At 45.1% G+C, this 278,108-nt stretch overlaps 5 protein-coding genes across 9 annotated transcripts in view; 2 read left to right on the top strand and 3 right to left on the bottom strand.

Moving 5' to 3' along the window:
• Window positions 1-30,170: 30,170 nt before the first annotated feature.
• On the bottom strand, window positions 30,171-35,022 carry LOC119433289 (nascent polypeptide-associated complex subunit alpha, muscle-specific form-like). Its single transcript, XM_049671496.1, has one exon. The coding sequence runs from the start codon at window positions 34,782-34,784 to the stop codon at window positions 34,056-34,058; it is 729 nt and encodes a 242-aa protein (XP_049527453.1). The 5' UTR covers window positions 34,785-35,022; the 3' UTR covers window positions 30,171-34,055.
• Window positions 35,023-37,952: 2,930 nt separating this feature from the next.
• On the top strand, window positions 37,953-52,384 carry LOC119433278 (ribonuclease P protein subunit p40). 2 transcript variants are annotated; one of them, XM_037700429.2, is made up of 7 exons: window positions 37,953-38,299; window positions 39,439-39,580; window positions 40,421-40,489; window positions 41,744-41,839; window positions 43,532-43,871; window positions 51,180-51,320; window positions 52,190-52,384. In XM_037700429.2, the coding sequence occupies exons 1-7, from the start codon at window positions 38,186-38,188 to the stop codon at window positions 52,362-52,364; spliced, it is 1,077 nt and encodes a 358-aa protein (XP_037556357.1). In that variant the 5' UTR covers window positions 37,953-38,185; the 3' UTR covers window positions 52,365-52,384. The 2 variants fall into 2 exon arrangements, with proteins under 2 accessions (XP_037556357.1, XP_049527449.1); XM_049671492.1 differs by having other exon boundaries at window positions 43,628-43,871.
• A 24,200-nt stretch (window positions 52,385-76,584) lies between these two features.
• Window positions 76,585-77,330, bottom strand: LOC119433300 (NTF2-related export protein 1). The gene has a single exon (XM_037700447.2). It carries the CDS (start codon window positions 77,176-77,178, stop codon window positions 76,747-76,749), a length of 432 nt encoding a protein of 143 aa, XP_037556375.1. The 5' UTR covers window positions 77,179-77,330; the 3' UTR covers window positions 76,585-76,746.
• A 1,488-nt stretch (window positions 77,331-78,818) lies between these two features.
• On the top strand, window positions 78,819-222,011 carry LOC119433309 (E3 ubiquitin-protein ligase MARCHF6-like). Its single transcript, XM_037700458.2, has 22 exons — window positions 78,819-78,971; window positions 91,118-91,214; window positions 106,806-106,879; window positions 108,609-108,752; window positions 112,354-112,426; window positions 115,745-115,880; window positions 127,101-127,215; window positions 130,431-130,492; window positions 146,774-146,806; window positions 150,080-150,131; window positions 153,144-153,202; window positions 162,751-162,975; window positions 168,683-168,886; window positions 175,068-175,219; window positions 187,015-187,204; window positions 194,337-194,637; window positions 199,324-199,505; window positions 199,797-199,931; window positions 203,290-203,379; window positions 205,373-205,505; window positions 219,849-219,984; window positions 220,355-222,011. Exons 1-22 carry the CDS (start codon window positions 78,950-78,952, stop codon window positions 220,443-220,445), a joined length of 2,706 nt encoding a protein of 901 aa, XP_037556386.1. The 5' UTR covers window positions 78,819-78,949; the 3' UTR covers window positions 220,446-222,011.
• Window positions 222,012-276,612: 54,601 nt separating this feature from the next.
• LOC125947134 (uncharacterized) overlaps window positions 276,613-278,108 on the bottom strand; it is a 32,140-nt gene continuing 30,644 nt past the window's right edge. For 3 of the 4 annotated variants that reach the window (XM_049671519.1, XM_049671512.1, XM_049671506.1), the window contains one exon: window positions 276,613-277,180. In XM_049671519.1, coding sequence (XP_049527476.1) covers window positions 276,773-277,180 — 408 coding nt within the window. In that variant the 3' untranslated portion in view covers window positions 276,613-276,772. The remainder of the gene's footprint in view (window positions 277,181-278,108) is intronic. The other variant, XR_007468132.1, reaches the window with a different exon arrangement.

A 278,108-nucleotide genomic window follows, 5' to 3' on the forward strand; every position in this document is an offset into this window, starting at 1 on the left:
TGATGTACTGATGCCAATCAAGGAAAGAGTTGAGATTATATAGAAGGATTCAGTGCAATTTATGTTTAATCAGCTTGGCAATCTTGTCAAAATGACCGAATAAAATTGTGACTTTTAAGCAATTGCCATGATAACGTGATGAAGTTGCTGGCATTAGTTGGTGCTTGGGAAACAAAGCATCACAGGTATGTGGTGATTGAGCTTCTAAAAAAAAAAAAAAATTTGGTGTGTCACTTAAGATATCTAATCAATTGAAAACATAAACCACTGAAAGAAGTTGAGTCTGCAAAGGCAAATGGCTACAGGTATATTTGCACAGTAATAGAAAAGTGGTAATCGGGCTGTCAAAGACCCCGTGAACGAGGCGCAGATGCCGGACCAAATTCCAAAGCCGCCGTTGGAGCGTCGTCAAGGGGGGGGGGTGATGACTCATCCCGTTGGCGCACGCTCACACTGTAGCAATCTCTTTCTCGACTCGCCGGGTGAGAAGGTGTCTCGGCGCACGCGCGTGCTCTCACTCTCTCTCTGGTTACCGTCGCCTCGACGTCTAGACTCCGTTGGTCACGTCGACTGTTGAGGTGTATGCGCTCTCCCCCTCTGTTAAAGCTGCCGCGGGCCCGGTGCGTTTCTTTCGCTGGCTTGCGTGACACGCGGTGCGCGCTTTTGTGACAAGGGCTGATGGTGCACAGGTGATGAATGTATTTTATTTTATTTATTTTACAAGTACTGCCAGCCTTGTTACCAGGCCTTAGGCAGGAGTGGGCGTTTGAAACAAAACACGAGTGTGCAATATAGTCAAACAAGATAGCAGACACTGAACAAGAATCTGCATTACAAACAACACAAGAGAAACCTTTTAACAATCATGATTTGACGGGTAGAGACGAGGGATAAATGCTATGGTTTATTCACAAAGTGCAGAAAGAAAGGATGAAACTGTTGGACAGTCAACAGTTGTGGCGGGTAATGCGTTCCATTCGGAAATCGTACGCGAGAAAAAAGAATTTTTAAATGTGTTGGTCCTGCAGGAAAAGTCTCTAACCTTTTTGTTGTGATAAGAGTATGCAGCGGTGTCTAGCCGGTATAATATATAATGTTTTATCTATTCCTAATTGATTATTATAGAGTAAGAAGAAAAATTTCATTCTGTCCCGGTAACGCCTTATTGAGAGGCTTTCCAGTTCTGCAGCTTCTAGAAGAAATGATGGGGATGTGCGCCAGCTGTACGAATTGAAAATAAACCTAGCTGATTTTCTTTGGACTTTCTCAATTTTAGTGATGTTGGTTTTTGTGTGCGGATCCCAAACAATCGCAGCGTATTCTAGAAGGGGTCGGATGAATGTTTTATATGCTAAAAGTTTTATTTCAGGTGAAGCGTTTCCTATTCATCACCTTAAGAAGCCTAGTTTCTTCATTGCTTTATTATAAATGTATGTTACATGTTCATTCCACCTAAGATCTGATGTTATTACTAGTCTCAAGTATTTGTACGTAGACACGACAGATAAAGACAGGTTGTTAATGCTATGGGTAAATGTTAGGGGATTCTTTTTGCGAGTAATGGTCATTGCAACAGTCTTTTTGAGGTTGATAGTCATCTGCCATTTCGAGCACCATGTTTGTATTATAGACAGCGAGGTGTTTAAAGCTTCCTGATCATTTGAATTCCCTATTTCGTTGTATAAAATGCAGTCATCTGCAAAAAGCTTTATCTTGACGGGTATGTCACTGATGACATCGTTGATAAAGACAAGAAAGAAGAGCGGCCCTAACACTGATCCCTGTGGAATATATATAGGCACCAAACCAAACCAAACCTGTGGAATACCCGAGTCTACAGTTGTGGCTGTCGAAGCTGCATCGTTGACTTGAAAACATTGTTTCCGTAATGAGAGGTATGCTTTAATCCAGTTAACTAAGGTGTCGTTCTTTAAAATGGGTTTTAGTTTAGGCAGTAATTTGGAGTGAGAGACGCGGTCAAATGCTTTTTCAAAATCGAGAAATATTAAGTCGATTTGGCTTTGTCTATCTAAAGCTGTCGCTAAGTCGTGAAGTGTTTCTATGAGCTGACTGAGTTACGGTAAAAAAACCTCGCCGGAAACCATGTTGTCATGCGTCAATGATTGCATTGTCGTTAAGAAAGGTGGAAATGTGTTTGAAAATTACATGTTCGAGGGTTTTTGCGAATGTGCAGAGTAAAGATATTGGCCTGGTAGGATGTGAGGAGAGATGGATTTGCCGTTTTTGGTATGGGGATGACTTTCGCATACTTCCAGTTGGTTGGTACTTCCGCGCATGACAGTGATTTTTCGAATATTAAGGTTAAATACTTTGAACACCATTCGGCGTATTGGGGAAAAACGCATTCGGGATTCCATCAGCACCGGGCGATTTTTTTGCGTCGAGGTTAAGCATAAGTGCTAACACACCTTCCTCAGTAATTCTGATATCACCAATCGGCAGAATATGTTCATAGATAGAGAACTGTGGGCTGATACCGTCGTCACGCGTAAACACTGAGCAGAAGTATCGGTTGAGCACATCTGCGGTTTCGGCACTGTCAGCTAAAAAGGTATCACCAATACAGAATTTGGGTGCAGCTTTCTTTTTTGGCGATAAGTGCTGCCAGAACTTTCCTGGGGATGAGACAAGGAAATTTTTTAGTGTTATTTTTTGGTAGTATTCTTTTGCTTTTTTTATTTTATCGGCTAATAATGTACGCAAGCCAAGAAGCCGATCGCTTGCGGGAACAGTTGGGCGTTGCTTGAGTTGTTTTCTTGCCTTTTTCAGCTTCTGTTCTATTCATACTATTTTTTTTGTTACCCAAGGATTGCGCGTTCGCAGCACTGTTCGCTTCACAGGTACAAAATCACGGATACACTTCAGAACCAGGAACTTGAAGTAGCCCCATATATCAATAGAATGTTCGTTTGATTCACACATGGCATGAAATTCTGAAAAAGCACCGTCTAGTGCATCCAATACATCAATAGCACTGGCACGGGAGAAATCTGGGACAATTATTTCGTGATTTTCAGTCTGTGGAGCAAGATTCACTTCCAACGTAAGGTACACCATTTTGTGGTCTGATATACCTTCGAAAACTTGAATTTGTGGGTTGCGGCGGACTACGGCAGTATTTGCAAGGAAAAGGTCCAGAATTGATTGTGTATTGTTTTGAATACGGGTAGGTTCTTTGACAAGCTGTGAAAGGTTGTGAAGCACTACTATATCTACGAAAAGCTCAGAAGCACTTGAGAGGGGCTCAGGGAAATCGTTATTCCAGTTTACAGAAGGAACATTAAAATCGCCCGCAAGTAGCATACTGCAGCGCTTATTCTTAGAGGCGCACAAGAACTCATTAAGATTTTCAAAGAAGGTGGTGTCGCAATTTGGAGGCCGATAGAACCCTCCTATGATTAGATTGCACTCGTTAAGAAAAACCTTCATAACACATTCAATTCCTGTAATATCAGGTAATCTAGCAACACTCAATGTTTCTTGGAAGAGAATTGCAACGCCGCCGCCACGGGAATCCCTGTCATATTTGTAGATTCCGTAACCATGAGGTGTTATTTCAGAGTAGGTGATATCACTATGCAACCAGGTTTCTGTTATTATTAGAACATGGGGTTTGTGGGCAGTTACAACACTCTCTAATTCTGCGGTTTTGTTTACGATGCTCCGAGCATTTATGTTTATGCACTGAAACATTTTTTTTTTTTCTTTTTTAACACAAGAACAGGGTCATTGCAGTCCTTTAGGGTTTTCTTGACGGAAGGTGACAGGTATTCGTTTCATCTGAGCGCTCTCCCATCAATATGTTTGATTGTCAACCTTTATCTTGTCGTATTGAAGCCTTACTTTGGCACCTGCTTTCCTATCGTCAGCTGTGCTGTCCCAAAGGTGTTTCCTTATCTGCCGTGTTCCTGCTGAAAAATCTTCCGAAATTAAAATATTTTGCCCTTTGACCTTGTGGCAGTTACTCAGCACAGTTGTTTTTTCTCGGTGGTCAATAAACTTTAGAATGATAGGCCGATGCTTCTTTGCCTGCTTACGGTCCATCCTGTGCAGTCTTTCAACGGAAGATACTCGAACACCTAAGTGCTTTAAACATACTTCTTTTAATGTGGTCAATAGCGAATCCGGTGATTCGTTTGCATCTTCTTTGAAGCCGAAGACTAATAGGTTGTTTCGCCTGCTCCTATCTTCTAAGTCGATTAGTTTCTTTTCAAGATTCTGTATTGTTCGCTGCATGTTCTCGAAGTGTGCTCGGAGCTCCGCATATTTGGCTGCTATGGTTTCCACATTCTCAAGTTTAGACTCAATGGTGTTTAATCGCTTCTGCATACTCTTTTGGCCATCAAGAATTTCCCTCGGCAGCTGTTCAGTAGTGGGTGCAGGACTGGATTCAATATCCCCACTGAGCAGCAGCAACGAGAGCAAAAATTTTTTAATGAACATGCATGCAGAACTAACGCTGGAAGGGCACGCCAGCAGGACTAGACAGCGGTGAGAGGTTTTGACGGAGGAGTATGTGTTACTAACCTGCGTGAACAACATGAACGGGTTGGTCATGGCTCTGACGGATGACCAGCTGGCGTGCCCACTGAAAGTATCCCGAGGCAGGAGGGTGTTTAAGTAGTCGGGTGGAACGGAAGTTGAGTGCGCTGTTTCCGGTGAAGAAAAAAAAAGAGTTTCATAGAAAAATGTACTTTATTTTCCATTAATTGTACATGATGGCGTGAGTCTGCAGTCAGGCATTCCACTCACTAAGGCACATGGAAACGAAACAGGAAAACAAAAATGAGTAACTCATGAAATATTAAGCCCTCGAACATGCAATACCCACTGCCACAGCTGGATTCTTGGGCAAGAATCCAGCTTCATGCAGCAAGATCAAGTGTTGCCTTTGTGATGGATCACACCCTGCTGACTATTCAGACTGTCCAGCTCGAGTACAAGAAACGCAGGTGTTGGAAATACTTGACAAAAGGGGACCTACGTGTTCTAGGAGAGAAGCTATTGACACTGTTAAGGAGAGGACTCACGGGTATGCTGGTGTTACTGCTCGTCATCCTTCTTTCACAGACGCAACTATTACACAGGCAATTAACGCCGCAGTTGAAAAAGCAATGGCCAACACAATGGAGCGATTAGTAGTCAGCATATATCCAGATCGCTAATATTCTGCAGTTAACAACAGCAATGACTTCCGACACCTCTAAACTTCCACCTATTAGAGAAAGGAGAGATATAAATAACGTGGCCACGCTTCCCTCTGAAAACTGCTATGAAAACTCTGCATCTTCCTCGAATCCTGACCAGCATACTCTAGACTTGCACGTCTCCACAGACGTTGACCTGGATGCACGGGCTCAAAAACGCAGCCGGTCCCCGTTGAACCGAGCTTCTTCTATGTCCCCTAAGAACAAGTCCAAAAAGTCTCCGCCCAGTACAGTTCTCAAGGAGAACATTTTGGAGAAGGTTGTTGCTTCTGCAATACTATCTTCTAAATAGGATCCTTGAGAATATTACAGTGGAACTGTCGTTCGATATATGCTGCTTATACAGATTTACATTGTCTTACAGTTCAGTTAAATCCTGATATAATCTTGTTGCAAGAAACTTGGCTTACACCAGATAGAAATTTTCATTTAAAAAATTATCGTTCATTCCGATTAGATTGATCTTCGAGAGGAGGTGGTTTACTGACACTGATATCTTCTAGAATTTGCCATAAGGCAAAGATAGCTCTAAAGCTCCTGTCCTCCGAGTATGAAATACTAGTGTTAAGACATAAGCCTTCCAGCCTGTCGGCCATTTTTTATAGCCAATGCATATTTTCCCTCAGGTGTTAACGACACGTGCCCTTTGGATACTATCATTACTACTTGCGGAAAAGATGTTTTACTAGCTGGGGACTTTAACTCCCACCATATCACATGGGGACTAAACACAGATCAGAGTGGCAATCGCTTATAGAACTGGTCCCAGGACAATAATCTTACGTGCGCAAATCCAGGATGACCTACTTTCGTCATAGGTCAGGTTGCTTCTACGTTAGACTTGACTTTTGCAAGCTCAAGCATTTCCCTGGCCGCCTGGTCGACTGTGGATCATGCCACAAATAGCGACCACATACCGGTCATTTTTGATATTTTACGTCCAGTTACCTCCTCCCTTCCTAATACGCATACTTTCATAAACCACAGTAAATTTCAAATGTCCTTGCAATCCGCATTGGCTTCTCTGACTGATGTTAGTCTCAAATCGAAAGCTCTGAGCATTTGTTCTGTTTTAAACGATTTGCGGGAAAGATCTCAATTTGTTATACAATCAGTTAAAACGAATTCTTCCCCTTGGTGGAATGATGACTGTTCGCATGACTACAGGCGAAGGAAAGCAGCTTGGAAAAAACTGTTACATAATCAATGCCCTCAAAACTGGCTGGATTACAAATTCTATGCAGGTACTTTTAGACGGACAGTGTTGAAGGCTAAAGATGAGTACGACACCCAGCATTTTGCATTTCTTTCTAAATCAAATAATAAACACGCACTGTTTAGATTTCTACGCGCCAATAAAATGATTCTGCGACCAATAAATGCAGAATCTGCAGTTTTGTCTCTAGAAGAAATAAAGGATTCGTTGGAGGCTAGAGGGCTAGAACGTCACTTTTCTTCCCAACAACCATTAGCTCCATTGCTATCCCCATCTGAGGAAGATTTCACGGAAATTTCGAAGGCTGAATTATCAGATGTCTTACTAAGCTTTCCATCAGTGGCTCCGGGCCCCGATGGAATCACTTCGACCATGTTAAAAATGTTATATAAAGAATCACAAGAATGTTTATTAGACATCATCAATTATTCCGTCAAAAGGGCATGTGTTCCATTGGAGTGGAAAATTGCCAAGGTCATTCCCTTGCTTAAAAATCCGGGTGACGGCTATATATTAGGCAATATCAGGCCAATCGCGTTAACTTCAAATTTCGTAAAATTGATTGAAAGAGTTATTAATATTTGTGTCATAAATTTTCTTAATGAGCGATCGATTCTGAGTCCCAAACAAATTGGTTTCAGATCACAATGCTCTATATGGCAGGCCCATATTGACCTTGAAAGCCATATTCAGTTGGCACGGCGCCAAAGGCAGTGTGCGGCATTGGTCACTCTCGATATCTCAAAAGCATATGACAGTGTTGAACATGTGATATTGATCAATCAGCTTCAGAACATTAACCTTCCAAAATACCTTCAAGTATGGATTGCAGAATTTTTAAGGAACAGAGAATTTTATTGCTTCCAAAGCGGCATTTCTTCGGCTAGGTACGCGCAGTCAAGAGGCGTTCCACAAGGGGGCAGTACTTTCTCCAGTCTTATTTAATATTCTAATGAGTTCCATCCCATGTCATGATGATGCACATATTTATGTGTACGCTGATGACAGAGCGTTTTTTTCATCGGCAAATGACATCCAAAAACTTTATCAAGTATTACAGACATACTTGTCTGCTATAGAAAGATGGCTTGATGCGATGCATCTCTGTCTCAACGTTAACAAATGCTCAGTGCTAGCATTTCCATTGAAGGACCCCATATATATTTCTCTCTCCTATCATCTAAATATTATCCCACAAGTAGAGACAGTCAAGTATCTTGGCGTGATATATGACGGTTCACTGTCTTGGAAGGCACACACTGACTATATTGCAACAAAAGGTGTTCGTGCGATTGGCTTGCTGCGTAGGCTGAGCAATAGTCGATTAGGAATGCGAAGAGCAACGCTTTTAACAATATACCGCATGTATGTTCGACCGGTATTGGAATTTGTATGTGTACTGTACTCTGGGAGCTCCTGCATATAAACTTCGCCCCCTTGTTCTTTTGGAGAGGCAGGCCTTGCGACAATGTTTAGGGCTACCTAAATTTGTAGCAAATGAAGTTTTACATCTGGAAGCTAGGATGCCATCTCTTGTTACAAGGTTTCGATTATTAGCTGTACAGTCATATTTAAGACTATATAAATCCCCTATAAGGCGTTCACAAACAGTTTTTATCTCCCAGCCGGACTTGTTTTTCGGCTTGTACTGGCCGCAATTCCACACACCACAAATTATTTTTATTCAAACTCTCCTAGATCAATTAAACATACAAATTCGTGAGGTGAATCCTGTTGTTTACAACACCAATTCCATTAAAATTCAGTATGATGATATTTTTCCTAAAAATGCAAAGGCATTATCTTACCGCATGCTAAGCTCAATCTTAAATGATTACTTTTTGCACGTTCCAATCGAGACAATTATTGCCACTGATGCTTCCCAAAATGAAGAAAAGTGTGGAATTGGAATATTTTCTCCTATTCTTGATTGGTCGTTCTCTCTTCGCCTCCCAGACTTCGTACCTATCTTTCTAGCGGAATTTTTATCTGTCATTCTAGCCCTCCGTAAACTCAACACATCAACACGTTCCACAGTGGTCATGACAGATTTTTTTATCTCTGTGCTCCTCCCTCACAGCTTCTGATAATTCCCCGGTTTTGCGAGCTTTCAGATCGTTAGTGCCCCCTCACTTAGCTTTGATTAGATTGGTGTGGGTACCAGGGCATAAGGGCCTATTTCTAAACGAAATGGCAGACTCGCTGGCTAAAGCATCCCTGAATGGCCCGGTAATTCAAATCCTACCGGTTTCAGCTTTCATCATAGGGGCTAGATTTCAGAGAAAAATGACACTGCGTGAATTTCACGCCCCTTCTTTAACAAACTCCTCAGATTTTCAGCACTTGTCGCGTTATTGGAATAGCAAACTATGTCAAACGCGATCACTTGAAGTCGCAATCACTAGACTATGCTGCAGAATTCCATTTTTAAATTTTTACCTACACAGAGCTGGTCTGGTTCCCTCACCTAACTGTCCCTATTGTGGACAACATGAAACATTAGATCATTTTCTCATTGTCTGTCAAAGATATTCTGAATTGCGAAAAAGAACCTTAGAAACTCCGTTCCGCCTTCTTAGATTAGAATGAAATGTTCAAAATTTACTATCATTGGGGGCCTCTACCCTTGGGCACAGCGACAGGAAGGTTGTTGATGCCATCCAGGATTACATTGCAAGGTCAGAAAGATTTAGATGACAAAATCAGGGCTTAGGGTTCCGAAATATTTTTACAAATTTGATGACTAGCTGCTTATTTCTTATTTTTTAGTCTTCATTTATTCCTTTATTCTATTCAAGTCTTGTGATATATTCTAATTATTCATTCTCATATGCATATATATTCCCAAATTTATGTTTGCATTATTTTATAAATCTCCTTTCTCATTGTTAATTCGAACTACCCGGTTCTTGGCCAATCCCCCAGAGTGGGTATGTGCCACTAACTCTAAGGCTCTACATCTACATCTACAGCAAGGTATCAGTGTGCCTCCACCTTGTTTTTATACATAACCACCCGATTCATGACCAATCCCCCACTGTGGGTATGCACTACAACCACTCAGGTCAACAACAACTGAAAGTGATTACTAAGCAAGCTGGCATATCGAGCCATGTTTTGAGGCAACAACAACAACATATGAAGTGTCTGAAGACTGCCTATTTTTGTGTTGAGGCAAAAGAAACTGGTTTACTGAGCCCTTCAATACTTTTGTCACTTTCGTGGGGGAACAGGCTTCCTTCATACTAGGAACCGCGACCTGCCAGGAAGGTATAGATCAAGAAAGCCAGTAAGCTTCCAATCGCCGCCCAGCGTCAACAATGTCGTCTTAAGTGGATATTCTATGGACATCCAGGCCATGGATATCCTAGGGGTGGGTCGAATACGTCCTGCGGACGTTCCTCACATGACTGTTTGGCCGCACTTTACGTGTCATTTGGACATCATGGTAACATGATGTGTACATTTTACGGGCATAAGCCAGGCCCTTTTGCGCAGTACGTGTTTCCTATTATGTCTATAACGGTTGCATCACAGGCAGTGCGACAGATGCAACGGACGCTTTAGTGCGCCCACGCATAAATTACATGCATTGTGTGCATCCGTTACGCGCGTGTGCAGAAGTGCAGCCTACTCCTCATTCTTCTAGGCCTTCCGCCAAGCACAAGTGGCTTATTGAACTAACGAAAGCTTTCAAAGTAAATTGCATCAAAAAATTTGTAAAGTGCGACGTACGCACAGCTGCACACATAGCTTCGGATTGTAATTCTGACATGAGAGAAAACAATATCCTGTTATGAGGAAACTCAAAGACTAAGCCTCAATTGGAAGAAAAATATTCACGTGTATGTCAAAGAACGGCTATGTGGAATAACCTTGGGACATCCATAGTAGAATACCTGAAACAACTCCATGTGCTATTGCACATGGACTTGCTTGGGACATCCGTGTCCAAAACTGTATGTCCAGCAGATGTGCTATTTGTATACAAAATGGTGCTTGGATATTGGGCGATGATTTTGATGTCCTATGGATGAAATGTTTTCACTGGGTAATGACGAAGGGCAAATTAAAAAAAGATTTACTACGTTATATGGGCCTTGCTCCTACTTGTCCATAGGCACCTGCGTTTGACTGCTCAGCACGAACTTCATGAAACATTAACAAAGCAATCGTTTGTTCTGCAGAGGTATTCATAGACTGCTCAGAAAACGTTCTTGTTGCTGTACCCTAGCACAAAGGCAGCTGTGACTATAAGCATCACTGACTAGTTTTCCTCTTCTCAAAAGTATGTTGCCCACGCATATATCCTAATGGTTACTTCATTCGATACCGTACAAAACAGTGCAAGATTTACGCATACTATTGCACATTATGGATGAAACTGCAAATTTTTTCGTGGTTTGGATCTTCTCAGCCCTGTCCCTACATATACCTCAGGAAATAGTAGGTTGCTATCACCACAGATTACAACACCAGGTATGCCATCACCCAAATGCCACCCATTTCTTGGCCAATCCCCCATGTGGGTAGGAGCCACATTCTTGACAGGAAACAACTACCCGAGCGCTCCCCGCCTACTGTGCTAGTGATGTTACAGACTTCTCTATCATTTTACACCATGGCTCTCCATGTGAGTTACTCCTAGACTATGGTCGTACCGTTTTGTCCCGAGTTATCAAGGACATTCATCATTTCTGTACTAACCAGCTCTACTGAACACATCCTGCCATCCACCAACCAACAATTTGACCCCTCAGTTCTTCAACTGCACCTTGAGTGAGATGCTCTCGATGTTTGTTTCGCCTAACCATCATGAGTGAGGTTTCACCCCTCCTACCCCCTCACCTTTTGTGACATTTTCATAATAGTGCTCCTACCACCACACTGCTGGTTATTCTCTGTTTCGATTATTATTTGGCCGAGAACCAACATTACCTCTTTATAGCTTGCTTTCACCTCCGACAAAGCGCATCACCAAGTGTGTGCATGATGATTGCACTGGTCAATCACACATGACAGACTGCTGATGCCCAGTTATTTGTGTCACAAGCCAGCCAGAAGTGTGTATATGACTGCCAACTCATTTTGAACTGAGTGGAAATGAGCCAAGTTCATTTTCCACTCGATTCACTCATGTTCTCTTGGCCTCTATGTGCGGCTGTCCGAGAAACACCTATCCCGTTACACCAATGCTTACTGTAGTGTTGTGCCAGGTGACCGAAATAATGTATGAGATAGCTCATATGCCTTTCCTGATGCCATCCTCTTCGCTTCCCACTGACATAATTCACATTTATCGGCTGTATTCTTGATGTTGACCTTTATTGTGGCCAGAACAGTGTTTTTGCCACCAGGGATAATGCTATGAGACAGTTGAAGCCAATGACAGAAACTTATCGGTCTGGTGAAGACGACAAACTCTCACATGAACTGCTCATGTTGCTCAGCACTGTGCTCCTTTGTAAATATAATCTGTAAATAATCCTTCACTTGTGTTTCCTTGCAGGTAACAATATAATACAGTTTGAGGTATGTTTGGTATCCAAGAACATTTTGTGACATACGGAATCCTATGAAAGTAAGGCCCTGCTTAAAGTGTCAAAATCATAAGGAGGAAAAGGAAGAAATTGCTAACTATCCAGACGTATTCTGGCAATTGCTTTGCACACTACTGCCCAGCTTAAAGCTTAACATGATTGCAAAGTGAATTCATGCATCATGAGAACAAGTTGATGGTTGATTCGACATACTAAGGCAGCAGCACAGGATGGACAAAGGATACAAGAAGTGTACAGCTGACACCCCAAGTGTTTGTCATGCATCCTACAGCCAACTGGCACTTTGCATAAAGTGTGTGCATGGTTGTTTAAGATTTCTCATTGCTTATTTTGTTATTTGTATATGTCAAACGATCACTGTTCATAGAATGGTATGCCCCACAGTCAAATAGCGTGTCTTCAAAAAAATATATATACAGATCTTGCAGTGTGTGGGAATCAATGTTATGGTAAGCATTTTCCACACAAATGGATTTTTATCATCGTTTGGGGTCCCACAAAGTGTCACCAGATGGCCCAACATGTCTGCATAGAGTAAGCAATTGTGTGACAGCAAGTGTGCGTGATGACAAAAGCAATGTGGAGGCACGGGGATGATGATGGCACCACACTGTTTTATTGTACTCTGGCGATGAAATGTACAGCCTGTTCCATTATGACATGGGCTGTGCACTGATTAAAATGGGCTGGTCCGAGAAGTGGTACACTGTCACATAGCATTTCAAACAGCTAGCTGCCACACTGGAAGGAGGGGGTGCCCTCGATTGCACAAGGGAAGCAAATTGTTGCTACGTGCACCCGGCTTGCACATGAGAAGGATTGTGGTAAAATTATTCTCTCGTGCCATGCCATGCGTGTCTGTGGCCTAATGGGTTGATCATTGCTCTGTTTCATTGTTCAAATCCCGCAATCATACACATAATTTTTTTATTGAGGCTCTTAACGAGGCTACGCCAATGACCATGCGAAAAACCCAGAGAAGTAGCCAAAGAATGCTTCGCATTAATATAATCTGCAATGCTCATTTTAACAGAAGGTTGTGGCTGAGAGAACCATTGGCCTTGTCAGTTTGTGCCTTTCGCTGCTAGAAATTTGATTTCTAGAAACACCCACTCTGTGCACATACACATCTGTTATGTTCTATATATGTTGTAGTGACAAATACCGGCGTCTCGACTATGTTTCTGGCTGGCCTGGTTTTTCCCGGTAAGAGAGCGTGCGATCTGACGACATTCTTCTGCATAGGTGGCAGCTTCGGATAGAGCCGTAGATTCTGAAGCGTCGGGGCGATACAAACGAATCGTGTCCATAAACGAGGAAGGTTCGCGACCATAAAGAAGAAAGAAAGGAGAGAATCCCGTGGTCGACTGAGTGGCGCTATTGTAGGCATACGTAACAAAGGGAAGGATGCGGTCCCAGTTAGTGTGGTCAGCGGAAACGTACATAGCGAGCATGTCGCCGAGAGTGCGATTGAAGCGTTCAATCATACCATTGGTTTGCGGATGATAGGCGCTCGTAGTTCTATGGACAACGTTGCATTTGCGGAGCAGGGCTTCTACAGCCTCGGAGAGGAATGAACGACCACGGTCACTCAGTAGCTCGCGAGGCGCACCATGTCGAAGAACAAGGTTGCGAACGATGAACAAGCCGACTTCACGTGCTGTGGCCACCGGAAGCGCTGAAGTTTCGGCGTAGCGTGCGAGGTGGTCCACGGCGACGATAACCCAGCGATTGCCATCTGGGGTGTTCGGTAGAGGGCCGTACAAGTCAATGCCGATGCGTTCGAAAGGCCGGGAGGGACTAGGCAATGGTTGAAGCGGCCCTGTTATCTGGTTAGGTGGGCTCTTGCGGCGTTGACACTTGGAGCACGAGTGGACGTACTGCCGAACGAAGCGGTACATTCCACGCCAGTAGTATCGAAGCCTTAGGCGTGCATACGTCTTTAGGACACCGGCATGGGCGCATTGAGAATCCGCATGAAAAGAGGCACAGATGTCAGAACGTAGATGGCGAGGAATCACTAGCAACCATTTACGGCCATCAGAGAGGTAGTTGCGGCGGTACAGGAGCCCTTCGTGGATGGCAAAGTGGCGAGCAGTGCGCCAAAGCGAGCGGTTGGTGGTGCGGGGTGATGGCTGAGATAAATACTCTAGAAGAGATGCTATCCAAGGATCCCGGCATTGCTCAGATGGCATGCCAGCAAATGTAAGAGAAGAAGAATCATAGCTTGAGACAGACGCAGCACCATACTCATCAGGCAGTGGTGAGCGCGAAAGAGCGTTGGCATCCGAATGCTTACGGCCTGACCGGTAGACAACACGGATGTCATAGTCCTGTAGACGAAGCGCCCAACGAGCTAGGCGACTAGATGGGTCTTTTAATGACGACAGCCAGCACAGGGCGTGGTGATCAGTCACGACATCAAATGGACGGCCATATACAAAAGGTCAAAATTTAGTGATTGCCCAAACGATAGCAAGACATTCTTTTTCCGTGACCGAATAGTTCATTTCCGCTTTGGTGAGAGTGCGGCTGGCGTAAGAGACGACGTACTCTTCGAAGCCAGACTTACGCTGGGCTAGAATAGCGCCGAGGCCGACTCCACTAGCGTCCGTGTGGATTTCTGTTGGAGCGTCTGGGTCAAAGTGGCGTAGAATAGGTGGGGATATCAAAAGATGGCGTAAGGTGGCAAACGCGTCTTCGCAAGCTGTAGACCATGCCGAGATGCCTTGGCTGTTGGCAAGCAGCTGCGTTAAGGGGGCGATTATGGATGCAAAATTACGCACGAATCGGCGAAAGTACGAACACAGGCCTATAAAACTACGGAGCTCCTTCAGCGTAGACGGCCTGGGGAACTCGGCGACGGCGCAAAGCTTTGCAGGGTCAGGAAGGACACCGTCCTTGCTGACAACATGGCCTAAGATGGTAAGCTGGCGGGCGGCAAAGTGGCACTTCTTCAGGTTAAGCTGCAGTCCAGCGTCGGAAAGGCAAGTCAGGACGCTTGCGAGACGTTTCAGATGGGAGTCAAAGTCCTTGGAAAAGAATACAACGTCGTCCAAGTAGCACAGACACGTGTGCCATTTTAGGCCTCTAAGAATATTATCCATGAGGCGTTCGAAGGTGGCAGGCGCATTACACAGGCCGAATGGCATCACTTTAAACTCATATAACCCATCTGGGGTTACAAACGCAGTCTTCGGACGGTCAGTGTCATTCATAGGGACCTGCCAATACCCAGATCGAAGGTCCAAAGAGGAAAAGAACTCTGCTCCTTGCAAGCAGTCGAGAGCGTCGTCGATTCGGGGGCAGTGGATAAACATCTTTTCGTGTGATCTTGTTAAGGTGCCTATAATCAACACAAAATCAAATGCTACCGTCCTTTTTCTTTACCAGCACAACTGGGGAGGCCCAAGGGCTGTGCGAGGGTTGTATTACGCCACAATGAAGCATGTCGTTGACCTGCTCATCAATGAGACGACGTTCAGTGTGAGAAACTCGGTATCGACGCTGGCGTAGGGGTGCATGGGTGCCGGTGTCAATGTGGTGAACGATGGAGGATGTGCGGCCCAAGGAAGATTGCTTATGATCGAACGACAGCCGAAAGCGGTCGAGCAGTTCCAAGAGTTGGGTACGCTGGGCAGGTGAATTGGTGGAGCGTGCTGGTTGCCTCTTCATCCTGGAACTCCGTACCTGGACTCTACCCCCCGCCTCGGCAATGCCTGACGATGCGCCACAGCAGGGTGCTCCAGCACCACCGCTGGTCGCCTGCTCCTGCGTACCACGCCAGCGAGACCCTGTCATTTTCAACGGCACCGACGAGCACGACGTCGAGGATTGGCTCACTTTGCTCGAGTGGGTAAGTGCCCACAATAAATAGGATGACGGCGACAAGCTCAGCAACGTCAACTTCTACCTGGCGGGCGTAGCACAGCCGTGGTTCCACAACCACGAAGCTGATATTGCCAACTGGTCCTCCTTTAAAGTGAGCTTCGCGGAATTCTTCGGCCGACCCGCTGTTCACAAGCTCCGTGCAGAACAGCGCTTACGCGGTCGCGCCCAGCAATCCGGCGAGAACTTCACGTCCTACATTGAGGATATTGTGGACCTCTGCCGTCGCATCAACCCTGCGATGTCCGAAGCCGATAAAATCAGACACATCATGAAGGGGATCGAGGACGACGCCTTCCACGTTGCATTCGCGGAGCAGGGCTCCGCATTGCCAAAAATCCCCAAACTGTCACGGACGTGGTCCAGTACTGTCAGAGCTACGACGAGTTGCGGAAACAGCGCATTGCTACACGCCTCCCAAGCTCTGACACAGCCAACATGTCAGCATTAACTGTAGGCTCCGTTTCTACTGACACCACAATGCTCATGAGGCAGATACAGCAGTTCGTCCAAGAAGAAGTGGCGCGACAATTGTCCCTTGTTTCCTGCGTCCCGGACTCTGCGCAGGCGCTTGCTCCGACGCTACGACAGGCCATAGAGGAGCAAATTTCTGAGGCTCTCCCAACCACCTACCAGCATCCGCCTGTTTCCGCTCCTCTGACCTATGCTGAGGTCGCACGCCGCCAGTCACCAGCAATGCCACTTAGCACGGATCCTGTTCGACCAGCAAATACCTTCTACGCTGCGCGTGCGCCTGTCCACCCGAACCCACCTCCTTTTCGCCGTTCCGCACCGCCGTCCACTAATCCTTGGCGCACCCAGGACAACAGGCCTATTTGCTATTTCTGTTGTCTACCTGGCCATGTCGCACGTTTCTTTCATCGTCGTGACATCCGTACTAGTGCGGGCGAAATAAATCAAGGCTACTTTCGTTCTGAGCCACCACACCCGATCTCCTCCCACTCAACTATGAACAGCTGCTTACCGAATCGACGTGACTACGGCCCACGTCGGTCGCCCTCCAACACGTTGCCGTTCACTTTCCCCAATGGTTCGTCGCCCCCCACCAGTCCAAGCGGAAAACTAGCCCTCTCAGTTCCGGAGGCAAGAACTGCGCTCGTGTCGACAACTTCAAGGCCTCGATTTCTACCTGCGAACGAAATAACCGTGAATATCGAAGGTGTTTCCGTGCAAGCCCTTGTCGATGCTGGAGCCGCTGTGTCTATTCTTAGTGGAGAACTGTGCCGCAAGCTCAAAAAAATTACGATTCCGCTTTCCGACGTCTCCCTGCGTACCGCAACCGCGCACCACATTCAACCTTCAGTGGCATGCACAGCTCACCTTGTCATTCAGGACGTTTTGTATGTAGTCGAATTTGTCGTTTTTTCACCATGTTCACACAACGTTATTTTGGGTTGGGACTTTCTTGCTACTAACCATGCCGTTGTTGACTGTGCGTGTGCTGAACTTGAGTTGTCGCCGACGTGCGACACCGCATCTGACAAGCCGCCTTCTCGAGTGGTCGTCGCCACGGACACTGATTTACCTCCTTTGTCTTGTGTTCTTGTGCCACTTTCTTACGACTATGTTCCCTCTTCCACCGCCCTGTTTGCGCCCTCCGAAGCCTTCACCTGTCGCAAAGACTTCCTCCTTCCTTTTGCAGTTCTCGCAGTCGAAAACTCTTGCAGCGTCATTTATGTCACGAATCGGTCCTCTTCCCCAGCCACCTTATTCCGTGGTGAATGTATAGGTCGGCTTGACGATGTTGATTCCGCCTACTCCACTCAACTGCCTGACGACACGATGAGTCTTCACATCGACAGCATTACTCCTGTTACCACCGCCGATTCGTTCTCCTTAGAAGCCTTCCTCCCATCAATTGATTCCGAACTTTGACCTACCCAGCACCTTCACCAATTGAAAGGACGCGTTCAAGGTTAGATGCGCTTGGCCTTTTTATGAATGCCAGAAACAGGCAACGGCCAAGCGGAGCGAGTGCGAGCACCAACAACAAGAAACGTCTTCTTCGTCGTCTTCTGCTGGCGCCGGTATTTGTCACTACAATGTGAACTTGATACCAGAGCTTCACGTCATTATATATGTTGATGTTTATTTTCTCATTGGGGTAACAGATAAAGAGAATGAGTTGGCTATAGGCAAAAAGGATGGCTCTGACAACATCCAAAAGCACAACAGAATCCGAAGATGAAGACAATGGTATTGGCCCCAAGATATTTTGCATCGTCATTAACAATTTGCATTGTTCTCAGACATTTTTAACTCAGGAACTGTTCGCTGAAAGCATTGATCTCCTCGTCACACTGCCTGCCAAACAGCTTTTACATTATCTCAGTAGTAACATAATTTTTGCACTGGGGTGCCAAAGAAAAAATTAGAATAGCTGTCAGACTTATCCTGCTAGTACATTTTTCATAGTTTAGGTGCATTGATTTTGACTTGTTAATGTAGATATAATTTTTTAATTGCACTAGTTATAGTTATAAACTATAATATTACTTTGTGATGGTCTTCTTCTGCAATGCACCTACATGTTGTGTATGCCGTGTTTTCACTTCATTTCATCGTGTTTTTAACGAATACTACAACTGGCTTGAACATCCTGAACATAATGCCTTTTACCTTTCTGGCAGTTTTCCCTTTGTATATATATAGCATATCTGTGGTTCTCGCTTTTCAGGAACTGCTACTCTTGAGTTGTCACCCATGAGCTAATGGCATGGCAGGAAAGCAATTTAATTGCTAAACTCTGGTGCAGTAAGCTTGCCAACCTTGGTAAGGCATGATATTTGTATCAATAGAGTAGTGCAAAAAAAACGATGCAACAAACCGAGTAAAAAGGTGGAGAGGGCAAACCCACCATTCATCTTGTCCACTTCTCTATTCCTTATGTTGCATTGTTTTCAGCACTAGTTTATTCTTTCAAGTACCACAACCAATCAATCGTATGAGCAAGCAACCTTGTAAGAAAAGCATACATGTGCACAGGATGTTTACCCGTGAGCAAAAGTACACGGACCACAGGCTCGCCAAAACAACTAATTATTTTGTAATTAAGATGGGCAAACTGAAATTGACAAGTGCACTGGAAAGTGCCCAATCCCAAGTTTGGAGTGCAGTCCTCAATTTCAAGTTACATTCATAGCCAAAGGAGAAAATCGGCTTTATCACGAAATCCCTGGTCCATATAGTTTTGCTCATGGGATTACAGCTTTTGTCAAAAGTATACAGGCTACAGTGAACCTTTATATGTTGTTCATTTGTGTGGTACCACCAGCATGTACTCAGGCTGGCGGTCGCAGGCAATGTAGCCTGTATACTTTTGACAAAGAGTGTACATGTTACAGATGGAAGGCTCCTTGCAAAGTTACACGAGAGTAGGGACAACAGGCTACTTAGTGAAACGTAGAGCACAATGTTAAGCACCAAATCTATGTACATGTGCTTCAACTAGAATGCGTCACTGTGATGCAGCGGCATTGTCACCTGTTAGAGGATGGGGTATGCTATTCTTGCAGTGTATTTGACTGTTGTGAAAGACAACATGCGAGCTGTATTTCAAAGGATGAAGAGGCTACAACAGTTGAGCTTTTTCATATATCTTGTAGCAGGCTTGGTCATATAATAAAGCCTACTTTATGTAGGGGTTTGTGAATAGTGATTTTTGAGACCGAATTGAATATGAATCGAATAGTGCCAGAAGTGAATCGAATCAAATCTAATATAGAAAAGTTTTCTTATAGTTCTTGAATAATGAATAGCCATTATCACAATTAATAGGAAACAATGTTTACATTCCAGTATTCTTAAAGTTAGCAAGTAGCTGCCATTACATAGTACGGTATTAGGTGTTTCTTATGAAAAACACAAATGGAGCATTAGGAGCAAACAAGTAGCTTCTTCGCATGCACGGTGCTCTTCAGAGAGTATGAATTATCACTGTACAGCCTGTAAAGTATGGCTACCTAAGTGATGTAGCCTGCGCCCCTACACAAGTTCTCATTTTTTGTCTATACTATGCCCGTTGGGGTGAAAATTTACCGTACTCTTGCTCCAATTTTGTGTTTATTTGGGCGCAGTTGACATTTTGAAATATCCCAAAAAGTATTTGAAAAATATTTGCATTTGCAAATAGTGACTATTCAATTCGAAGACCAGTTTGTATAAGACACTATTCGATTCATTATTCAAAAGTTTTGAATATTCGCACACCCCTAACTATTTGCCTTGCATTAGCTTTGAGTTCTTCTCGGGTGCTCTGAAACTAGTGGAAGATGTGTTTGGACTAAAATTCTACACATTTGTAAAAAGGAGTTTTCATAGAGAGACACTGCTTTTAATATATTTGTCTTAAACTCAATCTAATTGCATAACTTCGCTGAATGTATGTAGCATCAATAAAGAGATGTCCTACAACTTGTCTTTTTCGAGCAGAGGGGCAGGCTAGGAGCAAGCAATCCGTGTGCTGCAAGTCGGCATGGTTTCTGAGATGGGTAAAAAAAAAAGTTAAATTGATTAGGTGGACAAAACGTATGGTTTGACGTAATAGTTCAGGGGAAACCCGTTAGGTGGAGGGAAGTAATTAAATGGAAAATGAGACATCCACCCAAATGTAGCAATTGCTACAAAAGAAACCCATACGGGTTCCTCGAAAGAAAAGCCTCGCAGTTGAAGAAAAATTCGTCCTGGTCCGGGACTCGAACCTGGGACCACCGCTTTTCTGGGGCAGCCGCTCTACCATCTGAGCTAACCAGGCGGCTGGCAGATGGCAGGGCGTAGTCGAATTCGCCCAGGTTTGAGTTCCGGATCAGGACGAATTTTTCTTCAACTGCGAGGCTTTTCTTTCGAGGAACCCGTATGGGTTTTCTTTGTAGCAATTGCTACATTTGGGTGGATGTCTCATTTTCCATTTAAACGTATCGTTTAAGTGCCGCATTAGCTGTATTCTGCAACCTTCACGGCATTTCTGCTTTCAATATTTAAAAATGTGAGGGGTCCTCAAGCTAAACTTGAGTGACTGTAATGTGATAGTACAGTCAGTCATTCAGGTGTAGTTTGAGCTCTCATTTCTGCCTCCAAAACAGTTAACACATTTCTATGTATACAAAGCTAATTCACTCATTTTATGTTATGTAATAAGTGTTTAAAGGGTACTAAAGAGGAATGTTGAGTTAAGCTTTATTAGTGAATTGTGCTTCTCCAATAGCACAATAGCCACTCTACCATGCAAGGAAGAGCCTTGATAAGCTAGAAAAGATGCAAAAACAAGACAGGTGGTCACACTGCCTAAGTTCCCACTCCAGCTCACTGTGAAGTGACGTATTTCGACAGCACTGAGACGTGAAAACACTGGTCACAGTAAGGGCACACACGTGCATAATTGGTTATTAGTAATGAAGGACTACATTTCATCCTACAGGGTCGCGATTTTGTGGCGATGCCTTATGACTTATTCTATACTGGTCTTATCATCCACCGCTCACGGCCCGCTGATCCCGTTCATAACGCGAGCGGACCGTTGCTCTGGCCACTGACAAAGCGCGATAAGTGCGAAAAGGCATTATTACCGGAAAGGCATCGCTACAAAATACCGGCCCAGGAGTTAAAGACTCAAACTAGGTAGCTTCTGTACCTTTTCCTTTACGAAAAACATACACGAGGAAGACTGAAATCCATGACCTCATGCTAACGTACAGGGGAAGTATCTTGAACGATCCGAAGATACTGTCACTTTCGTGAAATTTCACGTGACTCGGCACCAGACATGTTGGTCATATACTTTGATGTGTCCAGTACTGAGTCACGTGAAATCTTGTGAAAGGGACAGTATCTCCGAAAGTGATCACTCAAGAATACCACCCGAGGTGCTGAGGCCTCAGTGCAAAATTCAAGGAAGGGAAGTATGGCCTTTATTACCTCCAATAATAATTTTTCCTGCCCAAATGAATGAAATTTGCCAAAAGAATGCCAGTCTAAACTAATTTAGCATTGCTCTTTGGTATCCCTTAGCAGTGCTGGAAATATTGGTGCCTGTGTTGTATATTCTGCTGTTGCAGGAAATCCCGTAATACAGTTATAACTTTGTGGGGCAAAAAAACTTTAGGAAACTTTTTTTTGCAAACAGCATGAAATAGCCATACTAATGTTCCTGCTTGTTAAGCAAACCTTGCTGCAAATTTTCAGTAATCTCCAAAAGTAGTGCACCAAGAATACAATACCTTATGGTATGAATAACACTGGGTGAACAAGGGAAGCTTCAGCTATGGTGTACTAGAACACTATACTTCAGCCCAAAGCTAGCATTTCACCAATGGGACGACGAAGGCAAGTACCATTGTGAAAATGTTGGCTCTGGGCTGATACTTCTGTCACAAAAGAGCGCGTAATCCAAGCGCGCGCCGAGTGTCACGCAAGCCAGCGAAAGAACACGCCGGCCCCGTGGCAACTTCAACAGAGGGGGAGAGCGCATACGCCTCAAGCAACAACGCTAACAGCGCCGAAACGTCTGGAAGAGACTCGACGAAGCGACGTTAACCGGAGAGAGAGAGAGAGCACACGCGCGCGCCGAGACACCTTCTCACCCGGCGAGTCGACAGACATTACTACCGCGTGAGCATACACCAACAGGATGAGCCATCACCCCCCCTCGAGAATGTTCCGACAGCGGCGGTCGAAGGTACGAGAAAAGAGTAGAAGCTTCCCAAGCTTTGGCCATGCTACAAGATCACGACACCGATAAGAATGTTCGAGAACGCCTGAGGAAGCTATATAACCGCCGTGCGAGAATCGTTTAGTGTAATTCAGGAATTCAGGAGTTCAGTCCGCACCGGTGAAGTGATGTAACGTGAAGACCGAGCGTCTGCGGAAGAAGGGGATTCCCCGGCAAGCTAGTCGACGGGTTCATCGAGCGTCTGCATTTCCGGAAGAAGTTCCTTCTTCGAGATTTGCGCGAGCTACGCCGAGATCGTCCGACTCCAAGACCAACCAGCACGGTGAATACGATTGGACACTTAGTGTTCTTTCCTTTTCATTTTGTACTTTACGTGTTGGACTCTTAGTGCTTGTCGTTAATTATTTTCTTGTGGTTGTTAATACCCATCTGAATTGTATTGTGTTGTGCCTAGCCTAAGTGTGCAAGCGTATGTGTAACTGCCTTCTGTGAAGAATATATTTTGTTGTGTTTTGACAACTCTGGGCTCTGACTCGGTCTTTGGACAGCAACCGGCGTTCGCTGGCGCACCAGAGGACCCATTCTTAATTGTCCTTGCTTTCGTGGGATTATTTTCGGAAGCTGATAAGTCTGCTTTGGAATTTGGTCCGGCGTCTGCGCCTCGTTCATCGGGGTCTGTGACAACTTCCCTTCTTCGATTGCTGCTGATAAATTCATGTGTCCATTTGTTCTGTTTGTACTTCATGATTGTGACACACAAAATGAATGTTATGAATATATGTTTTCTGAATTTTTTCGTAGGCTTCTGTGGGCAAAATGTGAAAAGTGATGCACAACTTCGTGCTTCAGCTGCTGACCATGGCAATTCATTAATTTGGTCATGCACTCAGTTTCTTAATGTGACACTAAAGCAAAACAATAAATTAACTTAAGACTGACAAAGTATTTTTCGAATTCTCTGCTATCATTAATTACACTGTAATAGGTCAATTATTAGAAGAGAAAATGAAGCTCAAAGATAAATTTTTTGAATTTCTAAAGTTATTTTTCGTATTTGGGCCACATTGGCTCAGTAAAAGTTCGTGAAACTTGCCATATTCAGTTTTGGGCTCCTTTAGGACACAATGTAGTCAATCTTTACTGTTAAGGGGGGACGCGGCTTTCGCATCGCGAAAAATGGCTAAAAAATCGATTTTTTGAAAATCACATTTTCAGTTTCTGTAACTCTTATTCTATCTGATTCCGAAATATCATCACTGAAAACCAAGTAGAAGTGCTCTAAAAAAATTGTTGTATCAGCCAAGGTGCCGAAAAATTCCGCGGAAATCGCGAAAAAACGGCGTTTTTCAAGCCACGATATCTTCGGAACGGCGCAGCCGAGCGCCGCCATCTTGGTCTCGTTGGAAAGCGCATTTCTCCGTCTTCAAATCTGCCGCTTCAGCTATCTCCTCCATACAGAAACAAGCACACAAAACGCAAATCATTGAAGGTCGTGCCGGAGCCACCGATTGGCCGCGCCCGCCACGTGACTCCAGCGCGGTTCGCCATTGGTTCGGTGCTCGCTCCGTGATGGCGTCGTCTGCTCCGCTTGTTGCGGTGTCCTCGCGAGCTCCGGACAGTTTCCGTAATTTCGACGAGTGTTAAAGCGGGCGCTACGTGGACATAGCAGTAGTGTGGCCGATCCCGCTTTTTGTGCACGTCTCAAACCCGCGGCTAAGCATTCCGAGCATCGGTGACGCGGACTTCGCGACCGAGCTTCGGGCACGGAATGCTCGGACACGCGGCTAAGCCTCTCGCGCGTAGGCGTCTCCGACTCGGCGATGAAGCACATCGCGCGCGGACTTCTCGGATCCTTGCCTAAGCATTTCGTGCGTTGGCGCCTCCGACTGCGCGACTAAGCAAATCGAGCGTCGACTCCTCGAGCCCGCGGCTACGCATTTCGCGCGTCGGCACATCGCTCATCGAGAGTCGACACCTCGGACCCGCGGCTAGGCACATCGCGCGTCGGCATCGCGAGCGTCGACTCCCCGAGCCCGCGGCCAGGCATTTTGAGCGTCGGCACCTCGGACTGTGCGACTAAGCTAATCGAGGATCGACTCCTCGAGCCCGCGGCTAGGCATTTCGCGCGTCGGCACATCGCGCGTCGAGTGTCGACTCGGACCCGCGACTAGGCACTTCGCGCGTCGGCACCTCGAGCGTCGACTCCTCAAGCCCGCGGCTAGGCATTTCGCGTGTCGGCACATCGCTCATGGAGTGTCGACACCTCGAGCGTCTATTCCTCGGACCCGTGGCTAGGCATTTCGTGCGTCGGCACCTCGGACTGCGCGATTGAGCTTTCTGAGCGTTTGGACCCGCGACCAGGCATTTCGCGCATCGGCACCTCGGACTGCGCGACTAAGCTCGTCGAGCGTCTATTCCGCGGACCCGCGACCAGGCATTTCGCACATCGGCACCTCGGATCGACCCGCGACTTAGCACATCGCGCGCCGACTCTGTTATCGTAATGCCACGATATCTAGTAATAATACCTATCATACCACCCCTTCATAAAGAGAACCTCATCATGAGCTCTGTTCACTAGGCCACTTGGGCTGGTACAGACACCTGGCTGCAGAAATGAGGCATGATACAAAAGTACAGGCTGGAAAGCACCTAGCAGCTGCATTGCTGCCTATCTATCAGTGGCTCTCCTAACATCCATAGCCATTGTCAATGGAAGATGATTCAGAAGGCTGCTGAGAGCCTTCATTCAGTAACATGGTCAATTCTACCAAAAGAAAACAATGCCTCACTGACTGCACTATAGGCTGCTATCAATGAGGCAGTCTGCAGATACAACGCTAGAACTACTGTATATTTATGCCCACATAGTTCTGCACCTCACTTGGTTTGAAACCCAGGCACCATGCTCTTTGTAGAGCAGCAGTAAAGAATGCCATACAAACATGAAAAAGGCAGAACGAAGGCTCAGCAGACTAGAGGCCACATGTCCAAGAAGCCCCACGTCACAAAACACATCAAAGATTACAACTTTGGTGCGTTTTAGAGAACTGAAGAGAAGGTGCAACTTTGAGAGCCGTTTTCTCAAAACTGTTTTTTCGCCTTTCTGCTCAGTTTCTGGAGCTGATTTCTACGTTACCGTTTAGCCTATTTTGATTCTGTTTTTTTTTGTCCCGTTCCTTGGACTACAGTGCAGGTCGAGACAGTCTCGCAATTTTATCTTGACATTTTATAAATTTATGGCGTGGCTATTCGTTCACCCCGAAAGTGTGCTTGGTGCGAAGGTAACTTGAAAAATGACTATCTAAAAAATTTGTGTTGCGAAAAAAAAAAGTAAGACTGTCACGACCTTCAGCACGCATTGAGCTATGCAGTCAATACTCAACGAGCCTTCCATCATGTTTTTTAAGCTCCCCAGGCCCTCCAGAAAGTTCAAGAGAGAAAAATTCTGCTCAATAAAATGTTCTCAAGGTATCACTCTGAAACTTTTATGGAAGTATCAGGGAGACATTCTAAACATTTGTGCCAATTTTCATCAAAATCCATGAAGAAATCAGGAAGTTGATTTTCAAAGCCACGTCCCCCCTTAAAGAATTAACTGAGACCTAGAAGACGCTGTCAGAATCTATAATGTCACGGTGAGCTAGTGCGGGAACTTCAAGGTGGCGTCGCCACTTGCATTCTGTGTTTTTCGTTTTTTTCTGGCTTACCAAACGGCTTCTCGTGGTAAGAGTGGTGTTTTCGGTATTGTGGAAGGGTAATCTACTGATACAGAAGAAATCATTTTTCTCTTTATTATCCCTTTAAGGTTCCTATTAATACACTGAGACATCACCCACCTTGTTTTTCAATAAATACATGCAGCTAAGGTGCCAGGAGGGGCTGTGATTTAGCATTGTGCAGACAAAGGAATTGCAAAATTTCACTATTTCACTTTAGAATTTCAGTGTATTCTGAATGTTTTATTCATGTACCAATTTTTCGTAAGCACGTGACAACGATGGATTGAAATCATTCTGCAGGATCACTGTTGCTGGTAGGTGCGAGTTAAAATTGATGCCTTTTATTTTTATATTCCCCTCAGTGAAATTCTGTCCTCAACTTTAGATGACAGTGTTTGGAAAAAAATAGAGGTAGGTGGCGAGTACGGCCGAGGACAACACCTAAAAGCGACAGTGTTTTCCTAAAAGTTTCAAAAGCTACATCACACTTAGTACTCTTAGCCCTTTCTGTACCACTGACAAGTATAGTAATCATGACTTTTTGATCGCTGATGATTGCTGATTACTTGCTGGTGACGCTGAGTCGAACCCTGGACCAATGTCGAAGCTTGAAGCTGACACAATTGCCCAAGCTCTTGAAACAATACGTGAACTCAAAGATGGGTACACTATTTTATTAACTAAACATACTGCCGTCCACGACGAAGGTTGAAGCATTACAGAAGGCCGATGCCGCTCGACCAACAACCGGGAAGAGCGCAAGTGCAGATGCTTTTCGCGATATGTCTGATCAGCTGAAATCTGCCGAACACGAAATAAAGCGCCTGAATGCAAAGGTGACGTCCCTGGAAGAAGTGAAGACTTCTCCCGCTGCAGCTGCTCTGGGCACCACCTGCAGACACTCTATGCGGCGTGACAGATCAGCTGATGTCAATTGCCTCTCAATGTGATGATACGGAAAACAAGATGCATCCATCTAACCTTATCTTCTTTGGTTTGGAAGACCATGCTAATGAAGACTGAGCAGCTTCTGAACAGAAAATTAAGTTCTGTTCTGAAAAACTCAAGCTTTCTTTAACAGACACGCAGAATGCATTCACAGGTTGAGTAAACATGATAAAGAAAAGCAGAGGCTGATCATTGCCAAGCTGGCCTTTTTCAAGGTTAAGGAACAAATTTTGCCTTAAACTGAAGGGGACAGCGTTTTCTATAGGTGAGGATTTTTCCTTGCCAACGCGACAGACATGAAGATAGCTGTTGGAATTTATGAGAGTGCAGAACAAGTGATTTAAGCTTTTTGTAGATAAGCTGCATATTGAGAATTAGACCTACATCTATGATGCCGTCACTAACGCAGTTATACTCTCACGCAAATAGATAAGAGTCTAGTGTGACTATACTGCACGTATGTAAGCAGCGAAAGCTGCATCAGCCTTTCACTCCATCATTAACAGTATCATTCACCAAGATAAGAAGTATTCTTTCTAAATGTGATATGGTCTCTTCTTATGTCAGTGATAGTCATTTAGATATTCTTGTCTTTACTGAGACGTGGCTAAACGCTGACATCACTGACGAAAGTTTTTCTCGTGCCAACAGCTATAACATTTATTGCTGTGATCGCACTGGTGGTGTTCGTGCCATTAAAAGAAAATTGTCTGGGTAGTTTGCATATTTCATTCTAAAAATGTATTGATCGGCAGCTGTTATCACCCTCCCAATTCTCATCATTCCCTTTTAGCTGAGTTGCGCAGTAGCATTAGTAGTGCAGTTTAAATCTGTCGGGCTCGTGCAGTGTGTCTCTTTGGTGATTTTAATCTCCCAATTATTGACTGAGAGAAATTGTCTTCTTCTTGTCATAACTCAGCTAACTTCATTAACTTAACTTTAGACTAATATTTCCCCAGGTTATTACTCAACCAACTCGCGTTTCAAATACATTGGGCCTTATTCTAACTGCAACCGAAATAATTGGCTACGCAGATTATTTGAATGGGTTTAGTGACCACAAATTACTATAAGTAACTATTGCTATCCAGCCGCCCTTTGCAGGAACTGAATAAAAAAATTGGAGATTATAAGAAAGTCAACCACAACGCCTTTAACGCAAAACTTTATACTTTTTTTCTTTCTTATATCTTTTTACACTCCCTCAGTAGAAGAAAACTAGGTTCTTTTCATAAATAAGCTGTCGACATTACTAGAAAAGCACGTCCCTTTGATCATTGTAACTAATGATAAATCTAATCTGTGGTTTAAGAAGGCTCTGCGCTGACTCTGAAAAAAAAAAAAAAAAGTGGCTTTTCAAGACAGTGAAAAATTATATAATTATTTTCGTCTGTCTTCACTAGTGAAGATGAGCTTCACCTTCCTGAAATGCTGGACGAAGATTACCCCTACATGACACCCATTTAAATTACAGTACAAGATATTTCTAAAATCATAGAAAACCTTAAAATGTCTTTTTCTGGTATTGACAATATTAACTCCAAATGTTGTATCAGAGCGAGATCATGCAAAGCTTTATGATAATCTTAAAAAATACCTATCCTCCAAAATATGGTTTGCATTTGCCGCATTCACCATTCCCCTTGCCTATACTACTGTTGCTGATATGTCAGTCTTTTTTCTTTTTTACGTGAAAGCAACTGTCAATTGTTTTTATTCTCTATAGCACTGTTTCCTATTTATAATTTGCATTCTTGTTCTTTTTTTTCCAGTTTGAATACTATTGTTACTCCCTTGCTTTTATAGTGTATCTTAAGTTCCTGGGTTCAAACTCGTCTTTCTGCATTAATGGTTTTGTACTTTGTTATAAGGTATTTTGATATTCATGTATGTATCCACTGTACTGCCTGCCCCTCTTACACAATACCCCATGAGGGCTCTGGAAGGTACTAATAAATAAATACCTTGTGTGTGAACAGCTGTGTTTACACTTGTGGTGACACACACTACGCATATTTCCGCGCAGCCTCCGCCTCGCTATCTTCCAGCCCAGCGTAACACGGCTACACGCTGCACTGCGTTTCCGATAAAACACAGCACCACCGCAGCGTCACCCGAGTTACACGTCACCGACGGCGGCTACAAAAACAGGCTGCCTGGCCTAAAACATTGGCCTTTTACCAGTGCACCCACAGGCATCCATTCACAACCCCCGACATCGCAGCCTGCTTCTGTCACTTCTCTCTATGGACATCGGGTACGCCGCACAGATTTTTACAAGCCCTGAGGGCTCTCCACTCTGCGGGGGGGGTGATGTGGCGACACACTCTGCGCATATTTCCACGCAGCCTCCGCCTCGTTATCTTCCAGCCCAGCGTAACACGGCTACACGCTGCACTGCGTTTCCGATAAAGCACAGCACCATCGCAGCGTCACCTGAGTTACACGTCACCGACGGCGGCTACAAAAACAGGCTGCCCGGCCTAGAAGATTGGCCTCTTTCTTTTCGCTACCAAGACGAGTGTAGCGTCGGTATGCTCGCCCGCCGCCATTGCCAGTCAAACAGTTGTTACGTTTTTATGATGGGATTTGTCCTTCAGCAGACCCGACATCCCACACAATGAAACTTGCTTCAAGTATGTTTTTGACACTAGATGGCCTCTGTGTTGTCTTCTCGTAACTGTCATCTGGTTGAACCCGTGCACTTTTTTTTAAAACATGGCTTGCCTGCAAGCTGCATTTCTTGGAAACTTGGTACAATGTTTGCCATTTCTTGCACCATGGAAAGAGTTAAACAGCTCCTACTTGTATGTTTGCTCCATTGCATACTTACACTACTAAAGAGCTCAAACTCTAGCAACATTATAATAGTGTGGTGGGAACCCTTCACCACTCCTTGGTTATTAATATGACATCAACAACTGTGCAATTATGTTTATTTTTTGTTCCTTTAAAGTTGGTGTAAAAGTGAAAATGATGCATCAAAATGCCAGAACAATAAAAGTACAATGGCAGAAAAAGATAATACGTCTGCTTGTAGTATACAGATATTCTGCTTGGAATGCATCTCAGCTCCCAAATGTGTCAATACTGCATGCTCCTGTGCACACTAAGCACTGTGACCCAGCAAATCAAACATCAGGATGAGAGATACATAAAATGCAGCTGTGCTCATTGACTTTATAAACACACTTCACAAACAGTGTTACCCATTATAAACACTGGTACAACATGGTAAAAAGAACATGAAATGTTGGAATTATACCTGAAAGGCACTGGTTGTACTAAAATTTAAAGAAGCCCTGACACACTTTTTCAACTAATCATGGCCTCACTATTATAGTACGACGGCTCACGAATCTTGCGCTGCTAAAGTTTTTCGCCATCCTTCAACTGTAAATGGAGTCATCGCACCGATACCTGGCTTTCTCTCTTTTCATCTCTGCTAGCATGCTGGAAGCTACACAGCGGAGAAGCCAAGAGGGCAAAGCCCCGGCCAAAAGTTGAGTGTCACGGCACCATGTGGCGGCCACGGTAGATTACGCTACGCAGGACGCTGCTACGCGCAGTGCAAAGATAAAATGATTTCTCTGTCTTTTTGAGGTCGCAGACATATACATTTTTCATTTACTTAACTCAAAATTAGCAATTATGTATTACTGATAATGTTCTCACGATTGTAAAATCAGCCAATAGCGCATTGCTGGGCCAACTGCTTTCGATGACAACATTGCGGATGCAAGAGCAAGCAACTGCTTGCTCACTACTTTTGACACAAGTATGTAAATTCCCTGCTGCATGCAGTACAATAATGATTTGGCTCACATGTTCATAGGAGCCTCGTTTAAACATTCGCAATGTTTTTTTACCATGTTCAAAAAGTGTTTCAGGGCCCCTTTAAGGCACTCGTATCACCACACACAGATAGTATTCACCTAAAGGGGTACTGACAATATGTCCGCCTTTTTTTTTTTGTGTGTGTTTTGCTTTCAATGAAGGTCCAGTACCGCTAAACACCACAGAGAGTACTGTCAAGTCTCCCAGCATTCTAAATAACTTAATAGGTTTCCAACAGGCAGTTCAGCATCGTTTATACCAAGTTGTGACGTCATGACGCAAGTATGTGGTCACATGGAAGCAGGACAGGGCGACATTGTGACACTCACTCCGGCTCACTTGGTCGTCCATTGTCTGCTACATTGGCTTTCACAATGAGTGGCAGCATACGAAGCAACTGAGCGAGTCAGAGCAGGTGTCAAAATGTGACAACACTATATCCTTCTGGGAAACAAATCTGAACCTTGCTGTAGAAAAGCTATCACATTAAATTATTTACAGTGCTCTGAGACTTGTCACTATTTTTCTCGGGTTTAATAGGACTTTAATTAAACACAAGAAATGAAATGTCTAAAATATGTCAGTACCCATTTAACTCGAAGGCACAGTAATTCTGTCACCCTGCAAATAGTGTATGCAGAACACCTTTTAGAAGGACACCAAAGCAAGCACCAGTTAAAGCACTATTATGTTGACAACCACAGGAAAGTCCAACTATGTGGTTCAACAAGTTCATCTTCAGTTAAAATACTCTCAACCTTTACAAAACATAGCACTCACTTTTCAAAGTAACATTAAAGGGAGATACTTGATAAAGCTACAGTAGTAGGTAACTCTTTCAGAACTAACTGGAGATGTTCTGTGAAGAAAGCTTATTAGCAAAGTCAGTTTCATTTTTTATTTCATGCCAAATGTCCACTGCTAGGTAACATGTTGCAGGTTTAGCAATGCTTTTATTGTATTTGGATTCTTTCTGAGCATCAGCACCATATTTTGCCGTTGTTTTTCCATAATACTGAAGGCCTCCACTAGTTTTGCAAATGCCACCTATATGGTTTTCCAGAAGTGTAATCTACCACACTACCTCAATGTAATATTTTTCTTTATTACCCCTTCACAAGCATTCAGCTGTACAAATATTTGGTTATAATTACCACATGCATCGTTAACAGGACACCTTATATCCTTTCATTCTTGTGGGCATCATTTTTGTTAAAGGACAGCATCAACTTTGAAGTTATCTAATACACTGAACAGCTGCCAGCCCATGACCACGAGAGCCACCACTTGACCTAAATTGATTACATCGTATACCACAAACTCAATGTGTAACAATGACTTATGGTTACAATAAAATGCTACATGTGCAAAAAAAAAAAATAATAACTGAACCATGGTATGCTGTACTGGGTCATACACACAAAAGAAGTGAAAATAGCACCTTCATGACATCACTACTGCATTTACATGCTGGCATATCTAGACATACACTTAACCCGTTATCAGTGAGTGTGCTGCCTTGGTGCCTGCAACATCTTAATGACAGGCTCATATTTTCTGCTTTGGTTTTCACAAGACAGAAGCTAACCTGTGCCAAGATTATTCAACATGTACTCACAATACACCTGTTAAAAAAATAAAAAAGCACCACAATGCAGCACATCATGCAAGAGAAGCAGATACAACTTACGTAAGCAAATATGAACAGTTGCAAAAGCAGTCAAGTTTCAGGTGTGCGACTGTCCGCAGTTATATATATATAATGTATTTGACCCTAGCACACACACCATTTATTGACCTGTGCACAAGGGTCAGTAATATGTGACTTTTGTTGAGAAACTTAAAACATAACATTCACTTGAGCAACAGTTTGCATCAGTACCATTCAAGCACAACTGCCAATCATTTTCAGAGTGTGACAAAGTAGCACATGTTGCTAGAGCCACAAGAGTCCACCTTACTGTTACAGCCATCAGGGGGCGTATTCTAAAACGTTCCACTTCGGTGATAGTTCGCCTAGGCGACAATTTCGCCTTCAGGCGCGCGCTGATTGGCTGGTTGAGCCCAACGTCATTCAATTTTGCTTAACCAGCCAATCAGCGCGCACCTGAAGGCGAAATTGTCGCCTAGGCGAACTATCGCTGAAGTGGAAGGTTTCAGAATATGTCCCCATATTGATGTATGGCATATTGTGCCCTGTAACATCACACCAACACAATGAGAAAAATTGAAATGCTCGAGCCCCACTTGTGAATACATACTACCATAAAATCTGAAACCTGATGAAACGTCTTGGATTGCATATTGCTGCACAGACTTTTTGTTGATTAAGCTTCTTTAGTACACACCGTACCAATCCCACACATTTTTGTTTGCAGACTTAACTGCATGTCACATTGCTGCGAGAGCATTAGCTGAGCATCTGCTATTCTGAGCACTTGATGCAATGAAACTGAAGTTCTGCATGAATATATCACGGAAGACTGTAAAATGAAGCCAGAGAGTAAAGCCAAGCAGTGAAATTCTTTGTACTTACTCAGATTCCATGAACACTAAATTCTGCTTCATTAGGCTCAACACTGCTCATACATCCAAATCAATCGATTACAGTATTTGTGACTAAACTGATATAAAACATTGTACCTCCTTCTTCCAGTGCATTTTATTTTTCTTCAAAATTCCTTACAAATGCGGCTGAGAGAGTTCACGCCTACTCCAAAACGTTTGCATGAAATCTCAGTCACCTACTTGGGTATTTAAAACCGCTGACGTGAAATGAAATAAACACATGTGCACGGTCGGGGGCAGAATGTTGCTAAAACCCAAGCTGGGCCAGTGAAAGTTTTTTTTTTTTTCTTTTTTTCAAAAGCCGCATTACAAACGACAGCGAGTATGAGGACAAGAACATTCGGCACTTAGAAACGAAACGAAAGAAATAAAATCCTTGAAAGCTCGGCACGCGCTCAGTCAGATGGAGAAATGGAAATGTCGGAATGCAATACTTTTCATTTCTTCCGCTATCTTGGGCGAGATGTGCCAGAGGTCAGGAAGTGGCTCTGCCAGGTCTTGCTTTGACCGCGAGCTCGAGGAACCCGCCTTTTGTGTGGCTTGCTTGGCGGGCTTCTGCACTTGCGGTGGCGACGGTGACGCCGGTGTCGGCGCCGATGCTTCTGGTGCAGCAGGCTCTTCCACTACTGCTGCTGTGTGCTTAGCAGTCGCCGGTGTCGCAGCGCCGGCGTTCGCAGTCTTTTTGGTCAGCACGATAGTCGTTTTCAGAGCAGTCGGCGAATCATTCACATAGCTGCGCCCGCTGCGGAGCGATCGCGGAGTGTCGCTGCCGGTTTTGGGCTCACTCTGCGGCTCGGGGCGATCTACTCTGGCCTTCTTGGGCGCCGGCTGAGCTGATTGTTCGCGAGGAATGGACGTCCTGCCACTGCGCCGAGACGGACCTGGCGACGCCGCCGCGTCTTCTTCGGAAGGACGCGGCTGCTGGTTGGCATTGGACGACCCAGCCGACACCATTAACGCTGCGTCGATACGGGACTTCATGTTGCTCAGGCTGATCTTTGGCGTATTGAGAATGCGGATTTCTGGCTCTGGCGATTTCACGAGTCCGTTGACGGCCTCTATTATAAGCGTAACACCCTTTGCGTTGAACATGCCTTGCTGCGCTGCCTCCGACTCTGATGAGCCCATGCCGAGAGTATTCAAACGCCGGCTGTAGCTGCGTGGCAGTACAAACTTGACGCCCAGGACCCGGCACCGATGGCTGCTGGTTGTGCAAAACTACAGAACTGATATGTAGTCTGCTTACAGCACGCTAATTCCAAAAGCGCGAAAAGGGCTCGCCTGTCGAACGGTCAGTACGCCAACACGGAACCATAGAATAGGCGAGAACGACTCAATGACGTCACGACGGCGGCACTGCGCGCGGGAAGAATGGTCCGCTACTACCGCGCGTCGCGCCGCCACCACGCCGACCCCCCGCGTCGTTGTACAATTGGTTGAGGCCGCTCACGTGATCCTTCCTCCTCGGAAAACCTACCGAGCGGCGCGCGGGAAGGTTGTGGTTGTGAAGAGGAAGAGGGTGAGCGCTGCTAAAGCCCCTCAAGCCCTGCAACTTTGCCTCGCTTGACGTCGTTCTGCGCTCAGTACAATGTAGAGACGGAACACTAAATTAAAGCGCATTGTTCATCAGCTTTGTGCAAGCTAGAGGAAACAGTAATTTGCGTGATTCAACAAAATCAGCCATATACATACAGGGCCCTGCATATTTCGCTTAACGTGTTCGAAAAAAAGATTTTGCGCTTACCGCTGCACTATTCTTGCTCAAATTTTGCAGAAAGATCGCATTTCGGAGTCTACGTCGTTCAATGCAACACATGGCACAGTATTTGCCTGGTTATAGGGATGCCAGCCGATGCCGCGACAGCGCAAGCGTAGTTACGCTTGCGTAGTTACTTGCGTAAACAAGTTACGCTTGCGTAGAGTTACTGTATATGCTCCCTACGGGAGCCTTTGGTAGCATATACAGTAACTCTACGCTTGCGTAGAGTTACCTATTTGGTAGCATATACAGTAACTCTACGCAAGCGTAACTTGTTTCGCCGCCTGCCGGCCGCTACAGAAAACAGCCGGTCAGGGATGACACGGTGGGCACGGCCCACACCAACGCCTCCAATAATGTCTATTTAGGAGGCGTTGCCCACACCAACGTTACTAGATCATGGAGGACGAACAATACTTTTTATTGCGATAGCAATTATATGGACACTCAAAAGCAGATTTCTGCCGTCGGCGTCGCCGTCGCCGTGAGGTTCCGTATGACGTCAATGGAGATATGAAATCGTCGCCGAACGCGGTATGTGCGAGTGAAAGGGCGCGAGGGGCGCGCGCTTTCACGGGGAATGAACGCACGGCGGAGAACAAACGCGCATTTTGCGCCGTGCTCGCTTAAGGGCTGCAGAAGTAGGCGTCTCTTTCCTCCTTTACAATCACCATATATGTAGAGCAAACGCGCCTTCTTCCGACGCGCGAGAGGACGTGGGGGAGGGGGAGGGAAGGGAGGCGACGTTTAGCTGCGGCACCAAGTGCCTATTTATATCAGAGGCTCCGGCAACAGTCACCAACGCCGCACGCATTTTGAGCGAACGCGGGCAAAACGCCGACGGCGTCGACAATAGTTCTGCTTGTTGCCGGTGCTGCTGCATGTCCAAGTTTATACAGGGGCCGTATTCTGAAACGTTCGCCTAGGCGAAATCACCGTGAGCGCTGATTGGCTAGTTGAGCAAAATTGAATGACGTTGGGCTCAACCACCCAATCAGCTCATCCAATTTTGCTAAAACAGCCAATCGGCGCACGCCTGAAAGCGAAAAAAGAAATTTCGCCTAGGCGAACGTTTCAGAATACGACCCCAGCTGATAAAGCTAATATCATTACTCCGTATAGCTCTCTACAAATTTGCTATCGCAATTGATGCTTCGCCTTTCAGGTAAAACTGCGACAACTTTTTTCCTTCCTCCATGTACTAGATTACTTAATCTAGTAACGGTGGTCCGCACGGCCGCTGGGAGGGTTGTCGCTGCATCATAAACTCTTCAGATTCCTCCATGCGCCGCGTGTTGCCCGCGCTCACCGCGCCTCTGGAACACGCGGCAGCCTGCAGCTTCCGGCAGGCGGCAAAACAAGCTTATGCTTGCTAGAGTTACTGTATATGCTCCCTACGCATATTCAGTAACTCTAATGCTTGTTAATGCTTGCGCTGTCGCGGCATCGCCTCGCATCCCCATAAACGAAGCCAAATTTACCCTTCTTTCTTAAAAACCAGGCAGGTAACTGTGGCGAGTGTTACACTGAACGACGTAGACTCCAAAATGCGATCCTTCTGCAAAATTTGAGCAAGAACAGAGCAGTGGTAAGCACAATCTTTTTTCGAACACCTTAAGCGAACTATGCATGCAGGACCCTATATATATATATATATATATATATATATATATATATATATCTGGCTGAGTTGGTTAAATTACGCCATGCTCTATGCCTAGGACCACCCAGATAGGCGCTCAGACTGGCCACGTTGCCAGCGATTGTTGGTGAGATTTAAGTAATCACATTTCAGTAATCAAATTTCCACAATAAACGTTGCCCTGCAGCCGCCAAAGAAATGAAAGCCTGTTACATTTGGTACGGCCAGTATCACAGGAGGCTGTGGGTGTTCTGTGGTACGGCGCACGGCCGGTACGCAACACTCCAATTGCTAGTAGATACAGCGTTCGACCGCTGGCGCCACGCTGCGCCGCTCGCGCGTACCGCGTTTCTAGGTGGTTTCTTTCGCCGAGGGCGCTCGAACGCAATCATATGGTTCGTATGAATGCGTGGCTGTATGCCTGAGTGGTTACGGCGCTCGCTTCGGGATTATGCGTACGCGGGTTCGAATCCCGCGCTGGCTAGAATTTTTTTTTCTTAATATCACGCTTCTTCCCCCCCCCCCTCTCTGTTTGCCAGCGCGGTCGGTTGAACCCCGGTGCCACGGCGGCAGCCGTGGTGCCGGGCGCCGACGCGAAGCGGCGGTCGTTGGGGTGTTGTGGAGCGAAGCGTAGCAACACCCCAAATAAAAAAAAAAATACTGCTCCAGTCAGGTAGACTGCTCCCTCCCTGATAGTGAGATTATATTTGGATCATCAAAACAGTGATGCGTTTATAATACCACCGATCCCAACAGCAGGCTAGTCACCACCAGCCCAGCGTTTTCTCCGTCAACGCCTCCTCCGTTCCAACGGCGGCGGCTAGAAACATGGTACGTGCGAGCGGCGCAGCGTGGCGCCAGCGGCACGGCCACCATCACTAGTTGGCAACTCAAGCCGAGCCGATCCAAACTGAAGTAGTTGCCGCGGTGCAGCAGACGCTTAAAAGCCCCTTCAAAGCCCCTCTTCGTTATTACATGACCGCCTTATTCTATGCTGTTAAAGTTTTACTTCGCTACGTGCACCACTCCTAAAGCGTACTTTATGTCTACGTAAAGTTTTTGGCGTATCACATGTCCTAAGTGTGAACTGTTACTGCGTGTTTTTCTCGCGCATGTGCTTGAAGCAACATGTGGCCAGATTTTCCACAACTTCACTGTGACATCGACATTTACCTCTCGCACTTCGGAGAGCCCACCGAGCGCTGGCAGGAAGCCATTCGCAGATGCAACTTCATTCATTCTGTATGTATTGTATTCAGTGTTGTTAAAGGATTAGGTGTTTTTGCTTATATCAGTACGGCTATGTGTTGGTAGGGTGTACGATTCCACCATGTCCATGTCTGCTGGTGCTCAAGTGGTTTCCAAGTTGTTTATTACGACTGGCTGCTCGTATTTGGCGTTCCTTTGTGTGGTAAATTTTCAACAAGAACAAGACCTGTGCGCACTACGCGCAAAAACAAGATTGCTATGTTTAAACAGGTTCAGAAATGAATCGGTGCTGTCTTGACTGTTCTGCACTAGCTTTCCCTTGCTATGTGTGTGTTTTGCCAGTGTTTACTTGCTTGCCTGAGCAATGTTTTCTCTTTACTCTTTTTTTTTTTCTTTTAGAACCGACTGTTTCGTTCTAGAAAATATTGAACTTCATTTGGTATGTTGCAAGCAAATATTGGCTAAAGTGCAATAGCGCAATCCAAGAACAAGACAGAGGCGGTGAGACACGCTTGCTGGTGTGTCTCACATCCTCTGTCCATGTCTCTTTTTTGGGCCATTACTCTTCCATCATGTACCAACATGCCGAGTCTGCTATTGTCAAATATTGGCTGTTCAATATGGGGCAAGAATCAACAAAGCATCAACTCTGACAATAACAGGGGCGGTATTCTGTAAGAGTCCAATTAGTCGACTGTCCATTTCGGCTGTCGCTGATTGGCTGCTGCTTCATGTGCAGGAAGGAGACTGGCTGGCACCTTCCTGCACATCAAGCAGCAGCCAATCAGCGACAACCGAAATGGACAGTCCACTAATTGGACTCTTACAGAATACTGCCCCAGGAGCAAGGAGCCTGCTCTATGCCTCTCGTCATGTCAGTGTTTTTTGCTACCAACATGCTGAAAGAAAAAATGTGACGGAATTCTACACCAATGGAATGTCTTGAGCAGGGTCACAGAATGTGAAAACTGTGGTTATGCAAGAGATGTAGGGGGGGGGGGGAAAATACAAGTGTCAGCTTTATTACACTAGAAGTGCATAATTTGTCGCATAAAAATAGAGACAACACAACAGTAAAAAGGATGAAATACGAAAATTGGTATGTGTTCTGTCCACTTTGCATTGTGTGTGTATTACATTTATCTTGTTATAGCCATTTGTTATTTGCTTAGGTGCAGTTGGTGCTTCCAGAACTGTCTCAAATCCCTGAGGATGTGCACTCTTTAATGGCTGCTCAAGATTACCATATTGTCCGTAACATCCGTGCCAAGGAACTTGTGGCCTGGGACTTCGTGAAAACTTTTGTGAGGCAAGGTAGGAGTTGGGTCATGATACAGTCAAAAGGCACACAAATCAGAAATGAAAAAGTATCGTACTACACTTCAATCGCTACAGTTGTTGTTGTGTTACTGTGAAATGATGTCAGTGTTGGCAAGGTGGACTGCACAAGACTGGAATTTTCTTGCTGCCTTATTGCCACTGCAGCTAATTTTAACTCTTTGAAGTGATTTTAGTCATCAAATAACTAACTTGTCTGAACATTATTTTAATGACTACCCCTGTTGTTGGGAATTTCGAGGTGAAATAAATATGTAATACATAACAGTGCCCATCAGCAAAATTTGCAATTCTATTTGTACAAGTGGATCGAAGCTTTATTGAGTGATTGTTGGTGTAATTTTATGTGGCTGTCATTGAAAGGCAATGGCTGTGAAGTAAACATGGTTATATAGAAACAGATATAGGTCGGAACCATCTGCATTAACTACGTGCATTTTTCTTAATGGTGTAGTAGTTGCCTAAATGCATTACATACATGCACCATAATGTATTAAATGTAATCATTGAGAATCTGTTGGTGTTAATTTGGCAGAGTGATCACACTTGCAAGAGATTCCAATTTTACCCATACAAAAATGTAGGAAGAAAATATATTTTCTAGTCCTTATGAACCTCAGTCTGACACTGCTTCACCTATCAAGACATGGCAGATGTTCCATATGACAACATAGTAATAGAACTGTATTTATGGCATGTAAAAACATTTAATGTGCCTGATAAGGCGACTAGGAATTTCTGTATAAACATGTCTAGAAAGCCACAAGCGTGGCAAGTTTTGTCTTATTTCTTGCATTTCCTTACCTAACCATGCAGGGAAGTTGCACTTGTTGTCAATCAACACAAGTGTTTCATATGGGAATTGTGTGGCTGTCACAGCTGATGGTAAGTGCCTTCGATATTGCTACCAAAGTGGCTAGGTATACCCGTGATCAAAAGTATGCGGACCAAGGATTCTGTGAAAAGACCGAATGTTCTCAATGCCTAGGCATATAACCTGATAGTGAAATCTGTAGTTCAGACTTGGTATTGGAACCATTGCAGTACATTCGTCAGTTTCAGGTTTTCTGTCCGAGCTTTTCAAGACATTCAACTTTTTCGTAGAACCCCTGGTTCTTATACGTTTAATCGTGGGTGTACGTGCTGCATTACATTCTGCAAAAATGCTTGCATATATGCTGGTACATTTCTGCTTTGTTAGCGGCATTTTAAACTCTTGATGAAGAAACTTGAAAAGTAAGCTTGCATAAATTGTGTGCAAATTGATTTCACACGTATAGTTTTGACCCTTGCCATACTTTAGCTGTATCCCCTATATTAGTGTTCATGATATGAGAACTGTGAAAAAAAATATTGAGGTGCTTGAAGCAGAAAACATTTTGGTAAAAAAAGCTTCATCATTTTGAAGTTTACTTATGGTGATATTTGTTAGCCAGTGGCAGCCATATGCCTTGAGAAAGTTGCCATATGTGGCTTTGGTTCAGTATACACATTTGGTACAATTTAAGGCCATAATTTTTCCTGACCTTAAATGTGCCTTAAATGAGGCAATGTCATGGATGTTTGCAAGTTGATAAATGCATAGCCACAGTGACTATGCGCCTGCTGTGGATAGACATGTCAGGCGAAAAAAAAAAAAAAAAAGTAGTGCCTGATTTTGTAGATCTGAGAAAAAATCGGTTCACTAAGTATGTGCCCAGCTCCTCCTGGCCACTGCTGTTTGAAGATGGCTTTGTCTCATAAGGTGTCATGGAGTTTGATAGACACTGAAAATCAGACATGGGTGTGGAATGATGACATGAGATGCTGCCAGATTCACTGATGGCAATTCTTGGCTTGTTTCTCCAGGTTATTCCAGGTGCTGGCACCCAGCAACTTGGAGTAGCATCCCAGGCGATCAGCCAGGCTAATATCTCCGGCACAGCATTAGACTTGCATATCTCTCTCTCTTGGCATGTTTCTGATATTGTGACGAGAGAAGACGTGGCTATACGAGTGATTCTAAAACGAAACATCAATCATTTTATGGGCCTTTCCTAGTTACACCCAATTAATAAAGGTCAAAAAGACACGGCGTGTTTGAGAGAAAACTTGGCAGCAGCTTTTTTTTAAGTGATGATGTGTATGACATTCTTTCAGGTGAACTTCACTTGTCACTGCAGGAAGAGGTCTTTCGAGTTTCAGGACTTGAAGGTTCTCGTTCCTCAGGCAGTTCTAAAGGGCATTGTGTTTTTGGTAAGAAAAATGTAATACACATTTTGTCCTGCGTGGGAAAGTGCTTCCATTATTCCTTACTTCACGTTAGTGTGACTCACAACCATTACCACTTAGTGGTCCAATTACTGTTAAATAATTAACTTAATTAATTTAGCCAGGGATTGTTCAGGCTCAATGTGTAGAAACATGAATAATACCACAACTCTGAACTTTCTGCTTTCTCATTGGCCATCAAAGAGGAGAAAAAGCACATATAGGAAGTTAAAGTTCAAGCAAACCATGTCTGTTATTTGTTTGATGTAGAAATGTGAGAAGCACAGGTAGCTGAAGTTTATTAACACAGCATAAAAATTCAGAAGTGTTTGTTAGATGAGTGCTATAGAAGGAGGTCCCAAAGTAGAACTGGGAGGGGGACCTCCTATCGGTGTTGCATTAAGTTGATTACATTAAAAGGTAGGCAAGTATAATTTAGCTGTAGGCATGCCCTCATGTAATGTAATACCCCGCGAGGGCCTTTAAGGCTCCAGTAAATAATGAATAAATGATAATGATTAAAACGGCTAATTGGAAAGTCAGCAATATAAACAAAAATAGTATAATGAACACAGCATCAAACATTGCAATACAATATAAGCACTTACGTATCAAGAAAAAAAGAGACCTCTAAAAGAAGAAAAAAAAAAAAAACAATGCACTTTTGTTCTCGCAGCATTGGAAGTAACACATATTAGTTAATTGAAGTGTTCAACATTGCCCTGACAGAGATAAGTCCCCTTTTCGACACATTTGGTTCCACCTTTGTTCAACCACTGTAGATCACCTCAAGTCTCCAGGTTCCTGTGTACCTGTCCAGGTTACGTTAGTGGTAACTTGAAGCACAAACAATCGTCATACAAATTTTATAAATAGGTATGTCTAATGTGCAAAAATAGTAGTATTAGAAAATTATGAAATAATCCGACACCTGTAACTGTATAAACATGGCTAACTAACTTTTTAACTGAAATAGTCAGATAGTTGATTTCAATTTGAAACTTGAGGCCTGTCATCCTACAGAGTTCATAACCACTTCCAGACTTGCAAGATGCCGACACATTTAAAAAAAAATCAGTTTCATATAGCAAACTGGAACTCAATTGCTTACCAATGCAACTGCTGTAACCATAGAACGAGTCCATAAGTGACGTGACTGTTGGACAAGGAGGAAGCCAAGGAAATCGGGCGTCATAAAAATGCTTGCTCGTGTGGTGTTGAAGTGAAAACAATCGCATCACATGTGGTGATCAGCTGAGAGCGTTGCAGCTGCTCTCCTCAGTGTTTTGGTTTTCTGGGGGATATTGGCTGAAATTCATTACATTGCAGAAATTAGTGTCATATTTTGGGTCTGAAAGTGGCAAATGACATCTTAGGACAACAGGCTTCAAGTTGCTCAATAGAATGAATCACCTGACTCTCTTGAATAAAAGGTTTGTCGCATGTTTGGAATTACTTGTCTAAATATTACCTTCTCATTTCATGCATAAGCCACTGCGGTAACAAGCAATCCTAAAAAAATCACTGAATTATCTCACTTTCCCTACTTTTAATGAATTTAGAGCGCGTATTCTGAAACACCCTATGTGTTGCTGTGGCTTCACTGTTGTTTTTTAGTTTAATTAATTTATTGGGCGAAAAAAAAAAAAAGATAAATATGAATGACATTTTTTATAGGTTCAGTGATAGATCTGCAAAAGCAGTGCTTTCACCCAGAAAAGAACAATTACAAGCGAACGCTGCTTTCGCTGGACCGGTGTGGCGATCTTGTAGCCCAAGATGTGGCAATCATCTGGGAGCCCTTGCCAGAGCATGCAAGCTTGTCACCTTCCTCTGCTGCAAGGTATTTCAGCCAGTGTGGCCACGCTGTCATCGCTTGCAAACCGAGCTACTGTTCAGCAACACAGTTCTGTCAGGTTGTGCCTACTGCTGTGACAACATTGGAACATATGGGAGAAGATGCATATATCCCAATCTATGAGTGGCTTGGAGCGATTGCCTGTGGAGTTGATTCAAGGTGTGTTGTTTCTCTTTTTTTCTTGTAAAAGCTTTGCAATTACTGCCAGTTAGCAAAGTCAGTTGTAAATGTTTGCTAATGATTTTCAGCAAATTAAGTGTTCCAAATTCGGAGCTGCTTGTAGTTGTTTTACAGGCCTTTTCATAGCTATTGTGTTCCACGCCAGTTGGCTTGTTAGTGGCAAGACACACTCAACTCGCCTTTTACATTTTATCAGGCATTTGATGTAGATGCTGTCTTGCAAGGTTTTTGCATGTGCTCTGTATGTGCTTGCACTAGTATGTGTTCTGCCAGAATAGAGCATTCTCGTTGTAGGGGCCCTATGTTACTAAATAAGAGCTAGGCCATTTTCACATTGGTACGAACATAACTGGGTGCAAGAATTAATACCCCTGTTCTAACCAATTGGCAAAACTTCACCAGTTCAGTCTGCACAAGTGTTGGAGGTAACGTGTCGCTTTTTTGGTAACTTAGTACTCGTTAATTTTCTCAACTGTAGCAGATAGTATACTTCTGTTTACATTTTTCAGGATTATAAATGTCTTGTTATTAGTTACTTTTCATTCCGGTAACTCCCGCCCTGCAAGAAAAAATAAAGCATAGAGCACCTGAACTAAAGTGGCATGCCAAATAAACCAAATGTACGGGTGCTCTCGACAACGTTTCTGTCGGCTCGCATGCATGCCACAAAACATATGCCATTGACAATTTGATGATGCTGGCAGCCAATCTAACTAAAAAAAAAAAAAAAAGTACACCATACCCATCGCTCTTCAACACAGCAAACATGTGTACCCCTCCCCCCCGCACACAGTAGATGTAATTGTCTCAACCACTCGTGCACCGATTTTGGAACTGATTATTTATATAAATAATGAATCGGCTCCAAAAGCAGTGCCTGAGTGGTTGAGACATTTTTGGAAACTTGGAAAGTGAGATCGGAAAGAGTGATTAGCAAGATGCTCAGGGCATTGGTCCGGGGGTGGAAAGAGACCTAAAAGCAGGCTTATGTGTTTGCTTCGTGGGTGGAAAATTCCAGAGCGAGAGGCCATTCAAAACAATGCTGTGTGGTTGTTTCGTGGGCAAAGGAACAGGGTCATGACCGGAAAAATGTTAGCCTAAAGTGACGGAGTTGCGTGTATGTAGGCTCCCTATGCCAAGTGATTTCAGGCTGCCACATTGATAACTTTGTGAATGCGCAGTGGACTCTTGAAATAAAAATGTTGGCCCAGAAAGCTACCTGTCATGGCCGAATGTTCTATTGTACATTCTGCTGAAACGACCGAAAAGGGCAGAATGCATCAGGTGGCCAGAAGCAAGTGCGAGGGATAAGCAGGAACTGGGGACTGCTTATAGGGCTATATTGCTTATGGAAAGCAATATAGCACTATTCACATTTATTTATTTATTTATTTATTTATTTATTTATTTATTTATTTATTTATTTATTTATTTATTTAAAAATACCTTACAGGCCCAAAGGGCATTGAGTGAGGGGGGTTTACTTAAAACAAAGAAAGAACAAGCAAACTAGTATGGAACAGGGTTGCAAAGTAAGTTAACATCGAAACGCAATGCAACAGAGTAAATTGCAAAATACGAAACAATGTTCCAATGCAAGTGAACCCCCCCCAAAAAATAAGAAAAACGCAGCACAATAGATTATGTTTGCGAAATAAGCACTAAAAGAGCCTTTGAGTGCAAGTGAAGAAAAAAAACGCAACACATCGAAAAATAAACAAAGCAAGAGCTTAAACGATCAGACCATGTTAAAGTGCTATTTCAAAAAAAAAAAAAAATGTACCTAAAGTTTGTGGCGAAATGTATTCAGGTTATTATCAGAGGCGATATCATCGGGAAGATCATTCCACATGCGGATGGCTTGTGGAAGTGCGGATGTGTTAAAAGCGTTCATGTTGCCAAAGATGCGCGTGAAGCTGAGGTGATTATGTAGCCTACGTAATGTGAAAATGGGGAGTTCAAGGTATGGTATGGTATGAAGAACTTTATTTGGGTCCTGAGGAATCAGTCTGGGAAGTTCAAGGTGTAACAAGGCTATTTTATTGCTTTAGGTGTACTTGTGAAACAGTCATAATAGAGACATTCGACGGTGCATGGTCAGTGGTTGAAGAGAATGATCGAGTTTAAGCTGAGTCACACTTGAATGATTGTATGACTGTCATAGTTCTTTGAAATGTAACGGACGGCTCTGTTCTGAACTGCTTCAAGCATGTTAATTTGATAATGAGCATAAGGGGACCAAACAGATGAGGCATATTAAAGTTGTTGGAGGACGAAAGTTAGATAATCTGCGAACATTAGAGGGACAATGACGGAGGTTGCTTCGTAGATACCCTAAAGTTTTTGAGGCTTTTGCGCAGGCAACAGTGATGTGATCAAACCAGGAGAGGACTGGTGTAAGGTAAACGCCAAGATATAAGATGATGCCCGGGACAGCTTGTCTCTCTGTATATGGTAGGAAAAATTGGAAATGTCGCGTTTACATCCGAAAGAAATAATTTTACATTTGTTAGTATTTAGGGTCATGAGCCAGCTGCTACACCAGTTAGAGATAATGTTGAGATCGTCTTGAAGGATCAGGTGGTCATCAGGACTGTTTATTGCTCTATATAACATGCAGTCATAGCAAAGATTCTAATACTTTATGATATGTTATTTGGCAGGTCATTTATATCGATCAAGAAAATAATTGGGCCTAGAACCCCAATTGCCCTGTGGAATGCCAGAAAAGACATGGGAAGAGTGAGAGGAAGAATTATTAACCGGTCGTGAACTGCTTGCGAAGTGAAAGGAAATTCCGAAACCATGATAAAGTGAAGGACTCTAATCGAAGGGCAGATAATTTAGAAATAAGGCGGCAATGGGCGACACGATCGAAAGCTTTGGCAAAAAATCAAGAAATATGGAATCGGCCTGTAGGCCATTGTTCATGTTGGAATGAAGGTCTATGGTCAATTTCAGTAGCGGCGTTTCGCATCACATGCCCTTCCTGAATCCGTGCTGATTTGGAAAGAATTTGCTAGTCTCCAGGTGATTGTAATAGTGGGAGGCGATTACAGTATAGACCACTTATAACGTAACCGCTTATAGTGCAGGACCGGATATAGTGCGGTCTTTACAGACTCCCGTTAATTTTCCCATAGCACTCCATGTATATACGTATCGCTTATAGTGCAGTTGCGGGAAACGAAATACCGGTTACAGTGCGGCTGCCTGGGAGTACGGAAGTCAGCGGAGACGGTGAACGCTCGCCTCAAACGGGCGCCCCAAGGATTGCTCGAGGAAGAAAGAGAGACGAAGTGGAGGAGAAGGGCACGTGGTGCGAACGAATGGCCAGTGAGGGCCACGAAACTGCCAACGCCATCCGACGCTCGCTTCACGACAACGGCAGTAAACGAAACTTCAGGGAGCGGGCGGCGCCGGCACAGCACGGCGAAGGGCGCACGTGGAGACCGTGGAATGTGAGGGAGGAGGGCGGCAGGGAAGCGGATTTCGCCTCGGCAACTCCGCCGCTTCGGTGGCTCCCCTCGCCCTCCCTCGTAGCTCCCTCACCTTCAACTGTCACCGTGCGCGCCCGCCGCCGTGCAGGCGCCGCCCCTCCAGCCGGCCCGGCGCCAGTTCCCCGAAGTTTCGTTTTCTGCCATCATCGGGAAGCGGGCTTTTGCCGGCGTGGGCAGCTACGTTGGCCGCTGCTTCCCTCTGCGCCGTAGCCGCAGCGTGCAAGGTCAACCCGTGACTAGAAAGTAGAGGAAGCATAAAGGAGAAAGAAGGGTTCACTGCCATTTTTTACGCGTGGCTACGGTAGCGTGGCTGAGACGTCGGCGCGTACACGCATGTTCCGGCGTAACGCAGAATCGGCGACCTTGCCATTTGAGAGAAGGTGAAATTTCCGCCGCGTTTTTTTTTTCCTTTATTTTTTTGTTTTGTTCGCGCGCGACATTGAGGAGTCTCTCCTAAGCTTTTACTCTATGGCGGTGCCGGAGCAATGCCGGTCGGAGGCGCTGCCGCATGATTTGGTTCGAATTAACGAGATTCAACTGTAATTGAATGCAAATGTTCTAGCTGCATTCCTTGACTGTCGCATACGCGTGGCGGCTCGGTGCACATGTTTTGCATATGTGCAGGCCTTGAAAATTGTTGCTTCGGTTATAGTGCGGTACCGCTTATAGTGCGGATATTCGCGACTCCGGCGACTTACGTTATAAGCGGTCTACACTGTATATGCTCAAGAAGATTACAGCAGATGCATGGGAGTGATATTGGACGGTAGTTTTCAGGTAAATTCTTATTTCCGGATTTAAAAATGGGTATTATTTTAACAATCATCCAGTCGTCTGGCAGTTGTCCAGATGACAATGACTGTCGAAAGATGTGGTATAATACTGTGCTAGATATGAAAACGGTATTTTTTAGTATTTTGGAATTAATATCATCGATACAGGCCGATAAAGATGCCTTAAGCTGCCTAATTTGAAATGTGATACCATCCACTATGATTTTAATGGGCTGCATGTATAGTCCGATACAAGTCAAGAGAAATGCGGCTTTTCCCCGTCAAAGGACCCCCTTCCAGCCAATGGTGTCTCTGCGTGAACATGACGTCGCGGCCGACCGCCTTACACCTACGAGTAGCGCTGTTGTCTCTCTGAGTGCAACCACATGCATAAGTAGTTCCGAACGACGCATTTATTTTGATCGAAAATAAAATCTTAGCTCAAATTCTTTATTTGCCCATTACTACACATGAGGTGTAAGGGCTTACTCTTCAATTGGAGCAGTGAGTTGAATTCCAGTAAACTGCAAAACTGCAGCGGCGGCTGTTTCCTGATGGTGCCGAGCGGTGGCGCAGAAGACGAAATGCCAGAGCGATCGTCGTTACCGAGTGTGTTAAAAACACTGCTCGCTACACACAAATGAGGCTTTTCACAGATTTCACCTTGGGATATGACTGAACGGCACTAAAGTGAGCTTGAGAGAGCATGATCTCACTGATGACGACGTCGATGGGTCGACGCGAACAACGGAGGCGGCCATTTTGATAAAAGTACGTAAGCACGGAATAACACGCGTTTTTTTTTTTTTTTTTCCCCGGCACGAAAGAAACGTGTCGTCGGCCGCGACGTCTTTGGTTTTTTTTTTTTTTTTTTCACGACCACGGCGCGACAGAAACGTGATGTCGGCCGCGATGTCAGGTTGACACAGCGACACCATTGGCTGGAAGGGGGTCCTTTGACGAGGAAAAGCTGCATTTCACTTGACTTGTATCGGACTATAGTTGTGCTCAGGGTCATATGGCACATCGGAATGATCTTCCCGAGTGAATACAGATGAGAAAAACACATTAAATGTAGAACAACACTCGGAATCAGAGAGAGATAGGTTGTTTTCATCCAGTAATGATAACTTGTTTGTGCCTTGGTCAGGGGATATGAAGCGCCAGAATTTCTTTGGATTATTTTGCAAAAGGGACGGCAAATAATTGTGGAAATCTTTGGCATTGCATATTGCAGAACAATAACTGGTCAAGCATTCTTTGTAATGTTCTCAAGCAGAAGATGTACCAGCGTGCTTCGCATTACAGTACAAACATTTTTTCCTGTTTCTTTGTTTACAGAGGGATTTGGTGAACCAAGGGTTTGATTTATCGTTAGAAATTGTGATAATTGGTATACATTGGTTAATGAGCGAGGACATTTTATCTCTCAAAAGCACGCAGTTTTCATTTACAGACTGATTGTCGAAAGACGGTAGTAAAACTAGATTTAAAAATGTTTCGAGCTCTACATTCATTTTGTTATAGTCGGCTTTGTTGTAGTCCCGCATTTTCTTTTTTAATATTCCTGTGAATGGTGGAGGCAAGTTCAATGTTACCTCAATTAAATTATGGTCACTAAAGTTTTTTTGGCAAGACACTGTCTTGAGTGTTTTCGGAGCGTTTGTCAGGTTAAACAGGTCTAAGGGTAAGTTGATGAATTCTGTTTAAAGGCTACATGGTGACGATAAATTGATCCAATCAATTAGCGGTACATTAAGGTCTCTGAATAGATAAATTGCATCTGTGGGACAAAGATCTTTGGCATTAATGCGAAGTTCGTGTACAAAGGTATTGCTAGAATAATCAGGCGGACGATAGCAAGTCCCAATTAGGATTTTAGTGTATTTAGTCACACAGACTATCCAGATGATTTCAAGAGTCGAGTCAAGATTTAGCGCGTCGAAGTGAGCGTATTTTTTACACCAAGGACACCGCCACCTCTTTTGTCAATGCGATCTTTGCGATATATGTTGTAGCATTTACTATTGGCAAGAACCTTGTTATTTGTGATTGCAGGGTACAACCAAGTTTCTGTGAGCGCGAAAATATCACAATCATTGTCTTCTAGTAAAGAGCAGATGGTGTCGCGCTCAGTGGTTCTTTGTGTGACAAAGGAAGGAATTTGCAGGTGTCGCATAGGCACCTGGCATGCATACCGAGAGGAATGTGGAAGAAAGCTATTGCTTAAGTTCAACAGCAGGTTATAATTATTAGAAAGGTGTTCATCTAATACTTTAGGTGCTGCTAATGCACTTGCTTCATTTTGCTTTATTCTATTTGCAACTGTGATACTTCATTTCTGGTTAATTTTGAGTAAGCAAGGCTGACCATGAAGCACCTTCACATAAGCATTCACAGTATTTCTGGTAATTATGCAGGTTCAAAATGAAAGAAAACCCTGGCATTGCCCTCCTACCCTTAGAAATTTATCTGTACGAGGTATACCTGGCGTAAAATGGCGTGCAACAACACCCGCCTTCCACATCCCCCTCCCCCGAAAATAATTCCTGGCTACACCGCTGACCCTTGGCACACTAGTTAGAGTGGGCTTAGTGCTTTCTGCGCTAGTATGCTCACTGAGGAACTGAATCTGGCAAGAGTCTGGTTTCATGAAGATGTCATCTTTTCATACCAACTTGTATGCTACTTGCATTCAGCATTTATATCTTGGGGAAGCCTGTGTCATAAGTATCTTGCAGAAAGAATCTATGTTTGAGAACCATATGCTTCAAGTCTATTATACATAAGCTGATGCTGTAATATCAGCAGTTTGAATATTCATATATCAACTTTTGTTAATTAGTCAACTGATTGTGCAATTTATTGCTGAGCTGTTTCCACCTATCCGCACAGCCCAACCATAAATGCAGAATTGTTCTGTGTTTGGGGCAGTAAGAAGAAAAAAAGGCATCTTGGATATAAAGATAGGGGATGTGATTTGATGGCGATACTTGGTATCTTATTCTATGTAGGGATCATAAGGATGCAAGGGAGCAGTTTGTTAGCAACTACCACTTCCCTGGGCCAAGCACAGAGGTGTCCCGGCTCTTTATGGCCAACTGGAAAGGCTTCTTTACTCCAACATGTGCCATAAGGCTCCTTTTATTACTCAGGTAAATTTTTATCTTGTTTGCTCTTGCATAAAAACACAGTAGCATAAGTGCTGCCAAAGCAGGAAAGCTTGCATAGGATCTATTATAAGGCATACTTTTTTTACCCTTTTCTTTTTTCAGTAGGTTGTGTGCATTGTACTCCCATGGTTTCAGTATAGATGTGCTAACACAAAAAATGTAATTGTTCTTATCAATTTCTGAGACATAACTATGAATAACATGTATTGTCTTATGGTAGAAAAATTCTTGCAAGAGTCATGTTTGGCAAATCAGTTCTGTAGTAATCCCCAAGGTAGAAGAAGTTTCATGAAAGCGAACAACTGTCATCAACCTGACAGTAGCATGAAGCTGCACAGGTTGCATGATGACGGATAAACACCGCACAATAAAGATAGACAAAGAAAACATGTAACAGGTGCTGATTAGTCTACATCATTATGGTGCACTGTTTATTCATCACCACGCAACTTTACCAACTCGCTCAACTTGCCGCACTTGTCACACACAGGTTTGGTTTGCAAGATTGAAGGTCTGGCGTGGCCATTGTACCTCTTATTTGTTGTTGCATGCATTTTCTCTCTGTTTAGTCATGGAAGGCACTTAAAGTATCGTACAAAATTCAAAGGCATAGAGAATGAAATGAAGCCTCTGTGTGTCTTCTCTATTCTGATATAAAACTCATCAAGGCCAGCTTGTTATGCCAGCAAACTTATTGCGAACATGTGACTAAAACATGCAGGTTGCATGATAACAAATTAATTGCTTTCTTTTTTTCTAGCAGAAAATGGATGTATTACAGAAAAATTATTTGTGTCAAAATAAAATGGTTGCACAATGGTGATGCAAAGTTTCTTGTTTTTCTTTTCCAGACAGTGCATGGTTCAGGAAGAACTACCATTTTTTGGCCTTGTACTGCATAGGTTTGATGATGATCCAACTCGACCATTAAGTAAACACCAGAGTTTACTGCTAAGTCGTACTTCAGAACTCAGTATCATCTGTACGCCAAATGGACGCTATTGTCTTCTCCACTCTCCCAAGTGACCATTCAAAAAAAGAAATTTGTACCCTGTCATGACAAGAAGGCTGTTGTGGTTTCTTTCCTTTTTACTTTGCAGATTGCTTTTAGCCCAAGCAGAACCACGCAAAATCAAAAGTGTTTTGCTTCTGCATGGAACTACATTGCTTGGACATCTGTAGTAGTCGGGCTTATGATTGTTTGGTACCTAGTTGACACATTGAAGTTGAGTTTTTAAACAGCAGGCTAATAAATCATGGTTGTTTTCACTGTGCTTTTTCTTTCTAAATTTCAAGCAAGAAGTCTCTTTTACAAAAAATGATTGAAAAGTTCCTGGAGCAGTGCCCAATGTGCTGCTCTGCAAGGTTAAGGGGTAGATCAGCTGCGGAAAACAGCGTGAATCGACTCGAGTGGAACTCGAGGGGGAAGTGGGCGGGGGGGGGGGGGGGGGGGCTTACAGAACAGATGACTAGTTAAATAATACATTTATGTTATTAATTTATGTTGGTAAACTGTCAATCCCACAAGGGGGATTATTACATGAGTGGGTGTACAATACAGACAATATACAAGCGCAAACAATGCACTCGATACCAAGCAAAGAAAGAAGGCAAAAAACAAATAAATAAAATGTGCAAGAAAGTAATGTAGTAGTGAATGTAATCACCAGAGTATGCATTTACTTGCTTCCACACTGAATTATATAACGATATGCCTGGATTGTTTTGCTGAATTACCAACCCAAATCATTGGCATGGAAGAAAGCATGAAGCTTATAAATTCAAATTTTGAATCGTTTCTCATTAAACGTGATGAACTTCTGAAGGAAAATGCAACCTTGCGCAAAAGCAGCGAGGATTTTAGGCGATAGAATAAGGTGGTGTCAAGCCATGTGATGTCTCTGGAGCAATATTCAAATGGAAACATCGATAGCAAGGGCATACCTGTGACACAATGAAAATAGTGAACTGACAGTAAAACTCTTGAGAGCAAATCAGTTATGCCATGGACTCTGAAGACATCACTGTTTGTAAGTTTTACCTTGCATACACTACCATTGAAAAAACCCTAATTGTTCATTTTGTTTCAAAAAGATCCAAAATGAGTTTTATCAAAGAGTGTAGAAAGCGCAGCTTTCCATTGACATGTTTGGCTTTTCTTCAGGCAGAAAGCAAGATGCGGGTGTTTTTTTTTTTTTTAGACAGCACAGTATTTTTAAAAATTGCCTGTCGCCGGTAGCACAATTCAAGTCCTTCAGCTGGATTACTGAAACAGGCAGACATTATTTGCACAAGAAATCAAACTACATAGTCGAATAACAAAATTGAACGAATGAAGTTTTGAACTAATTGTTTTATGACACATTGCAATTTACAAATGGCAGCCAGTGAGTTCACAAGGCGTATCCACTTGGGACAAATTCTTGGAATGATGTCCGTTTTGAGATATTAATTCCCGAAATGTGCAATGAAGTTCATGGGTGTTCCAGTTACTTTTGAGCTTCAGTGCATAAAACTGCATTTTGTAAGAAAGGTAATGGAGCAACAGTGCATTTTTACTGCAAATTTGACAGCTCCGATGTGGAAACCAGTGCCATCCTTAGAAATATGCCTTGCTAACTGACTGGCTACAATTTACAAGTTGCAATATGTGCTGTCAAGTTAAATAATTTATACCCTTATTGGTATTTTTTGTTAATTAGTTAATTATTTATTTTCATTTATTGTGCAAGTAATGTCCACCTTCTTCAGCATTCCAGTTCAAGGATTAGAATAGCCCTATATATGGCACAGGCAATTTTTTAAATATTCTTGATAGTAAAAAAACAAAACAAGCCATCTGGTACTGTATTAATGAGCACTTCACATATGTAATCAAGAAGTTAACTGAGGCACTGGATCGAAATAAGGAAAAAAATTCAGGTGGAGCCCATCCTTTGGGGATGTTTACTATCATCAATGCGATTAGCATTCAAGTGGTGATGCACATGTAATAATGATGGTTAAGGGGGGAAGCGGCTTTCGCATCGCGAAATTTGGCCAAAAAATCGATTTTTTGAAAATCACATTTTCAGTTTGTATGACTTGTTTTCTATCTTATTTCAAAATTTCGTCGCGGAAAACCGCGCAGAAATGACGTAAAAAATGTTTATCGAAGCTAAGGTGGCGAGGAGTTCCTCGAAAATAGCGAAAAAACGGCATTTTTCAAGCCGCGATATCTCCGCAACCGCGTAACCTAGCGCCGCCATCTTGGTCTCTATGGATAGCGCGATTCTCCGTCTTCAAATTTGGCGCCTCGGCCGGCTGCACCAGGCAAGAGCAAGCGCACAGCAAGCAAAAGTTTCAAGGTCCCGCGACGGTTTCTGATTGGCAGCGCGCGCCACGTGACTGTATGCGGCTCCGCATTGGTCTCCCGGGCGGTCGCCCTTAGCAACCGGCGGAAAGATCGTCTGCTCGCCGCGCTGACAGCGCTGAGGAGCCGCAGAAACAGAGGGCAGCAGAAAAGGGGGTGGAATTGGTGCATTCATTCATAAAAGTATGAACTGGCAAAGGGTCAAACAGGAATGCAAGGAGCATTTATGGCTAAAAGGGAAAGTTGCAGGAGAGCAGACACTCCTTGGCTTTGTATACCTGTGGACAGGAGCAAATGCCAAAGAGGAAAACAAAAAAATGCTGGAATGCATATCAAGTGACATTAATGAGCTAGGAGAAGGGTGCGAGATTATTATACTAGGAGATATGAACGCACACATAGAAGACATGGACGGGTACACAGACTCAACAGGCAACATGATGCTGGATATGTGTGAAATGCATGACTTAGTTGTATGCAACAGTACTGAGAAGTGTGAAGGGCACATAACATGGGAGGTAGGGAGCCTGCAGTCGACAATAGATTATGCACTAATGTCACATAGGATGCATGATAGGCTAAAGGTAATGAACATAGATGAATATGGCTCCAGAAGTCTAGGTAGTGATCACAAACGTATTAAGGTGAGTTTCAGAAGAGAAATGAAAGTAGGTAGGAGGCAAGATGAACAACCGGGTGGGATATTTTACTTGGAAAAGCGGCTTGAAATAGCAATCCAACAAATTGAGGAAGTAATTTCAGAGAATACCAAAACAGAATGGACATATGCAAATTTAACAGGGCTATTTGAGCTAGAGCTTGCTAAGGTACGAGTCAGGTCAAAAGGGAACAGAAGACGTAAACCCAAGAGCTGGTGGTATGAGGAGATTAAGAAGGCCATAGAGAAACGTCAGGAAGCATCCAGGGAACACAGATATTCAAAGCAGAGGGGTGAACCAGAAGCTGATGTAGGCAGAAAATGGAACAACTTAAACTGTAGAAGGGAAGCATCCAATTTGATCAATGAGAAGATCAGAAGAAAGGGGAGCCAATGGTTGTCAGAAGTAAACAAAAAGGATAGAAAAGCAGCGAAGAAATTTTGGAAACATCTCAACTCCTTGAGTAATAAGACTAGCCTAGAGCAGAGGTTTATAGTTACAGCTCAAGGTGTTCGACTAGAGGGAGATGAGGCAATGGAACATATAAGAACAATGATGACAGAAAAATTTAAAGAACGAAACATAGCATGTGCTCAATCAGGTGAGGATGGACTAGTCAGTGCAGTGGCTCCACTGGCACAAAGCGAGTGGGAAAGGGCAGAGAAGAGGGTTCCTAGTAGCACGTCGACAGGTCCTGATGGCATCCCAATTATGTTAATAAAGACATTGGGCCCAAAATATAAGAAAGCATTAAGAGAGGCAGTGAGCAAAATGATAATGGACGGTAAAGCCCCCGATGAGTGGAGACTGAGCAGGATGAGCATGATATATAAGGGAAAGGGGGACAAAGCCGACATGAACAACTACCGTCTCATAACACTGACGTCAGTGGTTTACAGGGTGGTGATGCAGATTATAAAGGACAGACCACAGGCATGGGTGGAGAGCGAGGAGGTGCTGGGAGAACTACAAAATGGCTTCCGGAAACAAAGAAGGTTAGAAGATAATCTGTTCTCATTGACCAAGTGTATTGAAATAGCAGAAAAGGAACACAGGCCCCTATGGCTCGCATTTCTGGATATCGAGGGAGCCTATGACAGTGTAATCCAAAAGGATTTGTGGAACATACTGCATGGGCACTCTAGATGTGGAAGATAGAGTAAGTAATCTTTTAAAAGATATCTATAAAAGTAACAAGGTGCTTATAAAATGGGAAAACAAGGTACCTGGGCCTATAGAGATACAGCAGGGGCTTAGGCAGGGGTGCCCTCTGTCACCTCTGTTGTTCATGCTGTATTTACAAGGATTAGAGAAAAAATTAGAGAGGAGCGGACTTGGCTTCAACCTTTCCTATTTCAAGCAGGGAGAATGGATTAAACAGTCATTACCAGGACTGATGTATGCAGATGACATTGTACTTATGGCTGACAGCAAGGAAGACTTGCAGAGATTAATGGACATCTGTGGTAAAGAGGGAGATAGCTTAGGTTTGAAGTTTAGTAAAGAAAAATCGGCAGTCATGACTTTTAATGATAATCAGGGCAGCGAGCATAGAATACAGGAGGTTACGCTGGAGGTGGTGAATAAGTACAATTATCTTGGAGTGTGGATAAACAATGGGGCTGAGTACCTAACGGAACATAAAAATATGTGACGGCTAAAGGTAGCAGAAATGCAGCTGTGATGAAAAATAGGGCACTGTGGAATTACAATAGGTACGAAGTGGTGAGAGGGATTTGGAAAGGGGTGATGGTCCCTAGTTTGACTTTCGGCAATGCGGTCCTGTGCATGAGATCAGAGGTTCGAGCAAGGTTGGAAGTTAAGCAGCGAGGGGTAGGTAGACTGGCTCTGGGAGCACACGGAAATACACCAAATCAGGGGGTACAGGGTGACATGGGATGGACGTCATTCGAGGGCAGGGAAGCCAGCAGCAAGATAGAATTTGAGGAGCGATTGAGAGAGATGGCAGAAAAGCGGTGGGCAAGGAGAGTTTTCAGTTATTTGTACATGAGGAATGTTGATACAAAATGGAGGAAGCTGACCAGAAAACTGTCAATCAAATATTTGGACTGCAGGAGGGGTGCAGACCAGGAAACAGCGGTTAAGAAAAATGTTAAGGAAACAGAGAGGGGTCTGTGGAAAGCAGGGATGCAGACGAAATCGGCACTGGGCACATACCGAACTTTCAAGCAAGAAATTGCCAAAGAAAATATCTACGATAATTCTAGGGGAAGCTCTTTGTTGTTTGAAGCCAGGACGGGAGTATTGCGGACTAAGATGTACCGAGTCAAGTACCAAGGTATAGACACGTTGTGCTGTGCGTGTGGAGAAGAAGAGGAAACGGCTGAACACCTCATACTTTTCTGTAAGGGGCTTAACCCTACAGTGCAAGGCAACGGGGCTGATTTTTTCAAAGCATTGGGGTTTAGGGACAGTGAAGGCAAAATAGACTTTAAGCGGGTAGAAATAACCAAGCAGAGGTTATCTGATTGGTGGATAAAATTAAGGCAGGGGTGAAATTTCACCCACCACAAAGTACAAATTATGTTAATGGTCATGGCTAGGTGGCGTATGCCACCGCCCGATTTAAAGGGTTCAGCCTCATCCATCCATCCATCCATCCAGCCGCTAATTTCGCGTCTTTTCAACTCGTCGCGGCGTGGTTTCGAGCCTGATAACGCACCGGCGCTATCAAAGTTGGTTCTTTATTCTATGCCGGCGCTCGCTCGTTAGAGAAACGAAAAACGTTGTTGTCAAGCTCGGCCCATCTTAGTTTGGCGAACGGCTCTCGTCTCTGATCATGGGCCGGCGATCGTTCAAAAAGAAACGCAAGACCGCGCGTCAATTTGGTGCTCGTAAGTCTAAACGACCGATCTCTAAAAAAAAGTTTGCTCCGGCGACTTCTGACAATGACGGTGGCATGCAGCACGACGCGGACTTGCAGCTGAGCACCTCAGGCTCGGATGGAACATCGTCCGCGCGTATTGGCGAAACTGTTCAGGAACCCCTGGAGCAGTGTGTTGTGCCGGCGGAAACATCCGTTCATCGTACTGCGCAGGTTGCAGACGTCGCGGACGCTCAGCCTAGTACTTCGCGAGAGGATGTGACGCCGACTACGAGCACCACCGGTAGCACAATTCAGGCCCGAGTAGAGCCTCGTTATGTGTCTCGTGAAGCATCTCGAAAACGCGCCGCGACAGTTCAAGAGTCGCTAAGTGCCGTGTCTGCGACGGAGCGCAAGATGACGCTGATGAGCCAAGGTGAGAGTAGCACCGAAACTCGGGCCGAAGAGGAGTTTTTCCTCGTGCAGCGAGCGGCCCTGAATGGTTTGCTTGGCAGTGCTCTGTGCCAGCAGTGCAAACAGCCGGGGCTAAAAGTCAACCATGAAACAAAGCATGGTTTGGCAGTGAAGATGATTCTAACGTGCACTGCTTGCGGTGCGGATGCGGATAATGCGTGGTCGTCACCGCGAATGGAAAATAGCAGGGCCTTTGAAGTGAATATTCGGGCCATGCAAGCTATCAAATCAATTGGCAAAGGTGCAACTGCCCTCACTGATTTTTGGTCTGTGATGAATGTGTCTCATAGAGGATTACATCCCAAAACCTTTCAAAAGCACCTCAAAGCAGAATTTCGGCCTGCTGGCGCGGGAGCTGCGGCACATGTGTTTTCGGAGGCTGTTGCGGCCGTCCGCGAAGTGTACAGTCAGATGGAGCCAACACCAACAAAGAACGTGACGGTTGTCTATGACGGGACGTGGATGACACGCGGCCACGCATCCCACATCGGTGTGGGCACTGTTATAGAATTCTATACAGGATTGGTGCTTGACTGTGTTGTTTTATCGAACTATTGTCATGGATGTGCACTTGGCCCCAAAGAAGGGGATGATGGATACAACGATTGGAAGAAGGCACATAGGCCAGAAAAACACTGAGGCAAACTCGGGGCAAATGGAAGTTGAGGCAGCGCTCGTACTGTTCAGGCGCTCACTAGAAAAAAATGACTTGCGCTACACCAACATAGTTTGTGACGGGGACAGCCGCACTTTCCTGGCTTTGTGCTAAGACAGGACCTATGGTTTCATACCTCTGAAGAAGGAAGATTGCATCAACCACGTAAAAAAGAGGATGGGAACAGCTCTACGCACCCTCATCACAAAAAGCAAGAAAGACCAACCGATTGGAGGGAAAGGTGGCCTGACACAAAATCTAATAAAAAAATTGACAGACTATTATGGTCAGGCCCTAAGAGAGAATGCTGATGTGAAAGAAATGCAAAGAGCTGTAATGGCTACATTTTATCACGTCACTTCGACCGACGATGATCCGCACCATGATCTTTGTCCACCAGGTCCTGATAGCTGGTGCAGACACCGGGCTTCAGAAGCTAAAAATGAACCACAGCCACCCCATAAATACTGTCTGAAACCCCACGTTGCCACTGCCCTGCTGCCTGTGTATCAGCGGCTTTCAGATCCACAGCTTCTCGAACGGTGCCAGGGCAAAAAAACTCAAAATGCCGCTGAGAGCCTACATTCAATCATTTGGTCGATTCTGCCAAAAGAAGAACACGCTTCATTGATAGCTGCAGAGACTGCCGTCAATGAAGCGGTCTGCAGGTACAACGCTGGAAATCTCCGTGCATATGCAGAACTTTGCTCAACTCTTGGCCTCCAGCCTGGACACCATGCACTCCGCAGATCAGCTGAAAAAGATTCCATGCGGAAAAAGAAAGCTGCAAAAGCTCATCAGGCTAAAGGTCAGGTGGCCAAGCGACGCCGGATTGCAAAGGACACAAAGGACTACAGCCCTGGTGCATATTAAATTTTGACAACTTTGAACCCTGTTTTCTCAGTACTGTTTTTTTGGCATGTTGCTGAGCTCGTGGAGCAGATATCTTGGTAACTACTTTACACATTTTGATTGCGTTTGTTTTGTCAGACTCATTGAACTGTACTTTAGGGGATAGCGCTCTTCTTTTTTTATCCTAGTGTTTTAAGAATTCTTAGTAGGGTTCCTTGTTTGCAGTGTAAGCGTGCTCACTGTAGTGGGACTGGAGAAAACATAAACTACAAATTTTAGTGTTGCAAAAAAATTATTTCAAGAACGCTATCCCCTTCTGCATACATTTGGCTGTGCATACAGTATTTATCTAACTTTTCACTTCATTTTGTAAATCCTCCAGTCCCTCCACGAGGTTCAAGAAAGAAATAATTTGTCTAGCAAAAAGTTTTCATGGTATCGCTTTGAAATTTTTACGAGAGCATCATAGAGCCATTCTTATTCTCTGTACCAATTTTCATTGACATCCACCAAGAAACAAGAAAGTTGGTACCGAAAGCCACGTCCCCCCTTAAAAGCACATGCGGGCACATGTCTTCATAAATGCCACTTGATAGTGTATCGCCATTGTTTTGTTATCGCATTATCCAGTTTAAAGCTCTATAGAGAGAACTGAAAGAGCCGCTGCCGAAATGCGTCGTGTATGAGCCATGTAGTGTAGTCAGGCTCTTTCTTTACACGCTGCGCCATCTGGTGGTGCAGCTCCTTCTGCATGGCCTCTGAGATTGCAACAGTGGTATGCCAGTGTGCTAATACGGTGAATTAATCCCTCATTGCCCAGCCCTTGATTGTGGGCTGGGCAATGCAATGCATTCAGCATTGGGCTGCTGTGCTCAAGGAACCAGGTTCGATATCGACCGGTATCAAAGTTTTTCAAGTCTTTGTTATTATTAGAAATACCGCAGAAGAGGCTAAAAACACAGTACAAACCGCAAAGTTGAGGATGTAGGCAAATGCCCCTGTCATAAAGGCAAATTTAGTCTCGCCTGCGACAGCCTTTGCTGTCATTCGCAGGCTGTCGCACGGAAACGATTAGTGATACTCGCCGTAGAATGCACTAGCCTATGAGTGTGATCATCGAACTCGCATTGCTGCATCGAAGTGCGTAGCCTCGATGGCAGTGTTTCCGATATAAATAAAATAATACTCAACGGATGCTCGGTGCTAATTCTGAAACCAGTTTTATTGTGATTTAAAACATTATAAGCATCCCTGCTTATGAAAACAGCCATATTTCATCTGACAAAATCTGTGTTGCTTGTACAACATTCCTATTATACATGAAAGAAGTGCAAACTGCTTTTTAATGGCGCACTGGCACTTAGCCATACAGTCTGTGTTTCGGCACCTTCTTGGGGCTTTCTTCCTTGTTCAGCTTGCGTTCTGCTTACTCTGTTGACATTGCTGTTGTGCAACTCAACTAATGCAGCATTTCCTGCTAGCCTTTGCATTGGTTATAACGTTTTCTGCAATATACAAAACAGTTACTTAATTCAGTTAACCCTTTAAAGCCAATAAGAAAATGAAAAATACTTGCAAAAAAAGATGGAATTTTTGTGTGTGCACTTGAGTGATGATCATATAAAGCAAGACTATGTTAAAAATTTCTTGTCAGGAAGATGAATTTTACTAGTAAACTCTTTTTTTTTTTTCACACTGTAACAAGAGTGAGCTTCACTGCACACAAGTTAGTGTATGCTCCCAACATCATGTTAAAATGATTATGATAATCATATACAACAAGACCATGCAAAAAATTTCTAATGGAAGAATAAAGTTTACTAAGAAAACATTCTTACACTGTAACGAAGGTGAGCCTCACTGGGCCAAGTGAGTTTAAGCTCTCAACTTGACTCTTCAAAAGCTCCTTGCACCATCTGATGTTATTTACAACAAGCACAAAATAAAGCACGCCATCTGGAAGAAGCGCGGAGAAATGCAGGAGCTCAAATCGTCTTCAGGCCTGCACGAAAAACTAGAAAAACATGGGACGAGCTAGTCTCGTCATACGTCTTTTCGGCAACTTTGCACTTGATGAGCTGAGCTCGCCTTCCGTCCTTAAAGGGTTAAACAAGTGTTTCAGTGGAATCGCCATGCTGCTTCACATGCTGTTAGTTTTATTGTAGTAATGGTAAGAATGTAGATTTGAGCTCGAAGTTATCTTTGCATGGTTATATGCACAACAGTGGTGCAATAAATTATGAATTATTTTAAAGGCCTAAATTATTATGTTTTTTTTTTATTTAAGCAAAAATAATAGCTGCTAGAGAGAGAGAGAGAGAAATGAAGAGGGAAAGGTAGGGGAGGTTAACCAAGGATGTGCCCACTTGGGGAGGGGGAAATGGGAAGAATAGATAAGGAGAGAGAAAAAAAAAAAAAGGAGTCAGTCATTGGCAGAGACAGTCACAGAAGAATCTCCACTGCCACAAGCGTTCGTACAACCCAGTACTGTTCACAAACTGCAGAAGGGCTTTTGTGGCCTTTTGCATGCAAGAATGCATAGGCCATGGCCCAAGAATCTTTTCTTCCGAGAGCGTTCTGTTATCTAACAGGTTGAGTTTAACTTGGAGAATATGTTATTCAGTGTCAAAAGATGGACAATGACACAGAAGGTGCTCGAGAGTCTCGTCGCACCCGCACAAATTGTACGCCGCACTGTTGGTCATCCCTATTAGGAACGAATAGGTGTTGGTAAATGCGACACCCAACCACATGCGACGCAGTAAAGTTGTTTCACGACGGGAGGGTCTATGTGGTAGGCGAAGTCGCAAGGTAGGGTCAAGAGAGTGCAAACGTGAGTTGGTAAAACCCGGTGAATTCCATCGCAGAAGTGTGATGTGGCAAGCAATCGATTGAAGTTGCCGCGCAGCATCCGTTCTTGAGAGTGGTATTGGAACCAGCTGATGTTTGTGATGAGCCGAGCGTGCTGCTTCATCTGTGCTGTCGTTGCCGACAATTCCGCAATGGCTTGGCAACCAATGAAATACAATGTCATGTCCTTATTCGAGCGCATGATGATGAGCGTGCCTAATTTCGTGCAATAGCTCCTCGTGTAACGCTTGTCGTAGGGAAAACTGCAGAGTTTGAAGGGCTGCTTTGGAATCACTGAAAGTTTCCCAACGATTTGGCAGCTGCTGGAGCACGTAATTGAGTGCACCTTGAAGAGCCGCAAGTTCTGCTGTTGTAGACGTGGTATTGTGCGAGTATTGGTCGTCCGATGGAACAACTACTGCTCCGGTAGAGCTGTTGGAAATGGTTGAACCGTCCGTGTAAATGTGTATGCGGTCAAAATAATACTTGTTGATGACAAGCAGAGACAATTGCTTCAGGGTTAGTGTTGAGAAGTCTGCCTTTTTGCTAATCCCAGGAATTGAGAGGCACACGTGAATTTGCCGGAGACACCATAATGCTGATGATAATATCAGTTCGAAACCAGCAAAGCAGTCCATGCAGCTGATATGAAAAAATGTAAAGGCCATGAAATGAACAAGTGAGGACAAACATTTGGATGAATCTTTGTTGTTCAAGGACCTTGTTTACATTTTTGTACATATCAAATGGCCAGGGAAAAACCTCAATGACGCTGTCCTTCGTTGCAATAGATTGCACAGGAGCAGCTGTTACCGGTCGTGTATTGCAATTATACCGATATTATAGCCGATATTATAGTCGCAACAGTAAATACATATAAAGAGCAGGAGTTCTACAAGATATACATTAGAAATGCGAAGATAGAATGGAATATACAAATGCGAAGATATTCCATTCTATCTTCGCATTTCTACTGTATATTTTCTAGAAGAAGAAGAATGTAAACTTTATTATCAAATCGATAAGATTTGAGTCCGGCGTATTTTTAGTGGGTCTGGGCACCCGCTGCGGACGCGGTTCCGAGACCTTGTCTCGAAGCGGCTTCCTCGGATCGCTGGACGGCCCAGAGCTGTACTGTCAGGTTCGAGCTGAGCAGTGCGGTCTTCCAACGCGAGCGGAGGCTGGCGGTGGAAGAGACGGAGGTGTCGGCACTGCCCGAATTGTTTGTTATGTCCTGACATTTCCATAACATGTGATTAACTGTGGAGTTATTTTGTATAACTCCTGCTTTTTATAGACTTTTTCACAAACCGACGTTTGAGTAGCGCCGGATGGATGGGGCTGAACCCTTTAAATCGGGCAGTGGCATACGCCAACTAGCCATGACTATTAACATATTTTGTACTTTGTGGTGGGTGTAATTTCACCCCTGCCTTGATTTTAGCCACCAATCAGATAACCTCCGTTTGGTTATTTCTACCCACTTAAAGTCTATTTTGCCTTCACTGTCCCTAAACCCCAATGCTTTGAAAAAATCAGCCCCGTTGCTTTGCACTGTAGAGTTAAGCCCTTTACAGAAAAGTATGAGGTGTTCAGCCGTTTCCTCTTCTTCTCCACACGTACCGCACAACATGTCTATAGGTCGTGGTCTATACCTTGGTACTTGACTCGGTACATCTTAGTCCGCAATACTCCCGTCCTGGCTTCAAACAACAAAGAGCTTCCCCTAGAATTATCATACATATTTTCTTTGGCAATTTCTTGCTTGAAAGTTCTGTATGTTCCCAGTGCTGATTTTGTCTGCATCCCTGTTTTCCACAGACCCCTCTCTGTTTCTTTACCCTTTTTCTTAACCGCTGTTTCCTGGTTTGCACCCCTCCTGCAGTCCAAATATTTGACTGACAATTTTCTGGTCAGCTTCCTCCATTTTGTGTCAATATTCCTCATGTACAAATAACTGAAAACTCTCCTTGCCCACCACTTTTCTGCCATTTCTCTCAATCGCTCCTCAAATTCTATCTTGCTGCTGGCTTCTCTGCCCTGAAATGACGTCCATCCCATATCACCCTGTACCCCCTGATTTGGTGTATTTCCGTGTGCTCCCAGAGCAAGTCTACCTACCCCTCGCTGCTTAACTTCCAACCTTGCTCGAACCTCTGATCTCATGCACAGGACCGCATTGCCGAAAGTCAAACTAGGGACCATCACCCCTTTCCAAATCCCTCTCACCACTTCGTACCTATTGTAATTCCACAGTGCCCTATTTTTCATCAATGCTGCATTTCAGCTACCTTTAGCCGTTACATATTTTTCATGTTCCGTTAGGTACTCAGCCTCATTGTTTATCCACACTCCAAGATATTTGTACTTATCCACCACCTCCAGCGTAACCTCCTGTATCCTATGCTTGCTCTCCTGATTATCATTAAAAATCATGACTGCCGATTTTTATTTACTAAACTTCAAACCTAAGCTATCTCCCTCTTTACCACAGATGTTCATTAATCTCTGCAAGTCTTCCTTGCTGTCAGCCATAAGTACAATGTCATCCGCGTACGTCAGTCCTGGTAATGACTGTTTAATTCATTCTTCTTGCTTGAAAAAGGAAAGGTTGAAGCCAAGTCCGCTCCTCTCTAATTTTTTCTCTAATCCTTGTAAATACAGTATGAACAACAGAGGTGACAGAGGGCACCCCTGCCTAATTAAGCCCCTGCTGTATCTCTATAGGCCCAGGTACCTTGTTTTCCCATTTTATAAGCACCTTGTTACTTTTATAGATATCTTTTAAAAGATTACTTACTCTATCTTCCACATCTAGAGTGCCCATGCAGTATGTTCCACAATTCCTTTTGGATTACACTGTCATAGGCTCCCTCGATATCCAGAAATGCGAGCCATAGGGGCCTGTGTTCCTTTTCTGCTATTTCAATACACTTGGTCAATGAGAACAGATTATCTTCTAACCTTCTTTGTTTCCGGAAGCCATTTTGTAGTTCTCCCAGCACCTCCTCGCTCTCCACCCATGCCTGTGGTCTGTCCTTTATAATCTGCATCACCACCCTGTAAACCACTGACGTCAGTGTTATGAGACGGTAGTTGTTCATGTCGGCTTTGTCCCCCTTTCCCTTATATATCATGCTCATCCTGCTCAGTCTCCACTCATCGGGGGCTTTACCGTCCATTATCATTTTGCTCACTGCCTCTCTTAATGCTTTCTTATATTTTGGGCCCAATGTCTTTATTAACATAATTGGGATGCCATCAGGACCTGTCGACGTGCTACTAGGAACCCTCTTCTCTGCCCTTTCCCACTCGCTTTGTTCAAGTGGAGCCACTGCACTAACTAGTGTATCCTCACCTGATTGAGCACATGCTACGTTTCATTCTTAAAATTTTTCTGTCATCATTGTTCTTATATGTTCCATTGCCTCATCTTCTTCTAGCCGAACACCTTGAGCTGTAACTATAAACCTCTGCTCTAGGCTAGTCTTATTACTTAAGGAGTTGAGATGTTTCAAAAATTTCTTCGCTGCTTTTCTATCCTTCTTGTTTACTTCTGACAACCATTGGGTCCCCTTTCTTCTAATCTTCTCATTGATCAAATGGGATGATTTCCTTCTACAGTGTAAGAAGTTATTCCATTTTCTGTCTACATCAGCTTCTGGTTCACCCCTCCGCTTTGAATATCTGTGTTCCCTGGATGCTTCCTGACATTTCTCTATGGCTTTCTTAATCTCCTCATACCACCAGCTCTTGGGTTTATGTCTTCTGTTCCCTTTTGACCTGACTCGTACCTTAGCAAGCTCTAGCTCAAATAGCCCTGTTAAATTTGCATATGTCCATTCTGTTTTGGTATCCTCTGAAATTACTTCCTCAATTTGTTGGATTGCTATTTCAAGCCGCTTTTCCAAGTAAAATATCCCACCCGGTTGTTCATCTTGCCTCCTACCTACTTTCATTTCTCTTCTGAAACTCACCTTAATACGTTTGTGATCACTACCTAGACTTCTGGAGCCATATTCATCTATGTTCATTACCTTTAGCCTATCATGCATCCTATGTGACATTAGTGCATAATCTATTGGCGACTGCAGGCTCCCTACCTCCCATGTTATGTGCCCTTCACACTTCTCAGAACTGTTGCATACAACAAAGTCATGCATTTCACACATATCCAGCATCATGTTGCCTGTTGAGTCTGTGTACCCGTCCATGTCTTCTATGTGTGCGTTCATATCTCCTAGTATAATAATCCCGCACCCTCCTCCTAGCTCAGTAATGTCACTTGATATGCATTCCAGCATTTTTTTGTTTTCCACTTTGGCATTTGCTCCTGTCCACAGGTATACAAAGCCAAGGAGTGTCTGCAATCCTGCAACTTTCCCTTTTCGCCATAAATGCTCCTTGCATTCCTGTTTGACCCTATGTCAATTCATACTTCTATGAATGAATGCCCCAATTCCACCCCCTTTTCTGCTGCCCTTTGTTCTATTGCAATATTCCCATGCATAGTCAGGATTACAGGGTGGTTGCTCTATCTCCCTAAGATGTGTCTCCACAAACCCGTATACCATCAGCTTTTCCTGCCTTAGTTGCTCGTCTATCTCCTCCCACTTCAGCCTATTCCTGCCACCTTGCATGTTTATGTACCCTATGTCAGAATAACCTTGCCCCTGATGCTTACGTCTATTTCTTCTCCTACCGATTCTACGTTTCTTGAATCTTGGGGCCATTGCCATTGCCCGACATGGGCGACGTCTAGCGTCGGAACATGTTATGCCGCCATTGTGGACTGTGAGCCTTGCGAGAGCAGGCCGGCTGCACTTGGGTTGTGTGATCTTCGCCGCACATTTTTTCGATTGTTTTCTTCCACTTCGCATGTCTTGTGCCGCTTCACTTGTTACATGTTTCACGTGCTCGCGTGAGCGCTCAGTGTGGTGTGCCATGGCAACAGCAAGCCCAGCCAGTGGATGTGGTGTTTCGTCGTCGGTAGCGGCGGCAGCTGCGTCTACTTCGTCGAGACTTGGCGTTCTAATCAGCGGTATATTTCATTGTTATTGCTGTGCACATGTGACCGTATCGTCGATTGAATCTGATCACCATTACGTTTTGAGGTTCAGGGCTGCCTCATTTAGCGAAAACAGGCGCGTATAGCTGTCGGGCAATGCTTAGAACCAGGCACCGGTGGCCCGACGACATGTGTCAGTGGTTGGTAGATATGCGGTGGTTACTCCATACGCTTCCGACGCAACTGAACAGCTCAATCATGCAAAATTTATTGGATCTGGTGCAGTGCAGGGTGCTTATAACCAAATGTCAAAGCATAAGCGTGGCGATCAAGTAGCGCGGTACCTGCAGCGAACCGACGCACGACAGTGATCACAGATCACAGCGCAACTGATACAGCCCAGGTGCTAGATTTTAATTTTTAGTATTTATTTATTTATGCATACTGTCAATCCGAATAGGGATTATAACAGGACTTGTTATAAAAATATATTTGTTTACCTATTTTTTACATTTGTTTACCTGGAATGGCTTTTCTTTCGAATGTCTGAATTTGAAACAAGCTTCGCTCACGGTGAACTATAAAGTAGATCGTGTGCGAAGTTTGTATTGAAGATATGGCGTACGGCAGGAATTGTTCGTGTGCGCTATCTCTGAAGCGAAATAAACCAATAATATTGTGGCGTTAGGCCCATCTCTGCTCTTTCTCTTGTTTTCCTTACACCGTCTCACTGTGCTATGTTCAGAATAAAGTAATGTCGAGGCTTAACAATTGTCGAATAAATACATATGCATATGACTGTAAACCACTACTGACCGTGAGTGAAAAGCGCTTAGTGGTCAGCGAAGTGGTCACTGCATATTTCACTTGATCGACTGTGCGAGTAATTTATTTTTTTCGTTACTGTTATTTTTGCAAGCATCATGCTATTGTCCGCGTACCCATGCGAATACTGTTTTTTACGTTCTTACTTGCGTGGGCTCATTTAGCGCATTTCTATGCTACGCACAGTTAGCGCATTACGGTTTCCGAACTCTAGCACTGGAGCTAGGCCGCGCTGATGAGGTTCACACGTTAGTTTTTGCATTATCTTGCTGCCCAAGCATATAGACAATGCTCAAAGATGGGTGAGCTCCATGCAGTACCACACTGTTGAAGTGGTGTTGAAGCACGACCTTCATGGGCAGGGCCGCGTAGGGTGCGTGTGAACGCAGAGACAATGTTTTGGTGAACACAGGGGCTCAATACATCTTCCATAGGACACGATTTTTCCAGATCGTTGCGAAGTGTATTTACCGACTAGTTCTCTCGCAGAGTGCTTCAATTTGTCTTATACCGGTGTCACACGGCCGCTTTTGATAGCGATCGAGCCCGATGTTCGATCGCGATTGGCTCCCTTCCGCAGATTGAGCAAAGAATCCAATCGCAACCAAGAAATTCGATCCAGATCGGGCTCGATCACGATCAAAAGTGCGCCGTGTGACCCACGTATTAGGCACTGGAATGAAGTCGTGTTTGAAAGAATAACAAATGTACCTTCTGCCACTACATACGAGAAAATATTGCATCGATGAGCTGACAATTCTCGCAACCTATAATGAAATGTGCTGAAAATTGTTTACCAAAATGCGTTATTTAACTGATGTGTGCATTGGTTCATATTAGACTGAAATGCTAAGTCCTCAGGTGATGCAGGAAACCGGCGAAGCGTGAACATACCACATCGACAGTGGTCTCGCGGAGTGCTGTGTTGTGGACACACTATAGTCCCCAAAATCGTTATTTTCCGCTGGTTGTTTGTGCACCCATGAACTGCACAGTGCTGGCCTGTAGCCTTTTGGTGAGTGTATGTCATTATTTACGAGTGTAAATCATTCGGGACAAAAATAGACGGAAACATCGAAGGAAAGCTACCACTCCGCAAGGCAAGCGCAAGGCAAGCTCACAGTCCAGACCAAACAGGCAACACTGACACATGCTTTCGACGCCAGACTGTCGGAAGTGCCCTCGTGAAAACGTCTATACTTTTAATGTGAAGAGCATTCTTTGGCCTACTTCAGCTGTTGTGAGCCTATCTATCCATCTATCTAGCCTATTACGCCGACCCAGTGGCCTAAGTTGTCTATTTGCTTGGGCCACTAGGTATGTACTCCTGATCGGGATGCCGTCATGGCCGTTGCATCGCCATCATTTCAGCTTTGTCGTCTGACACTTGACATGCCGTCATCGTCACACCACCATACTGATGCCATCGTGGTCGTTCAGTCATCATTCCAGCTTCGTGATCTGGCTCTCATTATGCTGTCATCATCACTCCATCTACACCGACCCAGAGGTCTAAGCTGTCTAATAGCTTGAGCCATTAGGTATGTGTTCGGGGTCGTGATGCCGTCGTCGCCATTGCATCGTCATCGCGCCACCGTCATCACTTCAGTAATGTCATCCCATTGTCATGCCATCTTCGTCATACCGCCTTTGTCATTTCATTGATGTCAATCTTTATTGTACTGTAATTGTGCTGTCGTCATTCCATTGTAATTATGCCGCCCTTGTTCATAACGTCATGGTCAGACAGTAGGTATCATACCTCCATTGTCAGACCGTCATCATAATGCGGTTGTGGTCATGCCATCGTCACTTCAACTTGGCCCATGCAGGTTTCCTGATACTGTCGTCGTCACGCCATTATCATCATAAACTCGTCATCCCATTGTTCTCCTGCTGTTGTCATGCCATCGTCGTCACTGCGTTGTCGTCATACAGACATCGTAATGCATTCATTTTCGTAGTCATTGGGCTGCCATCGTCATCACTTCCGTATCGTCATGCCATCGTCGTCATACCACCTTCATCTATCTATTAATGAAGATGGTATAACTTCCAAATTGTTGGAGGTTATCTTGTGTGTATAATTTTCACTGTGACTGTACCTCCTTGTTTTGTTGCTTTTGTCTTACTTAATTATGCTATAGAAATACCAGCTGCCATAAATGTGTGTTTTTTTTAATAACAATTGCTAGGGACCGAACAAATAGGTTGGGTCCCAAAAGTATTTACTGACTTATGTTAAATGGTATTTCAAACTGCATGTAACTTTTTTCACACATCGAATGGGCCAGATAATTTTGGCAAACATTACAAGTTTTAGGGCAGCTATGATTAGTATTAGTCTTGTCATGAAAGAATAGAAATACTTCTAGTGTTGCACCAGAAACATGTTTTCCTGTCTTGAGTTGGCAGCTTTTGACTTGTGGAGTACAAACCAGAGCTCTCACGTTTGTACTCATTTTGTCAGCGATCCGAAGTTTCATTTAGCCAGTCTCAAGAGTCGTGGCATGGGCAAAGTGCACAATGGCTAACTGTAAAGTTTTCTTTTTTTCTTTAGGTTGCATCTCATGCATGATTGTTTTGATGGGTTGCTATGCCTTGTCTTCTGTTGCAAAATATACCCCCCCCCCCCCCCCCAAAAAAAAAAAAAAAAAAAAAAAAAAAAAAAACAACACCTGAACCTGTAACACACAGTCGGCTCAAGTTTCTAACCTGGCGAGGGCTTTGTTCCTCACCTAAAGATAATTATAATGTGCTGAACGAGATCAGTACACCGGATGAAAAGTTATCTGGTTTTGATTTAGCCTGTGCTTTTAATAAGTACTTTGTCAATGTTGGTAAACAGCTCAGTGATGCACCTGAAGCTGACAATGCATTTAATAACAGTATTACTTCTTTACAGAAGCCTGCGTTTTGTTCACCCACTTCCTCTCAGGAAATAGTGACTTTAATCAACAAGTTAAAAAATGACGTATCTGCAGGTCATGATGATATAAGGTCTGTTCCCATCAAGCACGTTGCGCCTCTAATATCTGACATATTGTCCTATCTTGCCAATCTAATGTTTACTACTGGCGTGTTTCCCGATGACCTAAAAATAGCCAAGGTGTGTCCAATATACAAATGTGGTAATTGAATGGAAATGTCAAACTACCGACCAATCTCTGTGTTACCAGTGTTTTCTAAAGTATTTGAAGGAGTCATCAATTGCAGGCTTGAATGTTTTTTTACTAGACACAACCTGATATCTGTTTCCCAGTACAGTTTCTTGAAGAAAAAATCCACAGAGCGAGCACTACTCGTTATTAAGGATAAAATACTTGAAAATATAGAGCACAAGCACTACACAGTAGGTCTATTTTTGGATTTTCGAAAAGCGTTTGACTGCGTACAGCACGGTATTCTCTTACATAAGTTAAATTACTATGGTGTACGTGGTATTACACTTATCTTAGTGCATAACTATTTACATCATAGGCTACAATACGTACGGGTGAATGACGTTTCATCCAACCGACTGACTGTCACTTGCGGAGTCCCTCAGGGCTCTATATTGGGACCACTATCGTTTTTAATATATATCAATGACATTACCAAACTACCAGGTTCTCATGACATGAGTATGTATGCTGATGACAAGAACATATTCTTTACAGCCAAATCTCTTGTCCAAGCTGAGGCTATGGTAAACAGGTACTTAGGTAACTTACAATCCTGGCTACAATGCAACATGTTTTCCTTAAATTTGTCCAAAACCAGCTATATTATTTTTAGGCCCATTAATACTGATGATTTCTATAAGGTCAACGTTCAATTTGGATGCGTAATAATACACGAGATTGATTGTATTAAATTTCTTGGTGTCTGGTTCCACCAGAACCTTTCCTGGAACACACATGTGTCAAAATTAGCATCTGAAATAAGTAAAAGTGTTGGTTGTCTTTACAAAAGTAGCTAATCTGGTACCTGCGTGGTTGAGACTGGAGATGTAGTATCATGCGCTTGTATATTCTAAGTTAACCTTTTTCGTTTGCTGCAGCGTATTAAATCCAACAAATTACACACTCAAAACAATACTTGTCTAATGACGCATACTATTTTCGAAAACGAAATCCACCGGGTCCCCAAGACGCCTACTAACTATGGCAAACAAAAATTAAATTATCAAGTAACTGCGGCTATTAATAAAATGTTGACAAATGTTGATTTTGATGTTTCATTCAAAGTGTTTAAAATGGAAACAAAGAAATATGTTATCGATTCTGGTCTTTGTTTTGTAAACACCGTTTTTACTGTTGTATGTTTAAATAGCTGCATCATGTGACACTTGCAAGTGCAGGTGATTTTGCATTTATATTGTTATATTTTCAGTTATGTGTTTGTGTATTCTGATGTCAGACTGTACAGGGGAGCCAAGGCCTTCTTCATCAGGCATTCCAGCCTTCAGCCCCGGCTTCTGCCTTTGTACGTAAGGGAAAGTAAACTTCACTTCACCCATCTTACATTTCCACTCTTTAGCACAGTCTAATGCTAGAAGCATGCAGTCAGTGATCCAATGGCAGACTTTTAATATTTGAAGCTCATAATGCTGTATCAACTTCTGATCTTTTCAATACTGCACCAAAATGGCATTGGTAGCATTGTGTCCTTCTATTTCTTGTTTCCAAATGATGTGCGTTTCAGTCGCTGCCCATCGTAACCATGGACGAAGAGAAAAGAAACTGGTAGGGAGCACATCAGGCAGTTAGCCTCGGCAAGCTAACTTTTTCTTACATTAATCCTCCTTTTATCTGGGGTTTATATGCGCTTTGATTATTGGGGAAGTAGGCCTTCCATAGTTGCCTGCCCATTCAAGGCATTGTTTAGTTTGCGGCAGATTTAGGTGAGGCCCTCGTCACCAATCAACCCTCGCCGCATGCTTCCCCCCCCCCCCCCCCCCGCTCTACTCTCCCCCGTACTTTCCGCGCGCTCTGCAGCTAGGCATTACCATTTATGTATTACATAATCAGGGTTTATTTCACATGAGCCTTTTCTTTACATTTTCTATGACTAAGGTTCAAGAATGTCACGTGACCCTCCCTCCTAGTCTTTTTACTTCCTCCGTGATCGTAACTACCAGCAGCAGCATCGCTGTGCGAGAGAGCTGGCAATGGCCTTGCAGTGGCTGCATTTTGTAGTGGTTGCAAACTACACTAACTTTATCTCGATCATTGCAGCTCACAGTGTCAGTGGTGTAAGTTGTGGATTTGGTTGAAGAAGTCATAGCACGTACCCAGCAACAAGCATATCCTGTTCTAGAAGCTTTAAATCCACCAGTGCACCAACAGATCAGGAGAAGCCACCAGTATTGCACGACATGTAACATTGAATAATATCTGCATCAATCTGCAAGAATTCAACCAAGCGTTAAGATGGAAAAAATTTATATAAGAAGTTCCATTAACATTGCACATTGTCAGTGCAACATGCCAAACAAGATGTTCCTATTGCAAGCCTGTTTGAATACTGAACTGAAAAGAGCTCAAACACTGTCAACTACTCATCCATATGATCTCAAATCACAAGCAATTACTAAGGTGCAAGGGCTTGGAGTGGTGACACACTAGGATCCTTTGGTTAATCATTCATTACTGCACCATAATGCAACTCAGCAAGGACAGCACACTCAAACATGCTCAAAACTTTAGCCCACTTTCCGGTTCTAGAAAGCTAACTAGAATGCTGCTGCAGCGTGCATCATGTTTGCTGTGTGCTACAAAGACTAGCAGTCAGCTTACATGTACACCGTTTGGAGAAACACATGATCACACACTTGTTTGACTGTAGGCTGTTTACAGGGCCTGCTGTTGCATCCTGCACCACTGCATTACAGGCCTCAGGAGAGTGATGAGTACTGTGACTCAATCTATAGAGTTTGAGAGCACTGTGGATGCAATAGGGAGGTTGCATGTGATGTCACAGATACTGGGTCTTCTTAAGAGCTGTTGGAGATAACAGATTGGATTAAAGTTCAACTCTTCACTGTGCTAGTGGTATCATTCCATGTTGGTCACGTCAGTGCAAGATTTGGTGTAAGTAAGGCAGAAAAAAAAAAAAAAAAGAGGGCAAGAAGGAGATGCTGAGACCCACTTGGCACTACATTGGGCGAGTTGGTACTGCACAATATGGTGTAGGCAGATGACGAAAATGAGACGAGAACATGGATAGCGCTCCATACGTACTAGTACGCATGTTCCCGTCTCTCTCTTTTACATCGAATCTGTCTATGGCTAGGATCCCGGGATTTCTTTGTGGCGTAACGTCGACAGAAAACAATGGTGGGCCGATCCCAGCGTCAGTGCACGGCAGAGCAATGGCTCATACCCCCGTAAGGCAGTGGCTACAAGCACTCGGCAAAGTGAAGCAAACCGTGCATACATTCTTTGGAATCATGCGTACAACATACAGAACAGCATATGTTTCAATTAAGAACTAGCTCAAAACAAGCATCCGAACCGCATAATCGATGATAAGGCGCTCCTAATAACAATGTGAAGCACGCAGCGCTCTCCACATACATTTCACAGTAAAGATTACTGTTGCACAAGCTGCCACGGCGAAGGCAACTTGCGATGTGGGGAGTGACGTCCCTAGCCTTTCATATATAAAATAACCCGTCTAGCAACTGACTTTAATGTTGTTGCAGCACCACTATGGGCAGCAGTGTGCTGTCAAAATTACCATTGCTCTAAAATAGCATTACTACCATTACTCTAAAGCCATAAAGCATTGCATAACCCCCTCAGCAGTTGTAGTGGTGGTTTTCAACAGCTTCGCTGGACATCCACTTTTGCAGGACCGGGATGGTGAGTCAATTTTTCATCCCCTGCCTACACCAAATTGTACAGTACCAACTTGTCCAGAATACATCAGTGGGCTTGCACTGATGTGTTCTGAACAAGTTTCCAAGTATTCCAAGCAATCTGGTGCATCTCCTGTATGAGGCTTGTCATACAGGAGATGCACCAGATTGCTTGGAATAAGCTTGTAGCAAAATATATAGTGCATTCGGCATGTGACAAAAATGTACATGGGGATAAAAAACAGATCATGGAAAACATAATGTAGTATGTGTGTCACATGTCCACTCAGACTGGTTATTCAAAGCTATCACAATTGAAGTAAGTAGTCATGCTTATCCTTGAGATAGAGACCAAGGCAGTCACTAAGCATGACCAAGCTTGAGAAGAGACCAAGGCAGATGACTGCTATCTGCAACTGCTGTGCAAATAGGCCTTGGCAAGTTGAAAGACAGTAGTGCTCAATTACCACCAAAACTTGCAACATGGGTATTTTCTAACTACTGGCCTTGTTTTAAGCATGCCTTGTTTTAAGCATGCCTCTTTTTGCTGACTTAACTATATGTTTGTCTCTCTGCCTTTCCTTGAATCTTAGCATAACTTATCTAGTAGACAAGTGAATAAATGTTCTAAGTGCTGACTTACCTCGCGGGCATTCGTCAGCAGCTGGCACTACAAGTTGAAAAAAATTGCATGGGCTTCTTACAAAATATTGAACTCCACAATAGCTATATAACAGTTCGGCTGACAATGAGACTGCGTGAGGACCCCTTGAAAGCTATTGCATAAGGTAGAAGCAACTTGTAAATCAATAATGCCCTAGAAATTGGTGGATGAGCCAACACTGGTTTTTCACCAAAAGTACCGGCTACTTCCATATTTCATAATGACACAAAGTCGTGATATCCAGCTTTGTGGACAGAAACTGCTTTTACTTTAAAAAAAACGTATGGTCATATGAGACATGAAAGATTGATACATCACGCAGAAGTACACACAATGTAAATGGCGATTGCAGCTACAGATTGTGCATTTTGCGCCGTGGACAACACACTCAATCCGCCCAGTCACACCGGTGCAGGTTCTTGAAAACGAAACGTGTCCACAACAATCTTCCACACAGTGCCTTGAGCCGTCAGCACAAAGGATTCCGTGTAAGGTACCCAGCGCTTGCCTGAAAACTTGATCTGGCCAGCAGCTACAACATGTATCGTTGTCTGGCCTTGGACGAATTCACCACGAAAGGATTGTGCATCAGCGCAAATGAGATCAGTCTCGCACGACGGAAGCGATTCGTAGAACTTGCTGATAGCTGCCTTGGTGCTGTGCGGGTTGCCATTCCACACCAAGTTTGCGGTGTCAAGGAAAAGGTTGCCGAGCAGGTGCCGCCGTTTCTCGAGGGTCTCGTAGAAGAGCCTAGCGAAATCTTCTCCAGCTTTAGTCGCCTGGTCGTCTTGCTGCATGTAAAAGCGTACATCTGCACTTTTCACTGCTGCCATAGCGGTAAATGAATGATGCTACGTGCGCACAACTGCCACAGCTTCAACTGTATCGACATACAACGCACACAACACCCAGAACATGGACCACCCTCACGGTCCTCGCAGTCTTATCTACATGGAGTATGCATGGAGCATGACCATGCATGCATATCCATCGGGCCCCACATCTCGAAGGCGATTCCGGTAGCGACTGCAGCGCCACCGAAGAGAGAAAAGTGAGCATAGAGAAAAAAAACGAAAGTTTAGTTTCCTTCCTCCATGTTTAATTTCTTTCTTCTTTCCAAGGATGTTAAAATTTTTTTTAACCTCCTTGCTTCTTTCCTCTACGGTCGTAAGAGAGAGAGAGAGAGAGAGAGAGTATGGTGTGCAAGGAGAGAGTAAACGTGATTGAAGGAGTGAAGAGGTTTGTTACACATAAAAAAGTTTTTATTTTTGTTTAGTTTTTTTCTTAAATTTCGCGAAGATGGCATTTTATGGTCCGGATGGTTCAATGCAACACTTTGTTGCCTTGATTGTCAAGCAAAAAAAAAAAAAAAAAAAAAAATGCAAGGTAGCTTGTCGCAACGTTGGCTCTCGTCGTTAACGTCACGACATGGCGATTATGACGGCGTTTGCAGTATGGCGAAGCATGGCCTTCGAGTTGTTGTTTATGGTGGGGAGGGAAAAAAATTGAAATACGACGCTCGCGCAGTGGAATAAAAATGGCGCCGGCGGCTAGAGAAAAATGAAATAAAAACATAGGTCTCTAGGCACGCCTAGGACCGTGGAGAAAGGACAATCGGGAAAATCTTCATGACCATATACATGCACGTGCCATGATGATTTAGAAGCAACCTGGCACTAGAACCGCAATAGAGTGGCTTAGAATCATGCTTTTACTATATATGGTACACTGTAGCCGTAACTGGAGGGGTCGACTTTGCAACGGTGATACCCAAGCTCATTCATCCTTTCCTAATTTTTTGTAAAGTGTCATCTAGAAAACAATAATAAACTAGCTTTTGTTGTGGCATAATTTCAATTCCGAAACTACTCCATCACGTTTCGTCACCAGCTTCAACCGCTTGAAATCCAAAATGTACACTTGCGACCACGTCTTTAAGCTTAGGTACCAACTAAAAAGCAATTACACTTTACGCTTCCATGAAAATACATGTAACTAAGCGTCCTGATCAGTTATTTCCTGTTCGTGTTTCTATCTATGTGCTGATATCGTACCTTGCAGGTGTATGTACATTGGCATGGTCTCTGGATGAGTGCTGGCGCGGTATTCTAGCCGGCATACGAGCAACAAATTTTGTTACTTTCATTAAGATTACTAAAAAGGTATCTTAGGGCCTAGGTTAAATTTTCTACGGAACAAGAAAGGCCAGATGGTAGCACGTGCAGCATCGACTGTTTTTTATTTTTCTTCCTCCCTTCGTACTTTTCAACTTTGTCTCACTCAACGTAAATATTACATGTATTTTTTTAAAATATATTTTTTTAAAATTCTCTGACTTGTTCGCACGTGATGTAACTGTTCTTCAAGAAGAAAAAGAACAGTAACGAACGGATCAAGAAAGACAATAACAATGAATGCGATGAATGGAGCCAGTTCACACCTGCTCATCGCAACGTTTACTGGATGAGCCAAGCCGCCAAGCATTTTATCTGCAGTATCGGTTTCACCGTGGTTTTTATCAGCGTTTTTATGGAGCCTAGCTAAGCCGGATATGGTTTTAGCGATTTTAGTTATTTATTTCCGGACCTGACGTCATACACCAACATGGACGATTCCCAGCTTCAAGGTGAGCGCTGAATAAACGTTTCGTTTTCACGCGTATTAACCGACTTGTTTTCTACCAGTGCAACTGTCAGTTCATCTGAAAGCGTGGAGAATCCTCGTCATATGAAGAAAATTGAAAAGTTATTGGTTTATGGCGTTTTGCAGCCTTTCAACAGTAGGCTTAAATCTAGCTAGTATACAGCAGTACTTAGCACAGCTTGAGAGCGGCGTCACAAATAGTATTGAATATAATTGCAATTGCCATGCTTCATCTTTGCACTCATCACTGAATGCATGCGTCAGGAACAACATATACTAATGTGGTGACTAAGATATACGATTGAGAGCTGTCAGCTGGTGGCGAACTTTCTGGGTGCAGGCCCGAAGAACCTGTGTTTATGAAGGGCTTTATAGAGTAGATTTTAATTTCACGAGTGCTTATCGTCGCAACATATAGTTTAACGATTCAAATTAGAAGAGCTTGAAAAGCACACAAAACTTGGTCATGTGACCCACGTACACTTTCCGTTCACATTCGCCGAGTTTAGTATGAACCGAAGACAGCTGCGCTTCTGTTGAAGTGCGCTGTGAACCTACTGCGGCAGGGTTTTTCCCTCTGTTGCAGTGCACAGTCAACACCGAAACCATCTCGTTAAACACAAAAATGAGATAATTTTATAGCCTTACCAACGCCGAGTAATTGCTGGTATGCGTTAGCGCGCTGTTTAGCAGTTTCAGGAGGCATTGTTTGCGTGTGTCCTGTGTAGGCCGTGTGAACTTATTTGGAATCATTGTACGTAACCATCTCGGAAAGCGCATTTCAAACGAGGCTGCTGCTTCTCCTCATCACTGTTGTAGCGAAATGATGCGTGTCGTGCCCTTTGTATTTGGTGTTTAATTCGCACAGGCGCCTTGCGGTGTTCGCACGACGGTCAGACGCTTGAATTGCTTGTCGACATGAACTGTTGCACTCCTGTCGCGCGTAGTTAACTAAGGAACGCGCACGCGATGCAACTATATAATGTTGCTGACTGGATAATTGGCCGTCAGAGCCTGGGCAGAAGAGCGTTTCGCGTTTGATAGGTGCATGAGGTCATGAGACACCTGTTGTGCACTCCGCATCAAAAGTCTGGCCCGCTTTGCATTGTTGTCGCGTTGATTGAACATGCAAGGTAATCGTTAATATCGTTTTACTGGACACTGCGCAAGTGATTGAGTGTTCATAGATCACTAACAAACCGTGTTTGTGCACTTATAGTGGATAGTTGCTTTCAAAATTTTTCACTAAATCAAACCCATGACTTTTCATTTTATTGATATTGTTGGCTGCATTTGATAGCAGTCTTTCCCTTTGCTGCTATTTTGTACTTTTTATAGACTGCCAAGTAAGAGTGTATCATATTCAGATTTTGTTCATTAAGTATGTACTATATGCTAAATGGCATATTTCCAAGCTTGTTGTCTCAAGTGTGCTCACACAGAATGATGGGCATGTACCAAATTTGTGTGATGCATATTTGGTGCAGTGATTATACAATGCATTACATTTGAAAGTGCATTGCATTATCACTTTTACCTTAAAGAGGAAATAATATGATAAATGGAGGGAGTCTGTGCAGAGCAGTGTTAAAGTAAGCAGTGAAAACAGCAATTAACAAAGCATGCAAGACAAATTAGTGTTATTTGTCTTTCATGGTTTGGTTCTAAAGACATCTTGGTTATTTATTGGCTTGGTTGATGTATTTCATATTGTGTTAGATCTAGCGTCAAGAAATTCGATTCATTTGATCTCATGAGTCAGGTGGAAATTTCACCAATTGACCTGTGAAATAAAAATAATGCTTGAGTTTGGTGCACTCGCCGCTATTTTTTACTAGACTTGCATTTTAAAGTATAAATTTTTGGCCACAAGATTTGTACCAAGGTGACCCGATCCTCTTGTATAATAAGCATATTTGGGCTTGTCATTACCTCGTTTCAGTTCTAGAAAATAATTTGGCATATATTACCACCGAATTTTGTACTTTTGCATGGTAAAACTTCCAGTGTGGCTTCAACTAGTGTGTACATCAAGATGCATCACTTGTAGGAAACGAGAAGAGTAACCGATAAGCTATCGCCAGGATATTTCAGTGGCTATGAAGCCATTTTTGGGGTTGAGGGCAGATGGGTGATAGTACCGAGCACACTGGCACAGTAGTTTACATTGCAAAAAGTGGATAGTGCTGGAGTCCATTGAGACTTTCAGTAAAACACCTATCTATCCATAAATTTTTTTTTAGTTTCTGGTTTTGATCCTGTCACTCATACAGAGTAGGAGGAGGGAGACTGATCTCAGTTCTTGATGTTAAGGCGCTTCAACATATGTAAATTTCTCATGTATTTTCATATTTTAGTGATGTTACTGAAACCACAGTTACTGGTTAATTCTGCTACTCGAGCAAGTCAGGACTTGTTTATTTCCATGCTCTATTTTTTCTCGCAGTATGCTTGAGTCAGAAACATGCTCTTGTTGTCTTGGCACTAGCTGGCTTGTTCAGGATTACTCTGCTTGAGTACCATTTGCACATAACAAGATTTGTTTCTTCTGATAGTGACTGCATTTATACTTCTTTAAAGCAATTGTGATTCTTTAAGAAATTGTAGTAAGCAACAAGCTTATACAATACTTCTTTAAACCTGGGGGGTTAAACACTCATGTGGTTATCAAACTCGGGCATTGCTAATTGCTGACCCCCAACTTGTGGTGGCATGTATGCATGTGGTGCAAGGTGACCATGGTGGCCCATGCTTTTGGCAATAAAGGAGATGTCAACACAAGCGTGCAAGTACATTAATGGGGAATTTATTGTCACATAGCAGATTTCTTCAACAGCAACACAGGATGAATGAAAGAGGCTCAGGGCATAATGCTGTACACATTGCTACATTGTGTACATTGTGTACCATGCTCATTTTACACAATAATGCTGGCTAGCCAATATACAAGAATTACTTCCTCAATGAGACTATGCTAAAAAATTCAGGACATTTCATTCCCATTGTTACTGAAAGAATGTTTGCCCATGCCTGACTCTGAAGTTATGTGGTTCATTCAACAGGAATTGTTAATAGATGAATATTAAGATGCTTTGTACATGATAAAGCATTTTTTTAACGCATGTATAGGGAGTATTGCAAGTAAATGCACCATGAAGTGTTCAGTGAATGTAAATTGCTAAATGGGAGTCTTGGGAGAATGTGGAACAAAGTTTTCTTGTGTGCTTAAAAACCTTATATGGCCTTTGTTTGCTAATTGCCTGTTGTGCTTAGTATCTTTTGCTGAGGTTCCTTTTGCAGATGATGTTAGGGAGAAAGTTTGAGCAGTACAATATGGTATGAGAAAAATATACTGAATGTTTGTTTTTTTGGTTTTTGTGTGTGTGACTTGTGCTTTTGCAGCTTCTGCTAACTTCCTAACCCCTTACTGCATGGTGTATCATACATTATACACATAGAACAACTTCTAACTTGATAGAATCAGCATAAAGGGAATCGAAGACATTTTTGCCCTGAATCTGTATTATCTCTAGCGATCCATTTCATAGTGTCTGTAACTTGGGAAATGATTTAGTTATTTTTCTGTTGCAATAGGTATGCTGGCAGCTTGCCACACAATACATTCGAGCAGCTTTACAACAAACGCCTTTACAACATAATGATCTGTATAACGAAGGAATAATTCTGTCACCCCCGCAGGGGCGTCTGCGTCAGCAGGCGTTTGGTGTGTTGCGACACTATGAACCCGAGCACATGAGGGTTGGCCCCTCCTGCGTTTAACCGTACGTGGCTTAGCCGTGTCCGGGGAAAAGGGGATCCTGGAGGTTGAGCCGAAGCCGGGTGTTTGGACCTTTATGGCCCCCAGGCGGAGGCAACACACCTTTAGCCTTCGCTTCTCGTAGACGGCACCCCCGGACTGACCCACCCGGGGGAAATCGGTGGTCGCCTTTTCCTGTCCCTCTCCTAAATCTTTTGCTTTCCTATCAACTTGCCTTTCTGTCCTGTCATCTCCTTTCTTCCCAACTTTTCTGTTTCTCCCAGGTGGCTTGGGTTAACCTGGTGCGGTATATCCAACCTTGAGTATGGCGCATTGGGTTATAGCAGCGATGCACAGCTGGCGTGTGCAAGTCATTACTATGTCAAACTTGTAGCGTCCCCTTGTTAGGCTCCGTGGTGGGTGGCTGCAATTGCTGCCGAAGTAACTACATCCAGCATGCGTAGAGCATCATTTCCTCTGCTACACGATTGTACCGCTACAAAGCGCGTACACACCGAAGTCTCCTTGAACTTTTTCACTCCACGCAAAGAATCTTTTCCACGATACCATGTTATCCACAGTGATAAACCTGAAAAGCTCGTAAGAGTAATATCACCTTTCCTCGTATCTAAATCCCTGACGGTGATGGACACCATTGCACCAGGCTATAAAGCTAGCAAGATGGCAAGCGGCGACCTCCTCCTTGAGGTTTGTGACAAGTTGCAGCATGAAAAACTCGCAAATCTCACAACCTTTGCAGACATCCCTATAACAGTGACCCCACATTGTTCCCTCAACACAGTCCGAGGCGTGATTTCAGACTCCGACCTCTTAGAACTAACTGAAGCAGAACTGTTGGAAGGCTGGCAAGACCAAAATGTAATTGAAGTAAAAAGAATAAAAATCGGGCGAGACAACAAAGAAATTCCCACAAAACATCTGATCATTACATTTGCCTCTAGTGTGCTACCTGAAACCCTTGAGACAGGCTATACCAAAATCCGTGTAAGACCTTACATTCCCAACCCTCGTCGATGCTTTAAGTGTCAGAAGTACGGCCACAGCTCGCAAAGCTGCCGAGGTCAACTCACCTGTGCAAAATGTGGTGACAAAGACCACACTTCCGAAAACTGCTCTGGAACACCCCACTGTGTAAACTGCGAAGGTGACCACTGTGCATATTCCCGATCCTGTGAAACTTGGAAAAAAGAAAAGGATATAATTACATTGAAAATCAAAGAAAACATATTGTTCCAAGAAGCACGAAAACGTGCTTCTGTTTTTCATACCGCAAGGTATGCTGATGCGGTGCGCAAGGGGGCAGCGTCGCAGCAGACTCCGGCATCGGCCTGGTCCACAAACAGTGTGGCTGCGGCTGTGCCACCAGCCCCCGTGGTGAAAGCAGCTGACGCTGCTTCGCCATCTGCGAAGGGGGGCCCGTCAACCACCGGGTTGGTGGCCCCAAAGGTCTCGTCCGACGTGTCGAGGCCTTCATGTCCAACACAGCGCTCTCAAGGGCGCGTGTCCAGCGCCTCACAAGAAGCGATGGACATAACACCTATTCAGACGGCGCAGCCAGTGCCTAAGAAACGGCGAGATTCTCTCGACCGCTCCAAAAAAGACAAAACTCGCGTCACGGCACCTGGAAAGGGCCCCGTGAGCTAATATTAGTCTCCTAAACACACAGCACAAACACTTTCTTCATTATGGAGACACAAACACTACAATGGAATGTTAGAGGACTTATTCACAATCTCGACGATATAAGAGAACTCCTACACAAACATAATCCAAAGTTGCTGTGTGTTCAAGAGAGCCATCTGAAACCTACAAACACAAACTTCCTTAGTCAATACAACATTTTTCGAAAAGACCGCGATGAGGCTAACGTCTCGTCCGGCAGTGTAGCAATAGTAGCAGATAAGTCTGTAGCTTGCCAACATGTTGCCCTCCACACGCCCCTTGAGGCAGTGTCAGTTCGGGCAATTCTTTTCTTCAAGTTGATAGCTGTATGTTCCATTTACATACCCCCAAATCATCACCTCGAGAAAACGGACTTCTATAATCTTATTGATCAGCTTCCCGAGCCCTACATACTCGTGGGAGATTTTAACACCCACAATACGATGTGGGGAGACTCACGATGCGACGCGAGAGGCCGTTTCGTAGAAAACTTTTTAGTAAACTCCGGTGCATGCCTCTTCAATAAGAAGGAGCCGACTTATTATAAGCTTCACCACAATTGCTATTCATCGATAGACTTGGCAATTGGATCTGCTTCCGTATTTCCTGACTTAGAATGGAATGTGATCAAAAACCCATTCGGAAGTGACCACTTTCCATTAACTCTAAGCTTAGTAACGCAAGGTGACTCCCCTCCTCATGTCCCTAGATGGAAACTAGACTCTGCTGATTGGAAACTTTTTAAGGAATCGACTTTTATATCCCGAGATTTTATCAGAGAATTTAGTATAGATGACGCGGTAGCGTATTTTACCGATTTTATCATCGAGGCAGCCAAGAAGTTCATTCCAGAATCAAGTGGTAGCTCATCCAGAAGACAAGTTCCATGGTTGAATGATGAGTGCAAGGAGGCGCGTAAAAAAACAAAATAAAGCGTGGGGCATACTTTGCCAGTTCCCAACTGCAGAAAATTTGTTAGAATTTAAAAACATAAAAACACAGGGAAGGCGAATGCGACGGCAAGCTAAAAGGGCAAGCTGGGAGAAGTTCCTGTCCGGCATCAATTCATACACACAGGAGGCAAAAGTATGGAACGGACTAAGAAGGCTTAAGGGACAACAAGTTCATCCGTTGCCCATGGTGGATAAAGAAGGAAACACGCTGGAAGACCAGGCCAATGCTCTTGGTCAACACTTCGAGCATGTGTCTAGCTCCACCCACTACTCGGAGAACTTCCTGAAGTACAAAGCAATAGAAGAATGTAAGCCACTGAACTGAAAATGTAGCCCAAATAACCCTTATAACTGCCCAAATAACCCTTATAACTCAAAGCTGCCTTGTCAGCATGTCAGAGCTCTGCGCTGGGTCTGGATAGAATCGTGTACAATATGATTAAGCACTTGCACTCTGACACACAAATCACACTACTCACACTTTTTAATACTATCTGGGCTGCTTGGTATCTGCCATCTAAATGGAAAGAAGCTATTGTCATCCCAGTTTTAAAGCACGGCAATGATACATTATTGCTGACCAGCTACCGGCCTATAGCGCTTACGAGCTGCCTTTGCAAACTTTTTGAGAAAATGATCGATCGCCGTCTTGTACATTTCTTAGAGTCGAACAAAATGCTTGACCCATTTCAATGTGGCTTTAGGGAAGGCTGATCTACAACCGATCACCTCGTGCGCATCGAAGCAAACATCCGTGATGCTTTTGTACACAATCAGTATTTCTTGTCTATATTTCTTGATATGGCAAAGGCGTACGATACGACATGGCGGTATGGTATCTTACGAGACCTGTTGCACAGGGGCATTCGAGGTAGCACTATAGAAAGCTACCTGTCTAACCGTACTTTTCGAGTCAGAATTGGCAACGTATTGTCCCGCCCATTTACACAAGAAACTGGTGTACCTCAAGGAGGGGTGCTCAGTTGCACGCTGTTCATTGTTAAGATGACCTCGCTCCGTGCATCACTACCTCCAGCAATTATCTATTCTGTCTATGTAGACGATGGGCAATTAGGCTTTAAATCTTGTAACCTCGCAGTTTGTGAACGACAGATACAGCAAGGCCTAAACAAAGTGTCTAAATGGGCAGACGAAAACGGATTTAACCTTAACCCCCAGAAAAGTTCCTGTTTCCTTTTCACAAGAAAGCAAGGACTAGTGCCAGATCCCAGTATCGAAGTGTCTGGGCAACGAATACCTGTGAACAAGGAGCACAAGTTTTTAGGTATTGTATTTGATGCAAAATTGACCTTCATTCCACACATCAAATATGTGAAGGCAAAATGCCTTAAAACAATGAACTTAATGAAAATTCTCTCTCATACAATATGGGGAAGTGATAGGCAGTGCCTGTTGAACCTCTCTAAGAGCCTTGTTCGATCACGTTTGGATTATGGTGCCATGGTATACCACTCAGCCGTGCCAAGCGCACTGAAAATACTGGATCCCGTCCACCATCTGGGTATCCGATTAGCCACAGGCGCCTTCAGAACAAGCCCTATCGAGAGTCTATACGTAGAATGAAATGAGTGGTCCCTTCACCTACAAAGAACATACAGCAGTTTCACATATTTCCTCAAAGTACAGTCTAACCCTCGACATCCTTGCTACAAACAACTTAACGATGTGGCGTGTGCTCCACTATTCCATAATCGACTCTCAGTGAGAGAGCCTTTCTCAATGCGGGTCAGAAAAATTTCTGATGAATGTCCCAATCCTCGAACATTGCCTAATGGCTCCAGTAGAGCTGTTGCCGCCGTGGCAATGGCAAATCGTTGAATGCGACACATCACTTGTAGATGTAACAAAACACGCCCCAGAGGTGCACATACATTTGCACTTTCGAGAGCTTCAATCGAAGTACACCTGTCCAGAGTTTTGCACAGATGCGTCGAAATCACAAGCCGGCATCTCTTACGCGGCTGTTGGCCCATCGTTTTCTGAATCTGACGTTTTACATCCTGAAACCAGTATCTTCACGGCAGAGGCCTATGCGTTACTGTCAGCTACTAAGCACATCAAGAAAGCAAAGATCCCAAAGGTCATTATATTCACAGATTCCTTAAGTGTTGCGAAATCTTTGAAATCGCTACGAAAACAGAAAAATCCTGTTATAAATGACCTCTATTCACTGCTCTGCAATTTGTATGCTTCTAATCAACAGGTTGTAATATGTTGGGTGCCTGGGCACAGGTGTATAGAGGGTAATGAGCTTGCCGACAAAATGGCAACCTCCATAGCAACAAAACCTAGCAATTTGTACATACCCGTTCTTGCCACAGACTTAAAGCCATTTCTACGCAAAAAACTCAGAAACTATTGGCAACACTTATGGAATGAACAAACACTGAATAAACTCCATCTAATTAAGCCACATTTAGGCAATTGGCCATCATTAACTAAGTCACGACATACTGAAGTTCTCTTTTGCCGCTGACATACATATGGTACACACTCATACCTTTTAACTGGCGCTGAACCTCCCCTCTGTGGCAGATGTGGGGAAAGGCTGACCGTTCTCCACGTCTACTGGAGTGTCGGGAAGCCGAAACAGAGAGAAGGAAACATTTCCCTGTAGCATACCACTATCATATCCCTCTTCATCCTATGATGTTTATTGGTGAAGAACCTCTTTAACGCCAAGGCAGTCCTCGGTTTCTTGAACGATGTTGTACTACACGTTATTAGTCCAATAAGTTCGTAGTGCATCCTCTTTCCAGAGGATGCTGCTGTGATAGGTTATTTTTATAGCACATGCCTTCAGGCCCTTGTGTTTTAAGGGCTTTGTTTAGGCTCTTGTGCTTCTGGCAAATTCTTGCATCTGTTATATTTTGTAAATCGTATCATTCTTCCTCAATGCATTCTCATTTCATAGCACACCTCATTAGCCATTGCCATGATCTTAATACATGTATACTTTACGCACTTTACAGCGACTATTTTAGGCCCCTTTACAGCCACCCCTCATGTACTTCTCAGAATTCATCGCCCCACTGCAAATTCACAAACACTGGCATGGCGCTCTTTGGCCTGGCCCTTGTGCCATTAAACACCATACATCATCATCGAATAATTCTGTCGTGGTTATATTGTGAGCAGTGTGATGCGCGCGACCTTTACAACGAAGTGACGTGTATAATGAATGATTTTGGAGGCCCGAAGCACTTAATGATAAAGCATTCGACTGTGTAGTTGCTAAACAGACATGTTATTTTCGTAAATCTTGATATGAAAGCAGTGCAGAAGAAATAGCAGGGGGTTTATTCGCTCTTTATCAACCTACTGTGATGTTTTGAATTAGAAAGGTGGTGGTTTTGTGAGGAAAGCATTAATTGCTGTGTCATATGATACAGTATGCGGTTATGGGTCTTTTTGTGGACAACAGCAGATATATGTTTAGTTCCAAGAAAACAAGTTTGGTGGCAAAAAATAATGTTTTTGCAGGCTATACTGTTAGCAATTAGCATCATTATTGCCATGAATATGTCAAAATTAAAATTCCAGTAGTGTTTACTATAGACATAGTGTCGAGCCAGCTGTGTTGCAAGAGCTAAAGAGCAGCAACAAAGAACTCTTACCATTAAAAAGTTTCCAGCGCTTAGTGGAAAAGAGGAAGGAAGGTAAAAGGGATAGATAGTAACAGGTCATTAAGGGAGGGTGAGGAAGAAGGCATTCTGATTGTGTCAAGCTCCTAAAGCCTATGTAAAGCAAAAATCCACATAAAGAAGTGCACTAAAAGAACTGGTTTAGATATTCAAGCTGTAATAATGATAACGTCATCACATTTTAAGTAAACTTGTGCTAATTCGAGCTGTCAGAAGTACACTTTATTTATTACAGCAAGTTTGAAGTTCTCTCAGTGGTTGCGATATATATTTTGCTGGTTTTCTCCAATTCAAATTTTTTTTTGTTTGGGTATAAAATATACTTTTAACTACATGGTACATCATGTATGTAAGGCCTTCATTTCCAGGCTTTATATTTTTTTTAATTCGGGGGTTAAAGAAAAAAAAAAACTGGGGTGAAATAGAAGTTTTTGCTGTCCTGCAGCCCAATATTCAGGATTTTCCTGCTTACCTTCACAAACAGTTAACACATACAATGGCTTCTTCTTGGACGCAAACATATTTTTAAATTAGCAATATCACTCGCAGGTACATGTAATGGCAAAGAGCTGTTCACAAGTCCTGTGACAAATTCATTTATGCAAATCCTCGTTGGCAGGCATTATTTATGCTTAAAAAATCCACATAAGCAAAAACAACAAATATTTAGACATATTTGGCAGTCAACTTTTTGCTTTGTTCTCTGCACTTTATTAACAAAGGAAAACAAGTGTAGTAGCGCACACAGGCATGCTTCGTGAAGGGTGGGATGCTTTTCCTTCTCCTACAAGCCATTGTTGACGTATATTATAATATGCATTGTGAGTATTTCAGTTTCCATCCTAGACCTGTCGTTTCTTTCATCCTTGTCTTTGTTCTGTTTTACTGCTTTGATTCATATGCTCTTGCAGCAAAATTAATTCAAATTAATTTAATGGAACAACTAGCCCAACCTACCACCCTTCTTTGAACATAATGTTGTTGAGTAAACATCCTCTCAACGTCACTGCTACCGTTTGCTATGCCGCACAACGCCAGTACTGCATTCACTTCCTAGTGTATTACCCCCGTTTACATGTGTGCGATGTGTGGAAAATGCGATATCAAGGGCCATTATCTTATTCATGTAAACGCGGCGACTAAAAAAAGCAACAAGCTTTTATTCACTCGAGGCCGGTAGGTGCTAAATATATTATATATGCCAGTTTTTGCTTGAATGTTTAGCAAAATGAAAGCATATATCATATTCATATGCATATCATACTGTATACAATAATATTACTTTCACACAAAGCGGATAGTGATCATTAGTTTTGCAACAGCTGGATTTATTGTTATCCTTTACGAAAGGACAAACTTCAGGGAGAAATTCGGTTTAACCTGAATTTGATAAAACTTTTTTCGGGACGCAAAAACCGGGAATTATTGGATTTTACCTGAAAACGAAGGACCCTAATTATATGATACTGAACCATTTCAGCTAATAAAATTGCAACCATGCCCTTCTTTAGAAAATTGAGGTTTGTTGGAGCATTTCTTGCGTAAACAAAGATTTGTAGAAATTTTTCACTCGAAAGTAAAAATTCATTCAGTATGGAGTTAAGCAGATGTATAGCATCTAATTTAGTTTACATTATGTGACATGTTAGTAGTGGAAAGCATTTTTCTTCCTAAGCATCAGTGCAGCTACCTTTGCTCATGGTGTCTGTATTGTTCTTATTTCACATATTTTATATTGCTTGTGCTACTTACATCTGCTGCTATGTTTTGTATCTTTTGTATCCCCCCGCCCCACTGTAATGCCATGTAGGCGCTGTGGGTAACTAAATAAACTAAATAAATAAATTCAGCACTTAACCATGCACTGAAAATGACTAATAGGGTTTTGTCTTTCAATGGTTTGTCATTATTGGAATTGTCATTGTTGAATGATTCTGAGAAAACCTGAAACAACTAAATGAGTGTAAACCTTTTTCTTGCGAGGAACTGTAATGCAGTTTCAGCTTTTATTGCAGATACTAGAACCCTTCTTTACACATATGCTTTGTTTTCTGTTTCTTTTGTTTTGCAGACATCTGTCGGGTATGTCGCTCAGAAGGGGCGCCCGACAAGCCATTGTTCCATCCATGTATCTGCACAGGAAGCATCAAGTACATCCACCAAGATTGGTGAGTTAAACCCAAACCTCATGAGAATGATTTTGTGTGCGCCAAGGTTGAGCATAGAAACAGGCCGTTGCGCGACTAGATTGCTCGTTTTCGTCGCTCGATCACTTGGTTTTGGAAATCTAAACTTTGTCGTTCGTCTCCCGGAAGTGCTATGAGTGACTAGCCAATAGCGCAATGCCATAATAGAATGTACAACAGCGATACTACCGGTTGTCGCATGAAATGAGCAAATGACCAAATTTTGTTACATGCAAGGATAAAAAGCCACTGCAAGACGTTCAGAAATACTTTATGCTGCTCTGTACAGTATAACAAATCAACCTAAATTATTAGAGCATGTGTTACGCCAGTTTCGGTGCATACTTGCTCCCCTCATACCGATAACACCGGGGAGACGTTCTCAATGTCGTCGCTTGTGTAGAGTTCGACTTGTAGGCGACAAGTGCGACAGCCATCTCCATCGCATTACTTGTCGCCGTTGTGCGACAAGTAATGCGTTTATACTTTGTCACATGCTGTGGCATTTTGAGCCTGAGGCTGTATCTTGAATTGATAATTTCTGGGCATACCACTTTGTCATGTTAATTCTTTTAAAAAAGTTGTGAAAAATCAGGGGACCTCAGTGATTCTCAGTCTCAGTACTCATTTACCGTGAAAGCAGCAAGCTCTCAGGACAGATGATGATGATGGTCATCATCATCACCATTGTCACAGGGGTAGAACTTCTGCACCAACTGTGACATTTTGATACAAACGCAAATTCCTGCGCCAAACAAAGAAAATTGACCGGAATTGTGCCACACTGCGCCAGAACGGCTTCGGCATGTGTGCTCCGGCCGTGGCCGCGAACAGTGAGTGGATTTGCTCTCCGAAAAAGAATGAAGCCGTTCACATACCGCAAGCGCAATGGTGCCGCCTGCACATTTTCTAGTAATTTTCACACTTATAACACTGGACTTTCTGGTGCTTCCAGCAAGTGGCCGGCGCGTGCGCAGCCACTTCCGGCTGTTGTTGCTGCTGTCGGAACAGGCTGTGTTTAAAGTGTACTAGAATACGGTTGAACGGCGCGGCGCTCCCTAGCGTTGCAAAACAACAAAAAGTAGGCTGAGGGCGCAGCAAGCGAACTAGATATTGGGGAGGCACACGCTGGGTTCAGCGTGTGGTCATCTCTGTCTCCAGGGTCGGTATAACGAAAAACTATTCCAATTTGTGTTTGAGCCCATATGAGCGAGGCCTGAACCATTTTTACCTATCACAAAGGGCTAATGGCGGACTTGGAATAAAATGTTGCAGTTTCGCTCGAAAGGCCTTCGAAGCATCGATTGCGATACCAAATTGGTAGACAGCTATATGAAGCAACAATAGTAGTTTTGTCGGCCGTATAAACTTGTAAGCATTCGCTTACTAAATTAACAAACATGATGTCACGGGCGCAGAAGCAAACGTCAAAACATCTCACTCGCTGACTGCATAAACTCGCTGGAGTGAGGAAGCGCGGCAGCAGCAGCGAGCGAATTGACCTTCGTGCTGCCTCTCGCTGCGAAAACAAAGCACACACGAAGCTATAAGATTAATAATAAGACTGCACCAGGAGCATTTAAGACGAACTCACGGCGAAAACAAAGCACGCACGAAGCTATAAGATTAATAAGACTGTGCACCAGGAGCATTTAAGACGAGCTTGCCGGAAAGACATGCAGTTTCAAAAACACCATGTTTTCTGACAAGAGGAACATTTTCTCTGCAGTTGCTTAATTTAAAGATTGATCTTTTTGTGAATTTTTGGGTCACCTACGGAATCAAACAAAATGTGTTGTCATTGAAACTTTGTTTTTTATTAACACTTTTGTCTAAGAAAAAGGCTTAAAATTTGAGTCGCCTGTATGTAAACATTTTTTTTTTCTAGACAATGTTCATAGCCATAGTATTTGTCTTGGTTCTGAAAAAAAAAAAGTAAATGCATATAGAACAACCACAAAAATTTGGAGGTGTGTGCCTGTATAAAAATTTTCATAAATGTTCCTTGAAGAAAAAAAAAATAAAAAATTGTTTTTTAATATTTTCGATAAAATTCAGTATTTTTGTACCAAATTTAGCACACTGTCAGTACCTACTCATTGCAAACTGCCTGAAAACTTTTAACTAGTTTGGTTAAAAAGCTGCAAAGTCGGATGCAGTCGTATCTGAACCCTGAGGTCTGCTATCCATCCCCCTTTAAGTTCCCTAATGGCATTTCTTTCGGCAGAGCTGTCACACTTCCAAATTTAATGACATTTCACATGATGTTGACGAAATTGACTTCTGAAGTGAGCAACATTAGGGTACTAATTAAAAAACTTGCAAAGTTTACAAATTTAATCTGCCTTTGCAAATTGTGAAATGTAAAAATAAGCATACTGTGGTGCTGTTAGATTGAGTTTGTTGCGGTCTTTTACATTGTTGCAACTGACCATAGCAACTTCAGCCATTTCATGTAAAATCCAAAGCCCAAAAGCAAAATGGTGCCTCCCGCGTCGAAGTTTTGCAATGTCGACTTAGGGGAAAGTTCGTTGAGTACGACTTCTGACATGGGTGTTGTAGTTGAAAATTATGTATAAATTATTTTTTTCATGATGTTACTTCAAGTACTTGAATAATACTGTACTGCTCAAGCTATGGTGTAGAGAGTACACATTTCTCACTCGAATGAGTTCTGGCAAATGCATTAAATTGACCATTGGCCAATTAAACCAATTTGACCAGCTAAACGTTGAGGCAAATGACGTTAGGTTTGTCTCTGTGGCATCACACAAATGGCATTAGAATTTAAGGCATTATCAGGTTAACGTCATTTTTTGTGCATGTGTGACGCGGGTATGCACACCGATATGATAATATGACAGTGTAACAAAGCGTCGGTTTCACTCTGAACATACTTTTGCAACAAATAAACAAGCATACATTTGTCTTTCACAAACAAAAGAGGCTTTGTGAAACACACAGAACAAAAAAAAAAAAAAAACTATTTAGTCACAGTCAGGTACCATGGTCTTGTTTTTTTCTGAGATGACTTGATCTTCAGGCAAATGACGTAGTGTCTTGTTGGGTCACTTGTTGGTGTCAACTTTTTCTCTGTGGTGCCAGCGTTGTGCACACCTGACATAAAGCAGTCAAATGGACATTATATCATAGTTTGTCAGCTTCATTATTGCCACAAGCACTTTGTACTGTCAAAGATTAGGCTAGTTGGTACTGTAGGATCCAAAATGTAACATTGCAACAAGGACATAAACTGAAGAGCAAAGACAAGTGCTGCCTTTTTTCTGCTCATCGCTTTGCTTTTTTTCCAGGTCATACTGTTTTGGATCAATTTGTACATTTATCTTATTATATTAGAGCATGGTTCTCTTTATCATCCCCTCTTGATGAGCAAAATTCAAATGTTCCTTAAGTTTTTTAAACTTTGGCTGCATGTCAGTTTTTCTCTCCTTTTCTTACTCTTTAAGGGTGGTTCAGAATTCTCAATGATTTGTAAAAGAGCCAAAAATGTTTTATTATTTGTGCATACGGCTCTGATGAGTTTGCAAAGCACTGCCTGAAACTTGTCTAAAAAAAGGCATACATAGTTTATAAAAGAAATAATATGACAGTCTAACAAAGCGTCGGTTTCACTCTGAATATACTTTTCCTACAAATAAACAAGCATACATTTGTCTTGCACAAACGTAAGAGGCTTTTGTGAAACACACAGAAAAAAAAAAAAACAATATTTAGTCACAGTCAGGGTACCATGGTCTTGTTTTTTTTTTTTTTTGAGATGACTTGATCTTCAGGCAAGTGGCGCAGTGTCTTGTTGGTGTCAGTTTTTTCTCTGTTGGCAGCATGTACTCCGAGAAATGGAACTGGAGACCCTTCTTTTTCTCCTATTGGTTGCTGTTGCAGTTTGGCTGTTTCTGTCCCTCCGCCAACCTGAGCCTCAACTTGAGGTGGCGATATAATTCACGCTCTTCCAGTGCAACACGAATACATTGTAAATGGCTATGCAAGCGATAAAATATATTTTTGTTGTAAATCTATTGGACATCTTGTGCACTCAGGTGGTAAAAGAGCTTCTGATCATTTTCATTGACAGCTCCCTTAGCAGTTGTGTTGTAGTCCTTGACTATTTCTGGCGTGAGAACTACATTGCCTTTCGAATTTGGGACACCTCTGGCCCCACTGAATGTTTAGTGTTCAGGAAAGCCACAACTTTCCTGTCATTTTTTGGAGGGATGTGCAGTTTCCTCTCTGGTACGCTGCTATTTGACCTCGTGCTGTTTTCTGGGTTGGAAGCATGGCATGTCCTTCTGATTCACCTTTGCTGTCCTGTGAACATTTGTCTTGTGTGCAATAGCTGTGTCAGCGCTCTGGAGAGCCTTTTTAATTGTCCAATGTCACGCATCAGCCTTTGTCTAGCAGAGGATTCATAAGATATGACCACATGGTCCTAAGTAACATTATCTTTGTTTGCAAACCAGCAGAACCTGTTGTGTGCACAAAATAACATTCCAAACATACCCACTTGTTGCTTCACAGAGGATAAACAAATTTTAGTCTGAAACGAACATCCCTGAGGAGGAGGCGTCGTTTTCAAAAAAGCTGGGCTGGTTGGTTCATTATTCTTAAGAAAAGATGGAACAGGCTCTCGTCAATTGACATGTCTTGCTAGGGTATGTAGGGTGCTGACCAGTCTGTTTGTTGACAATTTTTCTCAGGACAGGCTGCAACTTTCAAATTCTGAGATTCAGGGGCCGGTCAGTGTACAATGCTTCATTAAGTGTGAAGTGCAAAAATTTTGCCTTAAGCTGGAAGCCGCCTCTGGTCATTATGTCGCCAAAACCTTGTGTATAGAGAATTTTTGGAGTGGACTAATACAATTTGATGTTTAACTTCTTGGTAACTACTTGCTAATTGGTGCAAGAAATACTAAAAGATTGCTTGTGCTGGTTGGCTTCCAAGCATTTTTGCGGCCAGCCATGTGCAGATGTTTCTTAATTAGCTATCACATAGCGGTTGGTTTCAGAAATAATAATATATAAACAGAGTCTTCATAAAACATTTGAAGAACATATTCACCGTGGTGCTCAGATCCAATCAGTGATTAATACAAGGAGAGCTAGTGAAAGAAAGTTAAAGAGGGGCCTTAGTTATTTCAATATTTGAGCTCATGTTTCCAGTACCTGTGTAATTAGGATTGCTGTCTTTGCTTCCTTCTGATATTAGTTACAGTGTCCATGACTCACTGGAGTAATCAGGTGGCAGGTCCGCATTGTTGAAGATCACAAAGTTTCCAAATTTGTATGTCTTCTTTCTTCTATCCCTCTCTCTTTCTTTTTTGAGCACCACTAGAGGAACCATTGAAAAACTACTCATGGAGGTTGCCATTTTGTAGTTGAGTGCAGCATGCACAACAACAAAAATAAATGCTTCTGTTGAAGGAATTTCCCATCAGCAAGCTCCTTATGCAACCTGCTGGTTTTACAAAAAAGTGCAGAGATTCAGATGAGCTCTAGCTGTCTTCAGGACTGTATCTACAGTCGAAGCTACCTATAGTCGGGTACAACTTTAGAAGACAGGAGAAGGCCCCGCCCAGTTGACCGAAGCGCAGCAGCCAATTGCTCCGCGACTAAAGAAATAGTCCCGCTCAAAAAATTGTGACTGCTTCTAAAATGCGTATTTGTCGCTATAAATAAGATTTGTGTATTTTGACGAGTGGTTTGGTAAAACTATCATGATGGAAATGCTACCGCACATGCCGGATCGCGAGAGAAAAATAACTCCGTGCCTTCTACAACGCTGTGCGTCGTCTGCTACGGAACAAGATCGACGGCACCCCGCGTAGCAGTCGCTGGCCTAATAGCATGAGATTCACATATACTTTTTGTGTTTTTGCACAACCTTATTTTTTTAATGTGTTGGGCTTATTTTTAATTAATACTTCAATTAATATTTTTTTTCTTTTTTTCCGCGATGGCGAACCTGCGATCTCGTGAGTTCGGGCACGATCGCGCGCGGCATTCCGTGCCAGTTTTCGGCCATGGAGCCCAGCGAGGTGACATCGGAACGCGATCCTTTGTTGCCGAACGAGCCTTATGTCGCCTCGATGACCACACCACCAAGGAGCCTCGGCAAGAACAAGAGGGGCCACATCCTGAACAGCGATTCACGCACCATGATCTTCCACTGCTACACGTTTTGGTGTAACAGGCAGCCTGAACGCAGCGTGGAGGACACGAGCAAGTTTGTCGCCGACATGCTCGGTGTCAGCGAAAGGACTGTGTTCAGGGTGAGGGAGGAAGTTAAAGCTTCGCATTTTTTGGGTGGCAAACTGACGACGCCCTCGCGAAAGCGCCGGGCAATGCGGAGAAGAGAAGACGCAGCGCGAAGTTTGACAGCTTCACATTGTGCGCGCTGAGGTCATGTGTACACGATTTCTTTCGCCGCAACGAGATACCGACGGCCGAGAAGATAACTACAGAGTTCTCGGAGCGTATGGAACTCCCATCACTAAGGCGGTGTACTGTGCGTGCCTGCTTGCCGAGATCGGCTTCAAGCACGAAAAGAGAAGCCGCAACTCGCTGCTTATCGACCGGGATGACATCACCGATTGGCGGAATCGCTACCTCCGTGACGTGGAGCGCTACCGGGCGGAAGGCCGAAATATCTTCTACCTGGACGAGACATGGGTGACGGCGGGACACACTTGGTCGATCGTGTGGACAGACACCGTGGTGCAGAAGCGCAGACGCCTGTTCGCTCGAGCAAATGGCCTGACGACGGGTCTAAAACAACCTTCTGGGAAAGGTCAGCGCCTGATCTTGACGCACATTGGCAGCGAGGGTGGTTTCGTCGACGGCTGCTTGGATGTATTCAGAGGCCAAAAGACAGGCGACTACCACGAAGAAATGGACGGCAATCGCTTTGAGGGCTGGTTCAAGGACGTTCTGCAGAAGTTGCCAGCTGGTAGCGTCATTGTTTTAGACAATGCACCTTACCATAGCCGGCGAGAAGAGAAATTTCCGACGACGGCCTGGAAGAAGGAAAAGATACAGGAGTGGCTCACAAGCAAGAACATCACCTACGGTGAAAGGATGATAAAGAAGCAGCTGCTTGAGCTGGAGGCATCTGTAAAATCACGCTTTCTGAGCTACATTGTAGACAACACAGCTGTAAGGGCCGGTTGCATTGTACTCAGGCTCCCGCCGTACCACTGCGAATTTAATCCCATTGAGCTCGTGTGGGCCAAAGTAAAAAATGGCATCGCTGCAGACAACAGAGACTTCAAGCTGTCCATGGTCGACGTCATCTTGAGCAAGAAAATCAAGCAGGTAACGGCGGAAGACTGGAGGAAGAGCATTCAGCATGTGATGGACCTGGAGGACAAAGTTCAGACTTGACACGTCTGGGAGTGAGCACATTCAACCCATCATCATCCAGCTGGGTGAAGATGACACTGAAGAAAGCGACTCCGACTGCGAGCTGTCTGGCATTGAGCCACTCGACGAAGCATAAAGGCTTCTTATTAACAAAAGAACAGCCCTTATTAGGGCTACCAAAATTTTGCCGGTGGGTTCGCAACAACCAACCATCCATTCCTTGACCTCTCAAATAAATAAGCAGTTCCATTTATGGCATATTCCTTATAATAGAAGCTCAATTCTGATAAGCAACGTCCTGCACACATTGTGCTCGATTTAAGAAGCGGCATAGAAACATATTTAAATGCTGGCATATCTGAATTGAAACACTATTGTTAACCCTGATTATCGTTGGCGTGCTCAAAAGCTCATTCGGGCAGCCACCGTCGAGTTTGACGTGCCTCATAGTGAAATAGCTGAAGTCAGAGCATGTTTTATGGTTCTGTTAGCAGTCTGCACTGGAAATCAGTCATGTCATAGCGAGTGGTGGTGAAATAGCAGCAGACAACACGAAACTGACAGCCACTGTCAGCAGCTTGAATGCCAAAGCACATTCATGTGGTTGCATTGTTTATTTTGTTATCTGGCTCACACAAGTAATGCGAATAAGAGAACAAATATAAGACATCATTAGCTTAGTGAGGACCAAAATGTTCATTCAGGCAGCCACCATCGAGTTTGACGTGCCCCATAGTGAAATAGCAGAAGTCAGAGCATGTTTTATGGTTCTGTTAGCAGTCTGCACTGGAAATCGCAGTCATGTCATAGCGAGTGGTGGTGAAATAGCAGCAGACAACACGAAACTGACAGCCACAGTCAGCAGCTTGAATGCCAAAGCACATTCATGTGGTTGCATTGTTTATTTTGTTATCTGGCTCACACAAGTAATGCGAATAAGAGAACAAATATAAGACATCATTAGCTTAGTGAGGACCAAAATGCTCATTCAGGCAGCCACCATCGAGTTTGACGTGCCCCATAGTGAAATAGCAGCAGTCAGAGCACGTTTTATGGTTCTGTTAGCAGCCTGCACTGGAAATCGCAGTCATGTCATAGCGATTGGTGGTGAAATAGCAGCAGACAACACGAAACTCACAGCCACTGTCAGCAGCTTGAATGCCAAAGCACATTCATGTGGTTGCATTGTTTATTTTGTTATCTGGCTCACACAAGTAATGCGAATCGGAGAACAAATATAAGACATCTATAGCTTAGTGAGGCCCAAAATGTTCATTCAGGCAGCCACCGTCGCGTTTGACGCGCCCCATAGTGAAATAGCAGAAGTCGGAGCATGTTTTATGGTTCTGTTAGCAGTCTGCACTGGAAATCGCAGTCATGTCATAGCGAGTGGTGGTGAAATAGCAGCAGACAACACGAAACTGACAGCCACAGTCAGCAGCTTGAATGCCAAAGCACATTCATGTGGTTGCATTGTTTATTTTGTTATCTGGCTCACACAAGTAATGCGAATAAGAGAACAAATATAAGACATCATTAGCTTAGTGAGGACCAAAATGTTCATTCAGGCAGCCACCATCGAGTTTGACGTGCCCCATAGTGAAATAGCAGAAGTCAGAGCATGTTTTATGGTTCTGTTAGCAGTCTGCACTGGAAATTGCAGTCATGTCATAGCGAGTGGTGGTGAAATAGCAGCAGACAACACGAAACTGACAGCCACAGTCAGCAGCTTGAATGCCAAAGCACATTCATGTGGTTGCATTGTTTATTTTGTTATCTGGCTCACACAAGTAATGCGAATAAGAGAACAAATATAAGACATCATTAGCTTAGTGAGGACCAACATGCTCATTCAGGCAGCCACCATCGAGTTTGACGTGCCCCATAGTGAAATAGCAGCAGTCAGAGCACGTTTTATGGTTCTGTTAGCAGCCTGCACTGGAAATCGCAGTCATGTCATAGCGATTGGTGGTGAAATAGCAGCAGACAACACGAAACTCACAGCCACTGCCAGCAGCTTGAATGCCAAAGCACATTCATGTGGTTGCATTGTTTATTTTGTTATCTGGCTCACACAAGTAATGCGAATCAGAGAACAAATATAAGACATCTATAGCTTAGTGAAGCCCAAAATGCTCATTCAGGCAGCCACCGTCGCGTTTGACGCGCCCCATAGTGAAATAGCGAAGTCAGAGCATGTTTTATGGTTCTGTTAGCAGTCTGCACTGGAAATCGCAGTCATGTCATAGCGAGTGGTGGTGAAATAGCAGCAGACAACACGAAACTGACAGCCACAGTCAGCAGCTTGAATGCCAAAGCACATTCATGTGGTTGCATTGTTTATTTTGTTATCTGGCTCACACAAGTAATGTGAATAAGAGAACAAATATAAGACATCATTAGCTTAGTGAGGACCAAAATGCTCATTCAGGCAGCCACCATCGAGTTTGACGCGCCCCATAGTGAAATAGCAGAAGTCAGAGCATGTTTTATGGTTCTGTTAGCAGCCTGCACTGGAAATCGCAGTCATGTCATAGCGAGTGGTGGTGAAATAGCAGCAGACAACACGAAACTGACAGCCACAGTCAGCAGCTTGAATGCCAAAGCACATTCATGTGGTTGCATTGTTTATTTTGTTATCTGGTTCACACAAGTAATGCAATTAAGAGAACAAATATAAGACATCATTAGCTTAGTGAGGCCCAAAATGCTCATTCAGGCAGCCACCATCAGAGTTTGACGCGCCCCATAGTGAAATAGCAGCAGTCAGAGCACATTTTATGGTTCTGTTAGCAGTCTGCACTGGAAATCGCAGTCATGTCATAGCGAGTGGTGGTGAAATAGCCGCAGACAACACGAAACTGACAGCCACAGTCAGCAGCTTGAATGCCAAAGCACATTCATGTGGTTGCATTGTTTATTTTGTTATCTGGCTCACACAAGTAATGCAATTAAGAAAACAAATATAAGACATCATTAGCTTAGTGAGGCCCAAAATGCTCATTCAGGCAGCCACCGTCGAGTTTGATGCGCCCCATAGTGAAATAGCAGAAGTCGGAGCACGCTTTATGGCTCCGTTGGCAGTCTGCACTGAAAATCGAAGTGTTGTCATAGCCAATTTTCAATTTATTAATCTGACTCGAGCAAGTAATGCGAATGCAAGCACAATTATTGACGTGATTAACTTTGCTAGCATTTTTTTGTCATATTTACGTACCGGAAAAATGCTCAGTAAAGTTGAACGTGTTTTAGTGAGTCACTTTGTTCATTACACGCCGTAGGCAAAGTGACGGACAGATTCAGAGAGTGATATTGGGGAAGTAATAAATAGTGAAAGTTGCAAAAGCTCTCACAGCACTGCTTTGCTGGACTCCATCCACTAGAAAACTGCATTTGTAATGATGAAAGCGTCAAGACAGGAAATGATAGCCCACTGCACAATGTTATATGTGTGTACCACCATATGTGACGGGCAGCAAAACAATCTGTTTATTAAGACTGAATGCAACAACATAGCAAGGTGCTGTTTCACAATATGACACCTTTTCATGTGCACTTCTGGCAAGCAACCGTATGCACTGATGCATAAACACATTAACAGGGGTAAGAGACGAAGTAACTGTGCAAGCCATGTGATGCTTTTAACATTTTGTGTCTGTCAATGTTTCTGTTGTCACAGCTGATAGAACTTTCTTTGGTGCAAGTTGGTTAATCACGTTGCGGCAACAGCACAAGAAGCAAGGTCAGAATAGTAGGAGAAAACACAGCAAGATGGCAGACTGAGGAGGCAAAGTAGACAAGAGAGAAAGGCTTTAATGACATCGAAGAGGCCAGCCCTGCTATTCACAGGACTTGGTGCTTTGAATGAGACGAGTTAATGGAATTGTAAAGAAAGTCGTGGCTGCAGCATGCCTACAAGAACAAATGCAAAAATAAAAGGATAGAAATAGCAATAAATACATACACGCACAGAAGAACTCACATATTCACACACATGAACACAAACGCGAAAACTAAGATCTAAAATATACAAAAAAGGTCAAAATAACAAATATACACAAACACACAAGAAAACACGCACACACATTTAACTCAGATGCGAGTAGAACTATTAGGAGTCAGTTCACAAGCAGCTGTGCCTACTTGGTCGTACTTTTTTTTAATGCACAAATTTTCTCTGTTGCCTTCACTGTCATAGGAATTTTTTTAGTAGCGACATATCACGACAAAGCGCAAAGCTGTGTTGTGGGAAAGCAAGTCGAGCGCTGACAGCACAGCTTATGCGCGATTGTGTCACAGCAGGCTTTCTACAGCTGGCGCGTGCAGTGAGCGAAGAGTTCTAAGCCACACACCGACGCGAATTCATGCCAAGCTCCCTTGCAACGGCACCAGTGTATCAGTCATAATTTTATATTAGCATTCAAGCTGACATTAAGGAAACAAACACTGCTTCCAAACGACTGACCGTTAACAATCCAATGACATTCGCTCAAGCAGCGCGTGTTAGTCACTGATTGTTAGCATTGGTGGAAAGCAATCAATCGACGGTGCTACACAACACTCGAACGACGCTGCTAGACGCTCGGCTATCTTATCACACTGCTGCCAACGATCGGTCGTTTGCACGCTGACCTGGCAGCAACGAATCTTTGCGTTGGAGGTTGCTTTCACAAATCTTTTCTGTTGACAAACTCGCAGGTTGGTTTCATCCGCGCACGCTTTTCTCATTTATCCTGATAATAGTTTTGCTCCATCACTTCACCACGTCCGACGAGAAACGCAGGGGCACAGTACACAAACACACCTGCCGCACACAGTAGGTAGCAGACTTTGGCGAACTCTCCTTGTCGTAACTTCACTTAGGAGCAAAACAAAACACCACGGAACAAACACGTACGATGTTTGTTTGCAGCGGTATGTCGCCGCGGGATCCTGTTTCCACACGAAGCGCAGCGCAGCGCCACCGATGTTCGCTGCTATCTTTCTTCGCCGGCTCACGGCTCAGAACAAACACACGCGGCACAAATTGTGCATCGTAAGCTCCCAATAATATTTCCGGCATGACAGACCACCACAAACAATTCGAATTCACTCTGACGAAGGGAGACGCACAGAGCTGATGTGACTCGGCCCAGTTCGAAGCGAGGGCGGCCATGTTAGGCATGTTCTCCGTCGGCGGGGACACCGGCCGTCCGGCTCATGACGTCACCTGAAGTGCGCACCTATTGGTGCCGGCTCGTGTGCGTCCGCCTTTGAGGGGCAAATGTCGCTGTCTTCTAAAGTTGTATCCGACTATAGGATGAGCTGAGCTGGTCTTTTGTTTTTTCAGCAAGTGAAGGCTTGACAAGCTCAGTGTGTCATTCGTGCGAAAATAATTATTGCATGAATGGCATGCATGCTTCATTATAAATGATGCCATTTATGAATCTCTTTGCGAACATAATTTTTTTTTTCATTACTGAGAATTCGCCGACTAAATGAGAAAAATATATAAAATCTGCTGTTTCTGTTCAGCAGGGCCAAAAGTCACTCTTGCTCACCAAAATTCTCTCGAGCTTTGCTTTAAATAAACTGGGCTCATCTTTAATGATTAACGAGTTCGTAGTTGAAACACTTCGTTTGCTGTTGAGACATCTTGGGAGGGTTTGAGAGCTAATAATATACCATATTTACTAAAATTTAAGTCAATATTCTTTTTTAGGATGTCATACACAGTACAATATATACAATACTTGCAAATTTGACTTTTTTTTGAAGGTGTGGCTAAAGGTGTCACATTTAAAGTTCTGGTTCAGTGATTTAGTAGTGTTGCAATTGCTTGATGTGTCTATCTACAATTGGGGCTACATCAACTTACATAGGCAAGGAGGGCAGCAGCTAACATTGAGGAGTTGCATCATATGCACATTCTAAGAGAGGTGTGGAACTGGATAGCAGCTGTGTGGATATTATTGCCAGGCAAATTTTATGAGCTTTCTAAGAGTGCTACATTTCATTCGTGCTAAGTGGAACAAGAGGGACAGTGAAGTGTGGGAAAGAGAATGTGACAAGAAATCAAAGATGTTGATGCACCGAGCAGCAAAGAGTGAGTGTATGACACAAGAATGAGCATTTCAAATATAATGCAACCACAAAAAAATTGTGACTAGCATCGAAGGCACATAAGGGTATAGTTTGCTTTCATTGATGTTTACTTCTTGGTTGGCTTACATTCGAAAAGTGTTTATTTTTATTTTTTACACAGCTTTGGCTTTTTGGGTATCTGACTTGAATCAAGGATGGCCGAGGTTAGTGTAAATATGGTAAATGTGCAGCCTCTGCAGGTACAATATGCTTGTGTCATGAAGAAAGGCCATTGGCACGGCAGGCGGCATGATACTTTTACAGCATAAGCTGTTATGGGCTCATTCTAATAGCTGTTTTGGTTGGCGATGGTGTCCGCCACCACCGGTGGTGTCCGGTGTTCGTAGCAGCTATCGCTGAGAATGAAAAAAAAAAAAAAAAACCCCAGTTCCTGCTGGGATCGAACCCGAGCCCGCTGCGCAGGAGTCGGCTACTCTACCACTGAGCCACACCCACACTTGCTAGCTTGCAGTAAAAAAATGCCCTTAAAGTGCGCCCTAGCGTGCGAGGAGACACGCGATGTGACATGCTCTTACGTGCACGTATCGATGTAGTGTCAATACGTGCACACTTTGCATTGCACTTGCATATTATTACACCAGGTGGCATGCCATGTAGCGGATGCACAGGTTAGTTAGAGAAGGTTTGAGGAAGAAGTTTTTCGGCGGCCGCATTTCGATGGGGGCGAAATGCGAAAACACCCGTGTACTTAGATTTAGGTGCACGTTAAAGAACCCCAGGTGGTCAAAACTTCCGGAGTCCCCCACTACAGCGTGCCTCATAATCAGAACTGGTTTTGGCACGTAAAACCCCATAATTTAATTTTTTTTTTAGGAAGAAGTTTTAGGAGATGTGCACAAAATTCTACCAAAAATGTATATTGCATACCTTATTAAATCAAGCTGGCTAGGTGACTTTGCCCCCCCCCCCCCCCCCTTCGTTTCAAAGGGGATGCCAATAAACAATGATCATCATGATTAGCAGGCTAGGTGACTGTTTCTCATTGCTTTGTTTCAAAGGGGATGCCAGTAAATCATCATCATCATCATTATCATCTCTATTAGCAAGCAGAAGCTTAAGGAGATGTATAACAAAAATGCTCGAATGAAAAAGATGTATAGCATACCTGATTAAATCAAGCAGGCTAGGTGACTGGTCGTCACCGTCCCATCTCAAAATGAGGGCCATTAAATCATCAGCATTAGCATCGTATCGTGCCATTTGTCGGGCGATGCGACATGCGCGCCGCGTAGCGTCGATACGTACAAACATTGCATTGCAGTTGTGTTATATTCCATCAGGTGTCCCGACATGTAGCAGTTGCATATATAGCAGTTGCATGCTGCATGTAGCTGGACCTGGTTAACTGCAGTAGGCTAGGTGACTATTTGTCACCACCCCATTTCAAATGGATGCCAATAAACCATCACCATCATCATCAACAGAATCACATCATGCCACGGGTCAAGGGATGTGACATGTGCGCCACATAGTCTGGATGCCTATGTTTACTCTTTGGTACATGTTATGGCACCTCCTCGGAAGTTACGAAGGTACGAACATCTGCTGAAGAAACGAATCGTACAGCTACACGTGCGGCTGCAACCAGGTGACAAGGGGCTCAGCAGACTGCTGTGCAGAGCCTGACGTGTTGTGGCGCAAACCACAGCCCGCCGTCAATGCCTGGCAGACAATTCAGATCGTTCTCGTGCAAACCACGTTACGAGACTTCGCCGGGAAGACCCTGGAGTGCGTATTGCCAAAATTGGAACTCATATAGAGCCGCCCCTCCAGCTTACACTGCGACTGTGCTGTGTGTGCCGCGCAGGCCTGTGTATTTTTCGAAAGTGCTTGGCTCACAAGTATTCAGAAATACAGCTTGTGAACCAATTTACAGCTCCGCAGCGTGTTTTAAGCTGGTTTGGTATAGATTTACTGAGAGAAAATGAGAGCACAATGATCACTTTGCACTGTGGTGATCAGGTGACCGTTCTGCACTATGGCCCATTGTGTGTTTGCTGAAAAGTACATAAAAACAGGGTTTGTAACCATTTCTTTTATTCATAATTTGCAGTCTGGTTCAGTGGTTGAAGTACAGCCGAAAAGAATACTGCGAACTCTGCAACCACCGGTTCTCCTTTATGCCAAGTGAGTTTTTTAGCTGGACATTTGTGGTGTACTTCATTGTGTATGACATATGCTATATATTTTTACAAGCCATGTGTAATCAAAGAAGCCATCTAAAAAAAGTACAAGAAAATGTTTTAAATGTCTCGTCATTGTATGAAACTATCCCGGGGAAGCATGCATTATTTATGATCCTGTGAATGCTGAACGTCGACACTGGTTCTCCCATTAAATTGCAGCCACAGCCCTAAATATATATTACAGGGTTGTACACAAATAGAACTTGCTGCTAAAAGACTTCCGTAACTTGGTCATCGTTGTATTATAAGGTGTTTATAATTAGGGACTTATAATTATCTGACATATTCATTCAGTAAACAGAGGGACAGTTGTGAAGTTATGGGGAGCTGCAAAGCATTCAATTTGAATTGTTTCCAAGGGGCTATGTTTTGTTTTTTTCTTTTTGTCATAAGAGAATAAGGCATTTTGCAAAATTTATGAAGTACTCTATGACGATGTGTCCACGTGCAGTGTAAACTATCCTTTATAGGAGGGTTCTGCTAATGATGCACGCTTTACAGTATTTATTGGTATGGTTAATTATTACTTGTTTATGCACTTTCTGTGACACTGTGGTACACTTTATGACACTGGTGCCTGTAATTTTGCTTAGAACTTCCACACACGGACAGGGTTGTATCTTAATTTTTGATGAAAACTGTCAATTGGTAATTTGGCATCTTTAACTTAAGATTTCCGCCTTGTCATTCACATGGCAGTTTATTATGGCACACTGTGCATGCTGCATAGAGCAAAATTTTTTACAAGTATATTTTTTACAAGTATTTTTTGCAAGTATATTAAATATTTTACCCCACTTTTCAATCGGGCATTCTGTAACAAACACTCTAGTACTGCTATGAAGTTCTTGGCAATACGAATCATTTGAGTAATGCTGAGGGACGCCAAGGGACTCCTGCGCTCAATGCTGGAACGGGTGCCTATGAGCTGCACTCTAAAATACGCTAATATAATCTGGTGAAGGGATACAGAGGGGCTCAATTTTTGTTAATCACGACCATGACAACAATTAAAACGGACACAGTCCACGAAAGTTTATAAAAATAAGACGTTTTGCAGTAGCCTTGTTCACAATCTTAAACGTCTTATTTTTATAAACTTTTGTGGTCGGTGTCCGTTTTAATTGTTGCCATGTATGTTCCCAAAGAGACAGGTTTCCATCCAATGGGTTTCCGTGCAATTCTTGATTTAGTCACGACCATATAAAGCCAACAGGCAATAAAGCAAAGGAAAGCATAGGGGTTATTAGCTGTGGTTGAAATATAAATGTAGAAAATAATAAAGAAAATGGAATATGAAAGTGGAAGAAAAGATAACTTTTCGCCGGTGGGACGAAAGGATAACTCATCGCCACAACCTCCACATTACGCATGCGTTGCTTTCTTTGACTTCATTGCCTTTTGGTTTTATATGGTTGCTAATATAATGTGTAATTCAAACCTGACCCCCCACCCTATGTCTAGTAATTTCTTGTGATTGTTGTAACTAGATTAAGTTTGCAGCGTGCATGCCTGTTACACTTTCTGAAATGGATGCTGGTATCTTCTGTTGCAGTTTACTATTTATTGTTATAGTAGTATTGGACTGCAGTGCTGTACACTGTGCATTCTTGCTGTTGATGCAGTGATTTGGACTCATTTCATCTATTGGTATCCTTTTTCCTGAGCAGTTTACTCTCCTGACATGCCGAAGCGGTTGCCAATCCGAGACATAGTGAGCGGCCTGCTGAGCAGCCTGGGCACGGCCATCCGCTACTGGCTGCATTATACTGTGGTGGCCTTTGCTTGGCTGGGCATAGTGCCCCTTACAGCCTGTAAGTGCTGCATTATTTTTATCACACGTGTGTTCGTTACAAGGTGTAGCAATTGCTGCTCAATATTTAGACTTCATTTTTACATGCACAGTGCCCTTTCCAGCTGAGTTCATCTTGAGGTGCAGTAAGTCACCTGTACATGTTTGCATGCATATCATCTGAAAGTTTTTCGTGCAAACACTAGCCCAATTAAGAAAGGACCTTTGGGCTATATTTGGAACCATTCTTCAAACATAATGCAAGATTTTCTCCTCCTTTTACCCTTCATTATGCAACAAGCTCACTAACCAGATCACTGGGCTGTGCAGTAAACCTAGTCTCTTAACAGGGGGTATAGGCACCGTGCGGCTCTGGTACAATGCTACTCGCTTTTTTACCTGCCTCTGCCCATTCTTCGTAGAATGAGCAAGTGATGTCATTCGGGTGAGCAATCCAATTGGTTTTCCACGAGACGTCATCGGGAATGCTTGAAACATGCAGCTCCATTAAGTTTATTTTTAATAGCATATGTATGCATAGTAATTTGTATACCGGTAAAATTAAATACACAAATGCAATAGATCTGGCGCTTCAAACTAATGGTGCACTTCTGCCAGAGGATGCACATCGTCTGCTACAGTTGCAGGTGCGAGGGAAGTATGAAAATTAGTTTCTTCCAAAAAGCTGGGCTTTGTAGATGCTTTGTGATGCTGTACGAAGGAAGGCAACGGTTGAGAAAGAATGTGACAAAGGCTAACACACAGTGGCGACGACAGGCGGGGGGACGCGGAGGGTTTCTTACATAAAAATAGGTGCAGCGATGTCTTCTTTGATGGAAGAAACATGAATGGTACCAGCACTGTATTACGCTTGTCTTGCACTGCAGGTGTGTGTGCAGGGAGTTAACTGCAGTGACTGCACACTGTTGAATACGCGAGCGCTGTACGTTAACTTCATTTTAAGGCGACCATCACCACGGTAACGAGAAAAACTGCTTATGAAAGAGACGCGGTAACACACTTGGTTCAAATTTACAATTTACAATTTAAATATAGCGGGAACACACTTGGTTCAAATTTACCGGAAGCAGATAACACTTGCCTCATCGCATAACATGACCGCACAGTGTAAAGGTCGAGGGGGAATGTTGTGGCATGAGAATACGGTACTGTTTAACCACTTGTAGCTGTGTTATTATAGTACGCTGACACACAATTCTGAGAAAGCATTCCTTGATTGATACTGTATGTCTCGGCAGTACTCTTAGGTACGACAAAAACCGTTTCAAGGACCCTTTAAGTTTCCCCCAAAAATCCCTCTAGCAGTTGAAGACAGCTATTAACTAGAACACCAATGCATGCTTTTAGAATTTTGGGGACAGATAGCTCGAAAGGGGTGCTAGTCTAGGGATTTCTGCTAAGCTCACCTGACTTCACTACTTCTCGGCTTCAGTTTCGCAATTGCATACCTGCCAACTCCTCAAAATGTTCATAATGTTTACAAGTTAGGGCTTGTTTTACGAGTTTATGAATGTTGCATCAAGTATTACACTAAATTCTGTTCACAAAGTTTTCGCTCTTTGGTTTAAGATTTCCGCTCTGAACCTTTCATCGGAAGCCGTCTGATGGTGCAATGATGCAAGTCTATACAGTTTCCTGAAGGAGGCAAAGTGGGCAACACCAAAGTTGTTAAAAAAGTCACTGTAATTTAAAAACAATGCGTTGCTTGCCAGTATTTGCTGTGCCAAGTTTGTCGGTGCATGTCTGCTGCATCTGAAGGTAAATATTTAATAAAGTGCGTATGTGCCCTTGAAAAAGTGTGTGCTCATGGCAAGCTTTTTAAAACAATGCAAACTTTACCTCCCCTTCTTCAGTGTCATGCCCGCGGGATTTTACGGATTTTGAAGAGCACAGGTTGGTAGGTATGCAATTGCAATATGTGAAATAAAGGGAATAATTAAAAAGATAATTAGTGAATTTATTAATTAGCTACCTCGAAATTGCGATTTGTCATGGAAGTAATGTCTCCCGCATCAGCTAATCTACTTGAACTGGCCAAGCCAACTTGTGCTAAGTGCTCCATGTGATTTGACCCGCCGTGGTTGCTCAGTGGCTATGGTGTTGGGCTGCTGAGCACGAGGTCGCCGGATCGAATCCTGACCACGGCGGCCGCATTTCGATGGGGGCGAAGTGCGAAAACACCCGTGTACTTAGATTTAGGTGCACGTTAAAGAACCCCAGGTGGTCCAAATTTCCGGAGTCCCCCACTACGGCGTGCCTCATAATCAGAACTGGTTTTGGCACGTAAAACCCCATAATTTAATTTTTTTTCCATGTGATTTGTTTAAAAATCGGTAAAAAAAGAGAGAGAGAGAGATAGAGAAAGATGCACGATACATAAAATTCATTCACCTCAGACTGAATTATGTTCCTGAATTTTCCACTAACACCACCATTCACTGTCTCACACACACCTTAACTAATGACTAACAGATAGTGCAGACAATAGTCTCTTTGATGTTTAAGGCTAAAATGTCAGTTAAGTAAGGTGAGATATTTCAACCATCGCAAAAGACGATTGTCTGATGTGACCAGAATTTCTTCCCCAGCACGTCGTCTGTTTCAAATTACACAGACGAAATGCTTGCCACTGATGGTGGGTGTGTAGTGCATTGTCCAGTGCCGTGCTGCAGCTGCATTGTGCCTATACTGGCCTGCTTATATAGGAGAGACCGTATGATGGTATCGAAAGTGAAAGGAAATATGTTGTGTATGACTTGACAGCTTGGAGAGGTTCACCTGGTCTCCTAGTGCAGGGCTTGTACATTCTGCCTTACGTTCATCTGGAGCTGCCTCAGTGTGCATGTATCGAGCCCCTCAAGGCAATTTATTGATGGACTTTGCATCTCTTTTCTTCCTTCAACATTGATACATATGCAGTTATCTTCACCAGCATTGGCCACTCAGTGTGATTGATAAGGAGTGAATAGAAACTAAGCAAAAGAATTTTCACAAGCTGCGACCACTGTTGGAATTGTTTAAGTACAGTGTGATGGACATTTCATTACTGTGAAATGAAATGGGGGGCCCTGGCTCATGTGCAAGTCATTATGTGCAAGTGGCGCCACTGTCGCATATTGTGCATCATGTGATGATCCCAACTATATTACTGTAACAAGTTTAAGTAAATATCGCAGATTGTTCAGGACTTTTAATCATAAAACTAAAACTTCTTTTTTGAATGATGGCCCTTATTAGGCAATGGTCAAGTGCCTGCCACTCACAATAGCAATTGCTGTGGCAACGAGGCTATCAATGTGGTGATGTCTGATTGTGAACAGCACTTGCATAACAGAAACTTTGTGAATACTGGTGCAGATCTTTTCTTTTATAAATGGTTTACAGATTTTCAACACTTTTTCATTAAAATAATGAATAAGTATGTGTAATGGGCCGAACAGACTGCATTGCATAATTAATCTGCAACTTACATTTTGTGTTGTATTTTCTATACTTCGATGTATCTAAGTTAAAAAAAATTATTGAAAAAATGCTTTTCTCATTTCCTGGGAAACAGTTATGTTGTTTATTTTGTGACTTTCGCCGTTTGCATTTTTCTGCAGGTCGCATTTATCGATGCCTATTTACTGGGTCTGTGAGCTCACTCTTAACATTGCCTTTGGACATGCTTTCCACGTGAGTGTATATTCATGTTCTTTTGTACTTGGCAAAAGTGACTGGTTTCCCGGATTGCAAAGTAGGACAAGGCAGCAGTTACGGGCATATGTATTTATATGCCAAGTTGATTGCTTTGTGAATCATGGTTTTGTTTGGCACTTAGTTTTGTTTCATGTTCATGCAGTATGCAGCTTGGCCACATTCAGTGTTTGCATTGGTCAAGTTAGCTGTTTGGAGAACTTATTGAAAAACGTGTTTGCACAAGCAAACACAGTTGTTGGTCAGGCTTATTTGTGATGTGATGCAAGAGTATTGCGTTTCTGACATAGCTGCTAGTGTTGAAGATGTGATTGGGGGCTGATGGACGGGCTGTACCTTTTCTGGCAATGAAGTTTTTTTTCTCTCGAGTTCTTGGTTTTCGTTGGCACAAACAGCTGTTGTTACAGAAATATTTGCCACTCTCATTTGTCTTCTAAATACTATGATGACACTTCAGCTCTTTTTACATAAAATGAGAAAGCACTAACATTATCTTCTGACATTCCGATAAAAAAAAAAAATAAAGTCAGTTAAGTAACCTGCTATGCATGCGAAAAGAGAAGTGGCATGAGATCATAAATAGAGAGAGGAAAATAGTGGTTTGGCAGCAGACTGTGCATGACGTGGCTTTTGTCTAGAGTGCATGTGTCTCCAGCTGTGCTCTGGAGTTGGGAGTGGCAGGGGTGCAACAGCTGCGCCAATTGCGCCATTTTGATACAATTTCGTATTTTCCTGCTAAGCTGCGCCAAAACCGCAATATTTGTTGAAATTGCGCCACGCTGCGCCAAAACGCCTGACCGGCCGCGACATTTCTCGGTTATGCTAGTTTTAGCGGGAAATAAAGGCCACGTTGGTAACTTGCAGCTTGACACGCCGTTACAGTACCAGTAGTGCAGACAAGATCAAAACTGGAGTGCCCAGACAAGACGTTGGCGTGTTTAGTGGTGGGCGCCGAATAATATTTTCACTGCTTGTGTGCAGTACGGCGTGTCGTATATGCAGTAAAATCTTGCGGAGACACGGAGTGCGCGTTGCTCTCAGTAACGAAAGCAGTTCGCCATTGCCGCGTTGACTCAACAAGATCCTCGCCGTATCCGTGCACGCGGTCACGAGTGGAGTGAGTACGAATACTCCACGGGAAACTCGCTTGTACGGTACAGCAAGTGACCCGGCACTGACGGTGTGAGCTTTGTAGGCGACGCAATGCACAAAACTAGCAAAGATTCGGTTCCATGTGGCAACAGGCACCGCGGTAATGAAACGGTGCCGATTTTCGCTGTACACCGCCGAAACGCCCTAAGGTTGTCAAACAGTCGCTGCATGTTTCGACTGCCGCCGGAACGTCGCGACATATCATCAGAAAAAAAAAAAAAAACCGAAAGGGAAGCACTCGCAAAGAAATGCATGTGTAGTTTCCACGTGTTGGCGGAAAAAATTGCATGCAGTGCACTGCTGGGGCGCGATCGAGGTCGTTGGTCGGAGCGCTCGTTCAATTTCGCCGGGCGCAACCTAGGTCAACTGTGCACGGCGAAACTGAACGCGCGCTCCGAACAATGATCTCCGATCGCGCCCCTGCCTTCACCTACGCTGCTAATATGAATTACTGTATATACTTGCGTAATGAATACACTTTCTTTTCCCCCCAGAAATCCAATGCAAAGTTGGGGGGTGCATTTATTATGTGGGGTAAATTTTATGGCGTTTTATGAGTAAGCGTTCTTTGTGAAACTGCTCCAAATTTGGCATTTAGTGCTCCAAAACGGTGTTTTTTTTTTCCCATAACCTGTTCCAAATTTGGATTTTCCTGCTCCAAAAGCAAGATTTTCCTGCTCCAAAAATTGCTCCAAATCCTATTTTGGCTGTTGCACCACTGGAGTGGGTGGCTTAAACAATCCGGCATTCAGAAGAGACTCACTGATGGCACACTGGCCTGGCATACAGCTGCTTTACTGCTGTGGTACATTGTTGTCTTAGGCTTTGTTTTCGTTGCCAGTCTCAACCTCATGATATGCCAAAGAGGCTAGCCATGGCTCTGACACAATATTGTTCCAGTTGACTCAATTGAAGAATAATCACACCTCAGACTCCAGTCAATATTAGACTCTTTCAACTCAATTACTGCAAGCAGAAGTCCTCTTTGGAGACTGCTCTGCCTTTACAGATTCATAGGTCAAAGACCATTGAAGCTGTCACACTTTACTTACAAAGAGGGTCATGCCACTGAGATGCGCTGTGCCCTTCAGTCATTATTTCTTTCACATGGTGGGCTGTTCATGTGATCCCTCCACCACCACTGCTGCTGAGTACGCCTCACTCTGAATAAAGTGGTTAATTAAATACCTTCCATTTCAGAAAGCAATATTTAATGCTCACATCGCCCCGTAGAAGGATTCTACTATAACTGTGCAAAGTTTCAGCTCAAAATATGTATTTCTGTGCTTGCAGGCACAGTTAAAAAATTGTTTTCACTCTTTCACGAGGCATTTTAGGTGTTCTGCACCTAAAATGCATTGGTAGATTTCTTGCATTTTCTCTAATTGTCCCACCCCCTTCAAATTTTCACCATAGATATCCTGGCATGTCCTTATAAATTTTAGTCCCAATTAGAATTTTATTTTAACATACAGCTGTTGTTTTAGTTCTCAAACTTCTGTGGTGCACTCCAATTAGTGCCACTTTAATAATTACGTATGACCTTGGCAATTGCGCCACAACTTTGCAACTCCTCCATTTTATTCCGTAAAATGCCCACTATATTTCTTGAAAGTTGAACTCGAATTCTGACCATTTCTTAACTCCTACATTGAGCACTGATTTTTAAAATGTTGCTTGGATATCATGCACAGCACCTTCCATGACCCTGCAAGGTTTAGTCTCTATTCGACATTCACTTCTCCAGCAATCAGTACAAACACTTAACGATCACTGAAGTTTGATAAATGGATGAACACAATCGGCCCATTTTATAGATCATAGCTGCAGTTCACAGTGAAAGAGGTATAGTAAATATCTGCAATATTCAACATTGCAAAGCAAGTTATGTTTTGTGGCTCTACCAGTTGTAACTGGGATGCTTATTTGCCAGGCAAGAAAATTAAAAATTAGTTTGCTCTTTTTGCAAGCTTCTAAATATTTTGTACTGGATATTGCATTTCTTCATTGCACTATATTCTTGCATGCTTCTTTGCATTTGCTGATTTTAGAGGTGTGCATTTATCTGGAGTATGACTGTGTAACTATGTAGCCAGGGGTCACTGTTATTGGTTACTTAACAAATACTGTGGTTCATTTTTGCAGGGAGAACTTGCTGTCAGACAGCTTGTATGGCTGTTGCATTGTTACTTGCACGCTGTGTGCCTTTATCAGCCTGGTGTGGCTGCGAGAACAAGTAATTCATGGAGAGGGCCCAGACTGGCTGGAACAGGACCCACAGGTAGTGCAGCAACTTGCTTTATGCTCTGCATGCAGACATCCTTCTTTGTGATGAGTCTGTGATGGTTGGTTGCTTTTAATATCTGGAAGTGATGTCCATGTTGTGAGAAGTGCTCTAATGGGTGGGGAGTTCTCTAAATTCAGACTACAGTACAACCCCGATTACATGGCTTTCAAGGTCCAAAAATGTATACCGAAGGCTGTACAGTCGAATCCCCCTACAACGAATGCCGCTACAATGAAATTTCCGCCACAACGAAGATTTTCGGATTCCCCGTCAGCTGCCCATAGAAAGTAATACAAAAAAAGTCCCTTCATAACGAAGGCGTTTTATTCGGTATTTCCGCTTCAACGAATTTTTCGAGAACGAAACTGTGACTGAATTGAAATTGAAACTGCCGAGTAGTCAAATTGGAAGGCCCTTGCAAAGCTGTGACGATCGTATGTCCGCTTGAACGAGGTTTTCGCGAACGAAATCAAATTCAAAGTACCGGTTTAAGCCACTGCAATCCATAGCCACGCGTGATCACCACGCGCCTGCGCGACACCGCAGGGGATCACCACAATCGCTGCCGTTTTCTTTGGTGTGTGTCCGGGTGAAATGGCTACGCCAACGAAGAAGCGTAAACATCTCTCTTTCGAGGAGAAGGCACATACGATCGCCGAGGGAGAAAGCAAAAGGAAAAATCTCGCAGTTTCGCCCGCAAGGTGAAGCATCGGTTGCGATAGCAAGTTAGTAGACAGCTATACGAACTAAAGATAGTAGTTTTCTTGTAAACATTCGCTAATTAAATTACCGGGCACGGTGTCACACGCGCACAGATGAACATGAACAGATCTCGCTCGATGACCGCGGAAACTCCGTGTCAACACGCTGGAGTGAGATGCGGCAATAACAGCGACCTCCGTGCCGTCATTCGCTTCACCGCGAACTAAACGTCGAAAGCACACGACTCTACCGGCACTAGTTGCACTTTGCCCCCATCGCAGATCGCTTTGAAGATGAGGCCCGCGCGGGCGCTCACTTTGTGCACGTCGCAAATTGCTTTCAAGATAGCGGCCGCGCCACAGCCGCTGTTGTCAACAAGATGCTAACGTCTCGTTGTTTGGGGAAAATGACTATCCGCTAGACACACCAACTCCGGCGACTGCTTTGAAAGCAATGGTTCATTTTCGCCTCATCAGAAAAGTTATCCGTACACACGACAATGCGATGGTTCTTTTAACGGACTCTGAGACTCGCGTAACGGCTTTGCTTGCCGTGAAGCGTAAGAAATCCAGGCTGACCGACTTCGGGAAATAAAACTTCCGGTAAGCGCAAGCTTGCCAAGCTTGCCGACATTGTCATAAATATGCAGTGAAATTGCGATAATTCGAACCGCTTCATTGCGAAGGAATTAAATATAGTCACTATTGGCAAATTCATATACAGTTAAACCTGCTTATAACGAACCTCCATATAACGAATTCCTGGATATAATGAAGTTTTTCTATTCTCCGCCGTTACTCCATAGAAGCACATGCATTTGAGACCTCTACGTAACGAAGTGGCAGTGGGAGACGCCCTCGAAATAACGAATTTTCCCCGCCGACAACCTAGAGATTTCGCCCCAAATTTTGTAATTGTTGCACGAGCAGCTCCGCGACGGAATGCGAAGCGGCGGTGTCGTGCTTGGCGCGCTCGCATTCACGGCGACTGCGAGGCGAGAGCGAGTGCACGTGTGCGTGCGTGCAAGCGTGCGCGAGGCGGGCCTGCATCACTTGACCTGGCGATCTTGCCGCCGCGGGCGTGACCTTTCCCCCTCCCTTAATTCAAACCTGATCCCGCCGCTTGCTGCAGCTGGCCTAGCTCGCCAAGCCGGCACTCTCCTTTTCCAGTTGATGTTGCCGAAGAAAAAAAAAAACACTTTTTTTTGTGTGCTGGCAGCGCCACTATTTGGTTACTGTGCAAGTCTCTGCGCTTGACTTCACTTACCTGACACTAGGTGACACTATAGGGCCATTTATAGTCCGACGTAACGCGAGCGCGTGCACACGCACGCTACGTCACGTTGGCGAAAATGACCCCCTCTATAGTTGAAGCGCACCGGCGCAGCCAACGTAACTGGCAGCTTTTGATGCGCCCCGACGGGCCCGGCGCCGAATTGGCTCCTGACCCTTCAGGTGTTTGTCACGCTGACTGTGCCGACCCACAATGCCATTTCGCGTTAAGAAATAAAGGTGCCCCCGCCACTTCGCCGACAGTCGCAGACAGCCGTTCAAAGTGGCGCGCGAGCTTGGGATCGTTCTGCGCATGCACTGGAGATAGCCGACGGCGCGCGCGTCGGAGTATAGAGGAGATGGCGTTTTGGCTGGCGCAGCGCACCCGCCGTAGTGTGACTGACCGCAAACGACGCTGGCCTGCGCGCCGATAACGTCGGACCTTAAACGACGCCATCGGTAAACGGTAAAAATCAAGTAAATAAAACTATTTGAACTCCAAACCAAAGCTCACTATTGAACAGTTGGCACTATTTTAGGGTACTTATCACCGCTCAGCACTGTCAGATGGCAAAGCCAACAGCATAATTTGATTCTTGACTTGCTGGGAGTCTCTTCCTCACAAAAATTTGATGTTAGTGAGGCGTAATCACGAGCGGCGTGCTTTTTTCTTGAGGGTAACAGCCACGCCTCTTTTCACTACAACAAACGCGCATTAGTGTGTAGAAGGTCCATCAAAAATCACGAGGTCGCCAGAGCGGGAAAATTTAAATTGATTCTAAAAGTGGAGTGCGTAGTCCAACCGCTGGGTAACAATAAATCTAGGGTTGTGCGAATAGTGGATTTTGAGTTCGAAGTGAATTCAAATAATTTTCGAATCGAATATCGAATAGCTGCCATTCAAAAATCTTGGCCGCAAAGTGGCATGCAAGATACTAATTATTGGATACGTGCAATGATTAAGTGGACTAATTTGTGAGAATGAGACCACAATTAATTCAAGTGTGACTTATTTATTCGAGTACATTTGACAATGCTGATGTTATTCACTCAACTTATTGCTTTCTTTCGGAATATTATAGTTTAAATGTTCTGAAATGGTGTTTGAGTTTTCTCGCAAAAGTTTCTGAGCAATTATGAAGGTTATGAGAAATTTTTAAAGGCCCGAAACTGGACGCAGCGCTGCGGTGGTGAGAAAAGAGTGCTGGCAACCAGGGCACCAAGATTGGCAAAGATGGCGCCGGCGTATACCGGCGTATCATTGATCGGTTTCTTTTGCCCATTGTTAAACAAAGTTGATGAAATGGCTGCAATTAACCTGCAGTCATTGTCCGATTTTTCCAACTCCCTAGGAGCCGAGAAAACTTTATTCATTCATTTGATCCGGCTGTTCTTCACCTGGAGTTGGTGGTCTCCCTAGTCTAGGAAGGCAGGGGCATCTGCTGCCAACCTGGCTGTCATGAGATAAGCGAAATTATGATGATAGAAGCCTACTGGCTGCGCCTAGACCACATGGAGCCTTTTCAAAATCTCGGTAGTAATATTCTTGGGTCACTTTTGCATGCATTGGCGCTGAACGCATCGGCGCCTCTGGGCAACGGTGTTACTGGCATTGTGCCAAGACAGTGTGCTTCGCACAGAGTCATGACATTTGATCCTAATGAAATATTTAAAGCTAGTCATCCGAGCTTTACTAGTTCTAGACATCCAAAAAGCTAATGCTGCTACTTTCTGCATTGTAATGAATTACGTACAATTTCACTTTGAAAACTGTAAAGTATAAACCGAATTCACGCGATCTTGCGCGCGACAGCGACAAGCGACGCGATGGAGATGGCTGTCGCGGTCGCTCGTCGCCTACAAGTCGCACCGCATGCGAGCGACGACTTTGAGCGACGTCTCCCCGGTGTTGCCGGTATGAGGGCAGCAAATACTCGCCGAAACTGGCGTGACGCTTGCTTTATTAATTTAAGTTGATGTGTTTTAGAGTAAAGAGCAGCATAAATATTTCTAAAGGTCTTGCACTACGTTATTATCCTTGCACGTATCAAAATCTAGTCGTTTGCTCATTCCGTGCGACAATCGGTAGTACTTGACTGATGTATATCCAGTTCCGGCTTCGCGCTATTGGCTAGTCGCTTATAGCACTTCCGGGCGACGAGCGACGAATTCTAGATTTCTAGAACCGAGCGATTGAGCGAAAAGACCAAGCGATCTGTTCGCGCGACGGCCCGTTTCGTCGCTCGAAGCTGTCGCTCGTCGCCGTCGCGCACAAAATCATGTGAATGCGGTTTGGGCTTAACTGAAAAAGTGCAGTTGTCGCCTTTAGCAGGCGTTCACAAGTGACGCGGCATTTACGCCTTAGTGTCGTGTCAGCATGAAGCGAGTGTCCTTATCAACCCGCAATTTGGCTGGAGCGCTCGCTGTGGGCTCGCATGCTGGCTTCTTTCGGGTGCAGCACGTGGGCTGATCATGCCTGCTCAAAAGTGCCGATTAACTTGCTCAAGGTTGCAATTAATGCACGATGACCACGTCGATGCGTCACTGACAGCGTCCTAAATGAGGGGGAAAAAACAATCTACTTGGGCTCTTGGCTCACCGCTGCTATGTGAGGCTACAACAATCTGGCAGCAAACAGCCGAGCAAGTGTACACGAGCTGTGATAGAAGGGCGAAAAATGAGGGGGAGAGTGTGGCCCGGCGCAGCATCTGGCTTGGCTAGCATGCTGCCACCAGGTGAAAACCAAATGCAAATGACACTGCCCTGTTGCCTTTTCCATGGTATTTTCAATGTCGAGATTTTAAGATATCTGGGTTCTGGTGGAATATTTTGAGATAGGGGGTTAAAAATTCATAGGTAAAAAAAAAATTATGAGGTTTTACGTGCCAAAACCACGATTTGATTACAAGGCATGCCGTAGTGGGGGACTTGGGAATAATTTGGACCACCTGGGGTTCTTTAAGGGGGGACGCGGGCTCTATAGAATGGTAAAAAAACCGCCGAAAAATTGATTTTTGGAAAAACGCATTTTAGGAATGTTTGGGCCTTAAAGCACCTGCCGTCAAATTATTAACCCCGATTTCGATCGGTAAATAGGAAAAAATCGGCTTTCAAAACGCCACGGGAGCCGCGAAACGACCTGCGGCAGGCAAAATTTGTTAAAACTTCCCGCGCGCGCCGCGGGCACAGCCGCCAGCCAACCACCGCCATTTTGGGCTTGTTTTGTAGCTGTTTTCTTTGTGAGCATTTTGCGGCAGCTCAAAATGGCCCTGCTCAAGCTGAACGACTGCTCTCGCCGCTTTTTCGAAGGGTGGTTCCGGGCCTTTGATTGGGCGGAGTGCATGCGCGCATGGCGAGCCCCCCGTCTCGCGCCTCCCATTGGCTGGCGCGGCCACCGAGGCGGCCATTTTGCTTTTTATTTTTGTTTTGCGTGTGCCGCGCCTTATCAGTCCTCCGTTGCTCCCGGTTTCTCGTGGTCGTCTGCTACGCTTGCGTTCATGCGGCTCACGCACCGTCTTTTCGTCTTGCACTCGTCTAAAGATGACGCGTTAATCTCACGGAAAGAAACGAAAGCGTCCATGGAACGCACAGCTGCAGATCGCAGACGAAGGGGTGCTACCCGAACGGCCGGAACCACCTGTTGCGTCCGAAGCAGCACATTAACGTCACCGTTGATTCTACTGGGCATAAGTGCGGCCCATCTGATGTCATCGTATCGTCAGCCAGTGCGTCCAAGACCGCGTTGATATGGTATACTATTCAGTGGGCGAGTTGGCTGAGCGCGCGAAAAGTGCGCCGATCTTAAAGGAGTGTGTGGCATCACAGTGCACAACAGAGCAGAAATTCAAGGTGCTAGTCGCAAAAGCTTCGGAAGTCGTAAAATGAGCATCTAGACAGTAGTGCTACCAAGGCTAGGCTTTCAAAACGGCACAAGCCAGCAAAGGACCCTGCATATACAGCCCTGGCGTGCTGTAGAGCGAAGTGTTGTTGAATGACAATAATCAATTTAGGTCATTCAATAAATATTCCATAAGTGCGTGCTTTTGACTTGAACATTGTGTCAGTTTGTTTGTCTATGGAAAGGCTACTTTATTATACAATTTTTGTATTCATTTAGCTTGCAGGCCACTAGAACGGGCACATGAAGTGGTAAATGTAGTTTCTCATGCTGGTTTAGGGGCAGTACATGGCTTTATAACAAGCTTTTCCCAGTTTTCTGGCAAGGTACAGTCATATATTTAGTATAGTCATTCTCGTGAAGAATAGAGCTACAAAATGATGTCATTAATATTGCTGTAGCTGGATTCTAGAAAAATTTGCAGCTGTCTAAACTTCAAATGCGTTTTTCTCAGTTCAATGTTTTTACACACCACACTCAGTCTTACGGGGCTTTTTTCTATGATGTTGGGGAGTGAAAATAAGTTTGGTATCAGTGTATTCATAATGAAATGATCTAGGGGGTGATGCTATTTCTGTTACTCTAACATCTTTTTATAAATTACAATCAAAAGTAACAATGAGTGAAAATAAGAAAAATATATTCATAGTCACTGTTGGTCTGCTTTCTCACCTTTAGAATGCTTTCAAACAAATAAAAATAGCATCACCCCCTAGAGCAAGTCTTTGGCATTAAAGTCATGCTCTTACTTTTTGTCTTTGACAAGGAGAAATTGCCAAAAAGCCCCGTAAGAAGTACTTATGAAATTTATTTTCAGATTTTAATACTTTATGAACTAAAGTAGCTATCAAAAAACTAATTATAGATTTGAAATCAGCGTGAAAAATTGATCTAAACAGTGAAGTTTAGCTCAGATAGAACTAAAACTAGAGAAAAAAGTTTTTAGAACCCTCGTCCCCCCTTAATGTGCACCTAAATCTAAGAACACGGGTGTTCCCCCATCGAAATGTGGCCGCCGTGGCTTGGATTCGATTCCGTAACCTCGTGCTTAGCAGCCCAACACCATAGCCACTAAGCAACCAAGGTGGGGAAAATTCATAGGTTGACACCATGGCTGGAAAAAAATGTCGACTTGACCAATATTTCGAGGTATCTGGGGTTGAGTTAACAAGGGTTTACTGTATATATTTAGAATCTACGAAGAATTCACTATCCAGGTGTGCCAAAAAATTTTTTTGTTTTCTGATGGTTTTTTTTAGAAAGGGTTAAAGGTGAAAAAAGTCTGTACATTATTCATAATCTCTTTGAAAAATATTTGATATTCAATTTGATTTGCTTTTGGCACTATATGATTCATATATGATTTTGTCTAAAAAGTAATTACAGTCAATGTCAGTTAATTCGACCCTTACTGGACTGACGAAATTTATAGAATGAAACAAAATGCAGAAAAAATGTCAAAACACACTGGTAATTCATTTGGAAGTATTTGCCTGATTCTAACATGCCCCTTAATTAAACGAGCGCCTGCTTTCTATGTATCCAAAGTAGAACACTAATGTAGAAATGACATGAAATTTCCTTAACGAAGTAGAAATTAATGCAGAAACAATTTTTAGGAAGGAAAATGGGCAGGGGTCTGATAAGTGTGGCACAATAGCGGCCGGTTTTCTAAAATCAGCTTTGCCGCATTGTTTTAAAGTCAGCTTCGCCGCAATGCAGCTTTGTTATGTGGTAAAGCACTCTAGCGTTGCAAACGCGGTTTTGGTTTCATTGCACTGCGCAGGCAATTTTCGGTCAAATTTTCTTGAAAAAATAAATAAATAAGGTACGCGTGTCAAAATCTTGTAAATACCGTTGTCAGATATTGTGAGCTACCGTTATTGCTTGAAAATCTTCCGAGGGCAGGCCTAAAATAGGCGTTTTCGACAGGAGATGACGTGTGTTCACTGTCCCCTTAGCTCTGCTGAGACATGCTGCCACTAAAGGAGTTACTATTGGGGTCACCATAGACGTCAGGTGTGTGCGTGCTGACTAGTAAAGTTTGAACTATCCGGCGAACACCAGTTTTAGGATCAAAATAATGAATATTTGGGCCCATAGAAATGCATGGGCATTGGCTCAAATTAATCGAAAAATTGAATAAACTGCAGTTGAAATAATGGAAGTTTGCTGTATTGGTACACTCTAGCTAGCATAAGGTGAAGCCATAAGGTTAGCAATAAGGTGAAAGTCATGCTGAGGATGAGGAGGTGGTCTGGACAACAACATGACGACAGTGCTACAGAAAGGACATACAGGGTGTTTCAGCAAACACTTTTAAAATTTATTTAAGGTTGCCTGTGGCCGATAGCCCAATTCTAGTTAATGAACTGGTCTACTCGAAGCGGCGGACATAACTTGCACAAAAAATTGAAATGCATAATCAACTAATTAACAAAAAATCACTAATTAAGTTTTTAACTTATTACCTGATGGCCTATATTGCAATTTACAAATTGTAGTAGTCGAGTTCGCAAGGCGGATCCACTTAGAATTAATTTTCAGGATGAAACCAGTTTCGAGATATTAATTCGCGAACTTTGTGGAGTAATGCATTGGCGTTCCAGTTAATTTTGTGCTTCAATGCATAAAGCGACATTTTGTTAAGAAACTAACTGGAATGCCAATGCATTTTTGCGCAAAGTTTGGGAATTAATCTCTCGAAACTGTGTGATCCCGAGAATTCGTTCCAAGTGGATCCGCCTTGCGAACTCCATGGCTACAATTTGTAAATTGCAATATGGGCCATCAGGTAATTAGTTAGAAACTTAATTAGTGAATTTTTAAAATTATTCGATTATGTTTTTCAATTTCTTGTGCAAGTAATGTCCGCCTCTTTGAGTAGACCAGCTCATGAACTAGAATTGTGCCATCTGCCACAGGCAACCTTTAAAAATTGTTGAGACTGTTTGCTGAAACACCCTGTATAGATGGACGCAGCAGACCTAGTTTCAAGCCTATAACTGCTGTCGTTGTAAAGATATTTCTAGATTTCAATGATTCCCTCCAGTCCTTGGACTAATTTACTGTGACAGCAGATAAAGATAATTCCTCCATGGCGTACATGTTTAAAACTTGAGCAGCATTTCTGACAGCCTTGGATGATCACCCTGCTTGCTCTTAGTGTCATTGTCACTTTCGTGAGGTTATAATTACTGCTGAAAAACTGAACCCAATAAGGAACAAAAATAGCAATGTGGATGGGGTCACCCAAATTGGCGTTTTTGTTTGACATTCACTACCTCATGTGCGTGTGTGTGTGTGTGTGTCTGCCTTGGATTTGGATATCGAGAAGGTGGGTTTTCTGTAAAGCTGAATCACCTGATCGTCAAGATGGCTGTGTTTTTTTTTTATGAGCAAAATTGGGGTAAGAAAATATTTCATCCTATTCAAACCATAGTTCTGAATATAATGTGTCGTTTTTTATGAGCTGGCACATTCACAAGAAACTAATGTTTGTGCTGATGTGGTAGGCTGATGATGAAATTTATGAAAATATCCACAAAGTGAAACCTTCACCTGTCTTTGATGATTTTCTCTGATTGCCAGAGGCTGAAGCCTGAAGATTGCTATACCCAGGACCTGAAAACCACTCATTAGCAACATAGCACCAGCTATGGCTGCAGAGCATGCGCTGCTGTTGTTGAGTTTAAAGAGCATGCCAGCATTCCGTGCACTTTATGATGCAAGGCACAGCAGTGGCAGTGCTCGGCATGCCAATGTGCAACAGTGTAATGGGCGTCCAAAAGTTACATTGCGTGGGCTGTTTTTGAACGCATTGTCATACACTGTGCACCGATCTGAGTACATGTCAGTGCAATGCGTCTCAATGGAATGCTGAAGTGCTTTGGGCAATGCCCCTGCGGCTAACACTGGTCGTTGTGAAATGAAGTGGTGCACCTTTATTGAGCGAATGCAGATCTATGTCTTATCATTGTGGTGGTAACACTATAAATAGAGGCTCGCTTTGACCACCAGTGTATTGCCTTGGAAGCACAGTAATTATCTCTGCATGTGAGATGTGACTGTGGTCAAAAGGGCTGTGTTGGCACAGCTGTGTGCCAGGGTAAAATGCACCTTGTTACATGAGCACAGAATGATTCATCAACCTTTTGGGATCTACTTGGCACAACTCAGTGCGTTCCTGTGCCTTACAGTTGTCATAAAACAATGACCAACTTGCCTTTACTAGATTCATTATGACCTGGACTAAGAGGAAAAATTATTGACGATTTGCATATGAAACATAGCCATCTAGCAGCCTTAGATGGCATACACGCTGTTACGGTTCACTTAGAGCGGCCATGCCCGGACCACGTGCAAACGCATGGGAAACGGCGTGCCTAACAATCCCGCTCGTCAACATGAACAGACGTGTCTGTTGCGAGGGTCAGTGATACGTCAGACGAAACCTGCTGTGCCGTCTTGCGACCATCTCACCCTAGCTGGGGACGTTCACCCCGCTACGGTCACCCACCCTCACTACTTCGTCTGGTTTGCCCTGTCCTGCAGTGGGGGCTGGAGAGGGGAAGAATGCCTGGATGGGGGGGGGGGGGGGGGGGGGGAGGGTATAAGAAAGCCAGCAAGCTGCCACGTGGAGAACGCTTTTGCTTTGCCTTAGCATCCAGGTGCATGCACACTGAATGTTTCTCGTATGTTTTCTTTGGAACACACCACTCACTCATAACCATGTGGTAAACTTGTGTTATTTGTTTTTACGTCGCCTCGTCTTCCCTGCCGGACCCTCTCCGATAGTCAACCTGGTTCGAGCTCCAAGCAGTCGCTGTTGAAGGTTCACCAAACCTCGGCCCGTACAATGTTTTAGACATTATGGAAATACCAAAATGCGATTCAGTTTCAGGGTATCCCCCACTAATCATTTTATGCACAGCACATATTTTCACTTTCAGCGATAGCATTTCAAAGAAAAAAAAAGTGTCTGGATCTGTTAATTACTTTTTTTTTTGCAAAAAGCAAACAATCTGGGTGAAAGAAATAAGGGTGCTAAAGTAGGTACAGCCCAACACTCCTCACTCTACAACAGTTGCATCATGTTTACTTGATGCACACAGTTGGGCTTAGTTGACGTCAAGGCGACAAAGTAGTACTGTTTTCGTGAGACCCCGAGAATTGCTTGAGAAATCCGGAAATACAAAGGAAAATAAAGAAAAAAGAGGGAGGGGGAGGACAAGAAGAATTATTTTCTGAGGACTTTATGTCAGACAACTGTATTGAACTGCCCGTGTCAAGAGATTTAGGTCTGCTGCATTATAACTATCATTTCCACCTTTTCCTTCTAAGCATGCCGAAGGTCTGGCAGAAGCTGAACCAGGAGAAGTTGTGGGCCCACCCTTGGGGCCAGTGCCTCATCATGCTGAGGAACCTCCTGCTCAGGCAGACGACCATGTTGCTCAGGGTAAGTGGAGCAGCTGGTATAGAGATCACTTGTAAAAAGCTGGGCTGCAATAATGCCACCAGTTCTATTCCAGCTGTACTCCAGTCGACTTCTTTCTACTCTTTGGTGTAAACGCAAATGTCACTGTGATTCCTTTACTGCCAAGAACAGCCGCTCCATTCAGCCGATGATAAGAATGGAAAAGAACTGAGTAACAAAAAAAAAAAAAAAAGAAAATGATGCACTGCATTTGAACTTCGTTATAACGAAGTTGAAGGGGGAGCCGACATTACTTTGTTATATCCATTACTTCATTATATCTATTATTACCATTTACTGTAATATATGCCCAATAGGGTGCACAATTACAAACATGGAAATAAGGTTTTGTAGGTTGTAATGTGCTATTTTAGCTCTACCTTCCTAGCTTTTATGGAGTAGTTGCTTTTATCATTTTACTGCTTATATAGAATTTTTTTGCTGTCCCGTTCACTTCGTTATAATGAGGCTTTCCTGTATTTTCACATACACATTTGATACTATAAACTCGGTAGTACGGAAAGCAAAATCAACGTAAACACAATAAAAAAATGTAGTAGTTTAGCCCGAAAGGCGAACCATCGATTGTGATAGCAAATTATTAGAACTTCCTGGAACAGGCCTCGAGTCATTTAATTATATTAGTCTCTCTCTTCCTGCTTTTTCTAATGTGACCCTGAATGATTAATTGCGATAGAAAAATATATCGCAAAACATTGATTGATTAACCGGAAGGTTAATCAATCAATTGTTCAGCTCCAGTCCGTGCTTGCTTCAACTCGCATGGACTGGCATTCACTCTTGTTAATACCCACTCACATTCACAAGTACTCACTTTTGTTCATGGTCATATCACCTCAAACTCGCCAACATTTACACAGTTCACGTTTGCGTTCGCTCATGCTAATCGGTGCTCTTTCACATTCACACCAAATCACACTTTCTGGCATTCGCTCAAGCTTCACGCTCAAATCCACTTACACACAAGCTTGGAAATCAAGTTCACACTCGCATCTGATAACATATGCATCCATGCTAATGTTTGCTTGCACTCACAAGCACACGGTTACATTCATACTTATTTCTACTTATGCTCATTTGCACTCACTCACATTCACACTTCATTTCATACTTGCCAACACCCACCCACGCTCATAGTCAAGTTCACTCACGCAAACCTAGGTCAGTGAGATGTAGCGATTCCTTTCGCTTGCGTTCACGTTTGAGTTCGCTCATGCTAATCGGTGCTCTTGCACCTCTCACACCAAATCACACTTTCTGGCATTCGCTCAAGCTTCACGCTCAAATCCACTTACACACAAGCTTGGAAATCAAGTTCACACTCGCATCTGATAACATATGCATCCATGCTAATGTTTGCTTGCACTCACAAGCACACGGTTACATTCATACTTATTTCTACTTATGCTCATTTGCACTCACTCACATTCACACTTCATTTCATACTTGCCAACACCCACCCACGCTCATAGTCAAGTTCACTCACGCAAACCTAGGTCAGTGAGATGTAGCGATTCCTTTCGCTTGATTTTGTGACTTTTTTTTTTATCAGGCACCGCTCACGATCAGCCGATGGTAGTGATAATGCTGGCGGAGTGCAGCTTGGACCCCTGATGAAGTGCGAAATGGAAACGAATTAGAATAGAATCATTACATTACCTTGGCCCTTACTTGTATCAATTCACACACTTCATCACTCACTTACACTCATGCCGGAGAAACGAATGTGGGTATGAGTGAGTGTGCACATGAGTTGGATGCCGATCTATGCCAGTAACTGTACTGTTTAGTATTCTGCAAAGTAGAGCAGAGTAGCTAATCTTGCCATGTACAGAATTGTGAAGTTTTTTATGCCCTACAGAAGGATGAAGGGCTTTTTCTCTAACTGGCCTTTAACTAGTATGATTAACATGGAATCGGCAAGAGTAAAGTAAATGTGTAATGGTACGCCAAGGTTGAGCGTTGGGCTAGTTAGTGCTGCATAATCGATGTTTCCCAGCACATTAGACAAGGGTGGCAGCGTTCTGTGTCTTTTGCTGTCGCCCTTGTCTAATGCACTGGGAAACATTGATTGTTAGTGCTTTTTATGAGACTACACACCAAACTTCTGTGCATGCTTTTTTCGGCTTACCGTATTTTCCGGGCTATAAGTCGCAACTTTGTATAAGTCGCACCGGTGTAAAAGACGCACCTGTTCGTTCGGTGAGCAATTGAACACAGGTCAGGCCGTGAACACAGGTCACGCACAAGTGTATGGGTGCCAAATTGCGATAGCAATGGTATGGCCACTCCAGGCACATTTCTGCAGTCGTGGTCGCCATGATGTTCCATTTAAAGTCCAAGGGCAATAACATCGTCCCCGCACGCTGTGCTTGAAAGCGCTCTGCATATGCAATGACTTCGTGGTCGGTCAACTCGCAGTCGGGCTGCTGCCACTTGCGTTGCTGCTCCGTCCTCGCATGGCGCTCGGGAACTCGATCACGAGAAGAACCCGGTACCTCAATAGCGTGTACAGAACCCGTAGCATTTAAGTGGCAGAGGAGGTCAACCCAGCGCGCTTCGTGTGGCCATAGCTTCCAATCCGATTTTGACGGCAGTTCTTTCGAGAAAAAAAAAAAAAAAACGTACATAAGTCGCACCATTCTATAAGACACACCAATGAAAAATTCAGAAATAAACTGCGACTTATGCACCGGAAAATACGGTACATCTATGTCGCACTTTTTTTAATGTGGCTACCAGCACTGCAAAAGTTATCTTTTAATGGTGGTTCAAGTAATTCATGTCCTTACTGGCCTATTGATGTGTGTGCCAACTGAGGAAACCTTTAGTTAAATAAATTTTGTTTAGATATTTCATGAAGCTTATTTAACTTTTTGTGATCATGTATCGGGCGCCTCCCAGCACACGAAGATATCAGTACTGGGATATAACGGTGCTCCTAGAGAAATAATAGAATGGTGATCCTAGAGAAAATGGTTTCTATTGTGACCACCCATAATGTGGTGCTTGCTGGAGAGTCTAGATTGTATGACAGCTTCAGAAATAGAGAACATTTTCTGAAATAAACCACTTATACTATGCTTTTGTTCGTGTGCTCTATCTGCACATTCTTGTGTATTACATTAGTATTCATGGCTATTTTTGTTTAGTATAATGTTATGCTTCTTGTGTAGACGATATCAACTGGAACCCAATTGAGTGGGACAGAGCGGCTGAGGAGCTTACCTGGGAAAGGGTGAGAGCAATTTCTCTTTCTCTGTGTGTTGCATGGTTATGAAATTAGGGCCTCTTTTTCATCACCATTGTCATCATCCTATTTATGTACACAAATTTGGGCTTATTGTTCCAAAACTAAAATGGGGCCGGTCGGAGATTATGATAGCAGTACAGTAGAACTCCACTGATACATTTTTTTACGAGACCGTAAATAAAAAAAATTGAAGAGCCGGGAAACGCAAGAGCCAAGAAACAAGAAAAAAGTTGAGTAATGAGAGTAGTGTTGTACTGCACACAATTCTTACGTTTGAAAAAAAGTCGGAGTTTCGCCTGAAAGCTGAAACATAGATTGCGATAGCAAATTAGTAGACAGGTATACAAAGTAAGGGTAGTAGTTTTATCGTCTGTATAAATTTGTAAACATTTGCTGATTAACTATATTAATAAGCATGGTGTCAGTGCGTACAGGCAAACATGAACACATCACACTCGATAAGCGCGGAAACGCGCTGTCAAAACGCTGGTGTGAGGAAGCGCCACAGCAGCAGCAAGGTATGTGAGCTTCTTGCTGTCTATCACTTTAACACAAACTGAGCACCGAGTACACACAGCACGCAGAAAGCTACGAGCCGCCGACGCACCTCCACTACCTAGACTCTGCCCCCAACGCAGATTGCTTTTAAGATACGGTACACGTGACCGTTCACAGCCACGCAGTATGCAGTTGATGCCAGAGTACAACGCCGCCCGCTATCCCTCCCTCCTCCTCACCCCCGGTGCCTCGAGCGCGACTGCAGAAGGCGTGTTTCCTCCCCGCTTTTCTTTCTTGTGCACGCGAGATTTAGCCGCGGTTGTGGGCACCCCTTGCACGCTTTCACTCGCACGTGCGGCGCGCGGCGACGGCGTTATCGCCCTTGGACTTTATACGGAACATCTATGCGCCAAAACCAATTTTAGGGCCACAACGCGTCATAGACACCATCTTTAGATAGCAAATACGGATCTCAAAGGCCATGCTTTTGCTAGCGGAAACCGAAATACGTCATAGATTTCGCTCCCGGAACTTTCAAGCCAATAAGTCAAGCGACATGGAAAGTCAACATGGCCGTTCGGGCCGGCGCGGGGTGGTAGTTTGCAACGCATGATGTGGGAACAGTCCCACAGATGCGAAGCAACAGTGGGGTTACCAATGCATTGGGTCCTATAAGAGCTCTGCTGGGACCGGCCGAAAACAACATAATAGCCAGGAAAACGCAGCACTCGGGAACATAACAGCGGGGTTCTACTGTACTATTTAATATGATTTATAATGTTGTTCAACAGCTGTTGGTTCTACATTGGCCTTGAAAGTTAATCAAACAAGTATGACCTGGCTTTTAATAGCTGACAGTAGCTAACAGTGGTTTTTGCACTGTAAAGTGGCCCTGAACCGCTTTTTATCGAAGTTGAGAAATGCATTTGAAGGTAAATTAGGCTATTTCAGAAATCCATTGCCGCAAGAAGTTCTTCAATATGTTCTGCAGAAGCGGAGTTATTGGAAATCAAACATAGCGTTCATGGTGCTTCCGCTCCTTCTTAAATGATTTACACTGCAAAGGTTACGACGGAGCGAGGTGTGCCCACAACGCTCCGCCTACTGAACGTCACCATGGCGCGCAGTTCAAATTTGATTTTGGATGTTCACGTAGACACCACTATTTCCAATTTTGGTGCCTAGAACATGCCAAATGCAGTTGTCCTCAGCAAGCCGCAGTGCGCTCAGCCAGTGGACTCGTCGTGGCGGCCGTGGTTTGTATGCTACGTAGCAGACCGCTGCTACATGAAGCTGCTGCATTTGCTTTGTGCACGACAGGGCTGGAGTGTGCACTTGCGCTCATATGCTCATGTCTGGCTGTGCTACATGGTGCGAACCGGCTTTGTACTGCACCAGCTTGACCGACGGATAGTAGTCACATCCAACTTGTGCATTTTGAAGCGCTCATTACGAAGCGAAGTCTGCCAAGGCATCTAACCAGGAGCGGTTAGGAGTGAGCGCACGCTGTCGAGCGTGCATGTGGTCTGACCTTAAGTTTCGCGTGGTTGGAGACTAGTTCAGTGTTCAAAACTAGTCGAAATTAGCGAGACCCGACGGCTACGACGCCAATAATTGGGGTGGCCAAAGTTTAACCCTTTGAAGGTCGAATTATTTTGAAAAAAACTTTCCCAGATGGTCAAATTACTTTATTGCGGATATTGAATGTAAAAAATGTATAAAGTCGGGAATAAATAGTGAAAAAAAATTAGAAACAGTATTTTGATGTCGGCATCACTCAGAATTCCAAATGTTCAATAATATTTCAGAGTGTGGTATTCCTTGAAACACGGTTCTACGCACAGCGCCTTATCGCGCCAATCAAGGTAGCACCAATCAAGGTAGCGCCAATCAAAGAGCAGCGCCAATCAAGGTAGAAAGCTTCCACCGCATCTGCAAGAGAGTGCCGACAGAGAAAACTCGCGTTTCGTGCGCCTCTGTTGCGATCATTCGGTGGAACCGAAACCGCGTAGGCGCGTTGCCGCAGAGAGCGAGAATACCTCGTGAACGGCGCTGATAAACAAGCTAAGACAGCGCTAATCAAGATAGAAATCAACTTCCGCCGCCCCTGCAAGAGAGTGCTGACAGAGAGAAAACTCACATTTGGCGCACCTCGCCTCCGTTGCGATCACGCGGCACAACAGAAACCGCGTAAGCGCGTTGCCGCAGAGAGCGAGAATACCTCGTAAGCGGCGCTGATAAACAAGCTAAGACAGCGCCAATCAAGATAGAAATCAACTTTAGCGCCGTTGCAAGACAGTGCCGACAGAGAGAAAACTCACGTTTCGCGCACCTTCGTTGCGATCACGCGGCGGAACCGAACGCGCGTTGCCGCAGAGAGCGAGAATACCTCGTGAGCGACGGTGATAAACAAGCTAAGAGCAGCGCAAATAAAGGTAGAAATGAACTTCCGCCGCCCCTTCAAGGGAGTGCCGACAAAAAGAAAAATCACGTTTCGCGTGCCTCTGTTGGGATCACGCGGCATAACCGAAACCGCGAAAGGGGTGTTGCCGCAGTCTGTTCGATGCACGCGCTGAAACTAGAAATCAGTTCTGTTTATCTCCCCAAGAAGTTAGCACAAATGTCAAACGCTTCTTGTAAGTCCTAAAAGGTGGCAGCACCTCCCGGTAAGCATGCATCGTCATTATGGCGCGAAATTTCAAACGGAGGATCGAAACCGTACCCGTACGACAAAGACCTTGCGGGATAGAAAACCGCCGCCGTACACATACGGCAAAAACCTTCAAAGGGTTTATTCCTCGGCGGGCGGTCATGGCCGAGCGTGAGCACACGATAATTGGCTTCTTCAGGAAGTGTGGAATTATTATCGAAATTCAAAAGTAGATTTTCGTTTACTTCTGTCTTAAACTGTGTCACTGAATATACACGTAACAGTAGGACAAAGTGCACTGATCCGAACACCCTTCTTGATTGATGTCACCTATTGACCAATAGCAGCCACGTATGGCAATCTGCTATATTTTGAAATAAACGTCCAGAAAAGAGTGAGGAGCAGGCTTCTGTTGAATAGAGAGCGTTTGAGAGAAAAGTGACCTTGCGTTCCGCTTGTGAGTTCCACACACCATCACAACCTTAAAATTTGGCTGAAATGTTCACAGCAGTGTATGCTATCCGTGGACCTTGTTTTTTTACCAAACTCAAGAGGTAGTTAGGGCCCCTTTAGTGCAACACCTCTGTGAAATTTCATGATTGCGGTATGTTGCCTGTTTATCCAGCATGTTATTGTAAAGTGCATATTTTGCATACAAAAAAAAAAAAAAAAGGGGCGTGCATTGGCCTAATGTAGTTGCTGCATGTGTGGGGTCTCACATGGGCTCTTGGGACAAAGGAACGACAACACATTAGTGCAAACAGTCAAAAGGGCATTTATTGTACTTTTCATCCACCAATACACACTAGCCGAATTACTGCCAATAGAACATTCAGATGGGCGCGCGACAAATCAAGGAAGTCCGTCCGATTCACCGCGACTTGATAGTGAGCGAATATGTTCGCCCCATGCTATGACACCATCGCCTTATCGTTCGCGTGTACGGTCACGTGAACGATAGCGCGTTCGAACGATCCGTGTTTGTCCATACCGGTGTCCTGCTCTTAGCCTCGTGAGACGGTCCTGCGAAGCGGGCCGGCGCACGCGCGAAGCGTTCGTGCGTGTTGGTCGCCGATCCCAAACCCAAGAGGAAGCGCCTTCGACCTTTTTCTCCCAAGTCACACCGCCGTTCCGTGGCGCTAGCGTCGCGACACTCGCGCCATCTCTCGCAATGCGCCGCAACGACCACGACCGCCGCCGGTGCTAAGCCACGCGGTGAAGCTGGACCATAGGAGACGCGTGAGAGTCGCGCATCCCTACATCCCCCCAACCCCAAATCACTACACATACTCCGGCGAAACATGTCACACGGTCTATCAACGCACGCGTCACAAACAAAAGTTAGCACATGCGACAGTGGCCGCGCTGAGGAAATGTCCACACGTTATCCACAACATGCGAGCCGGCATTGTCTCTGGGGTTCACCGCTGGCGTCCGTTGGTCACAGCACCACGTCTGCAGATTCGATGGCACGACTCCGGAAACGGCGACGCAGAAGTCGGCACGAGCAAGCGTCGCTCGCGCCGACACGCCGCGAGAGCCGCTGTAGCCGTTGTTGACTGCCGGCTCTTATACCAGCTGCCGAGGGTTGCGAGCCGGACACAGGTGGCCGCCGAAATCGCTGCGTCGAACTGGCAACAGGCATCTGCATCGCCTGGGGTAGCTCGATTGTAGGCCGGGGCAGCAGCGCAGACGATGTGCAGGTGACAGCAAACCAGGGGTGACTCCGCTCACGCTGCGTTCACGCAACGCACTCGACAAACACTAAAATTGTGCAAGGGAGATGAATTCTGCATGCGCATCGCCCACGTGGTACGATGTTCAAGTCGGCTAGCAAAATTTCGGGCAGAATTTCAGATGCTAAGTTCACGTGAACAAAGCTCGCTTTCTTGAATCGAACGAGTAATTTCAATTCGTGCGAGGCTAACTAAAATGAGGGAAGCAAAGTGCGACACCTCAACACAACGGTCCACCAGGTTGTGTCCCTCCACGTGCGTTAGGCGTCGTCGTAAAGCCTTAGGCCTAATGCGTCGCTACCCTGACAACAACCGGCATCCAAAAAAAACAAAAAAACAACACCCAAAATGGGCACAAGAACAGGCAGCCGCGAGGAGACGTTAGCTCTGTGAGGTGGTCCTACCCCGCTCGGTGCACACAGCATCCGAGTTGACGGCGCCCACCGTCCCAGACGGTGTCGGAGCGCCCGGTGCCGGGCCGCAATACCAGTCAGCCCGTAGTGGCACCAGTGGCTCGCGGCCACCCGGCTTCCTGAGCCGCGACTTCCGAAGTCAAAGAGATAGAAGAAGCCATTTACATAAGAAATTTGGACCACCCACGAGGCTTCCGTACTCATTCGCTTCAGGCTTGCCAATGCTCTGCGGGCGCTAGGCCTCGCTCTCCCAGGATGCAGACCACGTGGCTCTCGTACCGACGAGTGTACTTCAACAAAACACTCGCGAAATGGCTTAGCATGTTGAAAAGTTCAAACACGCTACAGCAACCGTCGCCTCGCTCAAGAAAGCCCGCCGCCGACACTAGCGATCAAAATCCACGCAAGGACTACGCTTCGGTTGAAACAAAGGTTGTCTTGAACCGAGCAAAACTGTTAAAATTATCGTGCGATGCCCCAAGAGCCCCACGTTGGGCAGCCAGATGTAGGGTCTCACACGGGCTCTTGGGACAAAGGAACGACAACACAGTAGTGCAAACATTCAAAAGGGCATTTATTGTACCTTTTATACACCAATACAGACTAGCCGAATTACTGCCAATAGAACATTCAGATGGGCGCGTGACAAATCAAGGAAGTCTGACTCACCGCGACCGGATAGCGAGCGAATATGTTTGCCCCATGCTATGACACCATCGCCTTATCGTTCGCGTGTACGGTCACGCGAACGATAGCGCGTTCGAACGATCCGTGTTCGTCCATACCGGTGTCCTGCCCTTAGCCTCGCGAGACGGTCCCGCGAAGCGGGCTGGCGCACTTGCGTTCGTGCGTGTTGGTCGCTGATCCCAAACCCAAGAGGAAGCGCCTTCGACCTTTTTCTCCCAAGTCACCCCGCCGTTCGGTGGTGCTAGCATCGCGACACTCGCGCTATCTCTCGCAATGTGCCACAACCACCACGACCGCCGCCGGCGCTAAGCCACGCCTTGAAGCCGGACCACAGGAGACGCGTGAGAGTCGCGCATCCCTACACGTCAATAGTTATTTAGCAATTGCATTATTTTGGTTTGGGGATTCCTGCAGAAGTGTGAGTTTTGTTCATTTTGACACATAGGTGTGTGCAAAATTCTACTTTGTAGTAGGCACAAGCTGGGGTTACTGGCCATTTGGCTGCATATCTGTGAGCCAGTTTTGATGAGTGGCTGCTGTACTACATGTGATCTCTAGCTTTATTGCTAATGATATGTATTGCAGCACAAAAAGTTCTGTTTCTGTACAGACACACCTCACATGCTTGCTTTCACAAAACTACTACTAGCTTGCCATCTTACATCCACAAACCACAGGAAAGCGTTCAGCTCACAACATCAGTCAGGCTTGAATTCCTAGATATCTTTGTTGTAGGACAGGACAGTTGTCACATTAATCTTTATTCATGACTGTGCCATTCCTATAGCACAGTCAGTAAGCCCTTTTGAGTCAGTTTCTCTTTGCTATTAGGCTTAGCGGCGAAATTGCATGTGGAAAGCCAAGAAATTGTTTTGAGAACAAAAAACTGGGGTATGCTTGTAGCCCTAATACAGTAAAACCTCAATATAATGAACCTTGATTTAACTAAATTCGTGATGTAACAAACTATTTTAATTTCCCGATCTTAGTTTCGTTGAAAACCATGTATTTTTTTTTCGCAATTTAATGATGTAATTTCATGACACGGTTTCGATTTAACAAAGTTTTTGGCCATTTCAAGCATGTACAGATGAATCCTCGTACAACGAATGCTGCTACAACGAAATTTCCGCCACAACAAAGATTTTCCAATTCCCCGTCAGCTGCCCATAGAAAGTAATACAAAATAAGTTCCTTCATAATGAAGGCGTCTTATTCGGTATTTCTGCTTCAACGAACTTTTCGAGAACGAAACTGGGACTGAACTGAAATTAGAACTGCCGAGTGGTCAAATTCGAAGGCCCTTCCAAAGCTCTGACGATCGTATGTTCGCTTGAACAAGGTTTTTGCGGACGAAGTCAAATTCAAAGTATCAGTTTAAGCCACTGCAATCCATAGCCACGCATGGTCATAACGCGCCCACGCGAGACTGCAGGGGATCACCACAATCGCTGCCTTTTTCTGTGGTCTCTGTCCGGTCGAAATGGCTACGCCAATGAAGAAGCGTAAATGTCTCTCTCTCAGGGAGAAGGCACATATGATCGCTGAGGCAGAAAGCGGAAGCAAAAAATCTCGCAGTTTCGCCTTAAAGGTGACACATCGATTGCGATAGCAGATTAGTAGACAGCTATACGAACTAAGGATAGTAGTTTTATTGGCCGTATAAACTTGTAAACATTCGCTAACTAAATTACGGAGCACAGTGACACGTGCGCACAGGTAAACATGAACACATCTCGCTCGATGACCGCGGAAACTCGGTGTCAACACGCTGAAGTGAGAAGGAATTGACCTCCGTGCCGTCTCGCTTCACCGAGAACTAAACGTCGAAAGCACAGCGCACACGGCTCTATTGGCACTAGTTGCACTTTGCCCACATCACAGACCGCTTTGAAGATGAGGCCGCCGCGGGCGCTCACTTTGTACACATCGCAGATTGCTTTCAAGATAGCACCCGAGCGGCCGCACTGCAGCCGCTGTTGTCAACAAGATGCTAACATGCCCAGCAACAGACTCTTCTAAGATGCTAACATCTCATCGTCTGGGGAAAATGACAGTCCGCTACACACCGACTCCGGCGACTGCTTTGAAAGTAATGGATGCTTTTCACCCCATCAGAAAAGTTATCAGAACCCACGACAATGACATTGCGATGGGTCTTGTGGGGATTGAGGGAGGCACCGGTGCCATTGCGCGGGCTCTGCCATTCCTCGCTTTCGTTCCCCGCTCGCCTTATTCGCCGCCCGCACCGCCTAACCGGTTCCCGCGGTGGCGCTGCGCACGCGGCGGTTTGCGGTGAGGGCGGGGCGCTGACGTCACGCGGCCGCGTTTCGGCTGCTAGCGGCAGAGCGTGGCTGTGACTTCTCTCCGGGACCAGCGCACGGTACGTTCATGCTTTCCTCTCGTCCGCCGACAACTTTGTGGCTAGGACTGGAGCTCGCGCACGGTGCCTTTGCCCGTGCGGGGAGCGCGTACTTTGTGCTGATCCTTTTCCCGACGCTAAGCCGACGAGCGGTGCCATAGTGCTCGTGCGAGGTCATACCACGCCGAGCCGCACTTGCCGAAAGCCTAAGCTGAAGGATATTGCCCGTGCTCTCGCGAGTTGACCCATTGGTTATCGCCAGAGCAAGTAGCATAGCCGCCAGGACTTTTCCTAGCGGCGTGTCCCAGGTTGAGTCTGTGCTCTCGCAGCGATGTGCTATAGGCGCCTGTTATTGTATTTTCGCCCTGCCCTTTGACTCCTCGCCGTGCGGGCGTTTGTGCAATGCTGGTGCCGACGGATTCAGTAAACAGTTTCCGCCAACTCAGGGCTTTACTGTGTTTTTGCGTGCATCACTCGGTAGCCCCTTGCGGCCTCTGAGCTCGCGCGCGAGCGGTGCTGAAGGTGACGGCTGACGCGGCCCTGTGGCTCGCTAAGCTCGAACCCGCAGTGGTTAGTCTCCTGTGAGACACCAAGAACCCACAGTCTTTTAACGGACTGTGAGACCCGCGTTACGCCTTTGCTTGCTGTGAAGCGTAAGAAATCCAGGCTGACAGACTTCTGGAAATAAAATTACCGGTAAGCGTAAGCTTCCAAGCTTGCCGACTTTGTCATAACTATGAAGTGAAATTGGGATAATTCAAACCACTTCATTGCGACGGTGTATGTGCTGCAAGATGAGTATTCCGCGATCGGCCGGGCATGCGTTGGTTTAGGCGTTGGCTGAAATGTACGAAAAATGCTGTAACAGCGGCACGAAATGCATGCTCTTGTGAAGTTGACACTTTGTTGACTGCCTTCGGTATGTCGCAACCTTTGCCCACAGGCTATCGCGAAGATTTCCCGTACGATGGTTTCGGTTTTGTTCGCGGCTTTGCCGTTTGGCGTACGTATATACATACCAATTTCGCGTCAACGAAGTTCTGCCGCAACAAAATTTTTCACATGTCCCGTGAATTTCGTTGTAGTGGGACTCGACTGTACTTGGAGCCTGTATGGCTTGAAAATCGAGCAAAAAGACTATAAAAATGTTGGCCGAGGCAAAAGTTGTTTAAAGTGTCCTTACACATGAAAAGTTTCTTAGCGACAAAAATGCCAAAAGCATGCGCCCCGGCACACGAATGGCAGGAAACACTGCTATTTGTCGCGTTGGTAAACAACTTGTGGAGGCTGGGCACGCGGCAGCTCGATGCGCTTGGAGAAACGAGAGCTGACGATTCCTTCTGCACGAGGGCGATGAGTGAGTGAATGCGTGGTAACGTAATCAAGCACGCCTATTTGCTTTCACCTATCGCGTTCGTCACCTCTTCACGCATGACCATGCGCGGCACATGCGCTGTATCTTGGAGGCATTTCTCCACAGCAAGTGCAAAGGTCGAGCCGAAACGGTTCGTGTCTTGGTGCGCATTGGGTTTCCGTGCGTCTAGTGTTGGTGTTATGTAATCTCAAGTTTCTGAGACATGGAGAACGCAAGCGTGCGCTTGCTTGCGTTGTGAGTTCGTGGTCATCGAGTCAGTTCTGTTAATGTTTGCCAGAGCACGCGTGACACTGATAAAACTACGAACCTTACTTCATCAATGCGGCTTTTTGGCGAAACAATTGTTTTTTTTTTTTTGCTCAAGATGAATATCCGTATCTTTTTACACTTTTATTTTCAATTTGTGGCCGCCAGCTGCGGGCACTAAGCGCGATCAGCCATGGCGTCCAAGATTTATGGCGTTGCGCGATGGAAAGCACGCAAATCTCGGACGCCGTGAGCCATGTCAATGCATTGCTCTCAGCGTGATCTGCACCGCACGTGCTGGCGATCATAACGGTGCTGTTATGGCCCGACCTTCTTGCAATTTGTTTTTAAGTGCTTACTAACAAGATACTATCCAGCGCAAGCTTGCCAAGTTTGCCGACTTTGTCATAAATATGCAATGAAATTGTGATAATTCAAACCGCTTCATTGCGACGGTGCATGTGCTGCAAAATGAGCGTTTCGCAATTGGCCGGGCACGCGCGTTGAGTTGGGCGTCGACCGCAGTGTACGAAAAATGCTGTAACAGTGACGCGAAATGCATTCTCTCGTGAAGTTGACACTTTATTGACTGCCTTCGGAACGTCGCAACCTTTGCGCACAGGCTATCGCGGAGATTTCCCGGACGATGGTTTCGGTTTCGTTCGCGGCTTTGCCGTTTGGTGTACGTATTGACACGTATACATGTTTATCTTTCGCCGATGGCCGCTTTCCACCGGCTAACAAATGTTAAACGTTATCGCTCGGCGCAGGATGCGCCTGTATCGGAAGTTTCTAGAACGTTATCGATGCTTCTTTCCGTTGCCTGTTTTCACCGACGCTTATGTTATCTGATTGTACGAGCGACGCGAATTGTCTAGAACTTTCTGGAAGACACGCGCGTACCAGGGACTATTCTGGAACCTTCGATGACTCAGGTATAAAAGCCGACGCGTTTTGCCGCTGATCAGATTTTTGACGATCGCCGACTGTGTTCGCCGCTATCGTTGTGCTTTGAGTGTAGCTTGCTTTTGTGGGCACAGGTTCGCCCAATAAACAACCAGTTTCGTCATACACAGTTTTGCGACTGTTTTATTTACCGTCACTACTACGTGACAGTATATACATACTAATTTCGTGTCAACGAAGTTCCTCCACAGTGAAATTTTTCGCGTGCCCCGTGAATTTCGTTGTAGCGGGACTCGACTGTAGTGCTATGGTAGTTTGAATAATTGTGCAGGTTGAAAAAAAAGCTGCCCAAAAGTGTATGGTGTCCCTGATTGGGATTGAAATTATTGTAGAAGTGCTCTTGGGATGGTTATGGTTAAGTACTCATTATGCTCTAACAAATTAAATGCAAAAAGATACAGTTGAACCTTCATTTAATCAAAGACAATATAGTGCACCTTTTTTTTTTAATTTCAAGATCTTAGGTACATAGCAGTCATGCATGTTTTTCTGTTATTTGCCATTTCAGTAGTTTTAATTTAACAATGTCCATGTGGATCACGTGTGTACCTGGAGCATTTGTGATGGACAGAATAAAATAAAAATATAGCCTGATACAGAATTCATCATTTTCACATGTCCTTTCACATACTTGAATATTCCTGATAAGCTGCGAAAAACTGCGAACAGAAGACAGAACATATTGCTGTGCCATCTGCCATACTGGTATAAAAACTGCATTAGCATGCCACATTCATGCTTGTTAGGTATGCTTCTCAAAACATCAGCGATCAGTCACAACTGGAAAACCCTAACCAGAGGGAGCTTACAAGCACCTTTGTGACGTAGCGGTCTGCCGTTGTCCTTATCGTTATAGTGAACAAATATTGAAAACAATGTTGGCCTCTTGGCCTCACAATGCACTGTGCTGTTGTGAATTGCTGAGCCTTACGAGGGCAAGTGAGAGTTGTACTGGTAAAAGTGTTATACAGTCGACTTCCGCTAATTCGACACTGACGGCACCAACGAAATTGACAGAATTATCCATCGGGTCAAATTGAAATGCAGAAAAATATGTCAAAACACACCTCTGATTCATTTGGCAGTATACGAGGTGTGTTCAAAAAGAAACCGAACTTTTTCTATAACACCTTTACTGCTTATGGTACAACACTTTAAGTGCTGTCCCCTTCAAAGTAGTCCCCTCTACTGGCAATGCACTCTTCCCCATCTTTTCTTCCATTTTTGGAAAGCCTCCTAAAATGCACTTTCTGGAATGCACTTTCTGGAATGGCGCGCAGGTCTCTTCTCGCGTTGTCCTGGATCTTCTCTACGGTTTGGAAACGACGTCCTTCCAAGGTGGTTTTCAGCTTGGGGAATAGAAAAAAGTCTGCTGGGGTCTGGAGAATATGGTGGGTGGGGCACAACAGGAGTGTGGTGTTTCGCCAAGTACCTGCGGACAAGGAGTGACGCGTGAGCCGGGGCATTGTCATGATGCAACATCCAAGCCTGATTTTCCCACAATTCAGGCCTCTTACTTCGCACAGAATCTCTCAAACGTGCTAGGATTCCCTGGTAAACTTCTTTGTTTACCGTCTGACCATCTGGCACAAATTCCTGATAGACAATGCCTTTGCGGTCAAAAAACACAACCAACATTACCTTCATTTTTGACCGACTCGTGTGCTTTTTTTTGGACGAGGAGGACCTTTGGCCACCCACTGCGATGACTGCACTTTCGTTTCAACATCATAGCCTTAAACTCTTGTCTGATCGCCTGGTATGATTTTAAGAAAGTTTTCATCGTCATTGGCAGCGGCGAGCAGTTCCTGGCTGATTTCAACGCGGGTCTGTTTCTGTTCGTCATTCAACAAATGCAGCACGAATTTTGCACTGACACGATGCATCCCAAGTTTGTCACTCAAAATTTCATGACATGATCCTATGCTGATACCCACTTCGTCAGCAACTTCTCGAATAGTCAAACGACGATTTCCACGAATCACAGTACGAACTCTCTTGACGTGGTCATCATTTGTGGATGTGGAAGGTCATCCAGGCTTGGGATCGTCACTAACCGACATTCTTCCGTCTTCAAAACGCTTGAACCAATCATAGCACTGTGTGCGACTCATACAGTCCTCCCCGTATGCTTGGCTAAGCAACTGAAATGTCTCTGTGAAAGTTTTCACAAGTTTTTAGCAGAACTTCACACACACACGCTGTTCTTCCAATTCCTTTATTGTCACTTTGGCACCAATCCAAAGAACAGCTTGTTCATGTGCTCACTTCAGTGGCTGTAGCTCGCCAACCAACGGTCAGAGTGAAATGCAGCAAATGGCAGTTTGTTGTCTAAACCTGCCGCTATATGCGCTCAGTAGCCACAACACGCTCCCTGTGCCGGTTGGCGCGCTATTTCAAAAGTTTGATTTCTTTTTGAACACACCTCGTATACCTAATTCCAACACCCCCCGAATCAAACGCACGCCCGCTTTTTATGTGTGCAGAGTAGGAAAGAAAAAAAAGAGATAACATTAAAACTCCTAAGCAAAGTAGAAATATAAGGCGTACCAAATTTTTTAGAAAGCAAAAAAGGCCGAGGGTCTAATATTTGTTAGCCGGTGGTTTCTTAACGTCAGCTTTGCCGTGCGGTTTTTGAAGTTAGCTTTGTCGTAATGCAGCCATGTTATGTGGCAAAGCATATGAATGCTGCGAACGTATCTTTTGACTCAATTTTCCTGGGGAAAAAAAAATGTGCGCGTTAGAATCGGGTAAATACCGTAATCAGACATTGTGAGCTACCATTATTGCTTGAAAACTTTCCTAGGGCAGGCTGGAAAATAAGCAATTTAGACTAGTGATGACGTGTGTTCAACACATTCACTGTCCCCTAAGCTCTACCGAGACAGATGCTGCTATAAAGGGATCGCTATTCTGGTCACCATAGGGGTCAGGCACATGCATGCTAACTGGTCAAGCTCGAATTATCCAGTGAAGGCCAACTTCAGGATCGAAATAACGAAAGTTTTGGCCCGTATAAGTGCATAGGTGCCAGCTGGGACCTTCAGTAGGGATCAAAAAATGAAAAATCGATTTAACAGGAGTCTAATAAATGTAAGTCGACTCTATGGGTGGCTCACCTGGCATGAAGGAAGTGTTAAAAGCAAAGTGTTTTTCTTTTTTTTTTACATGCAACCAGCTGTATGTTAGTTACTCATGAAGGAGCTGCCAGTATCTTTTTTCTTATTGTCTAATAGTAATTAACTGGCTGTTTAATTATTCACTTTATAGCCACAATGTCAATGCAAGGGTTGACATTGTGGCATAGTTACAGCCCATTTAAAAATGTTGCTTTCAGTTAGCAAGGTGTTTCCATTTGAAGTAGCGTTTTCAAATGTGATCTAGAAATGTTGTCTTGGAATTATGGCCATCAAGTTAATTAAACTGTTAATCACTACGAATTACTTAAAGGGTCCCTGAAACGGTTTGGACAAATTGTGTAGACATTTTGGGTACAGCTACATTAAAACATTAATGCCACAATTTAAGTGAAGCGTCTCATATTAAGAGAGTTACAGACTATTACAAGTTACCCTCCTTCCTAGCCATGCTTTTTCTGCTCAATTCGTTTGCCGAGTGATCAGGGCTTAGTTCCGCCTTCACTGGCTCTGTGTCAGGATGTGACGTTGTGTTGTCTACTTCCGGTTGTCTTGGAGCAAGCGCGAGAAGCCTCTCCATTCTCTTCGCTAGCCGCCTGGCCATCGATCTCCCGCGATAGCTATCCAAGCAGTGTTCTGTTGCAGTGTTGAGTATGTACAGTATTCCGGTAACCGCAGACAAGCTGGGCGTTTCGATGGTTGGGCAGAGGCATGAACTATGTCTGTGATGAAGGGGCTTAGCGTAAACGTGAGCAGTCCGAGCGGCCTGCATAGTGCAGCCACCTGGTGGCACGAAGCTTAACCAGTGAAACAGCTAGTATTGCTGTAACCAAGTGTAAAACATTTTAAACATTTCAAAAGAAAGTGCGCTCACGATTACGCTCCTGCCAAAAATTTACACCAGCAGCAAAGTAGAATACACTTGGCTACTGCTATATTAGCTCTGTGTTCATCACTGATAGTGAAATGCTAGCTAACCTTCCAGGTTGTCACATATACCTGTATGGTTGAGCTCTGTGGCACCAGGTGGCTGCACCGTGCAGGCCGTTCATATTTGCTCCTCTGTTCATCCGGTAAAACGCCCAGGCCCAGTCCGCTTGTGCTTGTGTTTACCCGAATAGCGGATACTCTAAAACTCTCTATTGTGGTAGTAATCCTCTGGTGTGAAATGACCGCAAACGCGTAGATGCTGGCGTCGATCGGATACCGACAGCCCAATGTACTGCAGCCACACTACTCGCATATTGCCTTGCAGAATGAAACAATATCACAGCTTGACATGTTGCCTATTGCTAGATTTGTAGCCCACAACGTGACAAGGGTGATCCATGGTTCTCGCGAAAAAGAAGCTCGAGACCAGCACTGACCGTGCAACTCACGTCAGCACGGAGAATGTTGTAACACAAGCAGACGACTCTTGCTGTGTGCCGGAAGTGCTTGAGTGCCGGGATAAATTATCGTGTATTTTCTTAGTTACTTGTGTTATAGAAACAAATAACCAACATATTAACTGTTATGAACATTTGTTCACCATAAAGTTGGAAAAATTATCGATGATACGACCTGGGTAACTAATCGAATAGCTTGCCGAAATGACGTCAATTTAGAGGGTGCCGCTGTAATTAGTAGGAATGCACATTTTAAAATCTTAAAAGAAATTACACACTTAGCTTAAATGCATCACTTAATGATGAGAAGGACCTACCCTAACGACTCAGTACGTTTGTATAGTATCGTCAGAATCATTTCAGGGTCCCTCGAATGAAAACATCAAAATACTGGAGGCATCGTCAGGATGTTGCTAATAACATGCAGTTGGTGTCATCCACACAGAAGGCTTCAATATTTTAAAAACTTGTTCTGTGTTAGCTGTGACATTCGGTATAGTGATATAACACGTGCTGTGCTTTAAAAGGAACTTCAAGACATCATAGTAAAAGCAAACCAAGTCATACAGCCTTTCCTTAACTACCTATTTGGTTCTTGCAACACTTGCAGCATCTCTTGCAAGTGTTGATGCTGATCTGCTCATTTCCTCATTTCATGTGTGCCTATTTCATTTCCTTGTTTTTCCTTCTTTTTTTGAAATGTTTCTTAACTTTGCTAGTTGGTTCATATTTTGAGGAATCAACAAGCATATATATTTGGGAGGTAGATGACACAATTCTAACACAATACCACCTTTCTTTTTGACAGCTGCTTGGACTGGATGGATCTCTTGTGTTTTTGGTATGAACTTTACCTGTTTTATCTGTGTGTTCTAGGGTGCATTGTCATAGGAACATTTGCTCTGGTAATCCGATGGTTCTTTATAAAGTAAAAAGATTATTATGTAAGCAAACCGACTTGTCAATGTTTCCATGTGTGTTTCAGATAATACATATGACATGAAAGCAGCTGCCATAGTCCAGTGTCACTTTTAAAGCCAGAATATGTTTCATCTGACAGTGCCTAAAGAAGGAGGGAGCATAGCATGAAAATATAATTGATGTAACATTGTCATTATGGCAGCTGATTAAGGCTGTAAAAGGCTTTGCCATAGATGATGGCAGCTTTTCATTGCAGCTACCAAAAATAACTCCACAATGACTTAGTGTGGTCACGAAAAATTCCCAAGCATAGCATTCTTTCACTAAATAAAAATTTAGTAAGAATTTCCTGGGAGAAAAGAGGCAGCTGCCATTTTGTTCTCTTGTTTGGTGTTGTTTGCTACATGCCAAGCAATTTGTAATCTGGTGGACTATGGCAAGGCTAAACATGGTGCAGGATGAACTTCTGCGCCTCACTACATCCACTCTGCCACCTGTGCAGACACCCGCTATGGTGGCTTAGGGGCTATGGTGTGCGCTGCTAAGACCGAGGTTGTGGGATCAAATTCCAACTGTGGCGGCCGCATTTCTATGGGGGCTAAATTCAAAAACGCCTGTGGGCTGCGCATTAGATGAACATTAAAGGTCTCCAGATGGTCAAAATTAATCTAAAGTCCTCCACTACTGTGTGCCTCATAATCAGATGTGGTTTTGGATTGGCATCCACAGATTTTAATCTGTAATGATGCCGCTGCAGCCAGACAGTGTGCAAACCGGTTACATGGCATCTTCGTTTGCGCACCCGTCACGCAAATGCAGGTAGTGACATATTGGTCTTTGGTGTCCACCAACCCTGCATGACTGGTTGCTTGAGGTTGTGAGAAGAGGCCAATGCAGATACATGCAGAGCATTCAAAATGGGAGGTTGTTTAATAAATGAGAATGCGAGGTGAACCACCAATGGCAAGAAACAGGAGATGTGCTCTAATGTTAAATGGCAGCAGTGCCACATCCAAGAAGGATGTTGTAGAATGGTAGTCAGATGGGCTTGTAAATCACTTGTGGAATACTTTTGTTAGTTAACTCTCAGCGTGGCTTACCTTCGTGGGCTGTATTTTAGTCAATGTTTCTGCATGCTTGTAGGATTTGTAGTGTCTGTTTCTGTGAAGTATATGTTACAATGATGTTTTGGCATAAAGGTAGGCCTGCATGCTTGTGGAAAAGAAAAAAAAATTTTTGTTGTTGTTGTGGTTCGCGATTTGCACGCCTTCTTATACTGATATTATATGTGTGAAAACACACAGCATGCATTTCTGATATGATTAGCAAGTCTTCTGGTGGCTGCTCTTTGTTACATATACATGCACTCCTGCCCTTTGAATTTTAATGCAAACAGCTTTCGCTCTGGGCTTTTCCATGTGCACTGCTCTTGTTGCCATTCCCTTGGCTTGAATGGCATATGGGCTGTTACGATTGTCCTTAGTGACCCTGAAGGATCTTGTACTGATGTGACATTGTGACTTAGCGCCGTGGAGACTGCTCTCAACTGTGCACCAGCCATGGGTCTTTCCCAGAATACACTGTATAGCAGATATTAGATTCGTGAATTTATTTATTGAAACATTCATTGTTCAATTCACATTTGTGTGCAGTAGAACCTCGGTGATGCAATCCCGTTTCGTTTGATTCACCCAGCGCCAATGTTAGGGATCGAGAACAAAAAGTGACCGAATACATTTATGCCTCTTTTTTGACGGTTGATACATTCCCAGAAAACACTATCTTTCGGCACTAATGCTCAGTACATCACCAAACTGCGATAGTATGAATCATTTTCTGGCTGCTAGATCCCACGTAAATAATAAAACGCATGAGGCACGTGCGCTCGGAAACAGTAGGCGTCCACCGCAGCAGCTTTCCTGCAGTCCTCGCCCACCCTTGTTTCATGAAAACGCCGGCATGCATAACTCGGTTTCCTATTCCGGTGCCAGTAATTTTTCTTGCCAGTCATTGCGCACTGCATTCACAGCAATAGCCGCCAACCCTATTGCGATAAGCATCTTCCCCTATCTTGTCTATGCCATGCGCGCGCAGGGCATAATGCCGTTAGAAGTGTACTGCATACTGCAGACGATAACTCAAACGGGCTGCCCTGCCCTGCTGCAGGTGGCAGGAAGTGAGAATCATGGTTTGCTATGGCGGCATCGTATTCTGGCGAAGACTACCAGCTAGATTTCGTTTCGTACACACTATGCAATAGAAAAACGATAATGCGCATATCGGGTGCAAATCAAGGAGTGTGCGTATTGGGCTGCTTGGGTGTTGCCAACGGGTGCTGCACCCCAAGTATGTCAAAACTTGCCCCCGAAGAAGCTGTTCACTCAGGTCGAATTCGAGGAGCACAAACATAAGCTTGCTAAAGCTGTAAAAATGAGAACATGTGTCTCTGGCTGCTTAGACCCCACTAGCTCAGCGCACGTCATCGTCTTGTGCTGCAACGATTCGCGCAATGCTTCGCATTACACAGATGTCAACTACAATTGAATCTGTGAAATTTTTTCATAACTTCGGATCATACGTTTTCCCGGTTAGTACATTTTTTCTTGTGTTCTTTTCGAAAACATGAATAAGGTTTTACTGTATTCATGTATTTACACACCACTGCTGAAAGAAATGTAGACCCCAAGAATATTGCGGCCCCAATTTTTTGGGAATTTTAGATTTTAAGCACCATTCATAGTAACTAAACTTCACAATTTCAGGCTTTTGCCGTATAGCTCACTTGGGCCACAAAAGCTTCTTTTCTGGCAAAGGAGATGCCATGTGACAGTAGACCTTCCGGCTTCTTTGGACATTAGCCACTCTCAGAACCTCTAAAGCACCACCGACACAATCGTTCATTTCATAGAGAATGGGATCATCCCCTGTGCAGAATGGCATTGGAAATTTGGAAAGACATTTGGGCTGCCCTCTGATCCCGAGGCCCTGTGCTTGCTAAATGTTTTTACGGCTCACTGAGCAGACATTGTTCTCTAGTAAATGAGAGACAACAACCTTCTTGTGTGTTCTTGGATGTGTTTGACCACACTTATATGAAGCTGTAACTGACTACATTAGGTTGGGTGTAAGAAATCAATCCTGTTAGTAATGTGTTACTTTAGCTGTAATTTTGAATAATTTTTGTCCTTTGCAGGAACATGTATTTTGGGTTGTTTCCCTCAACACACTCTTCATCCTTGTCTTCGGTAAGTTCCAACCCTCAGGGTATTGAAATTAATGCCAGACAGATAAAACTGTGTGGTTTTCCTGTTGTTATTCATTTCTCACTTAAACTGTTTTTCATGATCTTGCAGTTCCATGAGCATTTTCGTGCAAGCTATGTAATCGTGGTTGTATTTCTTCTTAGTGGTCAAACGAATTGATAAATCATGGACCTATTTATTCTTTTCTCGGGACAGTCCTGCACTGTGAATAAAGAATCCCTGAAAGATTTTTGTCGCTCTTTAGAAAATTGTTAAGACGAAGAGTTATTTTTAGCAGAGCTTTCAAGCACAAATTTTATCACAGCATGCTGTTTTGTAAGAGTTATGTGTTATTTAAAGTTACGCTTCACATAAAATGTGGGTGTGTGCTTTTTTTCTGCTATTTTTCCAGTGCACTCCTTTGTTTCAGCATTAAAAATTTTAAGTATTAACATGTTCTTCTATCAGCCAAGCAATCAGTCATCAATTACGGTCAACGTCCAAGTTTTCGGATACCATAGGGATCTCAAAAATGTCAGAAAAATCGGGCAATCCGAGAAAACATAAGTGTACCTTTAACTGCTCTCAATGGCTCAAATTGCCACTAAATGCCACAAATTGTCTTTAAATGCCTGCCAGTACACTAATTAAGTGTCTCGGTGCTTGGACTGTGCAGGAGAAGGTGGGTACACGCATGTATAATTAGGAACACATTTTATGTCCCATTACAGTTGCCCCTTTGCACTCTTGGTATGCTTCAGCTCAATACATTGATATTAAAGAGGTTTAGCTTGTCCAGTATCTGGTAAATGCAGGCAGACTGGGCGTTTTACTGGAGGGGCGGCGGCGTAAATGTGAGCGGCCTGCACGGTGCAGCCACCTGGTGATGCAGAGCTTAACCAAATGAACACAGAGCTAATATTGCAGTAATCAAGTGTATTATACTTCGCTGCTGGTGTAAATTTTCTGCTGCGGTGTAATTTGGTTGAAAATTTGTACCAGCAGCACAGTGAAATACACTTGGTTACTGCAATATTAGCTGTCTTTGTCTGACTGAGCTCTCTGCCACTAGGTGGCCATACCATGCATGCCGCTTAAGTTTACGCCCCCGCCTCTTTGGTAAAACGCTTAGTCCGCCAGTGTTTACCCGAACACCGGACACGATACAACACTATTGCTTATGCTGACCGTGTAACACCGCTCTATTGTGGCGAAGCTGAATTTATAGAGCCTGTATTATGCAATGCTTTAGATTTTTGTTGTGCTTTCCGTACTTCGGCGCCATCGGCGAGGATAATGAAAGTGGAGTTGGTGCCATTGCCGACAGCGGCGAATCTTTTAAATGAAAATATGGCACCGAACAGCATGAAACTTGATAGCAAACGTTGAAGCAGCTAGGCCTAACAACAGCACAAAACAACTACTACAGCTGACAGCAGATTGGTGTGTGAAAGCGCTGGTAAGAGTGTTCATAAGCTAGTAGTAAAAATTTTTTTTTTATCACTTAAGTCAGTTTGTCAGAGTTCAAATCTTCAGTTCTAGGAAAGTGTATTTTTGAAAATATTTGTTGTACGGTAATGGTGGCCTATTCTCAGATTATTTCTGCATGATGCAGCATAATGAGAGAGGTGCAGTTAAGTGTATTGTTAAACAAATTATATTTAATTGAGATAATTGAATAACAGAAGTTTAAGGTGCACTAGGTGACTCAACCAAGATGTTAAAGGCACATTTGACTGGTTGTTTTAGGGCACTTCGGCTTTGCTACAAAAGTCGTTAAAGACAGCTTAATAATCTTATCTGCACATAAAGAAAGCTTTGAAGCTGCATTACTATATAAGTTGTTTAACACTTTCCGTACTGTGCCCATTGGGCATTGTTAGCCCGCTATCGTTGGTTTGAAACGCCACTTTCAAGACCTTCCACGCCACTCACAGACACACTACGCTATCGGACGTGATGGAGGCGGACTATATTTTTGTTTTCTAAGCAGTTCGCTTTTTCCCCACCAGGTGGTGATATTTAAACACGCTCCGAAGTTTCGCAACCATCAAAGTAGAATGTAAAAATGTCCGACTCCGGACGTGGCGCACTCTCTTCAGGAGATCACAGATCTTGCGATTCCGCTGCCTCTGTGGCTGATCTTACCGATGCATCGAGCAGCAGCGAGTTGGAGGATGCTGACTTTTCGGCGGATTTTGAGTTTGAAAGCGACGATGACGCAAACCAGCCCAGAGCATCGGCGGTCGCAGCCCGGCACGCCCAACTCTAGTGCTTACAGTTCAATTTTTGTAGCAGAATACCTGTTCAATGAATAATTTTGACTTTTTCAGAGACAATGCCTATTAGATGGCAATACATTTTGTATATCTCATAATTTTCGTTTTACATTTTTTCTTAGTAGATGCAAGTGCGTCTTTACAAACTTTGTTCAGTTTTATCCCACAATCTTGATTTGGCAACTTATATCTTTTTTATGACATGCATCTCGTTAATAAAACTTTTATGCGTGCAAAGTGCATTCATTTTGCTTTTTGTTTATGTATTACATAAAATATTGAGTGCAGTAGTTTCTTCAGAAAAAGGATTCTGGCGTAACCTACAAAAAACACCTATTTTCCCCATGGCAGGAAAAGAGTTAAAGCTGTATTACAAGATAAGTGGGTGTAGTAGTGATAATTTAGCTTCATTATTGCCATTGAAATGCACATATTCACACTAAAACTTCGTTATTTTACGTAACCTTTGTTGTGCTTCTTGAAAGACGACCAGTCAAAAATGTGCCATAAGATCTTTATTTCTGCCAACACATTTGGATTAGGTGGGACCATTAAGGTAGTCTTCTCTTATCTGCATGTACAGGAAATTTATTCTTGTGGGTGAAGCTTGAAGTAAGGTTCGATGGCAATGTTGCTGACATTCTGTGCCTTTGAACCATTAGCAGCTCTCGTTTACTTAACACACGTTATTGAACTCAAATTTCTTATATGCATAATGTGCTTTGTTTCTGTGCAGCCTTCTGTCCATACCATATTGGACAATTTGCCATCATGGGTTTCCGGCTAAAGAGCTATGTAAGTTTTTTTAGATGTACAACTACATTTCTTTGTGGGAGCATGTTTATATATGCTTCCCTGTGTATGGTTAGTTGGGTATTGCTTTTGCTAGGCACAAAATGCCATCTATATGGCATCTGCATGCTTTACTATTTCCTCACTGTGTATAGTGAATGATTTTTAGTGTATCTTTTAAATAATTGTTTTGTTAAGAATTTCTGGTCAGGTTGAATAATGTAATATCTCAAAGTGTTGCATATTAAATGCTTTACCTAATGAAACATATGCAAGAAGCCACTCAAGAAAATTCTTGAAATTTCTTTCACAAAATTCAGATAAACCTTGCTACGTTGTGTGTAACCTCTTTGTGATGTGGATGTCATAGCTATCCACTACAGTACTGAGGGCTGTTGCCTCCATATACATGCACAAATGCTACCACTCTGAAAAATTTGTATAATGCACAAAACCCTGCACAATTTACCAATTGTGAAAACTGTGCAATAATGGTTAATGCATCTGGCTTTCAACTACACGTTGCCATAGGGTTGCGAGTTCGATCCCCAGTAGTGGTGGAAGGCTAAGTTTTCGTTTTCGTTCACTGTATGGCGAGGGTGAAGCTTAGGATGACGATGTAGCCTGTTAAACATGATGCAGCCTGTTAATGATGATGCAATCACAGCAAACGAAGGCTTAACAGAAAGGACATGCATGTGGATTGATTTACACAGCAAGCCGAGTTCCGAGTTTTTAACTGCTGTCACTGCAAAATGTTGCTGTGATAACGTTTCACTGTAATGCAGGCCTATACTTTTCTTTGAAAAATCATGTATGAAAGTTGGGAGCTGGCTTAGATTGTGGGTGCAATTTGGCTGCAACTGCCAGATGGTGCCGACCACAGAAAGGTAGGTGCCATGAGGTGGAAAAAGGCCTTGCTGATTTTAGGACGCAAACTTAAATATAAGGGAATGTCCATAATGATGAAGATTATACAGGGGAAGGAGAAAAAGGTTGCGAACATTCGAGGTGTTGCTCGGAACAAGTTCTGACAACTTTCTGCTTTGACATGCCTTCGACGTGTCTACTTTGCTTACTCAGGTAGTGAATTGGATCTTGGTGGCATGGAATGAAATTCTGCCTGGTCTGGTATGATATTGCAAGCATTTTGAAAGTGCAGCATCTAGACAATGTTGCATGTTTTTTTTTTTTTTTGTTTTGCAGTTGAATTACTTTTTTAGTTCAGCTTAACTTTGAGAATTTTTTTTTTTCATGTTTCGGGGTATGCCTAGAATTGAGGCAGCGGCATCCCACAGCCTCAATTCATTTTGTCATAACAAAAGGAATTTAGCATGACATTCCCTTTTGTTATGGTAAATTTTCAGGTTTGTGATACAAAGTTTACAAGTGTATAAAAAATAGGCAGCCTTTCTAAAGGTTGAGCACATGCTGCATGAACTATGCACTGAAGTTTGGTCAACTGGGCTCTCTAAACCAGCTTAGCGCTTTCCAGGTACCCTGCCTGGTATATGTAAGGAAGAGTAAGGTTTAACTCATAAGTGTTACGTCAACTCAGTGAGAAAGAAAAAAGGGAGGGAAGGGTGAAAGTCAGTAATGGGTGAAGCCAAGAGCAACACAGTTGTTGCATGGGCAAGAATTTTATTTAGTATGACACATTCCTCTTAATATTGTGCCATTTATGTTGTCAAGATACTCTTGATTAGGGAGACTCGACAGAATAACAGATGAGAACAGAATATGTGTACTATACAAAAGCTAAAAGAGGTGCTCGTCATAGGGCATGTGCATGCTCACAATGAGGTTTCAGTTAAGTGTTTGGGAACTGATTATTCATGTTCACATATATTGACACAGTTTTCATGGCACCGTCCTGTGACTGCACTTCATATGCAGTCACAGCACTGCTAGCAGTATTTACACTAATAAGCTAGATGCATGTCATATTCTGAAAGTAGCAATTACTACCTTCTGCTGAGAGAGAGAGAGAGCACTTCATTTGCACCCGTCAGAGAGTATGGGTGATCGGGGTGAGACGCAGCTCCCCCTTTCACCGTCTACCTCCCCCCCTAGACGTCGGCCGGAATCAGTTGGCTTCCGGCGGCGGCCTGGGCTTCACCGATGACTTGTTTTTGGGCTTGGTATTCCTGGCTGTGGAGGGAGGATTCCCATGACTCTTTGTTCCCATTTAGACCGTTTAGCGCTGGGCAAGCCCAGAGCATGTGATTTAGGGTCGCTATGCCTTCACAGTTTTTGCATTTGAAAGAGTGCACCTCAGGATGCCATTTGTTTAGGATATACGGGTTTGGGAAGGTACCCGTCTGCAGTTTTCGCCAGATTACTTCTTCCTTCTTTTTGAGAGATCAATGGGGCGGAGGGAGGGTTCTCCTGCCCATTCTATAGTGTTCTAGAATTTCTCTGTATTTGGTTAAGTCTCGCTTTTTGGACAGGAAGTAGTCTGCCTGTGCTGGGGCCGGTGTGCGAGTCCTCTTGGGCGACCTCGTTAGCGATCTTGTTCCCTGCGAGTCCACTATGGGCGGGTGCCCATATTATTCTAATCAGGTCGTTGGGTACGTTGTCCTTGCCTGCTTGCAGAATTTTGCTGGCCTCTTTGAACACCTTACCAGTGTCATAGGCTTTGATTGCAGTTTTAGAATCGGTGATGATGATTCTAGTTAATGGGTTTGTGATTGCCAAGGCAATTGCCACCATCTCAGCCCCCTCTGGTGAAGAGTGTCTCACGCTACAGCTCGAGATTAGCTCGCCTTTGTTGCTCACTACTACTGCAGCGTAGTGCCCTTCTGGGTACTCTGCCGCATCGGTGTACACTATCCTTGTTTTTGGTGGAGTGAGCTTTGGAGTCTCTGGACTCTGCTTCTCCTGCGTTCCTCGTTGTGTATGGGGTGTATGTTTCTTGGGATAGGGGGTATTCTTAACCTGTTGGCAATTTCGTTGGGGATGGCGGTTATCCCCTCTCGCAATTCTGGGTTCAGGTAGCCCAGTTTCCTAAGGATGGATCTGCCCGTTTTGCTGCCAGTTAGTCTGACATATTGTGCCGTGAGTTTCGCCTCTATTATTTCCTCAAGGGTGTTCGACACTTCTAGGTTGAGGATCGTCTCGGTTGATCTGCATGCTGGTAAGCCTAGGGCGGTTTTGACACCCTTCCTGATGAGGATGTCTACCTTGTCCCCCTCCACTTTAGTTGTCTTTATGTATGGAATAGCGTAGGTGCTTTGGCTAATGATGAAAGTGTGGACAAGCCTGAGTAGAAGGTTCGCCTCCTTCATCTCCACGTTTTTGTTTGCTATTCTTTTGAGAAGCCTGCAAGTTTGGTTGGTCGTGGCTTCTAGTCTGTTAATTGTTTTGGTGTTTCTCCCATTTTATTGTATCTACATACCCAGTATCCTGATCTTGTCCACCCTTGGGACCGGGGTGTTGTTGACCAGGAGCTGGATATTGACTTGCTGCTTGCTCATGATTAGCATCTCTGATTTTTCCGGCGAGCATTTTAGCCATATAGGTCTGAGATAGCTTTTCGTTTCCCAGATTGCCCTTTGTAAGGTGTTTTTTATTTGGCCATCACTCCCCCCCCTGTTGACCCAAAGGGTGAGGTCGTCAGCGTAGAGTGTGTGGCAGAGGCCCTCTAGCTTTCCAAGTCTTTCTGGCAGCCCGATCATCGCAATATTAAAGAGCGTAGGGGATAGCACCAATCCCTGCGGTGTTCCCTTGTTGTCTAGCTTAATGTTTTCTCTGATTGGGCCCCTGATTTGTATGTTCACCGTTCGGTCCGTGAGGAAGCTTTTGATATAGTTGTATAGCTTGCTTCCTAGATTTAGGTGATTGAGGTGTGACAGGATTGCTTGGTGTTTGACGTTATCAAACGCTTTGCTGATGTCCAGTCCCACTATGACTCTCGAGTCGCTAGTTTCCCTTTCCAATACTTGTTCTTTAAGTTGTAGCATGACGTTTGTCGATAGTTGTTTGAATCCAGCTATGCTGTCTGGGTAGAGTTCCTTACTTTTTAAGTATCCGTTAAACCTGTTCTGTATGACGTGCTTCATGAGCTTAACTACACAGTAAGTCAACGATGTTGGCCTAAGGTTCTCTAGTTTGAGTTCTTTCCCTGGTTTGGGGATGAGGACTAGATTTGCTCTCTTCCACTCCCCTGAGCATCTCCCCCCGCTCCCAACACTTGCATGAATGCCGTTAGTTGCTGGAGGGAGTTGTCATCGAGGTTTCTAAGCATCTTGTTGTTGACCCCATCTGGGCCTGCTGCGGTTTTTCCTTTGAGCTTGTTTAAGGCAGCTTGGACCTCCCTGATGGTTATTAGTTGGTCTAGCTCCTTGTTGTTTTCACCACTATAGTCTGGGAATGTTTCTGTGTTTGTTTCCCCTATGTACCTCTCTTTTATCTTGTTGATCATATCCTCCTCCGACCCCTGGAAATTGTGTGTTAGTCTTCGCATTTTTCTCCTGGTCTCAGCTTTGGTGTTGTCTGGGTCCCAGAGGTGTCTCAATAGTTTCCAGGTGGTGACTAGAGCTTAATTGCCCATCTAGTCTATTGCAGATGTTGTTCCAGTGTTGTCTGTTTAGTGTTTGGGCATGGCTCTCAATTTCCTTGTTGAAAGCTGCTATTCTCCTTCTTGGTTTTCGGTTGCCCCTTTTTTGGGCGAGCTGGGTTTCTGCCTCTTTTTTCTTTTGCCACAGTTGTCTCATGTGGCTATCAACCCAGTCTTGTTCCTCATCTAGTTCTATTTCCTCCTCAGCCTCTTTGCACGCCTGCTTGATGCCGTTGGTCCACTCAGCTATGTCGATGATCTCCCCGCAACCTGCCCCCGCATTGTCGCAGAAGGATTGCTAATTGATGGATTTTAGTGTTTTCCTCTCACGTTTTATTTTGACCCCGTTTTGGACAACAATCTCTACGATTCCGTGATCGCTGCCTATGTTCTCTCTCGTGTTATGCCATGTAGCTTCAACATCTGCTCCGATCATGGCCAGGTCAGGGATGGTGTCGTATGACAAGCTGTTCCTCTGCCTGGTCGGTTTGAGTGGATCGTTGAGGTGTGTTAAATTCCCTCCCCTTTATCTGGGAGTGGTTGTATCCCCATGCTTGGTGTGGTGCATTAAAATCCCCTACTATGACAAGATTCTGCTGCCCTTGTGCCAGTGCTTGCGCTTTGGCAGAGAGCTCCCTGAAGCCACAGTCTTTCCTCAGTTTATAAGAGCTGTAGACATTCAGGACTAGCAGGCTGCATTCTTTCCTCCTCTGTGGTATAATCTCTGTTAACATGTAGTCAATCTGCGTGCATCCTATCTCATGCTGCATGACGGTGATATTTCTCTTCACCAGGGTAGCAGTCTGAGTGTTTGGCGACCGGCCTGGGTACGCTTTTGTATCTGCTCAGTTTAGCGTTTTTTCCGCACTCTTGCAGCGCGATGATGTCAGGACCATCGCGTCTCGCAAGGTAGGCTTGGAGAATGTTTCTTTTTTTTGGTGAAGCCCTTACAGTTCCAATGCCATATTGTGTTTGCCCTAGTGTTGAGTCTGGCCATGATTGAACCGCAGAAGGATTTGATTTTGCTGTTCTGCCAGTTGGTCCATTCTAGTTCCCATTGGGTGACTAGTTGGCTGAGCTGGGCTGAGAGTTGGTCTATCCTCTCCGCGTTACGCTGGGTAGCAATGTTACCTGTTGTACTACCTCTTTGAGTTGCTGCATGTCCACCTCAAGTTTGTCTACCCTGCTCTCGGCCTTCTCAAGGCCTGAATCGCTCTTTTTAACTAGCTTTTTCTTTGGCGGTGCAGCCGCCTCTGGCTCAGTTTCGGACGACTTATCGTCCATGGCCTCCTGAGGCGCTTCCGGTTGTTTGGGTTGAGCTTTGAGCTCATTGTTCCCCCTTTGCAGCTTGATAACCTGATTATGGAGCTCCTGCATCTGAGCTTGTGTTTGCTCCTGGTAAAGCTTCCATTGCTCCTGTTGCTGTTTCATCATTCTGTGTTGTTGTTTCATTTGCTCTTTGAGCTCCCTCACTATGTCTGAGTCATGGGAATTCGCCGCTTCCCAGCCTACCTTTTTGGTGGGTGGTGCCTCTTGCTTCTTGGGCGGGGTAGGTAGTGGCCTGCTGTGGTAGCCTCGGGAAGGATGCGGACCGGAGTCGCTCCTGATATGTTCTGATAGTTTCTTCTCCTCCTCTTCCTCCTGTTGCTGGAGCTTCTCCCATTGTCGTTTCTTAACAATGTACGGGGTTCTGAAGATCTCCTTGCAGGTTTTGTTGCCGGTGGAGTGCAGCTTGCCGCACAGCTTGCAGGTGGGGTTGCAGTCGTGTCCCTCGGTTGAGTTGGGGATGCCGCAGCCCCTGCACTTCTCCTTGCTCTCGCATATGTTGGATCGGTGTGCCAGATCTCCGCACTTGTAGCATACGTTGTAATTTTTCTTGTACAGGTAACAGTTCAGGATGGCACCTGGGCATTTGATTTTCCTTGGTACCTCCTTGGTGGTGAATGTGAGCATGATAGTCTTGCTCTGTCCTAGTCGTCTGATCTCCAGCACCTTGGGATTCTCTTCATATTCTGCTATCCCGTGCTTGATCTTTTGCAGTGAGGTGTTGAGTCCTATCTCGTGGATGACTCCTCTCGAGAAGTTGTAGGGTACTGCCAGGTGAACGGTCATCCCGTGCACTTTCACTTCAATGTTCAGGTGTGTGAGGCATCGGAGCTTGTCTCTTGTCTCCGTGCTGGGGGTGAAGAAGACAAAAATTCCTTGCTTCTCGTTCTTGACGAGCTGGCATGCCTTGTTCCATTCATACTTCGCGGTTATATGGATGGCTTCGGGTCAGGGTTGGTCCATCGTACTGTTTGACTACCATGCTTCCCATGGGGCAGAAAATGATTTTCCAGCTGTTCTCGGGAAGCTTGACTTGGTTCGTGGCGATCGATTTCTCCGCTTGCATGTTTGCCTTCGCACTTCAGTGATGGTGTTGGGGTGTCGATCACTTTTGGCTCTCAAATGGCGAAAAATTTATTTACGGACAAAAATCTGGTGTCTGCAGAGACCTCTCAACTTCCGATTGACGATTTTAACCAGCTCTGGTTGATCAGACATTTACCATTCAAATCACTGCATGAAGACGGAGCCGACGTGACACGTCTGCTCACCACGGCCCCCTAGCGGCGTCCACCTCCTGCAGAAGCTTTCTGTTTTCAAACCACCTGTCATAAAAGAACTTGATATATGAGAGCTATACTGAAAGTAAACAGTTGAAGGTATTGATTATGCTGATTTTCCAGAAGTATTGTATTGAGTCTTTTTCCTAGCAGTTGAAAAACCGTCTATCATTGGGGATTGCTTTCTTAGGGCGTAGCCAGGAAAAAGTGAAGTTGCTGTTTCTAACTGCATTTATGCAATGGGATGTAACTGTGCTTAGGGTTAGCTGAATTTAATTTTAATTTCACTTATGTATTAAGTCAGATGTGATTAATATTAAACCTTCATATGTCACAGTGTATATGGAAAACAGTATTAATATTCTAAAGAATTTTATGGGAAGTTTAATAGCATTGTATGTCAGTGAAACTGCTGTTTGTGGCCACATTTGATATATGGAACTGCCACACTCCTGTGGAACATGCTTCCTCTGAACCCTGCTTTAGCCACTGCCTTGTTGCCGTCAACATGTGTCCGCTGGCTATGGCAGTGTGGTAGCTGTGACAGTATGGTAGCTATGGTAGCTGAAAGTAGCAAAAGCATGCAAGAAACTTACGGTATTACACAAGGAAGGTAAAAAGAGAAGTGGCATGTATAGCACATTAAAAGTGATGGTTGTAGTAGCCTATTTTTTTAAAAAAAAGGTTGGTTTAAAGGGACACTAAAGAGAAACACTAAATCAAGTTAGACTGATGAAAGTATTCTTTCAAAACAATATTTTTGTAAATTTTGTGGTAAAAGGTTGATTATTAGAAAAGAAAGTGAAGGTCAAAGTTCAATTTTCTTACTTTTGCGCCGAAACCCAAGTGCTGGTACAAAGATGTGATGTTGCGTATTCCCAAGTACATTTTCATATTTGGCCTGTTGTGGTTTAGTAAAAGTTCTTGAAACTTGAAACTGTAGCTCTTGTATAGTACAATGTACTTTATTTTTGTATTTTTTCTGCCTTACCAAGCAAGCCTCCTCTCATGGTAAGGACGGCTTTTTTGGCATTGTATAAGGGTAATTTACTAACATAGCTCAAAATATTTTTTCTTTGGTGTTCCTTTAACAACTCATTATTGGATGCACAATGTGCTCTGCTCTGAGCATTGATTGCAGATCTGAAGTGGTTTGAATCGGAGTTCACATTGAATGATCTTTAACTGATCATACTTTATGACCACCTCCGACTTCAGTAACTCAAGGTTCAAGTGTAGTGATTAGCATCACTAATATTCGCCTGGCACTGAGCAATGTGTGGCTGAGTTGCATGAAATATATGTGAATTGCAGCAGAGCCACAAGTATGAAGTTGCAAGGTGTTAAAATGGCTAAAGAGAGCTACAATAAGAGCTACTTTGGGATTGCTCATTTGAAAAGCTGTGCCTAAGTGTGCACATAGAAGTGCATTCATATGCCAGAGCTATTGTATATGGAGCAATTTTTCTTTATAGCTATTGCTAGTGTAGCCGCAAAAGTTACATGGCTGTAGTTCACATTTTAAAAATTCTACTTTCATATAGGCCACTCTAAAATGAGCTCAAGCAATAGCAAAGTGGAATTGCATGCCCAATGCTTAAGTGGCAGCAATGCAGCTGGGTTAGTACTTCATCTGCTAGAATAATGACAAGAGTGGGTGCTTATCATAAGCTGTTTCATGGCATGCATTGCTGATACAATTTCATTGGAAGCCTATGCTTGGAACTGGTACACGTCAAGTTGTGTAGGCAACTTCACTGACAGAGCTGTGCATATGGGCAAGCATGAAAGTGGTGGCACTGATCATTAATGTATATAAATAAACTTTATATAAAGTAAAACATTGTCATTGTTACTGTGAATATTGTAAACCTCTACCTAGTCCGGAAAAAAAAAAGTGCTGTCGTGTATGAAATTTCTTTTGCTACCAATTGCAAATCCTGCAAGGTAGTAAACAGTGAACTTATGAATTCACTACAGAAGGTAGGCCCTTAGTAGTGCTACATTCCACCAGTACTCACCTCCCTTAACTTAAATATAAGCTGTCATTGTTTATTACTGATGTGGTCAAGATGCTAGGCAATTGTTTTTGTTGAATCATCAATCTGACTTATTGCGATGTGCTGTCCTCATCATTACCCTCGCATTTATCAATAATACGTCCAGCACATTCCTGGTGTTGTGGCTAAATAACAATTATTAATGGCGGCCTCATTTATAAACCCTTGGGCCAGTTTTGGAATTGTCCTGTCTATAATGTTTAAAGTGGCTCTGATCCTTGGAAAACGTGTAGTCTATAACTAACGCTATTACCGCAAAAACGTCTTACTGTAATGAAGTTTGAATGAGCCCTATACCTAGTACTGAAAATGGGATGTTTTTTACAGGTGGCTGTTTCCCAGTTTGAGGGCCTTCTGACCACACTGTGTGGCTATGTGCTGCTGGGTGTGGTGTTGGTATTCCTGCATGGCCTAGCAGCCCTGGTGAAGCTGCGCAGGACGCAGCGCCTGCTGGGCCTCTGCTATGTGGTGGTCAAGGTGGCCCTGCTTTCCGTTGTCGAGATTGGGCTGTTTCCCCTGGTCTGTGGCTGGTGGCTCGATGTCTGCTCCCTGGTGCGTGGTTTTGTTCCTTCTCCGTGCTTGTATCTGGCATAATTTATTTTGAGGCATAAAAATTTCATATTGAATAAAGTTTGTACTGGTACTGTTGTTTCGGTCAAGCATCTAAAACTTATGTAAAGCGTTGGGCTCAGTACAGTTTTAAGAAACATATTGAAATAGTCTGCAAATGTTCTTGAGGATGCAAGTGCTTAAAGGGTCTCTTACCAGGTTCGGGAATTGCAAATAGACATGTGCGGAGTCTAGGTCACATGCTGACAATTGTGTCTGCAAAGTATCAAACTGATGTACAGTGGAAAACACCTAAAATTTCACACGAAAGCTTGCATGCCCTTCCTCTCGAGGGAGCCCCACATGCCGTCAGAGAGTCAAGGTCACACACGTAAACGTCTCTGCCTCAGATGCACTGCCTGCAACTGCCTGCAATGTCATTCATTGTGACACGTGACTTAGGTAAATCAGTCAGTGCTGGGGTTATTTGCTTGATGTATTGCTCTATTACATAATTTAAGGTTTAGAAAAATAATAAAACCTACAAACAGAATACAGTGCAGTCCACTTATAACGATATCAAGAAAAACGAAAAATCCCATCGTTATAACCGATCATCGCTATATCTGGACTGCCGTTAAAAAAAAAACAAAAAAAACCTATCTTTGCCATCCCAAAACCAAATTTGCCACTTGTGATAAAAAATCGACGTTGTAGAAAGTAGGCTGTGAAAAATAAAACGTTTATTTATACCTTTAAATAGCATTTCAATCGTTAGGCGCGCTGAAATAGAAATTTGCTGAGCATGAGGTCGCAGGATCGAATCCCGGCCACGGCGGCTGCATTTCGATGGGGGCTAAATGCGAAAACACCTGTGTACTTAGATTTAGGTGCACGTTAAAGAACCCCAGGTGGTATAAATTTCCGGAGTCCCCCACTACGGCGTGCCTCATAATCAGAACTGGTTTTGGCATGTAAAACCCCATAATTTAAATAGAAATTTGCACTTGCTTTTGCAGAAGTTTCGGATTTACAACCGCCGTGTGCATCGCGACCAGCTGCTGCGCGAACACTGGTGGCCATAATTTAGCGTGCATGAATTCATTGAGTGACTCGATCGACGACTTGATTGAACGTCGGAGTCGGTGTCAAAGACGGGCCATTGCTCTCGTCGTCACTGCCGCTGCTGTCATCGCCTCCGTCGCACAACGTCGCCGTCTGTCGCGACAACGATCGCCCCGTCGGAGATCTCTTCGCAGAACGAGGCAGCACTATCTGCACTCAGAAACTCTTCCATCGAAGCACCACCTATTTCATCGTCAGTAGCGACGTGCTCCCAGAGTTCGGTAATGTCAGCGGCTTCCACCGTGTTGGTTTTTCCCATGGGGTTTTGGTCCTGGAGCACGAAGCCTGCTTTTTTCGTTGATCGGCATGGCCACTGCTTCTAGCCTTCATGATCGTGGCGTGGCGCTCCCGGTTTTCATCATTGTCGATATCATCGACTGCGCGAACTCGTACTTCTTCGAGTCTTCAAAATTTGCAGCTTCGTCTCGAGAGACACAGCTTTGCGCTTCATCGGTACACCTCCCGCTGCTTCCGCGGCGCATTTCCACACTCGCTGAGAGAGGGAGAGTGTAAAGGGAGCGTAGGCTGCGCAGGGTGCAGGCGCCGCTCGCTTATTGCTTGCTTCCCCCTCTTCTCCGGACACTCGCACGATCGCCGGTGATTCGGACGCGAAGCAGCTGGCGCCATCTTGCGATGCTCTCCGTGGCTTTCGTTCCCAATCGGCGCGCGGGTGGGATGCGCTGCGTGTTAATGGCGGCAGATACGAACTCACGTAGGCAAGCTTTCGCCTCGTCTCAATTAGAGGCAACTTAGGAATGCAAATTTCACGGTTATTCTGCATGAAAAATGCTGCCCAGAATCAAAATTTCTATTGATATATCCGATATTTGGTGAATAACATATCGTTATATATAGTTTTTTTTTCTCATAGCCCTAATGCATAAGTTGACACTCTTACGTTGATGTATCGTTATAACCGATATATCGTTATATGTGGTATCATTATAAGTGGACGGCACTGTATCCAAAAGTTTTATCTTTCTTTGCTCCGTAACAAAGTTTGGCACACTTCCTTGTCGTTGGCGCATTCGTGCTCTCCTATGCGCAAGCAACCACAATCGTCCCTTGTGGCATCAGCTTACAGGCTTTCAAGCAGGCACGGACATGGACCATCGAGCATTGTACGCACTGTGGCATTGTGGTGTGCAGCTGCTGTGCCACAAAGCAAAAAAATAAAGGGTGAGGCGGGGCTTGTGATGTAAATGTTACACAGCCACTCGACTCCAGTGCACTCTAAAAGCACTTTACACCCCTTGGGGCATATCTTTGTTCTACAACAATAATCGCCATCTATCTAGCATGGCTTTCCTTTAACGCTGCATGCCCGGTACTTCCAGGTCACGAATGACATGTGCATTATCAGTGTGACATAACATTTCGGCTGTGTTTGTAAGAGCAGCGCTGTGTGTACAGGTGTGCATATGTGCCAAGAGCATGAACAGCCCCAAAACCTGTGCCACTTCGCTAGCTTCCGAAATTGGCACCACACAAATCACACTATTTGTGAAATCGATGCTGCGTGAGCAGGCAGACTCCATGGGGGCTTTAAAAAAAAAAAATAGCACACAGTAACTGTACCAAAGGGTAGAATAGCCTAACAAAAGAATGAAGCGTTTGACTTCCTATTGGCTGATGGCAGGCTAATTTTATATCTCAATAGCATGTGGCTCATGTCGTCATTCTGCGAGCTGTGACACTGTTTTAATTAAGTTAGGTGAAATGATAGCTTGTGGGATAGCTCAAGGATTTCGCAGGTTCAAGCAGGTGAACATTTCAGAATTAAAGAAGGGCATAAAACAAAGCTTTCAGTCATACCAAGTGCAGTGTGTGTCTTGTAGCTCTGTCCTTTTTGTTTTAATGCTGTTTTATTCATTGTCTCTGTAAAATCAATATTTGGGTACACCTGTAATTATGAAACTTCATTTCTGTGGGTCTCTGTGATGCAGGCTCTTTATTTTGCGATGGGGGGTCACTGAGGCATAAGCTCTGTAGCACCCAAATGAAAACAAAGCCATTTGCACATGTGCCTCATCAAACATCTAATGCACACAAAGGGATGGGTGAATAGTGAATTTGAGTTTCGAAGCGAATTCGAAGCACATAGTGATTTGGTCGAATAATTTCGAATCGAATAGTTCGAATAGTATATATCACATATTACAGTAAAACCTACTTAATTCGAATTTCACGAGACTGAAAAAAAATGTCCGAATTAACCGAATGCCGAATTATCAGGGTATCCAGAAAACAATAAGCAAATGCTTACTATGTCAGCACGATATTATTAGTGTAATGGATGAGCAAATCCTTTTGTTATTTTGCACAAAAGCAGTGCAGAAGCGGCAATTCTCGTCATCTCGTGACTGATTGGCTCTCGCAGCGGCGATCGAGGTCTCGCGACTTCCTTCGCAGCAAGGCCGCGGCACGCGCCATCATTTGTGATACACTTTGCACTACCGTGCGCACATCCTGATTATTTTTTCGCTAGTAAGCTGACCGCCAACAGATCGCACGTCCATCATGAAGTAGCCGGTGCTCTTCATCCTCGACATCTTTGCACCGAGTCAAACCGAAACAACTGTTTGTTGCAACTGCGGCCGCTATCGATGCGATTATGGACGAATTTGTGGTGCTTAAGGCACACGGCCGACGGACGCACCGAGTCAGAATGAAACTACCGTTTGCTGCAACAACTGCAGAGGAAATCGCGGTCGCTATCTATGCAACCATGCATGGCCACTACGCAGCTTTTTAGGCGTGCGGCCAACGTGCGTATTGAGTCAAAACGAAACTACTTTTTGCTGCAACCGCTGTGGAAGAAACCGCGGCAGCTATCGACGCGATCATGGATGGCGACTATGAAATCCCACGGCCAACGCGTTATGCGCGGCGGTAAACGCAATAAAGGCACAAATAGGCACGAAGCGTTCCGTCGTTGCTGTCATTTACGTACGATTTCCGCTGATGACTATGGCGATGCGGACTCCGCCGCTTCGTTTCGGTTGCACGCTAGCGCCGTTTATGCTCTTTTGCGTCGCAATTTTCTGGCTCTTTAATGCAAAAATGTATAGCCTTCGAGATTTATGGTTGATGTATGGCAGCCATGACGTGAAGCGAGATATGTACCGGCCGTCCGTGGCTTCTGGCTACCTATTCGGTAGTGCCGAATAATTCAAAAATATCGAATACCTGAATTCGAATCGAAGCAAATAATGAATATAGAATTATTCGATTGAATATTCGACAATACCGAATATTCGCCCATCCCAACAAACAAGAAATGGCAAGAAAATGGCAATGACTTTAGCAAGACACTACGTGAATCAAACGGGAACAACCTACTGTAGAACAGTGCAGTTCACCGAGGCATGACAGCGGGTGGAGGCGATGAGGGAAGGGGCACTGAGCTCACCAAAGTAGTAGTTGAGTTGAGCGACAGGGTGATGTCTAGAACATAGTTTTCTTCAGTTGGCCGATGAAAGACAGGCACAGCATCAGAGTCTCAAAGATGGAGCTCCAGGAGAAAGTGGCGTTCTGGCAAGGCAGCTGTCCGAAAACTCGGACCCCCGACCTGACCCCGTGCAGGAGCCCACAGGCCTCGTGGTCGAATTGTGTGGCCTGGAGAAGTTGCAAAGTGTCTTCTCATAGGAAGGTGTTGGCCGGCTCTTGACTGGTTGCCCTGGTCGGGTGAAGTCCTTGCGGCATGAGTCCGAAAACTGACAGCATGTCTTTAGCACCTAGTTCGGTGGCTGACCTTCTTTTCACGTGGCTTCCGTGCAACTTTCCGCATTCATGTTTCATTCATGCCTTTTTCCTTCATTGCTTCGTGGTTCTCTAGGGTTTGCCTCTTCGGAGCTCCGTGGTTTCCAGTGATTGGATTCTTTTTGGTTTGTTTTCGTGTCACTCGTGCCCCCGTGCTCAACTTTTGGTCATTGTCTCTCTTTTCGTCTTTTCACAAACCACTGCATTTGAGTTCATGCACTTCACTCATCACAGTCACTCCTCTTAAGCAAACATATTGTCACGTAGTAGTGACGGTGAAGAAAACAGTCGCAAACTGTGAATGACAAAACGGACTTTTTATTGGGCGAACGTGTGCCCACAAAAGCAAGTTGCACTCGAAGCACAATGATAGCAGCGAACACAGTCGGCGATCGTCGAAATCTGATTAGTGGCGAAACGCATCAGCCTTTATACATGAGTCATCGAAGGTTCCAGGATAAACCGTGGTGCCTGCGTGTCTTCCAGAAAGTACTAGATAATTCGCGTGGCTTATACAATCAGATTACATAAGCGTCGGTGACAACAGACAATGGATAGAAGCATCGACAACGTTCGAGAAACTGCCAAGTGATAACGTTTAACATTTGTTAGCCGGTGAAAAGTGGTCACCAGTGAAAGATAAACAAGTACACGTGTCAATATTCAGCTGCTTTCTTCAAGTTTCTTCTTAAGAATTGTCTACTTTAATTAGATGACCCGAGGCTTCAACAATTTGCTTTGCACTACTACTGCAATACTGACACGCACGGTCCACGTTGTATCTTTGGCACGTAATTAACATGTGCATTTTTGTTCCTTGCAGAGTATGCTGGATGCCACTTTGTCAGATCGGGAGTCCAGCTTCCAACTGGCACCTGGGACATTCATGTTCTTGCACTGGCTGGTTGGCATGGTGTACGTCTTCTACTTTGCCTCATTTGTGCTGCTTCTGCGTGAGGTGCTACGACCTGGCCTGCTGTGGTTCCTGCGGAACCTCAATGACCCAGACTTCAATCCGATACAAGAGGTAGTGTCCATCATGATTTTATCACCGAAATCAGCTGCATGCACCATTGTGGCTCAGTGGCATGGCGTTCTGCTGCTGAGCATGGGGTTATGAGTTGCTGCATTCTGAAAGGAGTGGAATGCAAAAATGCTTTTGGTGTCTTTAAGTATATATTAAGTACAGACCTGCCAACTTTTACAATATTTATTGTAATATGCCCGATTTTTAAAGCTTGTTTACGATTATCATATCGACACCTATAATTGAACATTAAAAAAAAAAATGTGCACCTAGTTCAGGACTTATTCTGAAAATAATACTGACACTGATCAATTTTTCTTTGTATGATTTTTTGGACCCATTGACTATACTGACCTACTTTTTCATGAGGGTTGCAATGTGGGTTGTTGGTAACGCATCTTGGAGGGTTTACGGTAGCGTGATTAAAAGATAGGACAAAAGAAGGGACACGCACGGCACTAACTTACAACAATGTTTATTATTGAAGACCAGTTAGTACTTATGCACTCAGCCACCATGAGTCACAGCCACGTGAACAGTTAGACATTCAAAGAGAAAACATTTCTCTATACAGTGATATCCTAAGGCATGCGCAAAATTTTCAGTTCTTTATCAGAGAGAGCCAATGACGGTTTACTGATACAGAATTCCCCCAAGGCAGCAATCTGTTCAGCTTCTATTATAAGTCTAGTAAGTTCACACTTACTTCTACCAGTAATGGTTGTTGAACCATAGAGAGGGTTGCAATGATGCTGCTCATGATGAAGGGAGAGAAACCCATCTGATGCAACTTTGTCGACCTTATTTTTATGTTCTCGCAACCTATCATTAATGCATCTTCCGTCTGCCCGACGAGAAAAAAAGGCCAACAGTTATACCCTATATCCACTGGTTGTTGCACAACCTAAAGAAAATTGCCCGGCAAGTAACACTGATGTGGTTTTTTTAGCACCTAACAAACTAATCAGCTTGTGCATGAAAACAAGACCACAGAAGAAAGAAAGTGCTCTTAGCTGCCAAGTAACACACAGAAAAAAATTTAGAGATTGCGAGACTTCGATTATATATCGCATACCCATATCGTGTGGAAAGTATTACGTCGGGCAGACAGGCAGATGCATTAATGATAGGTTGCGAGAACATAAAAATAAGGTTGACAAAGTTGCATCAGATGGGTTTCTCTCCCTTCATCGTAAGCAGCATCATTGCTCCCCTCTCTATGGTTCAACAACCATTAATGGTAGAAGTAAGTGCGAACTTACTACAGTCGCCGACCATTTATTCGGACGCTGAAAATTCAGACATGCTCGTTTATTCGGACACCTTCGCGGCACCGCCACTCGTCCCATTGAAGTAATGTATAACCACGACCAATAGTTCGGACGCTCTACAGCGTGCCGTTCATTTTTTCGGACTCCGGCGGCCTGGTCAGATGCGACGTCGAACGCCACGATACGGTCACGACAAGCTGGCCGCGTAGGTTGCCAGCACTGAAAGGGCGCGCTTGCTATGGTTGGATTGCTGGTGTCTAAATCCACGCAGCACCTACAAGTGTCAGTTGCCAATCTCGAAGGCTATACTTTTGTTGGCTACACCTGTTGGTTGTCGTGTTTCGGATTTAGCCAGTCCAGTATCCATTGACTGTATACCGCGGCCAAACAGCAGGCCAAGCCAGTGTGCTTGGAAGTCGGTGCTCGGCCTTTGCGTTGTCAGTTGTTACGTGACCTAGGCCTTGTCAACAGCTACCTTTCAAGTCTCGCTCTTTTGCTTAGTGCAGGGGTTCTCAAGTACGTTCATCCCAGGGAACCCTGCTAAGCTCCATAAAGTGCCAAGGAACCCCCCTCCCTCCCCCCCCCCCCCCCCCCCCCCGAATTAACCGAATGTCAAATTATCGAGGGTATCAAGAAAACAAACAAATGCTTCACTACGTCAACACGATTTTATTTACTCAATGAATCGTCAAATCTTGTTTCTATTTAGCACACGACCAGTGCGGAAGCTGAAATTCTCTTCATCTCATGATTGATTAGCGCTACCAGCGGCGAAGGCCTCGCGACATCCTTCGCGGTGCGCGTTTTCATCTGAGACGCGCTTTGCAACAACGGGCGCACATCCCGATTATTTTTTCGCCACTCAGCTGCTCGCCAACAAATTGTCCGTCCATCGTGATGTAGCCGGTGCTTTTTATCGTCGACAGCTTTGCACTGAATCAAAGCGAAAATACTGCTTGCCGCAACTGCTGCGGACGAAACCGCGGCGGCTATCGACGCGATCATGGACGGCGACCTTGCGGTTCAGAAGGCAGGCGGCTGATGCACGCACCAAGTCAAAACGAAACTACCTTTCGCTGCAAGAAGTGCGGACGAAACTGCGGTCGCTATCGACGCTGCTGTGGGAGGCGACTACGCAGTTGTGAAGGCACGCAGCCGACGCGCGTATCGAGTGAAAACGAAACTACTATTTGCCGCAACCGCTGCGGACGAAACTGCGGTGGTTATCGACGCGATCAGAGATAGCGACTACGCACTTACGGAGGCACGCGGCTAGCCGTCAACGCGGTGTTACTCGCGGCGATAAACGTAAGAATAAAGGCTTTAAAGGCACAATTAGGCACGAAGCGCTTCGGCGTTGCTGTCAGTCGCGTGCCGCGTACGATTACCGCTGAGGACCACGGCGATGCGGACTGCGCCGCTTCGTTTCGGTTGGACGCTACGCCGTTCTTGCTCTTCTGCGGCGCGCATTTGCGGTGCTCCTCGTTTTTCTTTTTTCCTCCAACGTATAGGTCAGTGCGCACGCTATCGGCACCTACCCTATCTACAAATAGGAGAAAGGCGCATGGTGGTAAGCTACGGCCTCCGAGATTCAAGTGCGAAAGCTTAGGCGCGCTGCCCGTTCTGAGAGGTTGGGTGGCTACAAGCTGCTTGCGTATTTATTGCGCAGTTCACGCGTTGCTGTTACGCACTGTGATGTGCTTTTTGACACTCGGGCATGGGTAATGGAGGTTCTTTGGATCAAGCGCACCTCGTGTTCGCCGTTTTAGACACTTGTCGAGAGCGGGACCAGGGAAAATTTATCAGTGGCTCGCGAAACCCCGAGCAGGGGCCTGCGGAACCCACTTTGAGAACCCATGGCTTAGTGTGTTAGGCCTGATTTGCTTGTTCGATCTCGTCCAGTCGTCGCGTAGTGCGAAATGGCTCCGACGCCTCCCGTGCCATCTGCGCCGACGAGACGCGGCAATTACAAGACTCTGTCTATAGCGATAGCCAGACACTGTCGGAAATAAGGCTGACCTGATCGCGCGTAAGCGTGCAATTTTTTCCGTCCACTGGGACCATAAAGATACTTTTTTCTGGCGAATCCTTTTTTTCGGACTCTCGATTATTCGATTTTTTCGCGGTTCCCATCGAGTTCGAGTCAGAATAAACGGTCGGCGACTGTAGACCTATAATAGAAGCTGAACAGATTGCTGCCTTGGGGGAATCCTGTATCAGTAAACCCTCATTGGCTCTCTCTGATAAAGAACTCAAATTTTTGCGCATGCCTCAGGATATCACTGTATAGAGAAATGTTTTCCCTTTGAATGTCTAACTGTTCACGTGGCTGTGACTCCTGATGGCTGAGTGTATAAGTATGAACTGGTCTTCCATGATAAACATTGTTGAAAGTTAACGCTTTGTGTGTCCCTGTGTGTCTTCCTTTGTCCTGTCTTAATCGCGTTACCGTAAACCCTCCAAGCTACTTGTCCAGCAGTGACACCAACTGAAAGAACCAATGTATAACAGCGAGTGAAATTTCAGCTGCTGTTACTTAAATATTTTATGAACTCAGTAAAAAAATTCTTAAATTCTGGGCACATATGATAAACTGCGTACAATGCCCAAACCTTTATAAAAACAATCTTCATTCGCAGATGCACGAATTGTTTACGTATCTTCGGCCAGCTGCTGGGGGGGTTTTCCGCAAAGCGCAGGCGTGTGGCGTGCAGTGGTTTTGTTAATTTCAAACGTTAATGTAAAGATTCGTCCAAGTGGAGGGTGGGGTCGGATTTGTTTTGGCCACTCGCGATATCCTAAAATGCGGTTCACAGAAAGCCTTTGTCTACCAAAAGACAAACCCGGCCACGCAGGTTGTCCAGTTCATCATCGCATGCCCGGCATCACTCAGTGAAAAGATAGAGTGTCATCCACGCTTTCTTGTGTGACTTGCATTGGGCCGGGAGGAATTCTGTGCTCTTGATGCAGGGTGGCACTCTCCGCTTGCCTATAACGAACGGCTGCAGTTTGCACGAGACATCCATATGTGCAGCGACCAAGACTTAGGCTCATGTTTCCTCTATAGCATGTTCTGCCCTTCAGATTCAATCTCTTGTATGGCAGCACCCGCCAAAACAATACCATTTCAAATTCACATCAGGATTAAAAAATGAACTATCATGTGTAAGAAATTTTTTGATGTAATAAAACGGCTAAGAGGTTAAATCCGGCCATGCTGTAGCATTGCATGTTTGACTGTATTTACATATACAGCCGAACCCACTTATAGCAATATTCATGTGCCACAAAAATTCCATGGTTATAACCGATAATTGTTGTAACCAGGTTGCTTGAAAACAATTAAAATAGGGGGATGGCAGAGCTGTTGTGAGAAAACTGAAATGGCGGGGAGGCCAGTGCCCCTCCCCACCTTCTTCCTGCATCTGGCTGCTGATTGTGTTGACTTGTTTAATTGTTTAACTCTGCTTCGTGCGTGCTCCGATCGCATGTAACAAGCCGCGGCTGTCGGCGTTGAAGAATGGCACTGCTATAACTACTGCAAAGCAGTATCAAGGGTTTTAAGTGCCACGCGAGCTCCGCTGAGGTATCGCTTTCGTGGTCTCAAAAGGCGCCTTTTAAAATATGCGAGAAGGTAGCCACGGCAGCCTCTAAACTTGACAAATCTAGAAGAATCGCTGGGGCGAGATTGCCACAAGCATCTTGCCACGTACTTCTCACTGGCTTGCACGAGAAAACCCCATGTCCATCGGCCTTGATTGCTTTACGTGAAGCTTGCCGACATCCTCCTCCAAGGCATCCAGGTGCTCCACCTAGTGCAGCAGAAGATCCCTCGCGAAAATGAAGCCCCAGAGGGACTGAATCGTCTTCAGGGCCTCCTGTGAGAACAACGTTGAGGCAGCCTGCCCTATTGCGTCGTCGCTGCTGATGTCGCCGTCACTGTCGCCTTCGCTCTCCAATGCAAGCACGTATGCAATGTCTTTGCTGATGATCAGCAGGCTTATCAGCCATCTTCCGTTTTGGCGGCGAGTCAAGCGAGGCTGAGAAACCGCGTGGCCAGGAATGACTTCAACTCAACCAACAAAGATGAGCACGAGCAACTTAATCTGTTGACTGAACTGTTCAGAATGAAGGGTCAGCTGGCCAGTGAGCAATCTGGGAGCAGCGCTGTCAGTGCAGTTGGCATTGTCCATTCATGTTTTGGAGGGTGGCGCGGCGTAGAGCTATGGGTGCAGCCCATTCGTGTTCGGAGGCGTGAAAGGGCGATGGGGGAGAGGCGCGCAAGGCTGGCGATGCAGAGAAGGCTGGAAAACGGTGTGCGGTGGTGTGCAGCGGCTCGAATTTCTTTTTCTTGTTTTTTTTTCCAAGGATTTCGCAATCCATTACCTTTCGGCATGGACACCCAGTAGCCAGACTTCATCATTATAACCGATAATGCGGCACGTGGGCATTGTAGTAAGCGGGTTATTTCACCATAGAAAACACTCAAAAGTTGAGGGTGCAGCAGTTGCTCATTGTTATAACCAACATATTGTTAAAACTGGTATCACTATAAGGTGGGTTCGGCTGTATTTGGGATATTTTTTGTGTGAGAAACCTAAAAAATGTTCGTATTACGTTTTTGGTTACTTTTAAATACAATGAAGTCATTTTTAGTGATCATTAACTTGTAAAAAGTTCCTGCTAAAATATGTGACTTCACTGGCAGCAAGTGTATGAATTTCCAAGGTTGTGCTGCCTCCTGTCTTCTGTTACATCTTTTCAAGTATATCAAATCTTTGCTCATGATAAGACTTGCATATTTGCATATCTAGAAGTGTGACCCACTAAGTAGCTTTACTGGTCAGTATCTCTACACTGTTCCTTTAAAGCAGCATGCATAATTTATATGCTGTGTTTGGCCTTAACAGATGATCCACCTGCCGATTCTGCAACATGTCCGCCGCTTCCTGGTGTCGCTGGTGATTTTTGGTACTACCGTGCTCCTCATGGTGTGGGTGCCTGTGCGGCTTATCCAGTTTCTCCTGCCAGGCTTCCTCCCATACCACGTACTGATTTCAAGGTAAAAAATATTTTCAGCAATCAGGGCCATGCATCTATTAGTGTTTCTCATGTCTGGCTTTATTTGCTGCTACAGTGCAAAAGTGTGGCACGGTGAGAGCTAACATCCTTATGCTTGCCTTCTGCCAGTCCGCCAAGCTTGAACACAACACTTGAAAACTGCAGTGTAAAGCTGTGCTCGTGTCATCAGTTAATCTTGAATTCCTGCGTACTTTTTCGTTGTGGGTTAGCCACTTTTGACTATTTTTATAACTGCACCATTTTAATCATGCTGTTTTATCAGTAGCTTTGCTATGTTAGCTGGCATGCCAGCAACCAATAGTTATAATACAGTGGAATCTTGTGGATACGATTCTGCGTAATACGTGTTTCGCTATAATACATCTTTTTTTTCTTTTCCCGGCCAACACCCCATGAGCAATGTACTATTTTCATACGGTTGATGCGATCGCGTTTTCACCTGAAATTGGATAATATGACTGCAAACTTGTATTTCTGAAACTCGTAGCTTTATATTCAAGCATATTAGATTAAATTACATTCCAACGACCCATGAACAACATGTTAAGGGCCGGCTACAGTAGCGGAAAAACACGCGCCACAAAAGTTGCCGTGAAGCATACTTTTCGTGCCGCGGGAGGGCTCAGTCCTGGACTGATTTAACTTGCGGCGCGCCGCAGTGGCTAACGAGCTGTGAAGGAAGGAGACCAATGAGAGCTGCCCCTTCAGTGACGTACACGTGGGAAACTGGTGTCATGCGTACCTGCTCCACTGCTATTTCCGTACTCGTGTCGTGTCAGCCGGACCGCTTGTTTCGTAGTATCGTCTATTTGCGTCAGCTTTCACTCGCGCTTGTTTTGGTAGGCTTTTCAGGCGAGAATTTCGTGTGGTCATGCGACTGAATGAAATGTTTGCCCTTGTCTGACAGTCGTTTCGCTCTTTGTATCACGCTCAAATGCTCAGTTGAGTGAGGAAACAGCGGCTTCTTCTGTTTAACTTCCAAGAGAACTTGTTTATGGATGTTGAAAAAAGAAAGTTCAGCCAAAACTGACTAGCTATTTTAAGGTTGCTGACTAAAAGTGTGTTGGCTGTGGTTCGTGTCATGTTGAGTGATGCTGCTCCGCATAATGTGCGCCCGTGTTATTCGGAGCAGTATCACTCGATGCCACGAGAAGCTTTGCTAGCGAGTTTGTCACCAAGTAAGCCTGTTTTCTTACTTTTTTTGGAGCTTGCTTTGGATAACACAATTTTTAGATGATACACTTTATTTTATTGTTCCCGCAAAGTTTATTGTTCCCGCAAAGATCGTATGGAGATTCCACTGTGTTGCTGCATGAGTTTCATTCACAGTTTGGATAATTTGCTTTTGTAACCGTGCATGGCCACTACGCAGCTTTTTAGGCATGCGGCCAACGTGCGTATTGAGTCAAAACGAAACTACTTTTTGCTGCAACCGCTGTGGAAGAAACCGCGGCAGCTATCGACGCGATCATGGATGGCGACTTTGAAATCCCACCGCCAACGCGTTATGTGCAGCGGTAAACGCAATAAAGGCACAAATAGGCACGAAGCGTTCTGTCGTTGCTGTCATTCACGTACGATTTCCACTGATGACTATGGCGATGCGGACTCCGCCACTTCGTTTCGGTTGTACGCTAGCACCGTTTCTGCTCTTTTGTGTCGTACATTTCCGGCTCTTTAATGGACAAACGTATAGCCTTCGAGATTTATGGTTGATGTATAGCAGCCCTTACGTGAAGCATAGCCTCCGAGACGTGTACCAACCATGGTTTCATGCTGCCTATTTGGGACTGGCGAATAATTCGAAAATATCAGATATCTAAATTCGAATCGAAGCGAATAATGAATATAGAATTATTCGATCGAATATTCGACAATACCGAATGTTCGCCCATCCATAAGAAAAACGCTTACAATCGGGTAAATACTGCAATCAGACATTGTGAGCTATGATTATTACTTGAAAATCTTCTGAGGGCAGGTCGAAAATAAGCATTTTCGACGGGACATTTTTTGACGTGTGTTCAATGCATTCACTCTCCCCTGAGCTCTACCAAGACAGATGCTGTCACTAAAGAGGTCGTTATCGCATAGGAGTCAGGCGCGTGCGTGCTGACCGGTCAAGTTCAAAGTATTCGGTGAAAGCCAATATTAGGATCGAAATAACGAAAATGTGCGCCCATAGAAATGCATGGGCGCCAGCTGGAACCTTCAGAAGATGGAATAAACGAAAAGTTGAGTTAATCGGAATCAAATGAAAGTCTACTGTATATGAATCTGGCCAGTTGCACCTACGCACGCAGATGCTCGTCAAAATGGTGGACACCTTCTACACCGCGCTCCGCAACATGGGGACTTAGTGCAAATACTCATCAGCAGCAGTCGGAAGAATGCCTTGTGTGCGACAGGTTTATCATGGGCCTGCTCGATACTCGCTTGTCGAACCAGCTTTTTTGAAACCCAAAACTGACTCTTCAGGACGCGCCCACTCAAGCTACACGAAAACGCTGAAAATGAGAAGAAACTGCAAAGCAGAAACTCACCCGGGCTCCCTCAATGTTGACACTGTGTTGTGGAAGCAAACCAATATGGCATCCGGGTGACAGTTTCGGGAAGCTTCCAGAAGCAGAGAGAACCAACACCGTGACCAGCTTCAAGATAAGTCGAAGGGTTTGTGCAGTTACTGCGGCAATGAACAGCATTCACACACTATCTGCCCTGCTCAAAGACCAACCTGTAACCTTTGCGGAAAACAGGGCCATTTCGCATGAGTGTGTGGCTCTGGAAAGAAGCATCTCGGTCACATCCAGCCGCTTTTCGTCGAGTCGTTGCAAGAACAATGTCGGCACGTTGTGGTACATGTGAATGATTACCCTCTTCAGTTCGAAGTAGACTCTGGTTCGAACAGTTCGGTCTTGCTCCGCTCGTTTTCGGGATGTCCCACCTCGCTTAACCAGCCAATCGGTGAACAGCTTATCGGTCCCGGTCGCTGTAAACTGGACTTGCTTGGTATGTTCCGCGCTACCCTGTCTTGGTGATACCTCTCGATCACCCGAAAACTGTACGTCGTCGCTGGTGTTGACTTGCCTTTTTAGGCTAAGCTGTGAAAGTCACGCTCGGGATAGCCCACTTCGTTGACTCTGGTGGATGGCAGTGCTGCCATGACGCTGCCACCACTGCCTCTAGCTGCAGTGCCACTGTTCACAAGACTAGGTACGATGCTGGAAGAGTGCAACATCTGCATTAAGCCTGAAGCTGTGCCTTTTACTTAACGGTTACAAGGCAAATTATCCATTTCTCTGGGGGGTGAAAGATGAATGTGACAAATTGGAGAAGGAAGGTGTCATCTGTCAAGTTGACAAGCCCACGCCATGGTGTGCAGGCCTCGTAGGGGTCCCAAAGGCAGCAGTAGGATGCCACCTATCTGTCGGCATGACCAAGCTCAACCAGGTGGTCTTGCACGAGAAGCATTTCATGCCTACCGTTGACCTAGTGCTCCGACTACTGGGCTCTGCTACAGGCTTCTCCAAGTTAGATGCCAGGGCTGGGTTTCATCAGGTGAACCTCTTCGAAAGCTCGCAGGAGTACACTACATTCATTACCACCCCTTTGGTAGCTATTTGCACAGTTGTTTGGCCTTTGGTATCACATCGGCGCCAGAGGTGTTCTAGTGTCAAATGTGAAGGATTCTGGAACGTCTCGAAGACTGTGTGAACATGGTGGATGACATTTTCTGTATGGCAGGGATCACTTCAAGCATGACAGCCATCTTCAAGCCATCTTCCAGAGACGGCAAGACGCTGGAGTTACTCTGAACGCTTCGAAGTGTTATTTCGGCATTTCGTCAGTCAAGTTCCTGGGTGTCATATTCAGCACCAGTGGCATCGCGCCTGACCCATACAAGGTCGCTGCTCTCACTAGCATGCAGCCTCCATGCAGCCTCTATCATCAAAGGCACTTCTTGGGGATGCTCAGTCATGTTGGACGCTCTCTGCCAAATTTGTCCGCTGCCACAGCACCTTTTGGACTGCTACTGTCGCTATTTTAACGCGATAGCATTAAGGGCCCCGTGTCGCAGAAAACCCGGCGTCGGCATTAAGCATCGGCATCTGGCGGAAATAATCAACTTGAACCACATCATCTTGAACCACCTTGACCGGGCGGGCCCTTTGCGTAGCGCAAGGGGTTACTGAACTAAAATTGAATTTCACAAAGTAAAATCTGCCAGAAAAATCATAAAGTACGACTTAAACCTGTGGGTTCTTTGTGTCTCACAGGAGACCAACCACCGCGGGTTCGAGCTTAGCGAGCCACAGGGCCGCGTCAGCCGTCGCCTCCAGCACCGCTCGCGCGCGAGCTCCAGAGGCCGCAAGGGGCTACCGAGCGACGCACGCAAAAACACAGTAAAGCCCTGAGTTGACGGAAATCGTTTACTGAAACCGTCGGCACCAGCACTGCACAAACGCCCGCACGGAGGGGAGCCAAAGGGGTCCCGCACCAGGGCGAAAATACAATAACAGGCGCCTATAGCACGTCGCGGCGAGAGCACAGGCTCAAGCTGGGACACGCCGCTAGGAAAAGTCCCGGCGGCTATGCTACTTGCTCTGGCGATAACCAATGGGTCAACTCGCGAGAGCACGGGCAATATCCTTCGGCTTAGGCTTTCGGCAAGTGCGGCAAGTCCGAATAATCAAGCATGTTCGAATTATCGGTGTCTGAATTTTCGGTCCGTGACTGTACTCGCGCACCCCCTAGTCAATTTTTGAACCAGGAGTGCCTCAGAGTGGAATATGACCTCATGATGTCCGACTTTGAGGTTCAGCTGTCGAGAAGGGTTCCTTGTACAGTGCTCACGGATTGAAACGCGACACGCAAATTTTGGGTAAAACACTTATTCTGTGCAATTACTCGAGAGTACCATGCCATGTTGCTTCAAATCTGGTCACAAAAGGTGACGCGGACTCTTATCTAAGCGTACGAGTCGCGATTGCGCCGATGTCACACAAACTACCGACGGTGGAAACAAAAGCATGTGCATTGGTTAGGCCTAAATTGTCGCGTTTCAATCCGTGAGCACTGTACATACTGGTAATGAATCGTAGCATAAACCATTTCATTTTCGCACGACGTCTCAGTCATTGCCTCGGGAACTTTCACTAAAAATGGTGTTGTGTGCAAAGCATAGGATAGAGAAGGAGGAGACTTCTGTAGAAGGTAGATGAACGCGCTGTTGAGAGGCTACAGGCCTAGGCGGTGCTGCATTTTCTACTACACTGTAATTTGACACATTCGGAAACTTTGATGCTTGCTGCTAGTATTTAAGGTGAGTAAACTTACATGTAGTGTACCTGCTATAATGGGGCATTTGTGATCAGCACTCTCTATAAACAGACGCAGTCACAGTAAGCGATCCGACAAAGGCAGAAAACTGCCCAAATCTTGAGCTTCTGAATCGTCGCCATCTTCCTTCATTAGCAGCGCTCTCTGCTTTTTCAAATAGCAATAATACTCTTCACTACATTTACTTACCCTCTGGAAAAGAGCCATCCTGGTGACTTAGGGATAGGACACGACAGCAGGGTCATAGTAAGGCTTTAGGTAGTCTATATGCACGATCTCATGCGCTCGGCATTGTTGATCTTAATATGGCTCAAGCAGCTCAGTGACGTAATTCACTGGGGAAGTTTGCTTGACAACACAGTAAGGGCTGTGGTGCTTCAAAAGAAGTTTCGTCAACTGACCGAGGCTGGCTGATGGGATCCAGAGCCACACGAGTCGGGGATATGAGACATTGGAAACTTTGAGACATCGCGATGGTGTTTCTGATGTTCCTGATCAGCAGTGGTGAGGGAGCAGGCAATCTAGCGACACTTTTCAGTGTATTTATCGGCTAGAGAAACTGTCATCGACTCACTCACGTCGGGGTGGTATGGAAGGATGGTGTCTAGCGTGCACGAGGTCTCGTGCTTGTAAAAAGAAGTATGGAGAGAATCCAGTGGTGGTTTACGTAGCAGTATTATTGGCGTATGTCACTAAGGGAAGAACACGGTCCCAGTTAGAGTGGTCAGAAGCGACGTACATTGCCAGCATATCGGTCAATGTTTGATTAAATCGGTCTGTCAAACCATTCGTTTGAGGATGGTAGGCAGTGGTGGTTCGGTGAACAACGTGGCATTGCTTTAGAATCGCTTCGACAACGTCTGACAGAAAGATACGTCCTCGGTCGCTAAGCAGCTCACGTAGTGCGCCAATGAGTAGAATGATGTGTGTTCTAAAATGAATGACGCAATGTCACTTGTTGATTCAGATGGCAATGGTGAAGTCTGCGTATCGCATGAGGTGATCGATGGCAATGATTATCCAGCAGTTGCCAGCAGGAGTGATTGAAAGAGGTCCGTACAAGTCGATGCCGACGTGGTCAAAGGGTTGTGCCGGACAAGGCAACGGCTGTAGTGGAGCGGTTGAACAGCAGGGAGGCTTCTTACGGTCCTGGCAAGCGAGACAAGAATGGACGTAGCGGTGAACGAAGCGGTACTTTCCGTGCCAATAGGAGCGGAGGCGAAGGCAGGCGCAAGTCTTCAATACTCTGTCATGTGTGCACTGTGGGTCAACGTTACAGGCAGCGCATATGTCCAAATGTAGATGGCGGGGAATAACCAAGAGCCATTTGTGTCCTTTGGAAAGATAGTTAAGAAGGTATAGCAAACTGTCGAGAATAGTGAAGTGAGGTGCTTGACGGCATATTTCCCGTGAGGCGGGACACGACGTGGGGTGAATCAACAAGTCGATAAAGGAAGCAAGCCAGGGGTCCTTCTTTTGCTCCAGAAGCTAATCATTGTGATGGCTAATCATTGTAGGTGGACACAGATGGGGTCACAACACTAAGTGTTGTGACCCCATCTAAATTGTGTCTGCATCAAAATTGGTCCCAATTGGTAAATGATGCAAATGTCATACTCCTGGAGCTGTAATTCCCAACAGGCGAGTCGACTAGATTGATCTTTTAAGGAGGAGTGCCAACATAACACATGGGGGGGCCTGTAACCACGTCGATAGGTGTTCATAAATGTAAGGGCGAAACTTTCCTATGGCCTATATGATGGCTAGAGACTCTTTTTTCGTAACGGAATAGTTGGCTTCGGCTTTAGTGAGCGCACGGCTGGCATAAGCAATGACATACTCATCAAATCCAGGTTTACGTGGGGCAAACACAGTGCCGAGGCCAACCCCACTAGTGTCTGTGTGAATATCAGTCGGGGCAAGTGGGTCGAAATGTCGCAGAATCAGAGGGGATGCAAGTTGGTGGTGGAGTGTGGTGAATGCATCGTCGCATGCTGGTGACCATGCCGAAAGGTGATGGCTGCTGCGGAGGTTACTGAAAGTTGCTATGATGGAGGCAAAGTTACAGATGAAACAACGAAAATATGAACAAAGGCCGAGGAAGCTGCGAAGTTTTTTCATTTTCTTCGGTTTAGGAAACTGAAACATGTCGGGATATGGGGGGATGCCAACGGCCCTCTGCCTCGACACACCGAGCCCCGCGGTTGGCGCATGCCGGCGCATCAACCGCGGTCCGGTACAAGCTCGAGGAAACAATAGACGACAACCACGTGTACACTCGGAAAGCATTTATTACGATTGCAACTAACACTTCGAGCAGGCCAGCTAGCTATAGTTGACATCGCTGAGGGTTCCCTCGAAGAGAATAATATACTAGGTAAAGAAGGGCTTCCGACTTACCAACTGGGAAATACGGGGGGGCCGCGGCGTTTGCCGCGGCAAGAACGCCGTTGACTAACCACGTGCGGGAATACGGGAGCGACGGCGGAGACTTCCGTCGTCGCCGCTTGCTGGAGACCAAAGAGACCAGGGCGATATCAGCGGGATCTCACGTGACCCACCCGGTGGCGCTGATAGCGTTTGCGATTCCCGCGCGCCGCCCGCGGAAGGAAAGTTTCCCCTCTCCCAACTCTCCCTGGCACGCATGCTCTTGACGCGACGTTCACTGCCCGGGCGGCGGTTATGGGACCCGAGGATTCCCACAAACAGCACGTTAGTTTTGTGGGATCTGGAAGGACGGCATCTCGGGAGATGACATGGCCAAGAATAAGCAGCTTCCGAGCACCAAAGCAATGCTTTTTAAAATTTATTTGTAGGCCAGTGGAACTGAGGCAAGTGAGGACCTGTTCTAGGCGTTGGAGATGCGTCCCAAAGTCATGTGAAAAAATCACAATATCGTCCAGGTAACATAGGCATTTCTGCCACTTGAGGCTGTGAAGGATGTTGTCGATCATGCGCTCAAAAGTGTCAGGCGCATTGAATTCATAGAAGCCATCAGGAGTATCAAAGGCTGTTTTAGGGCGGTCGGCCTCAGCCATCGGGACTTGCCAGTAGCTGGAGCGCCGGTCTAATGAAGAATTTGGCTCCTTGTAAACAGTCGAGAGCGTCATCTATATGAGGCAGCAGATAGACGTTCTTGTGCGTGATCTTGTTCATCCAGCAGTAGTCAACACAGAACCTTATTGAACCGTCCTTTTTCTTTATGAGAACAACTGGTGAAGTCCATGGGCTATTCGAGAGCTGTATTACGCTGCGCTGAAGCATGTCAACTTGTTCTGCAAGGATGCTGCGCTCAGGGGCTGACACACGCTACGAGCGCTGACGTAAATTAGTTTGGAGACCAGTGTCTATGTGGTGAGCTATAGTTGTAATACGGCCCAAAGAAGGTTGTAGGTAATCAAAGCTGGTGTGAAAGCGTTCAAGTAACGAGATGAGCTGCGCACGTTGCTGCTGCATAAGATGGGCATAGACGCATCGAGAGAGGGTGTTGGTAATGGATGGTCGAGAGGGTAGGATGGAAGCTTCAATGGCGTCAGTCTGAAGGGAAGATGGTTGAGCAGGAACGATGTATGTGGAAAAGGAATTAAGTTTGTCAACACTGCCAAGCCACTCATCCCTCAGTAAAGTGTAGCGGCAAGGAAACGGATTGGAAACATAGATGGCAGTGGAAGTGTCATCAATTGTCAGTATGGCAAAAGGAACCAGAAAGCACTTGGGACAGATAGTGGCTTCAGGAGTAAAAGGTATGGTTGAGCCAGTAGGGATGTCGCAAGAAAGAAGTACCAGGACGGATGAGAAAAGGGGTATCGCCGTGTCGGCGGCAACAAACACTTTTGCAGGCAGAGGCGGTGAGTCGACAAAGGCGAAGTCACACAACAGCGAAAACTCGACTTGAGCGCGAGTACAGTCAGTGACATCGTGGTGGGTGCTGAGGAAGTCCCAACCCAGTATGATGTCGTGGGAGTATTTCGACAGCACAACAAACTCGACGGTGTACAAAACATCTTGAGTAACAACACGGGCTCTGCACGCCGCACACAGCAGGCTGCGAAAGGTCAGATTTGTTGCGAGCTCACAGTGCTCAATATTAAGCCGGAAAACCGCATCGTTACTTTTCGGAGTTCATGGCAAAAGTTTTTCAATCATTACCGACATGGCTGCTCCCTTGTCAACAAGGGCTTGAACGGGTATACCTTCTATGCAGACTGCAACAACATTAGAGGTGCACAAACAAGGTCTTGAAAAGTTCGACAGCTGCGCAGTTCTTGTGCCCGGAACTGCGGCTTGTAGTTTTTCTTGGACAGGCTGAGGGCACCCCGTGATGAAAGGGAATGGCGACGGGGTGAAGGGGACCAACGTGCATTCGGGGAGTCGAAGAGAAGGAGTCAGCAGAAGAACCACACGAAGCATTCTGTGGTGTTGGTGCAAAACCATAGTTGTTTGGGCATACGTCCTCACGAGAGAGAAATCCATGCCAGCAGCAAAACTGCGCTGTATACATGGCCTGGGATACCGCACGAGTAGCATATGGGGTGGCTCTCAGTGGTGCGCCACGGGTTTTGAAAACGTGGTGCTAATCGTGAGAATGGATGGACAGCCTGGTGCACAGGTTAAGGCGACACAAGAAAGGTGCATGTTGTCATCTAGGAGTTGGCGTGTTGGCATCTAGGAGAGGCTGAGGTGCGACTACAGCTTCGGCTTAGGTGAGTGGAGGCCAAGGCGCGATCACAGATCCGGAGTAGGTGAGCGTAGCAGTCACCGGTATTGCAGGGGCTGGGGGTAGCACCTCGGAAACTTGCTCTTGAACGACATGCTGTATCGAGGGCGGCAGCGTAGGTGAGGCAGCACCAAGGGTACAAGGTACAAGGAACAGCTGGTGCGCAACCTTCTTGTGTACAGACTGCTTAATCTCATTAAGTAACATAGAGTGGTCCCCTGCAAGACCAGTAGTGGTTAAGGCTGAAGTGGTTTCTGTTGCGTCCAGCAGTTGTTTCTTGTTCTTGGTTTTGGTTTCCATTGTCATCTGTTACGTCACCAATAGTGTAGATATCGCTATAGTTTGAAATAAAAGTGGGGTGCTGCCAAGAATTGGCAGACACTATCAGAGAAGTTGTTTTACTGAGTTGACGCGGCCGAGTTGGCTCGGTGCTCAGTGGCCATATCTGATAGACGATATCTCAGTTTCTTCGGCCAAGGAGGCACTTTGAGTGGAGTCTCATTGCTTCCACAGCTTGTCATAGCTTTGACGCAGCTGAATGACGTCGGCTACCGTTTGCTGGTTCTTGGCGACAAGCATCTGAAATGCATTGTCATTGACACCTTTCAAGATGTGTTTGATCTTGTTGGCCTCTGTCTTGGATGGATTGACATGCTTACAACGGTTAACCCCATCTTCAGTGTAGCTAGTGTAGTTCTCGCCGCGTCGTTGAGCTCGTGTTGTGTTGGGCTGGTTTTGTGCGGCGGAAGTAATTTTGGGGCCAGAAATATGCGGGAGATTTGGATACCATCTACACCATCTATAAGACACCTGCAGAACATCATCAAACACTTTGGCTATTTTTGGGCTACATTTTGAGATCATGACGAGCCTGATCAGAGTGTGATCAAGGAACCCGTACGGGTCCCGAAACTTCTCTGTTATTTTCACCATTGACTTGGTCAGTGATCGCAATTTCCTCGTCATCATGTTACCTGACCAGACGAACTTTCGTCGAACTCTTGACTACATTTTGAGATCATTTGGCTATTTTTTGTTGGGGCCATCTGGCAACCCTGTTCTGAAGGCCAACCAGGTGGTAAGCTCAGTCTCGGGGTTGTGGAACCAGTGCTTGGCAACATCGGTCAAGTAAAAGATGACATTGTTGAGCTTATGTGTGTCGTCGCATTTGTTGTGCTTGCTTACCCGGTCGTATGATTCAAGCCAATGCTCTGTGTCCTGGTCGTTGGCTTCGCTGGAGAAAGCAGGGTCATGTTGCTGAACGGTGCCGGAACAGACCAAGCAACCTGCTGCTCTTTTTCCGTGGCTATGAGAGAAACTGGAGGCAAGGTACGGCTGCGGAGTTCCAGGGTTGTAGCTAACCAACAACCTCCACCAAATATAATGGGGCGCTTGAGATCAGCAGTCTTTATAAACAGACACCGTCGCAGTAAATGAACCGACAATTATAGAAAACAGCGCAAAGCCTTGAGCTTCTGAATCGTCGTTTTCTGCATTCATGAGCAGTGCACTCTCCTTCTTCAAATAGCGATAATATTCTTCACTACACTGCATAATGTGTAAAATGTATAATTACAAATTTTGTAAACAGATGTTCAGTTGATATCAAGATGCAGCAGTAAGTATTAGTGCTTGAGATTTTTAAAAAATGATGCGTACTTCAGTAAATGCTGCACATGCATATTCAGTAAATTTGCATATTGGTTGCTTTCCTGCAGTGAAAGTCCATCTCAAGAGATCTCGTTGGAGCTGATCCTGCTGCAGGTGGTGCTACCCACTCTTTTGGAACAGGGCCACATGAAACAGTGGCTAAAGGCCCTAGTGCGTGCATGGTGTGTGGGTGTGGCCTGCCTCCTTGATCTGCGCTCCTACTTGCTTGGAGATGCTCCTGACGGCCAGACAGAGCCGGTAGGTATATACACTGTGCTTCAGCAATCCAGAATCCAACAATGCCTTACTAATGGTTTGCACTGTGGTAGAAGTAAGCCAAACTGGACAGCAATAGTGGGTTCTCCCTGAACTTATTTATTTGGGGATTGTGTCTATGTACTGATACAAAATCAGCTACCAAAAGTCTCCTGGTGCAGATTGTCATGTTTATGTGCTGTATTTTGGATCTCTACTGTAGCAAAAACGAATGTAGTTGCACCTGATTATGATAAAATGGGCTATAATAACGAAGTACCGCAAAACCTCGATACAATCTCATTATGTCTGATTTCCCGGCACCACCGTTCGCGATTGAGAACTAAAAAAATGACCCAATACCGATTTGTTTCTTTATTGCCTGTTCATATAGAGTTAAACCTGGATATAACGAAATTGACAAATTCCCGGAAAACTTCGTTATAAAGAGGATTTCGTTATATGCAGGTTCGGCACGAAAATTCGAAAAAGAAATGCTTGCCGTATTTACTCGATTCTAACGCGCCCTCAATTGTAACGCGCACCCATTTTCTGTTTTCGTCGAAGCACTCATCCTTGGAATGTCACACCAGGTACCGGATGCGTGGACGCGTGTCGTTTCGCACAAGCGGGAGGCATCGGAAACGAAGAGCGAGCGTCACGATGGCGTCGTAGCGTCGTATAGTGTTACAGTAGAACCCCGTTGTTACGTTCCCGGCGGCTGCGTTTTCCCGGCTGTTACGTCGTTTTCGGCCGGTCTCGGCACAGCTTCCATAGAACCCAATGCATTGGTAACCCCGCTGTTGCGTCGCAACTGTGGGACCGTTCCCGCATCATACGTTGCGAACTGCCACCCCGCGCCGGCCCGAGCGGCCATTTTGACTTTTCATGTCGCTTGGCTTGGTGGCTTGACGGTGGCATTGGCCGCCCAAAGTGCGGGGGGTGACAACTATGATGTATTTTCGGTTTCCGCCAGCAAAAGTATGGCCCTTGAGATCCATATTTGCTATATAAAGATGGTGTCTATGACGCGTAGTGGCCCTAAAATTGGTTTTGGCTCATAGATATTCCGTATAAAGTCCAAGGGCGATAACGCAGTCGCCGCGCGCCGTATGCTGTATGTGCGAGTGAAAACGTGCGAGGGGAGCCAACGACCGCGTCTAAATCTCGCGCTCGCAAGAAAAGCAGGAAGGAAGCGCGCCTTCCGTTGCGTTCCATTGCGCTCGAGGCACCGGCGAGGGAGCGAGGGGGGAGGGATAGCGGGGCGGAGTTGTGTACTGTACTCTGGCATCAACTGCGTACTGTGCGGCGGCATGCGGTCGCGCGGGCCGTATCTTAAAAGCGATCTGAGTTGGGGCAGAGTCTAGCAGTGTAGGTGCCTCGGCGGCTCATAGCTTTATGCGTGCTGTGTGTTCGTGTGTTCTCTGCGCTCAGTTTGCGTTGAAGCAATAGACAACAGCACGAAGGTCACTTCGCTCGCTTCTCCAGCGGCGCTTCCACACGCTGCCAGCGTTTGACAGCGCGTGTCCGCGCTCATCGAGTGTGATGTGTCACAGCGTGTACCAGCGCGTCGGCAACATCAACTGGAAAAGGAGAGAGTGCCGGCTTGGGCGGGCTAGGCCAGCTGCAGCAAGCGGCAGGATCAGGTTTGAATGAAGGGAGGGGGAAAGGTCACGCCCGCGGTGGCAAGATTGCTGGGTCGAGGGATGCAGGCCCGCCTTGCACATGTGCGCTCGCTTTGCATTCCGTCGCGGCGAAGGTGCTTCCGGTTGCTTCTCGTGCAGAAATGACAAAATTTGGGGTGAAATCTCTAGGTTGTTGGAGAGGAAAATTCGTTATATCGAGGGGGTCTCCTGCTGCCACTTCGTTACGTAGAGGTCTCAAATACATGTGCTTCTATGGAGTAACGGCGGGGAATATAAAAACTTCGTTATATCCAGGAATACGTTATATGGAGGTTCGTTATAAGCAGGTTTAACTGTATTCCCGGAAAACACAATCTTTCGGCACAGACATTCAGTGCATCGCCAAACTGTGATTATAATAAATTTTTTGGCCGCTAGATCCTGTGTAAACAAGAAAAGGCGCGAGGTGCACAATCGAGAACAGTAGCCGCCCACTGCAGCAGTTTCCTTTTAGTACTCGCTTGCCCCTCTCACGTGATAACACTGGTGCGCACTCAGTTTCCTATTCCGGTACCAGCAAATCTCCTCCAGGGTTGTAGCATATCGCATTCACAGGTGTCGCCGATCACCCATATACTCATCTATCTATTTCACAGCGTGTGGGGTGTAGGGATCTTAAAAGCCTACTGCACAGTTTTAATAGGCGATAACCCAAACGTACTGTTGTTCCCTGCTGCATGTGGCGCGAAGTGAGCGTCATGTATTGCTCTGGCGGAATCGTAGGCTTCATATTCAGGTGTCGCCCATCAACTTGATATTGTTTTGGTTTCCCGTCGCTGTTTTAAAAGCTAGGCAATAGGAAAACGACAACACGCGTCTCGGGTTACTCAGGCCCGCCCAGCTCGACAGCAGTCAGCGTCTCGTGCCACAAGATTCGTACCGAGTGGGCACTTCAAAGCTTCCCGCCGAAATGCCCCGCTCAAAGAAGCTGTTGACCCAGGCCAATACGAGGAGCGCAAGTGTAAGCTTGCCGAAGCTGTAAGAACGACAATGCATGTCTCGGGCTGCTCGGTGCCCTACCTGCTCAACGCGCGTTGGTTTATCATGCTGCAACAATTAGCGCAATGCTTCGCATTACGTACTCGTCAACTGCAGTTGAGTCTGTCAAATTTTTTAGTGACTTTGGATCGTATGTTTTCCCTGTCAGTCTGTTTTTTGTCACGTTTTTTTCCCAAAACGCATGAACGAGGTTCTACTGTAATAAGTACATAACAAAATAAATGATATTTGCCTTGGAAACCCCATGGAAATAAGTAAAACTTGTTAATTCGATCCTCATTAATTCAGAAAATTGACTAAACTGGACTCGCTATCTGGTCCCAGCAAATGTGTGCGTCCAATGCTTGTTAATCTCTTCAGCACTTTATTATTCTGATCAAAAGTGACCTTATTTTGCTTTTTTATGGCATATTTTCAAACTTCCGTGTTTTTCAAAACACTTCTAAGGACTTTTAACCAACTTGCTTCATACTTTACGCTTGCAAACCGTATTTTACCTATTCACTAAGCAATATATATGTATTTGTCATTGCCACAAATGGGACAGTTGGCAATAAGGAAAATGCTTTATTTTACGGTGCTTCAGAATCAACTTTTCTGCGAAGCAGTGTTTGTCACCAAAAAGCTTTATCGGTTTTGCCACTGCTTAGGCAGGTCATGAAGGGTGTGAAATTTCATGAAGCACAGAAGGGCACACAACATTCCCACAGCTCTCGGACCCTCTTTCAAATCCTCCTGCTAAAACGTGACCAAAGAGTGAGATTTCAAGAATGTGGCGTTTGAGCGCTGACAAACTGCTGCCATTTTTGTAATAGAAGACAAAGACCACAATAAACGAAGCCTTTAAATGCTGACAAAATGAAAACCTCGCATCACTAGAACGACACTATCAGCTTGGCAGCTAATAGTGTCGCCTGCAGTGGGACTACGCTATCATGAAAAGTGCAGGAAGAGGGGAGCAAACGCGTCTTTTTCTCGCTTCGAGTCTCTGAAAGTCGATATTTCGGTGACCCCTAGCATGAAACGGGCGCGAAGACTTCGCACATGAAGCCACGGCCATTTCAGCTTGCCCCAAACTTTGCACACTTTGTAGATTTACCTCCAAGGTAGGGTGTGCAGGCCTTGTATGCGCTCATTTGCACTAACAGCCATGCTCAACTATGGCTGGGTTAGAGGAGGAGACATGCACTCATATGCTCACCCCCTATCTCCTTGCTCGCGCAGGAAAATGGCACGCATCAAGCCACCATCCTTCTCTGCTCACCCTTGCACGCTTTCCCTCACACTCGCAGCATATGACGCGTGGGGTTCAAGAGGGTCTTGCAGCTACGCTGTTCTGCTTCGGTGGCCGCTCTCTATTGCGCGGCACGCAATTTGAGAGGTGCGGTTGAAAGCAGCCGCATGTAATTCAAGGGGGGGGGGGGGGTAGGGGGCATTTGACCATCTGCATCCACTGCAGTTCCATTAATTGCCTCGGTATTCTTTCACCGCGGCAGTGAAATTTCGTTACAGTCAACGTCCGATTTTACTGACTCCCTAGGAACCGCGAAAATGTCCTAAAAATCTAGCAGTCCGAAAAAATTAATGCATGCCTTTTACTGCCCCCAAGGGCACAAATCACCACAGGCACGTTCAGAATAGATCTGAAGGCCTGCCAGTACACTTGCTAGGCGTATCGGTGCCCGTACTGTGATAAGAGATGGCGGGCGCACGCGTTAATAATTAAGGAATACAGTACATACAGTGTCCAGTGACAATTGCCCCTTCCCACTCCTGCTATGCTTCACCGCAATACTTGGCGTATGCTTCACCGCGTAGCATTGCTGTATTGAGGCAAAGCGGACTTTTGGGAACCGACATTATGCAACGCGCCATGCTTTACGAGCTTCAAAGTCATTGGCGAGGATTACAAAAGGCGGAGTTGGCGCCATTGCTAAGAGCGGCGAATTGTTTTAACGAAAAACACGGCACCGAACAGCAAAAAGCTTGGCAGCAAACGTGACAGTAGCTAGGCCTAGCGTTGCCGTGGGGGTGGCTACGGCTGCCAGCGGGTCTGTGTGCGAAAGAGCAGGTTCGAGGCAGCGAGATAATCAAAATCGCAGTGGTGCTGGCTTCGATTAATGCAGTTTCGAAATGCGGTCATGGGAAAAAGTCCGGGGACGGCGAAGGCTTTTTTCGTCCGAAATTTTAGACGTTCTTAAAATTTCAGACGTTCTTATACGTTGACTCTATGCGGCACATGGCGGTGCCGCGAAGGCGTCCGAATTAGCAGGCATGTCCGAAAAACTGGGCATCCGGAAAATCGGTCGTTAACTGTAGATTGAAATCGTGTATAAACACACTTTGTCTTATTGAGCTTCAAAATGCATGGTGTATGAACAAGAAGTTATAAAAAGTAAATACTTTGTTATATCGAGAATTGTTAAATAAAGTTCGTTATATTGAGGTTTAATTGTAACACTTGAATTTTCCTGTCGGATGGAACTTTATCATAACGAGCTTCTACGGTTTTACTTTAGGGTGTAATTTGCCTACTGGAGTTATTTTTGGAGGAGGATTCTTTTCTTTTCCCATTCTTTTTGCCCCTCATCACTGGCTTGTGCACTGCTGCTGTACCGTTATCACTGGGGTCCACCATTTTGGGCATTCTTATAGCTTGCTCATGTATCCCATGTTCCTTGGTGTGCATTTGCTGCTGAATTTTTAGTCTGTGAGCAGGGCTTAACCCAGGAATTTTTTGAGGAAGGAACTGGGGGGAGTGGATAGGGGGGCGGCGATTATGTATTTCTGATAACAAATGTTCTACAATTTAACTTGTTTATTCTGAACCTGGATATCTTAACTTTTCATTTGCATAAAATAATGGTAACATTTCCTGGCATATCCTAAATACAAGTATGAAAGCGCTACACAGAATTTGGACATTCTGTGTAGTGGGGACATTTGATATGTAGTGATACAGAGTGTCAGGTCCTTGTACCATGCACTTTCCTCGAGTACTTAAATCTAGCTTATGCTGCAGCGATTTAATGCAGGGACTTCTCGGTTGTGGTGGCATTCACTGCAGGAACTCCATAGCATGTCTATCTGTGTACTAAGCCTACAGCTGTATTGTGTAGTCAGTGACTGCTTTTAACTATGGTAACGCCATAATACCCAACTGAGGCAAATTTACTGACTTTTTCTTTTCTTTTAATGCTTTTTTTTGCTCAGTGCTCAATCTTACGTGCAGTTATGGCTCTTTGTGTAATGCATCCCTTGCAGATCCAGTGGCTGCATTTCAGCTCACCATGCATTCCTGCAAAAACTTTCATCAGTGGTGGGCATAATTAGGCTGAGCAAAAGATAGATGCTAAGCTGGGCGAAATCATTGCTGCCGGCCATGGGAAGGAGCCGTAGTTTTGTTTACAGTGATCCTGGGGTCATGTTATGTAATGACCCTTCACCTTTGATTCTATTGTGTCTTTGTTTGTAGTGCTTAGTGGCTGATTCCAGTGATATCAACAGTGCAGTTACGGGTTAATGATGAAACGCAAAAAGAATAGGTAGAGAAAATAATCTGAAAAATCTAGGTTTTGCTGAAGGGAGCACAATCTCTTTCATTATGTGGAACTACATAGTGCTTTCACATGATATCTGAATTGGCGATGTCTTGTAAATATAACTGGGTTTTTGAGAAGAGCATTATAACCATGCGGCATATTGTTTCTTGAAGTTAAATGGCTTTTAACAGTAAAGTTTTTCTACACATCACGCAACTATGCAAAATATTCACTTTAATCCTTTAGGACGCTGTGTACACAATTGTGTATGCCAAGAAAGTGCATCGACAGCAGTAGCATTGATGAAAGTAATGGTACTTAAATGTGTCGCATACATCTTGAAACTGTTCTGATTGGAATCGTGTTGCAAGTTTAAAAAACGGGTTCAAAAATGTTTTAGTAAGACGAGTGGGAATGCATATGGTTGTGTGTACTTGCTCGGTGTGAGTATGTTGTTGTATGTAGTGGGTGTACTCTTTTCATTGTTTTTCACCAGTGTGTTGCATCAGGCATAATTTTCAAGTGCTTGGCTGGGTGCTTTTCAAGCCTGCTAGACATGCAATAGCTGATGTTCTCATATGTAATGTTCCTGTAGTGAGTTTTCACATGGAGTCTATGTTCTGTAAACTTGACAAAACTAAGGAATCTAAAGAATTCTCACTATTCTGCAGCTGTATGCTTTTTATGATTCTGAATATGCAAGAAATGCAGGGAAAGTAAGTTTTCAGTCAACAGAACTCATTGGCATCTGAAAGGGTTTAAGTGCTATCTTCGCTTTGAATTTGCTTTGAACCCAAAAATTCATACTTGCACAAGCTTAGGTTGTCGTGGAGAAATTGTGGCACTCCTTCAGCTTTGTTAGGACGATGTTTAGCAGTATAAATGACATTTTCCCATGTCATGCTGCAGGATGGGGCTGCAGAGGGTGGCCAGCAGGCTGCAGACGGTTCTCAGCTAATCGGCCCCTTGAACGAAGTGGACGAGGAGGTGGATGATGAAGAGGAGGAGGATGAGGAAGATGATGAAGAGGAAGCGGGTGCTGCTCCTGTTGTGCTTGGGGCAGCACATCAGGCACTTCTTCAAGGGCCTGGTCCCTCAGCTTTCCAGGCATACCAGAGACCACGCTGGTTCCCATTGCGCCTGGCTGCATTGCTGTGCTGCATTGCCTTCAGCTTGACAGCATTGAGCTTTGCCATGCTTACCATTCCAGGTAGGCATGTCCTGCTGTAATGCTGGATAATTTCTTGCCTAGTATTTAATTTTGTCATATTTTGTATTGTGTGAATTTTACTGAATGAAATGTGTAGCACAGGTGCCAGAATGAAAGCCGATGATGATAGCAACTTCAAGTACTTTTACGCTGCCAATATTGTGTTGCTACCATGTTGCATCAGTCTATAAGAAAATTCATGGCAAGTGCATTCATGTTAGTTAATGGAATTCTGTTTGCATGCATGCCAAACAAGCTGCAATGGCTTTAATGGTTTTCTGTAGGTGCAATATAAGGGAAATTCACTCAGCACGAATGGGTGCTTGCATGAATTTTGGTTATCCTTGTACAGCGAAGGCCATTTACAGTGGACCAATTTGTGGTACAAAACTGGAAAAGTTTATTATAGCTGCACTTGCCAACAAAATTCCCACTCATGAGGGAATAGCGGGATCAATGTTCGATGTGAAAATAGTACATGTAAAATTTTTTTTAACCTAAATTGGTTATTTAAGTTTTATTAGGTAGTGTTTACCAGATTACCAGATGATTATATACTCCAAAGTGCAAGCTATCCACATGCTTGCTGCATGTAGTTTATAGGGTCATTCCATATGAAGTGGTCTAGTGTTTTTTTTTCGAAATTCATATATCTGAGTGAAAAAATTCTACATGCTGGTGGCTGCATGAGCCTACCGCGTAGCTCTCTGCAGCGGAGATCCTCCCTCCCCCACCCCACTTCTCTTTGTGTATGCCTACGCGAAGTAGAGAAGGAAATTGGAGAAGGCGATCGCGTGTGCACTGCTTCTAATTTACTTCGGCTCCCAGTAGGCTGAATTAACAAAGACGAGTGCATATTTAGAGTTGGGCTATGAGCAACAGTCTGTGATATGAACATGTGCGCTGTCCTGTGCATTATTCAAACACATAGGCCGATTTGTGAGTACAGTAAAACCTTGTTAATTCAACCCTCGTTAGTTCGGAAACTCGGATAATTCGGACTAGTCCTCTGGTTCCGGCCGGCGTATGCATTATTCAATGCAATCGAACTCTCGTTAATTCGGACCTATTTGGCCGCACATCGGTTAATTCGGACAACTTTCAGAGCTCGGCGAGTGAGGAGCGCCGCAAATGTATGACGCAAAAGAGCAAAAACGGCGCCATAGCCCAACTGAAACGAAGCGGCTGAGTCCGTGTTGCCATAGTCATCAGCGTAAATCGTACGTGAATGAAAGCAACGCCGGAACGCTTCGTGCCTATTTGTGCCTTTAAAGCCTTTATTCTAGCGTTTACGACCTCCCATAACATCGTGTTGGCCATGGGCTTTCATAATTGCGTAGTCGCCATCCATGATCGCGTCGATTGCGGCTGCAGTTTCTTCTGCACTGATTGCGGCAAACAGTAGTTTCATTTTCACTCGGTAAGTACCTGGGCCACGTGCCCCAAAAACTGTGTAGTTGCCATCTATGATTGCCATAGGTCGGCAGTGTGAGAGAATACTCACTCACACTCTCTCACCATAACTTTTTCCAGGCCCCGCACTCACTCACGTTCACACTCACGGCACTCACTCGAACTCGCACTCACCTCCACTCACACGCACAGACACTCACTCGCACTCGCACTCACTGGCACACACTCGCACTGCCTCACTGCCTCACACTCGCACTGCCTCGTCGTGCAACGACGTCCACGACCACGGCAGGCTTGGAGTGTCCATATATTTGCTATCGCAATATAATATATCCGCTCATTTTATTATACATTGTCTCGCTCATGCCTGAACCTTGGATTATTACGACCTTAGTGAGTGGTTTCTATTTTGGCGTGCACAATCTGCTAGCGCGATAAGTCATCACCTTGAGTGAGCTTGTACACACAACGTGCCTCCATTTTTCTGCAAGCGAGGTGAGCCGATATCACCTCTGCTTATCGTTCAAGCACTCACCACGTTCACACTCACTTCCACTCACAAGCACTCACTCATGTTTTCACTCACCAGCACTCACACTCACGTTCACACTCACCAGCACTCACACTCACGTTCACACTCACCTCTATACACCCAGAAGCACTCACCACGTTCACACTAACAGCACTCAGTCACGTTCACACTCAGCTCCACTCACACAGCACTAAGTCACGTTCACACTCATCTCCACTCACTCACAGGCACTCACCACGTTCACACTCACTTCCATTCACACTCATTGGCTCTCACCTATGCTCACACTCCCTGGCACTCACCTCCACTCACTGGCTCTCACCTCCACTCACACTCACTGGCATTCACCTCCACTCACACTCACTGGCACTCACCTCCACTCACTCACACTCATCTGCACTCACACTCACTGGCACTCACTCACACTCACCAACACTCACTGGCACTGGCACTCACTGGCACTCACTCTCACTCGCACTCACTTCCACTCACACTCACTGGCACTCACGCGCACTCGCACTCACTTCCACTCGCACTCACCTCCACTCACACTCACTGGCACTCACTCGCACTCGCACTCACCTCCACTCACACTCACAAGCACTCACTTGCACTCGCACTCACCTGCACTCACACTCACTGGCACTCACTCACACTTGCACTCACCTGCACTCACACTCACTGGTACTCACTCACACTTGCACTCACCTGCACTCACACTCACTGGCACTCACTCGCACTCACCTGTACTGGCACTCACCTGCACTCGCACTCACCTGCAATCACACTCACTGGCACTCACTCGCACTCGCACTCACGCCTTTGAAATGAGTGTGAGTGAGTGTGAGTGAGTGCACTCATGAGTGAGTGCGCCGACCTATGATGATTGCATGGATAGCGACCGCGGTTTCACCGCAGCTGTTGCAGCGAAAGGTAGTTTCGTTCTGACTTGGTGCGTGCGTCGGCCGTGTGCCTTCAGCACCACTAAGTCGTCGTTCATAATCGCGTCAATAGCGGCCGCGGTTTTCTCCGCAGCGGTTGCGGCAAACAGTTGTTTCATTTTGACTTGGTGCAAAGCTGTGGAGGATGATGAGCACTGGCTACATCGTGATGGACGGATGATCTGTTGGTGATCTGCTCAGTGGCGAAAACATAATCGGAATGTGCGCGCGGTAGTGCAAACGTGTCACAAATGAAGGTGTGCACCACGGCCGTGCTGCGAAGGAAGTCATGAGGCCACGATTGCCGCTGCAAGAGCCAACGAGTCACAAGATGACGAGAATTCCACCTTCCGCTCTGCTTTTGTACAAAATAGCAACACGATTTGCTCATTCATTCACTAAATAAAGGTGTGTTGTCGTAAGCATTTGCTCATTGTTTTCTGGATACCCTCGGATAATTCGGCATTCGGTTATTTCGGACATTTTTTTTTTTTTTGGTCCCGTGAAATCCGCATTAACGAGGTTTTCGCCATTAACTGCCATTTGAACGCACATAAAAGCTTGTTTGAATTTTTTTTTCCTGTTGGACTGTGCTCCTGACTAAAGATGTAAAGTTGCTTACAGTCTGTCTATTAATCGAAAATCAGCTGTTTGGTACAGTTACACGAATTTCTGCTGTTTTGTAAAACATTTGCGATTTCACTAGGGTGCCATTTAGTAGTTTGAATGATGATCTCGGCTTCGATGTTTCCCTCACTTTCTCTCTCTCTTTTTGTCTCGCTGTGTCTCTGAATAACGTACGACGCACTGAAGGGACTGTCCATTGTGCTTAATTAGTCATGTCTATTTTGTTAGCAGTATGTCGCACGTGCCTCTGTGGCTCAGATATTCAAAGTTTTTATAGCTGACTAGTTAGCCGCAAATTAACGTTGCTGTTTATTTTGCTTGGCTGCATACTAAAAATGCTTGCAATTTTTTGTGCCTATGTGACACGAATACTTGGGACATTGGTTAGGCACCTGAAAACTGTTTGTTTATTTCAGCACTTCTTTTTTTTTTTGCTCATTGAGTTAAACTTCTCAAACATTCAAAAATTAGGGATGCCAGAAGTCTTGGTCAAGGGGCAGTCGAATCAGTTTTTTTTTTTTGTGCTGATTCATGAGGCCATGATCTAGCTTTTGCGTCTTGGTAACAGCGCTACTGTAGTGGTAATGAGGGATGAAGGGCTCCTGTGATTTTGCTATCACCAACCCCCCTGTTTGCAGCCTTTACTAACATCATTGTGTTTGAAGTTATGCGCATGAGGATATACAGTCAGACCTCAACCAGACCTGGCAGGAACATGGCATTGCTAAGGCACTAATTGGTAGTATGCACTACTGGCAAGTACAAATTTGCATCTTCCTAATGTGTCCCACCACTAATAAAGAACAATAAAGAAAAGCGACATCACAGTAAATACATGTACTACCTTAAGCGTGCATAAGGTTTCTTCCAACAACTGTGTGATAGTGGACAGGTGATATCAAGCAGCTTTCCGAAACTTGGTAGAGAGAACTGCAGCAGAGTGGATCACATATTGGCTCATCCAGCATTCCCCAGAGCATGTGTGCGTGTTTGTGCAACAATCTACTGAATAATCTGAGTGAGAATGGGTACTGATTCCTTTGAAACCCCGCACCTGCTGCTGCAGGGTGATGGTTTCAAATTTTATTATCCTAGTAATTAGTATTCTTTTTTCATCATTGTGAATATTCCAGTAGCTAGTATTATTTTTTAATCATTCTGTCCCATGTGCAGTGAGCATGGGTCGCCTTGTGATGATGGTGCTGATGCCTGGTGGTCGAGTGCACGAGTTCTACACAGCAGCCTGTGGTCTCTACTCGTGTTGGTTGGCTCTACGTTGCCTCACCCTGCTGTGCAGCTGGCTGCCTCGGGGCTGGAACACCATTCTCAGCAAGCTTCACTCCTGGATGCTTATTGTGAGTGACCCTTTGTTAGTGTGTTTCTGTGCAGGTTAGTTGGTATGCAGGTTAGTTGCTAGGGGTGGGAGAGAGAAACACAAGGGTACAACAAACACAAGTTAAATCCCTGTGAATTAGGGCTTTGTGCATGCTTTTTGTTTCTTGCTCATGGGAAAAGGTGAGTTAAACATGTGAAGGAAGTGCCCAGTAATCATATACACAGTGCTTGTATTCAGTCAGCTTCCAATATGGAGGAGCTTTGTATCAAGCCCTTGTGCTCTGGCTGATCATGTTCTATCATGTTCACAGTCAGTGAAGTCCCTGGTAGCCATGAGCCTGCTGCTGGGTCTTATCCCACTACTGATGGGGCTGCTGTTCGACCTGGTGGTGATAATCCCTCTTCGAGTGCCCCTCAGTGCCACTCCTCTCTTCTACCTCTGGCATGTGAGTATGTTGCAGACTTACCCTGCTGCTTCTTTGGCAATGTGCCTAACAATATGCCTATGGTATGATAGACCTGCCACGGTGGCTTCGTGATTAAGGCGTTGCACTGCTGAGCACGAGGTCACGGGATCGAATCCTGGCCGTGGTGGCCGCATTTCAGTGGAGGCGAAATGCAAAAACACCCGTGTGCTTGCGTTGTAGTGCACGTTAAAGAACCCCAGGTTGTCAAAATTAATCCGGAGGACTCCACTACGGCGTGCCTCATAATCAGAGCTGGTTTTGCCAGGTAAAACCCCAGAAAGAAGAACAAAACAGTTAATGGTCACTACAACAAACTGTAATAACCCATAGAGAAAGGTCCGTTACACTCGAACCTCATTATAACAAAGTTGAACGAAGCTGGAATTACTTGGTTATATCTGTTACTTCATTATATCCATTATGCCCATTGGGGTGTGCAATTGTAAACATGGAATTAAGAAGACAGCTTTGCGGCCCGCGTAACCACTAAACGGCCATTCATCTGATGGAATTTGAATAAAGCAACAAAATAATCTTCAACGGGTGCAACACGCGACCTAGCACCTGACGCAACAGCCTATAGATTACTGCCTTCTCTTTCATTGTGATGGTCTTGCAAGTCCGCTTTCCACTTGGCTCGTCGCGGTCGAGCAGCACGTGGCACACAACACAGCACGTGGCACACAACACAGCACTCCACTGTGTGATCGAGGAGACAAGCGAACTTTGCCGCGCCGGCTTGGCTCAGCCGGCTCGTGGCCTCCAAGTCTGCACCGATGCCAATGCGATCTCGGAGGCCACGTCCAGTTGCCATTCGGCGTGGCGCGCCGCAAGGAGAGGGACAAGTGAATGCATAGCCATGGCATAACCCCTGAGATTGTGTCGGTGAGGTCTCTGAGGCCAGACCCAGCTGCGGCTGCTTGCTCAGCGCGCCGTAGAGAAATAAGAGAATGCAGAATAATTACCTACCGCTGTGCGTAGCTGCGCAGCATGGCGCTACTGGCTCAGGCTTGCACGTGACCACCGAGATTGCGCCGGAGAGATCTTGGAGGCCACATCCAGGTGCGCCTGCTCGCGCCGTGCCAAAGTGAATGCACTAATCGTTTGCACCGCTGCGCGTGGCCGCGCAGCCAGGCACGCGCAGGAGAGAGGTCAGTGGAGAAGTGCGATTGTGAGCTGCTGCTTGTGCACAGATGCGCAATATGCGCGACGGTGAGAAAGACCGGTGTTGCTCGACGATGTATTTGACGCGGGAGTTTTGAACTGCCGCGGCGATTGAGTGGTGAATCCGGTGGAAAGCGATATACTTGGCACGCAACGGTCGGGTATTTTTTTGTTTCGGAGAAGAATCCAGTTCATTATATTCATTGGTAGGGTAATTTCACTTTGTTAAGACATTTTTTTTTTTAAATACATGGATCGCTATAGTGATTTCAAAGGGAATTTCATTTACTTCGTTATAACCATTATTTCATTATATCCTCTTTCATTATAACAAGGTTCAAGTGTATATCGGATATCTGTTCAATGGAAAATTAGGGCCGTGGGATGTTGTGAAGTGGTTGAATGAAGTCGGTAAAACTGGTAATTTGCTTCATTATATCGAAATTTCATTACATTGAAATTTGTCCATTTATGATAATAAGTACAGTCACCAGCAAATTTTTCTTACGTGGAAGGGGCCGCAAGATTTTCAGAATTATCGGTCAATCGCAAAAAGCAAACTTGAATGAGAGAAAAAAAATCTTTTTGTTAAACTTGAGAGTCGGCGACTAAAGATACGTTTCATGCCATGTCGATATCTTCATGTCGGCAATACGAAGCGAAGCCAGCCACGCTTTCGCGTCTACTCCACCCCCGAGGCAGATAGTGTTGCCCGCTGTGGCACGGTGCTATCATGAAAAGCGCCGACTGGGGGGAGCAAATGCTTCCTTTACCCCTTGCTTCAATGCCTCTCTGAAACTCGGAGATTACGCAATCTCCAGTAGTAAAAACGCTGTAAGACAGTGCACATGATACCATGCCATTTCGGCACGCCCACTCCTTGCACACGGTGGATTACCTTTAAAATAGGGTGCGCGGCTGCGTATCCCATCAGCCGCACCGACAGCCATTTGCAATGGGCAGCCATGGCCGCCTAGAAAAGGAGACGTGCCAACCTGCTGCCCCCCTCCACTCGTGCGCACTTGATCGTGATACCGCGGGCTTGCTCCCCTCCCTCCCCTCTTTTTGCTGGTGCGGGAAGAAGGCGCTCGCACGCTTTCACTCGCACCCGAAGCATACAGCGCGCGGGGCACGATAAGATCTTATCGCACTTAAACTTTATACAAAACATGAGGCTACTCCTCTTCAGCAGTTGCTCTGCGCGATTTGAAAGGTGGTTTCCAAGCAGCTGTTATAATTTGACCATCTGCCGAAGTTTGCATATATTGTCTCTATTTTCAATACTACTATTTACTTTTTTCGATACTACTATTTCGTTATATTGTAGTCATATATAAACACACTTCGTTATATTGAGGTTCTGAATACATGTTCTATGGAGAAGTTATTAAAAGTTAAATACGGCGTTATATCAAGAATTTCATTATGTTGAAGCATTCGAATAAGCTGCTCTGCTTAAAGCGAACTGTCAAGGGGCGTGTGCGCACTCATGGCGGCGCTCAGCGCTTTTCGCCCCTAAGATCCCTAGATAAAACAAGTTTTACTTTTTATTGCGATAGGAATTATATGATCGAACGCAGTCCGGCGTGCGCCGTGTTTTCCCAGCCTAGTTCGCGTTGAAGCGAGACGCAGCACCTTCGTCGCGAGTGAGCGGAAACTCGCTGTCAAAACGCTCACTCCAGCGTTTTGACAGCGAGTTTCCGCGGTCATCGAGCGAGATGTGTTCATGTTTGCTTGTGCGCGCGTGATACCATGCATGTTCATTGAGTTAGTATGCCTATGTTTACAAATTTATATGGCCGATAGAACTACTGTCATTACTTCGTATAGCTGTCCACTGGTTTGCTATCGCAATCTATGCTTCGCCTTTTGGGTGAAACGGTGACTTTTTTGACCAATATTGACTGAAGTTGTACACGGACCTGATGATTATCTGAAATGAAGGCTGGTCCACCAGCTGAAACATTAGCAAAATATACTGTGCAAATCCAATGTACGTCATACTCTGAGACTTGAGATTAACAGTGGTTTTTGATGCTGTGAACAAAGTGAATAATTGTTCCATGTTAAATAGAGCATGGGTCTGATTTCAATCGCCATCCTGTTTTGAACACATTCAAGTATGAATCTGTGAACCTCAGCATGGTGTATAGCTGTCGCCTGTCTTTTGCAGGATTGGGCACTTGGTGTGTTGCATACGAAGATAATTTGTGCTGTAACACTTATGGGCCCCAACTGGTGGCTCAAGCGAGTCATTGACGAGGTAAGGTTTTCGTTGTTCAAGGGTGTTTATTCTTTTTATTTAAGTAGTGTTTCAAGTGACTCAAATATTTATTTCGAAGATATGATGCATCTCTGGTGAGACCGGCAGAAAATAGAGAGTTTTAGAATAGGGGCCCCAAAAGTTTGGGGCCCCAAAGAGCTTTGCGGGTGTTAGCGTTGGGGCATGCAAGTGTGAAAAGTTTTAGAATAGGGCTTTGCATTTGCGGATAGCGTCATGCGCTTGCAGCGCCACTACGGTGTCAAATAAAAAGTATTATAAATATTAAAATGAACTATACCATTTTATGATAAGAAGAGTAATTTTCATTTCATGTTTTTGCTTATAATTACAATTTACAATTAGCAGCAAGCGATTTGTTGCGCCTAATTTTGAGTAACCAACTTTACGTGCCTTCACTGTTAGGCCTACGAGCCATGAAATCGACAATCGTATTCGGAATCAGCAGCGTCTAATGAATCAATCTTCATTACACATGTTAGTTGAGAGAAAGCGATAACCGCAGTCACTTCTCCTGGCTTACGAACTTCACGCATTACCACGAATCGAGCCCAGTTTGGTGCTCGGTTCGAGCCGTCGCTTCGATGGGCGCCGCCATGTTTGTTGACACAAAGCTTTTGGGGCAGCTTTTGGGGCTGCTGCTAAATCAGTAAAATAGTGTGCCCGACGCAAAATCCAAATGCAGTTTGCATCTCACGCATTCGCAGTGGCTTCGACGCTATTTCTTTGGGGCCCCAAAACGTTTGTGGCCCCTATTCTAAAACTCTCTAATAACAGTATCTGAACCACCATCTCTGTATAGGTCATTAGTCGAGTGATGATGATCTAATATTCTTAACCCTTTAATGAGCACATTTTTTGTAGGCAATATGCAAGCATTACTTTGTTACTTTTTTTTTCAAGGAAATGCTCTCCAAAAAGACATGGAAAATTTTTAAATTTCTTATGCAGTCTTGTAGTGTATAAATCTGGTGGAAAGTATTTCCCACTGCCTTGCACAATAATACTAGGTGAATATTTATTTACTCAGATTTGAGGCTTAAAAGATGGACTTTGTGGACTTAATGGACGCAGATTGAAGACTGGCCAACTTCAGCTTGCAATTGCGGCATAATCACTAAAGTAATTAATGGAAAGATGATTATACAATTAACTAGCATTAAGTGATTATCAGACATTTTCTGATGTCTGGCCACTACTATAATGTGAAAAGAATCTCCACTGCACTGTCTTCAAAAATATTTAATCTTCATTGATACACCTGGTATTATTCAGCTTTGTTTTTGGGCCTCCCTTAAGTTAACACCGAAAGATTTACATTATTGCTATGGTTGCAGTTGAGCATTTCTGTACTTATCAGGAAGTTGTCAAAAGCCATGAAATAAATGTAAATACAGTTATATTTATTTAGTTTGACCCCAATGAGACATGCCAAATTAGTTCAAATTGAAAGGGAAAAATTGGCATCCACCCGAATTGTAGCACAAAGATACAAAGAAAACCCATACATGTTTCTCAGAAAGAAAGCCTCGCAGTTGAAGAAAAATTCGTTCTGGTCCGGGACACGAACCCGGGACCAGCGCCTTTCCGGGGTGGTCGCTCTACCATCTGAGCTAACCAGGAGGCTAGCCGATCGCAGAGTGAGGGCGAATTAATTGACAACTCTGGGCATTGGGATGCTGAACTTGCAAAATCAGTTCTGTGGAAACCCACAGGGTGGAGGAAACTTTCCTCCACTCTGCGGGTTTCCACAGAACTGATTTGCAAGTTGAAATTGTCCGGTATTTAAATAAGAAAATTTTAACCATGCATGGGCATATTCTAGAACCTTTAAACAAGTTCAAGTTAAAAGGTGGGGCAAATTAATGGTAAGCAAGTACATTTATAACTGTCAGGTTCCTTCGTGCTCTCTTACAAAACAAATAGTGTGTCTAGAAATATAGTGGGCTGGGCAAATGTTCCTTGCATTGTGCAGATGTACCAGGATGGTGTGCGACAGTTGAACCTGCGCCTGGTAGTTCTGGATCTTGTTGTCCCTGTGGTGGTGGTGCTGGGCCTTGCTCTGGCTGTACCCTACCTGCTGGCCACCAGCTTGGTGCCTGCATTTGGTCAGTTGGCCTCTCCTGATATTCTATCAAAAACACATTGCTTCATTTACTATGGGAGGGAGTGCCACTTATCTTCACAGTGCTAGGTGGCGCCTTTCTATGTCGTCATGAAAGCTGTTCAACTTCCTTCCTTGATACTGTAGCAGAAAGTTTTGTACAGTGTACATTTGTTTTATATAATAGTTTCATTCAGATATTCAAAACTCGGGGTTGGAACCAAAGTGAAGTATATTGAGAAATATGAAAGCAAGTGTAATTGGCACAAAGCTGCACATAAAAGAAGATGTGAAGATAAGTAGAGCAAAAGCAGAACCACTTTTTAATGATGGCTTTTCATAGTTTACAGGCACGCAATATTTAAAAGCTGTGATGCTTGTGAAAAACTAACTTGCAAGCAGAGCACACTTGGCACTGACTAAGATGTACACATTGTAGGAGGGCCGAATTGGGGCTATCTCTAAACTTTAATGTGGAAGGTACCTCCTATGGACACTACCATTTTCTCAAGAACTATTTTCCGCCCCTGTGCACAATGTCGTCTTTATCCACTACATATGTACTCCTCTCCCGAAAAGGCTGTCTGTTCCAGGACGGACATTATAGCAGAATTTTGGGAAGCATTGTTGGGCTTCACAGGACATACATGCTGGGAAGCTGTGTGCTCTGTCTTCATGTAAAGTCAGTAGCTGGCTGGTCACTGGGACCCAGTGTGTAAGCACGCATAAAGGTCTGGTGTAGTGAGGGGAAAAAACTTGGTGCATTACCCCTATTGATGTTTGTGATATTGCAGCAGGTCTAGTTCCTCTGGAGAAAACGTGCAGTGGTGGGACTCCTGCGCTAATTGTGCATTTTTGATACGGACGCAAATTCTTGTGCCAAACACAGAAAATTGACCAAAGTCGCGCCACGCTGCTCCAGAACGGCTTCGCAGTGGCCACGAACAGCGAGCGGATTCGTTCTCCGAAAAAGAGTGCAGCCATCCACATTAACCACACCGCGTGACGGCATCTCGCGCAGAGTTTCTCATAATTTTTGCGCTTACAACAATGGACTTTTCAACGCTCCCGGCCGGCGCGCCGCGGCCGCTGCCGGCTGTTGTTGCTGCTTTCGGAATGGCTAGGGTGGCTGTGTTTAGAATGTACTAGAATGCGGTTGAGTGGGCCGAGCTGCGCAGCGCTCCCTAGCTGAGGTGCAAAACAACAAGTAGGCTGTGAACGCTGCGAGCGAACTAGACATTTCGGAGGCACATGCTGCAGCGGGTGCAGCGGGTGTAGCGGGCGGGCGTCTGTGTCCCCAAGGCCGGTATAACATAAAACTATTCCAATCTGTTTTTATGCCCATATGGGCAAGACGGGAGCCATTTTGGCCTATCACGAAGAGCTAATGGCAGATTTGGAATAAAAAGTCGCAGGGGTATTGCCCGAAAGGCAAAGCATCGATTGCAATAGCAAATTAGTAGACAGACATATAAGAAGCAAGGATAGTAGTTTTATCTGACGTATAAACTTGTAAACATGTGTTCACTCACTAAATTAACACAAGCAAACATGAACACATTTCACTTAATTACCGCAGAAACTCGCTGCAAGACCGCTGGAGTGAGCAAGCGTGCAGCAGCAGCGAGCGAATTCACTTTGGGCTGCCTCGCTTCAGCGCGAACTAAGCGGCGGAAAACAGCACACACGAAGCTATCAGCACTCGCACTCTGTCCCTATCGCAGATCGCTTTCAAGATACGGCCTGCACTGCCGCGCCATGTGCAGCCGCCGCCGGAGTATAACGACCCCCCCCCCCCCCCCCTGGTACTTTACGCACGATGGAAGAAGCTGGGCTTCGTCCCCGCTTTCCTTCCTCGCACGCGTGAGATTCAGCCGCCATCATCGGCTCACCCTCGTCGGCCCATCCTCACGCTTTCACTCGCACATACATGATACGGCTCGCGGCGACGATGTTATCGCCCCTAGACTTTGTATGGGACATCACGGCGACGCCAGAAATGCGCCTGGAGTTTCCACAAAAACAGATTGGAATAGCTTTACGTTATAACAGCCTGGGGTTGCATGATTGCGGCTCTCTTGGTCTGCGGTGACATATGGTGACCCCGAAATTTTGTTACAGCGTCGATTGGACTGCATAACTTGAGAACATTTTCCGCCATCGTCATGAGCCTAGGCACGGGAATATATAGTTTGATCGTTGTCCAACCAATGTTTCCGGCTTTACAGGAAAGCATGCACCGAGCCGCCGTTCGACCGGAAACGGATTATGGAAGGTGTTAGCGCCTTCCAGCCGGGGTTTTAAAGTGCGCTGCCATATTCAATTATTCCACCAAAATTCAGATTGGCCTGCTTATACTTCAAACTGCTTCAAAATGAAATTTTATCTGCTCCAAATTGCTCCAAAATGAAATTTAGTCTGCTCCAAGCTGCTCAAAAATGCTATTTTGTCTGCTCCAAACTGCTCCAAAATGCATTTTGAGCTGCTCCAGAAATTGCGCCAAAATTACTTTGGACAGTCCCACTCCTGAACGTGGCTGTTGCAGGTACTATGTTTTTTCAAATGTGCGGTAGTGACATTCTACTTTTGGGTTACAATCTCTCTTGTTTTTGTGCCTTTCTCTTGGAGTTGTTGAACAAAAGTGGGACTGTGAAGGCATCAGCTTGGTTTAGAAGTGTTCCTGAGCAGTGACTAGTCTGGAAGAACTACTTTTTCACCCATATAGCAACTCAAAGGATGAATTCCCGGTTGTCTACTGCCAGGGCATAAATTTAAGCACAAAAGCATACATTGGAAAGTAGGTGGCCCAGTCAGTGTTAGTACAAGCTAGTACACAGAACAAGCTAGTACATCGATTAAGGTGCAGTTTGCATGCTCTGCCAGGCCACTTGTTTGTGGATGGCAGAAAAAAGTGGCAGCATGCTTTGTCATGACTTTGAAGGGGCTTGTGAATGCTTGGGACATGAATGGCGTATGTTGGTCTGTAATAGAGGTGTGCAAATAGTAATTTTTGAGACCGAATCGAATATGGTACCTAAAGCAAATCAAATGTTGAACATTTTCTATATAGTTTTCGAATATTGAACAGCAGTTCTCACCAGTATTATAAAAACAGTGTCCACATATCAGCAATAATAACATTAGCAAGTTTCTGTCATTCATTTCTTTGTATGTTATGAAGCCTCACTTATTAAAAGCACTGATGGATTATTAGGAACAAATGTGTAGTTCGTTCGCCTAGCCAGTAAAGTCTGGCTGCCTGAGCATGCTGCACTATATAACTTTGTATGTTTTATACCTACTATGGCCCCGAGAATGAAAGTTATTTTTTCTCCAATTTTATGTTTGATTCAGCACAGTTTATGATTCTGAAATATTTGAAAACCATTAGAAAAATATTCATATATTTACAAATAATTCTTAGTATTCAATTTGAAGACCAAATTGAATAGAATTTATTTTATCTAAAAGGATTTTTTTAATCTGATTTATTATTTGAAAGCTTCAAATATTTGCACATCCCTAGTTTGTAATGACCATGTGGGGTGATCTGTGGCACAGAACGATTCTCTTTTTAAGAAAGTTGACAAGATGCATTCAGGGGTGTAACAGCTGCGCCAATTGCGCCAATTTGATACAGTTTCGTATTTTTGCGCCAAGCTGCGCCAAAACCGTGATATATGTCGAAATTGTGCCATGCTGCGCCAAAATGCCCCACCAGCATTTTTCTCCGTTACAATGACATTACGATGCACTTTTAACGGACTGTGGGACTTGCGTAACGCCTTTGCTTGCCGTGAAGCGTAAGAAATCCAGGCTGACCGACTTCTGGAAATAAAACTTCTGGTAAGCGCAAGCTTGCCAAGCTTGCCGACTTTGTCATAAATATGAATGAAATTGAGATAATTCAAACCGCTTCATTGCGACGGTGCATGTGCCGCGAAGCGAGTGTTTTGCGATTGGCCGGGCACGTGCTTTGAGTTAGGTGTCGGCCGCAATGCACGAAAAATGCTGTAACTGCGGCGCGAAATGCATTCTTTCGTAACGTTGACACTTCATTGAACGCCTTTAGTACGTCGCAACCGTTGCCTCCACGCCATCGCAGATTTCCTCCCGGACGATGGTTTCGGTTTCGTTCGCGGCTTTCGTTCACCCTTATTACACTGTGCCTGTATTTTGCGGTCTGTAACTCGCACCTTTGTATAAGTTGCACCCTCATAAACATGACAGTTCTTCAAAAAAAATATATATATAAGTCGTACTGGTGTACAAGGCGCACCTGTTCGGTATACGATAAAAAAAAAAAATAGTGACGTTTCACCCTGTAAATGCGGGTCACGTGCAAGCGTATGGGTGTCATTCCTACATAATTGCGATAGCAATGATAAGGCACACCAGGCGCATTTCTGCAATCTTGGTCGCCGCGATGTTCCGTATAAAGTCCAAAGGCGATAACATCGTCTTCGTGCGACGGTGAGCCGAATCACGCACAGAGGAGGAAAGCGGGATGGTATTGCGGGATGGTATTGCGGGAGGGTATCGCGGGAGGGAGGGCGTTGGCTTGTACTCTGGTAGCAACTGCGAAGTTTGTGCAATGGCATGCGCCGTATCTTGAAAGCAATCTGTAGATGCGACAACTTCAGTGTCGGTTGATTCGCGGTCGGCCTGCCGCCCCTTGCGCTGCTGCTCCGTCCTCACACGCGTGCGGGAACTTGATAGCGCGCACAGAACCCATAGCAATTAAGTGGCAGAGGAGGTCAACCCAGTGTGCTTTGCGTGGCCATAGCCTCCAATCCGATTTTGACGGCAGTTTTGCCGGCGAAAGAAACGTACACAAGTCGCAACGGTGTATAAGACGCACTGGCAAAAAATTCAGAAAGAAACCGCGACTTATACACTGGAAAATACGGTATATACGTACTAATTTCGCGTCAACGAAGTTCCGCCACAAAGAAATTGTTCGCATGTCCCGTGATTTTCGTTGTAGCGGTACTCAACTGTGTGTGTGTGTGTGTGTGTATATATATATATATATATATATAGTCGACTTTTGTTACAACGGACCCTGATAATCCGAAAAAAAAAATGTTTTATCCGAAGTCCATAGTATCCGAAACTGGAGGCCACCGCCGAAACACCAAAAGATTGTCAAACAGTCGCTGCATGTTTTGACTACCGCCGGAACGTCGCAACACGTCGTCAGAAAAAAAAAAACGAAAAAAAAAACAACAAAAGGGAACCACTCACGAAGAAATGCATGTGTACTTTCCACATGTTTGACGGAAAAAGTTGTGTGCAGTGCACTGCTGGGGCGCGATCGAGGTCGTTCGGAGCGCGCGTTCAATTTCGCCAGGCCGTGCACGGCGAAACTGAATGTGCGCTCCAAACGACGATCTCCGATCGCACCCCTGCCCTCACCTACACTGCTAATGTGAGTTACCGTATATACTCCCAGAAATCCAATGCAAAGTTTGGTGTTGCATTTATTATGCAGGGTAAATTTTAGGGTGTTTTATGAGTAAGCGTTCTTTGTGAAACTGCTCCAAATTTGGAACTTACTGCTCCAAAACAGAGGGTTTTTTTCCCCGTAACCTGCTCCAAATTTGGATTTTCCTGCTCCAAAGTAACATTTTTCTGCTCCAAAAATTGCTCCAAATCCTATTGGCTGTTGCACCATTGTGCATTACAGAAATGTCTAACTACTATGCACCCAATTATTCATTTGCTCAGTGCACACAGTTGTATATCAGTTACTGTTGGGTGCCCTCAGAAACAAGCAGAGGTGATGAATAACCATCATTGTGAACAGTTCTGCTGGCAAAGGGACGGGCTGCACGGGAGATCTTTGAACTTAAGTTTAGGAGGAAGCTTCTATTGTACGTACCCCGCAGGGGCGTCTGCGCAAGCAGGCGTTTGGTGAGTTGCGCCACCACGTACCCGAGCACACGAGGGTTGGACCTTCCCACGTCTAAGCATGCGTGGCTTAGCCGTCTCCGGGGAATAGGGGATCCTGGGGATTGAACCGATGCCGGGTGTTTGGACCTTTATGGCCCCTTGGCGGAGGCAACACACCTCTTTAGCCTCTGCTTCACGTAGACGGCACCCCCGGACTGACCCGCCCGGGGGAAATCGGTAGTTGCCTCTTCCTTGTCTCTCTCTCCCTCCAGCCTTCATCTTTCTCTCTCACACTTTCCATCTGTCCTGTCTTCTCTTTACTTCGTTTTACTTCCAACCTTTCAGGCAGCAAGGGTTAACCTGGTGTAGTACATCCAACCTTGGGTCTATTATATTAGGTTATAGCAGTGATGTATAGCTGGCGTCTGCGAGTGTGACTAAAACCTTGTAGCGTCCCCTCGTTGGGCTCGGTGGTGGGTGGCTACCATCGCTGCTGAATAACAAGAAATTAAGTAATGGGTACTCCCTTTCCTCCCCTACCTGGTCGCTCTCTCAAGAGAGGGCGCACCGATGTCACGTTTCAGTTCCTGAGCCAAACCAAAGAAAACTTTCTTCGCTTCCATGTACTGCACAGTCAACAACAAGAAAAATCAGCTCGAGTAATTTCCCCGTTCCTTATGTCCAAATGCCTTGCAGAAAAGCTTGGCCCAGGCTACAAAGCAACAAAAATGGCAAGTGGAGATCTGCTTCTCGAAATCTGCAGCAAAAGCCAACACGATAAATTGACGACTCAAGAAAATCGGGGACATTCCGATAACAGTCACGCAGCATAAGTCCATGAACATAACACTGTTTGTGGGGTAGTCTCAGACGACGACTTGATCGACTTTAGTGAAGTGGAACTGCTAGAAGGATGGAAAGAGCACAATGTGATCGATGTGCAAAGAATCAAAATACGCCATGATGACAAAGAAATACCTACCAAGCACTTAATTCTGACATTTGGCTCGAGCAGACTTCCTGAATACATCGAAACAGGATATATCAAAATACCCGTCAGGCCATATATACCAAACCCACGGAGATGTTTTGTGGGGGAGCACACGCTGCCACCTTCTCCCGCGGGCGCTCGCCCGTCGCGTGCGAACGGAGCACACGCGGCGGTAGCCGGGCGGACATCTCGTGTGCGCACAACGCGCGCCGCGGGAGCCGGGCGGACACGGGAGAAATGCACTTTGCCCTCTCCCGGTTCTCGCTCGCCTCTCGCGACGCGCGCGCCCGCGCGGGAAGAGGGAAAGTATCCGGCGGGCGAGGAGGACACTCCCCTCGCGGAAAGGTAAAAAGATATAAAAGAGCGCGACTGAGAGACCCCCGGGTCTCTCTGACCTCGCTTGACCTACCTGCCGATACGGATTTTACCTGCTGAAAGCCGTGAGTGACCTCGTTTGCGTGACTACCACACGCGACGAGGCAAGCCTGTTTTATTAGTTGTTATACAGAGCGGACTTTCCTCTGCAAGTGTGTTTTATTGCTGACAGCAATAAACGTTGTTGAGTTGACTCGCTTGTTGCCTTATTCGCCCGAACCCTGCGTAGCTGCGATTACACGCGCTACGGGTTGGGGAAGACCCCCACAGTTTCAAGTGCCAAAGGTACGGCCACGGATCTCTGAGCTGCCGAGGGCGGCTCACCTGTGCTAAGTGCGGTGACCATGACCATCCCGCTGACGACTGTAACAACGAACTCCACTGCGCAAACTGCGACGGTGGGCACCCCTCATACTCTCGTTCTTGCCCTGCTTGGAAAAAGTAAAAAGAAATAATAACACTGAAAATCAAAGAAAACATCTCGTTCAAGGAAGCACGAAAGCGTTTCTCAATAGTGCAGTGCACTATGTACGCCGATGTGGCACACAAGGGGGCAGTGTCACAACGGTCGAAGGCGACAGCTCGGACCTTGCATGTAGGGCCGGCGGCTCCGCCTCCCGCCCCCAAGGCGGTCGAGGGAGATGCCGCTCTGCCATCTTCGAAGACGGGCCAGCAGCCTAGTGGCTCGGTGGTCCTAAGCGCCTCTCCTCGTGAGGGGAGGCCTAAAGTACATGTCACTTCGCGCGCAGTGCGCTCATCCAGTGCCTCCCAGGAGGCAATGGACACAAACCCAAGCCTCTCGGCACCATCGGTGTCAAATGAGCGGCGCAGCTCTCTTGAGCGTGCCGCAAAAAAAAAGCCGCGAATAACAGGTCCCGGAAAGAAAAGCATGACATAAATGTTGAAATCTTGGCATGCAGAGTACACCTCACCTCTATTTTTTTTTGTTATTATGGCGACGCAGATCCTTCAGTGGAATGCTAGAGGTCTACTGCGTAACCTTGATGACATTAAGGAACTGCCAGAAAAATATAACCCCAAAGTACTCTGTATCCAAGAGACACACCTAAAATCAATCAACACAAACTTCCTAAATTCGTATGTCACATTTCGTAAAGATCGCGATAATGCCCTTGCCTCGGCAGGTGGTGTCGCAATCATCACTGTAAACTCTATTGCTAGCCAGCAGCTGATGCTTCAAACCCCTCTCGAAGCTGTTGCCATTCGTGCGATTGTACTTAATAATTAAAGCTTGTAACAATCTGCTCCATGTATATCCCTCCTGACTATAAACTCAACAGATTAGAGTTCCAATCTCTCATAAACCAGCTTCCGGAGCCATTTATCCTAATCGGTGATTTCAACGCACACAATCCGCTCTGGGGTGACCCGCGGTGTGATGCGAGGGGCCGCATGATAGAACAGTTTCTCTTGAACTCCGGTGTATGCCTACTGAATAAGAAAGAGCCGACATTTTACAGTATGACACACAACAGTTACTCTGCGATAGACCTAGCTATCTGCTCTGCCACACTTCTGCCCTGCCTGGAATGGGACGTAATTAAAAGCCTATATGGCAGTGACCATTTTCCTATTTGTCTTAAAACATCAGAACAACATGATCTCTTTACACGGACCCCTCGATGGAAATGAGAATCCGCTCATTGGGCAAAATTTCACCAAATGACACAGATGCCTCGAAATGCTCTTAACGATTTTAATATCAACGATGCTGTCACCTTTTTTACCGCTTTTATAACTGACGCCGCATTCGAGTGCATACCACAAACAAACGGTGCTCCAAAAAAGAGGCGTGTTCCCTGGTGGAATGAAGATTGTAGGACTGCTCGTAAGAAGCAAAATAAGGCTTGGGGCTTGCTGCGAAAGTCCCCAACCGCAGAAAATCTCCTAAATTTCAAACACGTGAAGTCGCAAGGCTGGAGAACGCGACGTAAAGCTAAAAAAGACAGCTGGGAAAGATTAATCTCGAGCATAAACTCCTACACGCAGGAAGCAAAAGTGTGGAACAGACTACGCAAATTATCAAGTCGGGAACCTTACCTATTGCCGTTGGTGGACGATCAAGGCGACAGCCTTGAAGACCAGGCTAACGCACTTGGGGAACATTTTCAGCATGTATCCAGTTCGGTCAATTATTCAGAGGCATTCCTCAAACACAAAGCAGTAGCGGAAAATAAGGCGATGAACCGTAAATGTCGCCCCAATGAACCTTACAACCTACCATTTAGAACTGCCGAGCTCAAAGCTGCCTTGAACACTTGTTTGAAATCTGCCCCGGGACCTGATAGAGTCATGTACACAATGATTAAACATCTTCATCCTGACACGCAAGTAGCACTACTGTCCCTTTTCAACACTATCTGGGCAGCAGGGTACATTCCAGATTCATGAAAAGAAGCTATTGTAGTACCTATCTTGAAACAAGGAAAAGATCCGTCCTCAGTCGCAAGTTACCGGCCCATAGCATTAACAAGTTGTATCTGCAAGTTATTTGAAAAGATGATTCAAATTACTTGACCCATATCAATGTGGGTTTAGAGAAGGTCGTTCCACAACCGACCATCTCGTCCGCATTGAAGCATGCATTCGTAACGCTTTTGTCCACAAACAATTCTTTTTGGCCGTGTTTCTTGACATCGAAAAAGCATATGACACAACCTGGCGCTATGGTATTTTGAGGGATCTCTCAGAAATGGGCATCCGTGGTAATATGCTTAATATAATTGAAAGTTACCTATCCAATCGTACATTCCGTATTAGAGTTGGCGATGCCCTGTCTAGGCCATTTATTCAGGAAACTGGTGTACCACAAGGTGGTGTACTTAGTTGCACTCTGTTTATAGTAAAAATGAATTCTTTGCGTGCGTACATGCCACGAAATATATTTTATTCTACTTATGTTGATGACGTGCAAATAGGATTCAGGTCCTGTAATCTCGCAGTCTGTGAGCGACAGATTCAACTTGGCCTCAATAAAGTGTCAACGTGGGCGTTCGAGAATGGATTTAGGTTAAATCCACTGAAAAGTTCCTGCGTTCTATTTTCAAGAAAGAGAGGCCTACTCCCGGATCCTGACATAGAGCTGCTTGGACTGCGATTGCCTGTGAACACCGAACAAAAGTTTCTAGGCATTATTTTAGACTCCAAACTAAGCTTCATTTCACACATAAAACACCTAAAGAACAAATGCCACAAAACAATGAACATCCTTAAAATTCATGTCGCACACAACATGGGGCAGTGACAGAAAGTGCCTCATGAATCTATACAAAAGCCTTATACGCACACTCTTAGACTATGGGGCCATAGTGTATCAGTCTGCCACTCCAAGCGCTCTAAGATACTGGACCCTGTTCACCATCTAGGTATCCGCCTGGCAACCGGTGCATTCAGGACAAGCCCAATAGAAAGTCTTTACGCAGAATCAAATGAGTGGTCACTGCATCTGCAGAGGTTGTACTCCAGTTTCTTGTATTATCTGAAAGTACACTCTAACAATGAGCACCCCTCTTATTCAGCTATAAATGATATGACTAGCGCCACCCTCTTTAGTAACCGACCTGCAATAAGGCGGCCCTTTTCACTGCGTTTAAGGAACCTCAGTGAGGAAATGGGTGTTTCAGTCTTTACAACTCCTCTAATGGCGCCAGCAAAGCTGTTACAGCCGTGGAAATGGCAAATTGTTGAATGTGATACATCATTTGTAGACGTAACAAAACACGCCCCAGATGCGCACATACATATGCACTTTCGAGAGCTTCAGTCAAAGTACAGCTGTCCAGAGTTTTACACAGATGCGTCTAAGTCACAAGCCGGCGTATCTTACGCGGCTGTTGGCCCATCATTTTCGGAATCTGACGTTCTACATCCCGAAACTAGTATCTTCACGGCAGAGGCCTATGCAATACTGTCAGCTGCTAAACTCATTAGGAAAGCAAAGCTCCCAAAGGCCATTATATTCACAGATTCCCTAAGTGTCGTCAAAACGTTACAATCACTACAAAAACAGAAAAATCCTGTTGTAAACGACCTCTATGCTCTGCTCTGCAATATGTATGCCTCTAATCAACAGGTTGTAATATGTTGGGTGCCTGGGCACACGTATATAGAGGGTAACGAGCTTGCCGACAAAATGGCAACTTCCATAGCAACAAAACCTAGCAATTTGTCCATACCCGTTCCTGCCACAGACTTAAAGCCATTTCTACGCAGAAAACTCAGAAACTATTGGCAACACTTATGGGATGAACAAACACTGAATAAACTCCATGTAATTAAGCCACTTTTAGGCAACTGGCCATCATTAATAAAGTCACGACATACTGAAGTTCTCTTTTGCCGCCTTAGAATAGGACATACATATGGTACACATTCATACCTTTTAACTGGTGCTGAACCTGCTCTCTGGCAGATGTGGGGAAAGGCTGACCGTACTCCACGTCTTGCTGGAGTGCCGGGAAGCAGAAACAGAGCGTAGAAGACACTTTCCTTTAGCTTATTAACAAAATATCCCCTTACATCCGACACTGTTTCTTGGCCCAGAACCTCTGTTTGAAACCAAGGCAGTGCTTAAGTTTTTAAATGATATTGTGCTGCATGTTATTAGCCAGAGAGATTCGTAGCCCTCCCTCTATCTAGAGGGTATTGCTGCGAGCGTACTGTTTTTGTAGAGCACGTCCCCCAGGCCCTTGTGCCCAAGGGTCTCAGTGAGGTGGGAGTGCTAATGGAACCGACGCATTTTTTTTTAGTATTTCTCTCTAGCGTATATTTTATGGTCATCACTCTAATCACTCGTCATTAGCATTCTTTTAACACTTGTATTTTATACACCTTACAGTGACTATTTTAGGCCCCTATACAGCCTCGTTACATTTTTCACCTTTCATACATCGCAGCATTGACTTCCCCATACCATTTCTTGGCGCTCTTTGGCCATCCCTGGCCCTTGCGCCAAAAAACACTATACATCATCATCATCTATTGTACGTGAAGCAAGAGTTTTAAGAACACAAAGTGCTAATGAAATGTAAAAGGAGAAAAATATCCAGTTATTAACATGCAAAACTGTTGCCCTTATAATTCACCTTTCATATTTGAAGAATGATATATAGCCATATCAAATAAAATCAAGGCTACAGGACAAATTTGCATACATTACAAAATGCTGCAGAACCTGCAACGAGACCACTTGGATACATTATTAGCACTATTTAATGATAAAAGGTATTACTCAAGTGTTTGCAAGCAAGCGTATACTATTTTACCCCTTTTAAAACAAGGCAAGGATCCTTCAGAAGCATCTGGCTAGCAGCCATTTGCACTGGCAAGCTCTGCAGGAAAAACTTTCTAAAGAATGGTGAATCATTGACTTAACTACATATTAGAACGAAATGGACTACTTGATAAATATCAGTGCAGATTCAGAGCTATACACTTCACAAGCATAAAAATAGTCTCAAATGAAGAATTTGAGCCGTTTGTTCAAAGACAGCACTGCCTATCCATCTTTTTTAAACCTAACAGCTTGCGATACTACATTGGAAATATGATTCTGCACTTGGACCTCTATGGAGTATAAAAGGTCAGGTGTTTGCCATTCAGAAGAGCATTCTTGAAAACTTCTTTTTTGAGTAAAGCTTGGCACTGTGTTTGGAATGATGGAAAAGGGGGGTTCTACAGGGTGGAGTATTGAATGTCACTCTTTGTGTTGAAACACTACTCATCACAAAATGTTTTACTCTATCTCTTTCTACTCATTGTATGTCGATCATATCCATTTTAGCTGTTCATGTTATAGCATAATTTGAGAGCACCCGCCATGCTGGATCAGTGACTGCGACGTTCAGCTGCTAAGCATGAGTTCAAGGGTTTGATTCATACCTGTGGAGGCTGCATTTCAATGAAGGTGGAATGCAAAAATGCTTGTGTACTGTGCTTTGGGTACACGTTAAAGAACCCCAAATGGTCAAATTGTATCCCTCATAACCCACTGTGCAATTTAATTTAGGGATGTTAAATATTTAATTTTAGCATGGGCATTTCTTGGCCAGCTGCTAAAGGCGTGACGAATGTGCGTTTCTGCAGTTTAGTTTTGGTTTTCATAGTGTAATTGTCTGGAATTCATTATTATGCAGAAAGTAGCAGCGCCAGCTTTTTAGATGTCTGGAACTGGTTATGCTCAGATGACTGGCCTCAAATATTGCATTAAGATTAATTGTCTTGGCACAGTGCCAGTAACGCCGTTGCCCGTAGATGCTGACGTGTCTGGTGTCTCTACGTGCAAAAGTGACAGAATAATACTGGTGGCATCTTGAAAAGACTCCATGTGGTCTATGCGTGGCCAGCAGGCTTCTAGTTTCGTGATTTCGCTTATCTCGAAACTCTGCTTATCTCGAATATTTTATTCTGTTTTTACAGTTTCGAGTTAACGGGAATTTATTGTAGTTGGTTAAGCAACATGTTTAAAGGGTATAATGCCAAGAACGGGGCAAGTGAGAGGCCAACACCTTCTGTGAGTGCTGCCTGTGTGTGTTCAACTCGCATCAGTGCTCAATATGTGTTGTGTTTCTCACTCATGCCATCCTTCAGCACTTTTCCCTGTAGATATGTCACTTTTGAATGTCACATCACATACCTGAAACAAACATCACTTTAATTTATTAGCCTCAGAATCGTCATTTTTGCTGCCCAATGCCTAGTCACATGGCACTTCTTTCAGATCTCATGCATTTTCGGCTCTGAAAAATTTAACCCTCAGCCATGTACTAGTACTTCACGAAAACAAATTGATCAGCTGTTTTTCAATTTGCTTTGCAACTTCTCCATTAAAGGCTTTGCATTTAGATTGCTCGTTGAAATTGTAGCTAATTATTCTTTAATTCCCAATTAGGCTAATCACAAAAAACATTTTTAGTTGCTCAAGAGTTCAGTGCTGGTTGTTGAGCTGGTTGTACCTGCCTTTTTTGAGGCTGTGTGAAAGTTGGCTGAAGCGCCCTGTGTAAACATGCAGCTTTATTGAAAGTGCCAAGGACTGTCAAATTGAAGCAGATGTCCTCTGTTTTGCAGGCAGCAGTGTGGAGACACAAAATTTGGTTCTGCGGCGAATCTACCCTTCTCTGCTGGCACTTTGTGCCTTTGTGGCATTCATGGTGTTTCAAGTGCGCCAGTTCTGTCGACTGTATGAGCACATCAAGAATGATAAGTAAGTGAACAAAGCACCGGTGCAGTAGTTCGCTTTTGCAACATTTTTGTGCAAGTTTTAAAGCTGAATGAAATAACTTGTGGGGTGTAAATTGCTATTTTGTCCAGTTTTTTGTTTGTTTGTTTGTTTGTTTGTTTGTTATCACGGTCAATCCATCACTGCTAAGTTGCAGTTTAATTCAACTGCACCATTGTGCTACAGATGAAGAAATATAGTTTTGTGTAGACATTTTTAATTTTCCCTCCAGACATGTCAAGCTTTATTTTAGTTTAGTTTAAGCTTTACTCTACATGGTATTCTGATTGGCTGAGGCAGTGACTGTGGATGGGCTGTGGCTGTACTTATGTGTGTGGTGTGTGTGGCTGTACAGGTACCTTGTAGGCCGGCGGCTAGTCAACTATGAGCACAGGAGGCCTGCGTCGAGCTTTGCGACCACATCTCAGCTGACAGCCTCCTCTTAGGACCTGCTGGCCCATGTGTACATAAATGTCCCACGCACTGGACTTGCCTGATGTGGTAGTGCGTGTGTGCCCAAGCTGGATGGATCCTGGCTTCTTGGCACTACCAAAAGCTGCTCTGTCTGTCAGAACTGCATTTCTCGTGTTGTATAGTCGACATTTTAAAGGTTAGGCTGGCTTCTCCAATGGCATTGGCTGAACCAGTGATTGAAGGCTGCTTCGTGGGAGCAGTGATCTACTACAAACATGAAGGCACCCTAAGGATTACTTGAGCAAGTTTATGGTTATGGTGTCTTCTTCTGATCGTGAAAGGTTGGCACATTGTCAACGCATGACAGGCCTGTTGATTGTAGAGAAGGATTTGCCCTTCAAACTGAAGTGACCACCAGTGATTGAAAACGGGTCATCAGCTGTACTGCCAGTCACGATGATGACATAGATGGTACCAGCTCTGTAAGTGCCCTCTAAGCACTGCTGGTTCAGACCACATTGCTGGGAGAAGCTCTTGCCACATAGGTGTCACTCTGGAGGTGAGGAAAAGATGAGGTTGGCAAGTGCATGCTTTGTGTGCAAGTGTTTTTCAGGAGTGCTTGCAACCAAAGACGGTGCTGCTGTTTGCCAGTAAAGCGGAGTACTATGTACAGGGCTGAAAAGTGTTCATTTAAGCTGTTGCATGTTCTTCGGTTGGGTACGAATAGGTGGGAGACTGGAGATGCTTATCCTTTTTCTCAGCAGCCTCGAAGATGCAGTGTGAAAATATTCTTTTTTGGCATCCTGGTATGCTTAAGCAATGTGTGTGGCAATTTTGCAGCTCTGGTATATATTTTAAATCACTTGCATGTAATCTCTGAGTGATGTGTGATATAGCACTTGGAAAATGTTTTTAATTTTTATTTTGGCATGGGGGCAAGTTTGCACCATCTTTTTGGCTTTTGTAGCTTAATTTTTCACATTGGTGTTGAAATTCTCACTGTAACCATAAGAAAAGGACTGGGCTTGCTTTGAATGAACATAGCTGTATGTCCCCTGTGTAGAGCTTTCTGGCGATCTTGTATCTTTTGTTGTAGACCCCACATTCCAAATACTAATCATGCAAGCTTTGTACAGACTAAAAGCTTGTTTGCTCAGAAGTTAGTGAGAGTTGCAGATTTTATTGCAAATTTTGAAATAGATTTGTATTCTGCTTCTTGATCTGTTTCGAAATTGCACAGTGGTGAGCTCCATACTGTTCTTTTGTATAGGTTGCATAGGTGCTGCAGTTACAAATGCACATTGTATATTATGTTGAAAAGACACTGGTTGATATTGTTTTGAAGATCAGACATGAAATTGCATTGTATTCAATTCAAAATGTAAAAAAAGGAAAGTTGTGTACATTTTAGCTGTGTTAGCTTAACTTTCATGTCTGATATGACTGGCTTGAAACAGTGTACCTTGAATGAAAGGGCTTGTTTTCCCATCTGTGGAGAGACATCTCTTTGGTTGTTCTAGAGTCATTAAGGTGGTGAAGTTCAGGTGGCATATTTAGGTCAATAAAAGCTGAAAGGTGAAATTATTTTCGAAAACAAATTTGTGGCTCTGACTCATTTATTTGTACTCTTAGCCATTGAAATCAAATTACTTCTATTTCAGGATTTCCAGGAGTGTTAATGTTGCATGTTGAGCTCATGTGGAAAACAATTTTGCGAGTGTGCAAGCATATTGTAACCAACAGTTAAGACAGCCGTTTCTATGAAAACGAGTTTATTCTGGGCGAACCTGTGCCTGTTAACTCAACAGACTCTACACTCAACAAAAACGTCCCTCGAGCTACGCTTCCTCGCACGTCGTTCTTTTCTTTGTCGCCTCCTGTTGCGTGCCAGTCGTTCGATTCTCGAGCACGAGCCGCTGGTCTTTCAGCACGTGGTGTGGGTATGAGGCCCAGTGTCGGCTTGCGGTGCCTTGCTTGACACTTGTGATGCGGCGGCTCTTTGGAACACAGTTAAGGTGTAGCGGGCATCCTTTCGTTCTCGCAATGCTGGCGACATTAGTTCCCCTCCAAAGAAGCATCATCCTGATGCGTAGAAAAGGCCTAAAGAGGTCAACTGCTTTATAAGGACAGTGGTCAGGGTATGGCCGGTGCTAGGCTTGAGCACAGTGGAAATTCTGTTATTCAATGCCTTTCATAGTAAGGTTTCATTCGTACTATGTAAACGACCTCTGGGCGAGTCCTGCATCATGTGGAGCACACTTGAGCTTCAGGAGTTGCCTCGTAGTTTAAGGGACTTAGCCGGCGAAGTACTCTATAGAGGCCAAAATAACAGCGCAGTAACTTTTCCGAAAGACCGGCCATACGTATAGGCATCCATACCCACACTTTGTCTTTGTGGTTGTACTGCACCTCTCTTCGCCTTAGGTTTTACCGGTTTGCGTTGACATATTGCTGTTACAATACAGTGCCTTGCCAACTGCCGTGCTTCTTCGGCCCTTTCTATGTACTTGCTAACGTTAGGTTCGTCTTTGCTGCTGTTGTTTACAGGTAACATCGTGTCTAGTGTTGTTACTGTCCGACTGTTAACAAGTTCAAATGGTGTGAAATGTGTTGTCTCTTGCACTGCAGTATTATACACAAAGGTAGCATATGGTAGAATACTGTCCCATGTCCGATGATCTATGTCCACATACATTGAGATCATGTCAGTGAGCGTTCTATTGAGCCGTTCAGTCAGGCCATTGTGTGTGGATGGTATGCTGGGGTTTTTCTATGATCAGTATGTGTTAGTTTCATAACAGACTGCATCAAATAGGCCATAAAAGCTGTTATTTTGTCGGTTATGAGTACCTTAGGTGCGCCATGTAACACTATGTGTGTGACAAAAAAACTGAGCCACTTCAATGGCGGTTCCTTTTGTAAGAGATGTCTCAGTATACCGGGTCAGATAATTGGTTGCTACCACAATTCACTGCTTTCCTGAGGTTGAAACGGGAAATGGTCCAAGTAAATCCACTCCTGTCTGTTCAAATGGCACTGCTGGTGGCTGTATCGGTTGCAGAAAATCTGCTGGTTTGAGTGGCGGTGTTGTGTGCCTTTGACAATCTCGGCACGATTTTACATAGTGCTGCACTGAAGTCATCAACTTCGGCCAGTAATATTGTTACGATGCGGAAGTCACAGATAAAGATGTATTTACAGTATATACAAGAGCGGCAATGACACACAAACAAGATGGATGTCGAGACCGATTCCACCTCCACACAGCAAATCGTCATCTTCCGACTGGTGCCACTCTCAGTGGTGCTGTAACATAACCCCCGCCTGTAAAGGCGCTGTCTCGGCGCTAACTAGAAGGGACGTGAACTCGCGGCAAATTAAGGCTTCATTCGAGACACATGCACGACGTAAGTGGGGACAGGCGAGTCCAGCGGGGCGATCTCGTTAGATGACATAGCCAAGCTGACGCAGTATTGTGTAGGGCCCTGTGTAGCGCGGCATCAGCTTTTCAGACAAGCCGATGCGGCAACATAGTGTCCGTAGGTCCTACGGACACCGGACAGGTCCTACGGACGGGTCCTTGAAAACCCTTGAAATTGAAAAGTGCGTTTTCAAGGCCCTTGAAAGTCCTGGGATTTTTTTTCCTTCCTTGAAAATCCTTGAATTTTGTAAGCAATGCACTTGATATTGCGACCTCCTTTCTGTGGTAGATCGGCGTCGATCTGACAAACTCCCCATTTCAGAAACAATACGCCGGCGCGAGCACACATGGTTCCGTTTTGCAGAACTGCGTGGAAAAAAAAGACTTCGCCGCGTCAAACCGCGAACGGAGCGAGATGCCCGTGCCGCGCTTCGGTGCTGGCTCGGCTGGCAGTGTTTACGCTGCTTTCCTCACGCTATCGTTCGTTTCACTCCTCGCCCGTCGTTCTGCCATGTCCAACTTTCACTCTTGCGCGCGAGGTGAAGCTAAAGAGAGCTATAGTGGAGCAACTTAACCACTGATGCTCAGTGCCTTTGGATGGAGGTTGGTTATATTATTATTTATAATAATATAAGTGCAATAACATTACCGCATTTTCTGGTCTATAAGTCGCACCTTTGTATAAGACGCACCCCCCCCCCCCCCCCCTCCTTGAAAACGGCAGTTCTCTCGGGGAAAAAAAACCTATACAAGTCGCACGGTGTACAAGACGCACCTGTTCTCTCGGTAAGCGATTTAAAAAAGTTAGAGTGACGTTTCGCTCCGTGAACGCGGGTCACGCGCAAGTGTATAGGTGCCATATATTACTACTCCAGCCGCATTTCTGCCGCTGTGGGGGGCGCGCCATATGTTGTATGTGCGAGTGAAAGCGGGCGACGATGAGCCGAATCGCGCAGAAGGGAGGAAAGCGGGAAGGCAGCCCGGGAGAGAGGGGGAGGGGCGTAGCAAATGCGTGGTTTGCGCAGCGGCGCGCGCCCTATCTTATCTGCAGATGTGACGACTTCGGGTTAGATCGATTCGCGGTCGGCCTACCGCCGTGTGCGTTGCTGCTCCATCGTTCTCGCACGGCTCTCGGGAACTTGATCACGAAACACAAAACGTCTTGAAAACTTCTCGGAACGGCTATAGCCGTTCCGAGAAGTCTATAGCCGTTTGTATACAAACTGCTATAGATGTCTTGGTCTACGCGAAGATGTTAAACAGATGTTGTTGGAAACATGTAGCAGGAAGTACGGTTAATCAACAATGCTATTGTGTTTCAGCTGTGGTAACAGCCCACCTCTGGCGTCACCGGAGTATACTTTGGTGACCGCCTTGAGAGCGTATAACTCAAGAACTTTTTTAGATGTTCTTGTCGGAAAATGTGCGACAAGCTAGGGCGTGCGCGTGAAAGTGAAAAAGATTTCAAATGCGCGTGCCCGACGCGCAGCGTTACATTCCGTGCGACTTTAACAAGCCATATGCTGATTCACACGACCGGACGGATAAGGAATTTTCGCAGCGGATGGCGTATCACGTGACGCGCGCGTCATCAAAACGTGCCACCCTCGCCTAGTCCGGGCTCCTCCGCTCGCGGTCCGGATTGAAAATGCTCGCCGGTATTTCCATCCGTCCGTTTGGCGGTCGTCTGACCTCAATTTAGCGTAGTCAGCGTCAAATCTGTCAACGTCGGACGCATTGGCGTGGCTACGATGGCTTGTTATCGGCTTGGAGCCACGTGTGATTTCGTTGTGCAGCAGTGACTGCGTGTATTTTGTTGTGATGCAGCGGGAAAGGCGAGTCGTGGTTGCGCGCGCATTTCTATTTACTCAGACCGCGCAGCCTGCGTGACTTCAACATGAGTGAGGTGCACAAGAAAACGCTAACTGACGAGGCAACCGTCACTCTTTTAGTTCTTGTTGAAGGATTCATAGCACTATGGCATATAGGGCACGCCCAGTATGCAAACGCGCAGCTGCTAATAAACGTTGGAGTCGAGAGTAAGCACGCGGATTCCGCAAACGGCGGTCCGGCTGTGCGAATGCGACCTAACTCGGCTGCGCCGGATTCAAGTGCTGACGTCACTGTTTGTCCGCGGAGCAGGCGGGATTTTGCCCTCGCGTGTGTATCCACCTTTCGCATCATATAGCCTTTTGCTGCTTTCCCCCTTTGGGTGAACAAGCAGAAAAGGTCTGCGGGTTTATTTGATTCCTTTCCGATTTTTTCACTCGATGAGTCTGTCACGACAGTCAAAAATTAGAAAAAAGAAAACGGCCGGGCGCACACGTGCGCGCCCGGTCAGCGTCCTTATCAGAGCCGTGCCTTCCTTTCCCTTTTCGTGAACAAGCGGTGAAGAAGCCGGAATTGCGATACCAGCTATCGTCACCAACAGATCTGGCCGCGCGCAGTCGCAAACGTGCGCTCCGTTTGAGCGAACTGCTATCTGCGCTTGGACCATGTGTCTTGGACCGCACCAGGGGGACGCGCTGAAGTTTCCGCGAGCGATTCAAAGGGCCGTGCTCATGCTCGCAGGCGTTCGCTCGCCAGTGCTCATGCTTCTCTTCCCAAGTCTTTTGCTCACGTTCAAGCCTTGACCAGCGCCTGCAGATACGGTGCAGTTCTTTACGGTACGTATACGTTTACCTGCTACAACTTGCACGCCACTTTTGTTTTGGCGGGCCCGTGCTGGCCCGAAGTTTAGACTCGAATATATTTGCATGCACAGTATGTAGCAGAACGTTCTTTTGTGATCTGGGAGGTAAAGCCGGAGTTTCACATAATTGGCTGAATGATTACAGAAATTCTAGCTCCGTGTGGCCTTTAAGATGGCAGCAGCGTGCTGCATCGCGTATATAGTATACCGGGACTTTGCTCTCTTGGCTTCTCCTCTGTGTAGCTTCCAGCACGCTAGCAGGCAGGAAAATAGTCTTGCATTGGTGTGGTAACTTCACTTATAGTTGAAGGATTGGAAAACTTTTTGCGGCATGAGATTCGTGAGACGACGTCCTTTAATATAGTGAGGTCATTCTATGATTAGTTGAGTGTTTAGGGTCCCTTTAGGAAGATAATGGTTTTATTGACATGTGGTACAATACCGCAGGGATATTGTAAGAGACACTCGGAAGGAGCAGTTGCCGGCCTTGATTGTCAGGCTAAGCCCACCTGTTGCTACAACTCACGAACACCACTAAAATAAAAGTAGCATACTCTTGTAAGAGATTTGTTTGCAAACCATCTAACTGCTAATGACCTACTGCAAGTCATGTGTGGATCAAACCATTTGCCAGTTTAATTTCACTCTACAGTAGCTTTTTCATATCATATCTGCAACATAATTCTGAACGTCATCGTACAGCATAAGATTTTGAGAGAAAGTTTTGCTTAAATTTATAAAGTAAGTGTGACCGAGGTAAAACAACGGCACATATGTTGGTATTTGAAATACCGAATCGCACATCTTTATTGTAAATCAAGTGTGGCTTACTCACTTTTTTTCTTCACTGTTAATCTGTATTACAGAGCGAACTTCTGTGGGCAGCCAGCGGTATCCAAGAGGGAAGGGACCTGGATTGCTGTGGTTACTGAAGCTACGTCTTATTTTATGTGGTCACCTTTTCCACTGTATTAAACATTTTGTAAAATAATTCTGCATGTCCTTTAATATATTAGTCAATAAAGCGGCTTTCTCAGAAGGTCAGGTAATTTTTTTCTGCATGTTGTTATGCTCATTTGCTTTGGATGTGCATTGCGCATTTGATATATGTTAAACAATTTTATGCAAGTTATTATAAATAATATAATGTAATGCTTCAATTTAAATTTCAGTTCTATATAGTAACATGTGTACTATGGAGCTAGCATACGGATGCATGGTATGCGGAAGAAGTGGCCAATAATTTTGCCTACCATGTCACTGTAGAATGACATTCTATAAATGCTGCTTTAAAGACAGCTAGAAAAGCCTGCATATTGTTTCTGAAGCCATTATACGTTATGACTTCGGAAACAATATGCAGGCTTTTATAGCTTAAGAATTTTGTTAGGCGTCCCCAGAATTCTATTATAATTTATAAGACAATTCTGGGAACGTCTAATAAAATTTTTAACTTGTCCTTGTCAAGATGTTTTATAAAAGCCTGCATAATGTTTCCAAAATCATTATTACAGAATTCTGGGAACGTCTAATACAATTCTTGAAGTTGTTCTTGTGGAGATGTTTATTAGCCAACTTTTAGTGTAACGTTAGCAGGGCTTACTGAAGTACCTGTAGACGTCCACGGCTAGAAAATGTCTTGACCAGGACAACTATTAGACTTTTGAATTATCCGTTCAAGACATCTTTTAGACATCAAAAAGCTGCTTGTGTGTTTCGTGGGGAGAACCCGGCATATCGATAGTGCGCACAGAACCCGTATTAATTAAGTCAACCAGCGCGCTTCGCGTGGCCATAACATCGGATCCGATTTTGACGGCAGTTTAAAAAAACTTGTATATCTATGGGGGCGTGTCTATTCGTTCCCTTCAAAGTTGTTGTGCATGCAACGCCGTATATAAAACAACCAAACATCTTTCGCAGCCGTTCATTCTGTCGCCAGATCGTATTATGGCTAGGGTTCCCGATGATGAACGGCGCTCAATTGTCGATCTTTCCCTGAAAGGTTATTCCCAGCGGTATATTGGCGCTTTAGTTAATAGGCCCCTGAAGACTGTGAACAGGATAATTCAAGCCTACAAGTATGAAGGTCGCATTCAGGATGCACCCCGCGCGCCCCGCCCTAAAGCTACCACAGACGATGAAGACGCCCTCATAGTTGCAGCTGCTGTTCGTAACCCTTTCTTGCCAGCCCCAGCAATACGCGAGGACTTGGATTTGGACGTTTCGGACACCACTGTTCGACGTCGCCTGCGTACTGCGGGCCTTCGCAGTCGCGTCGCAGCGCAGAAGCCACTACTAACGGCGGCAAACAAGGACGCACGACGGCAGTTCGCTGAGCTGCACGAAGCATGGACATCAGAAGAGTGGGGTCGCGTCATCTTTTCGGATGAGTCGACGTTTTCGACGCGACAAGACCAAAGATTGCGTGTTTGGAGACTACCAGGCACACGGTGAGGCAAACTTCCTGCTTTGAAAAGCAATTGTTTTAGTTAACGTCACAATGCCACGCAGGAACGACCCGGACAACGTGCAAGGTGTTTCTGCCAGTGGGAGATCGAGTGTGAACGTGTGGGGTGCTGTTTCAAGATATGGTTTAGGGCCCCTGCAACGTATACGTGGACACTTATCGTCGGAACAATACTGCAACATTTTGAACAATGTGCTGTTGCCATATGCGAGCAGTTTATTCCCAGACGGTGATTACCTGTTCCAACAGGACCGGTCACCGATACACACGGCGCGGGCTGTCAAGGAGTTCCAGGCGGAGCAGCACATGCAGCTACTGGAATGGGCTCCGAAAGGAGCGGACCTGAATGTGATAGAAAACGTGTGGGGCCGTCTGAAAGCTTCTTTGGCAAGGAAGCCCCTTTATTCCGCGACTTCGGACCAGTTGTGGGCGCAAGTCAGCAACGAGTGGGAAAGGCTGAAAGCCGATCGGGAATATGTTCGATCACTTTACGACTCGTTACCGTCCAGAATAGCTGCAGTCGTTGCTGTAAGTGGTCACATGACTCGCTATTAGATTTGCTCATATTTTATATTTGTTCTCATGGTCTTGTTTAACTTGAATTGCAAAAGTGCAATTTTCTTGAATAAAAAAGTTTTCGAAAAAACGTACATTGGTCACACCGTTCTATGAGATGCACCGATGAAAAATTCAGAAAAAAACTGCGTCTTATACACCGGAAAATACGGTAGGCTGAATGTTTTGGAAATATTTTATGAACCAACCCAGCTTATACTGCAGAAGCTCAAGCTGTTGTGAGTGCTCGTTGTATTAACTTTTATAATGTGGACTTGAGAATTGATAAGACATGTTTTACAAAATTGGAATATACATCTATTTGCTATAATATAACGGATGTGTAGCAAGACTGCACTGAATGGTTTGGAAATGTTCGGTAAACTTGCCCAGTTAATACTGGAGAAGTCGGAGTCTGTTGGGAGCATTCATTGTGTTTTGAGAACTTTTTTTTTGTATTGTTGCGAACTTGCAAAGTGGTCAAGGCTGGACATTATTAACATGATTGGGATATACGTTTCTTTTGTAAAGGGTTTATTAGTTCGGAGCAGCGCAGCGGCAACAGTCAAACGAGACACGGCTTTCAAGCACGAGCGCCGTTGCCGACCCACTAGCGTCTCTCTTTGCTACACTTTTTATTTTAGTGCAATAACCCTATGCTGAATGTTTTGAATATTTTTTGTGAACTTTACCCAGCCTATACTGGAGAAATCTTAGCCGCGGTTGTAAGCGTTCATTTTGTGTTGTGATCTTGCGAAGTTATCAAGGCTAGATATTTTTATTATAATTGTGATATACAGTAATTTATCGTAATTGCAATAAAAGTAGTCATTTTTGGAAATGCTAGAGTAAAGAAATCATACTTTAGATGCCGCTTTGAGTCCTTGAAAAACCTGTGACAGGTCCTGGAAAGTCCTGGAATATCCTTGAATGTTTGCCTTGGAAACCTGTACGAAGCCTAATAGGAGGACAGCGGAGCGACGAGGAAATCGAACGTCCCGATGTTGGCTGTCGTACCGGATCTTCTGCGTAGCTTGAGACTCACTCAGTGAGCCGGGAGCTGGCAATCTGGCGCGCCGTGTGAGCCCGGGCGAAGACTTCGAGTATATTCAATGGGAGTGTTCGTCGAGGAAGGAATCAGTGGTGTCAAAGGGCAGAGTAGGGCGGCGGCCGAATAGAAGGTAAAATGGTGAAAACAGCGGTCTCGTGATGGGACGAATTATACGTGAAGGTCATTGTCACGGAGTGGCATATTTTCGTTTTCGAGTGGTTTTGACGCAAATTGACGGCCGCCAAAAACGTCGTGCCCTCACGGGGCAGCATAGTCTCTCGAGACATCGACACGCCAATTAGCGGCCGCCAAAAAACATCGTGTCCTCACTGTGTGGCATAGAATTTCGAGAAGGCGACACGCCGATTAACGGGCGTCAAAAACGTCGTGGCCCCCCAAAAACGTCGTGTCCTCACTGTGTGGCATACAATTGCGAGAAGGCGACACGTCGATTAACGAGCGTCAAAAACGTCGTGGCCCCACGGGGTGGCATCTCGTTTCGAGAAAACGTAGGGTGCCTCGATGCCAGCGCCGCCGTTCAGGGTGGTGCCAATCTTTGACCGCCCCCGCGCCGCCGCTTTCTCGCTGCGACGCCATATTGTGTCACAGCGAGCCGTTGCGATTGCTTGGTGCCGGTGCTGAGTTCGAGGCACAGTGCGCGCGGATGCTTCGCGGACGCTTCTACTTGCTAGACAGTGTTCAGCCGCATGACTGACAAGCTATCAAGTGCATCGTGTCGACATGACGGGCTGTTGTGTTCCCAAGTGCGCCGGATCGACGCGTAAAGGACTGCGTTGTTTTCGCTTCCCCCGGGACCCAGAGCGACGGAAGAGATGGGAAGCCCAAGTAAAGCGCGATCACTGGAAGGCAACGGATAACTCCTGCATTTGCGAGGTAAGTGTCAAGAATGTTTAGACTACCGCACCGTGTTTTTCATTTAAATAAGAAACTATTCTCTGATCCTCGCTCACGTACCTACGTTCGCTCACGAACTAAGTAAGCACTGCACCGATGCTGTCTGAGTAGCGTATGGTTTGCGAGCGTGCGTCGCATAGGCTTTTTTCGCTTTGATGGGCGCAGTCTGTACCCTTATTTTAAGGACTGACGAAGATGCGAAATAGTCTTACATTAGCTACGAATCGTCACGTAAGCCACCTATTTTCCTTTTTCACGGGAAGCACACATCGTGTGTGTCTCTTGTTTCTTTTTCTTTTTTTTTTCTTTTTTCGGTACAAGTTATTTGGGACTAAAGAACGCAGTGCTTCGTCTGGGGAGAGCGGCTGTTTTGTACGTGGTAAGCGAAACATTGTGATTTTCTTTGATTTCTCAGGAGATATCTTGCGGACCTCAGGGTGTTACGTCACATAGCTGATTTTTTAGACTTGTACATATTTGTAGCGTGGTGATCGTAAGCCGATGGTCATTCGTGCTCATTCCCGATCTTAGTGGGTACTGTGACGGTCTTTAAATGCCTGTGCACGGTATGCCCAGGTGTAGTAGAGTTAAGGGGCATCATGGGACCAAAATGTTTCGGCGCTTTCTGGCATGGTGTCTGTTGTAGCCTGTGCATTTCTTCGAAACGTGTGAAGCGAGGTAATACAGCATTGCTTCTGCTAAAATTTATTTTTAAGCACTGTAATGGGTTCTCTGTATTTACAAGGCAACTTTTCATATCAATAATCACTTTTGTTGTTTTACCTGTACTTAGAAACACTTTGAAGAGGACCAGTACGAGGGAAATCGACAGGATGGGCGCCGTCTGATAAAGTCAACAGCCCTACATCATCATGGACTATATTTTCGAAGTGAAAAACATTGCTAATCTGTATTTGACTGTCTTAGTTTCATTTACGGTTTTTGTACGCGATATGTATGCAGTGCAGTTTCAATGTAGTTATCAGTGTTCTAATGGTTATTTATAAAATGTTCTGTACTCGCCATCGATGTGTTTGGCTGATGCGACGTATTCGATGGTAGCTGATGTATTCTGGCTGGATATCTTGATTAATATTACCCGCGGTTGCGTTTTCTTGTTTGCATTCTTGTTTTCGATTTATATTGTGTGTAATAAGGTTGATGTACTCACTTGAACCCCCCCCCCCCCATGTCATGAATAAATAATAAAAAAAAACTCTCTCTATCCCGAATTGTGTGTCGAGCCTACCTTGCGAATTAATTTTTTTATCTCGTCTTTCAACATAACCTTCAGGCGCCACACAGTACATATAATTTTTCATGTACATATCTCTTTCATAATTGATTGTACTAGACATTATAAGTAAATGTATTTTGTGCATCGTTTGATTTCTTGTGTGTACTACGCAAGATTGACACAGACAAGTTACGTTACATTTTTCTATACAGCACTAACTAAACCTTATTTTCACATCGCAGTTATTTTTACACCAGCTTAATCCTGTCAGCACACAGTTTTGTGGGCAAAAAAAAGCAAAAATTGCGCGTAGATATCGTGAAATAATTGCAACGAACGCGAAGAGCACGCGCAACGCAAGGGAAACTAACCGCCGTGCACGAGTGGCTGGCTACGGTAAAGGAGGCGTGACGTGTAAACCAAAATACAACAGCGAAAAAGAAAAACTTCCACACACAGGGGGTCGCAAACCTTATATACCAAGCATCGAAGCGCAAAAAAAAAAAAAAAAAATAGTGCGTATTTTAAACATACACACGGCATATTAAATGTGATTGAATTAGGCAACTTGGGGCATGTTCCCGGCGCCATACATTTACGTCTTCGACCTTCGACGAGTTAACGGCTATTGCTTATAAAGATATGCAGATGGGACACCGATAAAAAAATCCTCATCAAGGCAAAGCACTTGGAAGCGCGCCGCGAGTAACACTTTATGAACGCAAGCGTAGCTGAGTCTCAGCTCGTGTGACACAATATGGCGGCGCCAGCGGGGTTGTCTCCACCCTGGACGGCGGCGCTGGGCATGAGGCACCCTAAGAAAACGACACGCCGATTAACGGACCCCGAGGTGCTGTTACGGTTGACGTACGACAGCCAGTTTAAAAGGATTAACGGAGGTCTCCCCCTCGTGCTTGGTTGTCGCGGGCGGGACGCAGTAGTTGCTGATCCCGTTGTGTGCAGGTGCGGAGAGGCGAGTAAGCCCGCCTTCTACGAAACGTTCTTCCGGAGCGTCGGGACGCCGTAGTTGCTGATCCCTTTGTGTGTATGTGAGTGGGAGGCGAATAGGCCCGCCTTCCACGAATAACGTCTGTTGGAGCCTCGGGTTGCCGCCAGCGGAGGCAAGCCCGGGAAACGTCGCCTAGGGGAGGCGCGAGACTAAATACCGACCACAACATCGCCCAAGGTTAGCGGTATATAAAACATCATGCTGGCAACTCTGGGCCGCTCCCTAAAACCAGCTCTTTTATGTACCCAGAATGGAGGCCGAAATTCCCTAGTCAAGTCGACCACTTGAACAGGCGAAGTGAAACTCGCTGTGCATATTTTTTCGCTGCTGCCCATATGATTAATGATGGACCCGCCTATGCGCATTGTTCTGTTTATAATAATTTCTGTGTTTGTTTGTTTTAGCCAGGATTGCGTTATCTCGCGAGCGCTAATATGAATTCACGGGGAGATTGTTAGGACTGTCAACAACTTCATCTTCGGCGATGCCTTATGTCTTGTGTGGCATATGCGATCATTTGGATGAATCGATCGTCTTGGTGGCGACGATTGTTGACCCTTTTTGTGTATGTAAGTGGTCGATTGTGCGCGATAAGGAATCGGTTATTCGCATTAACATGTGTGTGTGTTTATTTGACAAGAAATTTAGGTCGCTCCGCGGTAAAGCTTCAGGCTCCGTGTGTGTTCTCAAATTGCGCAATCTGTTCATTCACATCTGTGCGCCCACTAACCTCATGATTCCAAAAAGTCACGTTAGAAACATGATCTTTCCGTTTTGTTTTTCTTTTTTTTTTTTTTGAACCAGTGCACAGCGGTTGCCGGTTAGAGCTACGGGAAGTCCGCGTGGCAGGTCGAAAAAGTAAATCGACTATTGCAATGCACCTGTAGATCGTCAGCGCGTTTGTCAACGCAGGTGATAGGCTGACTTTATTTCAACTTGTGAATCGATAAGTCGCGCAGTGTGTGCTGCTATGAGATGCAGAATATGCAAAGGCACAAACGGAACCGAGATCGAGTTTTCTCAGACGTGCAAAATTTTTACAATAATCGTTCAGGTCATCCTGCTACCTGAAACCATGCAGTGCTATTGCAAAATAAACTGCACCACCATAAGTTTAGCAACTGCCTTGCGGAATAGATAGCATTACATTTGCTAAATGTGTTGAGCATCGACAAGATCGAACGACCTACAGAACGCTGATTTGCGCACGGCAAGATATGTCAAGGACGGGTGTGCTGGGCCAGGGAAGCTAAGAAACCGCCACAAGAAACAGCTGGGAGGGCAGGTAGGGAAATGGCCTCGAAGTTCACGCACAGAAACAAATATAGGAATGCTAGGCGCCGCCACGCCGTTAAACATCAGGTGAATGTTGAAGAGTGCGACAGTGACTAACGTAACAGAAAATTATTTTAAGAATGGGGGGGGGGGGGACCGCATAAAAGGCGTTAAGAACGAGTCGAGAGAGCGTCCCGTCACGGCCCGATCTCTCAACACCAGACGGCCATGACCAGTCGCCTATAGCTGGCCTCAGCTATATAGGCGACTGGTCATAGCACTTACCCCGTCGTAACACGTGCTAACTTAGATTTCTCATGAATAAATGAAACATAGTTTCATTTCTCTTCAGAATACGCTGCAAGTGTAAACCTTGCGCCCACGTTCATCTCCTGCGTGCACACACGTTGAAATCTGGCGCACGCACGTACGAGGAGGGGGAGGCGATAAGAAGGCGAGCGCAGGACGCAGTCGCGTGACTTCACTAGGGACATCTCCGCCTCGCAAATCTAGGGAACCGCACAAGACGAGATCTGGCAACACTGGTGTGTTCTGGTGGGGATTTAGTCGCTCCCCTAGGGGAGCTGCCCACCTTCCGCGAATGACGTTCTTCGGGAACTTCGGGTTGCCACCAGCGGGGACAAGCCAGGGAAACGTCACCTAGGCGAGAGGGAGCTGCTGCCGCATCCCCCCCTGACTGGACTTTCCTGTCACGTGACTTGAGCGAAATCCCGCCTCATTGTTAGAAGGCCTATTTAAGCGGCCCCGCCATGTATTTTTTCTCATTCATATTCATTCTCTTCTTTGCAATCCTTCAACATGAAATAAACCGTGCAAGTTTCGCACTTAAAATCGTCTCGCCCTGCCTGGTCGCCATGATCTACCGGACGCCTGCAGCCTGCCGGCAGCGCTACGCTACCTGGTGAGTGCACGGCTTTTCTTCACTGAGATATCACTAGGCTTTACGTATTTTTGGGAAAGTACAGAGCAGTGATTTTTCTTTAACCGTTGACGGAAGTTTGGAGTACGTCGAGGTTGTTATAGAGTGAAGAGTTAGCAGCACTAAGGGCAGCCATGAACCTGAAGGCACTAAAGAAGCCGGAATTGTTAAACTTGACCAGAGAGTTGGGCCTCCAAATTGCCGAATCGAAGAGAAAGCCGGAGATCATTGAGGCGATCGAAGCAGTCGGGGCAGACGACGATGAACTTGAGGAATGTTTAGAAAGCATTGAGCATAAGGATGATGATTATTGTGGTTTATTGGCGCAAGGGCCAGATGTGGCCAAAGAGCGCCAAGACGATGGTAGTGGTTTGATAGTGGTACATGAATAGTGAACTATATGAACACTAGATGTGACATGGCTGTAAAGGGGCCTAAAAACAGTCGCTGTAAAGTGCGTAAAATATATACGTAATAAGATTATGGCAATGACTGATTATGTGTACTATGGACATGGACAATGCATTGCGAAGGAATGATGCGACTTACAAAATAATAAAGATGCTAGACTTGGCCAGAAGCACAAGTGCCTAAACAGAGCCCTTGAAACACAAGGGCCTGGAGGTATGTGCTATAAAGAGAAAAGAACTATCACAGCAATATCCTCTGGAGAGAGGATGTGCTATGAACTTATTGGGCTAATAACATGTAGCACAACATCTTTCAAGAATGCGAGGACTGCATTGGTGCTAAAAAGCGGTTCTTTACCGAGAAACATAGCGGGATGGAGAGGGACACAATAGCGATATGCTAGCGGAAAATGTTTCTTTCTTTCTCTTTCGGCTTCCCGACACTCCAAGAGGACGTGGAGGACGGTGAGCCTCTCGCCACATCTACCACAGGTAGGAGGATCATTGCCATTCAATAGAAAATTGTGAGTACCATATGTGTGTCCTATTCTGAGACGACAGAATAGGACATCAGTTCGTCGTGTTTTAGTTGTACAGGGCCAGAACCCTACCTGTGGCTTAATCAAATGGAGCTTATTATTTGCTTCGGCGTCCCACAAGCGTTGCCAGTGGCTTCGCAGTTTGTTTCGTAGGAAAGGCTTCAGATCTGTGGAGGGAATAGTAGCGGCAGGATTAATAGCTTGCGATGTAGTTGATGTGGCCAACTGGTCTGCTAGCACATTGCCCTCGATGCCTCTATGACCAGGCACCCAGCATATTATTACATGTCTATGAGATTGGTAAATGTCACACAAGAGTGAGTAAAGCTCAAGAAAAATAGGATTCTTATGCTTTTGTAAAGATGTTAGCGCTTTTACAAGACTCAACGAGTCTGTGAATATTATTGCCTTTTGTAGTTTCAATTTGTCTATATGTTTCACTGCAGAAAGTACTGCGTAGGCTTCTGCTGTGAAGATACTTGTTAGGGGGTTCAATACGTCAGATTTAGAAAAAGAGGGGCCAACAGCCGCATAAGATACGCCAGCATGGGACTTGGATGCGTCGGTGTAGAATTCCGAGCACGAGTACTTCGATTGAAGTTCGCGGAAATGCATTGCAATTTCGAGCTCGGGTGCGTGCTTTGTGACCTCTACAAAGGATAGATCACACTCTATCACGTGCCACTCCCAGGGCGGTGACATCTTAGCTGGAGGCATTAGGCTATGTTCTAGAAGTGGGACATCCATCTCTTCGCTGAGTTCTCTTACACGCAGTGAGAAAGGTCGTCTCACAGAGGGTCGATTATAGAAAAGCGTTGCACACTTCAAATCATTAATGGTTACAGAACAAGGATGTTCCCAATCGGAGTGCACTTTGAGAAAATAAGTGAAGCTGATGTATGTTCTCTGGAGATGGAGTGACCACTCATTGGATTCTACGTATAAGCTTTCGACGGGGCTTGTTCTGAATGCGCCAGTGGCCAGGCGGATACCTAGATGATGGACAGGATCTAGCATTTTTAGCGCGCTCGGGGCGGCAGAGTGATATACTACGGCACCATAGTCCAATCGTGACCGAATGAGGCTCTTGTAAAGATTCATTAGACACTTCCTGTCGCTGCCCCAGGATGTGCGAGATAAAAGTTTCAGTAAGTTCATTGTTTTCAGGCATTTCGCCTTGAGATGTTTTATGTGGTGGGTGAAAGTAAGCTTAGAGTCAAGTATGATGCCTAAAAACTTGTGTTCTTTGTTCATAGGTATTTGTTGTCCATACATTTCGATAGTAGGATCTGCAACGAGACCGCTCTTCCTAGTGAAAAGAACACAAGAACTTTTGTGGGGGTTTACTTTGAACCCGTTTTCGTCTGCCCACTTAGACACTTTGTTTAACCCCTGCTGTACTTGTCTCTCGCAAACTGCGAGGTTACAGGACTTGAACCCTATTTGTATATCGTCCACATAGATGGAATAAAAAATAGCGGGTGGTAACGAAGCACGGATTGTGTTCATTTTAACGATAAAGAGTGTGCAGCTGAGCACACCTCCCTGGGGTACACCAGTTTCCTGCACAAAAGGTCGTGATAACACATTGCCAATTCGCACACGGAATGTGCGATTCAGCAGATAACTCTCAATCACATTTAACATATTACCACGTATACCAAAGTGGGAGAGGTCTCTCAGTATTCCAAACCGCCATGTGGTGTCGTAGGCCTTTTCCATGTCTAGAAATACAGACAGAAAGAACTGTTTGTGAATAAAAGCTTCGCGTATCTGCGCCTCAATACGTATCAAATGGTCAGTGGTGGATCGACCCTCGCGAAAACCGCACTGGTATGGGTCAAGCAGTTTGTTTGATTCTAGGAAATGTAGTAGGCGGCGGTTTATCATTTTTTCGAAGACTTTGCAGAGACAGCTAGTTAGTGCTATAGGCCGGTAACTCGAAACAGACGATGGATCCTTGCCCTGTTTCAGGATAGGAATTATAATGGCCTCTTTCCAGGCAGACGGTATCTCGCCGGAAGACCATACAGCGTTGTAGAGGGAAAGGAGGGTTTTCTGTGTTTCATGGGGAAGGTGCTTCAGCATTTCATATATGACACGGTCAGCACCTGGTGCAGAATTGTTGCAGCAGTTTAGTGATGCCTGTAGCTCAGCTAATCTTAATGGTTCGTTATATGCCTCGTGTTTTTTGCATTTTCGTTCCAGCTTCTGTCCTTCTATTCTGGCTTTGTATCGTTTAAATGTTTCCGAGTAGTGCGATGAGCTGGACACATGTTCAAAATGTGCGCCCAGGAAGTTCGCTTGGTCTTCCAAGCTGTCGCCCTGTGTGCTTACCAAAGGGAGTGAATATGTTTGTCGTCCTCTTACTTTATTTACCCTGTTCCAGACTTTGGATTCATCTGTATACGAGTTTATACTTGATAAAAACTTCTGCCAGCTCTCTCTTCTGGCCTGTCGGCGCGTTCTCCTGCCTTGGGACTTTACCTTCTTAAAATTGACAAGATTCTCCGCAGTAGGATACTCACGTAGCAGCCCCCACGCTTTGTTCTGTTTCCTACGAGCGCTCCTACATTCGTCGTTCCACCATGGGACACGGCGTTTGCATGCCACACTACTCATTTGGGATATGCATTTAGAAGCGGCATCAATTATGAAGGTAGTGAAATACTCCACAGCAGCATCAATTCCTAACGAAGACATGTCAGCCCAGGAGATACTACTAGTAAGAGTTCGAAATTTCTCCCAATCCGCTGTATCAACCTTCCATCGAGGGGCTTGTGGTGAGGACTCATTTTCTTTGGTTGTTCTCAGTAGTATTGGGAAGTGATCGCTCCCGTAAGGATTTTTGGTAACTTCCCATTTAAGTTCAGAAAATAGAGACGCGGAAGCTATGCTCAGATCAATAGAAGAAAATGTTCTGTTTGCAATACAGTAAAATGTAGGTTCCTTTTTATTCAGGAGGCACGCACCAGACGAGAAAAGAAATTGTTCAACAAGACGACCTCGCGCATCGATACGAGAGTCGCCCCACAGACTGCTGTGCGCATTGAAATCGCCAAGAACAAGATAAGGTTCTGGCAATTCGTCTATAAAGGACTGAAATTCATGTTTGTGTAAGTGGTAATGTGGGGGTATGTAAAGCGAGCAAATGGTGATGAGTTTGTTTAGAAGAACAAGTCGAACTGCCACTGCCTCAAGGGGCGTTTGTAGCTGCAAACGTTGGCATGCTATGCTTTTGTGTATTATGATGGCAACACCGCCTGATGATGCGAGAGCATCATCCCGATCTTTACGAAACGTAACATACCGTCGGAGAAAGTTTGTATGTTTTGATTTTAAGTGTGTTTCTTGTACACACAGCACTTTTGGATTGTGTTGGTAAAGGAGTTCTTGGATATCGTCGAGGTTCCTAAGAAGGCCTCTGACGTTCCACTGCATAATTTGCGTGTCCATAGTGAAGGTAAGTTGGTGCTGTGTGTACGAAGAAGAACGTGTTTTAGCCTACAGAGCCGTTTGCGGCCCTGTAATTTTGGTTCTGTCTTTTCTAGAGCGGTCCAAAGAATTTGGCCGCTCTTTAGGTGCTGACTGCACCACCTTGCTTGGAGTAGTGTCCATAGCCTCTTCCGAAGCGCTGGACACTCGCTCTAACGAGCGATGTGTACGTCGTGTAGCCTTCGCCTCGAGGGACGAAGGCTGTGGCCCCACCAGCCCGGAGGCCGATGGGTCCTCCTTAGCCTCTGAGCTGCGATGGCTGCTGCCAGCGCTAGTAGAGGCCTCTGGTGTGGCCGATTTCGAGAAGGGCAGGGCAGCCTTAGCTGCTCCCACCATGGGGGCGGGTGGCAGTCGCTTCAGTACGCTGCGCGTACCTTGGGCGACCGCCGGGGTCCGTCGTGATGCTGCCCCCTGTTGCACCACTTCGGCAAAAGAAGTTTTCATGGAAAATGAAGGCGAAAGACGCTGTCGTGCTTCCCGGAAAGTGATATTCTCTTTGACTTTGATCGTAATTATCTCTTTTTCTTTCTTCCAGGCTGCGCAAGATCTGGAATATGCAGGGTGGCTGCCATCGCAGTTTGCGCAATGGGCCTCAGCAGTACATTCATCAGCAGAGTGATCTTTTGCAGCGCATTTCGCACAAGTTAGTTGTCCTCGGCAGCGTTGAGAGGCATGGCCAAACCTCTGACACTTGTAGCAACGTCGTGGATTCGGAATGTAAGGTCTTACACGCAGTTTAAGGTAGCCTGTTTCTATTGCATCTGGGAGTGTGCTAGAGCCAAAAGTAAGTACTATGTGTTTGGTTGGTAGTTCTTTGTTGTCGCGCCTGATTTTTATGCGTTGTACATTTATAACGTTTTCTTCTTTCCATCCATTCAGGAGTTCTTCGTCAGTCAAATCCATGAGGTCGCTGTCTGAAACCACACCCTTGACGGTGTTCATTGTTCGGTGTGCGCTGACAGATATGGTTTTATCGCCAAATGCCACCAGGTTTGTGAGTTTCTCGTACTGCATTTTGTCTTTTACCTCAATCAGAAGGTCACCACTTGCCATCTTGGTGGCTTTGTAGCCACTTCCAATGACCTCCGTGAGACATTTTGACACTAAGAAGGGTGAAATGTTTGTCGCTTTTTTGTCGGCGTTTTCACAGTGAATCACGTGGAAACGTGGAAAAATTTCGGTGGCCTTTGTGAAGAAGTTGAATGATTCATCGGTGCGCCCTCTTTTTATGAGAGGGCGATCAGGGAGTTTGGGGTATGAGGAAGCCATACAAATTAGTGACTTCGGCAGCGGTGCCAGCCGCCCACCGCGGAGCCCAACAAGGGGACGCGACAGGGTTGTTATGAACAAGACCTGCCAACGCCAGCTGTACACAACCACTATAACCAAATATGATATAACCAAGGTTGGCTATCTCACACAAGGTTAACCCTAGCTGCCTGGAAAATCAGAATATAAGAAGTAAGAAGGAGACAGGAAAGATTGAAAGTGAGAGAAAAAGACGAAGATTGAAGAGGAGGATAGGAAAAGGCAACTACCGATTTCCCCCGGGTGGGTCAGTCCGGGGGCGCCGTCTATGTGAAGCCGAGGCCAAAGGGGTGTGTTGCCTCTGCCGGGGGGCCATAAAGGTCCGAACACCCGGCATCGGCTCAACCCCCAGGATCCCCCTTTCCCCAGACACGGCTCAGCCGCGCACGGCTACACGCGGGAGGGTCCAACCCTCATGTGCTCGGGTCCGTGGTGGCGCAACTCACCAAACGCCTGCTTGCGCAGACGCCCCTGCGGGCCATTGAGCATAAGGAGGAAGAACGCAAGCGCCTAGAGGCTAAAGAAGAGCACGAGAGGGAACAGAAACGAAAACGGGAAGAGCACGAGAGGGAACGAAAACGGGAAGAGCACGAGAGGGAACGAAAACGGGAAGAGCACAGAATTCGGATAGAAGAAATTCGACAGAAAATCCAGTCTCTTAGAGGGCAACAGGTACGATCTAGGCTGGGCGTATTCAAAGTCGGCGAAAGCTTAAAAAGTTTTCTTGCCCTTTTCGAGAAGGTATGCGCGGAGGTGCAGTTTGACCGTGAAAATTGGTCCTTCGAACTGTACAACGTGTTTCCCTTTAACGTGTCCTGCGTCTTGTCTCGCCTTTCTGATGACGAGTACCGGAATTACGATACAGCTAAGAGAGCTTTATTCCGGCAGCTCGGCATTCCGGTTGAGAGCGATCGGAAGGGTCAAGGGGACGAACAAAGAGTTCTTACTCTTGAGGTAACTGAGCGACAACCCACGGTTAAGGTCGCATCAGGGAATGGAGAGCACGGGGAGTGCGACGTGGCAGAACCCTCAGAGGTAAAGCACGTAAAGAGCGAGGCCGTCGCCTGTCTACAAACGGGCGATTCCGGAAAGCGTTCCTTGCGAGGACGAGGCTCGTTCCAGTAGCCATGAGAAGATTAAGCAGGCGCTGGAAACCTGCCTCGTGCCTGTGCATATGGGCGAAAGACCGGAGTCGTCAAAGGTAGACCTAGATAGCGGGGCGGCCGAGCAAAGTACGGAAGCGGCGATTCTAGATCCCACCGGTACAGTTGGGGAGGGCCTGGCCAAGGAAATAGTTTTCAATGATAGCGAAGGTAAATTGGCCCGACAGTACAGGGAACCGGATATTGCTCTGGACTCAAGCTTCGGAGAGAGCGCATTTGAGGCGTCCACCGAAACTGAGTCAACGGCCATCCCGGAGAGCGCTCCTTGCGGGGACGGGGCTTGTTCCAGCAACCCCAATGGGGTCAATGTGGAGCTGGATACGGACCTCGTGCCTCGGCACTTGAGCGGCTCTCGGGTACAGCCGAATGTAGAGAGCGAAGACGTCGCGGAACCAAAGCCAGTGGCGATTCCAAAGAGCGTTTCTTGCGGAGACGTTCCGGAATCGTCAAACGTAGAGCAGAATGCCATGGCGGCCGAGCAGAACGGGAACCCAACACTCGGGTGTTTCAAGTGCATAACAGAAGACCGCATGGCAGAACAAGAAAACGTTGTCAGACAGGGCCGTCAGAAAAAGAGAGCCAAGTATTCGGTGCAACGAAAACTTGAAAAAGTCGCCACACCGCAGCCCGTAAGACAATGCACCAGGCCATCGCGCCGAACGGGAAAGGGTTTTTTGGGGCGGCTTAGGAAACGGAAGCGTCAACAAAGGCTAATTGCGACAGCAAAGGGCGCGTTTCCGCGAGTTAAGGTGCGGCTGAAATGTTCAGGTTTCAAACTGGTTGAGTATGCGCGTATGAACCCAGCCAGTCAAACAGACACCGAGGAGGAATGCGTCGCGAAAGCGAGAACAAAGGGAGAAGGGCTATTCTTCCCGCGTTTATGGCCTCCCCTTCGGGGACGAGAGGGCAAGCTGCGAGGACACAGAGTGGCAGGTGTCAGCAGAGGGCAGTGTATGTCTGGCGCCCTTTGTCGTCCTCGGCGAAGCGCGAGGGCTTTCGGACTGCGACCCCATCGAGGGCGCATTAGGAACTAGTCAATTTGCCACACCGATCAGTAACTTGTTTGTATGTAAACGTGAAGCAATTTTTTTTCTTTTATTAGTTTTAAGAAGTCTTGCTTTTGAATTTACAAGTTAAGTGTTATGCTGCGAATTTCTGTGTCGTACAAGCCAGTTAACACGAAGGAAAGCGTGAAGCTGGTTTCGCAAAGGTGGTGGCTCTTGACCGCGCTGATTTTGTAGTTAAGCATTGAGATTTGGGGTTTGCGAAGGCAGACCTTAGTTTTGTAATTTAATGCCTACAGTATAGGGCGTGCATCAGTTATCACTGTAGAAATCTACAGTGGCTGGAAGCAATCTGGCTGGTAGCAATGACCGAAAGAGCATCTTTGTCCCTTTGACCTTTTGTCGATCGCAGTCACGGGTTCCGTGGTTCGAAAGTGCGCCTTTGAAGACTTGTGAATCACGTGCCACGAAGGCGAATTCACAGTTTGTAAAGGCGGAGTTAGAGGACGCGGAACACGTTACCGGGAGATGGTCCCGATTCTTTCTATTCATACCGGGTGACATGATTGACAGTGGTCGTAGAGAGTCATTTCGAGAGGGAGGAACAAAGGTGGCTTAGAGCAGCCTGTGTGTGAGGTGGTCGAAAGCTAGCGGCATGCGAAGATGCCTATGGCATAGGAAAGAACTTATGAAGTGCTAAAGTGGGCTACTCATAAGCTTCGCCGCTATTTGGCTGGTACGCATTTTAACTAACTGCCATTGTGACAGCTGCGAAGTCTATCTTAGGTGGTCGCTTACTGCGACGGTGTCGCTCAGTCAAGCATAATTTTCAGTTCCCCCCTCAACGGGGTAGAGGAATGTACACGCGGATGTCATCAGCTGAGGCTTTTTGAGTTTATTGGCAGAGCTTGGCTTCGATATTCGCTATAAGAAGGGTAAACTTAACGGCAATGCCGAATGTCTGAGTCGTTGCCCCTAGAGTAGCGAAAACCTCATGCTCACTCTGGTTTCAGCGTGATTTCGACGTTAGTATTTTTTTTTCTTGTACGTTTTTTTTCCCGCGTAGTTGTAGTTGATCGTTAGCGGATTTAGTAATCACGTCATAACGCTTTCGGGAAATGGCTGTTTTTAGTGTTCAAGGGGGAGGACGCTCGAAAGGAATGGGAAGGCAGTAGCAGTTTTTTTTTTTTTAAAGCTGGTGTGTCTTGGGGGAGAGTGGCCTTGTGCTCGTTTGTTTGTGGTTGTGGGTCCGGCACTGTTCTGGAGTGATTGCGAGCCCAAACAGGAGACGAAAAGTTGCGAGACCTGTTTGCAAGCCCTGTTTCACCGGTCCGGACCAGGGAGAGAAGGCCTACAAGAGCGCCCCGAGAACTGATGAACGACTCCAGGGAATCTGCAAGCTACGAACCAAGGGTTCGTCACCACGGAGGGAAATTCTGCTGCTGAAACGCCGATCCCTCGCCCAGTGGCTGCTGGCCCCTACGCGTTGGGATCTTCTTCCCCCGCCGGAGATGCTGTTACGGTTGACGTACGACAGCCCGTTTAAAAGGATTAACGGAGGTCTCCCCCTCGTGCTTGGTTGTCGCGGGCGGGACGCAGTAGCTGCTGATCCCGTTGTGTGCAGGTGCGGAGAGGCGAGTAAGCCCGCCTTCTACGAAACGTTCTTCCGGAGCGTCGGGACGCCGTAGTTGCTGATCCCTTTGTGTGTATGTGAGTGGGAGGCGAATAGGCCCGCCTTCCACGAATAAGGTCTGTTGGAGCCTCGGGTTGCCGCCAGCGGAGGCAAGCCCGGGAAACGTCGCCTAGGGGAGCTGCCCACCTTCCGCGAATGACGTTCTTCGGGAACTTCGGGTTGCCACCAGCGGGGACAAGCCAGGGAAACGTCACCTAGGCGAGAGAGAGCTGCTGCCGCATCCCCCCCTGACTGGACTTTCCTGTCACGTGACTTGAGCGAAATCCCGCCTCATTGTTAGAAGGCCTATTTAAGCGGCCCCGCCATGTATTTTTTCTCACTCATATTCATTCTCTTCTTTGCAATCATTCAACATGAAATAAACCGTGCAAGTTTCGCACTTAAAATCGTCTCGCCCTGCCTGGTCGCCATGATCTACCGGACGCCTGCAGCCTGCCGGCAGCGCTACGCTACCTAGAAGTGATGCCGGTCGAGGTTGTAGCAACCGGCGCCCCAACAACTGGCGGATCGCGGTAGGATGGAACAGGACGTCAACGCGAGTCTCAACAGTGTGCGCGTGCGCCCGTGTGGTGCAGTGCCGGGGCTCGACCTTGGAGAGAGGGGAATCTACCGTCCTTCCCGGGTGAAAGGGGCGCGGCCAAGACTTTTGGGAGGAGTCATGAATTAATTATAATATAGGTGAACTCGGTGTCTAAATAAATTCTAGCTTAACATGGACTAACCATATAGAATATATCACAACTAAAGCGCAAAAGAAACTTGGCTTTCTGAAGCGACGCTTGTATCTGGCCGACAGGGACACCAGGCTTCAAGCGTACACTTTCCTCGTGCGCCCCTCCCTGGAATATGCATCACTCATTTGGCATCCCTACCAGATTACCCTTGCCAATCTACTCGAAGCCGTCCAGAATAAAGCAGCGCGATTCATCATGTCATCCTACTCCCGATTTCAAAGGGTTTCATCTTTGAAGCAAACACTTAACATGCCGCCACTCGCAATGCGCAGAAAATTCGCCAGATTATGCTTTTTTCACACACTGTATCACAGCAACACATCATTTGCCCGGTCACACATTTTACCGCCACCTCATACTTCACATCGCATCGATCATGCCTACAAAGTTAACCCTATCTTCGCCCGGACGGAAAAGTACAAGAATTCGCCGTTAAACTTATCAATAAAAGAATGGAATGAGTTACCCTCCAGAATTGCCACGATATTGTCTTCTTTATTTCACTCAGCATTACTAACGTATTTACAATCCTAGCACTTTTAGTAACATTTTTCTCTTCCAGAGCACTTATTCGCCTTCGCTATTTTGTTCTTGCTTCGTTGAGTGTGAATTTTGCGAGAATATTTACCTTGTTAATATGTTTCACGAGTTGCTGTACCCCAAAGTGCTGTATTTACCACCTGCGATGCTCCTTCATTTGTAAAAATTGTGTTCTGCTTTATGCTCCCCCCTATGTAATGCCCCTGTGGACCCTTAGGGTATCTAAATAAATAAATAAAACAAATAAAATTCTGCATACCGGCAGTTACCCTACATAGGGAATAGGGAAAGGAGAAGCATTTAAGCGCAGGTTTTGGGCCCTGCTAATTAGTCTAGAAGCTGAGCCTATGCGCTGCTGAGAAGCCGTCGGGGGGCTAGTGCCGTCCAGTAACACCTGGGCCGCCTGGCCACGTCGGAACTCCGAGGAACTAGTTGACGTACGAAACGACAAACCAACGTCTGCAACGAAGGTCACGGTAGTTCGCCTCAAGTTAGCTCAACCTGCTTGAGAGAAGACGTCAAATCTAGACTCCCGGGAAACCCAGCCCAGCAATCACATCCACCTCAACAAGATCGGCCCGCCAGCATTCTTCGGGAAAGCTCTGCGCGCCAACTTGACGGTTTATGGACTTGCTGCTGCTGCCCGGCCACGCATATGACATTGTTTGTTTCTTTTGAACTTTGTTTTCATTTGAACTTTGCTTTAGTCAATTACTGTTAAGTGTATTATTGTATATTTGATCCGCGCCCTAGCTGTTTCATTTGTATATCTACTGTTAATTGCTCGTAGTTATTTGTCTTCATCATTGTGTTATATTAAGTTGAGGTGTGTTAGTCTGTCTTGTGTTTATTTTATTTTATTAATTTGTGTATATTTATCAGCCGTTAAATATCTTGTTTTTTTTGTTTACTCCCGACTCTGACTCTTTCACTGTGTTCGCTCGAGTACCCCACGAAACACACAAGCAGCTATTTGATGTCTAAAAGATGTCTTGAATGGATAATTCAAAAGTCTAATAGCTGTCCTGGTCAAGACATTTTCTAGCCGTGGACGTCTACAGGTACTTCAGTAAGCCCTGCTAACGTTACGCTAAAAGTTGGCTAATAAACATCTCGACAAGAACAACTTCAAGAATTGTATTAGACGTTCCCAGAATTCTGTAACAATGACTTTGGAAACATTATGCAGGCTTTTATAAAACATCTAGGCAAGAACCAGTTAAGAAGTTTATTAGACGTTCCCAGAATTCTGTTATAAATTATAACAGAATTCTGGGGACGTCTAAAAAATTCTTAATTAAGCTACAAAAGCCTGCATATTGTTTCCGAAGTCATAACGTATAATGACTTCAGAAACAATATGCAGGCTTTTATAGCTGTCTTTAAAGCAGCATTTATAGAATGTCATTCTACAGTGACGTGGTAGGCAAAATTATTGGCCACTTCTTCCGCATACCATGCATCCGTATGCTAGCTCCATAGTACACATGTTACTATATAGAACTGAAATTTAAATTGAAGCATTACATTATATTATTTATAATACATTGCATCAAATTGTTTAACATATATGAAATGCGCAATACACATCCAAAGCAAATGAGCATAACATGCAGAAAAAAATTACCTGACCTTGTGAGAAAGCGGCTTTATTGACTAATAAATTAAAGGACATGCAGAATTATTTTACAAAAATTTTTAATACAGTAGAAAAGGTGATCACAGAAAATAAGACGTAGCTGCAGTAACCACAGCAATCCAGGTCCCTTCCCTCTTGGATACCGCTGGTTGCCCAGAGAAGTTCGCTCTGTAATACAACAGTGAAGAAAAAAGTGAGTAAGCCACACTTGATTTACAATAAAGATGTGCGATTCGGTATTTCAAATAGCAACATATGTGCCGTTGTTTTACCTCGGTCACACTTACTTTATAAATTTAAGCAAAACTTTCTCTCAAAATCTTATGCTGTACGATGACGTTCAGAATTATGTTGCAGATATGATATGAAAAAGCTACTGTAGAGTGAAATTAAACTGGCAAATGGTTTGATCCACACATGACTTGCAGTAGGTCATTAGCAGTTAGATGGTTTGCAAACAAATCTCTTACAAGAGTATGCTACTTTTATTTAAGTAGTGGTGTTCGTGAGTTGTAGCAACAGGTGGGCTTAGCCTGACAATCAAGGCCGGCAACTGCTCCTTCCGAGTGTCTCTTACAATATCCCTGCGGTATTGTACCACATGTCAATAAAACCATTATCTTCCTAAAGGGACCCTAAACACTCAACTAATCATAGAATGACCTCACTATATTAAAGGACGTCGTCTCACGAATCTCATGCCGCAAAAAGTTTTCCAATCCTTCAACTATAAGTGAAGTTACCACACCAATGCAAGACTATTTTCCTGCCTGCTAGCGTGCTGGAAGCTACACAGAGGAGAAGCCAAGAGAGCAAAGTCCCGGTATACTATATACGCGATGCAGCACGCTGCTGCCATCTTAAAGGCCACACGGAGCTAGAATTTCTGTAATCATTCAGCCAATTATGTGAAACTCCGGCTTTACCTCCCAGATCACAAAAGAACGTTCTGCTACATACTGTGCATGCAAATATATTCGAGTCTAAACTTCGGGCCAGCACGGGCCCGCCAAAACAAAAGTGGCGTGCAAGTTGTAGCAGGTAAACGTATACGTACCGTAAAGAACTGCACCGTATCTGCAGGCGCTGGTCAAGGCTTGAACGTGAGCAAAAGACTTGGGAAGAGAAGCATGAGCACTGGCGAGCGAACGCCTGCGAGCATGAGCACGGCCCTTTGAATCGCTCGCGGAAACTTCAGCGCGTCCCCCTGGTGCGGTCCAAGACACATGGTCCAAGCGCAGATAGCAGTTCGCTCAAACGGAGCGCACGTTTGCGACTGCGCGCGGCCAGATCTGTTGGTGACGATAGCTGGTATCGCAATTCCGGCTTCTTCACCGCTTGTTCACGTAAAGGGAAAAGAAGGCACGGCTCTGATAAGGACGCTGAACGGGCGCGCACGTGTGCGCCCGGCCGTTTTCTTTTATTGCGATAGCAATTATATGGACACTTCAACCGGATTTCTGCCGTCGCCGTCGCCGTGAGGTTCCGTATATATAAAATCTTCGCCTTGCGCCGTATGCCCTAGCGGAAGCGTGCAGGGACGCGCGCGTGCGGACGCGAGCAAGGAAGCGGGAAGCCAGCGTCGGAGGGAGCGGGGGGGGGGGGGGCGCACTTCTACTCTGCTTATAACCGCGCTCGTCGCTCGCCCGCACCGTCTCTTATCTCCACACGGCTCTGACCTTTCTATGCGCTGTGCATTCTCCGCTCAGTTTCCGTTGAAGCGATAGACCGCACGTACCTTCGCCCGCTGCGGCGTATGCGCTTGCTGCCAGCGTTTTGACAGTCGTCTGCAGTCATTCAGTGTGATCTATTCATGTTTGTTTGTGCGCGCTCACACCACGCTTGTTCATTCAGTTAGTAATAGTCGGGCCACATTTTCCAACGCACGCTACACATGCAATGTTGCCCGGATCGGCAGTGCAGCGCTACAGGTGTGTCCCTTCGCACGCGCTGCCCACGGGAAGCGCTTCTCATCAACACCACCGTTTCACACGCGCCTTCTCTTGGTCATCGAGTCTCTCGTCATGTCGGTCTACTTACGCCGCAGCACACCTGCTTACTTAATCAGCTCATGTTTACTATAATTCATATCCCTATCAATGCCGCTCACCTTACTTCGTATGACAGTGCTGTGTTGCTATCGCATTCATTGCTTCGCCCTTAGGGCGAAACTGTGACATTTTTTCTAAACTTTGACTGTCGTGACAGACTCATCGAGTGAAAAAATCGGAAAGGAATCAAATAACCCCCGCAGGCTTTTTCTGCTTGTTCACCCAAAGGGGGAAAGCAGCGAAAGGCTATATGATGCGACGTTAACGGATTGCATATGGCTTGTTAAAGTCGCACGGATTGTAACGCTGCGCGTCGGGCACGCGCATTTTAAGCATTTTTCACTTTCACGCGCACGCCCAAGTATGTCGCACATTTTCCGACAAAAACATCTAAAAAAGTTCTTGAGTTATACGCTCTCAAGGCGTTCACCAAAGTATACTCCGGTGACGTCAGAGGTGAAACCACAGCTGAAACACAATAGCATATTTAATTAACCGTACTTCCTGCTAAATAATGTTTCCAACAACATCTGTTTAATGTCTTCGCGTAGACCAAGACGTCTATAGCCGTTTGTAGCCGTTCCGAAAAGTTTTCAAGACGTTTTGTGTTTCGTGGGACGGAACGAACGAACGGGTGACAGCTGCGACATAAACTGGCGTCCGCGAACAGGGCGTTCTGTACAAAAACAGCACGGTGAACGGAGTACGATAATCGTGGAGATTGATCAATTAGTGCTACTGACACATTCTTGTGCAGTGTCGAACGCACGTGCATGCGAATTGTGAGCGCACGGTTTTTGGTGGTGTAGCCGCGTTTTGGAGGGAATGGAGTTCGAAAAGTGGACAGAACTAGGCAAACAGTTAGGCCTAAAGGGCGCTGAGTTGGGGACATGGATTACGGAACAGCAGAGGCAGCTAGGCCCTAAAAGAGCGGGCGTTGGCCCGAGAGAAAAAAATGGAGAAAGAGCGAGAGGAAAAGGAGAAAGCGGGCGTTGGCCCGAAGGGAAAAGGAGAAAGCGCGAGTGGCGGCGAAGGAAGCTGGAGAGCGCGAAATACGGTTATTGCAATTAACGATTCAGCGTATTTAAAGTGGCAACAAGAGCAGGGCTAGCAACGAGCACCTAGAAGTACAGGAGGAGCAGCAGAGAAGTTAGGCGCCCATAGAAGTCGCGCACGGTAAGTGCGAAGAAGTCGCACGCACGATTCTACCGTTGGCAGAAAGACAGGCTAATCTTTGTGAGCCTAACACAGGTGATGCCAGATCCGTAGACCGTGGCGTAGTTGTTGAGGCACCCGTTGACGGGGACCGGATTGAGCGCGACGAGATGCTGTGCCAATGGAATACTAGAGAAGCAGCTGGGCCAGCTGTAGACGATTCGGCACAGTTATCCAGGGAGTTCATCGCGAAGGTAGAAGTAGAAGTAGACCGAAGTGACACAAACTCGCTAGACGAGAGCACCAGTGTAGAGCTCAATCGGTCAGAAAAGTGCTCTAAAGCACAATGCGGGCAGGACAGCGCAGTTGTGGACAGCTCCCGGGTATGCAAGCTGCGTTGCGCAGGAGAAAATACAGGCATTGTCCCGAGTTGTTTGGGGCTCTCCGCCAGTGAAGGTGGCATTGAGAGGGCTGATTCACCCGCTAATCATCCAGACCGTGCGGTTGAGGTGGCAATCATGACCGACGATATGCGTGCCGGTCATCACGAGATGCGAGCGGAAGGCTCGGACATTAGCACCGGAAAGCGTGCTAGGAGAAAGAAGAGAAAGAAGCGGTGTCGCAGAGTCCGTAATGCGGCAGAGAAGGCAACGCAGCCGAATAAAACAAAAGGCGCTAAACCCTGTGGGGAGCGCAGTCAAGGATTTCGAAAGGCGCGTTTGCCGATGGCAATGTTTCCAGTACGAGCGCGTCCGAGCCGCCGGGTGAGGAGGAAAAGAAAAAAGGGCCGTTCAGCGCGGGGGCGGACAAAAGCAAGGGGGCAATTATGTTCCCTCTGGTTCGGTTCTTTGAGAGGTGTGCTGGACATGGCACAGGAGAGCGAGCCGGTACGGCACCGCGAATTAGTCATACGCGTCAGTGAAGTCGCAGCGCGATGCTTGAGAGGCACGTTACCTGTCTGTGAAGTGTCGGGGGTGGGCAGCAAGGAGAATGGCCGCTGTACCATTTGCGTTCCCTCGTTGACCAGACGAGCTGTCAAACCGCGCCCGCCTCGAGTACGGCTTATGGATTTGATAGAGGTTTTGTAGACACAGTTTGTGTGTTTCTTTATTTTTCCGTGTTCGGTTAATCTTTTTGGAGATCTCCGATATTAGAGATCGTTTGAATAAGCAAGTTTAGAGCTTTGTGTAATTGTTTTAGAAGCTCTCCGATATTCTAAAAGTGCTGGTTTGCGCGCGCATAAATTTTTGAAACTCAGTTTTTTTTTGGTACGTCGTTCTGTCTTTGACGGCTACGCTTCTTTTTCATCCAGCGCCACCGCGCTCTGGCAACGCTGTGCGCCGGCATCCGGCGCCCATAGGAAACTTCCGGTAGCCGTTCCGTATTTGTTCGCTCGCGCGCTCGTCCTGCGCATATTCTGTGTTATTTTTCGGGTATATCGATATAAGTGCGACTTGTGGCATTCAGTTTGTTGCGTGACGGCGAGTAGCTCTTGGAGCATCGACTGTTTTCCTTACGTTTACTCCTCAACGGTGTTTTTCAAATCTAGGAGCCTACCAAGAGCTCCCAGATTTGCTCTGCTCACTTCATCCAAGGTACGTTACTACGTGGAGTAGCCGGACTGCTATAATGCTGAATAATAAAAGTGCTACTGCACGATTGTTCTGGCCGTATGTCGTGTAACTCACGCGAGAGCAGCTCGACTCTCGCCCCGAGTTTGCCCGCTCGTCCAGTTTCTTGCCTCGGCGTGGATCGCCATGCTACGAACATGATTTAAAATTATTGTTTAGCGGGTGCCATGCTGCCGCCGCTTTATTTTAATGTTTTTCGTATCTGGGGCATAAGTGCACTTCTGCAGCTTTACTACCTGTGCGCACTGGTTTATCATGTTTAACGTCCCAAAGGGACTCAGGCTATGACGGACGCCGCAGTGGAGGGCTCCGGATAATTTCGACCACCTGTGGTTCTTTAACGTGCACTGACATCGCACAGTACGCGGACCTCTAGCATTTCGCCTCGATCGAAATGCGACAGCCGGGGCCCAAACGGCGTCTTTCGGGTCAGCAACCGGGCACCGTAACCGCTGAGCCACCGCGGCGGCATGTGAGCATTCGTATCGGTATCACAGAGCAGAATCGCAGAAAAGTTAGAGATTTCCGTGCATGCATGTAGGAAGTTTCGGCGACATTGTAAAAACATTTACGAATGAACGGAGGCCAATTATGGATTGCAGTCTCGTGCCCAACACTACAGGTTTCATTTTGTTATAAGTGTGGTAAATTCGTGAGCATTTAAGTTAGTCCCATTTCAGTCGACCTAGGCTTCTTGCACTAAACGACTTTTGAGAATGTACAGTTATTTGTGAATGTATATTGAAAAGCATAAACAAGGCATATGACGCAGAAAACATGTGCATGTACACATGCACAGCTTACCACTTCATCCTCCATCTTGCAGCAATAAAAGTGGCACTGCAAAATGCAAAAACGCCCGTGTGCTTGTGTTGTAGGGCACGTTAAAGAACCCCAGGTGGTCAAAATTAATCCGGAACCCTCCACTACGGCGAGCCTCATAATCAGAACTGTTTTTTTTCACGTAAAACCCCAGAAAGAAGAAAAAGTGCCATTAAAGTTTTTCTAGTTTTCGGCAGTCCCATTACCTGCCTTGAAGACAACAGTCTGCGTTCATTGCACGACCTCACTAAGATGCTCCGCTTGTTGCTCCAGGGTTGTAACTGAGGGAAGGTGTTTGGAGCCCGGCGAAAACAAAATCGCACGACATCATCGTCCAGCGGATCGGGCAGCTCTCTGCCTCTAAACATCAGCTTTTGGCGATACCGATCTTTTGCTTCGGTGCTAAGCGCCTTGAAGTTGTCGCTCGTCATCTCGACAATATTCACGATGTAGAATCAGCTCATCACAGATTCCACCAAGCAGTGCAAACATCGACACGCCTGCCTCACGTCGCGCATGCCTTCAAACATAGCCTCCTATAGATTATATAGGAGGCTATGCTTCAAACAACATAGCCGGAAGTGCTTCTAGCTCTCCTGCCAGAAGTTCCGATGGGGCAACCAATCAGCGGCAAGTGAGGTTTGTTTGTAACCGTCTATTGACCCTTTTCGCGGAGCAGTTTGTTTTAGAGAAACGAGATGGCGCTCACGGCGGCGCGCCATACCTCTCCTCAGCGACCGCGCACGAATACGAAACAATTACCGCTTCTACCTTGCTTCTGTGCGATCAGCTGTCGGAAATGCAACTGAGTTTTCGCTAACACACTGTGCTCCAATTATGGTAGATCGAATCATGTGGATTGAAGACGTGTGCAATAGTTGGCTGCAGAAATACTGACTGGCATGTTAAGGAACAGAATGAATCTGTGTGGCCAAGTTCGCGGACCGCTGCTGCAACTGTCCGAACATGTTACCGGCACTTCGTGATGTACGGCTTTCCTCGAGGATACAGAAATTTGCTCATCCGCCAGCCTTGTATCGCTAATTAACATTTAAAGAAAGGGCTTCATCCCCAGAACGTCGGCAAGAGTGAGTACCACTCGTTAAACAATGACAAAGGGAGTAGCGCCGCTTCCTGTCATAGTAAGTGTCGCGCACGTTATCTATACACATCAATCCCGGCCACGCCGGCTGCATTTCGATGGGGGCGAAATGCGAAAACACCCGTGTACTTAGATTTAAGTGCACGTTGAAGAACCCCAGGTGGTCCAAATTTCCGGAGTCCCCCACTACGGCGTGCCTCATAATCAGATCGTAGTTTTGGCACGTATAACACCATAATTAATTAATTATTATCTATACACATCTGTCCCAAATGGCAGGAAAACTTACGCCCACTCTATCGCCGACGTATCAAGAATAAGTGAATGGGCGCATACTTGAATATATGCGCACTGTATACGGCGTACGCACAATAAATGACGGACTACACCTATGGCGCACGAATGGTCGAAGCTGAATGTTTCGTGACGGTCCACAAGAGTAAGCGAGTTACTAGCTGTTTACTATTAGCTATTTGCTACAAGGTATTACAATGTTCAAAACAGCTACGTTTCAAGCCTTGTGCACAGCAAGAACAAATCTATAGGAACTGAACACACCCGCTAGCGATTAGGCAGAAACTGACAAGCCACTGCTTCAAAATATTTGCCGAATAAAGAACAAAAAGCAAAACACACTAATCCTGACTGAATTCATAATCGGAAAGCTTGGATAGCTTGGAATACATATTTAGCCCCGCTTTTAGAACAAGTACCATATACGCTGCTTGCGCCGTTTGGACATCGCTTAATCAGCTCTGAAAGCGCTTTTGCATGTTCTCTGAAGCTGTGATTTAAGCTTCGTGTCGTCCACCTAGTCACCGTCTACAATATCCCCGAAAACAGAGGTTTTCTAAGCCGCGCCGGCGTCATACATTTCCATTGTAAACAAGGAGGCAACGGAGGCATTTGAGGCAAGCAATGGACGCGTCACCACGTGATAAAACATGGCAGCGCCCACGGGATCTCCGCGAAAAGGGTCATACTGTGAGAGACGCTCGCAACGTCAAGTCCATGTTATTTGTTTGAATACTGTAGTGGCGTGCTTGAGTACGAGTTCACTTTACGGAAGTGCTCGCAAGACTTTTTGTTTTTCTTTGAGAGTGGGGCGCTTTATTTGAGGGAGCCGTTGTGTGGCCTTGCCTGTCGGAAATTGTGTGTACCGTTCCTTCAAAGCGTGTCCTGCGCGGACAAAGGGAAGGAAAGCACTGGCGCGTGTCTCGCGCGTGTATTTAGAACACGGCAGCATTTTGGGTTTCATTTAGTGCATGGAAGTGCTTTGCAATAAGCGCGAATGTTCTTGTAGTCTTGAGCGTGTGATTTGCGCAAGATTTTTTTTTTTTGCAGTTTCACTAGTACGTGTGTTAATCACGGATGTGGAGTGGACAGACTGTTCGTAGCGTTTGTGCTACATATGATATTTCCAGTGCCATTTATTTGGGGTCATTCTGCGCAGTTGAGTTGGAGAATTTTGGTGTTGTGCGCCTGGGCGTGTGGTGTTCTTTTAATTTTTTTTCGTATAGTACACGTTGTTATTGGATGTATAATGTTATGTATTGTGAGGTACCTCCGAGACTCCCACGCGTCCACTTCGCCAGCCGCCCGACAGATGGCAGCACCTGTCTGGCATTCTCCCCTGTTCTTCCCGCCTTTAGCTTGGTGAGGAGAGCTGAGTGAGTGCCTGCCCCGCTGCCATGATGGACTGTTGTGTTGAGTCGCGCTGGCGCGTGCTAGCCCTTGTATTGTCCAGTATGCCTTGCCAACATTAATAAAGACGTCGACCTGCGTCGACGTTACTGCCTTCCTGCCAAGCCTCAAGCATCTGGCCCCAGCCCCGCCCTCACATTTGGCGCAGTCGACAAAGAATCTCGCCTCGCCGTTCGCTCACGCCGTGCCGCCGTTCCCGCCAGGCCCGCCTAGTCGCCGCCATTGTCTACCTCCTTGCTCCTGCCAAGTAAGCGCCATGCTGGGATTGAATTGGGCCTAAGTTGACGCTGCCACCATCGCATGCTTCAGCACGGAGTTACTGCAAACCGAGCTCATTCGCCGCGGAATCGACGCTACCGGGCCAAGAGACGACCTGATTCAACGTTTGACAGCGTGCCTGGAGGAAGCTCGTGCAGCGATTCCGAAACAAGCACCGAGACCGGCCTTGGCGCCAGTTTCCTCGACCAGCTGTACGTTCCCTGCCTCGCCCCTTACTCCGACGGTTTGTCAAGCATTTACAGGTGCAACCTCGCAAGTGTATGCGCCCGCCTCGTACGTCCTTCCGCCACCGTGGTCCTACCCCACGCCGCCGCTCGTTTGCGACGCCGCAGCAGCCATGCCAACGCATGAAGTATTTTCACCGCCTCAGGAACCGCAGCCTTTTGTAACAACACCCAGCTTTGTAACGGCTCCACGATATCCCACGCCACCATTTGGAGTGCCATTTTCACCAACGTCGTCACCGCAGTACCAGGCCCCTTCCTTGCCACAGCTGCAAGTGACAACCATGCCCGACTTATCGTCTACCCTGCCATTGTTCGAGAAATTCCACAAGCAAAGTGCGCGTTTGTGGATTCAGGAGATTCAACGAACGCAGCAGCTAACTTCGTGGTCGCCAGAAACAACCCGCCTCATCGCCGCAAGCAAGTTGAGAGGCACTGCGAAAAACTGGCACCTGACTCTTGGCGCGCAGTTCCCGACTTGGGATACGTGGCGTAAAGCTTTCCTGGACGCATTCGCCGACGAGCTTACTCTACTGCAATGGCAGCAGCAAATTATGTCCCAAGTACAGTCCAGCTCTCAGTCACTTCGCGACTATGCCTATGCAAAGCTTCGAGTAATTGAGCAATGTCCAGCGCCACTGACGGAGCCTCAGAAGGTGGAATATCTCCTGCACGGCATTCAGTGTGCAGGAACCGCAACAAGCATAGCAGCCCAACGCCCATCGTCAGTATCCAGCTTCATTGATATATGCACCCATTTTTGACAGGGCTATGCAACATATGCAGATCGCAAGCAACCTGGCTGATCGTCTTGAGCAGACTCTTCGCAGTCAAAATAACGGGACTACACCTTGCAGACAAGTTTCTCCTGCGTCATTAATGCCTTCAGTGGCACCTCCAACAGTCGGCAGTTTCAAGCACAGCCGTGTGCCCCTGTCCCACCCTGCCAGTCCTCAACATAACCGTCGCATAGCAGATCTACCACCTGCTGAGCAGGAAGCTCGGTACTCGGCTCCGTCACAGCGTTATGGTGTCCCTGCGTTTTGCCCAGGGCAGTCATTGAGCGAAGCTGTTTGCTTCAAGTGTCACGAAAAGGGCCACCTAGCATCGAAGTGCCCAACAAAGCAAGAGACTGTCACACAGCAGCCAGCCACAGCTTCAACATCACTTCATGCAGCAGCCCCTGCGCTGCACACAAGCCCTTTGGAAGACGTCCATGGCTCCCATCTGGAGTGTTCATTCTTTACAGCTGACATTGCACTCTTGGGCTCATACGACGCCTACCCGGACACAGGGTCCAAGATAACTATAGTGACCAAGTCTGCAATCACGAATGGTCCACTGATGCCCTGGGCATGCGAGCCTCTAACCGTTGTTGGTGGATCAAGTGTGCATCCCGAAGGCACGTTCTGCCTGAAGATTAAAGTCGGCTCCATAACAGCTCTAGTGGAAGCCGCTGTGATCAGCAATAACAGCAATAATGTCTTGCCGGCGATACTGGGTGAAGCCGGGATGATATTGCCTCCTTTAATATAGAAGACGCTGTGGCGTATGTAACATTTATAATTGAGGCTGCCACAAAATGCATCCGTCAAACTAACGAACTTGCGAATAAATCTCGTATCCTGTGGTGGAATGAAGAATGTAAAAAAAAAAAAGCACGGAAAAATGAAAACAAAGCTTGGACGACTTCGGGACTCTCCAACCGCCGAAAACTTGATTAGTTTTAAACAAATAAAGTCCCAGGGTAGAAGAACACGTCGACGTGCTAAAAGAGAGAGTTGGGAGAAGTACATCTCCGGTATAAATTCTTACATGGATGAGACAAAAGTGTGGAATAGAATAAATAAATAAAAAGCCGCGAAGTACACCATTTACACTTAGTCAGCACTCAAGGTGAGAACCTGGAAGATCAGGCAGGTTGTCTGGGCGAACACTTTGAATATGTCTCCAGTGCGTCCCATTACACACAAACATTCCTCAGGTTCAAAGAACACGCAGAGCGAAAGTCCCTTGATCGAAAATGTGCACGAAATGAAGATTACAACTGCCAATTCAGCCTAGTTGAACTTAAAGCTTCTCTTACTTGCTGCAACAACTCGGCGCCAGGCGGCGATCGTGTCATGTATGAAATGATTAAGTACCTGCGTCCTGAAACACTGAAAGCACTTCTGTCTCTTTTTAATGCCATTTGGGCGGCTGGGTATATACCGTCGTCGTGGAAGGAGGCTATAGTCATCCCTGGTGCTTAAACAAGGCAAAGACCCGCCCCTAGGCAGCAGCTACAGGCCAATAGCGCTAACAAGCTGTCTGTGCAAACTGTACGAAAAAATGATAAACCGGCGCTTAATCAGGTTCCTAGAAAATAACAAAATACTCGACACCTTCCAGTGTGGTTTTCGAGAAGGTATGTCCACAAAAGATCACCTTGTCGGCATTGAGGCATATACGTATTAGGGATGCTTTCATACATAAGCAGTTCTGTCTGTCAGTATTTCTAGACTTGGAGAAAGCATGTGACACGACATGGCACTTCGGAATTCTCCGAGATCTTTCGGCGATGGGTGTCCGTGGCAACATGCTAAACACAATCGAAAGTTACCTCTCTAATCGCACGTTTCGCGTAAGGGTGGGCAGAGCTTTGTCTAGGTCATTCACCCAAGAGACTGGTGCGCCGCAGGGGGGTGTACTTAGCTGCACACTGTTCATTGTAAAAATGAATTCCCTGCATACAGCACGCACAGTGTTTTATTCTGTTTATGTCGACGAGGCTTCAAGTCATGTAATATTGCCATCTGCGAGCGACAAGAATAAACAGATTGTCCATATGGGCAGATGAAAATGGTTTTAAAGTAAACGCCCAGAAGGGCACTTGCCTGTCCCAAGTATTGAAATCAAAGGAGATGCGCTCTCTGTGAGCAGCGAGCACAAGTTTCTAGGAATCATTTTAGATGCTAAACTCACGTTTATTCCTCATCTTAAGCATCTGAGGACAAAATGCTTGAAGACAATGAACCTTTTAAAACTTCTGTCGCGCACAACATGGGGCAGTGATAGAAAGTGTCTGCTTAACTTGTATAACAGTCTCGTCCGCTCATGCCTTGGTTACGAAGCTATAATTTATAATTCCGCAACACCAAGTGCATTAAAAATCCTAGACCCCATTCACCACCTGGGTATCCATCTCGCGACTGGTGCTTTCAGGACAAGTCCGATCCAGAGCCTCTATGTACAGTCGAATCAGTGGTCACTTCATCTCCAGAGATCATATAGCAGTTTTACATATTATCTGAGAATACACGCGAACATCGAACATTCTTCTTATTCAACCATAAACAATGTGACCACTGCCACACTCTTCCATAATCGACCTGCAGTGAGAAAACCGTTCTCTTTACGTGTGAGGAATCTTAGTCAGGAAATGGGTGTTCCGCTGCTTTAACATTGTCCTATGGCTCCAGCGAAACTGTTACCGCCGTGGCAGTGGCAACTCATAGAGTATGACGCATAGTTTGTAGAGGTCACTAAACGCGTTCCAGAGGCACACATTAGAATGCATTTCTTGGAACTCCAATCCAAGTACTCGTGTACAGAGTTTTACACAGACGCTTCTAAGTCACATGCCGGGGTATCTTATGCAGCAGTTGGTCCATCTGTCTCGGAATCTGGTGTACTGCACCCCGAGACAAGTATCTTTACTGCTGAGGCCTATGTAGTATTGTCGGCTGTGAAGCATATTGTAACGCCTTGGTTGAGACGAAAGGAAGAAGAAGAGGACGACGGATCTTTTTGTGTGCGGAGCGTAAATCTCTTTCCAAATTATCATAAACACTATATTTCACCCTGATTAACTTTTTCGTCTAGTTTTTTTTTTAATTTTTTTTCCATCTGCCCCTTCCGTTTAACCTTTAAACGCCGGCTTCTTGGCCAATCCCTCGTAGTCGGTAAGTGCCACGGATGAGGATCAAGCAAGCAAGCAAGTGAAGCGCAGAACGAAACCAGTGCTGGACTGTTTTCCTGGACTCTCATCCATCACCTGTAAATAAACACGCCTCATCCGTAACAATATAATAAAATCAAAACTTCAAAAAGCTATTATATTAAAGACTCCCAAAGCGTCGTAAAAGCCTTGAAGTCGCTCTGTAAACACAAAAATCCTGTGCTCATTGAGCTCTATTCCACTCTATCAGAGTGTATATATCTAACCAGCATGTCATTATATGCTGCGTGCATGGCCATAGAGTCATCGAGGGCAATGTTCTAGCAGACCAAATGGCCACGTCAATTACATCGCAAGCTATTAATCCTACCGCTGCTATTCCTGCCACAGATCTGAAGCCGTTTTTAACGAAAGAAACTTCGAAGCTACTGGCAGTGCATGTGGGACGCTGAAAGAAGTAATAAGCTCCCCTTGATTAAGCCAATGTTAGGTTTCTGGCCCCCAACTACGAAAACACCACGAATTGATGTCCTAGTCTGTCGTCTCAGAGTAGGACACACATATGGCACCCACAGTTTTTTTCTTGCTGGTGATGAACCACCAACCTGTGGTAGATGTGGTGAGAGGGTGACCGTCCTCCACGTCCTCCTGGAGTGTCGGGAAGCCGAAACAGAGAGAAAGAAATATTTTCCTTAAGCGTACCGATATCATGTCCCTCTTCATCCCATTATGTTTCTTGCTGAATAACCACTTTTTAATGCCAAAACAGTCGTTGATTTCTTGAACGATGTGGTCCTGCATGTTGTTAGCCCAATAAATTCGTAGCGGATCCTCTCTCCAGAGGATGCCTCTGTGATACTAGTTTTGTATAAGCGCATGCCTCCACGCCCTACTGTTTCAAGGGCTCTGTTGAGGCACTAGTGCTTCTTGTTAATCCTTGCATCTCACATATTTTGTATATAGTATCATTCTTTCGCAATGCATTTTTATTCTCCCTAGTACACCTCATTAGTCATTGCCGTAAACTTGTTACCTATAGATTTTGCGCACTTTACAGCCACTATTTTTAGGCCCCTTTACAGCCATGCCACATATAATGTTTCATCCACACTTCATATTCACTATTCATATACCACTGACAAGCCATTATCATCGCCTTGGCGCTCTTTGGCCACATCTGGCCCTTGTGCCAATAGACCACATTAACCAATCAATAAACCCTAGCAGCAACGTAAAGAAGAGTCCAGTATTTTTTGCATTGCTCCTAATTAATCCTAGCAGCAACGTGAAGAAGAGTCCAGTATTTTTTGTATTGCTCCTAATTAATCCTAGCAGCAACGTGAAGAACAGTCCAGTATTTTTTGTATTGCTCCTAATTAATCCTAGGAGCAACGTGAAGAAGAGTCCAGCATTTTTTGTATTGCTCCTAATTAATCCTAGCAGCAACGTGAAGAACAGTCCAGTATTTTTGTATTGCTCCTAATTAATCCTAGCAGCAACGTGAAGAAGAGTCCAGTATTTTTTGTATTGCTCCTAATTAATCCTAGCAGCAACGTGAAGAAGAGTCCAGTATTTTTTGTATTGCTCCTAATTAATCCTAGCAGCAACGTGAAGAAGAGTCCAGTATTTTTTGTATTGCTCCTAATTAATCCTAGCAGCAACGTGAACAAGAGTCCAGTATTTTTTGCATTGCTCCTAATTAATCCTAGCAGCAACGTGAAGAAGAGTCCAGTACTTTTTGTATTGCTCCTAATTAATCCTAGCAGCAACGTGAACAAGAGTCCAGTATTTTTTGTATTGCTCCTAATTAATCCTAGCAGCAACGTGAAGAAGAGTCCAGTATTTTTTGTATTGCTCCTAATTAATCCTAGCAGCAACGTGAAGAAGATGTCCAGTATTTTTTGTATTGCTCCTAATTAATGCTAGCAGCAACGTGAAGAAGAGTCCAGTATTTTTTGTATTGCTCCTAATTAATCCTAGCAGCAACGTGAAGAAGAGTCCAGTATTTTTTGTATTGCTCCTAATTAATCCTAGCAGCAACGTGAAGAAGAGTCCAGTATTTTTTGTATTGCTCCTAATTAATCCTAGCAGCAACGTGAATAACAGTCCAGTATTTTTGTATTGCTCCTAATTAATCCTAGCAGCAACGTGAAGAAGAGTCCAGTATTTTTGTATTGCTCCTAATTAATCCTAGCAGCAACGTGAAGAAGAGTCCAGTATTTTTTGTATTGCTCCTAATTAATCCTAGCAGCAACGTGAAGAAGAGTCCAGTATTTTTTGTATTGCTCCTAATTAATCCTAGCAGCAACGTGAAGGGTCCAGTATTTTTTGTATTGCTCCTAATTAATCCTAGCAGCAACGTGAAGAAGAGTCCAGTATTTTTTGTATTGCTCCTAATTAATCCTAGCAGCAACGTGAAGAAGAGTCCAGTATTTTTGTATTGCTCCTAATTAATCCTAGCAGCAACGTGAAGAAGAGTCCAGTATTTTTTGCATTGCTCCTAATTAATCCTAGCAGCAACGTGAAGAAGTGTCCAGTATTTTTTGTATTGCTCCTAATTAATCCTAGCAGCAACGTGAAGAAGAGTCCAGTATTTTTTGCATTGCTCCTAATTAATCCTAGCAGCAACGTGAAGAAGTGTCCAGTATTTTTTGTATTGCTCCTAATTAATCCTAGCAGCAACGTGAAGAAGAGTCTAGTATTTTTTGTATTGCTCCTAATTAATCGTAGCAGCAACGTGAAGAAGAGTCCAGTATTTTTGTATTGCTCCTAATTAATCCTAGCAGCAACGTGAAGAAGAGTCCAGTATTTTTTGTATTGCTCCTAATTAATCCTAGCAGCAACGTGAAGAAGAGTCCAGTATTTTTTGTATTGCTCCTAATTAATCCTAGCAGCAACGTGAACAAGAGTCCAGTATTTTTTGCATTGCTCCTAATTAATCCTAGCAGCAACGTGAAGAAGTGTCCAGTATTTTTTGTATTGCTCCTAATTAATCCTAGCAGCAACGTGAAGAAGAGTCTAGTATTTTTTGTATTGCTCCTAATTAATCCTAGCAGCAACGTGAAGAAGAGTCCAGTATTTTTTGTATTGCTCCTAATTAATCCTAGCAGCAACGTGAAGAAGAGTCCAGTATTTTTTGCATTGCTCCTAATTAATCCTAGCAGCAACGTGAAGAAGTGTCCAGTATTTTTTGTATTGCTCCTAATTAATCCTAGCAGCAACGTGAAGAAGAGTCCAGTATTTTTTGTATTGCTCCTAATTAATCCTAGCAGCAACGTGAAGAAGAGTCCAGTATTTTTTGTATTGCTCCTAATTAATCCTAGCAGCAACGTGAAGAAGAGTCCAGTATTTTTTGTATTGCTCCTAATTAATCCTAGCAGCAACGTGAAGAAGAGTCCAGTATTTTTGTATTGCTCCTAATTAATCCTAGCAGCAACGTGAAGAAGAGTCCAGTATTTTTTGCATTGCTCCTAATTAATCCTAGCAGCAAGTGAAGAAGTGTCCAGTATTTTTTGTATTGCTCCTAATTAATCCTAGCAGCAACGTGAAGAAGAGTCTAGTATTTTTTGTATTGCTCCTAATTAATCCTAGCAGCAACGTGAAGAAGAGTCCAGTATTTTTTGTATTGCTCCTAATTAATCCTAGCAGCAACGTGAAGAAGAGTCCAGTATTTTTTGTATTGCTCCTAATTAATCCTAGCAGCAACGTGAAGAAGAGTCCAGTATTTTTTGTATTGCTCCTAATTAATCCTAGCAGCAACGTGAACAAGAGTCCAGTATTTTTTGCATTGCTCCTAATTAATCCTAGCAGCAACGTGAAGAAGAGTCCAGTATTTTTTGTATTGCTCCTAATTAATCCTAGCAGCAACGTGAAGAAGAGTCTAGTATTTTTTGTATTGCTCCTAATTAATCCTAGCAGCAACGTGAAGAAGAGTCCAGTATTTTTTGTATTGCTCCTAATTAATCCTAGCAGCAACGTGAAGAAGTGCCCAGTATTTTTTGTATTGCTCCTAATTTATTAGTTTGTCATTATCTCGCTTGTTTTTCACGATGCTGCTAGCGCCGTGCGTCTGGCCACATTCGATCTTGGTCGCAAGGGTTGAAGGGTAAGTTCACGTTACGCGCATGTGCCCTCGATTCTTTCTGCTCCCCCTATGGGCTTCCTGGCGCGCCTTTCCTTCCAACGCTCCTTCAGCGTGCTGCCGAAGCGGGAAGAGTGGACGCAGTCTTATGAGGAGACAGAGCAGTGCAGCAGAACAACGCAATGGGAAGTACTGGGGGTTACGCACGCTATGGTATGTTTTATTTAACTCGGAAAAGGTTAGGCAATTGTGAGAGGCTTTACGCCCATACCTTAAGATTCACAATACCATTATTTAAAAGAGATAGGGAGTAGAATGAAGAAGAAAAGAAATTAGCGTAGCTTGCACTAGTGGCGCAAGGCTAAAGAAACAGCGGAGCTGATCGGCACCTAGCTGGTCCTGGCCTTACGGGTTATGCTTTTACGGAATTGATTGATTATTGATTGATTATCGATTACCTATTGATTGGCTATCGATTGGCTATCGCAAGATTTTGGCCACGTATTTGGGCTAGGCTAAGCACTACCAAGTCATCCCCAGCATTTTTCCAGAATTTATTGATAGATTATCGATCACCGATTGACTATTGAATGGCATCGCAAGGTATTGGCCACGTATTTGGGCTAGGCTAAGCACTACCAAGTCATCTCCAGCATTTTCCGGAATTTATTGATTAGTGATCGATTATCGATTAGCTATTGATTGGCTATCGCAAGGTAAAGCGAGGCGCAGCTGTGCGCAGTGACGTCATAGCTAGGCGAGTTTTTGCGAACGCTACGCGGAGAAACGAAAAGCTTAAACAGCTCTGCTGTTAAAAAAAAAAGGGGGGGGGGGAGTAGAGAATAGAGTAAATTGTGGAAAGAGTAGAGATGATGCGACCGGGTGTGGTTAGTGCTGTTACAAGTTCCACAGGCACGGTCCGAGGGAGCACGTAGGGAGCATTATAAGTTCCACAGGTGGAGTGTCACATTTTCGGTGAAAGTTTGTAGGGAAACTGTGTCAGATGGGGTTGGGATTGTAAGTGACGTTGGCAGAGTCCGCCACAGTGTCACCGCACGTACAAGAAAGTACTGCGAGTGCTGTAGAGTGCGCGCGTGAAGAGGCTGCAGGCCACCGTGCCTATACTGTGCCAGATGGAAGAAGCCAAAAGTTGTCCGGTATTAGTGGGGGCAAGCACGTTAGGCAGGAGTCGAGCGGTCTGAGACCTGACGTCTTAGATGCAATGAGTCTCCGCTGACCATGGTGAGGAGTGCGCTTTTTCGTAGCTCCCGGTATGATGGAGCTGCGCAACGAAGTTGGTGTCTCACGATGTTGTAGGCAACTCTTCGCACCGATTCCAGTGATGCTCGGAGTTGAGCGGATGAGGGGTCCCATACCGAAGCGCACTACTCGAGATCCGGATGAACAAGGGCTGTGAAAAGTAGTCTGCACGCTACAGTATTCGTTCACCGCGACGTTCGGGGAACGAAGACCAATATTCGTTTCGCTTTTGAGATGACTTCGTGTATGTGGGAGCGAAAATCTAGTTCGCGGTCAAGTATGACACCCAGATGTCGAATGTGTGTGCTCATCTGGATCTCTCTACCATCGAGGAAAAGGAGAGGGGGACAGGTGACTTGGCGACTACAACTGACACGCATGGCGACGCATTTGGCAATGTTCAAGGGAAGCAGGTTGCATTAGGTCCAGCGATAAACGTTGTCGAGGTCGGCTTGGAGGCTAACGTAGTCAGAAGAGGATGAGGCTGCGGCGATGAGGGTGAGATCGTCAGCATAAAGCAGTAGGGTTGAGTGTAATGCTCATGTGACGCCGTTGATGAAAATGCTGAAAAGGGTGAGGCCAAGAACGCTGCAGTGGGGCACGCCTTGATCGATGCATGGGGGTGGATAGAAGAGCGGATGTTCCGAAAAGGGACATGTATACTGTGTGCGACCAGTGATGAAGTCTCGAAACCAAGATAAAAGGGGTCCAGATACTCCCATGAGCTGAAGCTTGGACAGGAGAAGAGTATGGCGGATGCACTCAAAAACTTTTCTGAAGTCTAACTGAATGACTTCACAGGGACTGCGGCCGTCGAGGTAGCTAGGTGCGCTGATGGCGGACCGTGCTGCTGTAGCTAGAGCAGTCTCACAACTTCTGCCAGTTCGGAATCCATACTGGCAGGGGCTGAGAAGACCGAGGCTTTAAAGGTGATGTAGCAGGAATTTCTTCACCACTCTTTCCATTGTGTGGCATACTATGAATGTTGTGGATATTGGTCGGTAGGAGTTGATGTCTGACTTTGGGAGGCCGTTAATCTTGTAGAGGGGTGTTACCGAGGCGGTCTTCCAGCTTGTAGGAATGAAGCTCCTGCTTAAGTACTCGCTGAAGAGCTGACTGAAAACTGGTGCTATTCGACAAGCACAGGCTTTCAGGAGGGCAGGGTGAATACCGTCCGGTCCGGGGCACTGAGATGGATTGATACGGAGAAAGGCCTCGTAGGTGTCGTTAGGTGTGATGTCTATATTGGAAAGTGCTTCTAGCGTTGAGGGCTGGCGGAGGGGACTATTGAGCGATGTTAGGAAGTCGGATTGTGTTGTAGGTTGATCTGGTGGCGGAGTAGAGGAGAAATGGCTGGAGAAAAGTTCGGCTATTGCAGTTGGATCGTGAGGGGTGTTGTGCATAAACAGGGGACATCGCAGGTCTTTCGTTTGTTGGGAATGTCGGTCCACAAGAGTTTTGGTTGGTGTGTGGTCTTCACAGCTATTTTCTGAAGGTGCGCAGAGTGGGAAAGATGGATGAGGCGTTTCTATTCCCTACGAGCCTGGCGAGCTTTGGTGAGGTGGACGGGGTTTTGGGTCTTTCGGGCCTTGTCGAATAGACGCTATTTGATAATGTAAGGGTAGCTATGTTTTTCGTTTTTCATGGGAGGCCAGCGCGTCTGCGACGTGCTTTAACAGGAACACATACGCGTTCGATCGCTGACATGAAATCGAGCCATATAGTTCGTACGAGTCTTCCTTTGACTCGCCATCAAACATGAGATACCAAGGGGCCACATGAACGAGTTGGCTGAGGTGCGCGAAATCCGTCTGGGAAAATAGCAGGAGATTCTTGGCGCATTCGCTCCGTTTCGGGACTGAGCAGCGGATATATGCTGACGACAAGGGCCGAATGGTTACAACCCTGCAGGCTAGGCAGGACAGTGATGCTGCAGGATAGTAGGATTGTTAGAAAAAGTGAGGTCAGTGCGCGAAAAAGTGAGCGTTAGAAAAAGTATGAATTGGATCCGTTTCTGGAAATGTAGGAGGGACTGCCGCACTGTTGTTTCTGTTTTGTCGAGTAGATAGTCGTCGAGGGCGTAGAATGGGAGAGGAATTTCTGGGTCAGACCAGTCAGTGTGGCTATTGAAGTCACCAAACACAAACACTGCAGAGTTCTTTTTATGGTCGATGTGGTGCAGCGCGTCGTGGAGCATGGAATATACATACGTGGTGGTCATTTTAATAAAACTTCGGTTGGGGCTAGTTGGTACATAGTATTTTAAGGTGAAAAAATTTCTGCGCGAACACCCAGGACAAACAACAAAGAATAGACGAGACAAGCACTGGCGCTGACTAACTGCTTTATTCTTTGTACGACAACGCATATATATATATATATATATATATATATATATATACCCTTACCACACATGCGCACGCAACACATGGCATATAAATACGCATGTCACACCAGAGCTAGCCAGTTACCGAAGACGTGTGCAGAAGAAATTATATTCAGCCATATATCACTGATACATTGTCACTGATACAGTCACCTGTTTTTTTTTTTTTCATTTATGTGGAAAGCTTCCAGGGCCAGCCGCGCGTGTTCATTTGAGCTTCTGCCAAGAATCGACGTCTCATAAAATCGCGGGGCACAATTGCGCAAACGGCAAGAATTAAGACGGGCAATAAGATGTGCACCTTTGTCTGCATTATTAGTTACTTTTTACGCATGTTCCCTAAGTCACTCATTGATAAATCGCCCTGTATGTCCGATTTAAGTCTTTACACATAAGAGAAGGAAGGCATAAACCACACCGGAGGTGCATGGGATGTAGGAGATCCCGTGCCTGATTTGGCATCCACGCCTGCTGTCACCGCAAGTGCGGGAGCACAGCTTAGCAAGCTTGTTTGGCGCAGAAAACGCCAGAGGGACATCATGCCTGCTAGCACCACTCTTGAGTTGATGAGTAACCTTATGAAGATAAGGTACTACCACAGGCCTGCGGGTTTCACTTTCAGCGGCAGTCCTCTTTCCGTTTTTTTTTTTCTTTTCTGAATCAGGGCCTCGGCAACTGCTGTCAGGAGCGACATAGAGAAACCTGCTGCCAAAAGTCGGCGCACCTGAACGTCAAAGCTATCCTGCATCTTATGCACATACGACTTTTTGAGAGCCGATTTCATACAGGAGGATGCAATTAATATTTTTACTGATTTGGAATGAGCCGACTTAAACCCCAAGAGTTCTACTTTGTGCGTGGTTTGTAAGTCCAACACACATGTCGTTCGCGGACCTCGAGCCTAAGGTCCAAAAACTGCAGAACATTTTTCTGCGGTAGCTCATGGGTGAAAACAAGGCCTTGGCCGTGTTGCTTAAAACAATTTAAAACCTTATGAACTGTATCCCGGTAGGAAGAGTCAAACGGTAAAAGCACTAAAAAATCATCGACGTACCTGAAAACTTTTAAAATTCTCCTCTCGTTAAATACGTGGTCTAAAGACTGGTCTACACTAGCTAAAAAAATATTGCAGCGAGCTGGAGCAACAGAGGACCCAATGCACATGCCATTCCGCTGTAAAAACGGCTGATAATTGAAAACAATAAAAGTTACCTTAAGGTAATATTCCAACAGATTAAAAAAATTCCCCACTGACAGTCCGACATCATTCTGGAACGGTATCGTACCGTTTTCCTCAATGCAAGAATTCACAGAAGTCAAAAGTTCATGCTGTGGCACTACATAAAATAAGAATAAAATAGATCTTCTATATCGACCGAAAAAGCATAACCAACACCTACGTTGCCATGAAAAAGCTGCACTACTTCATCCGATTTCTTCGTCCGGAACGGGTCGCTCACCGCTAGCAACTTTAATTTCTTCTGCAAGAATTGGCTTACGTTCTACTGCCAGCAACCAGACTCACTGATAATGGTTCTGAAAGGTATGTCCGCCTTGTGTGTCTTTGCAGTAAAAAATACTGATAAACATCTGCCTCTACTTTTCTCTATGGCTCTAGCGAGCGACGTCAGTTCCAGTTTATTGAAAAATTCTATAAACTTAGTTTTTATTCTTACCTCACGTTTCTTAACAGGTACACCCGTGAGCAAAAGTATACGGACCATAGGGTCGCCGAAAAAAACTGAATTTCTTCGTAATTAACAAGCATAAAATGGAATTAATGGGTACACTGAAAAGTTCGCAATGCCAAGTTTGGAGTGCAGTCCGCATTTTCAAGTTGCGTTCACAGGCAGAGGTATAAAACGGCTTTATCGCGCCACCCCTGGTCTGTATACTTTTGCTCACGGGTGTACGAAGTTTTTTAACACCGCCTGCAGCTCTTTTTAATTAAAAACGCCCTTTTCAACCACTAGAAACCCTCCTTCTTTATCAGCCTGCAAAAGGCACAACTTGTTGACTTTCAAAGTAGACAACGCACGACGAACACTGTCATCCTCTGGGCGGGAAGCCCCTTTGGGTGCAGACTTTTCCAAACTCTCCACGCCTTCAAGTAAGCAACGTTTGCGGACTTATTGCTTCGCCTTAGAGGCCACACATCTATTCTTTGCAACCAATTTATGGGCAGGGGCACAGGAAGGAAGACAAAACTTGGGGCCTTTCTCTAGCAAACGGTTGATATCTTCAGGTAGGTTGACGTTTCAAAGTATCTTGACACTTCTTCTTTCTACAGATCTTGTCTTTCCACCAGCTGCACGGCACAAATATGTTAAAATACAATGCCACCTGGTTTCCGTGAACTGTGCAGCAAGGCGAATAAAAGACCGGTACTTTCTAAGAGCCAGCCAATCGGGATCAACAGAATGGCAAATAGCCCAAAGCCAGTCTTGGAAAAAACGGATTTGCCGCTAAAGCTCCGAACGCCGTAGTTTACACAGTCTCTTGACATGAGCCCACGAATGAGACACTGGACCGAAGGAAGTACTCACATCTGCCGGGACAAGTCCTTCGCGCATGGACAGTCTTGCTCGGCAAGTAGCATCGATGATGGGGCTGAGTAATGCGTTGACGACAGTAGAAGGACATGGTGGAGACACACAAAAAGAAGGGCCCACTGTAACTGTACTAGAGAGGAACGTCAATAAAACTGAATATAAGTATAATTTCTTGTGCACACGTCTTCGGTAACTGCCTCTGGTGTGACATGGGTATTTATATGTCATGTGTTGCGTGCGCATCTGTGGTTAAGGGTATATATATATATATATATATATATATATATATATATATATATATTGTACTGGAGCACATTGGCACCATCTCTGTGCCAGCCAGTGTGGAAGAAGACGTTGACGATCTTGTGGTTCGCGCTAGGTCGGTTTTCAACGAGCCAGCTTGTTTTAACCGTCAAGCTTCGTCAAATCTACCTGCCGAATACTCTTGTCACATACTCCGGTACAATATATATATATATATATATATATATATATATAGGCCCGATTTATTAATCATATTATAAGAAGCCAACAAACAATGACACCAAGGACAACATATAGGGGCAATTACTTGTACTTACTAAATGAATTAAAGAAATGATAAATTAATAGAAATGAAAATGAATGAAATGGAAATGAGATTAAGGGAAGTGAAATGGATTTCCATTAATTTATGATTTCTTTAATTCATTTAGTAAGTACAAGTAATTTTCCCTGTGTTGTCCTTGGTGTCATTGTTTGTAGGCTTCTTATGATATATATTCGTTGTCGTAAGAACAATAAAGCAGTTGTTAGTCAGCGCCAGAGCCTGTCTCATCTCATCCTTGTGGTTTTCCTGGGTGTTCGCGCTGAAATTTTTTCACCTTAAAAAGATCATTTTTAAGTTTTACGGAATTAAAAATAATAGCTGGTTGCAGATAATCTACGCGTAATTCTAGCCCTTGAGCTGGATTATCCAAAGAGGCGGACGTCACTTGCACGAGAAATCGAAACCCATATTCAACTAATTAACAAAAAATCACAAATTAACGTCTTAATTAATTACTTTATGGCACATATGGGAATTTACGAATTGTAGCGGGTGTATCAACTTAGAATGAATTTCCAGAATGAGGCCACTATTGAGATATGCACCATCAACCTCGCCGTAAAAATGCATTGTTGTTCCATTTACTTTTTTAACAAAACGCCCTTTTATGCATTCAAACGCAAAAGTAACTGGAATGCTCATGTATTTCGTCCCACACATTGGGAAATAATATCTTGAAACTAGCGTAACGCTGGAAAGTCATTTCAAGTGGATACGTCTTGCAAATTCACCTGCTACAATTCGTAAATTGCAATATGTGCCGTAAAGCAAATAATCAAAAAGTTAATTAGGGAATTTTCGGTAATTAGTAGAATATGTGTTTCAATTTCTCATGCTATTAAGGTCCGCCTCTTCGAATAACACAGCTAAAGAGAGAGAGAGAGATTCAACTTTTATTGGTGCCAGCAATTCACGAGGGTGGACGCAGCCGAGACCCCCTGGGTCTCAGCGGCTGCCTCGGCTAGCTGGACGGCCCAGACCTGGTCTTGCTCAGACCAACACAGCTAAAGGAGAATAATTATGCTATATGCCACAGGTGATATTAAAAAGTTGTCGCAGTTTCACCTGAAAGGCGAAGCATCAATTGCGATAGCAAATTTGTAGAGAGCTATACGGAGTAATGATATTAGCTTTATCAGCTGTATAAACTTGAACATGCAGCAGCACCGGCAACACGCAGAACTGTTGTCGACGCCGTCGGCGTTTTGCCCGCGTTCGCTCAAAATGCGTGCGGCGTTGGTGACTGTTGCCGGAGCCTCTGATATAAATAGGCACTTGGTGCCGCAGCTAAACGTCGCCTCCCTTCCCTCCCCCTTCCCCCCTCCCCCACGGCCTCTCGCGCGTCGGAAGAAGGCGCGTTTGCTCTACATATATAGTGATTGTAAAGGAGGAAAGAGACGCCTACTTCTGCAGCCCTTAAGCGAGCACGGCGCAGAACGCGCGTTTGTTCTCCGCCGTGCGTTCACTCCCCGTGAAAGCGCGCGCCCCTGGCGCCCTTTCACTCGCACATACAGCGTTCGGCGCGCGGCGACGATTTCATCTCCATTGACGTCATACGGAACCTCACGGCGACGGCGACGGTGACGGCGACGGCGACGCCGACGGCAGAAATCTGCTTTTGAGTGTCCATATAATTGCTATCGCAATAAAATTCCGTAAAACTTAATTAAAAACGATCACCCTGTATAGGAGCGTTCCTTAAGTACTGGTGGGCAGCAAACGCAATGCATGAGCAGCTTACCGCCTTTGTGAAAAAGTTCGACGAAGACTGCTTCGAGACCGGGTGGGGTGAGATGGCCTAAATGTAGACAGGGTAGGTGTTTGGGTACTGCGATAAGTGCACCACGGCGACTTGTGGGGCGGTCTTGTCGAAATAGGCAGAACATGGTTGGGGTCGAGTACTTGTGCGTCGTAAACGGACTTATCGAGCCATGTCTCGCAGGTTGCAAAAATAGTGTTTGATTTTGACGCTGAAAGTGCTTGAAATTCCGAAAGTCTGTTTTTATCGAGCGAACGTTGGTGAACCAAACGGAGATTTCATCGGAGGCTTTTTGAGAACGGTGACGATGAAAGAGTGGAGAAACGGGACTGTCGTTGGCTGGAGGAGAGAGTGGGACTGTGGTGGGGAACATTTCGACGGTAAACTGGGGCAATGTGCACTGGAAGCAGTACTAGGGTGAGTCACAACGGCTTCCGTCTGTAATCTTGAAGGGACATGTGAAAATAGAGCCGGTGAGACCAGGTGGAGGGGGGTGGGGTGGAGGGGGCTATTCTGTAAGTTTCCGCTTAATGAACATGTCCATTTCCTCTGCAGCTGCAGTGCTGAATAACTGGGGGCGCCTGTCTTCTGCTGACGCCATAAACCAGCCCAGCGAATCATAACTTAAGCAGCAGACGAAATGGAGGTGTCCACTAGGTGGACACTTACAGAATAGCCCTCCAGTTGTCGCAGGCATCACAGAACAGATCAGCTTGATTATCATAGACAGCTTTGTCTATTTAGTGCAGCTGGAGTTGGGTGACTTGAGTAGCTAGTGTAACAAAATGGTGGCACTCAGTTCGTTCACTTTGATTCGAATGGACGTTTACAGAAATGCGCGCGCACCGCCAGCGGCGCCCGCAATCCACGCGCGGCCGGGCGCTCCCTTCTCCGACAGCGGAGGGAGCGGCGTTGCGATTTCTGCAGCGCGTCCTCGGAGTAATGTAGCACTGGTGTACAAAATTATTTAAATGTTTAGATACACAAAAAAGGTTAAAAAGAGAGCTTTGTGGAATGCCACCACCCAGTATAATAGTAGCAATAATAATAATAATAATAATAATAATAATAATAATAATAATAATAATAATAATAATAATAATAATAATAATAATAATAATAATAATAATAATTAATAATAATAATTTTCATCTGTCCATCCATGGGCCGTAGGTCGGCGATGCCGAACGCTACAAAAGGCTTTCTCGAGGAAATGCTCGCAACCGGGTCGATGCCGTATTGCGTAGGTCCACGTAAAAGGCCAAAACGCTACACCAATGCTTTCTGCTGTCTAATAGGGAGCACAAAGTAAGCGTACACTGTGCTACATCATGCATACACAGCACCGAAGCAGCGTATGGGCTCTGCTCATGCTCTGTGTTGCTGAGCCTGCCTTTTCGTTATTCTAAGCCGTTTGCGTCTGCTATACTTCTAAAGCTCTGCTGTAATGACAGCAGTGGAGAGACACGCGGCCCGACAACGTCACAACGATACCGGCGGCGGAGAGTTATAGCCGTTGGAGGAGGAGGCGAGGCTCGCGGAGAGCGCGTAAGCAGGCTAACAGAAGCGGGACGGCGGGACTTCCGCCATTGGGTTTGAGAAAGCAGTGCCGTTACTTCGAAGTCAACCCATCGCCTCTTTACCGCACGTCTGCCGAAACATTCCGGGAACGGACCAGGTGCCCCCAACGAGCATGGGAGTGTTTTCTTTCGGGGTCTTGCGAGGTGGTGAGGCAATTGAGAGGCCCGCTGTACAGCAAGGATTTAAGGCAACGACCTGGAGACACTGGAATTCTGAACATCGTGACGCTGGAGCCTCGTTGTGTGTACAATGCTCACACCGCAGTGTGATTGGAAGAACGATGGGGCGAGAGTGATGTCGGGGAGGGGGGAGGGGGATCTTTTTAAGTACGTGCATTGCTGTTGGAAGGGGATTCGGCGGAGAGTCGGTTAAGATTGGAAGATGCCCAAAATTGTAACATCATTGGAACTTTCGCTCGTATAGTCTTTCGATGTCTTTGTAAATTGTTTACATTGTATCGCTTGCATATTCCCCCTTAATAAACAGTTAACCCCTTACAATAATAAAGCGTCACAGTTTTGCCTACAGCAATGTGGCCTCGCGCATCCACAACATTTTCAGCTTTCTCTAATGGCATCTTCGAGTGGTCGTTTCAGAGCGCTCTCGCCGTGCTACAAAACTGGTGAAAAACGACTTTACAGCTTTATTAAGACAATAACCGGGTATGGAAGTGATGATCCTGCTTCGTTATCATCAGAGGGACCAGTTTCTGCAAACGGTAACGCTTTGTAACCGTTTTACACGACCTTTGTAGCGCTACCAGAGCGCTCTAACACGACAAGCCGAAGATGCCATTAGCAACATTGGGACGAATATCAACGCCAGCCCCTGTCCACGTACTGTGAAAGCTGAACAACATACGCAGAATATCGGAAGTGTAGTGAACTTCTGAACTTTGCATGCAAACCGCGTTTTTCCTTCGTTCCGTATTCATTATATACACCTTAATTGTTGTGAGCACCGTTGATCGAGCTTACAGTTGTATCGAGCTGCGAAGACAACGCTGGCAAGGTTGGTTATTTAACGCAATAGTGACTATCATTTATTGTTCCCCTCCGTACGTGTTTTCTCGTGTGCATGAATCGTACACAGTGCAATAATCAGACAGCCGTTAATCAGGCCACGATAGTCGTTTCTCAGCTCTCTCACGGACTTATAGGCTGTGACCGGGTCCAAGGCTTGTAGTTTGTGAGCCGGGCTGCGGATTCACAGTGGGGGTTTCATTGCCGAGGCCGTTCTCGCGCCTAGGGTAGTAGTAGTCACTAGGCGGCCCCATGAAATTCACCTGGTTGAACGAATTGGTATTTTTACTACCTCTATCGTAGATTGTTTTTCTGTACTTGTCATGAGAGTTTCGATATTCCGCAGCCATAATGTCTTCATCGCTGGGTGCTTCGTCGTGTTCACCGCTGGGCATTTCATCGTCTTCACCGCTGTATTTACCGAGGTGTACATTACGATGATCCGTAAGGGGACTGGCGTGCGGCGGATGGTCTAGGGACACTTTGGAAGGCTTTTCTCGTAAGGCAACTACCGGTCCTTCGGCGTTCTCCAAGCACATCTGCGAAAAAAAAAAAAAAAAAGAAGCTGGTTAGTATACACTGGTTGCAAAGGGGATATATTGTGTTTGACTTGCGACATAGTTTGCTTGTAATACATGAAATCAAAATAACAGAACATATGGTACGATGTAGTAACACCCGCTTTCCCAAGGTATTCGCTGTGAGAAAGAGCAACACACGCCGAGCAGGCTAAAAACACCTCCCGAGTGAAGCATCCTGGCTATAGTCAGTGCGATCGCGTTGCAGATCAAAGAGAAAGCTCCGAGAGTACTGGGAGGCAGCCCTGCTTGGTTGCTCAGACCTCCGGGCCCAAAAGGACTTGGTCCAGACAGCCAGGCTGGCAGCGTCGACCAATGTGGTCCCGGACTAGGGATCCCACCCAGTATGCAGGGCACCACTAGGGGGCCCACACCTCTCTTTCTTTCTTTTCTTTCTTTCTTTATTTGTTTCCATTGCTCAAAATACAATGGCAGGGGCTAAGATAAAAGCTGCACTAGGGTGTCTGTGCCTCGATGTCAGCGCCGCCTGTGGTATCGAGGCACCCTACCTCATACTGAATAATTGCTTTTTACCACCACCACCTCCAGCCGACCTCTCTGCTTTTCTTGCATTAAAATGGTGTCACTCTCTCCTACGGCGGCAACTGCTAAGCCTTAACGTGTCCGTATTTAGGTTTGAAACACTCATGTGAATACACAGGAGTGAGGAATCACATGCCACCTGCTCTTCTCTTTCTTTTTATTGCGATAGCAATTATATGGACACTTCTACCGGATTTCTGCCGTCCGCCGTCGCCGTCGCCGTGAGGTTCCCTATAGATAAAATCTTCGCCGCGCGCCGTATGCCCGAGCGGAAGCGTGCGGGGACGCGCGCTATCACGGAGAGCGAACGCACTCAATCACCCACGCGCAAGCAAGGAAGCGGGAA

The sequence above is a fragment of the Dermacentor silvarum genome, chromosome 1, assembly GCF_013339745.2.
Source record: "Dermacentor silvarum isolate Dsil-2018 chromosome 1, BIME_Dsil_1.4, whole genome shotgun sequence".
Lineage (NCBI taxonomy): Eukaryota > Metazoa > Arthropoda > Arachnida > Ixodida > Ixodidae > Dermacentor > Dermacentor silvarum.

What these genes read in the sequence shown, in the direction of transcription:
- LOC119433300 (XM_037700447.2), bottom strand. Translation starts at nt 77,178, where the DNA reads ATGGCAGCAGTGAAAAGTGCAGATGTACGCTTTTACATGCAGCAAGAC.
- LOC119433278 (XM_037700429.2), top strand. Translation starts at nt 38,186, where the DNA reads ATGTGGCCAGATTTTCCACAACTTCACTGTGACATCGACATTTACCTC. An exon ending in GAAAACTTTTGTGAGGCAAG is followed by an intron (nt 39,581 to 40,420) that starts GTAGGAGTTGGG and finishes CTAACCATGCAG; the next exon opens with GGAAGTTGCACTTGTTGTCA. An exon ending in TGTGGCTGTCACAGCTGATG is followed by an intron (nt 40,490 to 41,743) that starts GTAAGTGCCTTC and finishes ACATTCTTTCAG; the next exon opens with GTGAACTTCACTTGTCACTG.
- LOC119433289 (XM_049671496.1), bottom strand. Translation starts at nt 34,784, where the DNA reads ATGGGCTCATCAGAGTCGGAGGCAGCGCAGCAAGGCATGTTCAACGCA.
- LOC119433309 (XM_037700458.2), top strand. Translation starts at nt 78,950, where the DNA reads ATGGACGATTCCCAGCTTCAAG. An exon ending in AGGAGCTTACCTGGGAAAGG is followed by an intron (nt 130,493 to 146,773) that starts GTGAGAGCAATT and finishes TCTTTTTGACAG; the next exon opens with CTGCTTGGACTGGATGGATC. An exon ending in TGCCATGCTTACCATTCCAG is followed by an intron (nt 194,638 to 199,323) that starts GTAGGCATGTCC and finishes TCCCATGTGCAG; the next exon opens with TGAGCATGGGTCGCCTTGTG.